The sequence below is a fragment of the Schistocerca americana genome, chromosome 3, assembly GCF_021461395.2.
Source record: "Schistocerca americana isolate TAMUIC-IGC-003095 chromosome 3, iqSchAmer2.1, whole genome shotgun sequence".
In the NCBI taxonomy this organism is placed as follows: Eukaryota; Metazoa; Arthropoda; class Insecta; order Orthoptera; family Acrididae; genus Schistocerca; species Schistocerca americana.
In genome coordinates, this window is record NC_060121.1 from 126,751,611 (window position 1) to 127,036,355 (window position 284,745).

Consider the following 284,745-nt stretch of genomic DNA (forward strand, 5'->3'; position numbering starts at 1 on the left):
CTTTTAATTACTTAGCGATTTTTACCTGTAGGTAAGAGGATAAAATATTTAAATATAAAAGAACAGCAATATTTATTGTCCATAACCACATTTGTACTTAGTTAACTGACTTATATTTAGTAACTGTTTCAGCTTGCTTATGTATCTTTCCCAAGTCCAGATGTGCTCCATGTATTGTTATGGATGGCTGTGTGGCTATACCTCAATGTTTGAAAAGAGAGTATTCGAAGTTCAGTATTTTGATATTTCGTAACTTATTTCATAATTCGAAAAGAAGACAATGTACAAAATAATTACCTTGTGGGTGACACATTTCAATGGTATCAAAGAAATTAAAAATTCATTGGACGTTGTACACAAGAAATATATTTCATCTGAATCCACAAAGAGCAGAATGCAGATTCATCGTCATCATCTGCAGAAACAAACTTCAAAACTCCTTGATGTGTAATGCATTTTACTTTTTACTTTGCTTGATGACTGCGATAATGAATGTAGCTCTGATGCCACATAATTCCCAAACACCTAGTACTCATCACAAGGCTTCTGCATAGCTTCAGTTGCCCTGCAAACAATACCATTGGTATTTCCCTCGTTTAGTTTGCCCAGGAGTTAATGTGTGCATCATCCAGAAGAGAATTTGTCTGATTCATTTTCCTGCTTTGTGTTTTCTGATACCCAAAACAAACATCATAATCTTCAAAGGGATAAATTTCAGATATTATTGTATTTTTTTACGTTTTTGAGTATCTTCAACAGAAGAAAAATGTCTATGGATTCCTAATGGCTTTGAAAATAGAGCGATTTTCCAAACTGTATTGATACTATGCAGGGATAACATGTAGTCATACAGTCTTCCAGGAAAGAAGGCAGTGACTTCTTTAATTATAAAGTCACCAATAATATTGTGCAAGTAGCACTGATAACATTTGACTAAGGAGAACTATACTTCGATGTAAATAGTAATGGTAGAGTATCTGATGGTGGAGTTGTTAATAATTGTAAATTGTCAGAATATCTTGATTCTAATACTTTGAATATGTAAGTTTCTCGAAAGTTAAACAATAGAACTGTTTGGACGCCATACATCATTATTGCTGATGTCACATTTGCTCTTAAAATATATTATGGAGTCCTACCATTTTAGAGAGGAACCAATGCAAAATCGGGGATTTTATTATTTGTTCTCTAGAGCGGGAAATGTGTCAAATAACTTTCTAGGACTTATATGCATACATTTTCGAGTATTACGAACATTATTTCTTCTAAACCCAGAAAAAATGAGGCAAATTATCAAAATAATTTTCGCTTACCACAATGTTTTAGTAACAGAGAGAATAGTAATTCTCTTTAGGCCCCTCTTGTCATATTTGATTTTCAAGATTTACAAACACAAAGACAATGGCAGAAAAAGGTGGACAGAAACAAATGTACCATAATGGAACTCCTAAACATGCATAATGTCTACAGTCCTTCAAGGAAGTGCTAAATGAATTCGCAGATTACTTTGTTTCATCAGAAGGGAGAGTAGAATGACAATACAGATTTTTAAGAGGCTCAGTCATGAAATTGACTGACAAGTCCATAAGGAGAAGTCAGTCACCAGATACTTAGGCGTCTTCTTGAACAAACCATAAAGTTATAGTGTTGAACAAACGAACAAGAAAACCAGAAGAAGGTGAACAAAATTATTAGTCTGACCAATTACAATGACAAGTTACCACTGCAAAGCATAAGAACATATCATAACACTATTTTGACTATGATTGTGGGATACGACGTGAGAGCTTGTGTGCACATACTTTTGTTCATAGCTCCAGCATAGATAGTTAACAGGGTGCAGCATGGAATACTTCTTCAGGTGACTGAAGTTTTTTGCACTGCGACAGTTGAGGCATTGCAAGTAATACTTGGAATATTTCCACCTGATCTCATGTACAGGGAAAAAGTGGCGAGGCATTGGCAGAAGAAAGAACAGTGTCCTGAAGTGCTGAATTTAATTGGAATATGAGCCACAAGCAAGCACCAAATTCACAATCAGATCTTCTGCATATGGCAGAAATAATGGGATGATGCCCAAACAGAGAGGCACAGTTATGGTTTTCCTTCAAATTTAAAACAGAGACTGGGAATGAAGCGCCTGAATTCCTCAAGAGGCCTCACACACTTCTTGACCGCTCATGGGCCTACTCCACCTACTGACATCGAATTGGCAGAAGACAAACCTCCGAGTGTGCCTGTGGTGAAAAAGGTATGCCAGAACATAGTATCTGGGGATGTCTGCTGTACGTTAATGTTGTTGATACTGGTCGGCAACAACTGAATTGGCTGAAGATTAATTGCTAGGAGACATTCCATTGTGAGACAGAATGACTATTTCAAGAAAGGCTAGGATAGTGCTTTATCTTATCAATCAACCCCTGTCTACTGCACTACAAGAGGTTGTGACAGAAGATCAAAAAGCGAAGCAGTGAAGGCATCTGAAGTCAAGAGGTGCAGCCGAAGAAATACCAACACTTCTAGCACGGCAATTGTAACAACACAAGAGAGAAATACAGCTGTGGGCCATGTCTCGCCATCAAAGAAACTAGAACTGGGTTGGTGTGGGCCAGCATGTGGCTGCACTTCTTATAGGCAATAAAAATGCTCTTTCATAACAGGGGTGTCAACAAACAATGAAAGGGGCATATGCAACCACAATGCCCTCCTCAGCACAAAAAGAACCAGTAGGGCATTCCTACAGACCAGGGGTAATGGAGTTCATTGTGAAATGTGACGAACAAGAACTGGCAATATTGTAGTAGTAGTACACATAGTTATATTTGGTAGTGCGTGTAGTTTTCATTTATAGTAGATATAATATTCTAAATTGTTATTATTACTTATAGAAGAAACAGTTACAGTGATGGGAAGTAATATTGTGTAGGAGGTAACAATGTGTATTGCATAATTTGAGTAAGAATCAATACCCTCTGTGTTTAAATTATAGGGAACAGGTTCGAATGGAATAAATAAATAAATTTATTAATTTCCTGGTTATATTGAATCCACAAATTGTGAATTTTTATGTAATTCTGCAACTGTTGTTTCAATTTCTGATGAATGTTTTCTGGAACATCCTGTTTCTTAATCCTATTTTTGAAATTCGATTACATTGTGTTCCACAATACAAGAAAGCATTAGACTCTCCGAATTAACAATAGTGCTTTTATACTAGTCCACATGTCTTTCAACACTGATTTCGTATTATACACACAAAACCTCTGCGGGTTTCACAAAAAACTTCCAGCGACAGGCAAGTTCAGCAAGTCATCGCAGCAAGCCTCAAGGAACTCTTTACACTAGTTTACAAAAGTTACTTCTGCAAGTTCATGAAACTTGCAAGAACCTGTGGAGGTCAATTAGTCAGCTTTCTGGGGTGTTTCCATGTCAAAGAATTTGCAAAAGTAGTTTCTGAAAGCGGTTTAAGGAAGCTTACTCATTAGTAGATTCACGATGTAATGTGAAAGTGTAATCAGGTGCACTAAATGAAGGTCTATTATAAGTCTGTTTGTGCAGCGTTTATTTAAATATGTAACAGCTTACACTCAGTGGTAGATGATGATAACATACACACAGGATAAACAACAAAAAATAAAAATGTCTGGAAAATGGAAGTTAACACAAACCAAAAGAACATTAACATTTTACCACCACACCCTACTTCAATGTTAATTATCAGTGTTACAGAAATTACGAGATTTGACTAAATCCTAATGAGGCTCTCCATTTTTAAAATTTTATTGTACCTGGTGGCTTTGTCAGAACATCAGCTTGTTGCTCATTCTCGCTAATGTGCTGTGACAGAACTGTCTTAGCAAAAACTTTCTCCCACACAAAGAAAATTTTGACATCTAATGTTTTAGTTTATGATGGAACTGTGGGTTCTTGAAAAGGCTTATTACACACATATTTTCTATAAAAAGTACAACAGCTTTTTGACTTTTTTACTGCCAGGAACACTATAACACAAGTTACTGAGCTAACAGGCTTCACTAGTTGCCATGCTTAAAGCTACAAATTCTGATTCTGTTGATAACAGAGACACAGTGACTTACTTCTCAGATGCCTATGAAGCATGGCTTGCATGCCTCAGCGATACAGATGGCTGTACCGTAGGTGCAACCACAATGAAGGGGTATCTGTTGAGAGGCCAGACAAACGTGTGATTCCTGAAGAGGGGCAGCAGCCTTTTCAGTAGTTGCAGGGGCAACAGTCTGGATGATTGACTGATCTGCCCTTGTAACATTAACCAAAACTGCCTTGCCGTGCTGGTACTGCAAACGGCTGAAAGCAAGGGGAAACTATAGCTGTAATTTTTCCCAAGGGCATGCAGCTTTACTGTATGGTTAAATGATGATGGCGTCCTCATGGGTAAAATATTCCGGAGGTAAAATAGTCCCCCATTTGGGTCTCCGGGAGGGGCTACTCAGGAGGACGTCATTATCAGGAGAAAGAAAACTGGCGTTCTACGGGTCGGAGCGTGGAATGTCTGATCCCTTAATCAGGCAGATAGGTTAGAAAATTTAAAAAGGGAAATGGATGGGTTAAAGTTAGATATAGTGGGAATTAGTGAAGTTCGATGGCAGGAGGAACAATACTTTTAGTCAGGTGAATACAGGGTTATAAATACAAAATCAAACAGGGGTAATGCAGGAGTAGGTTTAATAATGAATAAAAAAAATAGGAGTGCGGGTAAGCTACTACAAACAGCATAGTGAACGCATTATTGTGGCCAAGATAGACAAGAATCCTATGCCTACTACAGTAGTACAAGTTTACATGTCAACTAGCTCTGCACATGATGAATAAATTGATGAAATGTATGATGAGATAAAAGAAATTATTCAGGTAGTGAAGAGAGACGAAAATTTAATATTCATGGGTGACTGGAATTCGAGAGTAGGAAAAGGGAGAGAAGGAAACATAGTAGGTGAATATCGATTGGGGCTAAGCCGTCTGGTAGAATTTTGCACAGGGCATAACTTAATCATAGCTAACACTTGGTTTAAGAATCATAAAAGAAGGTTGTACACATGGAAGAATCCTGGAGATGCTAGAAGGTATCAGATAGCTTATATAATGGTAAGACAGAGATTTAGGAACCAGGTTTCAAATTGTAAGACATTTCCAGGGGCAGATGTGTACTCTGACCACAATCTATTGGTTATGAACTGTACATTAAAACTGAAGAAACTGCAGAAAGGTGGGAATTCAAGGAGATGGGACCTGGATAAACTGGCTAAACCAGAATTGTACAGAGTTTCAGGGAGAGCATAAGGGAACAATTGACAGGAATCGGGGAAAGAAATACAGTAGAAGAAGAATGGGTAGCTCTGAGGGATGAAGTAGTGAAGGCAGCAGGGAATCAAGTAGGTAAGAAGACGAAGGCTGGTAGAAATCTTGGGTAACAAAAGAAATATTGAATTTAACTGATAAAAGGAGAAAATATAAAAATGCAGAAAATGAAGCAGGCAAAAAGGAATACAAATGTCTCAAAAATGAGATTGACAGGAAGTACAAAATGGCTAAGCAGGGATGGCTAGAGTACAAACGTAAGGATGCGGAGGCTTATGTCACTAGGGGTAAATTAGATACTGCCTACTGAAAAATTAAAGAGACCTTTGGAGAAAAGAGAACTACTTGTATGAATATCAAGAGCTCAGATGGAAACCAAGTTCTAAGCAAAGAAGGGAAAGCAGAAATGTGGAAGTAGTATATAGAGGGTCTATACAAGGGCGATGCACTTGAGGAGAATATTGTGGAAATGGAAGAGAATGTAGATGAAGATGAAATGGGAGATATGATTCTGCGTGAAGAGTTTGACAGAGCACTGAAAGACCTGAGTCGAAATAAGGCCGTGGGAGTAGATAATATTCCATTAGAACTACTGACAGCGTTGGGAGAGCCAGTCCTGACAAAACTTTACCATCTGCTGAGCAAGATGTATGAGACAGGCGAAATACCCTCAGACTTCAAGAAGAATATAATAATTCCAATCCCAAAGAAAACAGGTGTTGGCAGATGCGAAAATTACCGAATTAACAGTTTAATAAGTCACAGCTGCAAAATACTAACGCGAATTCTCTACTGACGAATGGAAAACTAGTAGAAGCCGACCTCGGGGAAGATCAGTTTGGATTCCATAGAAATGTTGTAACACGTGAGGCAATACTGACCTTACGACTTATCTTAGAAGAAAGATTAAGGAAAGGCAAATCTACGTTTCTAGCATTTGTAGACTTAGAGAAAGCTTTTGACAATGTTGACTGGAATACTCTCTTTCAAATTCTAAATGTGGCAGGGGTAAAATACAGGGAGCGAAAGGCAATTTATAATCTGTACAAAAACCAGATGACAGTTATAAGAGTCGAGGGACGCGAAAGGGAAGCAGTGGTTGGGAAGGGAGTGAGACGGGGTTGTAGCCTCTCCCCGATGTTATTCAATCTGTATATTGAGCAAGAAGTAAAGGAAACAAAAGAAAAATTCGGAGTAGGTATTAAAATCCATGGAGAAGAAATAAAAACTTTGAGGTTCGCCAATGACATTGTAATTCTGTCAGAGACAGCAAAGGGCTTGGAAGAGCACTTGACCAGAATGGACAGTGTCTTGAAAGGAGGGTATAAGATGAACATCAACAAAAGCAAAATGAGGATAATGGAATGTAGAAGAATTAAGTCGGGTGATGCTGAGGGAATTAGATGAGGAAATGAGACACTTAAAGTAGTAAAGGAGGTTTGCTATTTGGGGAGCAAAATAACTGATTATGGTCGAAGTAGAGAGGATATAAAATGTAGACTGGCAATGGCAAGGAAAGTGTTTCTAAAGAAGAGAAATTTGTTAACATAGAGTATAGATTTAAGTGTCAGGAAGTCGATTGTGAAAGTATTTGTATGGAGTGTAGCCATGTATGGAAGTGAAATATGGACGATTAATAGTTTGGACAAGAAGAGAATAGAAGCTTTTGAAATGTGGTGCTACAGAAGAATGCTGAAGATTAGTTGGGTAGATCACATAACTAATGAGGAGGTATTGAAGAGAATTGGGGAGAAGAGAAGTTTGTGGCACAACTTGACAAGAAGGGACCGGTTGGTACTACATGTTCTGAGGCATCAAGGGATCACAAATTTAGCATTGGAGGGCAGCGTGGAGGGTAAAAATCGTAAAAGGAGACCAAGAGATGAATACACTAAGCAGATTCAGAAGGATGTAGGTTGCAGTATGTACTGGGAGATGAAGAAGCTTGCACAGGATAGAGTAGCATGGAGAGCTGCATCAAACCAGTCTCATGACTGAAGACCACAACAGCAACAACATGAAACACTGCAACCCTAATCTTTGAAAAGAATTTCTATCTACCCTATCGCCAGCCCAACCAAAGTGAACATAACTAGTTATGGGATCAGTACAAATTTTATCCATAACAGACTCAGTTTTAGAGTTTTTTTAATATAATACAATACATGTTTCAAAGCATTCCACAAATCCAGACTTGCACATGACTGGTACCTGCTTAGATTACTTAGTGCTACATAAATATCTGGTCTGCAACCTAACATGGCATACATCAGTCACTCTAACAATTTTCTATATCTTTTCTCAATACATTCATTTTCAGATTTTTCTCTCTTTTACAAAATGTGATCAAAATTTTCCTCCACACAAGTTGAAACAGAATTACTTTCAAGCATATCAATAACATTCAACCTTTTTTCGAAATACATACTTTGCAAATAGTAATACTATCCTCCCTTTAATTTTGAACAATAATAATTCACAAATACCTCCTAATCGGATTTAAATGCTCATTTTAAGGTTATCACTTAATAACAGCTTTAAATCATCAGTTTCACTCTGGGAATTTGAAGCCATCAGCAAATCATCAGTTAGCATATTTTGTGATTATTTTCTGTCTTTATATACAAGCAATACTCAAAATCACTTCTTACAAATCCTTAGCCAGTTATTATTGTCTGAAGTTTAACATTCCACTTCTAGTGTGAGTCCTTTAAACCACACAGATCTTTCTTGGTTTATAAACTTTACAATTAATTTTACTGAAGCATCCAGTACGTAATTTATCATAAAAGTGTCCCCACTCCAATTATCTTTCCATGTAGAAAAGCACTACAAACATCCAATTGACAGATGGGAAAGTTATTCTCATTACAAAAAACCAGAAAATGCCTCACTGAAGTATATTTCTGAATAAGTAAATCTTTGTTGGAAACCTTTAGCTACAAGGTAAGCATTATAAGAAACAACAGTACGTTTCTCGTCTCTTTTTCGCCTAAAAATCAGCTCAGAATATTAGAATCAGTTCACTTACATACATAAGCCCATGTATTATTTTCCAGGGCTTGCAGCGCTCTTGCTATGATATCTTTCCAATTTTCAGCATCATTACAGCTCTTCAGTGTAGATGCTAGTGCAATCCTCCAAGTAATTCAGCTGTTGAATATACCTCCTGGGTCTCAGATTGCACATCGTCTCATCCTCGTCATCTTCATTTTCACTGCAGCTTCCAAAAAAAAAAAAAAAAAAACCTTTGTTTTCTCTGTCTCCACTGATTTCTTGTTCTTCTCTAATCTGTAATCTATTTTTTCCACAACCTCAATCTTTCTGACCCTCTGATTCTGAAATTTTATCTATGTTCTCATCATGACAACAAATCATATCTAATCCTGTTACAGGAACATCATATATCATCTCCTTTTCAGATAATGCTGGCAACAAGAAAACTACATCTCGATATATCTCAACTTTCTTTCTGAAAGGTATTTATATTCTATACCCCTTCATATCTTTATCATAACGCATAAATAAACGTTTCTTGTTTTTAAGGTCTAGTTTCATCCTACCAACAGCCTTGTCAAAGGGGGTGGAGGAGCAAGCAGAGGCTAAGGGTACTCTCCTGCCCTTGGGATGGGAAACTGCCCCTAAAGGCGGAAGAATCGGCAATGATCAACGGCATGAGGATGCAGAAGGCAATGGAAACCACCATGTCAAAGACACATAACGTACATCCACAGGAGATGTGGCCTGTAATTGAAAAAGTGCAATGATGATCTTTCCATTGGCAAAAGATTCTGGAATAGCGGAATAGCAGCAATTTGGATCTGCTAGGGGGAGGAGGGCTGTCAAGGGGGAGGTGAACAGTTCAGTGATAGGACTGTTCTTATCAGAATCGACAGCTAACCGATACCGACAACGATAGTTCAGGTATAATTCAGGTATACATGCAGACATCCCATGCTGAAGATGAAGAGATAGAGAAAGTGTATGAGGATATTATAAAGCGAGATGAAAATCTAATAGTCATGGGGGACCGGAATGCAGTTGCAGGGGAAGAAGTAGAAGAAAATATTGCAGTAGAATATGGGCTTGGGACAACGAATGAGAGAGGAGAAAGACTAATTGAATTCTGTAATAAATTTCAGTTAGTAATAGCGAAAAGTTCGTTCAAGAATCACAAGACGAGGAGGTATATACTTGGAAAAGACCGTGTGACACGGGAATATTTCAGTTAGATTACATCACAGTCATACAAAGATTCCGAAATCAGATACTGGGTAGTAATGTGCACACAGGAACAGAAATAGACTCAGTTCTAAATGTAGTAGTGATGAAGAGTAGGCAGAAATTCAAGAGATTAGTCAGGAAGAATCAACATGCAAAGAAGTGGGATACAGAAGTCCCACGGGATGACAAGACACACTTGAAGTTCTCTAAGGCTGCATGTATAGCAATAAGGAATAGCTCAGTTGGCAGTACAGTTGAAGAGGAATGGACATCTTTAAAAAGGGCAATCTCATTAGTTGGAACGAAAAATATGGGTACAAATAAGGTAGCTGCGAAGAAACCATGGGTAACAGAAGAAATATTCAGTTGATTGATGAAAGGAGGAAGTACAAACATGTTCTGGGAAAATCAGGAATACAGAAATACAAGTCGCTGAGGAATGAAACAAATAGGAAGTGCAGGGAAGCTAAGACGAAATGACTGCAGGAAAAATGTGAAGACATTGAAAATATATGATTGTCGGGAGGACAGACTCAGCATACAGGAAAGTCAAAACAACCTTTGGTGACATTAAAAGCAACGGTGGTGACATTAAGAGTGCAACGGGAGTTCCACTGTTAAATGCAGAGGAGAGAGCGGATAGGTGGAAATAGTACATTGAAGGCCTCTATGATGCAGAACATTTGTCTGATGTGATAGAAGAAGAAACAGGAGTGGCTTTAGAAGAGATAGGTGGTCCAATATTAGAATCAGAATTTAAGAGAACTTTGGAGGGCTTGAGGTAAAATAAGACAGAAGGGATAGATAACATTCCATCAGAATTTTTATAATCATTTGGAGAAATAGCAACGAAACGACTATTCACGTTGGTGTGTAGAATGTGTGAGTCTCACGACAAACCATCTGACTTTCGGAAAATATCATCCACAGAATTACGAAGTCTGCAAGAACTGACAAGTGCGAGAATTATCGCACAATCAACTCAACAGCTCATTTATCCAAGTTGCTGACTAGAATAATATACAGAAGAATAGAAAAGAAAATTGAGGATGTGCTGGATGACGATCATTTTGGCTTTAGAAGAGGTAAAGACACCTGAGTAGCAATTATGACCTTGTGGCTGGTAAGGGAAGCAAGACTAAAGAAAAATCAAGACGCGTTCATAGGATTTATCAACCCGGAAAAACCATTCGACAATGTAAAATGGTGCAAGATGTTGGGAATTTTTTTGTTTTAGAAAAATAGGGGCAACCTTAAGGGAGAGGCAGATAATATACGATATGTACAAGAGCCAATGGGGAACAATAAGAGTGGACAATCAAGAAGGATGCGCTCGGATTAAAAAGGGTGTAAGACAGGTACGTAGTCTTTCCCCCTACTGTTCAATACATACACCGAAGAAGCAGTGATGGAAATAAAAGAAAGATTTTAGAGTAAAATTAAAATTCAATGTGAAAGGATATCAATGATACGATTCAGTAATGACATTGCTATCCTGAGTAAAACTGAAGAAGAATTACGTGATATGCTGAATGGAATGAACAATCTAGTGAGTACATAGTATGGATTGAGAGTAAATCGAAGAAAGACAAAAGTAACAAGAAGTAGCAGAAATGAGAATAGCGAGAAACTTAACATCAGGATTGATGGTTACAAAGTAGATGGAGTTAAGGAATTCTGCTACATAGGCAGAATAACCAATAACAGATGGAGCAAGGAGAACATCCTAAGCGGAGTAGCACTGGCAAGGATGGCATTCCAGGCCAAGAAAAGTCTATTAATATCAAACACAGGCCTTAATTTGAAGAATAAATTTCTGAGACTGTACATCTGGAGCACAACATTGTATGGTATTGAAATATGGACTGTGGGAAAACGGGAACAGAAGAGAATCGAAGCATTTGAGATGTGATGCTACACACGAATGTTGAAAATTACATGGACTGATAAGGTAAGGAATAAGGAGGTTCTACACAGAATCGGAGAGGAAAGGGATTTGTGGAAGACACTGACAAGGAGAAGGGAAAGGATGATACGACATCTGTTAAGACTCCAGGAAATGACTTCCGTGGTACTAGAGGCAGCTGTAGAGAGCAGAAACTGTGGAGATTGGAATACATCCAGCAAATAATCGAGGATGTAGGTTGCAAGTGCTACTCTGAGATGAAGAGGTTGCCACATAAGAGGAATTCGTGGCAAGCCGATCAAACTACTCAGAAGATGAAAACAAAAAGTATCAGTCTCTCTTCTTTGGGCACAAGGACAGATACATGAACCCCAAATATATTCAAATCTTCTAAGGGTAATTCTCTGCCATGAAAAGCTTGAAAAGGAATTTTACCAGCGTTCAGACCAGTTTGATTTATTACATAAGTAGCTCTGTTATACAGTATATTTCAGCAGAGAAATGCCTGGACAATCCTGAGAGCACTGAACGATCAGCTTCAACCAACGTACGCATTTCTCTCTCAGCTCTTACATTTTGCTGTGATGTGTACACAGTGCTTCTTTGATGAGTTATGTCATTTTCACTCACAAATGTACTTAAATCAGTATTCATAAACTCCAGTCCATTATCGCTCCTTAGAACTTTAATTTTTCAGACCAGTTTCTCCCTCGGCTTTTGCAATAAAGTTCCTGATCAAATCTTTAATTCTAAACTTCTGTCTCATAAAGAATGCTTGTCATTCTTCAAAAGCAAAAAATATCTCCCTCCTCCAAGCGAATGCGACTTAATCGGTCCACACACTGCGTGAACCAGTTCAAGTGAGGCATTAGCTCTTTATGAACTCATGGGTGAAAGGCACCAAACACACTTCACAGAGACAAAGTTGTCAACAGAGTACACTCATTTACATAAAAAGATCTCTCTCACAAGTATAATGTTCTGATGGGACAAGTTTTTATGCATAGCACTCAACTTTTCGACATGTTGAGACAAATTTACCGGACAACTATGAATGTTCACAAAAGAAATGTAAATATTGTCATTACTGTCAGTCGCAGAGTGAGAGTAATCATTGGCAGTTCTGATTGTGTTCCATTTAGAGAAAACAACATACGATACATTTTATTGACACAAGTGGATAGTGCACGAAATTCACTTTTAAGGGTCAATAATTCACATACTTTTGTCCAATGCAGTTCCTGTCGAAAACAAACTGAACTTCAGTTCGGGCATAAAAAGCACCCCACTGTTTTGATATATTTAACCCTGTTCCACATTACTACGCGCAACCAGATCAGGAAGTTTACCGTCATCCACAGAAACTGTCATTGAGCTTTGCACACTGTTCAGTCTCTTGAATAATTTGCTCTTATTGGAAATATGCTCGCTAGCACCTGTATCCATGAACCGATAATCTTCTACGTCAACTTCTTGACTCAAACGCGTAAAGGTACTTACATCCGGAGGCTTTTTGCCTTCCTTCAATAGCCTGCATTCTGACTTCAAATGACCCTTTTTTTACTATAATTACAGCTTTTCATGTCTCTCTTCGCTTTGTTTTTGCAGTCCTTTGCAAAATGGCACTCCTTAACAGAAACGTAATCGGGTGCAGTAAATGAAGCTCTATTATAAATTTGGTTGTACAGAGTTTATTATATGTAACATTTTACACTCAATGGCAGACGACAATAACGCACACGAAGGATAAATAACAAAAAGCAATAGCATCTGAAAAATGGAAATTAATTCAAACGAAAAGAACATTGAACCACTAACAGAAAGTTGCATTCTTCTCTTTAGATCTTGCATTATGAAGCATTATTCTCAGGAATTTGTAAATAGGGTTATTTTATCGACACGATGCCAGATCATTCAAAGATATTGTTTAGGCTTCGCCGGGTTTGAACTGTTATGAAATCTTTTGTTTATTACACGCTGCGTTGTATTGTGGGTACAAGTGATCGACCAATGGATTAGCTTGTAAGGGAAGCCAATGTCTCATGGTTTTGCTGGACTCTTAAGATGCTAACATAAATTGAGACTGGCTTCTCTTTTCTAATTGTTTTGAAGTTGAGAAAATACACAAGATTATTTTGATTGTGTCTACGTGTTGTAGGACAAGGTAAGGTCAGTTAAAAGTTCACAACTTGAACGTAGAAGGAAAGTGCACTCACGCCGGGGTGTTTTTTTAGACGAGTGAAAAAAAAAAAGAGGTCATGTTTTATAATGTAATAGTATTATTTTCAGAAATGTGAAGACTACAGTTTTGTTAATTTTGTGTTGTGTTGAAAGTTTACTCGTAACTTCGACAAGTGTAGTAATCGGTACAACGAAAGTTGCGAAAATGGTAAACTACGAAGACAGTAGGAAACTTTATAGTGTTTCCTCATTTTCATTGTGGAATGCTGGTAATCGCAGTGTACCAGCTCAGTATGGAGCGTTTGCTTCTGTAAAAAGGTAAGAGCGCGTTCAAGTGATAACACCTCAGAAGACGTCATCAGAAATCACCCATTAACCTCAGCCGTGTGTATGGTTTTGCTTATATATGTTAACTGGTTTGGGCCACAGGTTGTGTTATGTACCGTTAATTGGTTCAGTGTGGTTTCCTTGGCCATATAGACTTGTGACTCAGCTATTCTGTACACAAGTTTACTTTGTTCAGATATTTACTCAAATATGAGATAGACTTAAGCAGTAATGTACAAAGTTTACAGTTAATCTATTCTTAAAGATGATATTGCATTTGCTACTTGTTTACTTCCCTACATTACACTATGTGTCAGAAATGATGTTTTTTCATTGAGTAATAATACTAGTTTGTATTTATATTTGGGCTAATACATTGAATTAGTCCAGTATAAAGTGTTTGGGTATGACTCTGTTTTGAGTCAGATGTAAATAAATTAGCTTGAGACTTAGCTATTTGCAGCTGAATCTCAAAGTGTCTGAAGAATTAACAACAGATCTATTGCTCAAGCTACCTGTTTTTGTTCAGCCTGTGTTGTCTAATTTATAAAATGTAGTCTGTCAGAATTTCTGCTTTTGTGGGATGGCTATTGAGACTCAAATTTAACAGTTTTTCTGTTTAAATATTGTGCTAAAAGTTTAGAAAAACTGGTGCTTTTGTGTAAAGATGTAATATTATTTTTAAGCCTTTCAAATTTTGTTGTGCTGTGCTCGTTGTAAAACTGTTGCTAGTTGAATGTGGGTGCTTGTATCTGTTGATACTTTGGTAGAAGGTATTTGGTACTTGAAAGGAACATATTCAGTGAATGGTCTGTCAAAAGGCAGGTATTACATAAGTGAAGTGTGTTCAGTTGCTTGTTCTTCATTCCTGCTTCACATTATTAATTTTAATGGATGCATAGTGTGCTTTACTTTCTATTGCATCAAGTTTTCTACCATTTTTTCTGCCTTCTGTTTCTTGGATGCTGTAAATGAAGAAACATTGTTCCAAGTGAACTGTTGATGGAAAAAAGTATTTGTGCTCCCACTGTTCACTTGAAATGACTAATTGTAGTCTGTATTGCTGCAAATTAAATTTTTTGCTGCTAATTAAAATACTTTAGTCAACCAAATAGCTGTAGATTCTACTGCATGACAAAAACAGTTACTTCTCTTAAAATGGGATCTGCTTTATCACCACAGTTCTTTTAACGTTTATGCTGTACCAAACATTTTGTTTTTAGGGATGAAAGAGCGAAATGAGAAAAGTAAAACAAGTGAAAATAATGCTTCTGGTTAGTTTTAGAATCATTTCTTATAGAGATTCTTGGCATAAATGGAATGCCTGTTTAATTAATATCATTATTACTGAAAGGATTTCCAGTTCCTTAGTATTCTGCTTTCTTCAGAATATATTTCAATAATTATTGTTATTTGTACTGTATAATGGTTGACAAGTAGGCTATTTATTTACCAACAAAAATCTAAAGGGACCTGTCTTTCTGAAGATGCACTGAAATTATGCAGACAAGGATGAAGCTGTATGTGAGTAGTTAGAAATAATTATGAAAAATCCGCCTCGATTGCACAAACTACCTGTGCAATCAAGGCTGATTTTTCCTAATTATTTCGATACTTACAATTGCTGACGCACTGCAATGCTGAAAGTTCTTGGGTAATTAGACCTCCATCAACAAGTGAATTCGATGTTGTAAATGTTACGTACTTCACTGAGAGAGAGAGAGATCTCGTTTTTGGCAAATACGCCAAAATTGCAATTATGATTAAATTATATTTGATAACAGTCCAGTTGGAAAATATTGTTATTTCTGCAATTAGTAAACTGTTTGTATCACTAGAGAGAATATTAAATCTCTGTGAGCTGTGTCTTTAATTTTTGTACATTGATCTAGACATCTTGTTCTGTAGGTCCCATTGTGAAAAAGAAATTTTAAGGACTTGGAAAGCTCGAAGAAATAAATTAACAGATAGAAGTAGCTAGTATGATTACTATTATACTACATTTCAGCTCATGTTTGTATAAATTACTCTCTCTCACTCACCACTCTACTTATGTAACCTATCTCACTCCCAAAGCTCTGCTCATACGTACAAACCAGGCAACAAAGCGAGCTCATGGAGGCCGAAAATATATAACGCAGTTCTGTTTATATAATAGGCCTGCAAGCAATGCCGCAGATTGTGCTGTCACCACGATGTAGATTCTGTCTTTGGGACAAAATCAGTATTATTATTTCAACACAGGTGGAGCGAAAGTACTTTATGCACCAGTAAAAGAAATGCCAGTAAGTAACAAGACCATAAAATGAAGAAATGGCTCAGTGCAAAACAGAAATGTCACTTGACAGCATAAGTGAATGTGAAGAAAAAGCCATCCACAAAATAAGATCAAGTTGTATGTTAGTGAGATGAAGACATATTTAACTGCCTGCTGTGTATTGGGTACCACTTAACTGATCTTCCATTGGCTTTCTTCACCATGACATGGAAATATACTGCCAACATTTGCTCTACATTGCAAACAAGTATGTGCACAGCACTTTCTAAAATTAATCTGTGTGAAGGCTGATTTGAACACAGCATTGGTTAATTAAACATGGCCGTATAGGAGTTCATATACCTCGTCTTTTTCCAACCTGAGAACTCATTAAGAGATGACTTATTGAAAAGAGCCCAAGAGTATCATTACTAATATTAGATTCACTCTATGTAGTTGATCATTAATGATATTTTCATTCACTTAACAGAGTATTACTCTTTGGACCACTGTCTCATTTCATAGTATCCCACACACATTTGTCTCTGGTTACTGAATTGTTGGTATATGACAGTTTGTGTAATTGATGCTATTTGATTTGATGTTCTGTGTATGCCAGTAATTTGTACAGTTCAGATAAATCCTTATTTTCACCGTCTATTATGTCGCTATGAAACAAACATTTAATTTTCTAAGGTTATAATATCCAGACTATCAACAATAGTTACTTTGAATTCTACATGTCTCAAAACCTACAAATCGTATCACTGTACCCATAATGCTCTATTTGCTTTTGCGCATCATTGGCCTAATCCAACAGTGAAAATACAGATTTGTGCAACATGGGTTGGGAATTAAACATTTTTGTAGAAAATGTTCAGCCTATGTGACAACTTTTTTTTTCTCCATGGGCATATTTACAAGTGCCTTTTGCAACAGCATTTATCACCATATGTACCCTTCTCTCTGAGACTTGTTAAATGTTGCAGTAAGTTCAAGTAAAATAATCCATACTTGTGTAACTGAACTTGATGAAAAACTTATGTGAGGTAATATGAGCTATGATACTGCAATTACTGAAGAGGAAATCACAGAAATAGTGTAGAACTCTTGGAAAGCCCTTGCATTAGTCCTATAGCAGTAATTTTGCATATGTCCAGTCTTTTGTATATGTCCAGTATGGCAGGCAAGCAGTCTACAACTTACTTTTAAGTTGAGTAAATAATATCTAGAGGTTTGAATTAATAATTTCATGTCTTATTCACTTCATCAAAAATTATGTGCATGTACAGAGGATCATCATGTACTTAGATCAATGTGAAGCACAGTATCAAAATATCTACATCTATACTCTGCAAACCACTGTGAAGCGTATGGAAGAGGGTACATACCACTGTACCGGTCATTGAGGTTTCTTCCTGTCCCATTCATGTATGTAGCATGGAAAAAATTGTCACTAAAGGGTAATTCTGTAGTAGCATGGGCCGGCCGAAGTGGCCGTGCGGCTCTAGGCGCTGCAGTCCTGAACAGCGAGACCGCTACGGTCGCAGGTTCGAATCCTGCCTCAAGCATGGATGTGTGTGATGTCCATAGGTTAGTTAGGTTTAACTAGTTCTAAGTTCTAGGGGACTAATGACCTCAGAAGTTGAGTCCCATAGTGCTCAGAGCCATTTGAACCATTTTTGTAGTAGCATGGTGAATAGAGAGAGAGAGAGAGAGAGAGAGAGAGAGAGAGAGAGAGACAGAAGTTGAAGTTGATTAGCTGATAACCAAAGTTGCACCAGTGGACAGTTTTTTTGAACAGGCTTAAAAATGTTGCTCAAAATGAAATAAGAAGCTTTAGCATCATGGAGAACTCTTCATCAAATAAGATTTTGTCCTCTCTGTCAATGCAGGAATATACAAGTCTCAAAAGTGATTTAAAGGCTGCATATGATTTTGTTTTCATTATCCAAGATGGCAATTGGGAGAAGGATGACTTTCCTTTTTACCCAATGTGATCAAATTCTAAATTGTGCTGTACCTGCCATCCACAGTATTATTAATTTTCTGTAACAAGATCCAAAGATTGAATAGTCTTACGAATGTTTGGTGTCTGTTCTTTTGGACATGCCGAAAGAACAGACACCATGCAGTCATACAATTGGTACGCCTAGCTGGGCAATGGGTCCACCTTATTCAGTGCAGATGAACAATACATTTGACCTCATGTGGGAATCTCAGAGTAGCGAATGGGAGTAAAATGGGCAGGGATTAAGGATAGGTGGCACTCAGTGAGAATGTTGATTGGCTGTGATGCATGCGGAGATGGTCTGCGCAGTTGCGATAGCACTGTGTCCCGGGTGTTGCAGTTGTTAACACACCTGCATACTAAGCAGATCTTGGGTTCAAATTCCACCGCTGCTGATTTCGCATAATGTGTCACTGCAGCTGATAGCAGAGATCACCTTCAATATACGTAGATGGAATAATCATATGTACTTATTGTTCAAAGCTGTTCAAGGAGTTGTGTATTCTGCCTAAGTCTCTTCATATGGTACTCCAGTGTGTTATGTAATTCAGCACTGTTTGATAAGTTTAGTAACATGGGGAAAAAGTGAACATTTGCATAACTAAAGCAATCGGCTCAAGAGAGTGTGCAGTGTGCCGCTAAAATCATCATTCGTCATCTACTCAATAATGTATCTCTTTCAGCGTGGCTAGACATATTTTTAATCTGTGCTGGTCCTTACGGAAGAGTTGTTCATTCTGTGAAAATGTCATAATAAGTTTACAGTGTTTCTGAATTTTACACTCAATGCATAGAAATATGGAAACACCACAATCGCAACACATTGTCAGGTCTGATATTATTAGGAAAACTGTTGGTATCCAAAACCGCTGCCATAGGATAGAGGTTGATAGCGATCACGCACCCTTCTCTCTAAAGTAGACCACAAAGGCTCGTTAATATTGAGACCTAGTGACAGTGGCGGCCAGGGGAGAACCAACAACTTATCCTCATGATCACAAAATCAGTCCTGGATCGTGTGAACTGCGGCACTACTGTTTAGGAAAATAGTGTCACTATTGTCATTGTACCATGGGATGAGCCTGAAGACAAAATGGTCAAATTATCACAAAACACCCTCCATGTTTCACTCTTGGGGCGTAAACTCAGGCAGAAGTTGGAAACTGTGTGAATTTTAGACTCGTCTGGTTAAATGATTTTCTTCCATCGTTCCTAGACCAAGTTTTATGGCTTCGTCATCGTTTTCCTGTTATGGCTATTTGCAGTACTGATGTTGTTTTAGAGTTCCAGCCCGCCATGAAATTTCTCTACTTATGGGGTTGCGCGCCCCCCCCCCCCCCCCTCCCCCCAAGTGACAGTCTATCACTATCACTTGACACACACATTCATCCACGTTGTGACGTAGCAGATGATGTTTCTTGCTGTCCTTCTATGCAATATAAATCTTGGATAAGAGTTCTGTAGAAACACTGTAGATGCTTGAATTGTGAAAGCACCCACATAATGAGCGCCAACAGTATGCTCACATTCAAATTCACTGAGTTCCAATGTATTGTGCTCACCACTGACCATGAGCAACACTTGAGGACAGTACACAGGTGTCATTCGTGGTAAAAAAAAAAAAAAAAAAAAAAAACAACAGCATCAGCATAGACTTTGCTAGCATCTGCATTTATATTCAAGCATGCAGTCCCCACTGTTTTTCTATATTTTTGTCCAGCCTTGTCTGTATAAGTAATGTGTGTGGTAGGTTTTTGAATCTGTACTATGACCTCTCTTGGAAACTGGAATGACTGATTTCTTAAATGGGGTGCTTTTCCACTGAAATTATTCCAAGCAGTATCTGTTCTTGATGAACCACTGCTTTGAGTTTGAATTTTGATGCTGAAGGAGCATGGTAACTTGTAAAAATCATATGATTGTTACATACGTATATTGAAGCTGTAATTGTGAAGATAATTAGTAAATCATTTTCAGACTGTTACTGACACTTTTCTGTACTAATGCAGGATATGTGCTGATTTAAATGTACTAGCTTTTCTACCAGCACAAGAAATGCAATCTTCAGAAAGTAATAATGTTTTGAACCTGCAAATTTAAATGTGTGAGTAGATGAGTTGGAGAGTAAAGCAAGTCTCAGATAAGGTAATGAATTTTACTCACTCCTGATGAACTTCAATTCAGAAAAAGTCTCAATAGCAAGGCCTTCGTAGCTACCATCTGCTTCTTCATATACTTTTCGTTCAGTTATTACAAACTTAGTTTAGGAAAAGTAGCTGTGTTTTATGTAGCTACAGGTTTCCTTGAGAAGAGCATTTATGCAACAGAACGTCAAGCATAAGCAGATTCATTGTTTAGCTCAAGGGAAAAAGGCATCGAAAATTGTAGCATCTAAATGAGATAATTCAGCATGATGGATCAGAATATAGAGCAGTTAATACTTACATTTACAATTTGATCCAATATGCCTGCCACCAAAGCCAGTACCACCGTTGTTATTAATATAGGAACCAAGTTCAGACATTATTTCAACAGCGCTCAAACCTAGGGCAAGTGGAGTTCATTACTTGGAGGAACATTATTGTGTCAATGGGCAGCTATGCTTCAGGTATAAAAAAAAAGTATTTGAAACAAGAGAACATGATTGGCATTGTTCATTAGAAGGAAATTATGTTCTGCAAACAAATTTTTAGAACTAAAAGTGCCAACATAGAAAATTTTGATGTTGATAAAATAAGGGGTTGCAAAATGAGAAGGCTATCTATGATAACAGACAGAATTAAAGAACAAATTCATTAGTATGAATGCATTTATCCAGATGTTAAAATGGCATGAAGATTTGTAAGTGAAATTTGAACACAGGATAATATGTAGATTTTTTGTTTACTCAACGAAAGTAATCTGACTTACATTCATTTATCCATCTGTCCAAATTATTTCACAGTTAAGGACCAGATTTCAGTGTCCAACGAGCACAATAACTTATGCAAACGACCGTGTTACCATCGACATGGTTGCTGATAGTTCATAAGCCCACCCGCTAATGGCAGCATGGTGATTTGACAACATGTTTTGCTTGTCGTTCTTAGAGCTGACGGTTTTCATGTGAACTAATGTCTCATCATGTGTGTTACGAGCAAGTGAAGAGTTATGTCACATGATCAAGGTTAAAACAAGTCGAGATATTAACAGCTGTTAGAAACTGTATATCTGTTGGCTGTATAAGAAGTTCATTGTTGTTTAACTGCTCTGCACTGTTTGTGCTTACACATGCAATGAATGAATGTAGTACACATGCAATGAATGAACGTAGTAAAAATCACAGGAAATCTACATACTTAAGAAATAAATACATTGCTTCCCCGGAAAATTTAGTTGAGGGAACTGATAAATCATGGACAGAATTGCTGACCATTACTTAAACCGGAGGAGGTGAAATGTGAAATACTGCTGACAGATACATTTAAAGGTAAACGTAACACACTATCCTAGCTTTCAGAACTGTTTCTTCGTGGGGTAGGAGAGAGGGACAGACTGGGAAAGGTTAACAAATATGGGTCACTCACACCCCAGCATGTGAGAGACCCACCTGTAGAGAGAAAAGGGTAATGCCACTTTTACTTGTATATGTGTCTTATCAGTCTGTTCTCAAGTCAGAAACTAATTTTCATTTGGTCTAGGACTGTTAATCTTTTTCAAACACCTTTGAATGTTGTTGAATGGTTTGCAGGCATCTGCATTTGTAATGTCAGCTGCTTAAACCACAATATGAAAGGATAGACTGCTACTCACCACATAGAGGAAATGTTGAGTTGCAGACACACACAATGAAAAATACTGTTAAAATATTAAGCCTTCTGATAGTGTCCTTGTCTTCTGAAATAGAAAACTATCACACACTTTGCACTTGTGCTCCGGCGCCCAGGGATAGCCACTTGCACGTGTGTGTGTGTGTGTGTGTGTGTGTGTGTGTGTGTGTGTGTTTTATCTATTTCAGGACTTTATTCGAAGCTTAATATTTTGGCAGTCTATTTCATTGGGCATGTATTTGACTCGTTGCCTTCTCTGTGTGGTGAGTTAACAGCCTGTCCTTTCCATATTGTTATTCCATCCAGGAATGTTCATTGTTTGATTTTGCCTAATTCCATAAACCAATTAGTGTAAGTGATCCCAGCGATAATAATCCAAAGGACTGAGATTAAGAGAACTTGCAGGCCCTGGAATTATTCCTCCATACCCTACACTGAAACAAACAGTGAATTTGGAACAGTGCAGTTGAAATGTGCTGGAGCCCATAATGCATAAACAGCAAGCTTTTTATTATTTCTCAGGGCATATGTTATAACAAATTTGGGAAAGTTTTAAATTAGATGTGATGTTTTTTCCGTAGTGAAGAGCTTCCCGAGGATATAATATTCTGAAAAGTGTCCTTATAGACAGCACCTGCAAAATGGATGGACCTACCAGACAATTACTTAAAATTTCAGTCCACACATTTTAGTATTTCTTGATAGCTAGCCTACATTTTACAATAAGGTTTTTCATAATTCCAAAAATTTTGGCTATGGAAATGTTCTATACCATCTTCTCCAGATGCTGCCTCATCTATAAACGAGATATTATCATCTGTATTACTAAGCAACTATTCTGGAATCTGGTACCAGTTGCAGCAGCTTCCAGGGGTAATTATAAGAAATTGAAGGTGCTGTCACAGTCTAGTCATTAAGAAGTATAATCATATGTTAAAAGTTTAACACAGTAAGACAGGTGCTACAGTTAGAAACTGTATGTTTGCTTTGAGACAACATAACTGACAATGTGCAAACACCCAGACTTTATTCATTCATTGTTTGAAAATCGGAGCACTGAATGACTTCCAACAAACTTTACTTAAGTACAGTTTCAGACCTTTTGTAAACTTTTTCTTGCTTACATACTTAATGTCAAATATTTGACACATTACCTTATTTGTAAAGTAATCAAATGTTTGAAGCTATTTCAATATGGGAGTTGGATTTTTTAAGGAATTGGTGGTTACTGGTTAATAACTAAAACAACTAAGTATTTAGGACATTAATTTATATTGACTATTTTCTGTATTTTGATATGAGAACTCTATCCCCAAAGTCTGTAAAGGTGTTTTAGCTACCCCAGTAGAAATATATTGATAAAGCAGAAATTATTCATTTCACTTAATAGCTTCAAATGATATAGGCACATCAGTAACACAGAAAATGAGGGAAATTCAATAACTGTAACAGAACAATAAAAATTTATTTGAATGTAAGTATTTATAAAGAATTGAAGACTTATTACAAACCTTCATAATTTCGAAGTTCAGCAACGTTAGCAGTCTGGGATCCCTTATTTTGTTGGTGAAGCCATAATCTACCCTACTTCATGTATGCTGCAAAATGTGTGTGCGAGTTCAATATCATAATGAGATGTTGGTAACACATTTGGGGCACTTATCCTCCAGAAACCATTGTAAAGTGTGTGGCAAGCAGACTTCCTCATTGTACCACATATTTAAGTTTCTGCTTGTTCCATCCATGTATAGAATGCAGGAAGGAGGACTGCTTAAATGCCTCTCTGTTCACTGTCATTAGCCTATAGTCCCTTTGTACACCTTGTATGAACATTACTTGGGTTGCAATGTATTCTTACACGCGTTACTTCATACCAATTCATTAAACTTTGTAAGGCTTCTCTGGGATGCTTGTCATCTATCTTCAGCTGTTGACAGTTCAGGTTTTTCGTTGTCTCCATGTTGCTCTTCTGTGGATCAAGCAAACCTTCTTTGTGGGTGTTTACTATCCCTATTGGTTCTCTTTGGTATGGGTCCCACACATTTGAGCACTATTTTATGATGGGTTGCTTGAGTATTTTATGAGCAGTCTCCTTTGGGAACTGACTGCATTTCTCCACTATTCCACCAACCAGTCAAACTTTACGATTTGCTGTACTCACAATGAGCCCATGTTCTAATTTTGTAGTACTAGTAGTAGTAGTAGTAGTAGTAGTAGTAGTAGTTGATGTTGATGTTGATATTGATATTGGTGGTGGTGGTGGTGGTGGTGACGACGACGACGATCATGATAATGATGTGGTCTTCGGTCCAAAGACTTGTTTGATGTAGCTCTCCGTGCTTTTCTATCCTGTGAAAGCATCTTCATCTCGTTGTAACTATTGCAACCTGCATCTATTTGAACCTACTTGATCTCCCTCTCCAATTTTATGCCTCATCTACACTCCAATACCAAATTCACAGTTCCTTGATGCCTCAAAATGTGTTCTGTAAACCATTCCTGTATTGTATTCAAGTGGTGCCATAAATTTCTTTTCTCTCCTATTCGATTCAGTGCGTCTTCATGAATTATTTGACCTACTCATCTAATATTCGCCATTCCTCTGCAGCACCACATTTCAGAAACTTCTATTCTCTTTTTGTCTGAAAATTTATCATGGATATTTCACATCAGTACAAAACTACACCCCAGACAAAAACCTTAAGAAAACACTTCCTAAAACTTAAATTTATATCTACTGTTAACAAATTTCTTTTTTCTGAAATGTTTTTCTTGCTCTTGTGTATCAGCAGTTTATATTGTTCTGCGCGCAATAGTACATGGTACAAATATGTTCCACTGAACTGTGATTTATTTATTTTTTTTTGGGGGGGGGGGGGGGGGGGAGGGCGAGTCTTGGTTTCTATTGATCACAGATATCAAGGGTGAAGTGTTTTGCGTAGCCCTTGGCCTAGCAACTGTGTACATACCTATTGGAATAATGGGCATACTGTAGCTGTCCTACAATACGGAGCCAAAATTAAAGCATTACACACTTCCTCCAGTCCTAACAAGTTGAGAATATCCGTTGGTTATTTTGCATTAAGTGGGGTCGAGAGTGGCAGCTTAGGCAACTTACCAAAGCACCATTTGTTCATGTGCATATCTCAAGAAACCCCAGAAAACTGTGATTTTTGGGTGCTAATATTACAAATTCCTGGGGATGGTCACTTCCATAATTTTTATTCATTGCAGATTGTTGAAATTTTTACCATATGTTCGTAATATGACACTTCTAACCCTAGTAAATAGCTCAAATTTTAACTGTGCATTCTTTAGACTTTCATCTAGAGATACGGTTTTCCCATTTTTTAAAATCAGTATCTGCTATCAAGATACAACCAAAAAACAGTGACTTTTTTTGTACCAGAAGTACCAGTTAAGGGGATGGCCACTAGTATAATTTCTGTTCATGGCAAAACTTAGAAACTTCTATCGTATGTTCGTAAGATGATTTTCTTGGGGAACCTTGAAACATGGCTCGATGTCATAATACGTTACCGAGATCCAGTCTGAGATGTAAATGTAATTTTAACTGACATAGCAAACACACAAAAAGGTTCTGGAGTCATCTCAAGGTTTCTGATGTTGTCGAACTATGTTTCTAGTCAGCATTTTTTCACCAGTAAAACGTAATTATGTTGTCTCTATATACTGGGCACTTGATGCCGACACAGATGTGCCCAAAGGACATGACAGTGACAAGAAAAGGCTAAAAAGGGTCTTAACATGCCTGAAAAGAACTTAAAATGACTGGCAAAAATATGTAAAACTGGAAAGACTAGAAGTTAAGTAAAATACTTCTAACATCAGTTACTGTTTTGAGATACAAAACATAAGTGGGACATTTTCAATGAATTGCAGTTGATCAGCAAAAATCCAGAAAAAATGTAAAGCAAACGATTTTGTGTTAACATTGTAGTGTACTTATTTGTTGTTTGTATTTGTCGGAAGTATGTACACTGACATGACAAAAGTCATGGGATAGTGATACACACATATGCAGATGGTGGTAGTACCATGTACACAAAGTATGAAAGGTCACTGCATTGTCAGAGCTGTCATTCATACTCAGGCGATTCATGTGGAAAGGTTTCCTATGTGATTATGGCCACACGATGAAAATTAACAGACTTTGAACTTGGAATGGTAGTTGGAGCTAGACGCATGGGACATTCCACTTCAGAAATCATCAGGGAATTCAGTGTTCTGAGATTCACAGTGTCAAAGAGTTTGTCAAGAATATCAAATTTCGGGCATTACCTCTCATCTCAGATAACGCAGAGTCCGACAGCCTTCACTTAACGACCTTCGCTTAACAACCAAACTGTTGTCAGTGCTAACAGACAAGCAACACTACATGAAATAACTGCAGAAATCAATGTGGTGCATATGACGAACATATCCATTAGGGCAGTGTGACGAAATTTGGTGTTAATGGACTATGACAGCAGATGACCACCAGCACATCGCCTGCGGTACCTCATGGGCTTGTGACCATATTGGTAGGACCATAGACAAATGTAAAACTGCGACATGGTCAGATGAGTCCTGATTTCAGTTAAGTGGTAATGGTAAAGTTAGTATGTGCTGCAAACCCCATGAAGTCGTGACCCAAGTTGTCAACAAGGTACTGTGCAAGCTGGTCCTGGCTCCATAACAGTGCGAGTTGTGGTTATATGGAATTGAAATGGTCCCTATAGTCCAGTTAAATGGTCATTGACTGGAAATGATTGTGTTCCGCTACTTGGAGACCATTTGCAGCAATTCATGGACATCGTGTTCCCCAACAACAATGAAATTGTTATGGGTGGCAGTGCGCCACGTCACCAGAACACAAACGTTCGAAATTAATTTGAAGAACATTCCGAACAGTTTGAGTGAATGGTTTGGCCACACAGATAGCCTGACATGAATTCCACTGAACATTTATGGGACATAATCAAGAGGTCAGTTTGTGTAAAAAATCCTGTAACAGCAACACTTATGCACAGCTACAGAGGCAACATGATTCAATATTTGTGCAGGGGACTTCCAATGATTTATTGAGTTCATGCGATGTCAATTAGCTGCACTAAACCAGGCAAAAGGTGGTCTGACATAGTAGGAGGTATCCCCTGACTTTTGTCACCTCAGTGTAATTAGTCAAAACTTTACTGACCTATGGAATATGCTTTAAATAAGCACCAAGCCATGCTGCAGCAGGGGAAAGAAAGGAACCAGCAGAAAAATGTTCCTGTGGAGAACCAGCTGCCTCAATCCTTATTCTGCCTTCCTCACCCCAATAATTTTTGACATGCTAATATGTCCGTGCTTTTTTGTGCTGAGAGAGTAGCAGTGAGACAGCAACGGTGGAAGAGAGAGAGGACAGTGCCAGTGGGAGAGAAGTGGCAGTGAGAAAGAGAGATATGAAGAAGACAGCAGCAGTGGCGGAGAGGGGGGGGGGGGGGGGGGAGAGAGAGAGAGAGAGAGAGAGAGAGAAGGTGATAGTGGAAATGAAAAGTTTGGATGAGTGGAGACCATATGTGGGCTTGGGCAGTCTGGACTGTCCCAGGCTGGTGAACTGTTACTTGTGGGTATAAGGGAGGCCGCATTTTGGATAGAAGTGTTAAACACGTGGGCAAAGGGGAAAAATTAAATTGAATCTCTCAGAATTTTTCAACTGCTAAGGTATGGTGGCAGTAGGACACAAAGGCAAAAGATTCTTCTTTGTTAAAAAAGCACAAATATGTTTGATAGCCAATATTTTTGAGGACGTTGTATTCAGGTGAGAGGCAGCTGGTTTCACACTTCCTGTCAGAGTCTTTTAAAGAAGTAATCAGACTCTCTCAGCATCACATGACATAATTTGACTACATTTCTTTTTGCTTGTTTTGCTGTTGTTGGTGTAACCTCTTTTCATAAGAAAATCCATTCAGTTCAGCTGTTTGAAATACAGTATTATCAGCAAACCTTGAAGTTTTCCATTTTTCTGTCTGAATTTTATTTTCCTTTCCAAGTTTCTCCTTGGTCGTATTTAGTGCTTGCTCAGTGTACAGATTGAACAATGTAGGGGGTAGGCCACAACTGTCTCACTCCTTTCTCAACTATTACTTCCCTTTCTGTATTTTCTCGCTGCCACCTTCAGAATTTCAAAGAGTGTAGCCCAGTCAACATTATCAAGCTTTCTTTAAATCTATAATTGCTGTAAACATAGTTTTATCTCTCCAGTCTACCTTCCAATATAAGTCATAGATTCAGTATAGCCACCCATGTTCCTACATTTCTCCAGATCACAGACTGACTTTCACAGAGGCTGGCTTCAAGTTTTGCCATTGTTCCGTAAATAAATTGTGCCAGTACACCCAGGTTTTAATATGAGTTGACTGACTACTTGTGCCTCAGTGATATTTTACTTGCAGGATACCGTGTTTTTGTATTTTGTAATGTCCCATTTCAGGACATTTAAAGCAAGTTTCCAAACTTCATTCCACTTTGAAATCTTATTGATATCTGACTGAATATTTGTGCAGCTTATTTCAGACAGTACTTCATTGTAGATAACTGCATCTTCTTCGAAAAGTGTAAAGTATTGTTAATATTACGTGCCAGTTTATTGATACACAACATGAACAATAAGAGCCCTATCAGCCACGCCTGAAGCATGCCTAAAGTTATTTCTATTTCTGCTGACTTACCAAATTTGATAACGTGATGCGTCCTCCCTACTGAGAAAACTTTGAACTAGCGATCAATTTCATTTTATACCAAATACAGTCCCATTTTCATTTATAAGCATTGGTGTCTTACTGAGTCGAAAGCTTATTGGTAGTCAAGAAATAAGAGATCCATAATTTTCGGGATATCATGTTACAACAGCTGGAGTTGGGCATAGTTTTGTGTGTCACTTTTGTTACCCAACTTGAAGACGTGTCCTTTTCATCAAAAAAGCAGTTTGTTACCATTTTTTGAATGGGCACATACATAGTAAAAAAAAATCAAGTGCCAACTCTCTTTTGTCTCTGTTGTAATTTGTTGTCCTGTACTTTGCTGATACATGAATATATTTTCTTCATCTATGTTACATACTTCAACAGAGCTAGCTAACTCAGCTGTAAATCCTGCATTGAATCTCAGGGATTCCATCATGACCTGGCCCTTGTTCAATTCCAGTGCCCCGAGGGGGGGGCTCATCACTCTTTGGTGAGTATGTGCTTGGCCACAATGGGACCCCAGTCTTTGCAGCACTACTTCCTCTTTCTATGCTGCAAACCTTCACTTCAACAATCTCTTAACTCCTCTGACTTTACCTCAGATGGTTCTTTTGGTGCAGATCCTGCCTGGACTTGGTTCACAATTTTGGTCCTGATTTTTAGTTTCATTCTTGGCACTATCTTCACCTTCCATTACTGCATTAATGATTATATGGTCCACATTATTGGGTTTGACGTGCCAACTCTTCCAAATTTTACAAGTCGCGCACTGTGGTGTATGTTCTACCTGTGTGCCTTCTGCCCTGGCACCTTTCCTTCCTATTGCCACAACACACCCAAAACCCAGCATAGTAGCCAATTCTTTCTGGGAGGGAGGGGGGGGGGGGGAGGGTGTTGTCAGGTACCTGCATAATGGTAGCTCCTGACCATGTGGGGATCGTACTGTTTGTGCCTGCATTGCACACTCCCTGTGTACACAATGGAGTATGTGCGCATCATGAATGGGGCACAGGGAATCCTGGCAGTGGATTACTAGCCAGCTAGCTGTTGCTATTGCTGTAGTTGGGTGGCCCACGGGGAGAACCCCCGCTTAGAGTGGGTGGCACCTTGATGGATAGTTCGCACGTGAAGCGACTTAAACTTTCTACCTCCAGTGGTCACATGATCCCAGCAAGCTCTTCAAATCGAAAGACCTTGTAGGATGCAACGAAGTATGATCCCAGTGTGTTCCCTTCTCTGGTCACACTGTGGGAGGAACACAGGACTAGACAACAAGGAGCAAAATCCTCCACCTGATACCTGGTCTGTACCAGGACAAACGGGGGCACCTTTTTGGCCTCAAAGCCTTTATTTTTGTGTGACACATTAAAGACAAATGCAAGTAAGTTGTAGCCATCTCTAAGATGAAGAGCAGTTCTCTCCTGATTAAAATGTCATTTCCTGCAGTCACAGGTGCTGCTGCTATCTTGTGAGAAGTTGGGTGATGTTCACATGACTGACACTCCCCACAAGTATCTCAGTATGTTCCAAGGTGTCATCTTTCATCGTGATCTTCTTTTGGAATCTGACAATTAGGTGCAGGCCAACTTAGAGTGCCGGGGTGTGCACTTCACTGTTTTGTCCATAGGGGACTGAAGGAAAACAGTGTGCAGCTCGTGGTTGCATTCTCGCTTCCCGAGCACAGGGTCCCAGGTTTGATGCCCGGTGGGGTCAGGGGTTGCACCTGCCTCGAGATGACTAGGTGTTTGTGCTGTCTTCATCATTTCATCTTCATTCTTGAAAGTGGTGAGACTAGAATGAGCAAAGGTTGGGAATTTGAATGGGCGCTGATAACCGCGCAGTTGAGCACCCCACAAACCAATCATCTTCATAATCATCATCATCATCATCTGAAGGAAAACGGAGTTGCTGCCAGGGCCTTCATCTTGGCTTTCAAGGGTGATATGTTGCCTGAGAAGGTCAACGTGATGGTCTACTGGTGTGAAGTGAAATCCTGTGTTCCACCTCGTATGACACACTTCAGGTATGAAGTTCGGACATATGTCTTCCCGTTGCACTGCTGCCCCTGTCTACAGGGATTGTGGATGTCCGTATATCCCTATTCCCCAGCCAGAGGCGCCTCATCCTTCTCCGGCCCCTCTAGCTAGGAAGAGGTTGCTCGGGACTCTTCCTTCCATGGTTGTGCTGTTCCACAGCCAGACACCAGTTGGTGGCTGAAGGAACTGCAGTCTGCCAGGCTTCTTGTTCTTCCTCTGTCCCTGAAACCAGTTTAGGGACACTTTCCCAGTCCTCATCCTCTAAGGAGAATGATAAAAAGAAGTCCTTCAAGAAATCCCGGTGGCCCGTGAGACACCAGATCTCCCCAGGCTATGTGCTGCAGAACCTGCCCCCCCCCCCCCCCCCCCCCCTCTCCCCCTCCTCGGTCACTTCATGCTCCCACATTATTCAGGTAGTCTGATCCTCCAATGGAATTGTAATGGATTTTTCCACCATCTGGCAGAGCTACAGCAGCTTTTAAGGCATGATTTCCAGAAACTTGAACCCCTGCCCTTAGTGGCTATTGAGGTTATTTTGAGAATCATACTGACTTTGGGAGGGTATCGGGTTGAGTTTGTATGCATGTGCTGGACTCTGTATACAGTTACCTTATGCCTCTTGATACACATTTGGAGGCTGCGGCTGTTCAGGTAAGGGCACATCAGGATTTTACCATATGTAATGTTTTTCCCCCGTGTGTCCCAGGATGTACTGTCTGCTGTACTCTTTCAGCTCCCCCCACCTATTCTAATCTTGAGTGACTTCATCGCCCATAACCCTTTGTGGGGTGGTATAATGGTCACAGGCCATGGTAGAGACATCAAAGCTGTATTGACACAGCTCGACCTTTGCCTTTTGAACTCAGGTGCCCCCCACACTCTTCAGTGTGGCACAGAGAACTTATCTGGCCATTGATCTCTCCTTTCGCAGCCCTTATCTTCTATCGTATATCCACTGGAGGGTCCACAATGACCAATGTGGTTGTGACCAATTCCCAGTCTTCCTGTCCCTCCCTCGGCATTGCTCCCTGGGATGCTCGCCCAGATGGGTTGTCTGTAATGCTGGCTGAGATGGGTTCACCTCTGCTGTTGTCCTTAGTCCCCATTGCAAGGCAGTATCGATGCAGCTTTTTAGTATACAATGGCAGCCATTCTTTTGGCAGCCAACCAAGCCCTCCTCTCTTCCTAGGTATCACTCCATTGGAGGACAGTACCTTGGTGGACCCCAGAGATCACTGGGGCCATTAGAGATTGAAGGTGGCCACTCCAACACCATAAACAGCACCCTTCGCTGGAGCACCTCATTGCCTTTAAACGACTCTGTGCCTGTGTCCGTTATCTCATTAGACAAAAATGGCAAGAATCATGGAAACATTACATTTCCACCATTGGATAGTGTACCTCTCCATCACAGGTATGGACAAATATTGGATCCAGATGCTGTCACCGAACATTTTGCTGAGCATTATGCTTGCTCTTCTGTGTTTGAGAACTATACCCTGCCTTTCGGAACCAGTGCGCGTATCTTTTACTACCCGCCACCTGGGGCTATATAATGCTTCATTCAATGAATGGGAACTCTCCAGTGTCCTAGCCCATTGTCCTGACATAGACCCAGGCCTAGACCTCATCCACAACCAGATGCTGAAACATCTCTCAGTGGGTTGTCAACATCACATCTTTTCTCTCTTTAGTTGGATCTGGAACAAGGATGAGTTCCCATGTCATTGGCAAGTAAGTGAGATAGTTCTTGCACTGAAACCAGGTAAAAACCCTCTAGAGACGGGCAGTTGTCACCCAATCAACCTTACCGACATTTGTTTGTAAGTCGCTCGAACACATAGTAAGCGAGCAGCTGTGTGGGATCCTCGAGTCTTGGGGCCTTTTGGTTGCATCGCAAGGCAGTGTTCACAAAGGCTGTTCCACTGCTGATAATTTGGTTCACGTGGAGTCCACCATTTGTATGGTCTTTGCACGTCATCAGCACCTCTTTGCCATTTTTTTCGACCTACAGAAGGCTTATGATACGACATGGCAGCACCACATATATATTACGCTATATGCGGGTGGACTCAGGATCCTCTCCTGATTTTTGTCAAGAACTTCCTGTCGCACCATACATTACAGGTTCAGATTCAAGTGGGTGCTTCACTCAGCCCCCCCCCCCCCCCTCCCGTATCCAAGGTGCCATATGAAAGGCAGAGTCATGGGCTCTCACCGATGGCTTTTGGTTTTCAGCTGCCAGAACGCTTGTCATGCACTTCTGTTGTCATCATACTGTCCACTCACACCCAGAGCTTTACCTAGACGATCAATTACGTCTTGTAGTTGAGACATACTGCTTTTTGAGACTGGTCTTTGATTCCCAGCTGACGTGGCTTTCTTACCTTCACCAGCTTAAGCGAAAGTGCTGGTGACATCTCAGTACACTTCAGTGCCACAGTAACGCTAACTGGGGTGCAGATCGCTCTACCCTTTCATGGTTCTACAAAGCCCTGATTCTCCATTACCTATAAGGTGCCAACAACAACAGCTGCTGAATTATGCTATATGCATTCGTAGCTTCCCTGAACATCCTAACTACTGTGTCCTTTTCCTTGGAAGAGAGTTCCACCTCCCACAACAGCAACCCATAACTTGACTTACAATTGCTGTATGCCTCCACTGCCTCTGTTCAGAACTGAAACTTCCTCCACTGTCACCTCTGGCCAGGGAGATATCGCATCTGTCCCCCTGGCCGTGTCCCTCAGATTTGTCTAGCATTCTTCTTTGGTCTAAAAGATTCTGTTGGCCCCATGATTTTTGGCTTCCTGTTCTTGGCTGTATCAAGATGTATCGGGGTTCAGAAGTGGTATTCACTGATGGCTCAACAGTTGACGGACGAATGGGCTTGGCTTACGTTACAGTGAATGCCTCTCACTTCCAGATAGCTGCAGTGCCTTCACTACTGAATTGATGGCGATTAAACTAACACTTCGTCATGTTCATTCTCTCTTTGCCTGTGATTCCTGGCTGTGGTTTTAACAATTTTTCCCAGAAGATTTGTTTTGGAGGTGGCTTAGTTCCAGTGGCAGAGCGTCAGTGTCTGAGGCAACATTAGCTCAATGGACAAGGGTGTCCAGAATGCCACATTTTTGTGCCAGATGGTGATGGCTGAGAGTATGCAGATATCAATCTACGTGTGTAGGTTTCCTGCAGACACTTTGGCTGAGGTGCCCACTGGTTTTCTGGAAAACAAAGACATCAACGAAGAGCAGTGCACCTAGTGTGTCTACCTCCGTTGTAAACCTAATGTGATCACGAATGCTATTCAAGTGTTCTAAGAATTCTTCCAGGTTTCAAAGTCCGTGGTGCCAGATGAGCAATGTGTCATTGATGTAACAATAAAAGGAACTTGGCTTACCTGGAGCTGTTTCCAAAGCGATGTCTTCAAATTTCTCCACAAAAAGGTTGACTATGAATGGAGCTAACAGAATTCCCACTGCCATGCCATTTGACTGGTTGAAAAACTGGCAACTATACAGGAAATATGACGATGTCAATGTGTGCTTAAGCAATCCTGTGGCTCGAGCTAAGCAATGTTACTTTTATTGTTCCGTCGACAACACTTTTATCATCTGGCCACATTGACGTGAAAACCTGTGAGAATTCTTAGAACACCTGAACAGCATTCACAACCACATTAGGTTTACTGTGGAAGTAGAGACAAATGATGCATTGCCTTTCACAGATGCCCTCATTTGCCAAAAAACCAATGATCACTTCAGCCACGGTGTCTACAGGAAACCTACACACACAGATCAGTATTCACACATTCTCAGCCATCACCATCTGTCATAAAAACGCGGTGTTCTGAATACCGTTGTCCATCATGTTAGTCATCTCAGACGCTGACAATCTGCCGCTAGAATTAAGCTATCTCCGAAAAGTATTCTGGGAAAATGGCTGCAATCACTGCGAGGTATCACAGGCTATTTTTGGTGAGACATGCAAGAAAAATACCACCAAACAAAGGGGCAAGGGACTTGTGTTTTTCTCTTTCTGTGGCACAGCATTGGGAAAGATCAACTGGCTGATAAAGGTAAACAATATTTCATCAGTGTTCAGGCCTCAGCAAAAGTATGATAGCTTGTGATGCCTGTAAAGGATGAATTAGGGCTCAGAATGCCTGGAGTGTACAAGATATCATCTCAATGTTGCTGCTACTACTTTGACCAAACAGCATACACTGTGGAGTAATGCGAGGTGGAACGTGAGAGGTGCTTACACCTACACTGTGCTGAAAAATCAGCCATGGCAAAACACCCTTTAGAAAATCAAAAAGGAATTCTATTCAGTGAAACATCCTTTATTATGAGGACAAAGGGATTTTGGGATAGCATTAAAAAAGAAGCCATAGAAATAAAAAGATGAGAAAATGCCATCAATAAGGACAGCTTGCAGCTCAGCACAACCTGGGACCCAGCCATTGCGAGATTCAAGTGGTTGCAACAGATGCAGGATGAAAATACTACCATATTTGGCGAGGAAGAGCAAATCAGAGACATCACAGCCAGTAGCGCAGCGATACAACAGCAAAACTGTGATGACATGGCAGTCATTTACCACGTGACAATGGCTGAGGTCAAAAGCACATGGGATTTTAAACAACTAACATGTCTGGGAGCCCAAAAAGATATTATTAATTCATATCACTGTGAGACCATATATTTATACAGTTGTAACTTTTTTCTTACATGCGTGCTCTGTTTTACTATTTTCTGTTTGTGAGATTATATAGTTTCCAATTCATAATATAATTTTTATGTAGTTTGTGCTTTGATGAGTAGTTATTTGGCTGTTATAAATATCTATTGAACGACAAGGTATTTACACTTATCTCTGAATTGTTGTGGTGATATATCTGTGTGAAGTTAAAAGCAGAAGGCAGTGACCAACAACCTGCTGGTCATACATTCAGCGAGACATTGACTGATCAGTTACATGGATGGTCAGTTGGTTTAAGATGGCATTGTTGCAAGACCATGGAAATTGTTGAAATTATGATCTTGTTGTAAATGAATACTGCTGTTAATGATACCAGAAGATTCATTCTAAGAAAGAGTTGTGCTGACCATGGAATGTCAGTGGATGTAAAAAAAAAATGGTACACAGTCGAACTTGTGAAAAGAGACAGGCTCATCGCTCCTCAAATTGTTTCATATTTTTCTAATCCTTAGGCACCCATGTTACCTTCAGAATCATTTCATGGTGTCAGTACAGTGTCACATTGTGTGTTTGGAAGCTTACGCTGTGTGATGTGTTCTGGTGACTTCCACAAAGTAGTATGCAGTATTAGAATGGCTAGTTAAAGTTTCTTTATTGAAACTGATACTGGTAGTAGACCAGGAAACATGATTCTGCATATTGAGTGGTTTTAAATGTCAATGGTTGTGGACCTGAAAACCTTGTTATCATTCCCAAATTGGAATATGACAGTTGTGTTTGTATGATGGCTACAGTTTTAGCAGGTACTGTGATTAGCACAAGACCACCAGAGCATACCGTTGTGATCGGGTCAGACTCTGATGAAGATTCTTTTACAGATATTGCAGAGACCTGAAGGATTGATACTCTTGTTTACTTTTCATGAAAGACTACATTCTGTTCATTGGATGAAAAGAAAAATGTGCATTCTTAGAACTTGTATAAGACAGTCTTGGAAGATATATTGAGCAGATGATGATATTAACTCTAAATCTTTAGTACCTTTCATTGTAATTGGAATGCGACAACAGACCTACAACATTGTGCAGATTGTGCATTGCCTTTTGTGTGGGCATATTCCTTACTGATTCATTGACATGTTTGGGCTTTCAGTGTTGTATGTCTTACCCATAATGGAAAATTGTTTCTGTAGTGGGTAAATTAGTCGACACATCTTCCGTACATTTATCCACTCTTTAGATTCCCTAGTATGTACGTTAACATAACAAACAATCACAATCAATCACTGAAGTGTGGGTAGATACATTGTCGTGATGTAAATACTGTGGTTTCACCACAAATCGAGGCATATTTTTTGAATTGCTTCATGCAAATGACATTGACTTCTCATTAAACTTTGTGGCAAGAAATTTTGGTTCTCAATGCCATTAAAATCGAAGAGCACAGTGACCGCAACTTCAACATTTGACCATACTGGTTGAGCTTTTTTCGGTATAACTCTCCAGAATGCTTCCACATGGGCAACTGAGCTTTAGTTTCGATATAACATCTGTAAATCCGTGTTTCTTTACATGTTACGACAAATTTCAGAACTTTAGTTCTGCATCATTGTTGACTTCACCTAGTGACTCTTCAACAACTAGCATTTGCTACTGTTTGTGTACGAAATTGAACAATTTTGGAATAAATTTTGCTGTCAGGTGTTTTATAATAAAAAAAATTAAAAAAAAATTCATGACTCATGCCATTTGATATGCTGATATCATCAGTAACTTCTCTGATTGTTATTCAGTGATAATTCAGTCATTTTTTCACTTTTTCCACAACGTCATTGGTTGATGGTATGGTGGGCATCCAGGGCACTGGTCACATTCCTACGTCTTCATGATCTGCAAAACGCTTATACAATGAGTAAACCCTTATTTTACTCATACCACGCTCACCGGAAGCAGTGTTTAACATTTCTAAAACCTTGCAGCACCTTTTTATTTTATACAGCAAAATTTTATACCAATTTTCTGATCCATTTGTATGTAAATTAAATAATCAGCAATACTACCAGAATATGTGTAATTTTTTTCGACAGCTGGCAACAGACTAAATATCAGGTACGGCTGATACTGTGCAGATATTTTCCAGGCATGTTTATCAACACAACAAAAAATTTGCATGAAACTAATATAAGACACAAAACTACAAAGTTTCCATAATTTTTCGAAACATCTGTTGTATGACGTTTCCTTAAAAGTTTTGAAGCAATGTATATTGCTGATTGCAGTTGTATTATTTCACTGGAGTAGTTGTAAATTTTAATAATGTAGTAGATAATTTTAACTTGATAGATATTGACTGGAGCAGCCACACACATTTACCACAGCCACACACATTTACCACTGGTGCTATAGGTAAAGTGTTATGAAGTAGTCATGAGCACATTCTCTGATTACAGACTCAGTGAGGTAGTTTAATAGTACTTATGGCAAATACTGATTGAGTAAAGGACTCTGTTCTTGTGTTTTTCTTGATCTGTACATACGTGATTACTCTAGGTTTGTTCAGTTTGACTGAACTCGGAGCTTATAGATGTTCAATGTGCCTTCCGTCAGCAGCATGGATGACAGTCATGTGATAATTCTTCCCACAGATGATGAATGTTATCTTGTGTTAGTAAGTTCACCAATGCTGGGATATGAGGCCATACTGAAAAGAAATGCCTCTGAATTTTTTGTATGTAAATTCTTAAATCTTTTGAAATAAATGTCTGCATGTTTATTTCTCAACATAGTCAACTGGGCATGAACACATTTCTATCAAGAGAGACCAGTTTGTTTATAGTATCACTGTAGAATGTTTGACTTTGATGATGGAGTCACAGTCTCACCTCTGCTTGCACTGCTTCATCACTATCATAGGATGAGAGGGTGCTTCATGGGTGGGTGAACTCTTTGAATTTGAAGCTCGATTATAGTACACTGTTCTCACACACCATCATAATTGCTTTACTCACTATGATGTTACGTGCCACGATTTGGATCCCTCTTGTGGTAGACATGAAGAATAAAGATGTAGAACGTTAATAAGGTTTGTTTTTCTTCTTTTATCAAGTGGAAACAAGAATTGGATTGAATAATAGTGAGCCACGATTGTGGCCAGAACAGGATTTCAATGTCAACTTGCCATCATTCTTGTAGGGAACAATCAAAAATTGTGAAATATCTCAGGGCAGAGGACTGGAGCACCTGCGTGTTCGAAAATGGTGTTATGTAGGTGTTCATTGATTTCAGCAAAAATCTTGTACTACGACACTGTGAAATACATTTTTTTAAAAAGTCTATAAACCCTTTGTCCGCGATAGGGCATAAAGCAGTCACTTGTGAGGAAAACTGTGAGTACTTAAGTGTAGTGGATTTTGTCATTTCCAAATGCAGACAGCTGAAAATTACAGGTGGCAGAAATTTAACTTTTTCTAAATTTTGAGGCATGTATTTGAAACGTTCTATACATGTAAATTTTTTCCTGTTTTGGATTTCCTGTACCAAATACAGTTGGCACAGCTTGAACTGTACGTGTTGCAGCAATGCCAAATAGATGTAAAGTTAGTTGACACTTCAGTGCTATAATAGGATCATTTGGGACACTGCTGGAAAATTACTCATTGTTCTTCAAATTCAATTTTTACTTCATGTGTTTACAGTAATTTGGTGTAGAGATTGTCTTTTTTTAAGCACCTGTATTGTAAATCTCTTGAAAACAAATAGATCCTACCTGTAACATAGTTAGCAAAGAGACAATGATTAGTGACTGTCATTATGTTAACAGTGGTTAAAATGGGACATTATTTTTTAAATTTGGGAGAGCATATGGGTACTCACTGATGTTCTAGTTGCAGAACTAAGCGGGAACACTTATCTCCAACTCATATAGATAATAGTGGGTCAATTTAAATATCCTTGTTCACTTCAAACTGGACAAATATGCCCTATAATTAACTGGTGTAATGCTGATATTCATAAAATACTTAGATTGGTGTTCGCTTATTTACGTGTTTCATTAATTACAATTGTGGTCTTCTGTCATGATGAGGATCAAGTCTGTTGAACAATTATAATACATTTTATCATTGAAAAATGCAGTAACATCCTAGCCATTTACATGCATGTTAGTGCAACAGTATGATCACACTAGTGTCTAAGTTTTGGAAAACATGTATTGCACATATGTAAGAAATTTTGTAACAGGTTGTATGTAGTCATGGACGTACATTGTTATTTTGCCTTTATTAACATCATAAAATATTTTATAGGCCATGGTTTGAAAAAGGACGTGATTGTGTGAAACTAGTCACCTGAAGAAATGATTGTATTTGCAAATGATGTATAGTGAAGGAAAATGTACATCTCTGAGGTTGTCTTATACTCCCTCTCACTCCCTCTCCCCCCTCTCACTCCCTCTCCCCCCTCTCACTCCCTCTCCCCCCTCTCACTCCCTCTCCCCCCTCTCACACCCTCTCCCCCCTCTCACACCCTCTCCCCCCTCTCACACCCTCTCCCCCCTCTCACTCCCACTCCCCTCTCTCACTCCCTCTCTCCCCCGCCCTCTCACTCCCTCGGCCCCAGGGACTGTGTCTGTGATACAATATCCAGTCAACATCTATCTTCAGGAGTTCTGGGAACCGGGATGATGCAAAACTTTATTTGATGTGTGTATTTGTTTGTTTATTTTTTTGAAAGTTTTTTCTCTGTTGTATGTAGATTCAAGTGAGTTTGTGCCTTTTGCAAATGGATCTTATTTATGTGATATGTTTTATGCAGAATTGTCTATAATATATTCCCAAATCACCCAGAAATGTCATACGCAGGTCAGCAAAGAAATGGATGTTCATTTTGTAAGTGTGCCTCCAATGTTCGCTGATAACCTGTTTAAAGCATTAACAGTTATGCTGTTGCTTTTTTATTTTGATGCAAGAGAGTCCCAAAGAGTAATTTTTGAATATAGTGAAGCTACATTTCTTTGTTGTGAGCCTTTGATGTTGTCCTTTCAGTTGTCTGTCTGTTGTATCTATCTGTACATCTGTCACTCCCTCATCTGAATTTTTTTCAGTAGCAGCTGAGTTTCAAATTTTTAATAACAATAGGAAAATAATTTAATTAAATTGTAATGCCAGTTTAGATACATCTGGGTTTTGCTGTTAAGAAAATTTCACACTTTTAATATATATAGGACCTTCTCTATATGAATTGCAATTTATTCTGAACTTGTTGTGTTCTGTATGAACAAGTTGCTATTTTGGAAAGGAAACCAGCAGGCAGTCTATGTATATGAACAGTGGTCATAAAAGTTTCAACATACAGAATTTATATGGTCAAGGAAACTACACATAGCCAACTCCTTCATTGGCCATGTTTATTTAATGTGTGTCTCATTTTAAATGCTATCTGAAATTATTGTGCAATGAAACTTATGTAACTTCAAATCTTTATCCACTGCACTCTTTCTTCTTACAGAACTGGCATTAATCCATCATGGACTCTGATAGTTCATTGGATGGTGAAGTTGAAACTAAAAACGAGGTAGAAAATAAATTCAGGAGGTCTGTAGACAGAGAAGAGAATGATTATACACAGGATGGAAGTGAAGAAGACAGTGATGACAACTCGGAAAGTGAAGATTTAAACAGCAGCAAGTCACCACCAAAGTCACCACAAGAACATTGTGAGATATTTCCAAAATCTCCTGCTTCCTATCATAGTAGGTCACCATCAGGGCTAGACAGGCATGATCTATCTCCAAAATCAATGGAATGCCTTTCTATCAAGTCACCTCCTCAAGATGATGTACAGGAGCAGTCAGATAGGTCACCATACTCTACCCCAGTACAGTCTCCACCAGATGCTGATAGAGGTGAAATGTCACCACAGTCTCACAGATCCACCAATTCAGAATCTCTGCCACCAACTGGACAACAATCACCACCTTCTGTGAGGTCTAGCACAGTAGCATCCCCACCTCATCCCAGTAGACATGGTGACTCTCCCAAATCTGATGATTTACATTGTGACTCACCTAAATCTGATGACGTACAAAGTGATTCTCCTAAATCTGATGATGTACAAAGTGATTATTCTAAATCTGATGATGTACAAGGTGACTCTCCGAAGTCTGATGATGTACGTGGTGACTCTCCAAAGTCTGATTATGTACGTGGTGACTCTCCGAAGTCTGATTATGTACGTGGTGACTCTCCGAAGTCTGATTATGTACGTGGTGACTCTCCTAAGTCTGATTATGTACATGCTGACTCCCCTAAATCTGAAGATGTACGTGGTGACTCGCCTAAATCTGAAGATGTACGTGGTGACTCGCCTAAATCTGAAGATGTACGTGGTGACTCTCCTAAATCTGAAGATGTACGTGGTGACTCTCCTAAATCTGAGTATGTACGTGGTGACTCCCCTAAGTCTGATTATATACGTGATGACTCCCCTAAATCTGATTATGTACATGGTGACTCCCCTAAATCTGATTATGTACATGGTGACTCCCCTAAATCTGATTATGTACATGGTGACTCCCCTAAATCTGATTATGTACATGGTGACTCCCCTAAATCTGATTATGTACATGGTGACTCCCCTAAATCTGATTATGTACATGGTGACTCTCCTAAATCTGATGATGTACGTGGTGGCTCTCCTAAATCTGAGTATGTACATGGTGACTCTCCTAAATCTGAGTATGTACATGGTGACTCTCCTAAATCTGAGTATGTACATGGTGACTCTCCTAAATCTGATGATTTACATGGAGACTCTTCCAAACCCACCAATGTACCTACTGGCTCTCCTACACCCCTCAGTGTACATGGTGGCTCTCCTAAATCCCTCGATGTACACAGTGACTCTCCTAAATCTCGCAACGTGCACAATGACTCTCCTAAATCCAGTGACATACATGGTGACTCTCCTAAATTGGGCAATGTACATGGTGACTTTCGGAAATCTGATGATGAAGATGTTGATGACGATGATGATGGGGAACTTTCGGACTCGAGTCAGAGTGGCAGATCTAGCAGACAGAGTGATGCATCTTCTGTAAAATCTAAGAGAAGTGAACAAAATGGTATTGTTGTGAATGCTGTTGAAATTGTAAATAAAGAAGAAACTCTGAATGTTAATCAGAAACAGGAGAAAAATGAGATGGAAACTGAAAGTACAGTTAAAAAAGATGGTATTCCTGGTCATGGTGAAGATTTATCTGATGTTTCAGATTTAGACAGTAATGATGGTAATGATAGTTTGGATGCAATATCTGAAGAAGACCGCCAGAAAAGAAAGAATGAAGAGAACAAAAAAGTTGAGGGTGGAAAAGTAAGGAAAGACTCTTCTGCCGTGGAGGAAATGGAACAGTTAGATTTTGAAGCTGAAGAACAGCAGGAAAAGGAAGACAGAGAAGAAGGTGAATGTGAAGAGAAGAAGGATGAGAAGAGTGATGATGAAGGTGAATTGAAGGGTGATGATTTAGAAGAAGGAGAACTAACTGATGATGATGAAAATCGGCCCGAGGAAACAGAGCCACGGCCAGTTTGTCGATTTTACAACCGTGGACAATGCACTTGGGGCTCTAATTGCAGGTATGTTATTATTTTATCATATTTAAGTCCTAATTTTGTGTTTATGCTGCGTTTTTTTGTCAGACATGCAAATTGGAGTTACTCTGCCTTATGCATTAGACTTGCTAATTTCAAAAGAAAGTATATGTTTCCTAATTCAGAAGCTTACAATTTTCTCTTCCACATAGTTCTCTGGAGTCCAAAATGTCACACAGAAAAATTACACACTATTTTCTCCAGTTTCTAAACAAGTAGTAGTCTTGAGAATAAGCTTGAGCTTTTTATTTTCATTGAGTATAATTTTATGTCATTATGTAAAAACATGAATACTACTCACAGGTTAGGCCTATGCGTATTCTGACTGTGGTGCAGGGTTTCCTAAACTGTGTTCAGTGGAATACTAGTGTTGCTCGGGTAGCAAATAAGTGCTCCGTAAAAAAACCTATTAATACACGGCATGCCCTCCCTCTCCCCTCCTCTCTCTCTCTCTCTCTCTCTCTCTCTCTCTCTCTCTTTCTCTTTGAAGTTATCACTCAATAAAACAAGTTTTTCCTCATTTTTTAAAAAAATAACCTTCAAAATAACCAGTGTGTTCCATCAAAGTAACTGGTCTCGAATATGTTCCACCAGAGAAAAGGCTGGGGAACCTCTGCAGTGACGTACCCTGCAGTAGTGCAGAGTATCGTTAATGATATACATGCAGCTGTGATGTTTCACTGTACAATATTCCAGTGGGATTTTCAAAAATTTGTTAGTATGTCAGTTCAACATAACAAATGTGATTTGACTATAACATAGTTTCAATGGCACCTTCAGAATTTGACAGGAGCCTTCAGTTGTTTATTATTTAGTAGAGAGAAAGATTGCCTTGCCCAGGTGTATATACTGGTGCTAGAGACTTTGCATACATGGAATATATTTTTTACTTCTTTGTACACAAAGCTTGTGTAGTGTCATTGGGACATGCATGAAGAGGTCGTTTGTTTCACTAACATGGAAGAGAGGCATGTATAACGGGCCATGTGGAAAGCAACTATCACTGAAGGTGCATTTACGTGTGGCTGTAACTTGCCCCCCACACGAGTATAGGTAGACATGTAAATTCATGCCTCTTCCTCAGCATGTGTGTGCAAGTGATTCCATTCACACCTGTGTTCACATTGGACACCTCGATTTCCATCTGGGGCGCACTACAGCCGCAAGGCGCCCAAGTGTAAATGCTCCTTAATGTCCACACTCATGAGACACTTCATCTGTCTTTGTGCTTTGATTATGGTCATGACTTAACAGAAACTCACCAGGAATTGTACACTTTTAAGGCAGAATGGTAAATTGTGAGGCATACGCAAGATTCGGGGTGTAAAAACTCGCTTGCTTGTGCCACTTCCTGTCAAAACTTTCACTTCTGTGCTATGATGTTACTTTGGAGAGAAGTTTCTTTAAGCCTTCATGAGTGAAGGGTTCTGAGGTGTGAGATAATGCATGATGCTTTCAATCAGAGTGGCATTACACCTCTGTTTCGGAAGAAGTTTGCAAAGAGTGATTTAAATCCTGATGTTCTCGAGCCACAGTAAGTCTTGCCTCATGATCTTCACTGCGTTGTTGAGACGGCATAATCCTCAGACTTTTAGCTGTTTTTGTGTATTCAGAAAGACTTTAGAATTTTCTAGACAGTGTTATTCATAGACAAAACTAAATCAAAATGCAATGAGTAGGCACCCAAGTAACAAAGAAAACTTAATAAATCCGTCTTTCCTAGCAAAGAATGTAAATGAAACTTATCATGAGAAGCAAAGTTGTTGATACACAATGAAAAATCAGTAAATCTGTACATCCTAGCCAAGTAAATTTGCTGTTTGTTTGTATTCGTAAGGATAAGATTGTGACACTTAATTCTGTCAGTGACATAAACTTCCAAAAATACATCTGTCACAAAAAACTACCAGCACTACCTACTGGTTCTTTGGTGTACTATGGAGCTAACAGCACCATCCATTGGATGTTGGTGCACTACCTTTAAACATCCAAAGCACTAAGCTGAGCTAAGGATTTTAGATGAAACTAAACTACAGATAATTTTTTCTGTATCTGATGTTGATGAAATACGGCCTATATGTTGCCCCAAGCTACGCTCAGGTTACTTGTAATTTCAACTTCTGGTAGTTTTGGATATTAGAGTGTTCAAACAGACAAGCACACTGGTTTTTCAGTTTTATTATTAATATAGATTCATGTGCGCTGTTTCTCCAGAAATTACAATCTTAAAATGAAATCATTCATATTTTATTGACATTGTAGCACTATTTTACAAAATGCAGACATGCATGGTTTTCAGCTGACTGCTGACCTAATTTATATTTCATTTTTGGAAAGAACAAAAAAAATATTGTGTTTAAATCATTCATCAGTTTGTCCATTTCCTTTATCTTATATTTATATATTTTCCATTCCTCAGGTATATTCCATTTCATTCCAATAGGTACGGTGTGTAAATTTTTCATAGTATTTTTGATATTACTTGCTACATGTTTTGTTGTTTGCAAATAATATCCAAAATCAGTCGTTGTTGTTCAGGGTGATATGTTCCTTCTACATGTTTGATCTATATAAATACGGTCACATGTTCTGCATTGTGATCTGTAAACACCATTCACACCAGATGCATAACATAATATATATAATACTGGTACGATACTTCAGTGTAATAAACTTTTTTCATTATGTGGGTTTTTGTCACGCCAAACTATCCCTCTGTTGATACAGTTATGCCATAGCATAGCAAATTAAGTTTCGTCTATCGGCACATTAGTGTATAGGTGTATTATGTCAAATGACCCTTGTAGCATGTTATCAGTGATTGACAGATCCTTAGCTTCATTACTGAAAAATAACTACTGCATACACATTAGTTCATTGGATATCTTTATGAGCTTGCTAGTTTTTTTATACAAGCAGCTATTTAATTCTGCTATCAGAATCTCTCTCCCTTTAATAATAATATGCGTACTTTTGCACATGGAAAATCTGCCTGCAATCCCCATGATTTTTAATGAGCAGTACTGCAATATTAAATACACTATTGAAACAGAGCCCAAAAGGAAGAGTAATTTCTTACACTTACTTGACAGTAACAAGGCTAGAAAATAAGTTGAAATTTTCTATTTATTATAAACCCTCACATACCGATGCAATAATAGGGGATGACACCAACTATCTGCCATGACATTTCTTTGCTGTGGTGACTTGCCTGTGTATCTAGTGTGTATAGAGTCCAATGTGGAACAAGAGGTTTTTTGTGTAGGTCAAACTGGTTGTAATTTTGTAACTAGGTACAAGGAACATATCAGCCTGAACAACAAGACTGCATTTGGACATCATTTGTGAACCACAAAACATGAAACTTTGGAAAATACTTGAACATTTTGCACATAGCACCCATGGAAATGAAAATGTTATAGCTCAGGAATGGGAATTGTATAAATGGAAGATAAGGAACTGGACAATTTGATAAATGAACTGTCCAGATTTATGTGCATTAATTTTTTTCGTTTTTAAAAATGAAATATGGTTCAATACAGCAGTCAGCAGATGGCCATGCACATCAGTCAGCCTTTATAAATGCAGTATGAATGTATTTCATTTTAACTTCATAATCTCTGAAGCGGCATCTCACTCGAATACATAATAAACAGCTGAAGATGCCTGTCAAGTTTTAAAGTTGCCATTGAAATTACGTTACAGTCAAATCACATTTGTTATGTTGACATGATGTACAGACAAATATTTTGAAAATTCCATTGGAATTTTGTGCAACGAAACATTAGGGCTGCTTGTATACCATAAATGATGTATTGCACTACTGTAATCTGTGCCTACAAAATGTTGGAAAACTGTTTATGTATTTTAACATTTTATTTTTTATTAATATTATGCCTTCTGATGTAGGTAATGATTTAAAGATGAATGCAAGCATTTAAAACTAGTCACCATTAAAAAAATTACATGTGACTTTGATGGAAGCCTTGATTTATTGATTGATTGATTTTAACAGGGAAGCTAAAACAGCTTAGTTCTGACCCGCCACTGCCCGCACCGAAACTAGATTTATTGTGCAGTATCACTCCATGTATGTCTAGTAAGCCAACCAGTGCCCTTAAATAGTGCAAGGAGTCCCTCTACCAGCTTTTTGTTAGACACAATTTCTTCAGGTCTAGTTGTCCCAAAGATTTTGTATCTTTTACTCTCCAGTGCCATGCATTCGAAGATTTGGTGTGATGCAGTTTCTTCACCCTCGTCACAGGTCTTACATTTAGGGTCCTCTTTTGTTATACCCATTGTGTGTAAGTGTTTTTTGAAATTCCCATGGCCTGTCATCAGTTCAGTCATGAGTTTGATCTCTTTCCTGTTTCAACCCAGGATTACAGAGCTTCTTTTAAAACATGGCTTGGGCATCATTACCTTACCATGTTTTTGCCCATGGACCTTGGTCCAATATCCTATGTGCTTCTTCCTAAGCCAGCTCCGTAGTTCTAATTTGATCATAGCCAGGTTCCGGTCCAATAAATGGAGTTGTTGCCCCCATCCTAGCCAATCTATCGGCTTGTTCATTGCCACAGATCCCTGAGTGGCCAGGGATCCACACTAGGTTTACCCTATTGCTTCCCCTTAGCTCCACCAGAGCCCTGTGGCAATCTGCAACAATCTTAACTCTTGTTGCAGGAGCTGCCAATGGTTACAGGGCTGCCTGGCTGTCTGAATAGATGTAGATGCTACAGTCATTGTAGCACCTACGCATATTCTCCTCCACACATGCCCTGATTGCAGTTAATTTCAACTTGGAATACAGAGGCCAGTTTTCCTAGTGAGATGATGCTTTCCAGTCTTGGCTGAACCCCGTACACCCCTGCCCCAATGCCTTGTTCTGTTTTCGACCCATTGGTGGACCAAATGGATGTCCCCCATACAGTGTCGAACAGTTTTCTCCCACCGCTCATTACTTCCAATTATTATGTTGTAAGGCTTGTCGAAGCTGTTGGGAGTTATTGTATAGTCGGCAGGCATTTCCCCAGCGATTCCTATATTTACCTCACTCTCCATGTTAGTGTGTGACTCTGGATATCCGAATTAGACCCAGTTTTTGCAGTTTTAAGTCTGTGTGCCCCAGCTGCTACCTCCATCTTGACCCAAAGGTGAAGTGGAGGCTTCCATTCCAGCAGTTGGTGTGCTGCTAATTCTGCCCGTTATGGCTAAGCAGGCCAATCTCTGCACCTTAGCAAGCTTCTTAGCAGCAACCCGCTGTTCTACCTTCTTACATCACACTAAGGCCGCCTAGGAAATCCTAGATCTAACCACTGTGGTGTATATCCAGTGCATACCCCTGGGGCTTAGGCCCCAGTTTTTGCCACAAGCCCTTCTAGTACTCACTAGAGTACTTTTTGCCTTGGAGCAGATGCTCTTAATGTGAGGGGTCCATGTTAGCTTCTCATCTAAGGTTACCCCTAGGTATTTCACTATCCCCTTCACACGTAAAGTTTTATCGAAGAGCTTTAGATTCCAACTTGGGTGTTGAATATGTCTCTTTGTAAATGCCACCACAACAGTGTTCTTAGGATTAACTCTCAGATTCTGTTTAATGCACCATTCTTGCACAATGTCCAGTCCTCCTTGTGTCAGTGAATTTGCCAAGTATTACTATGACAAGGTCACCTGCGTATCTTTGGCATAAGCATTGTCTAGAACTTAGTTCCACAATGAGTTCGTTCACCACTAGATTCCACAATAGAGGAGACAAAACTCCTCCTTGTGGGCAGCCTCTAGTGGCCTTAATTACCATCTTTTTGTTCATCAAGGTAGCCTCTACCTTCCTTCCACTAAGCATGGCCCTGATCCACCTACATATAGTGGTCCCCAGGTCATGCACATCTACTGCCCTTACATGGAATCGAAGGTCATGTTACTAAAGGCCCCCTTGATATCCAGAGGGCTATTTCTTGGAAGTGAAGTGCTTTTTCCACCTTCCCAATGAGTTGGTGGAGAGCTGTCTCATATGATTTACCTGGTTGGTATGCTTGTTGGTTTGAGTGTAGAGGGAGCCTACTCAGCCTCCTCTCCCCAACATATACATTAACCAGTTTTTCCAATGTTTTGAGGATGAAGGAGGAAAGACTGATTGGTCTCATATCCTTGGCGTTGGTATGATCAATTCTCCCTGGCTTTGGAATGAAGACAACCTTCATTGCCCTCCAAGCATTGGGAATGATTCCTACTGCTAGGCTAACCCTGAATAGCTGGCACAGGACTCTTACGAGCTTTCCTCCTGCCTGTTGCAGGAGAGCTGGAAAAATTCCATCTGGGCCAGGTGACTTGAACGGTTGGAATTTTCCCACCGCCCACTGGATTTTGTTGAAGTTCACATACTCCTTGGCCGATTCCCAGTCCTCTCTTAGAGTGCCTGAGAACCATTGTCTCTCTGGGGTCACATACTGGTCTGTGTTGTCTGGCAGAGGAAAGTGAGTTTTGAGGAGCAATTCCAGGGTCTCATGTGCTGTCTTTGTATATTCCCCAGCCTCCTTCCTCAATGTACCTCCTGGATTGGTTGGTACTCTAGTGAGAATCTTGCGAAGTCTGGCTTGAGCAGCCATGCCCTCCACTTCCTCACAGAATGCCTTCCAGGAGGTCTCCTTTGCTTGTCTTATTGCAAGATTGAAACTGACAAGGGCCTCAGGATATTTAGCCCATTGTCCTTTATGTCTCACAATATTAAACAGTCTCTGTACCTGTTTTCTTTGCATTTCCAGTTTGTTATTCCACCAAGGAACACTTCTATTTGTGCCCTTCCTGGTGATTGTGTAGTTGTCCTGATATGAGGTCACTATGGCAGAGGTAACAGCCTCTGCTACTTCCTCAAATTCTACTGGATTCCTTATTGAGGTTTTAAATTTCTGATAAGTCTAAGTCAAGGTCCCTTCTATATGTCTTCCAGTCTGTTTTCCTGGGATTCCTATAGGTCATGGTCTGTCTGATTCCCATTTCAACCTTGAATTTGATGTACATGTGGTCCGATGAGGATGGCTCCAACACCACATGCCATTGTTTGACATAGCTACCCATCATCATGGAGCCAAAGGTTATGTCAATTACTTCTTCCCTTCTGATATTCCTAAATGTAGGTTTGTTGCCCCTATTCAGGACCTCTAAGTTGTTAGCTGAAAGAGATTCAAGAAGGTACTCACTTCTACTGTTGATGTCCTTGCTGCCCCACACTAGGTTGTGGGCATTGGCGTCACATCCCACCAGCAGTTGATCACCTTGCCGATGGCAAGTCTCGACCAGTCTCTTCACCTCCAAAGGAGGAGGAGAGCTGTCTTCGTAAGGAAGATATGCTAAGGCCAAAATAATTTCCCTCATGATACCTTCCTCACATTGCTGCATTTTAATGGTCACTAAGTCCCTAGTGCAGAAATCCATCATTGGCACGAAAGAAATACCATTTCTTACATAGATGCATGTTCTGGAGTTTCATAGATTCCTAGCATAGATCAGTTTACCTCCAGTGCCACCGAGGCCCGGTACACCCCCTTTGTATAAATAGGGTTCTTGTATCAGGGCCACGTTCACTTCCTGTCTCCCCAGGCAGTGGCTCAGGGCAGCACCTCCAGGTTCCATCAAGCTGCCATCTTTGAGGTCTTTGAGAACCTGACCTGCGAAAACCCTAAAAACAGTTTCAGGTCCTGCTCCCACATCGCCTTCAGGGACTTCTTACCGACCTCCACCACCAGGGTTTGTCCTTCCAGAGCAGCCTTCTGGTCAATCACTCTCCAGTCTTCTGTCGAGACTTTTGGGTTCTGGGCCCCTATTTTCCTGAACAGTCTTGGAAGAGACTTCCTTAAGGATCTTAGGTACCCATAATGATATCTTTGCGGTCTTAAGAAGTTCCGCTGCCATCTTAATCAGCAGCTTCGCATCTTCCCACGGGGATATCATGGGCACCTTGTCCTTGAGCCATTCCACCGTGTGCACCCCCTCACAGACAAAAATGAGTGCACCACGATCTAGATAGACCCTCCTGAAGTTGGCTCCTGGGCCAGTGTTGCCCCCAATCTTTTCATAGAGGGCCATCTGTACCAGTTCCTCCCGTTGTGAGGTGATGGCCACCAGTGGATAACCTTCCTGGATAACTGCCATCCTAAAATCCGAGACTGCAGTACTATAGGTCTGTTTCCCTTTTTCTTGCCTCGGTTTTTTCTGGACTCGCTTATCCAGGAAGGAGGGGGTCTTTGATTCCTCCCTTCTCCGCTTACTACATGTCTTTGATATTGTGGGGGGTCTGCATATCCTCTTCAACGTGAGACTGTTGTTTCCTGGGGGGCTTAGGTTCTAGTCCCTTTAATTCCCTCCACTTGTCTTTAGGAAGCCATTCTTTCCCTTCCTTTTTCCTCTGTTCCTTGAGTATCTTTCTCCTCTGGGCCCCAGACGAGCCTTTGATCTTAATCTGGTCTAGCTTCTCAGTTACAGTTCCTACTTCTGGCTCAGGTCTAGACCCTGATTCAGTAGTGGGAATGCCATCCATTGGTTCTGTCTGTGATGTTTGGGTATCTGAGGTCTCAATTTTCCCCTCAGTTTGTTTTTCTTATTTCCTATAATTGTGTCCATATTGGTCCCACGAGATTTAAGGATCTAGAAGGTCCACAGCACGAATACCCCGCGCGGTGTAAGGTAATTACTCAGGGAGGTCGCCCGGTATCCCTGAGGCCCTGTTTACGACACATCTTTCCATGTGCCGTGCACTCCTCATCATGGATTGCATCACACCTTGGGTTGGGTCAGGGAATAGGGTAGGACTAGGAGTGGATAGGGAAGATGGGATGTTGTGGGACACTCTTAGTCTGATCCATCGGCTGAGGCCTTTCCGGCAGTAGGTCCTCTACCTTTGGCATAACCCTCAGCTTCCCGCGGATACGCAAGCCTCTCCACCCTCACGGACAGTGCTTCGTCAAGGTGGTGTCCCCCAGAGAGGGACGGAAGCCTTAATCCCTACACATTATAAAAATGGATGTATGTATGTGTGTGTATATGTTCCACATCTCCTAAACCACTGCACCGATTTCAGCCAAATTTGGTACACATATCCCTGACCGTTAGGCGACAATCTCTGTGGTGTAAGAGCCACTACTTTTCATATTTCAGGAGATATGGTGTCATACACAGTAAAATTCATGAAAAACTCCCATTCTGTGGATAATGGTTAAATTCATTACTTCTGTGCTAAGAACTCTATTCTCAACATATTTTGAAGACAGTACTTAGATATGCCACTGAAAGTACATACAGAAATATATCATTGTACAACACATAGTTCAAGAAATATGACTTCATAAGCACTATGACATGGGAAAAAATGCCGCATCATGCACGAAGTTTTAATACATTTATTGTTAACTGCTGTGCCAGTCCCACATTCAGGTCAACTTAAGGAAATCCCTGACATGAGTTGGCTTTTTTGACAGCTTTCAACTGCAAAGTGCAAATGGCGGTAGGTGAAAACATTACCCATCTATAGAGCTACAAAGAGGTGGTGTCATAGAGAAATTCACTAAATAGCATTGTAGATAAGCGAAGCAGCTGTACTTATACAATCATATATTATGCATATTTCTTTGTATGACTGTTTCATAATTTCAAAGGTGTTTTCATGAATGTGCAGAAATTAAATTTTTTCGATGTTACGCTACAAACATAATTCACTTTTTTTCCATTTCTAATAGAAAAATGACATAATGGAAACCCTGACAATGCTGGGTTTGTCAGACAGATTTCGAAGTGGTCTTTGTTGACTTGCTTTAGCTTAGTCAGTAACCCCAAGACCATTGCAAGCACTTTTACCGTGTACTGTGGTTAAGTAGAGCTGATTTGCATCAGAATTGTAACCAGTCTTGTCAAGACATATTTTTTCTTTGTTTTGGTTTTTATATTGTGCAGGTGTGCCACTAGTAAAACACAACATATTTTTTATGTTAGTGTCAGACATGGTCAGAACAGTGTTCTCATGGGCCCCATAGTTACTCTACAAGGTCAGATTACTGCCAAGGATTATCCTCTAATACTACAGTGTTGTTTCCCCAATGGTAATACCATGTTTCAGGACAACAGGGCCACTGTTCACACACTTCACATCATCCAGAACTAATTTTGTGAGCATAAGGATGTACAGTGACATCTCCCCTAGCCATCACAGTCACCGGATATCGGTATTATTGAGCCTTCGTGTTCTACTTCGAATAGAAGGCTGCATGATTGCTATCTGCCTCCATTATTCTTACCAGAATTTTCCACTAGCTTGTAGTAAGAATGGTGTAAGAATCCCTTGAAAACCGTTTAGGAGCTCTGTTTATTTTTTCGGAGATGATTGGAAACTGTTTTGAATTACGACGGGAATTCCTCCACCGCATTAGGCACGGTAATGTATTTTTTCCGTTTTCTTGTCTGCCTCCTATACCTATAAGTACTTTAATGGAAAAAACTATTGTAACAGTATAAATCAAGCTGAAGCAGAAATTCCATACTTTGTCATTGTTGACTGTTCCTTCCAATATTAACTGCAATGAAATGTAGGTGCAGTGCAACTGTGTGTTACAGTATTTAAGAATTAGTTTCCCTGTCAGCTCATTCTTTCTCCATCCTCAGACTTTTATCAGAGGCAACAGAAATATGTGAGAAACTTCCTGGCGGACTGAAACTGTGTGCCAGACTGAGGCTGTAATTTGGGACTCATGTCTTTCATGGTCAAGTGCCGCCAGGAACTTTCATATCAATGCACACCCCACTGCAGAGTGAAAAGTTTCATTCTGAACACACATTTTGTCGAGAAAATATGAAAGGAATGTTTTCAAGATTTTTGAAAAAAAAAATGTTTTTTCAATATGAAATTAATATCATAGTAATGTTATTTTGCATATCGTATCAAATCAACTCGTAGTTGAAGAGCCTTAAAATGACACCAGCTCTACTCTGTGGCTTCAGTTGTTTTTTTAATATATTCAAGTTTATTCCCCAAAACCTTTGGGCAACCAGACAAACATTTTTGAAACTCAAAAACAAAAAACTGAAAATATCAAAAACTATTAGAATTTGCTGCATTTGTTAGCTTCATGGGTACTATTAAGTATTAAAAAATCAAAGTAGTTGGAGAGACCAAGGTCCAAAAATGAAACAAAATTATATTAGTTGATATGGATTGACCGTAATGGGAGTGATGTACCACTTTCATCACAGTTCTGTGTAAATGGAAAATGGTTCCCAATAATTACAGTATTTAGCAAAAATACATATGTATTCAAAATCATAACATAAAAACAAGATTACTGAGCGAGGTGGCGCAGTGGTTAGACACTGGACTCGCATTCGGGAGGACGACGGTTCAATCCCGCGTCCGGCCATCCTGATTTAGGTTTTCCGTGATTTCCCTAAATCACTCCAGGCAAATGCCGGGATGGTTCCTCTGAAAGGGCACGGCCGACTTCCTTCCCCATCCTTCCCTAATCCGATGAGACCGATGACCACGCTGTCTGGTCTCCTTCCCCAAAACAACCAACCAACCTAAAAACAAGATTAATGCAAGTATAAAATAATACTCCAGTGTTGTGTGAGAGTGAGTGGATCAATATTAATGTCTAAGAAAAGGTGGTATTGAGGCTTTTTTTTTATTTGCCACCTTTAAAACAATGCAATCATAGTTTGTAGCACTCCCTTTTACCCTGATGACTGCCGTGACACATTGTGGCACTGATGTTAGAAAAGCATTGAGAATAGAAGGATCCATGCTGCTGAAATACCACCCACAAATTGTGAAGATCGTTCAGGGCTGATTCCAAGCTGTGCAAATCTTGCTTGATTGCATCCCACATGTGCTCAGTAAGATTGAAATATGATGAGCTAAAGGTCACAAAAGCACATAGTCTAGGGAGTGACCCTGAAACTATTCTGATACAATTAGAGTTGATGAGGTGCTACATTGTTTTGCTCAATGTAAAGATTGCCTGCCGGATGCTGTAGATGCACAAGTGGGTGCACATAATCGGCAAGAGGTTCATGTTTTGTTTGTCTGTGAAAACCATTGGAAGACTTACCAAAAGTCCCATTTCAGCCCATGTAAACATCCTTCATGTGAGAATATGTCTGCCAACTGACTGACTGGTTCCATGTTGACTAGCTGGATGCATACTCTTGGGTGTGGTGTATTCATACCCTGCTATCATTGGTGCTGTAGTCTATCTTTTTACATGCTTCAATTATCCAATGACAGTTTCTTGCCTCCATGCTAATCGTTAAGCCCTGTGAACAGAGATACACGAGTGAGATGGTGGTTTCTGTGTCCCATATGGCTGGTATGGCAGCTCACTAATTATTGTGCAGCATTGAAATGGTGTTTTGTTGCACTGTGCACAATCTGTCACACGTTGTAAATTGTGAAAGTCACTTGTGTCCCCTGCCTTCAGTATGGTACTGCCCACACGAGATGGCTGTGGCAGTATTGCTCTTTCCAGAATCAAGGTACTCATGATACTTCCTTTACGCAGTGTCGTATGAAAAGGCCATTGCCTGCATGATCTCATATGTCAAGTCTGCATCGTGTGTGGCATTCACGGTCTGGTCATAGTCAAAAGCATTTCTTGTGCATTTTATCTATACATCACAGTCACCAAAGTATTCTATACACATAATAAGATCTTAAGCTTTTTGCTTGTCTGTGCCATCCAGGATGCCCTGCTCAGTCTTAATAATTTACATTTAACATCCTACAGTCACATTGTGATCAATAATTATTTAATTGCATTTACACAATGTTACTGTAGCTATATTCATAATATGGAGTCAATCCATGCAAGAAATTTTTCATACAGAATTTCAGGATTTACAAACGGGAAAGAGAGAAAATCATACAGATGGGTTACTGATAAAATGGGCACATTAGTGAAACCACTAACAAAAGCATTGCTGATATTAGTAGCAAACAACTGACGTAAGAAATATTAGTATAGCATTATGCAGATGCATTGTTAAAAAGAAAATTCAGACAATGTGAGATGGGTTTCATAGATTGTGTGTGATATATGGTAGGAATGATATCAACATTAGCTAGCTTCCACAAGTCCTTTAGTTTGAATGCCAAACTTTGAAATTCTAAATTTTTCCCCACAGTATGTGCATTTTATGGTCCTTTTAAAATGGATAGTGATGTCAATGTGGAAGGCAATACTCCAACTTTCGCGCACTACATCATTTGATCCAAGTGTTTGACTGACGTAGAGTAGAACTGGTAGTGACCATATAGCTGACAATCTAGGTTTTCAAGGCTACTGCATACTTTATATTAGTATTATGGTGTTTTAATTTTTTTTAGTCGCCACATTATGTTGATGTAATGTATCAGCTAATAAATTGTTATTCATTAATGTCACTACGTGTTCTATTATTATGAAAGAGAAGTAAGCCATAAAGCAAAGTAATTTTGATGTAAGTATGTATTTCCATTCAAAATTTAAAGAGATGGGTTTAATTCCCAACAGTAAGGACACTTACAACTGATCTTCCTCAATCTGGGCACTGGATTCTGTTATATTTGAGGCTCACAATAATCTTCTTAATGGTGAATGGACACAGTACTAATCACCGTGTCTTAATAGTTTGTAAAAGTAAACCCTATATGCACTGCCTAACATAATTGGGCAGATGGTAGAACGTATGGATGTGGGAAGAGAGGTAACCTTGATTTCCCTTTTCAGACTAGAGAAGATCCTCACTTGATCTAATTATTACTGTTAACTCGTCATTACTAATGAAGCACATAGGGAATTCCTGAGTAACTTTCATTGTGTCTTAAGAAGGTATTGTTCCAGTTTTGATCATTTAAGGCAATTATTTGTTGGATAGTGCGTTTTTTATTGTTTTTTCACAGATGGTGGGCAGCCTCAGAAACGAAGTTTCTGATGTTGAATTCCTATATTCATAGAATCCTACTTTCCTAATAGTACTTAGCTATTGAGCTGGTCATAATCATGCCAACATTTTAAAAACAGATTTCCATCTCTCAAGAGTCTGTTTTAAGGATATGTTTTAATTGTTGTGATGGTGAGAAGCACTGTTTATTGGTCAGTTGTAGCTGATAATGAAGAAATTGTAGGAAAGAGGTAGATTCAGTTGGTCTCAGTTACCCATTGGTAAGACAGCATCAGATTTAACTGCTATATTTGTATTTTGATCTATTCAAACTTCAGTGTGTCTCCTAAATTTTAAGACGTAGATGAGATTTCTGGGCTTGATGTTTGATAGATGGTAAACACACTTGGTTACCACACGATGTGGTAAGGCCTGAAGATACTTAATTTTACTTTTAAGTCATGGGAAGCAGACAGCACATTTGCATCCATTCCATAACATTTTTGTGATTCCAACTTGATTGTGTATCCTATGTGGGTGGCACAGCAAAGGGAAATGCATACTGTAAATTCTAGATACTATTTTACCTGAGAGAATTAGGTTACCAAAAAGTCGTTTTCAGACTCGTGATGAAGTGTGTGTTGTACATAGTGTGTATTTCAGTTTCCTGCATTCCACATTGTTTGATTATTGATCCATTTGGGGAATTTATAGAGACTTTCTATAGACAGTGACATCCTTTGGATTTATATTAGCTGTGCCTCATAGCACTTAGTTAAGGTTAGGTCACAATCTTTGTGTTATGACAGAGATGTTCACCACTTGTTTGGATGTAATGAAAAATCGAAGTGACTGTACTTCATAATATAACATTGAATTCATTCTGTTTTATGTTAAATTATGGATTTTAATACCTACACTGTTGTATTTTTTTAATGTGTCCTTAAAACTTGTTAGTTAAGGGGACATTGTACGTGATATTTTCTGTTTTCTTCTCCATAGCGGACTTTGGGCTTTCCTGACATTTTGGTATATAATACATTAAAATTGGACAATTGTTAGACCTTCAAATAATATTTTGAATGTTGACGTGTGACTGTCAAATTTCACTTCTACGCGTATACTGCCGCAGTTGAGCAGTCATATCTGGGGAACTACACTGTCTAGAAGGCTGTGAATTGCTTTGTTTTGTGCCTACTGCTACATCTCAGAAGTTGGCATTACAAATAAAACAATCAGTCCTTTGTTTCTGATATTAGTTTTCGTTGAAAGTAGTGTGATTATCGGCTCTATATTTGTAGTAAGCTAACTTCTGTCGCCTTGTATACACAAATAAAATGACTAAGCATAAAAGTATTTTCAAGAAATGCAGATTTGTGGGTAACAGATATGTGAGACCTGCATTTTCTTCTGAAGTAATTGAAAACACCGATGCCATGTCATGCTTTGTGTCCACCTCCACCAAACACTTGGCGTAAATATAGGCAAGCTGAATTTTCTAGCACCCTGCATGAATTTACACATAAACATTCTCTCCTTTTGGCAGTAATGGAGGCAATCAAACCTATTTACAGAGATTTGGCAAATCCTGAGCTACTAAAGAAGCGTTTACATGGGAAGACACAGAATGTGAATGAGTCCTTCAGTAATATTGTGTGGTGCCGTGTGCCTAATAATGTATTTGTTGGCCTTATGACCCTTAAAGTTAGCAGTGTCTGGTGCTGTAATAACTTTTAATGATGGGAACTATGAAAGACTTAAGGTTCTGGAGAAGTTAGGGGTAAGATTTGGACAGAACACAGCTAAAAGACTGCAGGAACTGGATGAGCTGTTCAGCGAATGACAAAAGAAGCAAGAAAGAAAAGGAGGCGGCAAACACTGGGCTGTTGTGACACTGAAGAAGACACAGACTATTGGCCAGGGCAATAATTAAAATATCCTGAGTTGTTTTGTTTTTATGTTCATTTATTTACAATATTGAAAGAAAAATTTGAGTGTTTGGGGAAAAAAAGATAACATGCCCCACAATACAATTTTAGTAACAATTCTAGTTCAGTGTATCTAGAAAGGTGCGTTCAGTAATTATGGAAAATTTAAGTTGGTGTCTTAAAACATTTCCGAGATAATGGGTCAAAAAATTTGCTAACTTAACATTGGCGGCATAGGACATGCAATGTCCCCTTAAGTGAGTGCCCCAGTTTACTTTGCTCAAAATTGATTAAATAGACAATTTGGCGGAACTGACTCTCTGAGTACCATTCCAAGAATTTGACATCTGCACCAAACTGAAAAGTGTTGCAGAACATTAAACATTTCCTTTTACCTACCAAGTGTGTGCCACGGTTCAGGGGAAATCAGGTTATGAGCTGGCAAAGACTGCACAGTCCTACTCGTAATCATGTGCTATTAAGGCAAGATTGGTTGCAAGGTGATTAGAATCTAATGAGTGTAATTATCAGTATTCCAACAACACAATATTGTAGCATATTGTCTTCCAATAACTAGTACAAATTTTAGTGAAGTAAGTAGTAAGTGAATGACTATGCATATACTCATATTAGTACAATGTTTAAGTTATTAGGCTATTTGACTGTTTGCTTTCCATTTCATTTGATGACAGAACAGCACTAAGAGTTTTAATGTTTTGTTTAATATCTGAGCTTTCTCATAAAGTGGTAGAAGATTTCAGCCTGTTTTCAAGGCAGCCAAAAAGCTATTTGTCATTAAGAGAGATGATTAATCAGGTACCTTTCTCAGAAAAATTGTGTGCATCTTTGTTGTGTTACTTTAACGGTGTTTTTATGTGATGTCCATATTAAAAATTATGGTGAATGTGCTTGAATGTAAATGTGAAATGCATGAATCGAGAGGGTGTGACGGGGAGGGGGGATTTTAACAAGAACTTTACATTATCAAAGTATCTTCATTAAATCTTGTAATTAGATTTACCGGAAGTCACACGATATCCTAAATTATCTAGAAGCATCATTGCTAACATCATCAAAGTATTAACCAGTTTTTACAATGTATGTTAATTTACATATATTTTTCTATTATTTCCACTTCAAGATTTCTGCATCCCGGTGTGACTGACAAAGGAAATTACACAATGTTCGATATGGTGAGGCCTCTTGTGCCGATGAATGGTCCACCAGTATACCCAGTGATGGACTACAGGCCATATGAGAGAGTACCTGTAAGTAATATTTTTCTTCCTGAAATTATTGGGATGTCTGCTATTTGTGTACACATTTAACTGTAGAAATATCTCGAACATGGTACATGTGTTTTGTTTTCATCTGGTAGTGGTGCCTTAATCTGTCTTTCATTGTGCAAAATGCCCAGAAAGTTATTTTCACTCTTATAGTACAAGTTACTAGAAAAAAGTTATAATACACTGAGATAGATGAACATTTGAAAATTAAGTTTTCCAGATGTTGATTCTTTTTCAATATCCAGAAATATTAAGCGACATCAAAGCAAATCAGTTTAAAAAATACTACATAGAAATCTTTCAAATTTAATATATGCATGGCCGTCAATTGATAGTGACCAGGCCAAATATCTCACGAAATAAGCATCAAACGAAAAAACTACAAAGAACGAAACTCATCTAGCTTGAAGGGGGAAACCAGATGGTGCTATGGTTGGCCCACTAGATGGCGCTGCCACAGGTCAAAAGGATATCAACTGTGTTTTTCTAAATAGGAACCCCTATTTTTTTATTACATATTCGTGTAGTACGTAAAGAAATATGAATGTTTTAGTTGGACCACTTTTTTCGCTTTGTGATAGATGGCACTGTAATAGTCACAAACGTATAAGTACATGGTATCACGTAACATTCCGCCAGTGCGGATGGTATTTGCTTCGTGATACATTACCCGTGTTAAAATGGACCATTTACCAAGGTCGATATCGTGTTGATGTATGGCTATTGTGTGCTATGTATGCTGCTCGGTATCCCGGACGACATCATCCAAGTGTCCAGACCATTTGCTGGATAGTTACGTTATTTAAGGAAACAGGAAGTGTTCAGCCTCATGTGAAACGTCAGCCATGACCTGCAACAAATGATGATGCCCAAGTAGGTGTTTTAGCTGCTGTCGCAGCTAATCCGCACATCAGTAGCAGACAAATTGCGTGAGAATCGGGAATCTCAAAAACGTCAGTGTTGAGAATGCTACATCAACAGCGATTGCACCTGTACTATATTTCTATGCAACAGGAATTGCATGGCGACGAATTTGAATGTCGTGTACAGTTCTGCCACTGGGCACAAGAGAAATTACGGGACGATGACAGATTTTTTGCACGTGTTCTATTTAGCGACGAAGTGTCATTCACCAACAGCGGGAACATAAACTGGCACAATATGCACTATTGGACGACTGAAAGTCCACGATGGCTGTGACAAGTGGAGCATCAGAGACCTTGGTGGGTTAATGTATGGTGCGGCATTATGGGACGAAGGATAATTGGTCCCATTTTATCGATGGCAATCTAAATGATGCAGTGTTTGCTGATTTCCTATGTAATGTTCTACCGATGTTACTACAAGATGTTTCACTACATGACAGAATGGCAATGTATTTCCAACATGATGGATGTCGGGCACATAGCTCACGTGCAGTTGAAGCGGTATTGAATAGCATATTTCATGACAGGTGGATTGGTCGTTGAAGCACCATACCATGGCCCGCACGTTCACCAGATCTGACGTCCCCGGATTTCTTTCTGTGGGGAAAGTTGAAGGATATTTGCTATCGTGATCCACCTACAACACCTGACAACATGCGTCAGCACATTGTCAATGCATGTGCAAACATTACTGGAGGTGAACTACTCACTGTTGAGAGGAATGGCGTTATACGTATTGCCAAATGCATTGAGGTTGACGGACATCATTTTGAACATTTATTGCATTAATGTGGTATTTACAGGTAATCGTGCTGTAACAGCATGCATTCTCAGAAATGATAAGTTCACAAAGGTACATGTATCACATTGGAACAACTGAAATAAAATGTTGAAACGTACCTAGACTCTGTATTTTAATTTTAAAAAAACCTACCTGTTACCAACTGTTCGTCTAAAATTGTGAGCCATATATTTGTGACTATTACAGCGCCATCTATCACAAAGTGAAAAAAGTGGTCCAACCAAGACATTCATATTTCTTTATGTACTACACGAATATGTAATAAAAAATGGGGGTTCCTATTTAAGGTTGATATCCGTTTGACCTATGGCAGCACCATCTAGCGGGCCAACCATAGCGCCCTTCGAGCTAGACAAGTTTCGTTCTTTGTAGATTTTTCGTTTGACACTTTTTTCTTGAGATATTTGGCCCGGTCACGATCAATGGACCACCCTGTATACCAGAATAACCAGTTTTGATTAATTTTTGTACAATGATGTCCTAGATTTCTTTGTCTTAATAGTTTACAGTATCCCAGCAGTTGACAAATACTGCATATTTTAACTGCTTTTGACCAAGGCAGGTTTTCTTCCCCAACATTTTGAGGAATAGATTTTAGTAGAAGTCCAAAAGTATTGAAGCTGTAGTGTTGTACCTAGACTATTTGAAAATTTTTGAACTGTGCTTTTCTTTGGTATGAAACACAACAATATTGAGTAATTAATTCAAGTTTGCAAAAATAAAAATTCATTTTTCAAAATCTTGAAACATCCAGTCAGAAAAACATACCAATGTTGCATGCATCAAATAATAGAAGGTCTCTTAACCTCTCAAGTGTGAGTTAATTTAAGTGCTTTCTGGAAAAATTAAGGTAGTCATCACTAAGTAGCTTTTGAAAATAGTTGACGCCAATGTCTGCTGTGTTTAAAAGGTGCTTTTGATCGACTCGAGGCACTGTCAAAAAACTTGCTGCTAGAGCTGGTTTACAAAGGCTATTTGAAAATCAAATAATAACACCCAAGCAGCATACAGTTTTGCACAAGAAACTGTTCCTGGCATCCAATTTGAAATTTGTACTACAAAAAAATACTTAAAAAGTCAAATAAATTATTGCTGTGATTCAGTAATTTAAAAGCTTTCCAAGGGAGTCATTCTACATTCTCCCATTCAAGTGTCTGAAATTCAGTCTGCAATTAAGTCATAATCTTTGAGTGATAAATCAAGTATGCATAAAGTTTCTTAACGACATTCTTGCTCTGAAGACTTGAGTTTCATTGAACCTGGGATGGTTACAGTGGCCTTAACTAGTTGTGACTATTTTCCACAATTTGTTTTGTTGGCTTCATTCTTTAAAAGGGCCATCAAAGAAATTCCACCTGTTCTTCGTCCAAAGTGGCCTGCTGCATCATTTTTTAATCCGGAAATCTTAGATGTGTCAGCTGATTGTATCCTAAGAATGTAGAACTCAGAATGACAACTTGAAGTGTTATACATTAACTTGGATAATACATCACCATTACCATTTTCTTAAAAAGAGATAACGCAACGAAAACCTCCCAAAAGTGGGACTTCAAGTAACATACAGTATAACTCCGCTGTTACGTTCCCGGAATTAACGTTTTCATCTGTCCCATCAAATTTCTTATGCCCACAATGTTAATTTGCACCAGATTTTGTGTCAACATATTTTTCATTTTACCACGATTTAAGCATTATGTAAAAATGTTTGTGGAGAAAAAATGCCGCTGGCATGATGTTGGATGTCCAGTAGTGTTTACAAATATTACGTGGTTAAGTTTCTTGACACCATGGCACTCTCCTCAGCAGATTTGAACAGGTAAACATGTAAAAGTTGGAACAATTCGTGCCATATCTCCTGCCGCTGCCAAGCTCTACTTGGCATGGTGGCTGATCGGGAGTAACTAGGTTCATTCGAATGAAGATATCATGATCAATCACAATCATTTCCAGACTGTCTCTTCTGTGCAAATGCAGTTTTGTGATTGTTTTGATCATCGTGTCACCTGTGTCGAACCATATTCAGTGTGTTTCGGTGTGTGGCCACTTGGCGCGCTAGTTGACAGTCATTCACTTTGCGATGCTCAAATGTTTTTAGTTTAAACACAATGTGGGTTACGTATTTCATTCATGCTAAGCAAAACGTGTTCTGAGAATTTATTCTCTTGTCAAGTGCAGTATTTACGTATGAATTTTTTGTGATGTTACACAAACAAACAATGTGAGTGATAGTTTGCGTGTGTGTGTGGTTTTCTGCATAACTGATGAGGCACAGTACCTGACAACCTCAAAAAGACAACTACAGTGTAAGAGACGCAGAATAACACACATTCAAATAACGCGCAAAATACTTATGTACATATTTGCACTTGACAGCGAGAAAAATTTCTCGAAACACGTCAAACTAAGCATTAAAAATTATGTAACTAGTGCAGTATTTCATTATTTAAATAATGAATGACAGTTGCTGGCTTCCAAAATCATCGATTATGACATGTGAAATTGAGTCAAACATTCGTACTTCCCAGACAGCTATCAGTTCCAATTACATCAGCAATTTTTATTAGATAATAAACCTTCATTAGATAATAAACAAGTCACTGACAAGTATTTTGATGCCTGATATGTACATATACCATGGGGTATATGCAAGGGGTATCCTATACATAACTTTTACAGCATAAAACATTATTTCCCAAATTTTAAATTTTCCTGCGTCCACGCCATGTTTTTGAAGTCCCTTGAAAAGTGTAAAAGTGGGGTTTCTCTGTAGTTAAAGTGTTTGCTTTATGCATCCTTTTTATTTTATTTATATTTATCCTTTCTTCCAGAAAGAAATTTATTAAAACTCTTCTGGCAGTAATGCAGATTTTCATTAAAATATTTCTAATGTAGTTGTTCCTATTTAAGGTAACTGTAGTTGCATATATAGTACAGTATTAAAAAATATCTTATTAAATTCGTAGTAAGGCTAATACCTCAACTAGTTTCTGAATGGAAGTACTGATTTCATTGTTTGTTGCTAAATTCTAGATATTTTATGTAATTTAACGTTTTACTTTGATTTTCAAGAACCCATTCTTTCTCCATCTTGAAATTAATGAACATACCTATGAAAGACAGATTTTTTAAGGAAAAAACTGAAAGTGTTTTGAGATTTTCTGCTTTTTTGAGAGATTTTAGTAAGATCTGATAAATGTTACAGCATCATAATATTCAATAACAAATTAAAGCTTAATCCAAGATCTTTGCAGTAATATCAGATTAAATTTTGTAATGTCAATAGTTTTGAAGTTATGGATATTTATGTTTCGTGACATTCTCAGAATAGTCAGCAATTTTCATTCCTTGAAAACTGAAAAGCACAGGATCTGTACTTGAGTGTTTTTTTTTCTGTGGGTACGTAAATAAACGAAAAATAATGTATACAACCTTCTGATGTTGACACCTATATTTTATTTGATATGGAGGGACCTGTCAGTTTATGAAAGTGAGATCTGATTGTCCGTACTGTCACTGAATTAGTTTTTCAGTGAATTATTTTTTCAGTGAATTATTTTTTCAGTGAATTAGTTTTTCAGTGAATAATATCATCTGCTTACGCTTGACCATTAAGGACTGTCATTTATAAGATACTTTTAAAGGAATGTCATATGGTTTTAGTCACAAAGTCTGTATAAATTAATGACTCACAGTCAGTGAGTCCCAAAAGTGTTGATTGTTAACAGAATATTAAAAAGAATGACAGCCGTCCTTACATATGGCTTTACTGTATGTTACTAACTAAACCAAACATTTACATTTCTATAGATGGAGAAAATGTTTCTGCAATTGCATACATTGCACTGGCAATTCTTCAGTGCATCTCTGACAATAATAGAAGGTGTTCCAGATTGATGCCAAGTTAGTAACTGTAATATTTAGACAGCTCATGCTTTTGTTGATGAGCAGTAACATTTCCATTTTTTCTATTAAAACTGGCGGTGAATATGAAACAAGTCTTTCAGTGAGATGCCATTTCGGTAGCTTTTATGTCCATGTGTCAGTGGCACAGTAAAATAGTCAGGTGCAAGTTTTTCGATTAGATGCCCCTTTGGTAGCTTGTGTGCATGTGTGCCAGCGGTACCTGGTGTTTCCTGGCTGTCATCCATCCGAGTACTAATAGGGACCGATGTTGCTTAACTTCGGCAATTGGGTAAGTAGTAGTTTATCCAGTGTGGCAAGGCCATTGACACAGATATGGTGGAACAGATAGATAAATGCAGAGCAGGAATAAAATTTAGTGTGTTCAGTGGCAGAGACAATATGAGAATCATTTATAGTGGATTTAATAGAGGCAAAGATTAACAATAGTTGTAACTGATTTCTTATTTTTTAACTGTTCAAGATGGGTGCTCCTTACGCAGGACCTCGGAAAGATGACCCACCAGTTTTTGAGTCAGCTTGGGAAAGAGGCTTGCGGCAGGCTAAAGAGGTAAGATACTATAAAATAATCTGACATCAATTGTGGGCATCGGTGCTTGAAAATTTCCCTGGTGTAGACTTTTTAAACAGCAGCACATTCTCTCCCAACAGATGATGCGGAAGTCCACGAAGCGCAAGGAAACGGATATGGATTTTGAAGAGAAGAAGATGAATCTTAGTCTCGGCCAAGAAGAATTGGATAAGGAGAATGATTACTACACACGTCCAGCTAGTCCAATACTGAGAGACGACGCAGATCGGTGGGGGTTTGTTGCTTTATACTTCAATTTTTTCAAATTTAGTTTGCTTGCTTGTGTGTGTGTGTGTGTGTGTGTGTGTGTGTGTGTTTGTTTATTTAAAGGATAGTAACTTGATGTTTAAACATCTCAATGGAAATGATAGAAAGAATTACAGATTACTGCAGAAACATTTTTTGTGGGTAACAGGCTGGTAGAGAGAGGAAAACAGCACTTTAGAATTAAAGTAATTATTCAGTTAAAGTTTAGTGAAACTTATGTTTTGACACTTCAGCCTCCTAATTCTCAGTTGGTAAGCTACATGCAAACACCGTAATTAAATCACTTTACGTAAAAACAGTATTTTAGCACACAAGCACCTAGAGTGGCATTGTACAACCATTCTGCTTCTAATACTTTGCTCATGTGAAAACTAGCATTTAAGGTGTAGCAGCATTATTATGCACATCTATTACTTTGTAATCCAATTTCAGCTTTCGCTATAGGAAACTTAAACTATATGTTACCTACATGTAACTTCTCTCATTATCATTGTCATATTATGTAGACAGTCTACTTCCTCCTAACTGTATCCCTTTCTGTGAACCTCTGTGTCTATAGAGTAGAATGGGGCTCCTTCCTTGTTGGCCATACCATGTTCTGGACTTGTCAAAAAAAAAAAGAGAGAGAGAGAGAGAGAGAGAGAGAGAGAGAGAGAGAGAAAAGGTTTGAACTGTATGCCCGGGGCCGGCCGGAGTGGCCGAGCGGTTCTAGGCGCTACAGTCTGGAACCGCGCGTCCGCTACGGTCGCAGGTTCGAATCCTGCCTCGGGCATGGATGTATGTGATGTCCTTAGGTTAGTTAGGTTTAAGTAGTTCTAAGTTCTAGGGGACTGATGACCTCAGATGTTAAGTCCCATAGTGCTCAGAGCCATTTGAACCATTTGTATGCCCGGGAAAGAAGGAAGTCTCACGTGATATGGGAAGAGAGTAGTTAAAGGACTTCCTGCATAATACAGTACAGAAAATAGCATATGTACCTCCGTGTGATTGCGAAGGGAAAATTTGAGACATGAAGCTTCCCACACATGCGCACACGTTCCCCTACTGCCCCCCCCCCCATCCCCCTCCACAGACAAACAAACCCCCCCACTCCCCCACACACACACTTTAAAGTCAGATTTTGTGCAACTAATTGATTGGGTGGCCTTATACTAGTCTAGTGGGGTATTCATACCAATTATGTTTATTGACAATGACAGCAGAATATTGGCATAATTTCTATCAGTTATTGCATAAAATCACTTACCACATTGGTGTCACAGTAGCAGCCTTATTCAAGCACTGCTACAAATATTGATCTTTCTTGTTGCTCTTCTGTCACCACCAACAGATATCCATGAATTAAATGTAGTATGAGACTAATTAAATTTAGTATGAGACTCATTTTAAAGTTGTGCCGCATAAAATACCTCATGATCAGTCTTTTCTTGGAATGACTGCACATACATATCTCATCAGTGAAACTGAAAATGTTTTCATAAACACCAAACAAAAGATACCTAATAAATCTTAAGGGAACCTAGTATAAACTAGGGAAAACTATAGGACACAAAAAGGTAGACATAATTTTAGCACTGCAAGGATAGCCAACCATTGTTGTATATATTGACACCTATGTTGATTACTGTGTAAGAAAAATCGCTTCAGGCTTCCACATGAACTTTTTATTCCTTTCACAGTTACAAACTCTAATAAAGAATGAAAGGAAAAAAAAGAATAGTCCAATGTAACTGGCACCTTCTCCTTGAACGTGTGAAGGACATAGATGTAGACACAACTAATGTTGAGAAGCAACTGAAAGAGTTGAAAACAAATAAGTTGCCAGTTCCAGATTGAATCCCAGTTCAGTTTTACAAAGAGCACTCTTCATCATTGGCCCATTACTTAGCTCACATTTACTCCTGCCCTTCAGAAATTACCAAGTGACTGGGCAAAGCTCAGGTGATTCCTGTAGGAAAGATAAAAGAATGGACCCCCAAAATTAAACACCAATATCTTTAACATCAGTTTGCTGAACAACTCTTGAGCTTGTTGTAAGTTTGAATATAATAAATTTCCTTGACAAGGAAAAGCTTCTGTCCAGAAAGTGGCAAGGACATAGAAAGCATCGCTTGTCTGAAACTGGGCATGTACTTTTCTCACACAATATCTATGAACTGTGGACGAAGGGTAACAGGCAGATTGCATATTCCTAGATTTCTAGAAGTGTTGGTCACAGTGCCTTGCTGGACTGTTGACAAAGGTCCGAGCATACGGAATAGGTCCCCAGATATGTAAGTGGCTCAAATATTTCTTAAGTAATAGAAACCAGAACGTTGTCCTTGTTGGCAAGTGTTCATAAGAGAGAAGGGTGTTGTCAGGACTGCCCTAGGGAAGCTTGATAGTGTGATTGGACAACTCTTGTTCTCTGTATACGTAAATGATATGACGGATAGGGAAATAGGCAATCTTTGACTGTTGCTGATGGTGCTGTAATGTATGGGAAAGTGTCGTCATTGATTCACTGTAGGAGGGTACAGAATGCCGTAGAATTTCTATTTGGTGTCATGAATGTCAGCTTGTTCTTAATGTAGAAAAATGTAAGCTAATGTGGCTGAGTTGGAGAAACAATTTTGTAATGTCCAAATACGGGATTAGTAGTGTGCTGCTTGACACAATCACCTAGATTAAATATCTAGGCATTAACATTGCAGAGCAGTGTGAAATTAAATGACCCTGTTGGGATTGTGGTAGAGAATGTGAATGGTAGGTATCAGTGTATTGGAAGAATCTTAGGAAAGTGTAGTTCATCTATGAAGGAGACCCTTATAGAACACTAGTACGACCCACGAGGTTGCATCGAAGAAAGACATCGATTAAATTCAGAGGTGTGCTGCTGCATTTGTTACTGTTAGAATTTATCGGCACACAATTACAGTGGAAATGCTTCATGAACTCGAGTATGATTCCCTGGAGGAAATATGACAATGTTTTTGTGGAACATTATTGAGAAAATTGGGAGAACCAGCATTTGTGGCTGATTGCCACTAACATACATTTTGCGTAAGAACAGTGAGTACAGGATAAGAGAAATTAGGACTCTTACGGAAGCATGTCGACAGCTGTGTTCCCCCCTCACTTCATTTACAAGTATAACTGGAAAGGGAATGACTAGTAGTGGTACAGGGTACCCTCCACAATTTCTCATGTGTTTGAGTGTTGCCTGTTAGTTTGCTGCCTGTTTTGTAGGTTGCACATGTCTGTAGACTAGCTTCTGCTTCTATGTGCCCTTTTACGCGTATTGCTTTCCTTTAAATGTCCAGTGATAATTGATGTTAGACATGCAGTAATTTACAGTTTTCTGTGACACCATCTGATTGTCCAGTTTGTATAACAACACTCAGACTGTTTGTTAAAGCTTCTTTGTTTTCTCTTTGAAATAATTAAGTGGTAAGGACATTCAGTCCTGATTGTAGTGCCTCTCTTCTTCTGACAGAGGTTATATGTATGACAGCATGAGACCGGATGCAGAGACAAAGTACCGCCCTCACGTCCGAGAGAGCAGCATATTGGCAGACCGATTCGAAGATGTGCCAGAGTCTCCATACTACCACAGCTCCCGAGGAGGCAGCGACTATTGGCGGCGTGTTCACTACGAACCTGGAGAGTCACGTGCTCTTCGTGTGGAAGCTGAGTACAGCAGAAGTGAACGTTCAAGCAAGTACCACCAGCGTTCCAGTGGGCCTTCCTCAGACTACTATGACAAATATGATAAGAAAAGTAGTTCTAGTAGCAGTCGTCAGAAACCACCACCTTCACGAGAAGTCATTGTGGAGCGTGCAGAGAAAGCTTGGCGGGATGACAGGTGATCTGTAGTTGTTTTCATAGTTATTTCATTTTATTTTATCTACATCTTGTGCTTAGATTTGATCAGAAAGAAACATTTAATGATTTTATTGTCTGTGCTTAATTTGATTTATTCATGGTTTGTAACTTTTTGGTAAACGGAGGTAACACATAATTGAGTAATATTCTACTGTTAGTTTATATGTCTCTGAAGATATGTGTATAGTAGTTAAATGTGTGAAAAAAGAAATATTTACATTTTGTCACATAACTCAAGAAACATTCATTTATCTTTTTGACTCTTAATGCATTAAATTGATTGCTTTAGAGGTTAGTAGAACCATTGATTCTATTCACTACCTGCTAATGAGCAAACCTCTGTGATTCCAGGTATGCAGAAATATCTGTTCCAAGCCACAGAGGCCGGGGAGATGAGTGGGCTGATCCATGGATGCGTTCAAAGTCACCATCCAGTAGAAAAACGGGATCATCAAACAAATGGCCCACTCGGCGTCCTTCTTATTCATCAGCATCCTCATACTCTTCGTCTAGGTATGTGCCAGTTATTTTGAAAATGATTCTTAGTGTGTTGTTTTTTACTGCATTAGAGGCCATGAAAATAAACTGACTTTATATAATAATATCTGTAAGTTACGGGATATGGTTGTCCATCCAGATGAGGTATCTTTATAAAAGGTACCTGTCAGCATTGTGACATGTTGTACAGTGAACAGATACAGGGTATACTGAGAAACTGGTGAGTCTTGAGTAGCACTTGCCATGTGGGGTGTTCCTGTATCAGACGCATGTTGAGTTTCAGTATAGGAGTGTATTGACCTCATATGGTAATACAGGATGTGCATTACTCCATCTGCCATTTTGTGGAGTAACACCTTTCATTAGTGGACAAGGACCTTCTGGCACTCACAAAGGTTCAAAGTGGTAATGTTAAGATTGTGTTCCTTGAGTCTGGAGCAGGCTCATCCAAGAATTGTGCCCGGCAGATACGATCGGACTCTGTGGGCACAAGTCAGTGTAGTTCAGCACCCTGTACGTGACTGTGTATTGCTAGTGTCGGCATAGGAGGGAGAGACACAGATGCAGAGCAAGAGAGACTGCACAGCATTGCTCTGCGCTGGATTGTCCCGCAGTCAGATCCGTCGTAACCAAAATAACAGACGAAGCGCAGCTCTGTAAAAGTGGTCGATGAGTGGTATAACGAGCAAACTATTTACTTTTTAGGTAACAATTAGTGTTTGTGTTGCAGAATTACTACCCAAAGCTCTAGAAAACAATATCCAAAACAAGAATCAGAGAACAACTTAGTAGTTTTCTGACCCACAGATTGATTCTATCAGTATTCCATATGCACACTTGTCATATGTACTGTAGGCGTCTTCTGAAAGATATTTCTTAAATGAACTAGCGTCATAAATACTCTATTTTAGAAATAATTTTACGTAAGGGATATAGAGTCTCATTCTTACCGTTAAGTCTTCCATCTTTCTTTTAGTGTTCAACTCTGAGGTAGGTTTGCAGCAGAGCACCATTCCTCTCTTCTGTCTGCCTTCCTCTTCATTTCCACGTATGTGTTACATCCAACATCATTCATGATCTGTTGCATGTATGATATCCTTGGTCGCCCCTGCCGATTCCTTCCCTCAATAGCTCCTTCTGCTATTGTTCCAGTGATGTTATTGTGTCGTATGATGCACCCTACAAGTTTGTCTCTTCTTGTTTGGATGTACCTCCACAGAGATCTGGTTTCCTGTACTCTTCTAAGCACCTCTTCATTTGTTACTTTGTCTCTCCAGCTGATCTTCTTCACCCTTCTATAGCACACATCTCCAGGGCCTCTAGCCGTCTTCTCTCTTCTCTTCTTATTGTCCAAGTTTCACATCTGTATAGGGCCACACTCCAAACAAAATCTTTCATGATACATTTCCTTATTTTCAGACTGATGTTGTTACTGGTGAGTAAGTTCACTTCTCCGATTAAATTCAATTTTGGCCTTTTGTATTCTGCTCACAATTTCTTTCCGGCTTCTACCATCTCTTGTGATTTTGCTTCCCAGGTAAGTAAATTCTTCTATCACTTCCAGCTCCTCTCTTCCAATCCTCTTTTTCAGAGGTTCAGATTCTACTCCTGTTCTGCATACCACCACTTTAGTCTTTTTCTTGTTTATTCTCATTCCATACTGATTGCATAAAATTTTTTCCATTGTTCTGAGGACTTCCTCTAGATCTTCTTTTGTCTCCGAGACTATAGCAATATCATCTGCATAACGTAGCATGTCTGTATTCTGCCCATTAAATTTGATCCCCACCAGTAGTTTCTCAATCTTGGTCTATAGCTTCTTGGATGAAAGAATTGAATATAAGAGGAGAGAGAGAGCACATCCTTGTCTTACCCTTTTATAATATTTGCTTCTTGTTCCTGCTGACAGTTCCTAATCACTGCCACCTCATTCTTATAGAAACTGAGTATCACACGGATGTCTTTGTACTTTATTCCATTTTTCCGCAGCACTCATTGCCAGATGACGTTATCAAATACCTTTTCCATATCTACAAAGGCAATATAAGTTTGTTTATTTTTCTGTAATTGCTTTTCGATAAAGAGTCTGTGTCAGAATCGCCTCTCGTGTTCCCAATCCCCTTCTGAAACCAAAGTGATCTTCACTCAGCATATCCTCCACCTTCTCTTCAATTCTCTTCAGAACTATTTTTATGAGAGTTTCTGATGCATGTGATATTAGGCTTAGAGTTCGGTACTGTTCACATTTTGTACCAGCTGCCTTCTTTGGTATAGGAACAATGATACATTTCTGGAAGTTTGTCGGTATCTCTCCTGTGCTATAGATGGACCTAATAAGTTTAAGCAGCATCATTTTCTCGCTGTCATCAGCATTCTTTATTAGTTCTGCAGGGATGTCATCAATACCCATTGCTTTGTCGTCCCATAGTTCTTTTAGAGCTTACTGTTAATAGTTACAAGTAAATATTTTTTGTTGTACTTCATGCTACAGCTTTTTGTGTCCCTTTTCAGAATTTAGTCATCGGATCCTTAGTTTGCTGTTTTGTACACAATAATTTTAATTGACCAAGTTTGTAAACTTATTAAAAAATAGAATTCAAATTATAGAAACCTCTAATCCGTACATCATAAAGGAAGACAATTAACATTTTACATGTTTTTCTTTTTCTAATGAATGATTTCGTCTAGGTCTGGTACAATATTCCGGGAGACTGCTAACATCAAAGAATTAGTCAAATTTTTATCGCCAAGTAGTGAACAGTTCTTAGTTTTAGAAAGCTTTAAAAGGGAGACAAAACACTCACAAATATATGTGGAACCAAACATTAAGAGAACTTTGGGTGCATGCTTGTGCAAACAAGGATACTTCTCTCATGGAAAATGGCTGCAAACTCATCCAAATTTTACAAATAAGAAAGCAGTCCTTCAGAAGGACATCCCACTGCGGGTCAATCAGCTCTTGTTGAAACACTTGTGAGACGTCCTCTGCCCGAAGGGAAAACAGGCAAACAAATATATCTAAAGCCGGTTGAAGCTCACTTATCTCCAAAAATCTGTTTTCAAACTCTTCTTGTAATTTGAAAATTATTCGAACATCATCTGAAAAATCCACATCTTCTTTAACGCTGTCTAATGCAGGGAAGTGTCCACAGTTCTCCTTGCACAACTGTTTCTCCCACAAAATAAGTTTTTTTTTTTTTTTTGAATGCTTGAATTGTCTGCACTACATAAACAACAGAGTGATTTTCACCTTGGAGTGAGATGTTCAAAGTATTTAAATGACCAGTTAGGTAACTCAAAAAAGCCAAATTCGCCACCCACTTAGGATCACAAAATAATTCTCTTGGAGGTCCTTTCACTTTTAAAAAGGTATTGATCTTGTCTCTCAAAGAGAAAAACTGATGAAGCACCTTCCCTCTGCTCAGCCATCTTACTTCGGTGTGGTAGGGGATGTCCAGGTATTCCACTTCGATATCAGACAGAAATTTTTAAAATTGGCAATGTGCGAGGCCATGCGAGTGATGATAATTAACCATTCGAACAACTGTGTCCATAGCATTTTTTATGTTGACAGTGTTCACACAAAGTACCTCCTGGTGTATCAGACAATGGACTGCCATGAATAAGGAACAGCCGACTTCAGCCATTTTTGACCTCACATAACCAAGGATTCCAGTGTACATTCCTCTTAGCGCAGGGGCTTCATCTGTTGTTAAGCTGGTCAGGCGTTCCCATTTTAAACCCATTCTCTCGAACTCGTTTTCCGAGGCTAGAAAAGTATCCAACCTGTGGTTGTGTCTTTTAATGGTATAAGGTCAAAAAATTCTTTGGTGACACGCAAATTGCCGTGGACACCCCAAATGAATAAGATGAGCTGAGATATCACATCTGTGGATTCATCAAGAGAAATAGAAAATGAAGCGAAGTTTGCTGCTCTTTTCATTAATTGCTGCTCCATATCTGAGGCCATATCTTCCCGAGTCGGTGAGCAACAGTTTGAGGCAATAGAGCTATTTTTTTCCAAATTTTCCGTGAGGTCTTCTGGACAAATTCAAGCCGCTGCATTGCCCAGACAGTCCTTGATGAGATTCCCAGCTGCAAAGGGTTTTCCTGATTTCGAAATTCTCAGCAAGCATTTGTAACTTGTGCGCAAACTTTTCCCACCAGTCTCCTACTCCTACCATGGCATAAAAAACTAACAAAAAATATTGGTTTTAGTTGCGCTTTCCACCAGTTCCTCTGAAAAGCAGTCATAGACGCTAGCAAGGACAGCAAAATGTGGTTGCAAAATAAATAATAAATTTTTATCTATTGGAATATTTGTGTTTTAATTAATTATAAACATAGATCAAACTACATCTATTTTCCCATCCATCAAAACACACAAAAACAAAGAATGACACTTTGCTGTCCGATAGAGAATTTGTGACAGCTTTTCAGAAAGTGGCAAAAAATAATGCACCTGAAACTTTTTCTTATGTCTGTGAAATGCAGTTTAATGCAACCCAAATACAAAAATTAATCGAAAAGAAATGTTCCTTGTTGCTGACAATCTGATATTCAGTAACTGTCATATCAGATTATAAAATTTAGTTTTATTTTTCATCTTTGTAAGTAATAAAGAGTCATATGATAGGAAACAATTACTTCACTGTAATGCTGCTTGAAATTTTCTTTCAGATCTTCAAGCTTTGACTGGTGTTCCTCTTGTGACAAATTTTCAAACTGTTCTTTGTGACAAGTAATAAAGTGCTGTTCAGTCAATTAATTTTTTAAATACACGAGGTTCCAATGACATACTAAACTTTTGGCATGATTTTTGATAGCAGTTCAAAAGAAATTAATTTCCCACTCAGGTTTAAATAGCACGGACGTGCTACTTCTCCTTCTTTTTTTTTTTTTTTTTAATGTCGTTGACCATCCATCTTGATCCATTGTAGCTTTACGTCTGTTGACTAACAGCTTTGTGTCATATCAATGCTTTTAACTGTTGCTGGTGCGGCAGTCTGTCTTCCATGCGAAGTGCACGTACAACGCCATGGCAAGGCATGGCGGGTGGACCATGTGGCCAGCTAAGCAACATGGCAATGCCACTGCAGCAACATACAAATTCGTCCGGGGTGCTGGCCTCAGGCGATCGTGGACGCTAGCCCCCCTAGGGGCACAGTTTGAACGAGCCTGGTCTAGAGCATCCTGCATACATTCAATCAGATTTAAGTCTGTGAAGTGAAGTGAAGTGAACTGGTGTATAGAGGATCTTGATGTCCCAATGCTAGTAACTGATGAAAGTCTTTTAGTGGCTTTCAAAAAGAAATGTGTGACTTTTAATGGTAATTACCGTATTTACTCGAATCTAAGCCGCACTTTTTTTCCGGTTTTTGTAATCCAAAAAACCGCCTGCGGCTTAGAATCGAGTGCAAAGTAAGTGGAAGTTCTGAAAAATGTTGGTAGGTGCTGCCACAAATGACTTCTGCCGTCGAATATAATATATGTAGCACTGCATAGTCATACTTTGCAGGCACAAAGATAAATACTAGCGCCAAAATCTCCGCGTCAGTAAATAAATTAAAAAAAAAAAAGGGTGGAAGACAAGCCTTCTTCTCCGCCCCGAGTTTTGACCACTGCATTTTATACATTATCCAACGAAGTAAATACAAATTCCGTATTGTTCATCTTCGAATGTAGCAGCATTTCAATGTAGTACGAAAATCCGACTGGCAAGACTGTTTGGGATGTTTGTCAATATGGCCAACACTACGTTCTGAATTTATTCCTACCTGTGAGAAGAGATGGTTGCTAATAGGAACTTTTATGAATTGTGAATCACATACAGTATTCTTTTCGCCATAAGAATAATACGAATATAAGCATTTTGCCGTGTATTCTTTCGTGTTTGCTACTATCTCATTTAAATCCTATCTGCCGAATAAACTACGAAACTAGGGTGAGACAACAGCAAACGCGGAAGAATATACATATCATATCATGTTTATATTCGTATTATTCTTATGCCTAATAGTGATACAGGCAGAAATTGACTAGATTTTTAAATCTAAGATGACTCTAATTTCTGTGCAGAATGTAATGTACTAAAGAGGCGTCTGCAAAGATTTTCAAACGGAGAAAAATTTTCGCTAAACTCTCGTTCAGAACGTCTTCTATCAAAAGCAGTATATTATTTGGTTCTTGTTGATCATTATCAAAGAAAGCAGCAGTGTAAGTAACAACAAATAGCAGTCTCTTTGCCATTGTTTTGCTAATGAAACAATTCCTCTCTTTTTTAATTGTAAGCGGCGGTAGCACGCATGAAAACAAGCCGTGCCGCGAGCAGGGACAGGCCGTAAACACTCATTATCAGAATGCGACAAACAATTCATGACACAGTACAGTAATGCATTTTCAGCTTAGAGTGACGTAAACACCTATAACAAACAGAACAGCACTTACCAGATCAAAGCAAAATAAGCAATTAATTCAAACCAGACGAAGCACGTGAAAAAGGAAAGGTACCCATATATATACGGACGGAGCATGTGACGCATAGCAATGGCTACCTAGTAAAGCTTAACTGCTAAGCTTACGACTCGAGCCTACTGTAGCTGTATCGTCATTCATTCGACCTAAATTGTGTCTCATATTACAATGGACCAACTTTGTTTCGATTTGGAGGTGTGGCCTAAAACTTTTCCCTCCCCTTGAATTTCGAGTCTCAAATTTCAGGTGCGGCTTAGATTCGGGAAAATATTTTTTTTCTTGATTTTGAGTCTAATTTTTCACGTGCGGCTTAGATTCGAGTAAATACGGTATGTGCAGAGCAATCTGTAATTGATAGAAAGAATATATTCATGGTGTCGGTGATCTTGTCCACATCACTGACACCTCCATAAATTCAGGATGGTGTAATAAACATGAAAAGTAAGTAAAATGAGAATAAAATACCTTCTCATAAGTGGAGAGGCAAGCACACCAAAAATTTACTTAATGAATTTGTTCACTAAATATGATTCACATTAAATATATATATAAAAACAAAGATGATGTGACTTACCATACGAAAGCGCTGGCAGGTCGATAGAAACACAAACAGACACATACATACACACAAAATTCAAGCTTTCGCAACAAACTGTTGCCTCATCAGGAAAGAGGGAAGGAGAGGGACAGACGAAAGGAAGTGGGTTTTAAGGGAGAGGGTAAGGAATCATTCCAATCCCGGGAGCGGAAAGACTTACCTTAGGGGGAAAAAAGGACGGGTATACACTCGCACACACGCACATATCCATCCACACATAAACAGACACAAGCAGACATCTGGATATGTGTGTGTGCGAGTGTATACCTGTCCTTCTTTCCCCCTAAGGTAAGTCTTTCCGCTCCCGGGACTGGAATGACTCCTTACCCTCTCCCTTAAAACCCACATCCTTTCGTCTTTCCCTCTCCTTCCCTCTTTCCTGATGAAGCAACCGTTTGTTGCGAAAGCTTGAATTTTGTGTGTATGTTTGTGTTTGTTTGTGTGTCTATCGACCTGCCAGCGCTTTTGTTTGGTAAGTCTCATCATCTTTGTTTTTATATATATATCTAAAAACACACCAAAAATTTACTTAATGAATTTGTTCACTAAATATGATTCACATTAAATAGAAATATATCATATATATATAACAAAGATGATGTGACTTACCGAACGAAAGTGCTGGCAGGTCGATAGACACACAAACATACACATGAAATTCAAGCTTTCGCAACAAACTGTTGCCTCATCAGGAAAGAGGAAAGGAGAGGGAAAGACGAAAGGATGTGGGTTTTAAGGGAGAGGGTAAGGAGTCATTCCAATCCCGGGAGCGGAAAGACTTACCTTAGGGTGAAAAAAGGGGTATACACTCGCGCGCACACACACACACACACACACACACACACACACACACACACACACACATATCCATCCGCACATACACGAGCAGACATTTGTAAAGGCAAAGAGTTTTCATATATATATATATATATATATATATATAATTTTTCCCACGTGGAATGTTTCCTTCCATTATATTGAGAGATATATATATATATATATATGCGCATACTTCGGAATTGGTGGCCAGAATTATCTTCAAGAAGTGAATTTCAGTCTGCTAATACATAAAATTTCTCAAAACTTTCCTAGCTTTCTGAACTACCAGTTTTTTTTTTTTTCTCGGAGAGGAGAGGGGGGGATAGTTAAAAAGGATCTGTTTAGTACAGTCAACAGACGCACATAAAAGTAAAAGTGATGCACTAATCTTGCCCTCACAACGGGTGGGTCCATCTCATCCTGGGATCTGAATGAATAACCTGACCATCCTTTTTAACCTTCCCGACCTCTCTCTCTCTCTCTCTCTCCTTCCCAAGAAATGATCTATTAGTTCTGAAAGCTAAGATAGTGTCATGTATGTTTAAATGTGTGTATTGATAGTGAAATATTTTCCTCCTATAGGTAAGTACTGGCAACCTATTCTCTCTAGTAAATATATCTTTTCTCTCATTCTGTATGAATTATGATTTTTTTAAGGTCTGCTTCTACAGTTAAATATTATTTAGTTGCAGAGATGGACCTGAAATGCATTTTTCAAATATGCTGAAATTCCTATTCCTTTACTTTTATTTACCAGTTCAGTAACTGATAGAAGAAGACTAAAGCGAGAGTGTGACTAGAATTAATTGAATGTTAAATGAAGACATAAGCTTTGTATTAAAGGTACCAGCGTAGAAGTGATATTGGGAAGATGACTTTGCAGTCCTCTGCAGTTGAATGACACTGACATTTATTTTGTTTTTTAATATTTTCTTAATTGAGTTTATAAAGCTTGTTTATTAACATTGTTCATGAAAACTTCGGTTAAAGTATGCTTGTCTGTCTGTTCTCATCTGTCTGTTCTCTTTCTAAGTTAAGGCCAAATACCAGTGGTCTCATGGGGTGATTGAGTGTGCAGTTTTAAATTACCTTTATAGCGTTAAGAAATTCAGAATTTGCTTTGCTAAATGTGTTACTGTAAGTAATTATACAAAATTTCCACTGTACAGTTCAGTAATGAAATCTGCACTTTGGTTTGCAGTTCAAGTCGAAGTTCCAGCCATTCCAGCTACAGTTCTTACAGTCGCGATTCACGGTCCGGGTCCCGTTCGAAGTCCAAGTCCGTGTCGCGGTCCAGGTCCCGCTCCAGATCTCGCACACCTCATTCCCGATCTAGCTCGAGGACACCCCTGTCCCGTGCACGGAGGAAAGCCAATCGACCTCTCGTTCCTACTGCACGCACCACAACTGCGGCCGCTGCAGCTGCAGCCGCTGCTGCTGCTGCTACTGCTGCTGCATCTGCCAACAATGATGCACCTCGTTCACCCCCTGCCTCTCCTCGCAAGCCCTCCTCTAAGACATCAGCAGCAGAACCACGATCATTTGTCAAGACTGGTAAGTTTTGGCAGAGTATGATTTGCATTTGTTATGGTGATCCTTTTTTCAAATTTCTCAATTGTATGTACAGCCCTTTGTGGAGGAAAATGCATGATAACACTGTTAACTTCTTCCAAGTTAGTGACTGGTTACTTCTGAAGTAAAATGTTTATTCAGTATGCAAGTTGATGTAGCAGTTGCAGTTTAGAAGTTCCTCAACGAATCTCCCAATACTGTCAATAATAAAAACGAACACATAAGCAGTCACTTTCTCGTTTCCAATATTGTCATTACTTGGGCAAAATGTTAATAAACACGCTCAACTAAATAACACTTGTTATGAACTGACAATTTGTAAACATGGAATGGATGAAAACATGACCTGGGCGCAGATGTGTGCTTTGTAAGTCACTTTGATTTTAAACTAGAGGCAAGAATGAGAAATTTGAGTGTGATTTAAAATTTTAATTTACAATAAAATGTAATGTGGAATTAAGTTGACCTTTTGAACTATTGAGATTGTGCACCCACCTGACTTCGAGAAGATTGGTTGTAACTGAAAGATGGCCTAAAGTTAGTGATTTGATACAGTTGTAATAAGTGAAATACCATTATTCGATATGGGCAAGACTGCAACATAGTTCTACGCGCATGCTATAGAAGCCTCTGATCGACTCGTAGCACATTGGCTGGTGAGGCAAGCCTCACCTCCTTTTCCCACAGCAGCCAGCTTACAGCTTGTAAAAGGAATGGGCGTGTAATAGGTTAATGTGTCACAGAAGTCACACAAAAAGTTTATGGTGAGTCGCTGCAAGGACCAGGTACAGCACACAACATTGCACACTGATCAACAGTATATTCACAACGGCTGCTTATTGTTAAGGCGCACAATACTGTTACATACCTTACATTGGCAGCAACTGTAAACATTCCAGAGCGGCAAGATGTCATCCAGCTTCCACCAGTCACAGAGAGCCAAGTAAAAATGTGTGATTAGTAAGTGGATTAAGGATGCAAGAGACCCACTGTTGTTTAACAGCAGAATTTGCAAAACACAGAGGAGGCAGAGGCTGTTCCACTTTTGATTCAAAAGAACGTGCAAATGACAACAGACTAAAGTTAGAAGAAATTCTAGCATCTGCAAAAAGATTGATGTGTGAAACAGTCAACAATTACCACCGTCGTTCCTAAGCAGAAGATCTTCCTGAGTAGGCCTGCCCAAGAAAATTTTGGTTCTCTGTAGCATCGTTAAGTGGGTTGAAGGCTTCTTTCCAGTCACTTGTTGACCAGTCTGGTGTGGCAATAGAAGATAGCAAGAAGAAAGTTGGAGTTCTAAATTTCACATTTAAGAAATCAGTCACACACGAGAATCATACAAACTTACCGTTGTTTGACATTGGACTCCAGTATGGAGGATATAGTAATAGGCATCCCTAGTCGAGAGAAACAACTGAAATATTTGAAAGCAGATAAGTCACCAGGCCCAGATGGAATCCCAAATTGATTAAGCTTCTGTTCAAGAGGGAGGCGAGCATAGGTTAGAAAGCATTGTTTGTGAAAAACTAATCTTTTCCTTTTCTCACATGATATCCTGCAAACTATGAGGGAAGAGTAACGGGTAGATTCTGTATTCCTAGATTCCTGAAAAGCATTGTACACCATGCCCCATTGCTGACAGTTAACCAAGGTACGAGCATATGGAATAGGTCGCAGATATGTGAGTGGCAGGAAAACTCCTTAAATAACAGGACCCAGTACATTGTCATCAACAGTGAGTGTTCATCAGAGATAAGGGTATCATCAAAACAGCCCCAGGGAAGTGTGATAGGACTGCTGTTATTTTTTATATACATAAATGATCTGGAGGACATGGTGAGCAGTAATTGACGACTGTTTACTGATGATGCTATGGTGTACAGGAAGTTGTTGTTGTTGTTGTTGTTGTTGTTGTTGGAGGATAGAAGATGACTTAGACAAAATTTTTAGTTGGTGTGATGAATGGCAGTTTGCTCTAAATGTAGAAAAAATATAAGAATACAGCATTAGTAGTGTACCGCTTGACAGTCAGATAGATTAAATGTCTATGTGCAATTTCGCAGAGCATTATGGGATTGATTGACCATGTAAGAATTGTAGTAGGGAAGGAAAAATGGTTGACTTTGGGGAGAATTTTAAGAAAATGTAGTTCATCTTCAAGGATACTACATATAGGACACTAGTACAACCCATTCTTAAGTATTGCTAATGTGTTTTGGATCCACACCAGATTGGAAGACACCAAAGCAATTCAGAGGCAGGCTGACAGGTGTGGTAGCAGTAGGTTTGAAAAAATTGCAAGTATTACAGGGATTGATTTGGGAACTCAAATGGGAATCCCTGGAAGGAAAACAACGTTCTTTCCAAGGAACATTGTTAAGAGATTTTAGAGAACTGGCATTTGAAGGTGGCCGCAGAACAGTTCTGCTGCTGCCAGTGCACACTTTGTGTTAGGACCATGGAAGCACATGGACAGTTGTTTTTTCCTCACTCTATTTTAGAGTTTAGCAGGAAACGAAACAGTAGTGGTGGTACAGGGTATGCTCCAGCTTGCACTGGATGGTGGCTTGTGGAGTATGGTTGAAGATGTAGATGTAGACCCTGAATGAAATTCCACTCTGCAACAGAATGTGTGCTGATTGAGAAGAGGTAGTGCCTGAAGTAAAGCTGTGAGGACAGTTTGTGATTCATGTGCTTGGATAGCTCAGCTGATACAGCACTTATCCATGAAAGGAAAATGTCTGAGGATTGAGTCCCAGTCTTACACACAGTTTTGATCTTCAAGAAGTCTCTGAATTATAGACAATGAAGGTGTCTCAGACAGAAAAACAAAAGTTACCTTAGAATTAAACAAAGCATGGGAATCATTAAAGTCTACGTACCAGTACTGTGTGCTCACGTTCTGAGACAAGGTAGAAGACTGCTACATTGAATGTAGGGAGACTTATACTTGACAACAGGTACTGCTACAAGCTGATAATACAGTGGGATGGGAGATTTTTATGTGAAAGTAGACATAAAAATAGAGATGCACCAGTGAGAAACTTTCAGTAAGATAGCTGAAATCAAAGGCCAAGTGGAACTAAAACTGTAATTGTTGCAGTAACACAGATTCCATGCCTGAATTACAGGGGGGCTATGAAAAAAGCTGCAGTGTAATGTACAGGGTGATTATAATTAAAGTTAAATGTTCAAAATGCTTTAGAAATAACACCATTGTTCAGAATGACATCAAACTGGAATGGAATATTATTGGAGAAGGGGGAGAAGTATGAAAAAGAAGAAAAAAATTATTGTGAAAATTGATCAATAGATGGCACTGTATATGTCAGAATATATAAATGAAAACACCTGTCATGCACACAACCCATTGAAGTTGGTATAAACACGCCGGTACATGGCTTTTCCTCCTTTCGTGTCTGTGATGTTCGCCATGACTGTCTCAATGCAGGATTGTGCTTTACTTGTAAAGCTGTATTACATGAATGATGACTGTGCACACGTCACTCTGCAGAAGTTCCGGAGACTGAAGGATTTGAAAAAGACATTGGTTCAGTGACTGCTGTGGGTCTGGAGAAAATGATACGGAAATTCGAAAAAACGGGTTCTTTTGGTGTGCAGCCTGGTAGAGGGAGGAAACATATTGATTTGACGTCAGTGGAAGCAGTGGCCACAGCAGTGCAGGAGGAGACGAGCGGTGGTGTGCAAACGTGTGGCGCACAGAGAATTGCCTGAATATTGGACATACCCATGAGCACAGTGCTTAAAATCCTACAAAACATCCTTCTTTGCTATCCATTCAAAATTACCCATGTGCACGAGTTGCTCCCTGTTGACCCGACAGCAAGAGAGACCTTTTCTTTAGAATTTCTTGCTCGCGTGGAAGTGGACAATGATTGGCTGTGGAAGATTTTGTGGACCGACAAAGCCCATTTCCATCTGACAGGATATGTCAATACACAGAATTGTCAAATAAGGGCAACAGAAAATTGGCACGCAAATCAACCAGCACCACTTCATCCTGAAAAGGTCACTTACGGCATCATTTATCATAGGACCATATTTTTTCGAAGAGGCTGGTGCTTCCGGTCCTATTACCCGTACTGTCACTGGTAAGCACTATGAGTGTCTTCTGCGCAGCCACATCATTCCACATTGTGAATGTGTGGAGGGGATCATTTTTATGCAAGATGGCGCCTCCGCACATTGCAAATCCAGCAGCTGCTGAAGTGCCATTTTGGAAATGGTAGAATTATCAGCCGACATTTCCATACAGCCGTCCTGATCACCTGGTCTTAATCCATGTAACTTCTAGCTGCGGGGCTATCTGTAGGATGTTGTGTTCAGTGTTCCAATTGCGATCTTAGCTGCATTGAAGGCATGCATTGCACAACACATTCTGAATTTGACCCCAGAAACACTTCGATCAGTTGTGGAACATGCTGTTTCTCGATTTCAACTTGTTGCAGAAAACGGCGGGGAGCATATTGAACATGTTTGCAACAGCCACACGGAAATTAATAATCCGATTTGATTTTGATCGATGCTTTTTTATGCGGTTTATGGCCTCAGGACAATTAAAAACAGATTTTTCCCATCTGATGTGATATGTCTTTTCCTTGGTGGATGGGCTTATATAACTAACAGTATCACACCTGTACACCTATACACAATGAGTACTACAGTTTCTTTAAAAGTCAAACATACACCTTCGGCATTGTTGTATGATTCATTTGTCTTTTGTACTCGACCGCTATTAAATTATAATGCTTACAGCGCCAGCTATTGCTTCATTTTGTAACTATTTCTTTTTCTTCTGCCATAAGTTTTCTGCTTTCTCCAATAATATTCCATTGCAATTTGATGTCGTTCTGGCCAGTGGTGTTATTTCTACACTGGTTTGAAAGTTTAACTTTAATTATAATTATCCTGTTTATAATTTTTCCAACAGAAAATAGATGTAATATAATTGGAAATCTACTCACCAAATAGTGGCAGAAGCAAACCTCTACAAAACTGAAAGAAATTTGCAAGCTTTTGCAGCTTATTATATTCAGATAGAACTTGAATTTGAATTGTATCTACTGTTAAAAGTACACAAATTTTATAACACAGCATATATGGTTTACAAAGTTGATTTATCCCATGTCATACAAAACTGTTTTGCGTGATACTAAAATAGTATTACACTTCTCTCCCCAGCCAAGCCACTTGCATCAACAGTTACTCAGTCAGAGAAAAAGGCAGCTAATGAAAGGGTACTCCTGATGAATCCGCCAGCTCCCAGCCCTCGCAAGCCGAAGGAAGTAAGACCACCTTCGCCTGGAATGAGGAGTAAATCTGCACAGAATCCTCCAGCACCTGTTCCAAATACAGTGTAAGCTATTTTTTGTGTTACGCATTATGCTGCACAGTTATCTCAGCATTGATAATCTCATTGAAACTAGAATGGTTTTCGTGATATAGACTTAGAAAGGAAATTAATGTACTTCAGTGCAAATACTTTTTTTTCAGTCTGAGGAAAGAAAACTATCTCTCATATACATCTACATCTATTTTCCTAAAATCAGCGTACGGCGTTTAGTAATGGCAAACCAATATCATCCCCACCCTTCCCTCTTTTACAGATGGTATATTTGAAGATAGACTATTGGTGCTTCTCTGTACAAACCTGGATTTTTTCTATTTTTACTCTCGTTATCACTGTACAAGATGTACGCTAGCCTTGTTTTTGTACCGGACCTCTTGGAGTTCAGAGAGTAAAGCATTCTACAATGTGCAGTGACTTTCTTAAAGAGCCTCCCAATGGATTTTTTGGGAGTATTTCCGTAGTGACTTACAAGAAAACTAGCCAGTATGGTCAAATTTCGTAAGTGGTGTTGTGTGAGAAAAGTACTGTATTGCAATGTTGATGTACCGGTAATGGAATTTATTTAATAATACTATTAATTTTCTTGTCAATAGCTTGACACGTCATTGATAAGTAATTCAAAGACCATGAAACAGTAAGTACTGGTGCTATACTTCATTGTAACTTTGATTTAATTTGCATGTTTTCATGAGATTTTGAAATAATTTTTTGTGTACGATGTTGAAAGAAAAAAATCTTGAGAGAATGACTGAGTAATGGAACTTAGTAGACTGTCACGAACTATTGCTGCCTGGTACAGCGCATTTGGTTGCTTTGACCCATTTATAAAGTTACATTTCCAAGCCATATTTACTATTACCTTTCCCATGTTAGTGAAAAGTATGCACTGAATACTGTAATTTTTTTAAAAAAATTAAGGGTTCATTCATCTTTTTTCCCCCTTATAACCAGTTTAATGGAGGCTGCCTGTAGCCTTCTGTAAATAATAGTGGCCGACATGGTTGACACAATCTACTGAATCATGGTGGCCTTCTGTAAATAACAGTGGCTGACATGGTTGACACAATCTACTGAATCATGGTGGCCTTCTGTAAATAACAGTGGCTGGCATGGTTGACACAATCTACTGAATCGTGGTGGGTAATTATTAGTTGGCTTTTCAATAATTTTATGTAGTGTGTGGTTGTGTTTTATTAAAATACTTGAATCTTTAAGTCGTGGATTATTAGGCTTTTCTCTGGCTTCTAGTCATCATTGTCATCATCTGTAGCAGCTGCAATTTGATGTCCACTGTTGTATTAACACCTCATTCAGACTTTTCTGTGTACTCTGGCTTCAGCTATAAATATTTATGTAGCTTCTGTATATTTTCTAATATCGTCTAACCCCTTTCAACAAAGTCATTTTCCTGGGCTTTTCTTACATCTTGAATGGTTTTCAGTTTCATTTACAGTTTTGGCCATCCTAGTTTAGACAAACAGAAAAGTCTTTCTTTTGTATTTCTACAGTGACTGCGTGGTTTATTTGTAAGCAAGAGGGAATAACAGAGATGCCTAATGTGATAAATTCTGTCTAGGTCACTAGTAATGATTTGACCATATCCAAGCAAATACCATTGTTTCAGAGGAGCAAATCACTCTGTGGTTGTTGTTCATAACAAGTTTTAAATGGTGGATGCAGCACTGTAATATTTAGCTCAACACTTCTACACATTTATTGTCACTCATAATCTTATGATTATCAGCTTGTCTGTAAGAATTCCTGAAGTATATTAATTACAGATCAGTAATTCCACTACACGATGGAGTATTTTGACAATGGCAATATAATTTCAGTGAATATCCAGTCTCCAGTTCTTTGAATGACACATAATAAGACATTTTACTCACAGATGTTGTAAGTTGGCAGCTAAAACAAGGACAGCCCAATGAACTTTCACAAAGGTATTTATTATGATGGCTGCCATTTAGTTGTGAACACTTTGACTGTTGGGTGCTGACTGTGACACTGAGATGTTATCGTAACAATTACTAACTGTAGTCTGTGGCATTGCCTGTTACTTACACTTAGACACACATAAGAACAAATTTCAAAATATGGATGTACACATTGGTTATTGTACAAAAGAGAGTAAACTTACAGGATACACAATTAAATGGACAACATAGTGAATCTTTTTAATTAAGGTTAGTATAATGAGGGAAAAAAACTATGTTGTGACTACAGCATATACTTCCACAGGTTCTTAGTTTTCCTAATTTGCTTAATATATCAATGAACACATTGTTGTGATAACCAAAGATATTCTCTAGGTTGAAAAAATTAGGGCAATAAAATCTGGAGAGTAGTTATTGGAATTAAATGTGCTTAAAGGTCAAAATAACAGAAGTATTTTTTGGTAGGTAGAAACATTAATTCTGGATAACTTTTCAGGAAAATCAAAATGTTTACTTGGATAAGGAAAATTAGAGATTTCAAATGAGCTATGTCACTTTGGAGATTAATAGTCATTAGCCGATGACATTCTTACAAGCACATGGTTTTTTTATTGTAGTAAATTACAGTTTTCTCATAAAGTGTTTTATGGTTAATAAGGTATATCAACACAGCTCAAATAAACTGTTGCATAAAGAATATTAATGAAATATTGCCTACATCTACATCCTTACTTCACAGGCCACCTGATGGTGTGGCGGAGGGTACCTTGACCACCTCTATTGGTTTTCCCTTCTATTCCAGTCTTGTATTGTTTGTGGAAAGAAAGATTGTCAGTATGCCTGTGTGTGGGCTTTAATCTCTCTGATATTATCCTCATGGTCTCTTTGCAAGATATACGTAGGAGGGAGCAATATACTACTTGACTCGTCGGTGAAGGTATGTTCTTGAAACTTCAACAAAAGTGCATACCGAGCTACTGAGCATCTCTGTTGCAGAGTCTTCCACTGGAGTTTATCTATCATCTCCGTAATGCTTTCGCAATTACTAAATGATCCTGTAACGAAGCGCGCTGCTCTCTGTTGGACCTTCTCTGTCTCTTCTATCAATTCTATCAACCCTATCTGGTAAGTAAAGATCCCACACCGGTGAGCAGTATTCAAGCAGTGGGCAAACAATCGTACTGTAACCTACTTCCTTTGTTTTCCGACTGCATTTCCTTAGGATTCTTCCAATGAATCTCAGTCTGGCATCTGCTTTACCGACGATTAATTTTATATGGTCATTCCATTTTAAAGATAGATAAGAATTTGAATATTTTAAGTAAATTGGTATATAGTTATCATCAGAATAACAGAGAGAAAGAAAAAGATTATGTAAATAATGAGTAGAATTGTAGCAAGTGGAAGCACCACTACCTAGCTACATTTCAAGAACAGAACTGTTGTGGCTTAATTGGCTGGTGATGTGATACAATTACAGTAACTGCCAATTTGTTTGAGGGCTAACAAGAACCCTAGTGTGATATAATGTATTGGGAAAAAAAGCCAGAAAAATATTTGCAGTTTTAATTAACAGTGATCCATCAAAGTGTTGGTATGGGTGAAAGTTATTCTGTTGCTACATTATACTTTGTGCAACACTTTATTTGCTAAAGTAGAATATGATGAAAAAAGAATCACTTGAGAAACGTTGCTGATGATGTTTGATACAGAAGGTTTGTGATTGTGGTGGCATAGAAGAAACAGTGGCCCCCTGCGGGTCCGGGGGTAAGAATAGGCCTGCGGTATACCTGCCTGTCGTAAAAGGCGACTAAAAGGAGTCTCAAACGTTTCGGCCTTATGTGATGGTCCCCTGTCGGGTTTGACCTCCATATCTCAAAATTTTTCCGAAGAGCGAGCCGATTGGGGAAGGGCGCCTTACTTGGTGCATTGTGTCCATCTTGCGTTGAGAACTTTCGCCAGCTTCTTCGTCGTTGCGTTGCAGTCCTGCCCGCTCTACATCTCTTGGGCATGGATACGCTCCTGTGTGCACTTTCTGCCCCGCAATGTGCTGGGCCACTTTCTGCACTGACGGCGACCATGGACCACATGTCACCTAACATCCAGCACGGTAGCCAGTCCGTTGTGGTGGGGCCGCCATGTACCCTGTTGGTTGTAGCCCCCTGACAACACAGGGATCGCTCTACTGATGCCTGCGCCGTTAACTCCCCACATATGCCAAGGAGTAGATGCCCATATCCCTGGGACATCGGGACTCCCGGCAATGGCCATCCTGCCAGGTGGCCTTTGCTGTGGCTGGGTGGCGCCCGTGGGGAGGGTCCTTGGTCGGAGTAGGTGGCATCAGGGTGGATGACACGCAATGAAGCGTGGCACATCTTCTCTTGCTGGTGGCCAGCCACCAGCAGTCTCTAAGCGTTCGAGGGCCCATTTTAAAGGTAACGTTTATGACCCCAAATCGTTCCCCTCCCTCGCCACACCATGGGAGGAACGAAAGGCATTGAATGAAAGTGAGACGTATTCACCCAGATATCTTGTCTGTACCAGAGCTGATGGTGAATCTTTTCTATCCGTGAAGCCTCAGTTCTTTGTAGGGCATTTAGAGGACAAGTTTGGGGAGGTGAAGGGCTTGTCCAAGATGCGATCCGGATCGGTGTTGATAAAAACGGCATCCTCCGCCCAGTCGCGGGCCTTGCTCGCTTGTACTATGCTGGGGGATGTCTCCATAACTATCACGCCCCATAAAAGTCTGAATATGGTCCAGGGCATTATCTTCCACAGGGATCTCCTTTTACAGTCCGATGACGAGCTGCGCGCCAACTTGGAGCAAAGAGGTGTCCATTTCGTCCGGCGCGTCCACCGGGGTCCGAGGGATCGTCAGGTTGCCACCGGTGCCTTCATCTTGGCCTTCGAGGGTGGCACGTTACCTGAGAAGGTCAAGGTGATGGTGTACCGTTGTGATGTCAAGCCTTATATCCCTCCCCCGATGCGGTGCTTCAAGTGTTGGAAGTTCGGCCATATGTCTTCACGCTGTGCTTCCGACCTCGTCTGTCGCAATTGCGGTCGACCATCCCATCCTGATCATCCCTGTGCCCCGCCTCCAATCTGTGTGAACTGTGTTGCGCACCATCCGTCTTGCTCGCCGGACTGTCCGATTCTGCAGAAGGAGCGGAAGATCATGGAAATCAAGACTCTCGACCGCCTGACGTACACTGAGGCAAAGCGGAAATATGATCGGCTTCATCCAGTGCGCATGACATCTTCTTATGCCGCAACTGTCACTCCTGCTACAGTTCCATCCGCTCCAGTCAGCTCTCAGAGTCGAAGGCCCACACCTGTCCCCTTGATGGTGGGGGGCACTAAACTCCCTGTTGCTCCTGCTCCATCTACTTCAGGAGCAACACTCCCCCAACCATCGGGGACATCAGTTCCCCCTTCCCAGCCGGAGAAGCGTAAGTCTTCTTCGGCTCCTCTCGCCAGGAAGGGATCCCTTGGGGATCTCCCTTCACAAGTTCCGACCGGTCTGAAAGCAGACAGCCGCAAGTGGCTCAAACACCCACTGGTCCCTGGTCGTAGGGCCTCCCAGTCGTCGTCTGTCCCTGACACTGACCCAGTGAGGCCCTCCCAGCCTGACCCACCGAAGGCGCAGCGAGAGAAACAGAAGAAGAAGAAAGTCCCCAAGGCTAACGACGTTGCGGTGGCACCCATCCCACCGCTACCAACAAGCTCAGCGTCTGAGGACAAGGTCGAGATTCTGGCGTCTGCTGAAGCCCTGGATCTCGCCGGTCCCTCAGACGCCATGGATGTCACTCGTGCGGGTTCTGAATTGGAGACAGCGAGTGAAAAAGCGGCGTAAATTGTCTTCCTAGTCCCTTCATGCCTTCTCAGCCATGGACAACACCATCCTCCAGTGGAACTGCAGCGGTATCTTCCACCATCTAGCTGAGCTCCGCCAACTTATCAGCCTTCATCCTTTCCTCTGCATTGCTCTGCAGGAAACTTGGTTTCCAGCAATGCGAACCCCCGCCCTCCATGGGTATCGGGGTTATTATAAGAACTGCGCAGCTTATGAAAGGGTGTCTGGTGACGTCTGCATATATGTCCTTAACTCTCTTCACAGCGAGTTTGTACCTCTCCAAACAGCTTTAGAGGCTGTCGCTGTTCAGGTGTGGACGCCACAGGCTGTTACCGTCTGCAGTCTTTACCTTCCACCGGATGGTGCTGTCACGCAGCATGTCCTGGCTGCTCTGATAGCCCAATTGCCGCCACCTTTCTTGTTATTGGGCGACTTCAACGCCCATAACCCTCTGTGGGGCGGGTCAGTGGCGACAGGTCGAGGCGCCACCATTGAGCATTTATTAGCACAGCTCGATCTTTCGCTTTTAAATGATGGTTCCTCCACACACTTTAGCGTGGTGCATGGCACATACTCCGCCATTGACCTTTCCATCTGCAGCCCTAGCCTCTTACCGTCTGTCCAATGGCGAGTGCATGACGACCTGTGTGGTAGTGACCATTTTCCCATCTATTTGTTGCTGCCCCAGTGTCGTTCTTCTGGGCGCCTGCCCCGCTGGGCTCTCCACAGGGCTGACTGGCCGGCTTTTACTTCCGCTGCCACCATTGAGTCTCCCCCAAAGGGTGACATTGACGAGGTGGTCCGTGTCTTAACCACATCCATCATTTCGGCGGCCGAGGCTGCCATCCCCCGCTCTTCTGGACTCCCTCAGAGGAAGGCTGTACCCTGGTGGTCGCCGGAGATTGCTGAGGCTATTCGCGACCGTAGGCGGGCTCTCCAGCGTCATAGGCGGCACCCGTCTCTGGAGACCCTCATCGCCTTTAAGAGGCTCCGTGCCTTGGCCCGTCGTCTTATTGCCCGGCGTAAGCAGGAGTGCTGGGAGAGGTATGTCTCATCCTTGGGCTCCCGTGTCTCCCCCTCGCTCGTGTGGTCCCGGATCCGGTGGATTTATGGATACCAGACCCCTATGGGTGTACCTGGGCTCTCCTTGGACGGCGCTGTCTGCACGGACGCTGCCGCCATTGCTGAACTGCTTGCCGCGCACTTTGCTAAGAGCTCTGCGACTTCATCTTATCTCCCCGCCTTTCGCTCTCTAAAGGAGCGAGCCGAGCGGACGCCTTTTCATTCCACACTCGTCGTTCTGAAAAATACAATGCTCCTTTCAGCGAGAGGGAATTCCTTGCTGCCCTCGCCGATTGCCCTGATACAGCACCAGGACCAGACTGCATCCACGCGCAGATGCTGAAGCATCTCTCCAGGTACTGCCAGAGACACATTCTCGCGATATTTAACCGCATTTGGAGCGAAGGCGTGTTCCCGTCGCCATGGCGAGAGGGTTTTATTGTCCCCACCTTGAAGCCCGGTGCGGACCCACTGGCGGTGGACAGCTATCGTCCCATTACCCTCACCAACGTTTTGTGCAAATTGCTCGAACGTATGGTGGGGCGGCGTTTGTGTTGGGTCCTTGAGTCGCGTGGTCTCCTCGCTCCATCCCAGGGTGGCTTCCATCAGGGGCGGTCTGCAGCGGACAATTTGGTGCAGCTGGAATCTGCTATCCGTACGGCCTTTGCCAGACGTCAGCATCTCGTTGCTGTATTTTTTGATCTGCAGAAGGCGTATGACACCACATGGAGGCATCACATCCTTGCTACGTTGCATGAGTGGGGTCTTTGTGGTCGGCTCCCGGCTTTTCTTCAAACCTTTTTATTGCGCCGCTCTTTCCGGGTGCAAGTCGGTGCCGCCTCTAGTTCATCTTATACACAGGAAAATGGGGTCCCCCAGGGCTCGGTGTTGAGCATCTCCTTATTTCTAGTGGCCATTAATGGTCTGGCTGCAGCCGTGGGGTCGTCGGTGTCTCCTTCTTTGTATGTCGACGACTTCTGCATCTCCTTTAGCTCCACGACTACGGGAGTCGCTGAACGCAGGCTGCAAGTAGCCGTTCGCAAGGCCGCATCATGGGCTCTGACTCATGGTTTTCAGTTCTCTGCAGCCAAGACTCGAGTTATGCACTTCTGCAGGCGTCGGACGGTCCACCCTCATCCTGAACTTTACCTCATCGGCCACCTGCTTGAAGTGGTGGACACTTGCCGCTTCTTAGGACTCGTCTTTGATGCCCGGCTCACATGGGTTCCTCATATTACTCAGCTGAAGCAAAAGTGCTGGCGGCACCTCAACGCCCTCCGCTGCCTTAGCCACACATCTTGGGGTGCGGATCGCTGCACGCTGTTGCGATTATACAGGGCCCTTGTGCAGTCCAGGCTTGATTATGGGAGCCTGGCCTATGGGTCTGCATCACCCTCAGTGTTGAAGTTGTTAGACCCCATACACCACTGTGGGGTTCGGCTTGCAACTGGCGCTTTTCGTACGAGCCCCGTGGATAGTCTACTGGTGGAGGCCGGGGTTCCCCCACTGCGGATTCGCCGCCATCGACTGCTCGCTGACTATGCTGTCCACGTGCATTGCTCGCTGGGCCATCCCAATCGTCGCCTGCTTTTCCCTGCCATGGTCCTCCATCTGCCCGAAAGGCGACCTAGATCTGGGCTTTCCATAGCTGTCTGCGACCAGTCCCTGCTGTCGGAACTGGGGTCCTTCCCTCTTCTGCCTCCCTTCCGGGTCCGTGCACCTACGCCTCCCTGGTGTTTGCCCCGGCCGTCCGTCCGTCTGGACTTGGCACAGGGACCCAAGGACTCGGTTCCGCCTGTAGCCCTTCGTCACCGTTTTCTCGCGCTCCTCGCCTCATTTTCGGACTGTGAGGCTGTCTACACTGATGGTTCCCTGGTTGATGGTCGCACTGCCTACGCTTTTGCTCACGTTGACCATGTTGAATAGCGCTCCTTGCCGGCTGGCTCCAGTATTTTTACTGCAGAGCTGGTGGCTACATTGCGCGCTCTTGAGCATATGCGTTCCTGCTCAGGTACGTCCATCGTCATCTGCAGTGACTCCCTGAGCAGCCTCCAGGTCATCGACCGCTGCTTTCCCTCTTCTCCTTTGGTATCCTCTATTCAGGAGTCTGTTTCTGCCATTACCCGTTCTGGTCGTTCGGTGGCCTTTGTTTGGACTCCAGGTCACGTTGGCATCCCGGGGAACGAACGTGTTGACAGGCTGGCCAAAGGGCCGATCGACGCCCCAGCTTTGGAGATCGGCCTCACGGCTCGCGATCAGCAGCTGGTGTTGCGCCGTAAGGTGCTTGGGATGTGGGCTGATGAGTGACGTGGCCTGCCATCCCTGAATAAGCTGCGGGCTGTTAAGGAGACGACCAATGTGTGGCGGTCCTCCTTGCGGGTGTCTCGCATGGAGTCTGTTGTCCTGTGCCGGCTGCGCATTGGGCACACATGGATGACGCACGGCCACCTATTGCGACGTGAGGACCCACCTTTATGTCGCTGCGGCTCCGTTTTGACAGTGGTCCACATTTTATTAGACTGTCCACTTTTAGTTGTGCTCAGGCAGTCGTTCCCACTGCCTGACTCGCTCCCTGCCCTTTTAACAGATGACTCTGCTATTGCTGACTTAGTTTTACGTTTTATTCGGGCAGGGGGTTTTTATCATTTAATCTGAGTGTTTCTGTTTTATTTGATTGTTTTGTGTTGATTCTGGCCTTTGGCCTACAGTTTTAAACTCAGTTTTTAATGTGTTTTCGGTGGTTGGCTTTTCATTTTTTTTTTGTTCCTATGGTCGACCAACCACCGTCGCACTCCGTGTGATCTTCTTTTGTTTTGTCTGCTCCTTGTCTACGTTTCTTTTGTTCTGTGTCATCTGTCTCCTATTCTGTTGAACATATTTTATTCTCTGTGGGTATTTTTTAGTATTTTGGAAAAAGGGACCGATGACCTCTGCAGTTTGGTCCCTTTCATCCCTAAACCAACCAACCAAGAAACAGTGCAGGTGGTACATGGGTATCTGTCAGTGAATTGATGCAATGTTTTTCTTTTCTTTATTTTATTTTATTTATTTTTTCTTAAAGGAAGGGAATGTATAGATGTTGGTGTTGTCTTTATGGTTCTGAAAATACTCCCACTACTTGGATATTATTGATTTTTGTGTGTTATATCTTGTGCATGTAACACACTGATCCACTTTTGAAATACAAGTGTCATGTTTCAGTCCTCCTCGCATTCCTGCTGTCTCCAAATTAGCAATGGATCGTTCCAAAATTGTTTTGGCTGCTGCAATGTCTAATAAAGAAAAGCAACGTTCACGATCTCGATCAAGGTCGAGGTCGAGGTCATCACGATCTTCATCTGGCTCAGATTCAAGTGGTTCCAGCAGTGATTCATCAGGTTCCAGCTATTCTTCATCTTCAAGCAGCAGGGAACCTTCACCAAAAGGTACAGTTTTGTGTTGGTTTAGATTGTGTATGTGGTTGCAATTTCAGTAAAGGGCTGTACTAATTTATCAGATTCAGTATTAGAAAGAGATTTAAATAACTGATGCAAATAAATCTGCAGAAATGAAATGCTCAGTTTTTGTATTATTAGTGCAGTGTGAAACATAAATGTCTTCAACCTGCATTTCCGTAGATATGTATTGTGTGTTGTTGGGTAACAGTCATACTAAATTTTTGGAATATTTTATTTCACTTACAATCATAATACAAACAACAGAATTGGAACAACATTTATGGCTGCTGTATTCAAAGTTTGAGAACCAGTGGAAGGAAGGAAGTTTTTGTAAATTATTAATTCAGTATGAAACATCAGTATCTTACCTACATCAGTAATATTAAAAAATTTACAAATATCAGTAAGTTATTCTGAAGTGCAAGAATTTAGCATTATGCCTCAGCTACTGGGGCAAATGTGGTTTCTTCTTCTTGTATTCACAACTGTTTAATTAATGTCCCCCAGCTTGCAGGAATTTTGAAATGTTAACCCTTTCACAGCTACAGATGTGCTTGCATAGGTCTTGTAGAGTGCTGTGTTGTTATTGCCAAAGCTGACTGACTGTTCCATAACCCGACCGTAGGAGACCCTTTCCTGCCTGCTAAATTACCTGAGTTGGCCTCCTGGCCCATGCTGAATGTTTCAAATGTATCTTTTGAGCTAAACTTTGTACAGTCCTTACATCCACCCTCTCCAGTTTGTCTCTGCTCGGGGTGCATGCTAGCACAATCGTTCATTCACGAACAGTTTACAAGTGAATCGAGTGCTTGCATGAACACTCCCAGTATCCAGATATTTTTCAAGTATATAAATAGAATTAATTATTCTCAGCAAACTTCAAGAACCAAAAATAAGGCCGGTATTACACTATCAAATATCTTTGTCCAAAATCTTTGTCAAAGATATTTGATGGTGTAATAGGGACTTTGTCAAATGTCGTCCAATATTTGATCAAATCTAGGGCCTCGCTGTATATTTGATCAAAGAAACCGCTTGTGTTCTGTTCACTGCAATGTGACATGTTACCACATGGAGCGCTAGCATCGCTGCAGCGTTCTGTGGTCTGTAGTGTTTTTATAACCATTGCCGGTAAATAAAATTGGTGTGTGCCGACAACTACAAAATTAATAGAGATGTCTGAAGCTGATGAGGCGCTTTACAACGTGAGGCACCCTGAATACAAAAATAGGTTAAGAAGATTGGAGACCTAACCTGACCTAATCTAACCTAACCTAACATAACCCTCTCCTGTAGCGAGGAATCGGAGTGTTATAGTGAGTCTGTCTTCTAAAGATGTAGCAGTTCTTAAGTGAATATTGTGCTTTGTAATATGAGGATACACTTCATTGAGCACATACAGAAATGTATGCTCATCCATTCTTAAGTAATTGATGTACGACTTGACGTCTTCCACTGTAAGCTCACGTAACAAGTTTTGTTGAATTCTTTTATCGTGTCGTCGTAAAACCCACGGCTTCACCCAGATTAGATTAGTTTTTCGTTCCATAGTTCCGTGCTGAGGAGATCCTCGTGGGTGTGGAACATGTCGATTTTTTTTAAGCTGAAATAACAATACTAATAGTATGAATAAATACAATACATCATTTGTTTCTATTAAAAATTTTGCCAATGGAGTAGAAGGAGTTGGCCAGTAGTAAGTCTTTCAGGCTCCTTTTAAACTGATCTTTATTTCTAACTAAATTTTTTATGTTTCCTGGCAAATTATTGAAGATGAGTGTTCCTGAGTAGTGGACCCCTTTTTGAACTAAAGTAAGCGCTTTTAAGTCCTTGTGCAGATCATTTTTGTTCCTGGTATTGTATGTATGAACTGAGTTGTTTGTTGGAAAAAGAGATATATTATTTACGACAAATTTCATTAAGAAGTAAATATACTGAGAGGCAGTAGTTTGTATTCCCAGTTCTTTGAAGAGGTTTCTGCAGGAGGTCCGTGAATTTACTCCACAAATAATACGTATTACACGCTTTTGGACCTTGAAAACCTTTGTTTGACTTCAAGATTTACCCCAAAATATTATCCCATTTGACATTATGGAATGAAAGTATGCAAGCTTTTTCATTTTTATGTTGCCTATGTCTGCTAACACTCGAATTGCAAATACAGATTTGTTAAGGCCCTTCTGCAGTTCTGTGGTGTGCTCCTCCCAACTGAATTTATTATCAAGTTGTAATCCCAGGACTTTTAAGACTGTCAACCTCGTATGTATGGTTCCATTTTTTCCCCCACTTCTTTTCCGCATGTGCACACAATGCAATTGGAGTACGTAGAACTACTGCGGTTAATAACAAGTTGTTGTCAGCCATCTTGAACTTTGACGAAAAATTTGATGACAGTGTAATACCCCTTCTAGCGCTACGTCAAAGATCTTTGTCAAATATATTGGACGGAATATTGGATCACATCTTTGATCAAATCTTTGACAAAGAAATTTGATAGTGTAATACCGGCCTAATGTTCTTGATTAGAAAATATTTCCTTTGTGTTGAAATAATTTGATTGCACCATAAAGAGATGACTGAGCATAATTTTTTACTAACTGAAGTACTTTCCTTTGCCTGCTTCCCTCTGTTGTGTTACCAATTTGTTTACAGCTTCCCTAACGGGAGAGAAGTGAAAATCTGCAAGTGCCATTTTTCACCTTGTTACCGACCTGTGGAGATAATGAGCATTTATAAAGCACAAATCGCAGAACATGAAGAGGGGGGGAATGCCATTTCTCAGTCTTATGCACTGGTTCTACTGAGCTCAGTAACATGTCACAACACCCAACTGCCACCATACTCGAGTTGTGGCCTGTGATATTTGGATTTTCTTGATATTATTATTGTTATTATTAGCCAGTCTTCTCTGTTTCAAACATTTGCATTGTGTTATGTGTGGTCAACATTCACCGCTATCTTTGAACATACCACTAAAAAGCAAGCATCTTGTCACTTTATCTAAACTGTTTCTCCTCATTTTAACATTTGTTTTGCTAATCATAAGCTGTTGAGCTTATAATCTTACAAGTTTCATGCAATTGATCACCTCCGTAGCAGTGAGTGAGAGTTTACTGCAGAGATGTTTCTGTTCTCTGCCAGGAATTATGTACATGGTCTGACACAAAAGAAATTAGATTGCCTCTGAAAATTTGTGTATTTACTGCATATATCACATTAGTAATTGTTACCTTCAAAGCTGAACCCTTTTAATGACGTACACAGAATATATCTGTGTGTATTCCTTCCACTGGTCAAAACATTTCTCTGTTTGGTTTTGTTAATTAGTTGTGCAAAGTATATGTCTAATATATCTATGAAAATAATGAATTTTTGGAAATATAATGTAGTTGAATAAATGAAAAATCTACTTACCAAGTGGTGGCAGGAGAACACACATGGAAAGGTATTGAAATCTGTAAGCTTTTGAAGACAGTGGCTCCTTATTCTGACAGAAGGGGGGAAGGAAAAATACTTGTTGGGTTTAGGAAATGGGGAGAGTTTGGCAAAGTTGCCCAGAACCATCGGTCAGGGAAGACTTACCAAATGGGATGAGAAGAAAGATTGTTTGTTGGGGGACAGCACTAGATAAGATTTGAAAATCTTAGAGCTTAGAGGGTAATAAACAAGACAGAGATTACTGACAAAACATTGTGGGAGAGTTAAAATGAAACAGGCACCGAGGTCAAGACTGTCATGTAGTGGAGCATGCTCTGCAACAGGATACTGTATGTTACCATTATACACTCTTTGTCTATACCCATTCATCCTAACTGATAACTTGATAGTTGTCATACTAACATAAAAGGCCCAACATTGTTTAGGTAATGGCTAGTACACAACATGTGCCATTTCACAGATGGCTCTCCCTTTGATAACATATGTTGTGCCAGTTATGGTGCTGGTATCAGTGCAGCGGCATGTCTTACAGTGGGTACAGTCACAGGGTAGGAGCTATATACTATAAAAGGAAGAGCCAACTGTGAAACGATACATTGTGTGCCAACTGTTATGTAAAAACTGTTCATCCTTTTATATTCACATGACTACCACCAAGTTATCAGGTGGGATAAATGGGCATAGGTAGAGGATGCATACTGGCAGCACACAATATCCTGTTGCAGAGCATGCTCTGCAACATCTCAGTCATGACCTCAGTGCCTGTTTCACCAAGTGTCATCTGGACTCTTCCCCCAGACACGAGTTTCTCAGAACTCCACAGGTGTGAACTGAGGTTACAGCAAGTCCTTGTGCTACCCACCTCACTTTAATTTAATTAATTTCTTCAGTCTCAACATTTCTTGTCAGCAACTGTCCTTTTCCTCACTCTTCTTTTATTTTCCTATATCTTTTATTTTCTGACCTGTGTATATTTCCCAACCCCCATCTCTACGCCATACAGTGCAACTTAGCTTTCTTCTCTTATTAACTCGTGCACAATTTTTTGTCAATAAGTAGATGTCTGAAATAAACTGCTTAGCCATTGCCACTGAATTGATAGATGTTGATGAAATGTGTTGCAGTGTAAGGACATATTTTGGGATAGTGGAACAGCTGTATACTAATACGTCGCAATAAATATGAGGGCAATTCCCTAGAAGTGTAGGGAAAATCATGCATGGGTGTCAAAAAGTTCGCAAGTAACAGAGAGAGTTTTCAGCTGGTTGTACTGAAATACTCGACAAAGAAAGCAATAGTGGAGCAAATTCCAATAAGTTGCGAAGATTGAGGAAATCATGCGTAATGTTTGTCGGATCACTCTGCACGCTCTCTGGATTTTGGTTCCTGAGTTTCCCAAAGCACTATCCACAGTATTTTAAAGGAAAAGTTACAAATTGGAAAATGTATGCAAGATGGGTACTCCATATGCTGACAGAATATCATAAACGGCAGTGAGTTGATTGTACCTTCAAATATCTTTGCTGCTTCGCATGCGTAAAGAACAACTTTTGGACTCAATTGTCGCAGGTGACGAAATCTGAGCATATCAATTTACACCTGATGCAAAACAACAGTCACATAAGTGGCATCATCCAAAGCCGTGAAAATTCGAACAAAAACAGTCTGCTGCTAAAGTTGTGGTGGCAGTGTTTTGAGACCAGAAGGGAGGTACTATTGTTGACTTCCTGCTTGCTTGTACAACAATAAACGCTGACAGGTACTGGGAAACGCTGAAAAAAAATCAAAAGTGCAGTCCGAACTGAAGAAGAGGAACACCGAGCAAGGGCATAAGCATTCTCCATGACAGTGTGCGTGCACACTTCACTCGTGAAACCATCGATCTGCAAAATCCTTGGCTGGAACATCATCGCCCACCCACCATACAGTCTGGACTTGGTACCGAGCAACCGTATTCCCAAAGTTGAAGGAACATTTTTGTGGAAAGCAGTTCTGCTCCAACGATGAGGCGAAAGATGAGGTTCAGGGCTTCCTGAAAGACATGGTAGCAGGCTAGTATGACATCAACATTTTAAAACTGCCACAGTCTCTGCGAATACATTAACTGAAATGGCAATTGAGTAGTTGTGTATTTAAAGATATAAGAACTCTTACTTCTGGGATTGCCTTCATAGATAGTAAGTAATGTGAAAAGTCTTCTTTCTTATGTACTGAGCTAGTATTTGTAAGTAACCTTAAGTTGTTCAGCACAAGCAGATTTGTTTTGGCTTTATGGCTTTTTTAAGGATGATAATCAGCAAGCCATTTGTGTTTAAAAATTGGAGTCACAGACTGCCATTCTGCAGTGATTGCCCATCTTACATCATCAGTGAAAATTGTAAATACCTATCCTTTCACTGCCGACTACACTTTAGCAGTGTGTCTGTATTGGTGTGTATATATTCTAGCAGCACTAAGGTATGATATTTTTTCTTCTTGTCATATATTTATAAGCTATGAAGTCACTCTAAATCAACAAATTTGGCCTTGCAGAATTGTGTTCTCACAGTACGGCATTAAACTGCAGAAGTATGTTCAGAAAAAGTCACTGCCTCCTCCTAAGAGCTTAAACTGAGCTATACTGTTCCTTAATTCAGGGAATTTACCACCCCTTAAATTTAAGTGAGCATTCCAACCACGTCAGTCACGTTACAATTCATATTACCTTGTGAGGTGACAGTTGAATAGTGCTCTTGCATTTAGGGTGACAGGAGCTAAATTCTCTGTACCATCATCCACATTTAAGTTCTTGTAGTTTCCTGAAAAGGACACAGCTGATTTCCTTCTGTTTTCCTTTTGTTACTTTGACCGTAAAATAAGTGTAGCTGTATTAGGTGAATGCATGAATGTATTTTATTCCGTAATGATTTGAATTCTATTGATAATGTTGTATGTTGTTACATTTCATTTCTTTGTAGTCGTGCGGCCTCAGAAGCGTGTGGTAATAGATGAGAGAGAAAGACTTGCCCTTACACAGTCTTTGAAGGTTAAAGCAATGGATGCATTAAAGGTAAGAACTTCACTAGCTTGCTGTTATTAAGTCTCTGAATGAGAAATAAAGTGGAATCATTAGATTTACTTTTCTGAGCACACATTATTCATTTCATCTTTTATATAATGTGTATCTAGTGCAAAATCATACACTGTAATTAATTAAAAAGGGAAATATGCACAGATTATCTTTATGCACCTGTAATATTTGCAGTGAGTCATAATGTAACCTCATAGTGAATAACTATGGCATTAGTAATTCAGTAGGTAGTAAGCAAATGAGACAAGAAAAAAAAGTAATCATTGTTTGGTAGAGACCAAATTACAGGAGCCACAGCTCTGACACCTCTTTAAAAAAAACTAGTATTACTGGGGTTGAGAGAGCTGTTGTATTTACATTGCTTTGAAATGAGTATAGACAAGAGGTAATGATGAATAGTTCACACAACTTTGTCAAAGAGTGAAACATTGCTTGATCAAGGCAAGGTTGGCAACCAACAGATGCAATAGAGCGGAATAATTACAACAGAGGCCAACCAAGTACCAGACGACAACACGCCATTCATTTGTGCAATGGGTTTATTCCTACAGATAACCAGTGTTTCGTCTGATTCTGGTACTAATTTGTCATCAAAATCACCTTAGTGCTATTTTGCTAAAAACTAGCATATTCACCCATGGCTCTGTATAATACAGAAGACGTGTTATTGAAAGAAAAGCATTAACCTGTCACTTCATTATACTATTTATTAGCATTTACGGTACTGGGCCATAACAAATGAACCTATACCAAAAGGTTTGGGTGTTTTTATCATATGTCTGTAACTTTTAGGATCATTCATATATAGTATTAACAATAACATTATTGAAAATCTACATTCATTAAACAAGATATGATAACCTCATATATAGTATTAACAATAACATTATTGAAAATCTACATTCATTAAACAAGATATGATAACCTCATTTTTGAAAAAGGAGAAAATTGTCAGAAGTTAATTTTCCAGAAACCAGCCTGATTCTTTTGCAGGAAATAATTTAATAATGAAGCACACTGACCCACCAGGTTAGCCGAGAGCACTAATGCGCTCTTTCCTGGACTCGGGTAGGTGCGCTGGCCCCAGATCAAATCCGCCCAGCAGATAACGACGTGGGCCGTTGTGCCAGTCAGTCTGGGTGGTTTTTAGGTGGTTTTCCACATCCCCCTAGATGAATACTGGGCTGGTCCCCACGTTCTGGTCCCCCACAACTTCCAGACATTTGAAACACGTTTGCACTCTGTCATGATTTACACTAGACGCAGAAAGCTGGGGTACACTGATACTGTCCCGGGGGGTACGGCATGGCAGCAGGAAGGACATCCCCCCCCCCCCTTCAAATTAACCTTGCCAAATCCATTGTAACAACGCTGATCCTGCGAAACCTGTGGGATAAAGGCGTAAGCAAAAGAACAATAATTTAGACAAACACTGTGCTTCATTATTAATGTAGTATATAATCTCTTTTTGTGATATATTAGGATATAATTTTCTGTTTGCATGATATATTTTAAAACACACAAATTTGCAAAGTAAAGCAAGCAGGGAAATTTTCAACTGTGATGCTTGTAAGCTCATTTGTCACAACCTGTGGGAAGTCTGTGATATCGTGATGTAGCTTTCCTTTGAGTCGCCTTTTTCCTCGCGGACCCAAGAAAAAGATGTAAGGCAAGGTGTCAGGCGAATATGGCGAATGTGGGGTGGCAATAACACAACGTCTGGGCAGATACGCAGTAACAGATAAAGCAGTATGGGGTCTTGCATTGTCACATAGTAAGAACCAATCTTGAGAACGCCACAAATCACGACGGTGATGTCGAATTGCTTGCTGCAAACATTTCAAGATTTCGATGTAAAGAGTTTGGTTCATTACTTGAGCTGGACGAACATACTTATGGTGAACTAATCCTTTCGAACAATGTGATCAACATTGTTTTTGTTCGTTAGAAGTTTTTGAGGCTGGTGATCTAGGACTCTGCCATTCAGCACTTTGACTCTTCATATGAGAGTCATACTGGTAGTACCAACTTTCAGAAATATTGGATCAGTAGTTCAGCAGAAATTCTTTGCCTCTCGTCTTTCTGTTCGTCTGTTAGTGTGTGAGGGATGAGTTTTGCATTAAGTTTATGTTTCCCTAAATATTTGCTTAAAATCTTGTGACACATCATATTTCAAAATAAGTTCTTGTGATAATGTACGTACAGATACATGATAGTCTTCTTGCAATAACTGCCTTACGTGCTCCATGTTTGAGCTGGCATATGCTGTAGATGGGTGACCAGCCATGGGATTGTCTTGCACTGAATCTCTGCCTTCACAGAACCTTTTTTGCCACTCGAAAACATGACATCTTGAAAGAGCCTTTCCTGAATATGCTTGCTGAATCGCTGTCCACATTTCACTTGGGATTTTTCGGAGCTTAACACAGAAATTAATGTTCACTCTTTGCTCACAACCAGCATCCCTTGTGTCACCGTAACTAATGTGCCAAGAACCCTAACAATGTGTTGATAAGCACTGCCCTGCCACACATCGAGTTTTTGTGGAAACATAGCCAAGGTTGTTTCAAGGACGCAACATATCAGGTAACATAAAAACAACATTTGTTCCATTTAAGTATTGCAAACTAGAAATAAAAATGAAAAATAAAAAACTGTCCTGGAACTTTTATGACAAATGGAGTATGTTAATATCAGGTATACAGCCAGTGATCGTTCAACCTTCCTTAGTGTTAATATGGTGCCAAGTTCTCATTCTTGCTCTTGGTCTTCCACACTCTTCAGTCACGATATCTGGAGGAATAATGCCACTGGTCGCCTCTGAAGTGTTTAGGAAGATGCATTCCTGCTCTGATTTTATCACAAAAGTTGTATTTGCAAATGTAGTCTCTTCTGAATTACAAACTGAAAATTTATGCAATAAAAATACTGGGTATTTAGTTATCAGTGTTCAGTACCTAAACTCTCCAACTTTTTTATTATTATTTTTTTTAACATAGTGCATGTGCACCTCAGACTCATCCATGACATCATTTTCTGAGAAATCAACATCAGTTTCTCCAGAACCCCAATATAATTCGTGATCTATTTCGGCATCGATCAGACCACACCTCGTCAAATTGAGGCAACTGAATTGGAACAGTAAAAACTTGCTGCTGCAAAGACCAATGAAAAGAAAGAAATATCACACTTTTCCAGGATTGTCAATATGTGTACTACACTCTGTATTGGAAAGCCCAGATGAGTAGGAATGAAAATAACACAGAAAAGAATGATTGGAAAAGAGTGTGCTATTCTCTTTCTCTCTCTCTCTCTCTCTCTCTCTCTCTCTCTCTCTCTCTCTCTCTCTATATATATATATATATATATATATATATATATAAACAAAGATGATGTGACTTACCAAACGAAAGCGCTGGCACGTCGATAGACACACAAACAAACACAAACATACACACAAAATCCAAGCATTCGCAACAAACTGTTGCCTCATCAGGAAAGAGGGAAGGAGAGGGAAAGACGGAAGGAAGTGGGTTTTAAGGGTGAGGGTAAGGAGTCATTCCAATCCCGGGAGCGGAAAGACTTACCTTAAGGGGAAAAAAGGACGGGTATACACTCGCGAGCGCACACACACACACACATATCCATCCACACATATACAGACACAAGCAGACATATTTAAAGACAAAGAGTTTGGGCAGAGATGTCAATCGAGGCAGAAGTGCAGGGGCAAAGATGTTGTTGAATGACAGGTGAGGTATGAGTGGCGGCAACTTGAAATTAGCGGAGATTGAGGCCTGGTGGATAACGGGAAGAGAGGATATATTGAAGAGCAAGTTCCCATCTCCGGAGTTCGGATAGGTTGGTGTTAGTGGGAAGTATCCAAATAACCCGGACGGTGTAACACTGTGCCAAGATGTGCTGGCCGTGCACCAAGGCATGTTTAGCCACAGGGTGATCCTCATTACCAACAAACACTGTCTGCCTGTGTCCATTCATGCGAATGGACAGTTTGTTGCTGGTCATTCCCACATAGAATGCGTCACAGTGTAGGCAGGTCAGTTGGTAAATCACGTGGGTGCTTTCACACGTGGCTCTGCCTTTGATCGTGTACACCTTCTGGGTTACAGGACTGGAGTATTTGGCGGTGGGAGGGTGCATGGGACAGGTTTTACACCGGGGCAGTTACAAGGGTAGGAGCCAGAGGGTAGGAAAAGTGGTTTGGGGATTTCATAGGGATGAACTAAGAGGTTACGAAGGTTAGGTGGACGGCGGAAAGACACTCTTGGTGGAGTGGGGAGGATTTCATGAAGGATGGATCTCATTTCAGGGCAGGATTTGAGGAAGTCGTATCCCTGCTGGAGAGCCACATTCAGAATCTGATCCAGTCCCGGAAAGTATCCTGTCACAAGTGGGGCACTTTTGTGGTTCTTCTGTGGGAGGTTCTGGGTTTGAGAGGATGAGGAAGTGGCTCTGGTTATTTGCTTCTGTACCAGGTCGGGAGGGTAGTTGCGGGATGCGAAAGCTGTTGTCAGGTTGTTGGTGTAATGCTTCAGGGATTCCGGACTGGAGCAGATTCGTTTGCCACGAAGACCTAGGCTGTAGGGAAGGGACCGTTTGATGTGGAATGGGTGGCAGCTGTCGTAATGGAGGTACTGTTGCTTGTTGGTGGGTTTGATGTGGACGGACGTGTGAAGCTGGCCATTGGACAGGTGGAGGTCAACATCAAGGAAAGTGGCATGGGATTTGGAGTAGGACCAGGTGAATCTGATGGAACCAAAGGAGTTGAGGTTGGAGAGGAAATTCTGGAGTTCTTCTTCACTGTGAGTCCAGATCATGAAGATGTCATCAATAAATCTGTACCAAACTTTGGGTTGGCAGGCCTGGGTAACCAAGAAGGCTTCCTCTGAGTGACCCATGAATAGGTTGGCGTATGAAGAGGCCATCCTGGTACCCATGGCTGTTCCCTTTAATTGTTGGTATGTCTGGCCTTCAAAAGTGAAGAAGTTGTGGGTCAGGATGAAGCTGGCTAAGGTAATGAGGAAAGAGGTTTTAGGTAGGGTGGCAGGTGATCGGCGTGAAAGGAAGTGCTCCATCGCAGCGAGGCCCTCGATGTGCGGGATATTTGTGTATAAGGAAGTGGCATCAATGGTTACAAGGATGGTTTCTGGGGGTAACGGATTGGGTAAGGATTCCAGGCGTTCGAGAAAGTGGTTGGTGTCTTTGATGAAGGATGGGAGACTGCATGTAATGGGGTGAAGGTGTTGATCTACGTAGGCAGAGATACGTTCTGTGGGGGCTTGGTAATCAGCTACAATGGGGCGGCCGGGATGATTGGGTTTGTGAATTTTAGGAAGAAGGTAGAAAGTAGGGGTGCGGGGTGTCGGTGGGGTCAGGAGGTTGATGGAGTCAGGTGAAAGGTTTTGTAGGGGGCCTAAGGTTCTGAGGATTCCTTGAAGCTCTGCCTGGACATCAGTAATGGGATTACCTTGGCAAACTTTGTATGTGGTGTTGTCTGAAAGCTGACACAGTCCCTCAGCCACATACTCCCGACAATCAAGTACCACGGTCGTGGAACCCTTGTCCGCCGGAAGAATGACGATGGACCGGTCAGCCTTCAGATCACGGATAGCCTGGGCTTCAGCAGTGGTGTTGTTGGGAGTAGGATTAAGGTTTTTTAAGAAGGATTGAGAGGCAAGGCTGGAAGTCAGAAATTCCTGGAAGGTTTGGAGAGGGTGATTTTGAGGAAGAGGAGGTGGGTCCCGCTGTGACGGAGGACGGAACTGTTCCAGGCAGGGTTCAATTTGGATAGTGTCTTGGGGAGTTGGATCATTAGGGGTAGGATTAGGATCATTGTCCTACACTGTGACGCATTCTATGTGGGAATGACCAGCAACAAACTGTCCATTCGCATGAATGAACACAGGCAGACAGTGTTTGTTGGTAATGAGGATCACCCTGTGGCTAAACATGCCTTGGTGCACGGCCAGCACATCTTGGCACAGTGTTACACCGTCCGGGTTATCTGGATACTTCCCACTAACACCAACCTATCCGAACTCCGGAGATGGGAACTTGCTCTTCAATATATCCTCTCTTCCCGTTATCCACCAGGCCGTTTTGGTTGTGAAATCTTGAATTTTGTGTTTATGTTTGTGTGTCTATTGACCTGCCAGCACTTTCGTTTGGTAAGTCACATCATCTTTGTTTTTAGATATATTTTTCCAACGTGGAATGTCTCACTCTGTTGTATTCATCACACAAAAGGGTCATCATGGCAAGAGAAGACTGTTTTGAGTGTTGGAAACAGTGGCAGTGGCAAAAATGAGAGGCAGAAGGTGGACAAAGATAGAAAAACGGAAGAAAAGCAGGGGGGAAAGTTCGGAAAAGTCAGAAAAATTCACACGAAAATCGTGAGAATAGTAGGCAATGCAGCGTAGCACTATGTTCCACAATGTTCACTACTCAGAAACAATTATGCCTGCACCAGCAGGATGCAATGAGTAGGCGAGAACTTCTTGCCACAAGAGTGGTCTATATGATTTAAAAATGATTGGAAAAGATAAAGAAAACCAGTAGGGAAAGTCATGAAAGAAGGCAAAATTTTAAAAAACTAGCCAGGCAGAAAGAGGAAGTCACAGGAGATAATGTAAGTTCTTTGCTTGACAAATAAAGTAATGCAGGAGACGGCAGTAAAAGTCGATCAGAGCGGTTTGGCGAAAAATAAACACACAAGAATGTGAAAGAATTGTGTATGAACAGGGTAAGTGGAGGGTAGGAAAGACAATAGCTGTCAAATTGGGAAATAAATTGGCGATAGACAATTGTGAGAAGACCATGCAGTGTAGTGAACTGTAGGCAAATTCGTAAATAACAGTGAATTTCTTATATGCAAATTGGCAAATAACAATGGCCCCATCTACGTGCACAAAAACCGGTACTAGAAAAGATGTAGGGACAAAGTGTTGATTAATGTGGGGAATACAGAAAATAAATGGTGAGACTACTAGCACAAAAGGTAGAAAAAAGACAGTAGTTGAACAAGACAGACAACGATGAAGACTGACAATCTGGCAGTTTCCGGCGACTGTAGGAAACCGTGTGGTGCTGGTGTGCAAGACTCACACGTCCACTTCATCATTGGAGGTGCTTTGCCGATCTTCTTTTCAGGATAGCCGGCTGCGTCGATTTCCCCAAAATCTTCTCCGAAGATTTGATGCTGTTTGAAGGAAGTTTCTCTACTCCTAAAATGATTCCATACACTCCAGATACTTTTAAATCAATCCCACTATATTTTCACTTCCACAAACAGAACATCACACAACAGTTTTCACATAAATGAATCATATTTCATAAGCCCAATGACTCATGGTCCATCAGAAACTATTAAGTACTTTTACAATAAATACAGTTCCATAAATCTCTCAAAGTTCTCAAGTCCACTATCAGCATCTCTAGAGATTCCGTAAGTAAGTGTCTTTTTCTTTTCTTATAACATAATTCAGCTGTTCACAATAATGACTGATGTAGCACCGTCACAGAGTAAGGCATGCTTGCTCCTTGTGCTGGGCATGTAGCTTCTGTGGTAAGTAAGGCAATCCCTTGCCCGCATCGATCAACCGTCCACGTTGTAGCATTCTCTTGATACACGTCCACCCTGCGCACACAGAAAACTGGCGTGAGGTAGACACTCTCCCGTCTCTTCCTCTTGTACGTAAAATACTGGGTCTTCGAGACGGTGGAAAGCCGAGGGTTTCTAGAATTTGTGTCGAAATTCTTGAGGCACTACAACAAGAGGGTTACATAAGAAGGAATGATGGCCACATGGGCTAATATAACAATGGAAATGACCAGTTATTTACAATATAATGTAAATTTCAAAATTTTAAAAATGGCTGAAGCAGCAACTGTTGAAAATCTTCACAGTAAATGAAAACAGCCAAATAGTTGCAGGATAAAGATTTATTGAAATCCTTGATCATGGTTTCGGTATGTCTAAATATACCTTCTCTTTGTAATTATGCTGTACAAATGGAGGTGATATTTTAATTTTAACTACTGATGACACCCTTGGCACAATTGTTTTATGTATCTCCACTGCAGGATGTGATTTTAGTGTTGTTTGCTTCTGATGAAGGTATATTTAGATATACCAAAACCGTAGTCAAGGATTTCAATAAATCTTTGTCCTGCAACTGTTTGGCTGTTATAATTTACTGTGAATAATGTAAATGGATAGATAAAAAAGTCTACTCACCAAGCAGCAGCAGCAGGGGAACACACAAATGCTATTTTAGGGGTTTTGTGAAGTATCCTCAAATTTTGACAGTTGGGAGTATCTTTAGTGATTTGCATGGAGTATGCACTGATGAACCAAAACATTGATTGAATTTCGCTGGTGGCATTGCAGGCACATGACACAATACAGAAAGCATATATGCAGAACATAGTTGAATTGGGAATCATTCTAGTGTGACAAGAAGGGCTGCAAATAGAAAAATACTCTGACCTAAGGGGCTTTGACAATGGACAAATTTTGATGGCCCAACATCTGGTAACAAGCATCTCGGGTAAGATGCTTGTCTGCCTTTAGAGAGCTATTGTTTTTAGTCTATCAGAAATTGTCGAAGGATGGTGAAACCGCTGGTAGGCAACACCTCATCACAGAACTTGGTGTGCCCACTGTAAAGCAGAATAGGCATTGATATGGCACGGGCATAATTGTTTCTGAGTAGTGAACATTGTAGAACATAGTGCTATGCAGCAGATAACCCTTACACGTTCCCATGTTAAAACAATGACATCAGCATTTATGATTACAGTGGGCACGGAATTATTAAGCTTGGACTGTAGGGCAATGGTAATGGGCCATCTGGTCAGATTAATCACATTTTTTGCTACTCAAAGTATATGTACGTGACTGAGTGCACTGTCCTCCAAGAGAACGGCTAGTCAAAACATGCACTTCGCAGGCCGGTCGGAGCAATATAATGCTTATGAGGATGTTTGTGTCATCCCTAATGGTGATGGTATCTTCCATCAGGATAATTGCCCATATCACTAAAGCAAAACTGTGCTTCAGTGGTTTAACCTTCCATTAACACACATCAACTTCCATGACATTACTAGTCACAATGTATCTCCTGGATGCATGTAACAATTTTTGCGTTTGAGTAAATTAAAAAAAAAAAAGAATACCATTCTTGTTATTGGTGCATATTTGACATACACAGAACTGAACATCAGCCTCATTACATTTTAAAATTAACATCAATAGTTAACATAAAGTGATGCAGAAATGTAGTAAATAGTTATACCAATAGATTTGAGTTACTTATAAATTTAAGTAAATTATTGAATTAATCAGTATGAATCTCGGCGTCTCGATTGCTCCATAAGATAGACAATCTTCACAAACTATTTTTGCCTGTTTTTGTAAACGAAGGTGTTTACTGCATTTTTTACATGCATACTTGCTGAGGCAAGGTGTTTTTTTTCCTGCTTCCAAAGAAAATTCAAAGTTTTCTTGCCACAGTATTTTGGGTTTGTATTTTACCAATACTGACTGTATATCAACTGGTAGTTTTGTAATGAGTGCTCATCTTTTGAACTGATCTTCCAGTAGAGTCGGGGTCAAAGCTTTGAGCTACTAAAGCCCATCTCAATATTTATTCTTGTTTCCTAAGAATATTACTCTGGAGCTTATGCCTACAACATATAGTGTTACGGGAAAAAATAACCATAGGCTACCTCCTTGTTGATGTAGCTACATTGTAGGTTGCACAGAGTTTGTCAACTACATCAGCTCGAGATTTGATGTCATGATAGTGAAGTGTAATTTCTGGTTTCTTCTCTAATCTTTCTGATGTCACACTTGATAATACATGCATACCCCAAAGGAGGACCGCAGTTTTCCCTTTTTTGGGACATGTGAAACATGTTTTTTGGCTTTGGTGTAGCCAAATTCACTGTCATATTGCTGCCTACCCTTTGGGAATAAGAAATGTGAGTGCACTTCCTTCTTGTTTTTTCTAACTGTGCCTGCAAAAGACAAACTTCTTTCCTGCAGGTCCCTCACTGATTCCAAACTAGTGAACCAATTATTCACCGTAATGTTCCTATCAGTCCCATATATTGCCTCCTCAAATCTCAGAACTACTAATTTGACAGGGATAGTTCTGAAACGGACCTTGTGGTTGTAGTTCACAATATATCTCCATGTTGTAAGTATAATGCAGCTTAGAATCACACAGACAAAAGATATTTATGCCATATTTAGATGGTATGAACTGATGGAGCCCACACCAGCCTCGAAATGCTGTTCATCAATAGTGATGTTTTAACCGAGGGAGTAACTTGTTTTGCAGTTACTCACAAACAAGGTAAACATTTCTGTCACGGTAGCTAGTTTGCCTGTTTTGCGCTTGCCTTGAGGTGCCATAGTCTAAACAAATGCATCTCATTAGAAATCGGAAAGGTTTTTCTACTATATCTGTGTGTACACAATCAGCCCAACTTTCGAAAAAATTCCCTTTGAAATTGGTTATGCTGCAGTTGGTATTTTTCACAATTACATGTAGCACATCATCATTGATGAAAAGGCCCCAGCAGTCAAATCCAGTTACAATAAAACCCCAAATTAAGGAACCCACTTTTAACCCTTAACTGCCCAAATTTTTCAAAATTGGATATTTAAATTTATTTTCAATTTTTTGACTTCTTTTGCATCTAAGTAGTGCATATAAGCTATTATTTGACTCTTCTCGGTCTTAGATTGTCTGTAAAATAATGTGTCCATATGGACACGCTGGGCACTCAGATGCATATTTGAAATATTTTCTGTGATATTGAAATACATTTGAAGATATGTTTTATTAATCAGATTTTTAATACAAGTAAGGCAAAATCTGAACAAAATAATTCTTACAAACCAATTTATAACACCATACACAAAATAATTCACAATCATTTGCTTTACTGTCTTTCATGGTACACTTCAAAGCATTCTAGACACAGTCCTACATCACATTTTCCACATTTTGAGTGAACAGCTGATGATTTCTGTTTGCAGTACAAACCTACACATCTTCACTTCTTCTGAGTTTTCTATACCATCATATATGATATCACTTGGAACACGCGATTTGTATCCACAGATAGGACTGATAGACGGGCTGCCTGATCCTTTTACGGGATTCATATATCTTTTTAGGTAAACTTGTACATTTTCTCTTCTGAATTCAGGTTGAGTAGTCCTAGCTCCAGTTCCTTTCTTCAGCTGCCACACATTATGCACAGATATGTCAATCAGCCAAGAAAGTAAAGCCCAGTACCACTTCTTGTTTCGAATGTTTATTCTGCACATGGCAATGTTTTCATCCATCCTATCCACTCCTCCCATGTGTTTATTATAGGCTGTGATAATTTGACGACGTTGTACGTGAACTGTCTTCTTCTCCTTTGCGGAATATCTTTTCACAAATGATACACGTTCAACTCCTTCACAGGTAGAAGCTACAGTAACCACTGAATTGTCCACCCATTTTGTGACTATAACACCATCATCCTTGCAAAGTGAGGATTCAAAATACCCCCTTTCCTTTTTAACTAGCGCTTTCTTTGAGGAAATTGGGCACGATTTGGGAACTCTGTTTTCTCTGATAGTGCCTGTTGCTCCATAGCCCTTTTCTCTCAGGTATGACAGAACAGAAAAACCTGTAAATAGGTTGTCAAAGAAAAAGGGGAATGGCAGCCTCTTTACATCCAGTGTCAAATCATCTATCATCTGAACGAGTGGGGCAGTAGCCTTACCAAACTGTGCTTCATATACTGCATTTGGATTGGGTGGTTTTACTTGATAAAAGGAAAAATTTACCAGATATCCAGAAGTAGTGCATAAACACCATGCTTTATATCCAAATCGTATCGGTTTCCCCCTGATAAATTTCTTGAAAGAGTGTTTCCCAAAATATTTTATCATTGATTCATCGTAAGATAGATGTTGCTGAGGAACAAACTGCTTATTACATTTGTCTCTTACTATTTCAATGTTGTGTTGTTGTTGTTGTGGTCTTCAGTCCTAAAGGATCTAATCTTCCACATCTTGTCCTTTTCATCAAATTTGTTATTGTCGTTACAGTGCAGAATCTAAGAATTTGTTCAAAACGATTTCTCCTCATGGCATTGCATACAAAATCGTTTCGTGTGTCTAAATTGGAATCCCAGTATAACCTCTTATTAGGGAGAGAGTTATAACTACTTAGAATGAGGATCCCCCGAAAACACCTCATTTCTTCACAAGTTATGTTAGGATTTGGAAAGTTCTTGAAAAGTGCATTGTTGTTTGACTCATCAACTCGGAATTGTATCAGATCGTCATCAAAGAATAATTCGAAAATTTCCACTGCAGACTTATCAACATATGTCTCAAAGCATGGATCAGGAAAAGACTTCAAATTTGAAATTAGTGCACCATGAACCCAGGTTTTTTGCATATTTCTGTTCCTGTAATCTATATATCTGAAATCTGTTTCTGTGTGTGTGTGTCTGTTAATCTTATTTCAGATTCATCCCGGAGTTGTCTAGGATTGAGATTATCTGCTATTCCTCCTCCATCCTCATCACCCGAATTCTCACCTATGAGGACTGCTGGATCAGGGGCGTGATGTAAATTCCATCAGCCTGAGGAGCATTTGAATCCTCAAACAGGATGTCTAAAACATCCTGCACAGTCAAACCAGGATCTAAAGATTCTGCCAGATCTCTGTTATGAAAAGAGAAAAAGAAACGAAATCATTTTTGACCCTGCAACTGCCCAGCGTGTCCATAAGGACACGGCTGAAATAATCACTTCATAAACAGAAAGTGAATCGACGGATAACAACTTTTCTCAAATGAAAATCTCTATAAACATATTTAGATATACTGCAAACAATTTCACATGCCAGAATGAAGAAGTTCTTTACGAAACATTACTTACTTTACATCAACATGCTCCATTGCAGACGTCAAAGCACTCCCTAAAATACAGGCTTTCACAATCACAGTGTAAATGGTAACAATGAAGTGTTAACACAATGTACGTAAAATTCAAACCCTCCCTGCAAACAATATGTGACTGCCAACGCTAAAAATAATTGTAAGCCAACAATGAAGGAAAAACAAAACTAGTCAACAATTGTGTCCATATGGACACACTGGGAAGTTAAAGGTTAACAAATATTTCCATCGGTCCCAGTGGAACTCCCATAAGAACAATTTATTTCTCTTCTCTTTTAATAAAACTGACTTTGAGAAAAAGTCGTTTTAAGGAGTAAACATTAAGCATTTTGCAAATTAAAATCCAGTTTTTATGTAATTCCTAATGTTTTCAACTAAGTTTCTAATATATTTCCATTTCACACAGATCATATTTTTGTTATGTGATGCAGTAAATAGTAATTGATTCAGGTGGTCTACATGTACCTTGAGTACAATAAAAAACTCGATTTCCCTTGTAGCGATACCGGCAGCTGCGTTGAATGAATCAGAAACCGATTTCTATGAGACTTGGGTCACATTCTCTGATGTCACAGTCACTGAGGCTTCAAACCAGGAAAAGTGTAATTGTTTATTTACTGAAATGTCAAAGTTATCAATTTTTCTTTTGTAAAGTTCTGGCCCGCAAATGTAGAAAGCTTATAATTAAGTAAAAGCTGACAATCATGCACGATGTTGATTGCGATCTTGACATTAAATTTTTCCAGCATGGTAAAGAAGTATGATTTTGTGCCGTCCACATGTGTGGCATATTTAAAATTAAGGAAGCTTTCTTAAATGCCAGAGCTAATGATTCCTGTGGCTCCAAAAAGGAACAACCCCTCTAAAGTGGTTTCAAGGACTGAGAAGTGAAAGCTTTCTCATAAACAAAAAAATACTGCAAGAGAAAGCTCGTGAAATTACTCTGAAGTTTTTTTTTTAAGTGCGTGGAAAGGCTGGTTAAATTGTTTTGAAAAATATCATAATCTGTCTTTTCAGTGTACAAGTCGAGAAAGTGAGGATATGGTCATAGAAAGTCTAAACTATTGGGAGAACATTAGATAACCACGACTGATAATGGTTATCAGCCCAGATAATTCTCAGGTGTTTCCAAAACATAAAAATGCTTTTTTGTACTTCGGAGTACAACAACAGCCCCTGAAGACACCAGTAATCTTTACGACTTATTCAGGTGTTTAGATGCCAAGAAGTGGCAGCAAGAAATAAAATTGTACGTCTTAATTGACCTGTGCCCTGTGCATCCCAAGAAAACACCATTCCTGAGGAATTTAAATGTTGTATTCGTTTCCCGAACTGCACAAATCATCTGCAGCCTCTGGACCCGGGAATAAAGCACACTGTTAAAGCCAAATACAGAGTACGAGCAGTGTAGAAGTCTTACTTCATTTTTTGGGAGAAAGAAAGGAAGTGATGAGACTCAGTGTTGTACAGGCCATGCATATGTTTTTTGCTGCCTGCATGCAACATTCCAGGACATTGTTTGTTGTGATGATGACATCCTGACTTCCATACCAGAGATTGATAGCTATGCAAGGAATTAATAAGGGTAGTAATTTCTTTTTCCTCTTTTGATTTACATAAATCAATTCTAACTTAACTTTAATATGCTGGAAGGACAAAAGAAACAAGACTAACTGATAAGAAAAGGATGTTAGTCATTATGTAATTAAATGGCACTTATATCACGTAAACTTGCTTGAATTATGAATGTGGATCACTCCTTCCATTATGCTGGCAAAACCCCTATTTAAGAAAAAAACACTTGGGTCCACAGAGATTCGTTAAATAGGGGTTTTACTGTATATTTCATGCATTCCCCACACCTTCCATTTCTTCACTTTCCTGCACTTCATTATTTCCTCTCTTCATAAACTTCATGATCCGTATCTGATTTTGAAGATCTTTCTTCAGCCGTGTCTTTAGATTTAATATTGTTTATACAAAGTGATTATGGGTGGGTACCTTGTCATCCAAAAAGAAGGTGATGTGCCTCTTTAAAATCCTTAGTTTTCTCTAAACCTTTACCGATTTTCAAAGCTAGGGTTTGTTGTAACAACGAGATGTATGCTCATTTACCATACGGTAACAGGACTTCCGGCTTGAACATGCTGTAAACAGTGCTATTGTTGCATTCGATTGTGGTGAAAAGTTTGGTATGATGTATCTGAAGACATAATATGATACACGTGCTGATGCCTGTGTCGTTTGTGATCTCAGCATTATCAAGAAAAGGCTGAAACTTCTGTGAAACAATAACAAAGGTACGATGCAGGGTGTCCTGGGGCAGCAAGCACTTACCTCAGTTGATTGCAGTAATGATGAACAGTCCATGAATCCCACAGATATATATGTAACTACAAAAGGGTTGAGGAGCATGATAGTGCACTCACTTTGGTGTCTTTGGCACCAAATTTGCCTGATCTGACTCCAGTGAACTTACCTGGGACACTATTGGTTGCTAGCTCCACACTCACAAAAACACCAGATCGTAATTTGCAGGAATTACATGGTCTGTGTATCGACACCTGGTGCCACATACCTCTGGAAATATCCAAAGACTTTTCAAATCTATGCTATCCAGAATTGCTGCTTCGTTGCATTCCAAAGGTGGGGCATTACAGTGTTAAATGGGTGGTTATAATATTTTGGCAATGTATGATCATTAGTTACAACTAAAATAAATTTATAACAACAGTTTTTCTTCCGTAAACATAATGGCAGTGGATGCTGTGTTACATTCTGTGACAGCTTTTTGACATTTTCATACCTGCCAACTCACCCGATTTAGGAGGGAGATTTTTCCTGGCCATTGATCAGAAGTCCTTTGCTGATTAGTCATTTTTAATTGATATATGTCTTGAAGTTTACAGAAATTGTGAAGCCGCACATGAGCTGTATATAGATTGTTATTTTTACTCATTCCTCTGCATTTTTGTAGAATGTATACTCGTATTGCTCAGTGTTGTGCTCTGTTTGGAGTTGTACGTGTGTTTTGTCATTGTGCTTAAGTGAAGTCACTTATTATTCAGCATTTTTATAATCAGTGTCAATCATTAAGAGTGAATGATTAAAATCAGAGAACATCCCAACCTAGTAGCAATTACCTGCACTATGTGATAGAAAAGGGTTATGCAATCAAGATTTTGTATAACAATAATGAAAATCCGTGTATGGAAAAATATGCAAAATAGTACCAGTAGCAGACTCGTGCCTGGTCCACAGAAACACACTATAGAAAACAGTTAACACAAGTTAAAGAAGTTGAAAATAAGATGATTAAAACTTATGGTTGAAGTGTTACAATGGAAACAAATGGTAGGTTAATTGTATTCTATTATGTGTTTCTGTGCACCACGAACCATTCTTCTATAGATAAATTGTTGCCTTTCTGTTCTTCTGTGAATCAATATTTTGGTTAGTTCTAGTGTTTTCATTTGCATTTTCACAGCCTTTATATAGCTTTTCGATGTCAAAGGGAAAGACATCAATTGTCTTGAGATTATACTGAAAATAGATTTCAGTCATATCCAAGCTGAAAGCTTTCATGTGACATGTTCGTTACAAGAGTTACTCTCAGCAGTTTAAAGCATTTTGTTATGTTGTGCTGCTTATTTGTATATACTATTGCAAATCAGTATGTCTGTATACACTATTGCAGATTTCTTTGTATTCACATTTCTATCATTTCTCTCATTTTATGTCTTGTTTTCACATTTAGTTAAACATATATGTAATAAAGTGTTCCAGGACATTTTTTTTGGGGGGGGGGGGGGGGGGGGGGGGGGTAAAATGTCCATTTTATTAATTCGTAGAATTTGGGGAAACACAGTTTTATTTCCTGTATTCTGCATGAAAGCCCGCATATTTATTCATATTGCTTATCTGATACAGATAAGTTTCTAAACTTTCATTTTAATTTGGGTGATTTGTTGACTCAGAAAAATCTGATCTGACTGAAATGTGTTATCACAATTATGAATGCTAATTATGCAGCCAGTGGATGATTGTTATAGTGACAGGTTAGCTTCTATGTTAACAGCATAATCTTGAGCAATTTTTAGACATTTTCCGTTATTCTATGTTTATATAGTTAAACTATAAAGTTTGTTTTACATATTTGTGTGTTGCAAATGCCATACTTGGTGATAATTTGATGAATTTGCTGCAGTTTGTCACAATTGTAGTAATAATATTAATAATAATACTTATTATTTTAAGGAAAATTGATCTTTTTGGGGATAGAGTCCTGTTTGTTATGTACTCTAAGTCTGGAGATAGACACAGAACAGGTTATAGCAGATGATAATACCCCAAATGAAAAGTAGATTGTGTTGCATGAATGTATTTAGAAAAGTTTTTTTTATAAATACATGATTGTCATGGATGTTTCAGCTCTCTGGTCAAAAGCAGCAGATCAAATTAACCTTGAAAACACCTGGGTCAAACCCTGCAGCACCTGCAAAACGGACTGTTACTGGTCTTCCAGAGCTCCCAGAACTAAACTTGGTTCGAAGAGGTAAGCCAGCATTGTTGTAACAAAAGTATTATTGCTTGATATAAATTTTAATTACCTTTTCATTTTAGTATCTGTTTTTCCTTAACTCCACACTGTTGTGGATTGGAAATAGCCTGAAATGGTGGTTGGTTAGATTACAGTGCAGTCTATAATTTTTCTAAGTTTCTAGTAAATAATTCCACTTTTACGTTTCTTTATTCAGTGCAGTGAGTTACATCTTCCTCAAGCAGCATTATTTCATGATTTTTTTTTTAAAAAAATTATTGTTTGTTTGGGAAGGGGATTAGAGAGCTACAATATCTTGGCTATGTAGTTTTCTTGCATACAAACAGTCATATGGTGGTCTTTCTCAGCATATTGCAATACGTGGAGGCAGTCTGCATGCCTGTTTTGTTATGTGTGCTTCAAATGTGGATCTTGCTTTCTTATTAAGACATGTGGCATCTATTTGTTCTTTAAATCAGTTCTGAAAATATCTACTTCTTAGGCAAAGTTTGGCCAACATAATGCTATGGTAATACGATAAATGGAAAATAGTTGTAAAACAACCATAATTGTTTTTGGAGAAGATAGCAAAAAATCGATAAGAAAACTCTTTAAAACAACAGTGTGTAATATAGGGTTGGACAAGTGGCCAAAATATGAAAGAACAGCTAGTTGAAAGACGAAAAAGTCTCCATTTTTTTGCCTTACAGTGTTGTTTATTCTGCTGATATAGTTCAAAGATCTCACTTGATAATGTACTGCCGATTTGTGGGCGAGAAGAAAATAATGGAAGAACTATTGTTTTCTAAAAAGGTGGAAGCACCATCAAAAGGTCTGATGTATCTTCTGCCATTAATGAATTTTTGGTTAAAAGTGTTTTGTTTTGAGACAGAGTTATGGAAATTCATACTGACTGAGCACCAGTCATATTAGGTTCATGTTCTGGGTTTGTAAATATTGCATAAGAAAACAAAAATCCAGTTTTATTGGCTGTCACTGTATGTTCCACAGACAAGCCCAGCTTCTAAAACTTGTCCTAAGAAACTTAAAATTGCACTGAAAGTGGCTGTCAGTGTGGTTATTCAAGTGAAGTCAAGTGCTGTGCTGTGATACTTACTTTTGTTGGAGTCCTATATGATGATCCCAATGCTGAACACCAATATTTAATGTCTCATACACAAGACACTGGTTTTTGGAGGACAGTATATGTAGTAGGCTTTGTGAATTGAAAGCAGAGGTAGAACTGTTTCTTTTGAGTCAAGGGAAAGCTGAACTTCGTAATTCATTCTCTGATAACAGCTTTATATATTTCCTAGCATACCATGCAGATTGCTTTGAAACCCTGAATAATCTGAATTTGAAACTACCAGGTAGAAACACCATAATAATGGAAAAGACACAGCTACGGAAGTATTGCCTGGATGCTCCCGTTACTAACTTTTCATCATTCCCTCGATTCAGTGAACTTCTAGATAGACAACAGTACGATGTCAACGAATTGAAAGTTATCATCAGTGAATATATGGAACAGCTTCAAGAAGAGGTCAGACTTTATTTTCAACATTTGTCTTCAGAAGACTGGCTGGGCAAATTAGCAAGCTCATCTTTCATAATTTATGTGCAGGCTCTTCCTCGTGAAATACAAGAGGATGCAGTTGAATTGAAATGTGAAGAACAGATCCACCAAATGGGGTTGGAAAAAATGGTTTCCTCCTCATTTACACAGGTGTGGGAAAGGAAAAAGTTATCATGTTATCATCTACATAGCTGTGTTAAAGACTGGATTCTCAACACTAGACATCATGAAAACAAAACACTGCAGTTGCTTGAACATGGAGATTGAGCTTAGATGGGCTTTAACTAATTTGAAACCAAACATTCAGGAGCTGCTTAAAGAAAAACAATTTCAACCATCTCATTGATGTTCTGAATTTTCTTGTGACCTTCTGCACATAAAATAATGTTAGATGTGAAAAGTGTTGTTAAAGTCAAACTGTATCATTAGGAATGCAAGTAAGACATAGACATGTCTGTTTCATCCACAAAGTCCTTTGAAAAACTATAGATTTGTATTACTCTACATTTGATAACTCTCTTCAGCTAAACTTTGGATTGCAAATTATTGTCAAATAGAGTTTCTCAAAAGAAGCAAAAAATAATAATAAATAAAATAAACAAACAAACACAGGGGACCATAAGATATTCTGGGATTGCAAAGGGGGCACCTGTTAGGAAAAGTTGGGAACCACTGTTCTAAAGAGTCATATCTACATAGCAGCATGTTGTCGTATACATACCTGTGTGTAAGACTGGATTATCAACACTAGCCATCATGAAAACAAAACACTGCAGTTGCCTAAACAAGAAGATTGAGGTTAGATATGCTTTAACTATTTTTAAGCCAAACCAAACAAAACAAACACTCTCACAGACTCTCGTGTGTTCTGTGAGTATTCTTCAAGTCATTCTGACACAATTTAGGAGGCATGTTGTAAGTGAACAAAAGACATGACAGGACTCTGGAATCCTGTAGTACTCAGTGAGAAGTGGTGGCAGGCATATCAGGTTCTCATATCATTATTAAGCAGGCCTCCACCATCCAACTGAACAATGCCCTACAGGCCTTGTATGTTTTTTTAACTTCTTCTACATCTACATCTACATCTATACTCCGCGAGCCACCTTACGGTGTGTGGCGGAGGGTACTTATTGTACCACTATCTGATCCCCCCTTCCCTGTTCCATTCACGAATTGTGCGTGGGAAGAACGACTGCTTGTAAGTCTCCGTATTTGCTCTAATTTCTCGGATCTTTTCGTTGTGATCATTACGCGAGATATATGTGGGCGGTAGTAATATGTTGCCCATCTCTTCCCGGAATGTGCTCTCTCGTAATTTCGATAATAAATCTCTCCGTATTGCGTAACGCCTTTCTTGAAGTGTCCGCCACTGGAGCTTGTTCAGCATCTCCGTAACGCTCTCGCGCTGACTAAATGTCCCCATGACGAATCGCGCTGCTTTTCGTTGGATCATGTCTATCTCTTCTATTAATCCAACCTGGTAAGGGTCCCATACTGATGAGCAATACTCAAGAATCGGACGAACAAGCGTTTTGTAAGCTACTTCTTTCGTCGATGAGTCACATTTTCTTAGAATTCTTCCTATGAATCTCAACCTGGCGCCTGCTTTTCCCACTATTTGTTTTATGTGATCATTCCACTTCAGATCGCTCCGGATAGTAACTCCTAAGTATTTTACGGTCGTTACCGCTTCCAATGATTTACCACCTATGGCATAATCGTACTGGAATGGATTTCTGCCCCTATGTATGCGCATTATATTACATTTATCTACGTTTAGGGAAAGCTGCCAGCTGTCGCACCATGCATTAATCCTCTGCAGGTCCTCCTGGAGTACGTACGAGTCTTCTGATGTTGCTACTTTCTTGTAGACAACCGTGTCATCTGCAAATAGCCTCACGGAGCTACCGATGTTGTCAACTAAGTCATTTATGTATATTGTAAACAATAAAGGTCCTATCACGCTTCCCTGCGGTACTCCCGAAATTACCTCTACATCTGCAGATTTTGAACCGTTAAGAATGACATGTTGTGTTCTTCCTTCTAGGAAATCCTGAATCCAATCACAAACCTGGTCCGATATTCCGTAAGCTCGTATTTTTTTCACTAAACGTAAGTGCGGAACCGTATCAAATGCCTTCCTGAAGTCCAGGAATACGGCATCAATCTGCTCGCCAGTGTCTACGGCACTGTGAATTTCTTGGGCAAATAGGGCGAGCTGAGTTTCACATGATCTCTGTTTGCGGAATCCATGTTGGTTATGATGAAGGAGATTTGTATTGTCTAAGAACGTCATAATACGAGAACACAAAACATGTTCCATTATTCTACAACAGATTGACGTAAGCGAAATAGGCCTATAATTATTCGCATCTGATTTATGACCCTTCTTGAAAATGGGAACGACCTGCGCTTTCTTCCAGTCGCTAGGTACTTTACGTTCTTCCAGCGATCTACGATAAATTGCTGATAGAAAGGGGGCAAGTTCTTTAGCATAATCACTGTAGAATCTTAAGGGTACCTGTCTGTGCCTTGTGCTGATGTGTAATGTGAGCTGTCAGTCTGGATAATTTATCTCCATGTGTACCGCGGCAGTGTTGCTGAGCCTATGTTCTCTGTTGTACACCTCACAAGTTATTAACAGACAATGGGAACTCTAGGATGGAATAATGGTAATATTATAAAAAGGATAGACTGCCACTCACCATATAGCGGAGATGATGAGTCACAGGTAGTTACTGAAAAGGACTGTCAAACAAGTAAGCTTTCGGCCTAAAAGGACTTCATCAGAATTAGGCAAAACACACACACACACACAGTGTCTCAGGCTGCCGAGGCCAGACTCAAGCCTCAGCAGCCGGAGACTGTGGTCATGTGTGTGTGAGTGAGTTGTATTTGTATTGGCGTATGTGCATGTATGTTTTGTCTAATTCCAATGAAGGCCTTGGCCGAAGGCTTACTTGTTTGACAATGTTTGTGTTGTGCCTATCTGTGACTCAACATCTCCACCGTGTGCTGTGAAGCAGTCTGACCTTTTCACAGTATTGTCACTAATTATTATAAAATTGGAGATATGGATAATTCATACAGCATGTTAATCAGTGGAATAGAATCTCCCAACATTCCAACAAAAAATGTGCAGAATTAAAATTCAGCTCACAGGATACAGAAAATGAATAAGGCTGTATTTTTGAATGGAAAGGGCATACTATTTCAAAGTTTGTTCACAGTAGACAGACGGTAAAATCAGGTATTTCAGCAAAATTGACAGTTATTTGGAACAAGTGTCTTGTTGTTCTATAGTTTCATGATTTTCCATCATGACATTACTTGCCTCTTTCACCTGCATCCGTCAGCCTTTCCCTTAACATGGTTGTTTGATGCAGCTCTCCATGCTACTCTATCCTGTGCAAGCTTCATCATCTGCAAGTAAGTTTGCGCCCTACATCACTTTGAATCTGTTTAGTATATTCATCTCTTGGTCTCTCTCTACGATTTTTACCCTCCATGCTGCCCTCCAGTACTAAATTGGTGATTGCTTGATGCCTGATGTCTGACCAACTGATCCTTTCTTCTGGTCAAGTTGTGCTGCCAATTCCTCTTCTCTCCAGTTCTATTTAGTACCTCCTCATTAGTTACGTGATCTACTCTTCTAATCTTCAGCATTCTTCTGTAGCACCATATTTTGAAAGTTTCTGTTCTCTTCTTGTCTAAACTATTTATCATCCATGTTTCATATCTATACATTGCTACACTCCATACATATTCTTTTAGAAAAGACTTCTGACACTTCAATCTATACTTGATGTTAACAAATTTAATGTATTTAACATAAGATTTTTAATATAGAGAATAATTATTTGTTTGAAAACAAATTTACAGTGCTACTGACTGAAATTGACAATGAGAATACATTAGGAAGAAATAGGCGATAATCTCTTTTTGTGAAGGTGTAGAGATTAATTTGGTGAGGGCATAGAAAAAGTCTAAAAGTTTCCTAAATATACTAATATACCTTTCACATACTTTCTCAATGATTGGTTTGTTGTGAAATGGTCTCCCTACATCACTCTTACGAGCAACAACTGTGTAAGAGTAAGACATGCAATAGAATATAACAGTTGCGATTTATTTCAGTGCGTGTTTATATTAGTAGACTGCAGATGTTCAGTTGATTAAACATAAGAGCAGACTGACTGACTTTCTATGACTCTCCATCACTACAACTGAACTTCAATCTCACTTATTTCTTAAAATTGCTCAAACTCTTACAACTTGTATTGAATTCCTCGTTTGAAGAGGAGATCCAAATAGCTCAATCTTTCTTGTACAAATTCTTCAAAACTTTTCTTTCACCATCCTCATTTTCTCTGAACAAAGGAGCTGCTGGTTCAACAAATTCAGTTGTAATAGTGTTTTGTTTTTAGGGGTGCATCAACTCTGCCATCTGCCATCCCAGATCCAAGAAAAGAAATGTTACTTAAGTATATATGAATTCTTTTGTGGCACACATTAGTTTTGATATAAAATCTGTTCTTTTGCCTCTTGTGATGTAATTGTGACATAAAATTTTTGCAAATATATATCTCAGATGCCAAATTTTACACTAATGCATGGAAGTATTCTAATTCCAAATTTTGAACAGATTACAATGATTTTAAGGGAAATACTAAGGAAACTAATCAAACTTTCGTCCAAAAGGATAAGAAAACTTTACAGCATATAAAACTTTCAAAATGGAAACTATTAATGACAGTTATTAGAAAGACAGACACATAATAAAAAAGAAAATGTAATAAAAACAGACAAAATGCCAGAGGAAAGTAAAACAGCAGTACATACCACAATGCCAGAGAAACAGAAAAGTGAGGTGGAAATAGAAGTGGAAAGGGAGAGGGAAAGACGGAAGGATGTGGGTTTTAAGGGAGAGGGTAAGGAGTCATTCCAATCCCGGGAGCAGAAAGACTTATCTTAGGGGGGGAAAAAGGACAGGTATACACTCGCTAGTGCGCGCGCGCGCGCGCGCACACACACACACACACACACACACACACACACACACACACACACACACACATTTGTAAAGGCAAAGAGTTTGGGCTCCCAAATTCTTTGCCTTTACAAATGTTTGCTTGTGTCTGTGTATGTGCGGATGGATATGTGTGTGCTGTGCGAGTGTATACTTGTCCTTTTTCCCCCCTAAGGTAAGTCTTTCCACTCCCAGGATTGGGATGACTCCTTACCCTCTCCCTTAAAACCCGCATCCTTTTGTCTTTCCCTCTCCTTCCCTCTTTCCTGATGAAGCAACCGTTTGTTGCGAAAGCTTGAATTTTGTGTGTATGTTTGTGTTTGTTTGTGTGTCTATCGACCTGCCAGCACTTTCGTTTGGTAAGTCACATCATCTTTGTTTATATATATATATATATATATAACTGTGAAAAAGCTTAGTTGTATGAAATTATTGTTTTCATAGTGGTGTACCAGTAGTATTATGAGATTGGACAGCTTTATTGAATGTATAGAGGATGCAGAGGAAAGAATTTGAACAGAATGTTGATGGAAGATATGTTTTCAGATCGAGCAGCGCCACCAATTATAGCAGGCCGGAAAAGACCAGCGGATACGCCATTGTCAGCAGAGTCAGTTTTAGCAGCCAAGGTTTGTAATCTTTGGCATAAGAAATTAGTTTTAAGAAATGAGATTGAGGGGTTGAAATCTCTTTTTGTTCTACTCTAGCAAAGCAAAGAAGTCAGATTTATCACAGATACCTTATGCGTTAGCTGTTTAAGCGTAACATTCCCTGTTAGTTTTACATTTAAATTAATATTGTTTTTTGTACTAATGTGCGATAGGCTTACTAAATGAATGTAAGTTATTCATTTCTACATCAGTTCACTATAGCAAAACCATGTGTAATAAAGAAAATTATTTAACAAGAAAGATCCATCAAACTTTAAAACTAAACAACTTCTGTCATTGACATTTGAGAGGATACTTAGCTACAAATCGGTTTCTTTAATAGTTGGTGGTCAGATCAGATAAGATTGTACCTTAATAAATAAAAGAAGTGATCAGCCTCCACCACTATAGTTTAATTTATTCAGTTCATAATTAATTTTTGTGGAATATTCTCCATAATCACAGTTGTGTAAATAATCGTAAAACTATTGATATGAATATAATAGAGGGAAACATTCCACATGGGAAAAATATATTTAAAAACAAAGGTGCTGTAACTTACCAAACGAAAGCGTTGGTATGTTGGTAGAGACACTATCAACATACCAACGCTTTTATTTGGTAAGTTACAGCATCTTTGTTTTTAAATATAATCATAAAACTATTTACTCAAGGCTGAAGAAAAGTCAATCCTCAGGGAAATGACTATTTTTATACCTCTCAGCAAAATTCTCAGATGATTTGACCATCCAAACCCAAGCATGCCATACTTACGTACTGTACATGCTGTCTAATGCTGTGTGAATGACAGACCAGTTTCCTAGTAGCGAATGTTCAACTAGTCAAAAATATGATGATGTGGCGTCATCTTTGGCTGCACATTTTACTGCAGGGAGTTGCTACAGTTATTTCTTTGACGATAAGTCTTAAGAGAGTAGCTTAACTATTTGCAGGACTGTATCGAATGGAAGATAATGTTCCAAAACTAGCTGTGACTTTAATAAATTAAACTACAGTGGCAGAGGGTGATCGTCCTTTTCTTATATTGTTGTTGCCATGGACCATCATGGTCCCACTTTTAAAAGATAGACTAGTTTATAAGTAAGCTTAGTTTTTCATGACTCTCATTAATGAGAGGTCTTTACTGATCTCAGTCTTTCTTGGATGCACATTTGACACCCTTGGTCAGCGCTGTACCAGAAAAGGTGAGGGTGTGGAGTGACACATTTTATAGATAGATGCAGCGGCAAGTAAGATGGGGTTGGACGTTTTAGCTGTTAGTGACATTCGGGTGAGGGTGAGAAAGACGAGGAAGTGGGAGAATACAAGGTTTACCTGTCATGAGTCAAAGCAGGAATAGCACAATGGGGTGTAGGGCTTTACATCAGGAAAGAAATGGAATCCAGCGTAGTTGCAGTAAGATACGTAAACGAACGACTGATGTGGATAGATTTGACAGTGTCTAGCAAGAAAATTAGGATTGTGTCAGTATATTCGCATTGTGAAGGGACAGATCAAGATAAGGTGGATAGTTTTTATGACGCACTCAGTGACATAGTTGTTAGAGTAAAGGACAAGGACAGTGTTCTGCTCATGGGTGATTTTAATGCCAGGATTGGAAATCGAACAGAAGGGTATGAAAAGGTTATGGGTAAATTTGGAGAGGATATGGAGGCCAACAGGAACGGGAAACAACTCTTGGATTTCTGTGCCAGTATGGGCTTAGTAATCACAAACTCATTTTTTAAACATAAGAACATTCACCGGTATACTTGGGAAGGCAAGGGAACCAGATCTGTCATTGGCTAGATAACAACAGATCAGGAATTCAGGAAGGCTGTGAGGGACACACGTGTATTCAGGGGATTCTTTGATGACACTGATCAGTATTAAATCTGCAGTGAAATTGGTATTGTGAGGCCGAAAGTGCAGCAGGTCATGTCCATATGTACGAGGATAAGAGTGGAGAAACTTCAGGATAAGGAAATCAGGCACAAGTACATAACAGTGATCTCAGAAAGGTACCAATTAGTTGAATGTAGGCAATTACAGTCATTGGAAAAGGAATGGACAAGGTACAGAGACACAGTACTAGAAGTGGCTAAAGAATGTCTTGGAACAGTAGTGTGTAAAGGTAGGATGAAGCAAACAGCTTGGTGGAATGACAGTCAGGGCAGCCTGTAAAAGGAAAAAGATGGCTTATCAAAAATGGCTACATACTAGAACTCAGGTAGACAGAGAAAGATATGTTGAAGAAAGAAACAAAGCCAAACAGATAATTGCAGCATCCAAGAAGAAATCTTGGGAAGACTTTGGAAACAGGTTGGAGACTTTGGGTCAAGCTGCTGGAAAACCATTCTGGAGTGTAATTAGCAATCTTCGAAAGAGAGGTAAGAAGGAAATGACAAGTATTATGGACAGGTCAGGAAATCCTGTTGATGCCTTGGGCAGATGGAGGGAATATTTTGAAGAGTTGCTTAATGTAGGTGAAAATACGATGAGTAATGTTTCAGATTTCGATGTACAATGGGATAGGAATGATGATGGAAATAGGATCACATTTGAGGAAGTGGAGAAAATGGTCAATATATTGCAGTGCAATAAAGCGGCTGGGGTGGCTGAAATTAAGTCGGAACTCATCAAATACAGTGGAATGTCAGGTCTTAAATGGCTACACAGGATAATTGAAATGGCGTGGGAGTCGGGACAGGTTCCATCAGACTGGACGAAAGCAGTAATCACACCAATCTTTAAACATGGAAACAGAAAAGATTGTAACAACTACAGAGGTATCTCTTTAATCAGCGTTGTGGGTAAAATCTTCTCAGGTATTGTTGAAAGGAAAGTGCGAGTATTAGTTGAAGACAAACTGGATGAAAATCAGTGTGGGTTTAGGCCTCTTAGAGGTTGTCAGGACCAGATCTGTAGCTTACAGCAAATAATGGAGGAGTGTTATGAGTGAAACAAGGAATTGTATCTACGTTTTATAGAGCTAGAAAAGGCATATGACCGGGTTCCTAGAAGGAAGTTATTGTCTGTTCTACGAGATTATGGAATAGGAGGCAAACTTTTGCAAGCAATTAAAGGTCTTTTCATAGATAGTCAGGCAGCAGTTAGAGTTGACAGTACATTGAGTTCATGGTTCAGAGTAGTTTCAGGGGTAAGACAAGGCTGCAACCTGTCTCCACTGTTGTTCATAATATTTATGGATCATATGTTGAAAACAATAAACTGGCTGGGTGAGATTAAGATATGTGAACACAAAACAAGTAGTCTCGCATATGCAGATGACTTAGTTGTGATGGCAGATTCGATTGAAAGTTTGCAAAGTAATATTTCAGAGCTAGCTCAGAAATGTACGGACTATGGTATGAAGATTAACATCTCCAAAACGAAAGTAATGGCAGTGGGGAAGAGATATAAACGGATTGAGTGCCAAATAGGAGGAACAAAGTTAGAACAGGTGGACGGTTTCAAGTACTTAGGATGCATATTCTCACAGGATGGCAACATAGTGAAAGAACTGGAAGCGAGGTGTAGCAAAGCTAATGCAGTGAGCGCTCAGCTACGATCTACTCTCTTCTGCAAGAAGGAAGTTAGTACCAAGACTAAGTTATCTGTGCACCGTTAAATCTTTCGACCAACTTTGTTGTATGAAAGCGAAAGCTGGGTGGATTCAGGTTACCTTATCAATAAGGTTGAGGTTACGGACATGAAAGTAGCTAGGATGATTGCAGGTACTAGTAGATGGGAACAATGGCAGGAGGGTGTCCACAATGAGGAAATCAAAGAAAAACTGGGAATGAACTCTATAGATGTAGCAGTCAGGGCGAACAGGCTTAGATGGTGGGGTCATGTTACACGCATGGGAGAAGCAAGGTTACCCAAGAGACTCATGGGTTCAGCAGTAGAGGGTAGGAGGAGTCGGGGTAGACCAAGGAGAAGATTCCTGGATTCGGTTAAGAATGATTTTGAAGTGATAGGCTTAACATCAGAAGAGGCATCAATGTTAGCACTGAATAGGGGATCATGGAGGAATTTTATAAGGGGGACTATGCTCCAGACGGAACGCTGAAAGGCATAATCAGTCTTAAATGATGATGATGATGATGATGATGCAGTTATCCAGTTCTTGAAAGTTGTTGGCGATTCGGAAAAAGTTGATACATGACATTACAGAAACACATATATAATCAATTGTCAAAACAAGAACAACTGATTTGAAGGCTATTGAAAATTACCAGTGAAAGGGATTTGTGTGTCAGAAGGGGAGGATATCAGTCTGAAAGATGAATGTATGTTAGAGAATACAACAGGAGGGGGCCAAGAAAACAAGAATGTAAACAGATAAAAAGAAGCAAAAAAGCTGCAGAAGGTGACTGAAAATAGAACGCAGATAGGACGTGACGCGGAACAAAAAGAAAAAGAAGGAAAAAAAGGAAAGATACTGGAAAGAGTAATAAAAGAAAGAAGATAGTCACTTTTAACTAATATGAACTTGTCTTCTTGTTGATCATGATCAGTTTTGTCAAGATGATGATCTTTGGTGGTGGTTGTTGATTTGATTTGCCTGGATCATATCTTTTCTCATGTGTCCACTACTATTGTAACAGAATTGTTTGTGTTTGCTCATGTGGTTGTCCATTTGATAGAACTTCGATCCTGCCATATTCAGTCCAAACTTATAAACTCAGTGAGGTGTTCATATTCCTATTAAATGAATTGCCAGGGCTAACATGCTACTCAGTGACCTTCCCTCTTGGGGCGCACCATCACTATTTATAACATTATTCCAGATTTTAGTGTTTTGATTCTGTAATTGTCCTTAGCGTTATTCCAGATTCTAGTGTTTTGATTCTGTAGTTGCCTTCACCCATGAATGACCTGCGTACTGTCTGTTCACCAAGTATATTATAAATTCTGTAAAAAGTTCCTCTGCAGTATCTGATACAAGATTGTTTGCAATTTTTTGTCTGGCTCTATTGGCTTGGCACAGCCTTTTATTGTATTTTATTCCCCAGTCTAGACTGTCAAAAGTATTCCTTACATTAAATCATAATAACAGTAATAATAAAGTTTTCAGAATGCGGAAGGTACTGATGCTGTCTCGAGTTGGAACAAACGTGCCTACTGGATAAGCCTGCTCTCTTCTTGGTAGATGCACTGGCTCCAAAACTGGCTGAAAGATGTCAGTTCTGCTAATAGTCTATAGCAATATTGTGGTTGACACCAGAGGTAGATTTAAAACAGTTTAATTACACTCTTGGTGTAAAGTATTCACTGACATTGCCAGTTTCGTGTCACACGTATAGTTCGAATTAAATGAAAGCAGATTGTTACCTACTACACTAGTTCATAGAATGTTAAATTGTCCTAGTGTAGTAATCACGCAACACAGTCCAGTGGTTCAAAATGACTCGCATATGTGGCAAAAATTTATCTTGTCATCATACACATTTAAGGAACCTGAAACAATTAAGATAGTGCACAAAAATAATCAGTAAGTCTGTCAACACTGCCCTGCTAAGTAGTCATTGTTCATAGGAGTCAGTAATCAATGTGTTCCTCTAAAAAGTTCTCACTCAAAACTAATTAGTAATTACTGTCACAGAAGTCATGAGTTAAACCCATGAGTGAAGAAAATGAACTGCACACAATATATGTGGATATTTCGGAATGTTAGTTATATGATCACGACACTTGCACACGACAACAGACTGCCTGGCCTCTTATGTGCTAGGTCTATGTACAGTTTCGCCTATGAACAATATGTTTCCACTACTCACTATTAATGGCAGTCTTATTAAATTATTTGATGACCCTCAAAGTATTGGACTTTCTAATGAATGAATCAAATTAACAATCATAATTTGTAGTTCAAGTTACCAGTGGTCTAAAGCTTTAATGTTAATTAATTTAGAAGATAATTAGTTTCAGACAGTTTGAGATGTGTTACGGAAAAGTTTGAGATATTTACTTTCAAATAATAGGCATTAAAATGCCACAATATGTTTCCTACCACTCAGTAAATATGTAAGGTTGTACTGTATGAACTTTTTCGGTTAACAATATTTCATAATTAACAAAGTGTCTGTGTCAACTAATTGATCACTGCATCTATATTAGCAAGTAGTGTGAAATGAAAAATGAAATTCAATGGGACTAATTTTATTTATGACCCTGAAATTACTACTCACTCACTGTGTGCAAGGTAAATATCGTAGTTCAGGAAAAAATTTAGAAAATCTTGGGAGACCATAAAAACAACATATAAGATTGGATACTCAACTTGCTTTATCTCAATGTCTGCAAAGTAACATGAAGATGGAAATTCAGAGTATGCTTAAAGAAACCTGGAGCATAAACCTCTGCATGGTAAATAACCAAACTGCCCGGAGAACTTAGACATTGACAGAAGCCAGGTGGATGTGTAGCTTAGGAGAGGAAGAATGAGAACAGAGTCAGAAGCTATAATAATATTTACCCAAGATCCAATTTTCAGAACATAGAATTATGGAAAAGTTATAATGAAAATGTCCATCCAAGGCAATAGATGTTGATTTTGTTGAGTACACTCTCAGACCATATGTAATGACCGTATCGCCCTGTTTCCCATTCATAGAATATAGCATTCTAAGATACCCTCATGTTGCAAGTTTTTGGTTGTGCCTGCAAAGCAGCATGACCTTGCCACCACCTTGGCTATTTTTCTTAACTCGTTACTTTTGATTGGCAACTAAATCAACATTAACACTACTTTTTTGTAACCTGCACTCATGTAAGGTGGTTAGCCATGTTTGAACGTTTTTGAAATATTAACTGGACAGTCTTACTTCATCTGAAGCATTTAGTATACAGTCTGGGGGGTCGTTGTGAAACAGTGTTATGCACTTCACTTTTTACGTTCATCTGTAATTCTACTAAAGTGCAGCAACAGCATTCAATTCTAGACCAAGATCAGTACTGACATCTTGTGAATAACCCTCCTGAAAAACAAGTTTACTACTTGCTGTAAATTGTTGCCTTGTCCTAAAGGGATAGATTTAGAAGTAAGCTTGTTCATTCAACTTTGAAAAGTTGCTGAATTTATCATTTCATGAATGTAATTAATGTTTGTTATATCAAACTGAAAATGACAGACCATAAATTACTTCTTATTCAAGTATTATTTAAGAAACTTGTAAATGAAACTGAAGTTAGCACTAGTCCTTAGGCATGAGTTACTTTAGTCTTGGAACTTTGAACGAATGTGTTTAAACCAATGAAAGTCAAGCAAAAACTGAAGCAGTGTGACCCATCAGAGTTGTGCGATGCCTTTTCTTACATTAATATACACCAATGACATTGCTTTCAGTGCTTCAACTTTCCAACCAGAAGTTATTAACTTATAGTCCATATTTTATGGACTATAAGATGTGCCGTAATTTTTAAGTAGTTTTTAAAAATTACCTTTTTTACCTTTCTTGTTATTAGATTGCAAAGCCAGACTAAAAAGAATCGTATTTTATAAAACCAAACTGACCTTTAAAATCCCTGACAATCATCATCTGCTGCTTCTTCTTCTTCTTCTTCTTCTTCTTCTTCTTCTTCACCTTCACCTTCATTGTCCTCACTGCCGTAATCATATACAAAATGGTCTTCACTGCCATTGAGAGAGTTACTTATGCCACACTCCTTGAAAGATTTAACAGTAATGTCTTTGTAACTCTAGACCATTTCTGTTTTGTCCACTGACACACTTGTTTGATTTTAGGTCTTTGTAAAGCTCCTTTCAGCATGAATTCATGTTGGGTTTCATTCATCATCCATTTGTTCCATTCCTCTCTCATATACACTCTTAAATGGTTTATTTATGTCAAGAGGTTGCAATTGTGAAGTATATCCTCCTGGGGAATAATATTGAGCTCTGTATTTCCATGTCTTGATTTCTCTTTCTCGGAATTTTTCAAATGACTACTGAACTGATCTAGCACAAGAAGAGAACTCTTCTTCAATAAAGAATGTTTCCTACTCTCCCACACTGTGATAAACCATAATTTGATACCTGCCTCGTCCATCCAACCCTTGCCATGTACATGAACGATAACACCTCGCAGTATTTCAGAAGATTTTGGCATTGTTTTGCACTTGAAAATGGTCACTGGATTAGGTTTAGTACTGTCAGCACAGCATGACAAACATGTCCATTTGTTTTTGTAGTTACAGTTTTGGCACCTTCCATAGCAACTGTTATGTTACTTGGCACATGAAATGTCAGAAAAGAAAAGTTTTTCCCATATTCACTGCTTGGCTCAATACCACACCGTTGTCCCCCCCCCCCCCCCCCCCCCTCTCCCCCCAATGTTGAATAATAAAGTGCTGGAAAGATAATATTTTGATTCACGAGCTAAGTCCAATATGTGTCATAATCGTGTTGCACCAACCAACTCCACTCTTAAAAGTCTGTTAAGTTTCACTGTAGCATTAGTTTACAAACACATATTTGAATCATTTTTTGCACTAATTCCAATGCCACTTTGTCAGTGTCCTTGAATCCATTTCAATACATCATCTGCTAGTTTTGGCCATTTTGCGTTCAGTCCTCTATTTGCACATTTAGTCTTCCTCATTTTTTACATTTATTCTTTACTAGCCCACCAACCGTGAATGGTTTTTTCTGTTAGTGGAGGGCCGAAATGCTGCTCACCTGCTCAGTAGTCCATGTTGTTCTGCATAAGCTATTAATTTCAATTTATAGTCCACATCATATGAATACCCTTTTTTTTCCATTACGAAACTAGCTACTAACAAAAATATTGTACTGTTACTGATAACACAAATCAATTCCAATTCAAGTTCACTGGCACTGTAGACTGCAGTGACACGTCGTAGGCTGGACAGTGTTCTGATGGCGGGACAGGAGGGAGACAGTCTCAGTAAGCTTGTGAATCCCTACAACTGACGTTCATTGCATTGGTGCACTGCTGTTGCCAGCTGAATTCAGTATTGCCAGATGGAGATGTGTTTCCTACAGCATTGAATATATGGCCATTATTAAGACCGGTGGGAATTTTTAATCAAACACTGGACGTTTTTATATTAATTTTGAGTTTAAGACACACCTAAAGTTTGGAGTAAATTTTTTGAAGAAAAATGTGCATCTTATAGTTTGTAAAATATGGAAATTTAAGTGAAATAGATACTTGAAAAGAAATGGCAATACCAGTTGTAGATCACTGCCAGTGTATTAATTCAACAGCACTCTCATGTTAACGTGAGTCTGGCTCTCCTATACGCAATACTAAAGAATAAAGTGTCAGTAGTTTGCCTTGTCAGATACAGTGCAGGTGAGGACGTGGTGGTAAGATACTCTTGCATATTCTTCGTGTCTCTAATAAATTGTACAGACTTCAGTACCATAATTTCTAGCTTTAAGTGACATATTTGACGTAATATGGTGTAGTACTTGCGACTGCTAATAATGCCTGAATAAACCTTGCACGCGCAGCATCGGTATAGTAGGTGATGACTTTCAAATGTAGACATGCTAGTTGTTACTTGTTGCAATCAGTTGTAACAAAGTCAGCATAAATATTCAATGTCTTGCAGAGCACACCACAACATGACCTCCCACGTTAACTACCAGCAAGCTACTTTCTACAATCCAGTCTGTTTGTTGTATACTTGTTATTACAGAGGAGGCCTTCCCAAATGGAAAATGACAAAGCATACCTGCCACCTTATCTTGATATCGCCCGCTAGGTCAACCTACTGTGCATTTCCCCTTGAAGAAAAGTTTATTAGAAAACGGAATGACAAGGCGAGAGGCTTGGCTGTCCTCAGGCTAGCTGCCACAGTTCTTTTGCAGAATACTATACACTAATAATAATAATATGGGATATATATTCCATGAGACAAAGGGGAAATCTGGGGAAAACTGGTCAATTTTTTCATCTAGGAAAAAACTGGGGAAAACATGGGAATTTTGCCTGGTAATAACTGATACTCTAACAAAGAATCTTACTGCAGCTCACTACTGCAAAATAATACTGCAGCAATAAAATGTAAACAAGAGAATAACACAAAAATAAAACTTAAGTTGCATAGAAAATGCACCTTTTACGGCAACGAAATGCATTGCACACACTAGTGTCTGCTGACAGCATTGTGTGTCAAAGCCTTTAGGACAAAAACTGTGCAATACTTCTTAACAGCAAACTGCTTGTGATGAGCGTGACGTCACAAACTGTTTACATTTCTAATAGTTCATAGGAAAATATTGTGAACGGTAGTTTGAGAAGCATTGCTTTCAAAGTTAATTCCTTTTTAGGCAAGAAGAACTGTGTCACATGTGGAAATGTGCGATAAATTTCTTAAATCATGTAGCATTCGTTCCAACTTTACCCTTTGAGGACCAGCCACTTAGAAAAATTTTGGGCCCAGAAGACTGGCCATTTATGCCATTATTTAAAATTTTATTGGTACATTTGTGTTTGATATATCTTGAAGGGTAACACACACTGGAAGAGACCAGGCTTCAAGATCAGTTTTTCATATTTATTTTAGTTGTTCCGTAGATTACAAATTATGCAGTAACAATGGCAAAAAGTATAATTATCCTTCAAAAAAGTATGCAAGATGAGGTCTTCAGCAATTTCACATGTAATTTACTTTACTATGAAAAAATCGAAGAGCCCAACAGAACAATTATCCAGCCAGATAACCCACGAAATTTTCAGTGCACAGCAGTGAAATCTATAATTGTGCTTGTCAGAAATATTCATCTGGTGCAATTTAAGCTGTGCTCTCAGGATCCTGCCTAACCATATCTCGGAAAGAACAGCAAAAATATTTGGACAGCCGATATTGTATGTAAAAGCTTAGCTTTTCTTGAAGCTGTACTGTGTGTATATAAATTTAAACCATTAACTTTTCTTATTTGTGTGTTGACGCTACTTAACGGTGATGTTGCTATAGGCTGGTGAGATTATATGACATAGAGTATGAGTGGCTGACAAAAGCACATCACAGTATCGATTTCATTGCTTCAAAAACTACCATGCTGTATTTTGTGGAATTCAGATTTATACTTTCATAATACAAAATTAAGCAGTGTACGTGTTGCCACATGTCAAAGATCTTTACAAAATGCGTTGGTTTTTGCTGGGTTTTATTTCCTAAAGTGCCGGGAAATTATACACTGGTGTATAAAACCTTTAATATTAAAAAGATATACAAGTTTTACTCCTCCAATGGAAAATATACTGTCACTTAACGTGGAAAAAAGTGTACTTTCACTCGGTAGTGTATTTCCACTTGGGAAAAACAGTGCTTTTAACCAGCAAATCTGGGGAAAATCCAGGATTTTTTTCTTGCCCATGTTTACACCCATTAACAATAATAATAATAATAATAATAATAATACTCAATACACTTACATGATCACAATGCCACAAATATAGAATACATCACATACATTCAGCAACAGAAAGATTCACATTAAGCAGAAAGGAAGGAGGAAGGGGATTTATCGACATAAAAAACCTACATTATGGACAGGTAGACAATTTAAGAAAATTCTTTCTAGAACGAGCAGAAACTAGCAAAATACACAAAGCAATCACCCACATAAATACATCGGCTACACCACTACAATTTCATAACCACCTCTACAACCCTTTAGATCACATAACATCAACAGACACAAAGAAAGTAAATTGGAAAAAGAAAACACTACATGGCAAGCACCCGTATCATCTAGCACAGCCACACATCGATCAAGACGCATCCAACACATGGCTAAGAAGAGGCAATATATACAGTGAGACAGAAGGATTCATGATTGCAATACAGGATCAAACAATAAACACCAGATATTACAGCAAGCATATTATTAAAGATCCCAATACCACAACAGATAAATGCAGACTTTGCAAACAACAAATAGAAACAGTAGATCACATCACAAGCGGATGTACAATACTAGCAAATACAGAATACCCCAGAAGACATGACAACGTCGCAAAAATAATACATCAACAGCTTGCCTTACAACATAAACTTTTAAAACAACACGTTCCTACATACAAGTATACACCACAAAATGTACTGGAGAATGATGAATACAAATTATACTGGAACAGAACCATTATAACAGATAAAACAACGCCACATAACAAACCTGACATCATACTCACCAATAAAAAGAAGAAATTAACACAACTAACTGAAATATCCATACCCAATACAGCAAATATACAGAAGAAAACAGGAGAAAAAATTGAAAAATACATCCAACTGGCTGAGGAAGTCAAGGACATGTGGCATCAGGATAAAGTTGACATTATACCAATTATACTTTCAACTACAGGAGTCATACCACGCAATATCCACCAGTACATCAATGCAATACAGCTACATCCAAACTTATATATACAACTTCAGAAATCCGTAATTATTGATACATGTTCAATTACCCGAAAGTTCCTAAACGCAATGTAACATATACCGTACAGTTAAAAGGAAGTGACGCTTGATCAAGGTCCGCGTCACTTTCATTCCGAACCAGACCTAAGGTCTGAGAAAGGAAAGACAATAATAATAATAATTAGTTATAAAACCCGTAGAATGAGCTCAGGCCATGTACATTCCGTGTTCATTTATATACTTAAGGCTAGAATAATAGATAAATATAGAATATCAGATCATCTTATAGTTTCAAAAGGTGTTGATTACATCACTCTAAATGAGCATAGTTAAATATTCATAAATCAATCAAATCATATTTTTATAACATTTGACAAGTGTTGTGAAGTAACACTGTTCCATTTCACATGGATCAAATTACATCAGGCTGTCCTATATTGCCATAGAATGAATACCTCAAAAGAAACAATAATATATGCTCATAGCTGTACTCACAAATAAGCAGAGCTGTACAAGTTCCACACCTTTAGAACTAACAGTATGACCTTTCACTAAAAGTGATCACAATAGCTGGATGTAACACTGTCCTGTCAGCCAACAAATGCATACCAATCAAACAGTTGCAGCTAACAAGCCAGACATTTTATGCCAGCCAGATAGAAGATTGTCTCTCTTAATTGATTTATCAGTCCCATGACATGGGGACATTAATCATAAAGTGACTCAGAAAAAACTGAAATACAAGGGTCTGATAATTGAGGTCAGTTGAATGTGGAATGTAAAAACTGATGTCGTTCGAGTCATCATTGGTACCCTGGGGTCGATACCACATAACCTGAAGAGCATTCTGTCTAGAATCCCAGGGCATTCTAAACACAGTGAAGTACAAGCTATAGTACTGTTTGGAACTGCTCATATCATGTGTAAAGTACTGGAGAACATGTTAAGTCAACAGGGCTACTCATGGAAGCTGCACGTAACCCTGAGTAGACTTGACTATATCCAACAGTGTACTCCATATTGTGAAAAATAAAGCTGATGATGATGATGTGCGCGAAAATTTAATAATCGGCTTCCCTGCCAAGGCCATCATTTCTCATCTCAGTTTGAGACATAGTCCCTGCAACTTCAGGTTCCAGTTGCTACCCACATGACTGTCTGACGCCCAGTACTTTGCTTTCTCAGTGTTGATACTCCATTGGAATAATCCCATTGAAAAAATACTGTTGTGCACGTACTAATGAGGAGAAAATCATTAGTGCTTCTGTCAAATCACCCCAACACAGCATTACAATGAAAGAGGTCACCTGTGAGAATATGCACATTATTTAACTGTTAACATGTATCTTCATTGTTTGCACAAAAATATATGTAATAACAGACACATTTTAAAAAATCATGTGGAAATTACCCCCATTGTTTCCTTTCTTTGGGGTATCAACTTCCTATTCATGATGTCTGTTTTCTTTCTTCCACACCTTAAACATGGATGATTGAATAACCTCACTTGTAGCATTGTATTAATCGAAAAGTCATATTGTGCAGAGTACTTTTGCTTCGAAACTTTACACAATAAATACTTTGTTGGATAATGTAGTATTTTTAAGCTCTCTAGTGCAAATTTTCTTATGTAGCTTTTTAAGTATTAACAAATGTAAAACTTTGGAATCAAATGGAAAAGGACAATTTTTATGTTTATTGCTATTTAATTCTAGTTGCAAAATCTGTCTACAGGTGGCCGCACTTTCTAAACAAGGAAGCAGCAAGAAAGCAACTTCTAGGAGAGAAGAGTTGTTGAAGCAACTAAAAGCAGTTGAAGATGCTATTGCTAGGAAAAGATCAAAGATCTAAGTTTTTAACAATCACACATAAGCTCATTGTGTCTTGTAACAGTAAATAAATATTCCATGTGTCTCAGTGGACAAAGTTCCCTGAAGTACTATTAAGTCTTTTTAATCAGACTGCTGAAAAATACACTGCTAACTTTGTTCATTGCAGATTTCCAGTGATTACCACTAAATACTTAATTGCAGTGAATGACAAAGGCAGTGAAATTCGTATAAACAAAAATTCAGAGTATGTAATACTCATAATTATTAAGAGAAAGCTGTCTGGTGCCAATACACTATTATGGGAGCATTAATACCCACAGTTTAAATCAAAATGTCAAATTTGCACATTTCTGTCTGTATCAAAAATGATTTTATTGAGAGATTACTTTTTTAACTTTCCGTCTTGTGTTTTAAATGTGTCTAAAATGTACATTATAATACATAAAGTCTCCTTTGTTGAAGTTTAAATTATTTCTACTCATATTTCATGCAAAGTGTAAATATACATAAGTACAGTAATTATAGTTCATTTTGTACGCATCTTATGATAAATACATGTACTATTGAGACATAGTAATGCCTTATGTGTTGTAGTTTAATTTGTGTAAAAGTTTTTGAATAAAAGGCAACAGTAATTGTTGAATTTGAGTACACTGGCTTACAGTAGTTATGATATAATTGAAAAACATTATAGAGGGGATGAACTGCTAAGTGTGAAGCAGATGAGCTCTTAAGTTCAACTATTATGATTGAAAGTAGTGATGCTGAACAAACTATGGAACGAGTAATGTAATTCTTATCCATATAACAGAGTTGTTGATGGACACACAAAGAAGAATAAACACTAGAATGACTGTTTCACTCTTTAGCTGTATGTGGACCATTTTGGAACTTACTTGGAGGTTGCAGCAGTGTTGTGACCATGAAGCCGGGAAGAAGTGGACCTTAATCCACAAACAAATCCAAGAAAAAGTAGGATAGAGGTACTGGTGGAAACAAATCTATTGGGGTGGGTTGTGACTCTTACCTGGATAAGAGCATTTCCAGAGAAAGATGATGCTGTTAGTTCAAGTCTCAGTCAGTGCACAGTTTCATTCTGCCTGCTGTTTCAAGATTAAAATTGTTGCTAAGCTTCCTGACAATTACCTTTCTCAGAGAGAACTTATAAAACCACACACATAAAAATGCATCAATTCATTGTCCCAGCACTGAAGCCTAACTGCCCAGCAGCAAAGCCGCTATATTTGAAAAAACTGTGTGGTGTTCCCTGTAGTATTTATGAATGTATACGTTTATGTTGATTAAGAATATTGATATCTTCCAACTCTGAACATCTGCTTCTTGATTTATTGTTTAGATAAAACTGTATAGGTTAAATAAGTTGTGGACTTTGCAACAGAACAGTCCTGTAACTTGTAGCCTGTCCTCAGTGGCACCAGCCTTGATCACTACAAAGCTGAAAATATAATTGTGTGTGAGATTGTGTTTGTTCATTGATGTACACGACCCCATATTTACAATTATATTAACACACATTAATTCCTTGCAAAGTTTAGGTATTAATTATGGTGACCAGTTTTTATGCTACAAACAATCATTCTATAGGTCAACATGCACAATTACAGTGGTGAAGTTTTCAATAGTGGTACAGACTAAACAGTTCACATTTATCCGAAAACAATACCGTTCTCATTTAGCAGGCCCTTTAGCAATGTGCAAAGACAATTACACTTTGGTGAGTCAACAATGATAAGTACGAGGGTTGTTTGAAAAGTTCTCGGAACGGGATAGAAAAAACTTTTCAATGTAGTCTCCTTGTAGATTAATGCACTTGGTGCAACAATGTACCAGTGCCTTGATTCCACGTCGAAAATGAGTTTCCTCCAGGCCTGCAAAATAGTTGTCAACTCCAGTTATCAGTTCTTTGTTAGAAGTGAATCTTTGTCCACCAAGAAAAATTTTCAGTTTTGGGAAGAGATGAAAGTCTGACGGAGCCATATCAGGTGAATAAGGCTCATGTGGCAACAATTCATACCTTAGTTCATGTAATTTTGGCATGGCGACGACACGTGTGGGCACACATTGTCTTGTTGGAAGATGACTTTCTTCCTGGCTAAACCTGGCCCTTTTTTTTTTTTTTTGCATACACTGATGCCATGACCTTTCCCACCGAAGGAATTGTCTATCTTTTTTTGCAGCGGAGAATCAGCATGTGTCCACTGTTTTGTCCCTGGGGTATAGTGATGCACCCAAGTTTCATCTATGGTCACAAACCAGAGCAAAAGATCTTGTTCATTTCTCCTAAAACAGGCCAAGCATTTTTCCGATATATTCATTCTCATGCATTTTTGATCCAGCGTCAAAGAGTCGTGGCACCCATCTTGCAGATAATTTTTTCATTTCAAATTCTTCAGTTAAAATGTGATATACCCTTTAAGATGATATCTGACAAGTGTGAGCAATTTCACGCACTTTCAGTCAGCGATCCTCCATGACCATTTTGTGCACTTTTGCAATGGTTTTCATAGTAGTGATGCAGCTTAGCTGGCCACTGCTCAGATCATCATCTAAGCTCTCCCAACCAAATTTAAATTCATTTGTCCACTTGGCAGCAGTTGAATATGAAGGAGCATAGTCTCCAAGTGTATTCTGGAAATTGGTATGAATGTCCTTTGCTTTCATACCTTTCTGTACTAAGTACTTAATCACTGCTCAAATCTCGTTCCCCCTCCCCCCCCCCCCCCCCCCCTGTCTTCGCAAATCACTACATGGGAACAACAACAGTGCCATGCCACCTCCACAGCTCTCTTCCAAGAGCATTGATGTGGCACATGCTTACAGGCAACAGTCCAATGAATATCACATGAACAACTCGTAGTGCTAGCACTGACCTCTCGTGGTGGTTCCGAGAACGTTTCAAACCACCCTCATGCTATGAGCTGTTGATAACAGTGCTGCTCAGTTCAACCATTCATTACCTTAGAATGCATAATTCACTTTTAAGAAACTAAACATTAAATTTCTTAAGTTTTCAGTTGCTGATGCGTGTATTTTTATTTATATAATGTACATAACTGTGGTGTGAGCTGACATAGATCTTACTCGTTTACTTGGGGACTGACTAGTCTGGCAAGATGTCCAAGTGCTTAGAGACAGACCTAAGAACAAGCAGTTATTCTGAAAACGACATTATGCTTTGAAATACGGCTAGATTGAAATTTACTGTTTTTGATGACCTACAAGAATACATAAAATGTTGTTCGTTACAGACAGACACTATTTTTCTTCTGCATTGTGATTCCCCTCATTTATGTGAATAGATGCCACATTGCATCTTAAAGTGAATAACATGAAATTATTAATTAATTAGTGGAAACTCCAGTTTGGAATACCAACAATATTAGAAAAAGGATAAATTGCTACTCACCATGAAGATGACTCATTAAGTTGCAGACAGCCACAACGAAAAGACTGTTATACGTTATAGCTTTTAGCCAAAGCCATTTTCTGCAAAGTTAATGCATACACATTACACAAGCGAGCACATATGACTGCTACCACCGGCAGCTCTAACTGGCAGGACTGATCGGAGCTGCTGGTCATGAGTTCATGAGGTGTGCTTGCTTGTGTGAATGTGTGTGCGTTAACTTTGCTGAAAAAGACTTTGGCCAAAAGCTATAATATGTAACACTCTTTTCACTGTGTTTGTCTGAAATTGTTAATTAGTGAGTTAATCAATCAATACTGTATGCCAGACCGAAGTCTATAATCTATCAGTGGTTTTGATGAAATCTGCAATGAGGAAATGGTACTGGTGCAAAAATTTAAGTTTTAACTATTTCAGAATATAATTAGCTTTAGGTAATTTAAAATAATTTACAGACAAGTGGAACTGCTTAACTCTGAAATGACGTTAGGTCACCTTCCTGAAATCTACTGATTAACTCACAAAGCTTTACATGAGTTGAATGATAGTGCTAACTTCAGTTAACTGTAACTTTTAATTAATAGTGCCACATTGAAAATTAAATACACAAATGGAATTGGAATACTTCAAACGAGAACCTGGATAATAAATTTCAGAGAAATTTCGTGTAAGCAAAAACTTGAGATTTCCAAGCATGTGTCACATATCAACAAGTAAACAGATTGGAAGTAAGATAAAAATAAGCCAAAAAATTGCTTATTTTTGGGAGAAGAAAAACAACAATAGAAAGAGCCCACCTGCTTTGTCACTACTTCTCTGCTGATTGTTCTTGTGATGGAATCTGGAAACTTTGATACTGTTGCAATTTTCTACTAAATAATAGAAAGTACTAATCCAAAAAATCCATATTGCATGTTCCATAACAAATTTTGGATATAAAGGAACCTTGCATATACTTTTATAGTGCGCATACATTCAACATTACTTTGTATGAACCCTATCTGAGAGCAGTGAATGGTGGTTCTGTACAATTTGACAGATAGTGAGATTCTTGGTTTTTTGTGATGTCGTCTTCAAGGTCACAGTAAGCTCTGTATTCAAGGAAACGCACCACTTCTCCAAGCAGGGATGCCGCAGCATGTAATGACAGCCGTACCAGTAGGTACTGCAACAGGCAGTAAACTGCCATCGCCACCTAAAATACATGTGGCGTCCATCTGTACCAATTTACTTGTACAAACAAAAACAAAAACTTCCAAACTGTTTGCGATTCTTAACTGCATGAATAATGAAAATACTTACAGCTGTTGTTATCATCATCAATCGGTTAGGTAGCCGCTGGTTAACACATTGCTTTACTATATTTTTGACACCACATATCCCCACTTATAGACAAATGATGTCACCATTGCTACATTACATAAATAAATAAATATTATTGTGTTGTCATGCCGAACTAGAATCCAAAATAACAAATTTCTGTTATGTATCTGTTAAGCTGCATTAATCATAAGTTACTCAAATCTTTCTACAAGGTAGCCAATCATGTACAAGGAGTGTTCAATAAGTAGTGCAACACTTTTTTTTTCCTGCCCAATTTTGGTTGAAAAAATGTGGAATTTGTTGTGATACATCTTGGAATATTCCCGCTTCAGCTCCTATAGTTTCATGAAGTTCTGACAGGTGACAGCACTGTACATAGCCTTCAAAATGGCATCTGTAACCGAGGTGCATTTCAAACAGAGAGCTGTCATTAAGTTTGTTTTGGCAGAAAACCAGAGCACTGCAGATGTCCATAGGTGCTTGCAGAATGTCTACAGAGACCTGGCAGTGTAAAAAGCCACAGTGAGTAATTGAGCAAGGCATCGATCATCATCACAACAGAGTTGCGAAAACGACCAATCTCCTGTGTGCTGGCCACCCGCGCACAGCTGTGACTGCTGCTATGTTGAAATGTCCAGGTACTCTCATTCAAGATGCCCCTTGCTGCGTAACTGGACGTTTCAGTTGGTAGTGCTGACACACTCCTTCAGCAGTTACCTGGTGGGTTCCTCGCCACCAAAAGACCACCATGAAGAGCAATGAAGGACCATGTGTGCAAAATTCCTTGGGCATTATGAGTCCGATCATGACCATTTTTTGTCAAACATCATCACAGGTGATGAAACGTGTTCATCACTTCTAACCAGAAACAATGCAGGAGTCCATGGACTGGCAACATACCACCTCTCCTCCAAAGAAAAAGTTCAAAGCCGCATCCTCGCCCAGTAGTCATGGTGACAATCTTTCTGTTTTCATGTCCTCGCTCGTGGTGGAACAATCAACTTGGAAGTGTATTGTGCTATCCTCAGGAAACTGAAGAAACGAGCGCGTTTCTCGATTCAAAAGCGCAAATGAATTTCTCCTTCTCCATGACAATGCAAGGCCTCGCAAAAGTCTGTGCACCTGAGAGGCACTCACAAAACTTCATTAGACTATTCTTCTTCGTCCACACTACAGCCTGGATCTCACACTTTCTGACATCCATCTGTTTGGCCCAATGAAGCATGCACTCCATGGGAGGCAATACGTGGATGATGATGAGGTTACTGATGCAGCAAGACATTGGCTCTGATGTGGACCAGTAGAGTGGTATTATGCTGGCATACAGGCCCTCCCAGTAAGGTGATATGAGGCTATTGCATCGAACAGAGATCATGTTAAAAAATGGGAGTTTGTACCCAAAAGAATGGGGTATGATGTGGTGTATTGGAAACCTGAATAATAGCAATATGCTTTCACGGAAAAAAAATGTTGCATTACTTATTGAACAGCCCTTGTAATGCAACTTGACATTCATTAAGTGAGCTACAGTCATCAGCTGCCTTAACTATAGTGTATTTATACATTGTCTTAATTTTTCTGTACCTATGAACAATCCGCAAATAGGGCAGATAAACCAGCTGCACCTCTATCTTAGTTTCAAATTCTACAGTTAATGCAGGCAAAGTAACCACCTGTACGTTTATGCAATGGGAATCAAATCAGAACCATTTTATGTTGTGAATTTTTATGTTGTCCAATGATGCCCAGAAGATACTTGTGTATTGCTATATCTCTGGTTTCAGTAAATGCATAAGGGAAGGTTTTCCACAATGGAACTATTGAATGCAGATAGAGGAAGGATAGACATGCTACGGCCATGAGTGTTGGATGGTGTGGCTCGCCTCGGTACTGTCCAAAAGGCTACAGGCAGGTAACGTAACAGCCATAAACCACTGCTGCATGAGAATGGCCAGCAAGCTGCTTCCCAAGGCTGGTAGCCTGGTAAGGTGGCAGCTCCAGCTCCCATGATTTAAGGGCAGACTGCCCCATCACGGAGTCAATCTGTGGTCCATGAACAACATTCGGATGGTGCCTTAAGCCCCACAGCCCCGTGGTTGTAGAGCTGGGATACTAACACAAGTGACTTTAGTACAAAATGGCTAGGTATTTATACACTTTTGGGCTGCGCTTGCTTGGGCTTTGCTATGCCTTTCGGCACATCAGTTACTTTTCAGCTTAACTCACAGTTGCAGTTTGCTCTATTGTCCACAAGGTTCTGGGAATCCAGTCAACCAGGATTTTAACAGTAGCTGGGTTGTAACTTCAACTTGTGTTTTGCTTCTTCTACATGAAAACGGGGGATAAGTTTAGCAGAGTAAGTGTTGCTTCAGTACCTGCTACAATTATGGTCAGTGTTGTTTCGTGCCTCTTTTTTGCAATCTCTCTCTGTTTTCTGACCCAGCAGTAACTTCACAGTGTAGGAGTTCTTACCTTCTCTCACTACCCTGTTTGGGCAAACAGTAACCTCACCTCTGTAATGCTTCTGCAACTTTACTTCTCCCATTTCCACATGCCTGCTCTTGTTCTCTGCAATCAACAACTGCTGCACTTTTACCCCAACAAATTTCTTCACCATTCCCCACTTAATGGGATACCTGTGGACTACGTAACATTGGTACTGTGACTGCCTCCCTGCTATGGGAAAGGAAAATGAAATGTTCACCTTTGCTCCATCAGTCCTTGTTTTACCCTTGTTAGGTTTTATTTCTGGTTGTAGCTCTTCTTGCACGTTTTGTAGCCCCCCTGGGTACTGATCTGGTGATAACAAGCTTACTCCAGTCATCCTTATACTGATTGCTGCATAGCTTCCCACAATACTGATATCTGTCTGCATGCTTCCCAGACCCTGTTCTCCAAGGACTGCAACCACTTCTTTACCACTACTTCCCTCATGGACTAACAAGGAGTGACTAACATCAACTAGAAGTCGCTGCAGAAGACTGATCAAAAACAGCACTTCTTTTACCATGGGGCATTATCAGTTTAGGAGGCTGCCTTTCAGATTGAAGAATGCACCTGTGAAATTTCAAGGGATGTTGGATGGATGGAGTTCTTAAAGGACTGAAATCACATCAATATGTAGTGTATCTTGATGATATAATCCTCTTTGCCAGGTGATATGGAGTAGCACATACTACACTTAAGGGAAATATTCCTAAGACTGAGAACATGAATTTAATGTTGAGTATGGAGAAGTATAATTTTGTGTTGGAAGAGGTGGCATTTCCCAGTCACATAATTAGTAAGGTTGTAAGGATGGGGTTAGGACAGAACCCAAGGTTGGTTAAACCTATATGTAAATTTTCTGTATCTGAATCAGAGGTGGAATTGCATTCATTTCTTTGAGTCACAAATTATTATAGGATATTCGTAAAAGATTTGCAGATGTTTCCTGATCATTGATGCAATTACTAAAGAAAGGTTCAAAATTTGTGTTGTCAGAGGATTGTTAACATGCTTCTGAGAAACTGAAAGAAACTTTGACATCGTGTCCAACCTTGGTATTTCCAAATTTCAATAAGAAATGCATTCCGTAATGAAGCATCCAAGAATGCTCTTGGTTGTGTGTTGTCTCAAGAAGTAGGTGGCATAGAACACCCAATAGCCTTTGGTTCAAGGCAAATGAACTCAGCTGGAAGAATTACTACCGAACAGAAAAAGAAATGTTGAGCCTTGTCTATGAAATCACTTATTTCAAGTGTTATCTTTCCGGGAAAAATGTCGAGTGATAATGTACAATGTAGCACATAAATGGTTTCTGGGGTTGAAGGATACCTCTAGAAGGTTGACACGATGGGCAATATGACTGACTGACCGTGATCTTGAGGTCAAACATAAGCCTGGTAAAAATATGGGAACACAGATAGATTAAGTAAGAAAGTAGAGTGTTCCAAATAATACATAATGAGCTAAAGGACTGGCAGGCGCCGGCCGTTGTGGCCGAGCGGTTCTAGGCGCTGCAGTCCGGAACCGCGCTGCTGCTACGGTCGCAGGTTCGAATCCTGCCTCGGGCATGGATGTGTGTGATGTCCTTAGGTTATTTCGGTTTAAGTAGTTCTAAGTCTAGGGGGCTGATGACCTCAGATGTTAAGTCCCATAGTGCTCAGAACCATTTGACCCAACCATTTGACTGGCAGGCAGCACAATAGGTGGATAGCGAATGTAAGCAGTTTAGTAAACAGTTACAGTTTTGTATACAAGATGGGTTGCTGTGCAGGAAAACTAAATAGGAACCACAAGTGGTGGTGCTGGCAAAGCTGAAAAATAGAGTATTACAGGAGACACATGATCACACATTAGCAGGTCATGGGGAATAAAGGTTTACCAAGAGGAGAGAGCAGGGGAGAGATACTAGTGGAAGAATAGGAAGTTGAATGTGGACAAATGTTAAAGTATACAAAGAGAACGAATTTGTGTCGCATGAGAGTGTCACTGCAGAGGTTACCTGAAGCATTGGAACTATTTCAGTTGCTTGGGATTGATATTTAGGTCTTTCAAAACACCTGCAGGAAATATTTATGTTTATACACCATTTTTTGAGATACATGGAAATGGTCGCAATGCCCAACCAACAGGTAGCAGTAGTGGTGCAAGTCACAGCAGTTTTTATATTTCCATTTGGTGTATAAGAAGTTGATAACACTACCCACCGGCCAACCTTGTATTGTGGCATTCTTGCTGTATGGTTAACTGCTTCATCTTGCTTCTCTAGTGCCCTGGTATTAGCCTTGCACGCCCTGTTCCATATTTCCCTTATTACTCTCACAAGCAGTTGGATACTGAAGTTTGGTGTACCTGAGACAATACTGACAGATCAAGGAACTAAATTTATTTCGGATTTGTTCAAGAAATTGTGTAAGCTTTTGTGTGTGAAAAATTGAGGATGAGCCTTTTACATCCTCAAGCTAATGGAAGAACAGAGAGAGTGCATAGAATTATAAGGATGGTGCTAGGATACTATGTGGATGCACACTATTACAGGAATGTAGTCTCAGCATACAATTCAAAGCAGCACATAAATATGGAATTGTCATCTTAATGGATGTAAGATACCATCGCCGTTCAACACATTAAAAAATAAGAACGGTAAGACAGGAGAGTCTGTTAAAGACTATGTGAGAGTAATAAGGGAAATGTAGAACAGGGCTTGCAAGGCTTATACCAGGGCACTAGAGAAGCAAGAGGAAGCAGTTAACCATACAGCAAGAATGCCACAATACAAGGTTGGCCAATGGGTAGTGTTATCAACTTCTTCTACACCAAAGGGAAATATAAAAAAAAGTTTTGCAAAGTTGTGGACTTATTCTAACAATTGGTTTCCTTCACCCTATCACTTAATCTCATACATTTCCTTGTGTCTTAACTCAAAACCATGGAACTTATTTAATTGCTAGGCTTCTTGCACAATAACTTCTAACTCTCTTTTTCAAACTTGCAAGCTAAAATGAATCACAAATTCTTAATATTATCAATAATTCTTAATACCCCCTTGTGCATTTATCTTCCTTCTGCTGCTTTTGTGCTTGGGGTATCCAGTCCATTGGAATCTGAATGATGGCTGGGCCTGAACTGTGCTTCATCTTCCATGTACCAAAAAAAGGGCAATGCTCAACAGAACAAGTGCCTCTGCAGTGGTTGGTATGATAATTGTCAATGTTGCCTCTTTCTGGTACTGATTTTCCTGATATAAGTTTATATCTGCACCAAGGTTTCCAGGAAGATTCATCTCTCCTGCTGGTTCAGAAGCATCTTTAAAGATTTAATTAATTCTGCCCCAAGAGTTTGATATAAGCTGGCTAGATCTGCAGCAGGTAGCAGTTTCATGGGCTTTTCTGGTCAATACAAATTATGCTGCAAAATATTCTGTTGAGTTGTCCCTGAAATCACAGAGGGCAGAGAAGAGTAAGCCACGTTATCTCACATGCTGTTCGATTTAGTGATAAACCACTCTCATTTAATTCTAGCCTCTTTATTGATGTAAGCTTCCCCTACTCAAAACCTTGTCAAAGGTAGAGTATAACCAATATGTCTTGACCTGCTGAGAGTACAATTCTGGGTGTCACTTCTTTATTGCATTCTCTTACCTCCTTTCATCCCATTAACAATTTCACTTTGCAGGAATCCTGCCCCTCTCTTATTACCACATTCAGACAGACTGTGGTTTCCCCTCAGTATCATTCTTGTAACTTTGCTTCCTCCATTTTTACTTATCTTCCTTTGTATTTTGCAATTAATAATAGTTGCTGTGGATTTATTCCTACAAATTTCTTCAACATCCCCCACTTGACGGGACACATGAACTATTTAGCACTCATAACGTGCTTGTTTCCCTGCTGCTGGTAGAAATTGAAATGTAAACTTTCACTCCGCCATTTCTCACCGATACTGTGGCTAACTTGAAATAAAAAAGTAAGTTTTTGTGCTGGGTTCTAAAACCAACCCCAACTCCAGTAGTAGTTCCTTCTGTACTTTCCTTAGACCCTCTAAATGCTGCTCTGGTGACAACAAGTTTACCCCTGGCTGACTTCTTACTGCCTGCTGCATAGCCTCCTGTAGTTCTATTACTTTTCTTTGTGCTTCCCAAACACTATCTAAGACTTCTACTTCGGTTTGTAGTTCCCTGACGTCCCGATTAAGTGCCTCTTCTCTAACTCTGGCATACCACATTACTTCTCCAGTCAGTTGTCATAGTAGTCATGTGTTATTCAATATGTCCTTCTCTAAACTTTCAGTCTGCATAGTATGGCAATCATTCATGACTTGGTTTCCTTTTGCCCACTGCTTAACCTCTTCTATGGTGTTGTTCACCCTTTAAATCTCTTCCTCATCAGCAGTGCCAAATACATTTTTTTCATAAGCTGACCTCCAACATTAATCCAACCCCTCTTCCTTCACGTATGTGGAATAAGCCCCAGTACCTGGGTCATCTCACTCCCTAATTTCTCATGTGCTCCATGTACTCTCTCACATACCATAGCACTTCCTTTGAGTATCCCATACCTTTCCATTCCCTGACAGAATTTGTGGAATGCTTCTTCCAATCTTCTCACCTCATTACACATCTCCCATGCTTTGAATGCCACCTGTACCACAAGCAATGGCTGGTGATCGCTATGTTTTCCTGCTAGGGTAACAATGCTCCCTTTCCAGGAGCTGCTTCCGTAATTCTTCCACCCCGATGAAGATCAGTAGTCCTGCGACGAACCGCATCATCTCACCTTCTCTGCGTCTCACCTATGAGCAGGAATACTTGTTACTTTCCTGCCCCTTAAATTCATTGCTGCTCCACAGCTGCTTGTACTAACTGCCCTAAATCTGTACCTAACCTAAATTTTTTAAAATCACTATCTCCTAGGCCTTAATCCCTATGGATTCCTCCATTTCATTCACAACTTCTTGTTTAATTTCTGATACCTTTCTCCTCACCCTCCCTTTCTGGTCCACATCCCTTAAATAACTTCCGGAGTCCCTTGAAAAGGTTTCAGCTGCACTACTTCCACAATTGTCATTCTCTTCAGCAACTGAATCTTGGCATTTACAGCTGATATAGACTCTACCACTTGGAATGGCCCCTGATACTTTGCAAAATACTTTTTTATCTTCCGCTGCAGCATATATGATGCTGATAGCATCAACCACTGATCAACCGTGCACTGTGGCATCCTTGCCACACGGCCCACTGCTTCTTCCTGTTCCTCTAGTGCTTGCGTATTTGTCCTCTGTCCTCTATTCCAAATTTCCTTATTCACTCTGGAAAATTCTTAACAGACTCTCCAGTCTTACATTTCTTCATTTTCAATAGGTCGCATGGTGATGGCATTTTATGACCATATACTACTTCATATAGCAATAGTCCTATATTTGTATGCTGTTTTGAGTTGTAGCAGAGATGAGATACTTCAAATAGACATCCCAGTTGGTATGATGAAAGTCAATGTAGTATCCAAGTGTCTTCCCGATTATCCTATGCACTCTTTCAGTTCTTCCATTGGCTTGTGGATGGAGAGGACTTGTCCTTAACTTCTTCAAATTCAATAAAATACAAAATTCCTTGAGTAGATCTGACATGAAGTTCATTCCCTGGTCTGTTGCTATTGTTTCAGTCACTCCAAACTTCAGTATCCAGTTATTCACAAGTTCTTGTACCACTATTGCTGCCTGCTGTTTTGGCATCATGATCATTTTTATGTATTTTGAAAAATGATCTATGATTGTGAGTATGTACTTGTTCCCTGCAGGTGTTTTATTGAATGGACCTAAAACATGAGTCCCCAGAAATTTGAATAGTGCTAATGCTTCTGGTAACCTCCACAATGGTACTCTTGTTTGGCACAAATCCTCTCTCTGTGCGCACTGTATGCAATTGTCCGAATCAGAACGCTATGTTTTGTACCCAGTTTTGGAAGAATATGCATAGTTATTCAAGGAATTGCAGTATTTGCCAGCAACTGATCTTGTACAGCATGAAATTCCAGTGGGAGATGCTAAAATATTTGCTCAGAAACCATACAGACTACCATTTCACCTGCAATCTGTTGTTGAAGAAACTGTCAGCAGCAGCTGGCTACAGGAATAATTCAACCCTCTACTGGCCCTTGGTCTTCACCAATTGTCATGGACTGTACAAGTCAATCAGTGGAAGAAAACCCTATCATCTGGGCAGCCATATGAGAACAGTAAATAAGGCCTTACCCTCTACCATGAATTGTACAAACATTGGACAGATTAGGGAACTGTAAGTATTTTACTACTCTTGACATTGACTCTGGATACCACCAATTCCTGACTGCACCAGAAGATCGACCAAAGACCTGTTTTGTGGTTCCATCTTGAATGCATGAGCTCCTTCACGTGTCTTTTGGCCTAAGGAATGTGCCTCCCCTTTCCAAATATTTGTTGACTTACTGTTGAGAGGTCTTATATGTCTTGTATATCAAGACTATATCATAGTCTTTTCAAGAACAACTGCAGAGAATGCAAAGAAATTAAGAAGTGTATTGTCTAGGTTGGAAAATGCACATATAAGTTTGAAGGCAGAGAAGTACTTCCCTACAAAGTCCCAAGTTCAGTACCTGGGGCACATTATCAGTACAGGTGGGGTTAAACCAGATCCTTGGCCGACAAAAGCAGCTGGCAATTTTCCAGTTCCTATAGATGTTAAGGATTTGCAATTGTTTATGGGTTTAGCAAATTATTGCCAATGGTTTGTGAAATATTGTGCCTTGGTAGCTAAATCATTGACAAAACTGTTGAGTGTACAGAGGAGTGTGAAGTGCCTATGTGAAAAATTAAACATGTTTTAACAAATTAGCCTTCATTGGTTTACTCGGACTTTGAAAAACATTTTACTCTTTCAAAGGATGCTTTGGATTAAGCTATGAGAACTGTCCTTAGTCAGGAATGCAGTGGTGAGGAAGGACCTATAAGTCATGCTTCTATGCAAATGAGTTCAGCAGAGATGAATTACAGCAATACTGAAAAGGAGTTGTTAGCCTTTGTTTTTGTTGTAGTAAATTATTTGAAATGTTGCCTGTATGGACAAAAATTCACTGTGGTCACCAGCCTTGCTGCCCTTATGTGGATGTTAACCCTAAAGAACCTCAGTGCTCATTTATTCAGTGGACACTGAAATTATTAGATTATGATTTATTTATTTGTTTATTTGTCCATATCTCTTTTCCAGTACATATATCGTACACAGGTTATTGGACAGAAAACGTTTTTATTTATTAGTTTTTCAAATATCAAACATACATTATTTAAAGTTTTATAACAAAGGGATGTATACAGTTAATAATTACAATTTTTTAACACTGTATGTATTTAACTTATTTTTACAATTAAAGATACAAATTAAATTTTTTCTTGCATGAGTTACTTTGAGATTGAATAGTAGTAGTTTTCAGAAGGTAGGCTGTCACAGACTTTTACACTTCTGTAGTTCAGGATGAGATTTTCTATGTCTTGGTAATCTGTTGTATAGTTTTGTTCCTGCATGATATACACCTTCTTGGCATAGTGTTGTTTCATTATTCATGTAATTGCCTTTTGTTTCCTGAAAACTGTAATGGCCTGATGTATATTTCCCAAGAAAATGATACTGTACTTCAATACTGAATGTACACAAGCAAATTAAACAGCCCTAACCATTTCCCCCACTAATATTGTCGCAAAGAATTCTTACTACATAGCTCATTTTTGCTATTTTTGAATTTAGGAATGTGATATGAGTCCTCCATTTAAGATTTTCCTGGATATGAATCCCAAGAAATTTAGTTTCAGTGACAGCACTAATGATTTGGTTATCTATACATATTATGGGTTGTGCCACATTTTTATTCTGATCTGTGCAGAAATTCATGAGTACCGAGTTTTGGGGATTAACTATCAGCCTGTTTCTTGTAAACCATTCAGTCACTTCTTTTGTAATATCTTTTGCGGATGCAGTGAGATTTTCTTCTTTATTTTCTTAAATCAATAGACTGGTGTCACCTGCAAATAGCACAGGTTCAGAATCCCTAACGTCTGATGGGAAATCATTAATGTATACCAAAAAAGGAAGGGGACCTAAAATAGAGCCTTGTGGAACACCATAACTTAGACCACGTGGTTCTGAAAGGTGTACCTGGAGTTCATTTCCTTCCACGTACTTAATTTCAGTTACCCGAGAACGATATTCCAAATATGATTTAATCCACTGATTTGGCACACCTGTTACAGCATACCATTCAAGTTTCCTCAGGGGCACAGAATTATCAATCACATCAAAAGCTTTTTAAGACATGGTTTATCAGGTTGAAAGTGGATGTTTCAGTTGACTGCTGTTGTCAGAAGCCATGCTGACATCCAGAAATAATATGATTCTTGTTGAAGAATGTAGTTATTTCTGAAAGGAACACTTTTTCAATAATTTTCGAAAACACTGGCAGTAAAGACACAGGCCTATAGATACCCATGCATTTCTGATTGCCTTTTTTATGTAGGGGTATTACTTTTGCCATTTTCAGTTGCAGTGGGAAGACACCACATGATAAGGAAGAATTGCATGTGTGTAATAAAGGAGAGAGTATTTGTCTTGCTGTTATTTTCATAATACAATCAGGAATATCATCAATACCAGTTGAATAATTACTCTTCAATGAATTAATGGTATTTAGGAGCTCTGTTGGACCTATTGGACTGAGGAACATGAATATATTATTTATTTCAATAGATGAAAGTTCTTTCCATGTCGTATTGGTGGATTTCCAAATTTTTCATTCACTAATTTTCCAGTAACAGTTGCATAATAAGAATTGAAGCTGTTTGCAACAGCCCTATGGTCAGTGACATTCTTGCCATTGCGTGATATCATAATATTTTTGTGAGTTGCCTTCTTTCCTGTAAGATCCTGCACAGCTTTCCACATGGACTTAGTTTTATTGCATGACTTCATAATATATTTGTTATTTTCCTTAATTTTTGCCTGTTTTATGACGCATTTCAAAACTAGTTTGTATTTTTAAAATAAGTAAGAAATTCTGGACTGCTGTCAGTCTTTGACAGCAGAAAAAGTTCTCACTTCTTTTTATGATATACTCTAATGCCTGATGTAATCCAGTTTTTGAATCTATCTGTGCTTCTGGAAATCACTTTCCTTTGTGGAAAGTTATGCCTGAAAATGTTTAAAAAATTTTGCGTCTTTTGTTCGGTAGTAGAGGTATCATATACTTCTCCCCAAGATTTTTGGCTGATTGGATATTGGAAGTATTCAATATTTTTCTGACTATAAATCCTTTTAGGGATAATATTTTGTACACTGACCGAAAGGTGATATACAGGTATGGTTAGTAATTACGAAAGGTGGTCACTATAGCCAGTATCAAAGTTTGAGTGACATTGTTTGTAGAATCATGTTTGTCATCATAGCTATTTGATGCACTTACTTTTATATTTCCAAGTTGTGCACTGGTTTCCACAGTTGTCCTTCCTTTGCTTATATAATTGGTAGCCGATATTTCAATAAAGTTGAGTCGATGCTCTGTTTGTTGAGTTTTACAATCAAGATGTTGCGGCTGTTTCTCCAATAAGACTACAGTCATTTTAAGTTCACTGATTTCACTCTTTTTTGTAATTAAAATAAGACAAAAGTCATCACAATATTTACATATGGATGGCACTGTATTTACATTTACCACAGTTTTTCACTAAATTTTGATCTCGTAATGATTTTGTTTGCATTTTTTGCTTTAACTTCGCAGCAGTAACACATAGCAGATCAAACCACGACATTTTTTTTTGCACTGAATACATAAAGACTCATTCTTTTTTTACGTTTTTCATGGAACTTGATTTTCGTGTACCTTTTTCCACCGCCATCTTATGACATATGCCAGAAGCCTGGTCACCTACATCTTGATGTTGATGGACTAAGCCACAAAGTAAGGGTTGCTCGGACAGATGCTGTTTTAATAGTATAACTAAGAAAAGAAACACAGAAACAGACATAGAATGCCACCAGTATGCCTCCAACCGATATTTCACTACAGAAGGAGGTATCTTCTGTAAAACCAACTGGGTAAATGGGTAGTAATACTGAAAGAATTGCAACGGCAAATTATGGCACAATGTCATGACAGTTTCCTGCCATAATTGGTGACAAGCTATAAATGTTTGGATAGCTTCCCACTTTTGGTGGAGAGGTAGGCAAACTGATGTTTGGAAATATATACAGAATTGTCTGTCTTGTGCACAGAGGGCACATCCACCAGAATGATAAGTACATCTTATTCATTACTGATCACTTTTATAGATACCAAATCCTTGCACCGCTTGCTAACATGACTGCAGAAACTGTTGCTTGCACCCTTGTAAATCACTTATTTCTACCTTATGGATCCCCTGATGCTATTCTGACTGAAAAAGGAACAAATTTTATGTCTATCCTGTTCATTTCACACAAGTATGTAAGATCAAAAAATGGCAAACAACGCCTTTTTATTGCCAAGCAAACGGTCACCCTGAATATGTCCATAAAACAATCATTCACATACTAAGTCAGCAAATCACATATTGACTGTGACAGATACATTGCTTATGTAGCTTCCACATACAATAATTATTTACATGCCCATGAGGCTGTTTATGGAAGATCCACGAATTTTCCATTTGAATTCAACATGTTGCTGCCCAATGTTAAGATAGGGGAAGTAAAGTGGTTAGTCCACTGCCTTAAAGCGATCTGGAAGCAATTAAAACAGACTAATTCTCACCTTATTTAGAAACAGTTAAAATGTAGAAACAAGGGGACTACATGTACATTCCCAGTATAAACCAGGAGGTCTTGTTTTGCTTTGCTTTGTTTGACTCCGTAGTCAAAGAAGGAAAAGCTAATTCACACCAGCATATGAAGGCCTTTACCCTGTCTTGTGGGTGACTTCTCCTGTGAATGCAAGATTCAACTGTCTGATCATACTGTAGTAGTACATTTAGATCAGCTAAAATGACATCATGGTCCAGCTGTGCAACCTCCTGCAGTACAACCAAGTTCACCTTTCAGTGCTCCACCACAAAGTAAGAGTATTACTGCAAAGAAAGTAGGAAAGAAGAAAGACAAGCCATTGCCAGCACATCCACACTGTGCCTTAAGAAATAGGCACCCATATGTCCTGAGGTCCAGGAAATGATTTTGATATGCACACAAAAGACATTTACTTTATCAAAACCGAAAAGATGTGGGAAATGGTTTAATTGTAAACATGATGAGCAGGTAGAGGTGTGTAAATTACAATTTTGTGGTGACTGCAATACCACACAGATATAACCTAATAGAAACGTCATGTGTCAACCAGGAAATTATTAAGGCCAACAGGGAATTTCGCAAAATATGCAAAGCATACAGAAACACAAACTTCCTAGATGTGAAATTCTTGGAAAGGAAACACTTCACCAGGCATGGTATGCATTTAAATATTCATGGGAAAAAGTTCATAGGTTCTAGAACAAATGAGATGGTTGAGATGATGTACACAAAAAACATCATGATGCCTATTATTGTATCAACTCAAAATGGAGAAGCCATGATGATACCAGCAACAAAAAAAGCAGCAGAACAAACACAACCAACAGCAGTTACACAAAATGCAGCAGTACAAACAATAATCGAAGCAGAAATGCCAACAACAGCATCACAGACAGCAGTAGCAGCAGAAATCCCAGCAATAGCAGGAGCAGCACCAGACATTGAAACAACCATCCATGGGGCAACAAGTAGACGGAAAAGGACACCCCCTTCCCATGTGAAGGATTTTTCAACTGCAGATATGATGAAAAAGAAGCCACCAAGATAAGTAACATCAAATGTCTAACAGTACTCCACCAAAATATTCAGTGTGTAAAAAGCAAAGTGCAACAGCTGAAGCTGAGTTACAAATCTTAGACAGCACTGTTATCTGTATTACAGAGCACTGGTGTAAAGAAAGTGAAATCTTATATATTAATTTACCCTCATATGTCCAAGCATGTTCTTATTGCAGAAACACAATGAAAGGTGGAGGATCATGTATTCATGTTAAGAACGGCATTGAATCTAAAGTCAGAAATGATATTATCATGCTAAGTGTAGACAAAGACTTTGAAATGTGAGCAATAGAGATAGTTGCTATAGATATACCCAAGAAACTAACTATATCATGTGTATATCGTTCTCTCAGTGGTAATTTAGAGATATTCTTTTCAAAACTTATACAAAGCCTAGAACTAGCATTGACTCTGAAACATAATATCCTTTTGTGTGGGGACTTAAACATAAATACAACTAAAACAGATGACACCAGGAACACATTTACGAATATCCTACATAGTTTTGGTCTATCATCACTAGTCAACTGTGCAACAAGAATAACCACACATTCATCATCTACCATTTAGCATGTAGCTACAGATGTAGGCAGAGAAAATTGTGATGTACTTATCAAAAATCTGGAACTGTCTGACCATTTATGTCAGATTATAAAAGCAAAAGCTTGTGTAAAAAAAGAATCAAAATTGCATGTATATAAAAGAGTCTACTCTCCATCAGCTTTGCAAGAGTTTTCCTTAAAGTTAGCGCATGAAAGTTGGGAAGGAGTATACATAGAAACTAAAGTGAATAGCAAGTTCTCCAATTTTGTGTCGGAGTTTAAATTAAAATTTGATGAAACATTCCCCAAAGCATTAATTCCTATTGGAACACCCACCAACAATAAATGGATTACTAAAGGAATTAGAAAAAGTGCTCAAACTCGTAAATACCTAAACTCCATTAAAAAGGACAATAGTGATCCAGTTTTTTTGCACTACTACAAAAACTACAAAAGGATCTACAGGAAGGTACTCAACACTGCAAAAAAATCAGCCAACGATAGGTTCATAAATTTAACCAATAATAAAAGTAAAGTTACATGGGCTGTAGTGAAACAAGAAACAGGAACTGTGAAGCAGAGAGGTACAAACATGCAAATCAGGAACAAAGAAAACTTATAAAGTAACTGGAAAGAATTAACAAATTATGTGAATACCTACTTTAGCAGCATTGCAACAGACTTACAGAAAAATTTTCCAAATGGTGCTAATCAACCAATACAGAAGCATATAGCAAACTCAATGGTATTGCTTCCAACTACTGAGGAGGAAGTATGCAATGTTGTAAGGCAATTAAAGAACAAAAACTCGGCAGGTTTAGATGAAATCCTGGTGTGTGTGCTGAAAAAATGCATAAACGGTATCAAAGCTCCACCAACAGAAATCATGAATGAATCCTTCAAAACTGGTTGCTTCCCTGTGTATCTGAAGCATGCCAAAATTTTACCAGTTCACAAGAAAGGTGACGTAGAAGACATTGAGAACTACAGACCAATAGCCCTATTGTCATGCTTTTCCAAAGTGATAGAAACAATAATGAAAAACAGGCTTTTGAGCTATCTAAGTAAATTCAACCTCCTCTGTAATGACCAGCATAGTTTCAGGCCTGGTAGAGGTACAGAATCTGCAATAGCACAATTTACAAAAACAGTTTCAGAAGCACTAGATGAGAACAGCTATGTAACTGGCCTTTTCCCAGATCTATCTTAGGCATCTGATACAGTTGACCAGCAGAAGCTGTCGCATAAATTAGAGGCACTAGGAGTAAGGGGAGTGGTTCTCAAATGGTTTCGTTCATATCTAGAAAACAGAGTACAGTCAGTAGAGATCACACATGCCTCCAGTGGATCAAAGTACATTGAGAAACATATATCTCATCCACAATATATCAATATTGGGGTCCCTCAAGGAAGTGTACTAGGCCCTGTATTATTTCTGGTGTGTATAAATGATTTCCCGCAACATATCAGCCATGGAGAGAAGATATTGTTTGCGGATGACAGGAACATACTAGTCACCAGTAAGACAGCAGCACAAATGTTGGAAAATTCTACTGAAGTGCTGAAGGATGTTCACAAATGGTTTCAGGAAAACAAACTAACTCTCAACGTAAAGAAAACAAATACAATATGCTTTAGAATGAACAGAAAACAGAGTCCCTTAAACTTAAAACTAGATAACATCTCCATAGATGATGTACTTACAACAAAATTCTTATGGTTGCACATTGACAGCCAAATGAAGTGGAAAGAACATGCTATGAAACTCTCAAAAAAGATATCCACAACATGTTATGCACTTACAGTCCTTGTATCCGCATGCAGTAGTGAATGTTTGAGAACTGTATACTTTAGTTGTGTTCATTCAGTAATCAATTATGGTATTATTTTCTGGGGAAGCAGTGCTCAGAATTTACAAACAGTATTTAAAATTTAAAAGAGAGCAGTAAGAATTATAACAAAAAGCAGTAAGCGGGCCCACTGCAGAGAACTTTTCAAAATGTTAGAAATTCTAACTGTTCCTTGTGAATTTATATTCCAAACCATAGTGTACATCAAGCACAAATAGCAGTTTTCATAAGTATAGTACAAGAACAAGTTACTGTCTTCACCTAGACAGGAAGAATAAACGCCGGCCGAAGTGGCCGTGCGGTTAAAGGCGCTGCAGTCTGGAACCGCAAGACCGCTACGGTCGCAGGTTCGAATCCTGCCTCGGGCATGGATGTTTGTGATGTCCTTAGGTTAGTTAGGTTTAACTAGTTCTAAGTTCTAGGGGACTAATGACCTCAGCAGTTGAGTCCCATAGTGCTCAGAGCCATTTGAACCATTTGAAGAATAAACATAAGACTCAAAATAGCTTCTTGTATGAAGGTGTAAAACTGTATAATAAACTGCTGCAGAAAATAAAAGAAGTAGATAACATGTACCACTTTAGGAAAAATCTTAAATTCTTTTTGCAGGAACACTGCTTTTACACTATAAGTGAATTCCTTAGTACAAAATGATTGTAAATAGCTTTTGTTTCACAAAATTTTGATAAGGAGCAAAAATGATTGTAAATAACTTATATGTCACAACGTTTAACTACATGTAACAACAAACTGTATAAATATATGAATGTACACAAGTGACAGCATCCATACATTTTAAAATGTCCACAGATGGCTAAATAAATGAATAAATAAAAAATAAATAAATCCAGCCAACCAGTTTGTATTTTGTCTTTTATTTGTGAAAAGACATTGTGCTAGGTGGATGAAGTCAGTTTTAGTGATGTTCATTGCTGTTGCACCAAGAGGTCAGGAAAGCTTTTTAAGGGTGCAATGCTATATTGTAAGCTGTAATATTAAGGGTATACGGAATGAGTTTTTTGATGAAAAAATCGATTTTTGGGTAAATGCATTTTCGAAAAATTTAGACTCTCCCATTTAATACCATGTATAAAATATTTGGATGATGTGAATAGAACTATTTTAAATAATTTTTTTAAATAATTTCGACACACGATGTTCCGCACCTTGTATATGAGACGCGAAATATACCTGATATAGACAGCCTTGCCAGAGATATAATTGAGCACAAGAGAGTTAGCTTTTCTGTTGTCAATACTGCTAGACAGTTGACAATAGATTCTGCACCATTTGTATTGTTTCCTTTGTGAGTACATCCATGTCATTGTTGTGAAAGTCGTATGTGGAGAAGTCATTGAGTTTTCTTTCCTTCAACATGCCAAGACCTAGTCTAAAGGTATTTAGAAAGCGTGTACATTGGCGCAAGAAAGTAAAGTGTACTAAAAATTCGTCTGATTCATCTTTATTGCCGTGGTCCTGTGGTTAGTGTGAGCGGCTGCGGAACGAGAGGTCCTTGGTTCAAGTCTTCCCTGGGGTGAAAAGTTTAATTTTGGTAGTCACTCAAGATGGCGCCGATAGAAGAGTGTTGTGACACGTCTCAGTCCTCAAAAAAGGTTAAATTAAATAGTTCATCGTGTAGGGAATGCTCGAAACGCATCATGAAAGGCATCTTTTGTGTGAAGTGTAACTACTGGTTTCATCCTGCGTGTGTAGAAATCAACCCATTACTGAACAAAGTGGCAAACATCCGCATTTGTGTAATATGGCGAATAATACCACAGAGAACTCTGTCAGTGAAACAAGTGGTAAGTATAAATGGAAAACAGTTTCCTATAATAAGAAGGACAAACGTAAAAGTGCAACGAACAAAGAAGATGACAAAAATGATTTTCTGTTAATAGGTGATTCTATATTAAAAAATGTTATTGTGCCGGACTGCATGGTCGATGTTCGACCTGGAATCCAGTCGCATCAACTCAACAAACATTTTAAGAATGTATTGTCCACGAAAAGAAACACGAACGAAACTGGTAACAAAACTTTAAGTACCGACGATTACAGAGATGTCTTAATCCACGTGGGCACAAACTCCATCCGCAGTAACAGTGAGGAAGAAATCGTGAATGAAACATGGAATCTGATTAGATCGGCGAAAACTGTGTAGCCAACATCCAGGTTGGTAATTAGTGGAATTATTCATCGAAGATCAGTAAGTGATACTTACATCAACAGGATAAATACCGGCATTGGGGAACAGTGCAACAGACTCGGTGCAGTATTCATTGACCCAAACAAATTCTTAAACTGCAAGTGTCTGGGAAAAGATGCCCTGCACTTGAATAGATTAGGCTCCGTGAACCTTAATAAAATGTTCATAGACGTGTGTAAAGTCCTAAGAAGCAAGGGAAACTAATTTATTGTGATAGGGGTGGCAAAGAAAAAATTCAAACTGAAAATAAAAAGTTTAGGTACCAAACAAAGGATGCACGTGAAATAACTAAAAGCAAAAATGATCTATTGATGCACTGGAACATAAATGGCTTAGGGGCAGAACTACCAAATCATAAATTCTCAAAAATCGACGAACTAAAAATTCTGCTTTCAGAATCTGTAAATATTAAAATAATCTTCCTAAATGAACACTGGTTAACAGAAGATAGTATAAAAGTACTAAATAGTATGAATAATTTTAAGGTAGCTGCTAGCTTTTGTAGAATAAGCAAATCTCCTGGAGGCTCCTGCATTCTTGTCAATTCTTCCATAAGTTATACAGTAAGAGATAGTTTTAATTATTTAAATGAAGAGAGCGTGTTTGAAAGTTGCTCTGTAGAACTAAGTGATTTGAATACACTGGTTATAGCAATCTACAGAATTACTGGATGTGCGGTAACAAAAGTGTTTTTAACCAAATTCGAATGCCTCCTGGAAAAACTCCAGAAAGAAAGTAAGAAAAAAGTTGTTAAAGCAGCAGACTTCAACTTAAATGTCTTAGTTGAAAGCAATTATTCCACAAAATTTCGTGACTTAATTCAGAAATCTGGTTTCAAGCTAAATTTTTCTGAAGGCACTAGGGAAAACAGCAGATCAGTGACCTGCATTGATAATATTATTACTAACTACAAATTTGGCAGTGGAAATAAGCGCAAATACTGCTTAGACTTGGGTATTTCAGATCATTCAGCTCTGTTTATTGAGCTCTCAAAAGCAAATAACCTAAAGCCTCCAGAAGTGTGTATAAAAAGGGATCTCAGTAAAAGTAAAATGGATTTATTCCGCAGTAAATTAAGTATAATAAGCTGGCCTGTAGACTACAATAGTTCAAGCTCGATAAACTATGACAAATTCTTAAATTGTTTCTTAGAGGTATTTAATGAATCATTTCCTCGTAGATATAAGCAAAAGAAAGTTAATGGTAAACTCAAATATATTACAACAGGAATAAAAATCTCTAGTGCCAGAAAGAGAGAGCTCCACAATGAGTTAAAATCAAACAGAAATCCAGATTTTGTTATTTATGTCAGACAGTATAAAGCTGTATTTAGGAAAGTTGTAGCGGCAGCTAAAAAAATGGCAAAAAATGAATTCATACGAGAACACACAAATAAGACAAAAGCAGTGTGGTCAGTTGTTCAGTCTGAACTAGGAGCCAAAGTAAAAATTCATGAGATTTTGAAAATTAGACATGAAAATGAAATTATAGTAAACCCTGTTCAGATGTAAAGTTGTTTCAATGAATTCGTCCTAAATGTAGTAAGATCGGATGTGGATATGACATTCTATCAGGGCATCACAAATTTGGAAAACAGCCAGAACACATCTTTTAAACAATTTGAAAAAATAACCCAAAGGGATGTGGAAAAGGAAATATTGTCTCTAAAAAACAAAACCTCACATGGGTGGGATGAAATAACAACATCTGTAATCAAGTATGTGTACGATATTATTTCCCAACCACTGTCAACTATTATAAATCAATCTTATGAACAGGGATGCTTTCCAGAGGTATTGAAATATGGTGAGATCAAACCTCTGTTCAAGAAAGGATCGACAGAAGATATGCGGAATTACCGCCCTATCTCTCTCTTGCCAGTCTTCTCTAAAGTGTTTGAAAAGATTGCAGCAAAACAAATTAGTGACTTTCTTACTGTAAATGATATAATTTTTAAAAACCAGTTCGGATTCCAACAGGGTAAAAGCACTGTGAATGCTGTAAATGAGTTTATCCAAAAACTATGCTCCACGTTAGATAAAGGTAGAAAGGTCACAGGTATATTCTGTGATCTGAGTAAAGCTTTTGATTCAGTGAACCGTGCATTACTCCTCCACAAATTACAGATGTATGGAATCAGAGACACTGCTTTAAAATAGTTTAGCTCTTACCTGTCAGGTAGGAAACAAAGAGTAATTTTAACTTCAAATGGAACCAATTATTCATCAGACTGGAAAACAGTTCCCCAAGGAGTCCCACAAGGTTCAATATTGGGTCCCTATCTGTTTCTTTTTTACGTAAATGACCTACCACTTGCTATTGATGTTCATTCAGTCTTATTTGCTGATGATACATCAGTTCTAATTGAAAATGAGGTATCTGAAAATATTCCAGAAAAAGCCAAAAATACTTTAGAAAAACTTGAATTTTGGTTCTATCAAAATGGACTAAAACTAAATGCAACTAAAACCAAAATGATGCAATTTGAAGCTAAATCAGTACAAAGGAGTGAAATAAAGATAACTTGCAATGATCAGGATATCACAGAAGCAAACCACATGAAGTTCTTAGGCCTAAATCTTGACAAAAATTTAAATTGGAAGGTACACATAGATTAATTAGCAAATAAACTGAACAACTTAGCATTTGCAATGTGTATTTTGTCAGGTGCCACAAACATGGATACCAGAAAGATGGTTTATCACTGCTACTATGAGTCAATTATTCGTTATGGCATAATCTTTTGGGGAAATTCAGCAAATGTCACTAGGCTCCTAGTATTACAAAAGAAAGTAATTAGAAACATGTGTGTCGCAAAAAAATGGGAGTCCTGTCGACCACTGTTAAAAAATTTAAAAGTACTATCTATCCCCTCACTTTACATATATGAGATGATGGTGTTCCTATATAGAAATCAACATACACTAGACACTTTCTGTTTTGACCACAACTACAGCACTCGCCACAGAGATAACTTCAAACTTCCAACACATCGTTTAAAACTTTATGCCCAAACGCCAGAGTATATGGGGTTAAAAATTTTCAATAAAATAAAAGGCAGTAATATATTTAAAATGGAGATTGGTTCACTGAAAAGATTGCTCTTTACTCTCCTGGTGGAAAAGTGTTATTATTCTGTCGATGAATTCATTGAGGACAGCTTCACAATCTGAACACAGGGATTGTATTACATTTATTATTTAATGTACATGTGTAGCTGTAACTTAGAAATGTAAAATATAATGTAAACTTTTGTATTTCTCTTAAAAAAGTGAAAAAAGTTTCTTTTGTAAACCTTGACATGTCTCCTGTACATCAAATCAAATGATTTGAAAATGGTATGTAATGAGATGAATAAACCACATACCACATACATACCACATACATCAGTATCTGATGTCCCAGTAGCGACTAACCTCAACACTGGTAGTGATACATTGAGTGATACTGCTGCCACTACACCAGAAAGTGCTTCAAGAAGAAAACTAGCTGGAATTGAAGAAGAATACAAGAAACTAAATGCTGGGACTACAAAATATGAGGTAATTAACGTCTCTTTATTATCAGACGTTTTGGAGAACAATGTGTGCTGCAAACAATGTGGAAAACGTGGTGTTTCATTGAAAACAAACTTACATGTAGGACTTGATTGTGAATTAGAGTTGATGTGCAGTTATTGCAAACACAGTGTTACTTTCTTCAATTCCTCACATGTTAATGCAGATACAGGTAAACTATACGATATAAACATTAGACTGGTTTATGGATTACAGTGTATAGGAAAGGGCAGGGCTGCAGGTGCCATGTTGTGTGGTGTGATGAACCTCCCTCCTCCACCTTCAAAATTTAACAAACACATAATTGCAATAGGCTCTGCTGTAGAAGATGTGGCACAGGAAAACATGAAAGATGCTGTTGAGGAAGCAGTTGTTGAAAATAATAATAGCAGAGACTTGTCCATAGCTTTTGATGGAAGCTGGCAGAAGAGAGGCCACACATCTCTGAATGGTGCAGTAACAGCTACAAGTGTGGACACTGGTAAGGTAGTTGATGTGGCAATACTTTCCAAGCATTGCAGATGCAAGGAGAAAATGAAAACTAAACATGAAGAGGAGTGCATGGCAAATTACTATGGGTCAAGTGGTGGTATGGAAGTTGCTGGTGTAAGAAGTATTTATCAACACTCAGTAAAATGGTACAACATTAGATACATAAATTATCTTGGAGATGGTGACTCAAAGGCTTTCAAAGAAATTGAGGAACTGAGACCCTATGGTAACGATGTGAAAATTTCCAAACTAGAGAGTGTTGGCCATGTTCAGAAAAGGATGGGATCAAGACTTCGACGGCTCAAGGCTAGCATGAAAGGCAAGAAATTGAGCAATGGAAAAACTTTAGATGGGAAAAATAGACTGACAGATGCTACAATAGATCATATTCAGAAGTGCTATGGTCTAGCAATAAGACAGAATACAGCAGATGCAGAGTTAATGAGAAGAGTAGTCTGGGCTCTGTTTTTTCATACAGCTTCAAACAATGAGAATCCCCACCATGGGCTATGTCCAAAAGGAGACGATAGTTGGCGCAAGTACAACAGAGGCAAGGTAACTAAGAAACAATACAATCACCCTCATCACCTGCCACCTGCCATAATGGATGAAATAAAACCAATATTCCGAGACCTCGCAGATATTAGTCTACTAAAGAAATGTCTTCATGGCCGGACTCAAAATCAAAATGAGTGTGTGAACCATGTGATATGGAATAGACTACCTAAAACTGTGTTTGTGGGTATAAAGACACTTCACTTTGGCGTTTATGATGCTGTTTCATCATTCAATCAGGGCAATATAACAAAGTGCAAAGTTCTGCAGAAGTTGGGGCTCTGTGTAGGACTACGAACTGCCGCAGCTATGCTTTGTTTGGACAAGGAACGGCTCAGGTCTTCAGATAATGCCATAAAAGTATATTCAAAGATGGCTAGACAGCATAGCAGAGCCATCAAGAGGAAGCTGTTGGACGATTCTGATGATACAAGCTATGGAGCGGGCTTGTACTGAAGTAAAAACTTTGAAGCTAATTTCCCATAACTTTAGTTTTTTGTGTATAAGGCACATTTTCTCAGCGCCTATTTATAGTAGAAAGATGAAATTTTCTGTAGTTGTTCCTTAAGATCTTCTAAGATATCTGAATTAAAAAATATGTGGAATTATTTTGTATTAATGGATGTAAATTTTAAAATACTTGTTAAAATGTATAACTTTTTTTAACATTTACAAAAAATAAAATGTCTGAAAAACCATACATTATTTTTTCAAAATTAATAATTCAGCATAAAAGCAGAACATATCTCTGCGTTCTGTGAAAAAATCAAGAGTATCGTCCAAATAACAAATGAGAAAATGTTCCTAACTTTTAGCTTAATTTAACATTGTAAGCATAGGGCGTTCCGTATACCCTTAAGAACCAGTAACTAGAGCACTGGTAATTGACAATGTACTGTTTCAAATGTGGAGTAATGGAAACTATTTAAGTGAGGAAATAGTTGAGGATTAGAAGTTGTTTACATTACATTACCATTATACTTATATTATCATTAAGAAAAGATGTAAAAGTATTACCAAATTATATTTACATGAGCCAGTGAGTGTAATTGTAATAGCAAGCTGGAGTTGGAACAAAGAACACACAGAAGTGATGCTAAATAAGCCAAGTTGTATCCAGAAAAGTCTGCATATCATGGAAGATAGGTTTACAGAGACCCATTTCTCTTAATACCAATTGAATTTAGTTATTGATTAATCAGTATGTGGTACAGAAACTAATTCTGAGGTAGACTGATACTTACAGCACTTGTACACTGAGTGACATTAATGAAGTGCCTCTCTAATGCTTATCCAAAATCAGCTTCACAAGAATTCACATATTTCAGACAGACAGGCAGACAGACAGACAGACAGACACTGTGGGTGTCCACTTAAAGAGCACTGAGCAAATGGATGGAAAACCTTGGGTACAACATTGGTGGAATTACAATTACTGTTAATTATTTTTTTTCTAATTTACTGAATATTGATGTCATACTATAATGCACAATAGTGCTGAAGGACTCAGTACCCAATTCTTGCATGCTACAGTGAACCAGTATAAATCATAGTGCCCTGAATGGAGCATAGTATTTTCAAAGATTGAATGTTGTTCTTATGGTCAAGCAAAGGAGTACAAGAAAGCTACTGTGTATCCACCCAGCATGAGTGCATTACACAGCTCTGCTGAGATCACACATACCAACTTCTGATGCATGTGTGCTCTGTGCCACAAGCTCTGAACTATACGATGCTGCAACACCACTACATAACACACTTAAAACTTCATCCATTAACATTTCTGTACATTTTTCTCTGATATGCCTACTACTAGATAGCAAGTTACATTCCACCCCTAGCTGATGAAACAATTCGTGACTTCGGAGTGACTTTATCATATCACAACCTCAGTCAGCCTCTCCATTATGGCTTAGCCATTGCACCATATGACACTCTTCCACAATGTAGGGCCATCTATTGTTTGTATAGGCAAGTCCTGAGCTACGCAGCTGCAGGTTGGGGATGACTGTATGTCTGTTCTTGTGAGATGTACACCTTCCAGGCTTAGCCAAAGACCTGGGTGGTCAAAATTTCTTGTTAACCTCCTGAATGATCAAAAGGTAACAACACATCAAGATAGTGAAAACCACTCACGGTATCTCATGCTGATCTGTAATAGATTACAAAGTATCAGAAAACATCTTCATACTTACCAGTTTAATATGAATGACGAATTCAAGTTATAACTGGAATATACTAGACAAGACATGATACAATTATATTCACACATCTTTCATTTGCTCATACTGATAGAACAAGACAGTATTCAATGTTTATGCAACCATGGCAAGCATGGAAGTTAGTACGTGTACACCACATTTTTGCACACATATATCTGTGTCCATAGGGGGAACTACTTAACTTAGCCACTGAGATACAAATGGAAGCCGTACACATGGTACCAAATGTTTTTGAATATTTCTTAAGGGAAAGGACAAAATTCCTCAAAGGTTTTGGTTATGTGGTTAACGATTGTTGCATGATAATTGAAGCCCTGCGCAACAAAGGGAAGTTCACCACCTGCAGAATTACATTACTGCCAAAGAAAATCATTGATCCAGAGCAACAAGAATCAGGAACTTTGCAGGTATGTCAGGGGAATATGAACAGAGAATTGGCACAATGGGGATAGAGGTATAAAAATGAACTATTTGTGTAAGAAGACAAGTTATGCATTGAATATGCACTGATACAATAAACACCAACAATATTTACTCACCATTGAAGAAGCACTTGAGAGAGACATCTAAAATATAGTTTCTTAGCAACAGGACACAGGAGATCATGCTGACTTTTTCACCAGTTTACACAATGTTGAAGTATGAATTTTCCGACACCTGTGAGCCAGATGTTTTGGATACCTTGTCTGTTTGAAAGACAAGAGGTGAAAATGTGATTGTTATGAACCTTATAATTGTGAACTGACTGCTCCAACTGATACTCGAGCTACTGACTGTGTTTAATGCATTCTTTCTTTATTCATGTCAGAGGTACACTAAAATGAACACATATACAATACATACAAAGAAAACTATACAGTATTCACCCAGAATTGGGCAACTTTGATAGCATTAGATCCTGCAGACATTAAGTCCTTCATGCTACAGCTGGTTGGGCATGAGTTACATTTGAAGAGATGCTGGGTTCTCTGCAATTCACCACATTTGCACAGTGTTGTGTTGGCATTTGGCAGTTGGAAGTTCCATTTAAGGAGATCGTCCCTTGATCTTGTGACTTCGGTCCATAGTCTGTTCAAGGACTTCCAGATAACCCACTTCTCCATGCGTCCAGGTGGCAGGGATTCTTGTGGTGTCATCCACTTTGACAGGTGTTGGTATCTTTCTTTCCACTTGGTGAGTCGGGTAGCCACAGCTGATCCTTCTAAGGGCTGTGAAGTTGTTAGGAAACTCTTCCTGGACTTCAGTCTTGGCTTGGCAGGTTGATGTCCAAAGAGTGGATGTGAGGTCACTGTATTTGATTTATGCCTCTCAATGTTAGCGGCGACCTCTCTTTTGATGTCACATGGAGCAATCCCAGTGAGACACTGAACTTTGTCCATGGGGGTTGGCCTTAGGCAACCTGTAAAAATCCTACAGCTGTCATTTAAGGCTACATCAACCTGCTTTGCATGTACTGAATGGTACCACACTAGGCTAGCGTACTCTCTTGTAGAATAGCATAAGGCAAGAGCTGTTGTTCTTAATATTTGTGGATGTGTACCCCAGTTCAATCCCGCCAGTTTCTGAAGAAGTCAGTTTCTGGAGGATACTTTCTGCTTCAGCTTCAGACAATGTTCCTTTAGTGTGTTTAGCGTATGTTGTTGAGCTCTGTCCTGCTGTGTATCTTTGTGCATTGTATTTTATGTATTTTATTTTGCAAAGAGTGACAGTCCTTCACCACTTTGAGCTCAGCCATATCTATGACTTATCTTTTTGTAATGTGTAATGAACTAAATGATAATAGGAATGAAACAGTTGATTGCAGTTAGGTACTGCTAGGTATAGGTAAGTCTTCCTAATAATGTTAAATAAGATGAATAGTTGTTCACTTGAAGCAAGTGGCAAACTTATGCTTAAAATACTTTTAAGTGAATTATGTTCCTCCTAATTGAGATTATACTCCTCCTGTTGTGAATATTTTAGTGATTACTAATACAGCCTTTTTAGGAAGTGTACCTCGTGGCACTACAGTGGTTTGCATTACCTTTTGTGGGATGTTGGTACTGAAAGACACATGCACCGTACCACATAAATGCCACAGTATTCTCTTAATGATAATTGCAACTGTAGGGTAGCTGTACAAATATGAAATCTGTTAGAAATAGGTTGTTCCCACAAGAAATGGAAGTAGTTTGTCCATATATGGCTGAGCAGAAGCAGATGTTCATGAAAAACCATTTTAGTTAACCTTGTGTCTACCTAAAATTCTTCCTTGCAGCAAAATATTTTCTTGCACCTTCCATGTTATTTGATTATTGTTTGATTCCATCATCATGCATGTCATTTCTGTTGCTATTGTCTTTGAGAAATCATAGGCCCTATGTGGTTAATTATCCCTTTTAAAAGCATTTCTTTTCAGTCTTTAATTTGCTATATTTAAGAGTCAGAACAAAGCACATGAGCAGTGTAATATTACAGAGTTGCAGCACACTGCGCTCCATATCAGTGCAAGCATGCGCAGAGCAGCACTCTGCTGCACTTCGATGTTACATATTCATACAGCACACACTGTTATGCACAGCATACTAGGTATATCTCAAACATGTGGCCATGTTTCTGTCAGATCTCTCTAAAATGAGATGCTCTGCAACTCCTTTCTATTACGTACCAATTGTCAGATTCAACCAACCTTAGTAACGGTGACTAAAACAGATTCCACTAGCCTTATATAATTGACTTCTCAATCTCTTTGTACCGAATCCACCCTGATCAACTTGTGTGCCTCACTACCTGACATTCACTTACAAAACCAACCAATTTGATTTCTGATGTAAGCTTAATGCATTCCCTCAAAGGAATTTTAAATGAGTAATGTGAAATTCTCCCTGACTGTGTTGAGGAAAGACATCACCTTACAAAAAATACAGTGCTATGGCACAATATCAGAATGAGACGAGATAACACACAGCACATTTTGTACACAATTATGACTTAAACTACTCATTAATCATATTTAATACACTCATCTGCTGCTTACTGAACCCTACAGAACCATACTATATCACCCCATCAGTAGCTGTCCGTGCATTACAGTGCAATTTCACCAACTATGTCTGCTCTAACGCAAGCAAGGTTCTACATTATACAACACTAATAGCCTATTCCATCAATAATTATTTACACGGTCCAAGGTAGCACATCTTAAAATTATGCTCACACATACATTTACGCTTCTTGTCACTTCCTTTTCTCTGTGAAATGAATGAGGGTTTTTGATGACTGTCTGAGAAAATTTTGTTTATAGCTGTAGGATCCACTATTTTGACCTGTGAGATTGACAGTGTTATTATTCAATCCTGTGTTTGGCTAAGGTTGTGCCACCATTTCAGAACCCAATGCATGTTTGCCAGTCTATGTTTGACCGATTTCCATTTAATTTCACTGTCCGACCAACTCAATTGTCAAACAAACAACTTCAAACATCATGTTACACCATCTCTACGTGAATAGCAACTCAAAAGATTTGTCAGCATTCAAGACAATACAATGTCTACTACTCTTTCTACAATTTTCAGACTGACTCAGTTTACCACCACTGTGCCTTTGAATGTGTTCCAGTTTGCAAACAGTCAGTCAGTATTTGAGTCTTTTACATGCCACACCAGTAATTGCAAACATTGCCACCTGACCAGTTCACTTAACAATGATTAGGTAACTACTAATTTTTGAATGCCAACTTTCTTGTGTGGAATATACCTGTACTGCATTCTAGTAATAATTGAGAATGAAGGAAGTGATATGATTTGTCTGTGTCATTGCAATATGTTATGCTATTACTGTTATAACCTTTAATCACTAATAAATTGCGTGGATATATAAAAGTAGAAACACTAGCGGATTACATGTTACTAACTCCGTATCTGTCATTCGACTGCCGTGCCGTGACATGCGGCCGGCCCCGTTCATAGTCAGGTGGCGCTCCCGCGCTCGGCCGAGCTGCGGAGCGCCTCTATCGCCGTGTTCGCGTAATAACGTAGCGGCACTTTTGAATGTCGTGGCACTGTCACAACACTTGTCCCCCCTTGAAAAAAAAAAAACACTCACTTCCTTGGAGACACGGACAGTGCGGAGACATCCATGGCCCCGAGAAGATCCCGCGGAGAAACACGAGAGTATGGTCGAAAATGTCCAGGACGGAAGCTTGCGCGTGGAACGTGCCTCCTGGACGAGATGATGGGTGAAAACTCCGGAGCAGCATCCATAGGTGCTCCAGCGAGATGGGTCCCGGAGAATGCGGCGTCGCGACTGGGGCCAGTTCCGGCGTACTCGGAAGCAGTAGCGACGGCGCCGGCAGCAACACGCCCAGGAGATTGGCAGCAGCGACAGGACTGGCTTCTCGGGCTGGTGGAGACGAAAGAAGGGGCGGTGGTACCGGCGTGGCCACCACTCGCGGGCGCATCTGGTCTAATGGCGAACAACCATGCTGTCGTCCGTACGTATTTCACAAAGCCGGCGGCCGCGAAGAGCCTGGACCACCCCTGGAATCCATTTAGGGCGAGATCCATACCCCCGTGCCCACACGTCGGCGTCCACCGGGTATTTTCCCGCACTAGGGGACACAGTACAAGGCCTGACAGGGTGAAGCAGGTGCAGTAGAGTGCGCGGTTGGCGGCCATGCAAGAGTTCAGCAGGGCTGCGATCACCCAGAGGTGTGAAGCGATAAGAACTCAGAAATTGCAACAGAGCGTCATCTGTGGAAAAATCACTAAGGAATTTTTTCATTTGGCTTTTGAAAGTGCGGACAAGGCGCTCGACCTCCCCATTCGATTGCGGATGGAAAGGCGGTGCCATAACATGATGAATCCCTTGTCCAGTACAAAAATCACGGAAGGCCTGCGAAGAGAACTGAGGGCCACTGTCCGTGACGATCGTGGATGGAAGACCTTCTAGCGCAAAGATTTTGGACAAAGCCAGCGTCGTCGCCGCAGTGGTGGGCGACGGACATCGAACAACAAACGGAAACTTTGAGAAGGCATCAATCAACAGTAGCCAATAAGTGCCGAGGAAGGGGCCGGCAAAGTCAGCGTGCACCCGTTCCCACAGCTGCGCCGGATCAGGCCACGGAGAGGGCAGAGTACGAGGCGCAGCCAGTTGTTGAACACACTGATCACACGCAGCGACCATGTGGGCGGTGTCCGAATCAATACCGGGCCAATAAACGTGCCTGCGGGCCAGGGACTTAGTCCGAGAAATCCCCCAATGGCCCTCATGCAATAGTTTGAGAACATCTTTGCGAAGAGAGGCGGGCACCACAACCCGTGGAGATGCGCCATCCGTGGCCAGAAGAACAACACCCTCACGAACAGACAGACGAAGGCGCAAGGCATGGTAGTTGCGAAGGGGATCCCATGCCCGACCCTTGGTCCTGTCTGGCCAACCCCGCTGAACAAAACCGATCACCTGACGCAGGACCGGGTCCCGCGCAGTAGCCGACGCGACCTGCGAACCTGTAAGTGGAAAACCCTCGACCGCACGACGTTCTTCCTCATCAATGTGGAAACAGAGTAGTTCATCTCGATCGAAAACCGGGTCGGGGCCCATCGGCAAACACGACAACGCGTCAGCGTTGGTGTGCTGGGCCGTGGGGCGATAGTGAATCTCATAGTGAAAACGAGACAAGTATAAGGCCCAACGTTGCAGGCGGTGAGCCGCCTTATCCGGAAGCGACGCCGAGGGGCTGAACAGAGAGACCAGCGGCTTGTGGTCGGTGATGAGGTGAAACTTAGAACCATACAAAAAAACGCTGAACTTTTTTAGAGCATAAATGATAGCGAGCGCCTCCTTTTCTATTTGAGAGTAACGCCGTTGGGCATCGTTGAGGGTCTTGGAAGCGTAGGCGATGATGGGTCGTTCCGACCCATCCTCATACCGATGGGCGAGAACAGCCCCTAGGCCATACTGTGACGCGTCAGTCGCCAGAACCAAGTGCTGACCCGGACGGAATGTAGCAAGACAAGGCGCTGACTGCAAATGAGCCTTCAGGCGGACAAAAGCCTGCTCACACTCGGCGGACCAACAGAAAGGAACGTTTTTGCGTAACAGCTGATGCAGAGGATGAGCCACCGCCGCCGCGGAGGGAATGAATTTGTGATAATAAGCAACCTTGCCTAGAAACGCCTGAAGTTCTTTGACCGCAGACGGCCGGGGTAGAGCGGTAATGGCCGCAACGTGCTGTCGTAGAGGACGTATACCCTCACGGGACAAGTGGAAACCAAGATACACAACGGAGGGTTGGAAGAACTGTGACTTGTCCAGATTGCACTTCAACCCAGCTGAATGCAGAACCCGAAACAGTGAACGCAAATTGCGAAGGTGCTCCTCAGTGGAGGCCCCCGTGACAACGATGTCATCCAGGTAGTTGATGCAGCCGGGAACGGAAGCCGTGAGCTGTTCCAAAAACCGCTGAAAAATGGCCAGCGCGCTAGCGACGCCAAATGGTAACCGCTGGTACTGATACAACCCACAAGGAGTGTTGATGACGAGAAATTCCTTGGAAGATGTATCCAACGGCAACTGATGGTATGCCTCCGATAAGTCAAGTTTGGAAAAGAACTGGCCCCCAACGAGCTTGGTAAATAACTCCTCAGGACGGGGAAGAGGATAAGTGTCAATGAGTCTTTGAGCGTTGACAGTGGCTTTAAAATCACCACACAATCGCAGACTCCCATTTGGTTTAGAAACCACCACGATGGGCGATGCCCATTCGCTGGAGGTAACAGGAAGGAGAATCCCCGAAGCTATTAACCTGTCTATCTCAGCTTTGACAGGTGCACGCAACACCATCGGAATAGGGCGTGCCCGGAAAAACTTAGGGCGAGCTGTAGGTTTAAGAGTAATGTGGGCTTCAAAATCCTTGGCCCGACCTAGACCAGCAGAGAACACGGACGAGAATTCAGAACACAAGCCATCCAGCTGTTGATATGGAATGTCCTCAGATATGAGGTGCACATCATCATCAATGGAGAACCCGAACAACTGGAAAGCATCATAACCGAACAGGTTTTCAGTGCCCGCATGATCCACCACATAAAACGTGAGGGGCCTAACAACAGACTTGTAGGCCGTGGAAGCATCAAACTGGCCAACGATAGGAATTTTCTGCTTATTATAAGTTCGTAGATTTTGCGTAACTGGAGACAAGGGAGGGGAGCCCAACTCCAAATACGTGCGAGAATTAATGAGAGTTACCGCAGAGCCAGTGTCCACTTGCATGCGAATGTCTTTATCCAGAACACGAACAGTAACAAACAACTTATTCGTTTGAGAAAGCACACAGTTAACATCCATGTCCGATGCCTCGTCCTCGTCGACAGGAACTTTAGGGGACTGACACACAGAAGCAATGTGGCCTTTTTTCCTACAGGAATTACACGTGGCCCAACGTTTTGGACACATGGCTCTGTCATGCTGTACGAAACAACGTGGACAAGAAGGAAGGGCGGAACGAACCTGCTTCTGTGGTTGCTGTTTTCGCTGCGAGCGTGGCGGCCCAACGCGACGATGTTGACGCGAGTGCACCGCTGCCACATCGTCATTTCCCTGTGAAACAGGCAAATTGTCCGCGTCGAAAGTGGTTTGCACAGCGCCTACATCACACCACACGTCTATTTGCGCACCAGCAGCGTGAGACACTTCAAACGATTGAGCGATGCTGAGAACTTCCGACAACGACGGGTTTGGCAATTGTAAGGCACGTTGCCAAACTTCTTTATCAGGAGCAAGCCGTAAAATAGCGTCCCTAACCATTGAATCAGCGTAAGACTCATGATGAGTGTCCGTGACAAACTGACATTTCCGACTCAGACCGTGTAGTTCCGCCGCCCAAGCCCGGTAAGATTGATGGGGCTGTTTACGACACCAGTAGAACGCCACGCGGGCGGCAACGACATGGGTGTTTTTTCGGTAATAGTTAGACAATAAGTCACACATTTCTTGGAAGGACAGAGAGGCAGGTTCCCACAGAGGGGCTAACTGAGATAGCAGCTGATAGATCCGTGGGGAAATCCAAGTGAGAAATAACGACTTACACATAGGAGCGTCGACAATGCCGAAAGCCAAGAAGTGTTGCCGCAAACGCTTCTCATAATCCTCCCAGTCTTCAGCGGCCTCGTCATAAGGAGGGAACGGAGGCGGAGAAGAGGAAGACAGATGATGAATAAGCGACGTCGACAACGCCTGAATAGCAGCCGTCAGCTGTGTTTGTTGTTCAATAAGCGCTTGCATAAGCTGTTCCATGTCTGCCCCAACACGAACACACAATTCCACAATGCAGGAAAAAAAATATCCAACCCCGTCGCCAAAAAGTGTTATAACCTTTAATCACTAATAAATTGCGTGGATATACAAAAGTAGAAACACTAGCGGATTACATGTTACTAACTCCGTATCTGTCATTCGACTGCCGTGCCGTGACATGTGGCCGGCGCCGTTCATAGTCAGGTGGCACTCCCGCGCTCGGCCGAGCTGCGGAGCGCCTCTATCGCCGTGTTCGCGTACTAACGTAGCGGCACTTTTGAATGTCGTGGCACTGTCACAACAATTACCTCTTAGGTAATCGGACTAGCCAGCACCACCACTAGAACACCATGAATTGGTGAAAAAACTGCTTGATGAGGCACCCTGAGCTGTTTGTACTGTTATCTGCCAACACCAGTGTTTATGATGAGGTGCTGTATTGTGTTTGCTCTGCTTGTTGGTGTTACAGGTTCTACATCCTTGCACGACCACCTCTAGTCATCAGCTATAATGTTCAAGCAATTAGACAATTTGTTGTATACCCTGCCCCCCACCTCATCAAGTAGTATTAATGGCTGACATAGAATTAACTACCCTAAGAGAAGAAGAGATAGCTTTGCAGCAAATCACCAGCCAACTAATAGCATGTGACCCCCTATTAAGGAGATTGGGTCAGAGCAGAACGTTCCATACTCTGTGGGATGTAAAACAGGTGCCTGTCATGGCCCCTCTCTCTGAGGCTAAGATTTAAAAATTAGGTAAATGCAACCATTAGTTGTTTCATAATTGAAACTTGAAAGTCCCAGTTATGTTGTATTATGGGAGTATGTAACTTCGTGTGATGGAAGCCTGGTAATAAGGAGTAACATGCACTAATAGTGTTTTAATAACGTATGAGGTCCAAATACTAAAGTAATGTGGAATATAACACTCACAAAATGCAACACGGCTGCAAATAGAACAATGATCCAGGATGTCTAGGATAAATTTCTTTATTTCTGTCTACGATTACAAATTTGTTAGGTCCTCAGACTTCCTTGCTGATAGAAACTGGCAGTTTGAGGGGACCTAACAAATTTGCGATCATAGAGAGAAATAAAGAAGTTTATTCTATGTAATAGTCAGTTCAAAAGAGAGTTTTGGAACCTGTTGTCACTCAGTTGTGACACAATCACTATTTGATACTTTACTGTAAACTGCAAACAGTTTGTGCCACTATTATATGTAAATTTTCCCCATTTTTCTGCTGACATTCTCCTATGTGCCCCAGCTGATGCACTGCCATCACTGAGCATTGAAGTCTCCTGCGAGGCCTGTTTGGTGCACTTGCTGACTATTCTTCAGCACCACCAGCACTGTTGGTCTTGACCACATTCCCCCATCACTTCACCCAGGCATTACTGCGCATCAGTCAGCTGCTGCCCGGATGACACCCTTGCTTACCCTTGCCATGCTGCCTCGGCTCCACCCCTCATTGCCACCCTGGTGCTGCCTTCGCTCCAACAGCAACACATCAGGAAAACAAACCAAAACAAAGAGCCACTTTCTCCCTCTTTTGTCTTGCTTATTTGACCAAACTACTTTTGTATGACTTTAAATTAATACTGCTATATCAAAACTAGAACTGAACACCATTGTAATTCTTGCCTCTTTCACCATTTGTTTAAAAAAACTTACAAATTCATTATCCATCCCCTAGATTAAGTCCATTTAGTAAATGTTGGTCAACTCTCCAAGTCAGCCCTTAACTTTTGCTGTCTATTACACTTGCTGGATGTTACTTGATACACACCTGCCCACGTTCAGTTCAAATGGGTAGCGTTCCCATAGCAGGTATTGCTGACAGGGGACACTGTTCCAAAGGCACTGCTGACAGACGGACATGCAAAGTGCCACTTGACCGTCCAAAGGAAGGTCTGGAAATGGTCTTGTGGGGGCATGGTATGGGCTGGTGAGAGCATCCTGGGATGGCCTTTTGCCACCAGCTCTCCTCCTGACCAGAAGTGTTCCCCAGCTCCTCCTTCTTTTGGGCAATATGTAACTGCAGGGTGCAACACATCTGTGGCCCTTGGAGGATAGAATTGGAGCCAATAAAACTTCACTTTTGAACCTGCAAACTGGTTCTGAATTTCTTCCAACATTATCCTGAAAACCTGGATGCCCACTTCCTGCTACCGTTGAAACATGGCCATACTACGTGCACTGTTATCCTGTAAGCTAACTGTCAGTCCATAATTGGTTTTAAATACTCAGGAATGCATGAGGCTTTCAATACTCTGGTGGTTTATTCCCTGTTGGTATTCAGTGTTTGGTCATCAGTGTTGCTGACCACAGAACCTGTGGGAAAAATAAATCCTCAAATTCAAACAGTAATTCTTCCATTCACTCTCTCTCTCTCTCTCTCTCTCTCTCTCTCTCTCTCTATTCCCTTCAGTCACCCCACTTTCCTATGTAATGCAGCCTTAATGGTGACTCGTGGCTACTTATGATTCATACTCCTCGTGTACTACTCACTTTTATACAGAATATGTAAACTCACTATTACATCCCCTTTCTTAACTTTGCTACTTCAGCACCAAAATATGAATATTTATGGGTACCACTCTCCTGTAGTACCTCTCTTGTACACATAGAACACCTCCCTTAGTAAACAACTTATTGGATACAGTATATTGTTCTCCTCCAGAGGCTCCACACAACATAATATATAACAAGTAAATATGACTCCACATTTACCCAGAGCAACTTCCTGGTCTACTCATTCTGTAGCCCTCGGTACTACCTTTGCACACCACTTAAATCAAACAGCCTCCATAAAAAAAGACTCAGTAAGTCTCTTCTGGCAACTGACACATGCACCCCTGTGTCCAATAAAAACTTATACTCTTTACCTCTTACAACACATCTTGTTGCACACTGCACCTCTACATACATATTTGTTGCATCTAATTTTAACATGAATGCCTTTAGTGGATTTTGAATTCCTGCTCACATTTAATAGCTGCTTACCACCTTCTTATCAACCCCTGTGTCCATAAAAAAAAATTCTGCTGCTGAAATCTTCCATTTCCTGTACTTCTCTGTGGCTGGCAACACTGCCTCTGTAACTGCCCCTTCTGTCCATATCTGTAACACTTAATGTTCACAGAAAATATCTCACATCTATCTTGTACCTCTGTTGACATATTAATTTCTTTTCACTCCATTGTTAACTTAATAGCAGCATACAGATCCTTTGGGGCACCTGTATGCACCCTCCTTGACATTTACAATGGCAGTCCCTCACTCAGCTCTAACTCGTACATGTGTCCATTACATTTCCTTATTCTATCCCCAAAATTTTCAAGTTTCCCCATGCCACTTTATGATAGTGCTCAACTGTTTCCAAAAATACTTCACATTATTCTGTTTCTTACACCTTCTGAAAAATGCTTTCTCTAATTGTTCACAACCTGCTGCATTCTTTAATGCTTTTGTACACCTTATGTACATTTTTGCTCCTTCCACTAGTAGCAGTTTTGCTACCCGCAAACTGACTGTCTGTCCAACGATCCATCTCTACTAAAATTTTCAGGTCCTCTAAGACAATTTGTACATCCTCAGATAATTTTCCAGAAAAGGTAACAATCAGTCCTATGGCAATTGGATCCATGTAATGCTGCTGTACTTGAAGTACTGCTAACAATTCATCTTTAATTGCCAGCTGCTGATGTAGTTGCATATTATTCACTGTTTCCTGTGCTGTTCTTTCTAACAATATCTGTACTGCTTCCAGCACCAACATACTTTTTGTCTCTGACTCTGCCATTGTGACACACTTACTCTCCGTTACACACAATAAACAGAATTAATTGCAGTTCCAAAACAACACTTCAAGTTAGTCTTTTGTCATATAATGAGCCATCTAGATTCTCTACATTGTCTTTCAATATAACATTATCAATGCCATGAATGGAAAGTTAAAGGCACTGACTCTGTGAGTGATGCAGAATGCCCAAGTTACATTGTGTACATGCACCAAATACTGCTCTCTACCATTACTTTAAATTCAGACAAGTCAATAGGCTCCTCCGGCCTAAACAAGCTAAGCATCAACTTAAAATGGGAGTCACACCTCCTCACTTCCATGTCTATTACATCATTCAAAACATAACCAAATAGCTCATTACTCACTGCACTGTGTTGACAGTGTAGGTCGTGGTTCAGATACCATGCTGTGTGAAGACAACACCCCAAATTCTGAGACCAAACTACAGTGCTTCCTGGTGCAGGACAGGTGCAGCTATGAGCCAGGTTGGTGTAAGCAGAAGGTGGAGGTGAGGTGGCTCCAGACAAAGGCAGCTGCAACTGTAACAAGTTATCTTACTGAGGCATCTGTGCTGCTTGATACACTGTGTCAGTGGCTGGCTGGCTTCAGGATCCCACTTTGCTGACGTGGTACTACACTGTGGCCAGTGGCGTTGTTACATAATGCAGTTGCATGGACCCCACACCAGCAGTGTGCGAACTAGACACTACAGTGCCTGCTGCCATACGGTAGCATCACGGCGGGCAATGCCCATCGTGCTGAGATGCCTGTCAGGTGGTGGCGGATGGTGCGCATAGGAAGCAACTTACTGACCCATAGACAGGAGTTGGCTGTACTGCTGGAGATGACCTGGTGCAGCCAGCCTTGCTGCGGTACTAAGCTGGGGTGTCCTCAACCGGCAGAGTCCTGTCATTCTGGTTGTGATGCAAGACTCAGAATAATGGTATTACAAAAATTACCAGTACTTACAAATGGCAGTGGTGTGCTAGAGATGGACAAAATTGATCGTTTTAAGAAATCAAATCAGAACTGCTCTCTCACTGGAATGAACTAGCTCTTTTTCGTGACTCACCATTCATCATTCGCTTATAGAAATAAATAAAAGAAAGTCAGTTTCCCTTTCTAATTCAAGTCATTGTACTTGTATTTTTATTTGAATTAGTCCTGTCTTAAAAGATCACAGAAAGAGAAGTAATAAGATTATGTTATGTCCCTAGTAGTCTTGTGATATAAATCATCTGCATTTCATCTGCTATAAAAACTGAAAATATTACAACAAAATCCTAAACATTTTTTTATCAAGTGGGAAAATTTTAAAAGTAAGACTAATTCTAGCCCGCCCGGTTGGCCGTACGGTCTAATGCACGGCTTACCGGGTGGGAAGGAGTGCCTGGTCTCCAGCACGAATCCGCCCTGCAGATTTGTGTCGAGGTCTGGTGAACCAGCCAGTCTGTGGATGGTTTTTAGTCGGTTTTCCATCTGCCTCGGCGAATGCGGGCTGGTTCCCCTTATTCTGCCTCAGTTACACTATGTCGGCGATTGCTGCGCAAACAAGTTCTCCACGTACGCGTACACCACCATTACTCTACCACGCAAACATAGGGGTTACACTCGTCTGGTGTGAGACGTACCCTGGCGGGTCCACCGGGGGCCGAACCGCACAATAACCCTGAGTTTGATGTGGGGCAGCGGAGGGGTGAAGTGGACTGCAGTAGTCATCGTGGGGTTGTGGACCACAGCGGCTGCGGCGGGGACAGAGCCTCTCTGTCGTTTCTAGGTCCCCAGTTAACATACAATACAAGACTAATTCTTGTTATGTTTTCATACTTTTATTGGAGACAAAATAAAATATAAGAAATGTAGCATATTGTATATTATGGATTACAAGATGCTATGGGCTATAGGATATGCCTTAAATTTTAAGAATTTTTTTAAAAAAATGGCATTTTCACCATTTTTATTATTAGATTGGAAAGCCAGACTAATAAAATTTTAGTTTATAAAACTGAACTGACCTTTAAAATCCCTTAGAATTGTAATCTGAACTTCCTTCTTCCCCTTTGTCATCACTGCTGTCCTCTTCATATAAATGATGGTCTTCAGTGTCATTGAGTGTGCTGATCATGCCAGACTTCTTGAAAGATTTTAACAGACCATGACTGTTTCACCCATTGACACACTTGCTTGGCATCTGAGGAAAATGTATTTGTTTGGATACAGACTTTTTACAGCAATACACCACCATTCTCACCTCAGCATTCACTGTACATAATTATCCCACCAGACTAGTTAAAAAGCAGATTTCCCACTTTTTACAGCAATACACCACCATTCTCACCTCAGCATTCACTGCACATAATTACCCCACCAGACTAGTTAAAAAGCAGATTTCCCTGGCCATCACACCCAGTCCTGGTACTGCTGATCCCTCCATGAAACAGCTTCAGAGCACCCCATTGGTGAGTCAGTATTATCCTGGTCTGGAATGTGTTAATCAGCTACTTCAACAGGGTCATGATTTCCTAAAATCATGCCTTGAAATGAGATCCATTCTGTCTGTGATTTTGCCCACCAAACCTAGAATAGCTTTCCATCGCCCTCCAAAACTCCACAATATTCTTGTCAGACGCTATGCTCCCTCTGCACCCACCTCCCTACCCTATGGCTCCTACCTTTGAGACTATCCCCACTGCAAGACTTGCCCTATGCACCCTCCTACCACCACCTATAATAGCCCTGTAACTGGCAAAACATATACTATCAAAGGGAGAGCCACCTGCAAAACGACACGTCATATACCAGCTATTACGTAAACACTGTTCAGCCTTCTACATTGGCATGTCTACCACCAAATTATCAATTAGGATGAATGGGCATAGGCAGAGGGTATATACTGGCAACTCGCAATATCCTGTTGCAGAGCATGCTCTGCAACATGACATTCGTGACCTCGGCACCTGTTTCACCACATGCGCCATCTGGATTCTTCCCCCAGACACCAGCTTCTTAGAACTCCGCAAGCAGGAACTAGCACTACAATATGTTCTTGGCTCTCGCCACCCACCTGGCCTTAATTTACGTTAATTTCTTCCATCTCAGCCTTTTTTCACGGTAACTAATTTTTGCTTCACTCCATTTTAATTTCCTACATGCTTCATTCTCTTTTCCGTCTATTTTTCATCGCCCCTTCCCACCAGGATAATAAGTAACAACTCATTCAGGAACACGTAAATGTTTATTGGGTTTCTGAAATTTGAGATGTTCCTTTCAGATCAAGAGCAGAAATACAGGGTGTAAACAATAAGTGTTTACTACGAGGGCAGTTCAATAAGTAATGCAACACATTTTTTTTCTGAAACAGGGGTTGTTTTATTCAGCATTGAAATACACCAGGTTATTCCCCAATCTTTTAGCTACACAACACTATTTTTCAACGTAATCTCCATTCAATGCTACGGCCTTACGCCACCTTGAAATGAGGGCCTGTATGCCTGCACGGTACCATTCCACTGGTCGATGTCGGAGCCAAAGTCGTACTGCATCAATAACTTCTTCATCATCCGTGTAGTGCCTCCCACGGATTGCGTCCTTCATTGGGCCAAACATATGGAAATCCGACGGTGCGAGATCGGGGCTGTGGGTGCATGAGGAAGAACAGTCCACTGAAGTTTTGTGAGCTCCTCTCAGGTGCGAAGACTTGTGTGAGGTCTTGCATTGTCATGAAGAAGGAGAAGTTCGTTCAGATTTTTGTGCCTACGAACACGCTCAAGTCGTTTCTTCAATTTCTGAAGAGTAGCACAATACACTTCAGAGTTGATCGTTTGACCATGGGGAAGGACATCGAACAGAATAACCCCTTCAGCGTCCCAGAAGACTGTAATCATGACTTTACCGGCTGAGAGTATGGCTTTAAACTTTTTCTTGGTAGGGGAGTGGGTGTGGCGCCACTCCATTGATTGCCGTTTTGTTTCAGGTTCGAAGTGATGAACCCATGTTTCATCGCCTGTAACAATCTTTGACAAGAAATTGTCACCCTCAGCCACATGACGAGCAAGCAATTCTGCACAGATGTTTCTCCTTTGCTCTTTATGGTGTTCGGTTAGACAACGAGGGACCCAGTGGGAACAAACCTTTGAATATCCCAACTGGTGAACAATTGTGACAGCACTACCAACAGAGATGTCAAGTTGAGCACTGAGTTGTTTGATGGTGATCCGTCGATCATCTCGAACGAGTGTGTTCGCACGCTCCGCCATTGCAGGAGTCACAGCTGTGCACGGCCGGCCCGCACACGGGAGATCAGACAGTCTTGCTTGACCTTGCGGCGATGATGACACACGCTTTGCCCAATGACTCACCGTGCTTTTGTCCACTGCCAGTTCACCGTAGACATTCTGCAAGCGCTTATGAATATCTGAGATGCCCTGGTTTTCCGCCAAAAGAAACTCGATCACTGCCCGTTGTTTGCAACGCACATCCGTTACAGACGCCATTTTAACAGCTCCGTACAGCGCTGCCACCTGTTGGAAGTCAATGAAACTATACGAGACGAAGCGGGAATGTTTGAAAATATTCCACAAGAAATTTCCGGTTTTTTCAACCAAAATTGGCCGAGGAAAAAAATATGTTGCATTACTTATTGAACTGCCCTTGTACATACCACAGTAGTATAGAAGAAGTTGAGTTGAATAATTTGGTATCTACATCTACATTTATACTCCGCAAGCCACCCAACGGTGTGTGGCGGAGGGCACTTTACGTGCCACTGTCATTACCTCCCTTTTCTGTTCTAGTCGCGTATGGTTCGCGGGAAGAACGACTGTCTGAAAGCCTCTGTGCGCACTCGAATCTCTCTAATTTTACATTCGTGATCTCCTCGGGAGGTATAAGTAGGGGGAAGCAATATATTCGATACCTCATCCAGAAATGCACCCTCTCAAAACCTGGCGTGCAAACTACACCGCGATGCAGAGCGCCTCTCTTGCAGAGTCTGCCACTTTAGTTTGCTAAACATCTCCATAACGCTATCACGGTTACCAAATAACCCTGTGACGAAACGCGCCGCTCTTCTTTGGATATTCTCTATCTCCTCCGTCAACCTGATCTGGTACGGATCCCACACTGATGAGCAATACTCAAGTATAGGTCGAACGAGTGTTTTGTAAGCCACCTCCTTTGTTGATGGACTACATTTTCTAAGGACTCTCCCAATGAATCTCAACCTGGTACCCACCTTACCAACAATTAATTTTATATGTTCATTTCACTTCAAATCGTTCCACACAAATACTCCCAGATATTTTACAGAAGTAACTGCTACCAGTGTTTGTTCTGCTAACATATAATCATACAATAAAGGATCCTTCTTTCTATGTATTCGCAATACATTACATTTGTCTACGCTAAGGGTCAGTTGCCACTCCCTGCACCAAGTGCCTATCCACTGCAGATCTTCCTGCATTTCGCTACAATTTTCTAATGCTGCAACTTCTCTGTATACTACAGCATCATCCGCGAAAAGCCACATGGAACTTCCGACACTATCTACTAGGTCATTTATATATATTGTGAAAAGCAATGGTCCCATAACACTCCCCCGTGGCAAGCCGGAGGTTACTTTAACGTCTGTAGACGTCTCTCCATTGGTAACAACATGCTGTGTTCTGTTTGCTAAAAACTCTTCAATCCAGCCACACAGCTGGTCTGATATTCCATAGGCTCTTACTTTGTTTATCAGGCGACAGTGCGGAACTGTATCGAACGCCTTCTGGAAGTCAAGGAAAATAGCATCTACCTGGGAGCCTGTATCTAATATTTTCTGGGTCTCATGAACTAATAAAGCGAGTTGGGTCTCACATGATCGCTGTTTCCGGAATCCATGTTGATTCCCTCAGAGTAGATTCTGGTTTTCCAAAAATGACATGATACATGAGCAAAAAACATGTTCTAAAATTCTACAACATATCGACGTCAGAGATATAGGTCTATAGTTTTGCGCATCTGCTCGACGATCCTTCTTGAAGACTGGGACTATCTGCGCTCTTTTCCAATCATTTGGAACCTTCCGTTCCTCTAGAGACTTGCGGTACATGGCTGTTAGAAGGGGGGCAAGTTCTTTCACGTACTCTGTGTAGAATCGAATTGGTATCCCGTCAGGTCCAGTGGACTTTCCTCTGTTGAGTGATTCCAGTTGCTTTTCTATTCCTTGGACACTTATTTCGATGTCAGCCATTTTTTCGTTTGTGCGAGGATTTAGAGAAGGAACTGCAGTGCGGTCTTCCTTTGTGAAACAGCTTTGGAAAAAGGTGTTTAGTATTTCAGCTTTACGCGTGTCATCCTCTGTTTCAATGCCATCATCATCCCGGAGTGTCTGGATATGCTGTTTCGAGCCACTTACTGATTTAACATAAGACCAGAACTTCCTAGGATTTTCTATCAAGTCGGTATATAGAATTTTACTTTCGAATTCACTGAACACTTCACGCATAGCCCTCCTTACGCTAACTTTGACATTGTTTAGCTTCTGTTTGTCTGAGAGGTTTCGGCTGCGTTTACACTTGGAGTGAAGCTCTCTTTGCTTTCGCAGTAGTTTCCTAACTTTGTTGTTGAACCACGGTGGGTTTTTCCCGCCCCTCACAGTTTTACTCGGGATGTACCTGTCTAAAACGCATTTTACGATTGCCTTGAACTTTTTCCGTAAACACTCAACATTGTCAGTGTCGGAACAGAAATTTTCGTTTTGATCTGTTAGGTAGTCTGAAATCTGCCTTCTACTACTCTTGCTAAACAGATAAACCTTCCTCCCTTTTTTTATATTCCTATTAACTTCCATATTCAGGGATGCTGCAATGGCCTTATGATCACTGATTCCCTATTCTGCACTTACAGAGTCGAAAAGTTCGGGTCTGTTTGTTATCAGTAGGTCCAAGATGTTATCTCCACTTGTGGTCTATCAAGTCAGGAAACTACCTTAAATTGGCTAAACAGCTATCTAAGCAAAGGCACAAGGGTATTATGCTACATTTTCAGTATTCTCTCAGTCTATTCACACAAACTTTTAGTCCTAGAGTAAAAATGAATACGACCTTTTTTGTAGGAAATTTAATGTAGTTTAATTTTGTACTGGAATACATTTTTGTTGGAGGCCACATTTTTCAAGTTATTGAAGGAAAACATACAAAAGTGAGCTTCAAACCCATCCAACATACTTATCTCCTGCTAGACAGGATTTCTAGTACATAGTGCACTGTCTTCCTACTTACTGCTGTACAAAAATGTGTGACTGCACGAATTATCTTCCACATCCAACCCTCTTTGGTCTTTATTGATTGGTCTACTACGCTATGGGCTTATCAGCTATTTTGTTAACATTATTAATTTAAACTTTTCCATGAGATTAATGAAAGAAAAAATGACTTTTGTAAACATTATTCTGAAGGTAATTACATTTACAGTCCAATCTAAACTTAATCCTTACAAGCACAGTAGTTTCATAGTAAGAAGGCCAGGAAAAAAAAGGTTTAATTGTTCATTTCACGCTGCCAAAATTCACAAAACTTTGAGGTAAAATTTAACACAATTGTCTGTTTTACAATTTGAAAGTGCGCAACTAAGCTGGTGGCAAAGTAGTCCGGTCAGTAAAGACCAAAAAAGGTTAATATGAGATACAATCTGCCTAGTTGCACAGTTTTGTGCAGTGTTAGGAGTAAATTCCATCAACAACATATTAGAAATACTGACTGATAAGGGATGAGTGTTAGCATTGGCACTTGGAAGTAACTTCTGTATGTTTTTCTTGAATAACTTGAAAAATGCGACCTCTAGTAAAGACGTATCCCGGTACAAAATTAAGCTACATTAAGTTTCCTAGAAAAATGGTCCTTTCAATTTTTCTCTAGAACTAATAGTTTGCATTAAAAGGGTGAGAGAATAATGAAAATCCCATGTGGCATGCACATATTGTAGCTTAGGTAATTTTTTATGCCAGTTTGAGGTCATTTCCCAAATTAATTGCCCACAAGTGTCGTATATCAAACTGTTGCTTCTCAACTTCCTCTGCACCACTGTGATACATTGTAAACAGCTAACATTTACTCCAGTATAAAGTGCAAAGTGTTTTCTGCATTAATGCAATGTTATGAAGAACTTATCTTTCTTCATTTTCTATTCTTTTCATAGCTGGGAAAGACTGCATGCATTAGCAAGATAAGCAAATCCAAACATGCACATGGTCTATACTGCATTTTTTTGTGGCTTGGGAAATGTTTCCTTCAGTATGTGACATGGTGGACTGTTTCAGCAGCCTGCCACAGAAACTTCATTCTGGTAGGTTGGTTTTCGGATTAGAAGGGGCCAAACTACTAGGTCATCAGTCCCTATTACTCAGACAGGACTACATGACTGTAGGCAAGAGAGCCTACTGTGAAAAACCAAGGGGAAGAAAATTCCAATGTCTAATGTCTTCAAAGGGACATTTTGGATCAGAGGAACTAATGCTCCTTTTTTCCGAGTCACCGTTCACTCACTCCATAGAAGGATCTGGCTCTCTGAAGCAGTTCAGCAATGGATCATACAACTCCAGTGTGCTTGTTATGCATATGCACCACTACCATTCGTGCATCTTAAAAAACTACTGCCACTGCCAGTGTGGAAATCTGCCTTGCCCCTTGCTACCCTAGTCAGTGCAGTACTGCTGAGTTCGTTCTTTCAGCAAGCTAATCTGCCTCACAAGTCATTATGCTGGCCTTATTGAATTATTACAGTGATAACATTGCGCTCTCGCCTGCTCTGTGTGCTGCAATAAACTGCTCAGGCACACAATAATATGCCCATATGTGGTCATTATGCTACACTCATAAACGTAAATATGGAGTATCAAAAAAAGTTTTGTTTTCATTTAACCAAATGCACAAACCTAGGGACATTTGTTCCTGTTAGTTGAAGGAAGTTAAGAAATGTTCAGATTTATTAATTGCATGTCAAGTGGCAACACAATTTAAAAGTGTAATCCTAACTAGTCACTACATTGTGACATCCACAGAATAATAGCAAAACCAGTGATAAAATAGTTATCTGCTGAGTTCCAGTAAAAAATGAGGGCAAAAATAATGTATAATTCAGGTCTGTAATATAATTATTTCAGAATTTTCCAGTTTTGGATTTAGAAAACATGTGAGAGGCAACTAAAACTTATCTTCAAAGATGTAAATTTTTTCACAAAACCTTCCTGAAGGGAATATTAATGCAAGGGGTATATTTTTCATTGTTTTTCATTTTGGAATATCTGTCAAAGATGATGAGATTTCTTTATCAGACCTGACCTTCCTGATTTTATGAAAATTAAGGTGTTTTGAACATTTTACAGGGTTCATACAGCTTAAGGAACCACTCACCAAACCCTCAGAAACTAAACAAAACTAACTAAAGAGGCTTAACAATTACATACCATACAAAATTGAGAATTTTATTTCATTTTTTCCCTTACTTGCATGAAAGACTTTCTCTGATGTTGGCTGTTGCAGGCAGATTCTTTTGAATGATTAATTACAGAATAGTACTATGCTGTGAATATCATACAGAGCAAGGAATAAGTCTGGATACACCCCTATAAAAGTTGAACAGTGAGGGGAATCATAATGGTGTCTGGTATGTGGTGTCTGTAGGTGGGGGCACAACTTATAGGAGCTATGGCGATAGTGGCGGCCACCTGGAAATCCGCGATTTGGATTTGGGTTACATGTTTCAAATGGGAAGTGGGGGCACATCATTTTGAACTGCCTCTTTCTCAGGAATATGCATATCAAGTCTGTTTTAGGATATCTTTATTTGTGTAATCAAACACTTTTGAGATGGAAGCATGAGATCAAGCTACACTCATCAATTCCTATTACAGTGTCCCTATCTATCTATCCAGTTACATCAAATTTTCAAGAACTGATTATTTTCATTTAAGCAAAAGGTTAAAAAGACATACACTGACCAAGGAAACATTGAACATAAACTTTTTGAAGATGGAACAGCCAAGATGACAACATAAAATTGTAACACTGGGAGGAGGACAAAGGGAGACTTGTCTTGCAAGGTGGCTTCATGTTCCACTCACAGCAGCTACAGATGAATTTCTAGTTCACACACTATTGCCCAACAATGCGTGCTGCAACTTCTTGAAGACAGGTAGTTCATATAGAAGAAGAAATTGGCTCGAGATGGCTATTAGACAATGGCCGCCATTTACTAAATGATATCCACAAGCATAGTTTGCAGATGCCCCCATGAATGTGGTCTCCATATAATTGAATATGTACATATCACTTACTCACATGAGCATTGAAACGGACTACAGCAGCTGGACAGCAAGCTGTGATTTTCAGTTGGTGGCAGTTGATACCGTACCAATGCAGTATGGTAAGGCAAGTATACTTGTTTAAGATGATGTCCATCATGGCAGATAGTAATGAGCTCTAAGGCATTCCCACATATATCCATAACTGTTCAGTAAGACAAAGTTATGACATGATGTAATTTTGCAATAAATAACATGAAATTGTTCTGAATGTGATAATGCAAGTTCACAAACATCATGACTGGTTAGTCACTATTTGGTAGAGTGCAATACTTAAAACTACACTCCTGGAAATTGAAATAAGAACACCGTGAATTCATTGTCCCAGGAAGGGGAAACTTTATTGACACATTCCTGGGGTCAGATACATCACATGATCACACTGACAGAACCACAGGCACATAGACACAGGCAACAGAGCATGCACAATGTCGGCACTAGTACAGTGTATATCCACCTTTCGCAGCAATGCAGGCTGCTATTCTCCCATGGAGACGATCGTAGAGATGCTGGATGTAGTCCTGTGGAACGGCTTGCCATGCCATTTCCACCTGGCGCCTCAGTTGGACCAGTGTTCGTGCTGGACGTGCAGACCGCGTGAGACGACGCTTCATCCAGTCCCAAACATGCTCAATGGGGGACAGATCCGGAGATCTTGCTGGCCAGGGTAGTTGACTTACACCTTCTAGAGCACGTTGGGTGGCACGGGATACATGCGGACGTGCATTGTCCTGTTGGAACAGCAAGTTCCCTTGCCGGTCTAGGAATGGTAGAACGATGGGTTCGATTACGGTTTGGATGTACCGTGCACTATTCAGTGTCCCCTCGACGATCACCAGTGGTGTACGGCCAGTGTAGGAGATCGCTCCCCACACCATGATGCCGGGTGTTGGCCCTGTGTGCCTCGGTCGTATGCAGTCCTGATTGTGGCGCTCACCTGCACGGCTCCAAACACGCATACGACCATCATTGGCACCAAGGCAGAAGCGACTCTCATCGCTGAAGACGACACGTCTCCATTCGTCCCTCCATTCACGCCTGTCGCGACACCACTGGAGGCGGGCTGCACGATGTTGGGGCGTGAGCGGAAGACGGCCTAACGGTGTGCGGGACCGTAGCCCAGCTTCATGGAGACGGTTGCGAATGGTCCTCGCCGATACCCCAGGAGCAACAGTGTCCCTAATTTGCTGGGAAGTGGCGGTGCGGTCCCCTACGGCACTGCCTAGGATCCTACGGTCTTGGCGTGCATCCGTGCGTCGCTGCGGTCCGGTCCCAGGTCGACGGGCACGTGCACCTTCCGCCGACCACTGGCGACAACATCGATGTACTGTGGAGGCCTCACGCCCCACGTGTTGAGCAATTCGGCGGTACGTCCACCCGGCCTCCCGCATGCCCACTATACGCCCTCGCTCAAAGTCCGTCAACTGCACATACGGTTCACGTCCACGCTGTCGCGGCGTGCTACCAGTGTTAAAGACAGCGATGGAGCTCCGTATGCCACGGCAAACTGGCTGACACTGACGGCGGCGGTGCACAAATGCTGCGCAGCTAGCGCCATTCGATGGCCAACACCGCGGTTCCTGGTGTGTCCGCTGTGCCGTGCGTGTGATCATTGCTTGTACAGCCCTCTCGCAGTGTCCGGAGCAAGTATGGTGGGTCTGACACACCGGTGTCAATGTGTTCTTTTTTCCATTTCCAGGAGTGTATATAAGGATTTGGGATGCCACCAGATCTTATTCTTGAGAGAGGATGTGGGAGGCTTACGATCAACATACGGCCCTATCACCACCTGGGAACCTTACGAGAGGTGCAGAGTACTCTCCAAAAACTACAGGCTATAAAGAAGCTGTCTCTCATCCTCATTAATAGATTCTGCTTTTTTTTGGAGCTTCCGATGTTGTTTTGAAAGGACATACTCCTTATTGGACTAGGTTGTAACCATAATCTTAGATGTTATTCCTGGCTACTTCACAGGTTTTCTATGAGAACTGACATTTTTCTTATGAATGCATGCTTACTGTAGTATCCTATCATTTATAACTAAACTAAATATGCCCTGTTTATTGGCTAATTCAATATTCATCGATTACTTTATTTATGGGGATGAGTAAGTTACTCTGAAATATCTAATATCTGTAGAAGTCCAATGACATTGAGAATCAGGTGAATGGCGGCATAATTTCTTTATGTAATAAAGCATCTAAAATTGTTGGCTATGTAGATGTTGAATGGACTGACAAATGAAAGCAACAATTCCAGAATGAGATTTTCACTCTGCAGTGGAGTGTGCGCTGATATGAAACTTCCCGTCAAATTAAAACTGTCTCTCGGACCGAGACTCGAACTCGTGACCTTTTCCTTTTGCGGGCAAGTGCTCTAGCACTTGCCCGCAAAAGGCAAAGGTCCCAAGTTTGAGTCTCGGTCCGAGACACAGTTTTAATCTGCCAGGAAGTTTCAAAGCAACAATTACTAAAACGTTTTGAGAGACAATAGCAAACAGTCAAGGTCTGTTAATTTCCTGTGTTCTGTGAAGATGCATTTACATCTGACACTTTCACCTCCAAATATATCTTGTGTTTGGGCAGAAAATTTCTTTCACTGATGCATAAACATAGAAATCACTAGAAATATACGTCACAGATATGTATATGATAGTTCGTGAAATGCTAAAATTTGTAATAAATGTATGGCTCAATTAGGTATGTTCACATCTGACAGTTATTGCATGATACATACAAATGTTCCTGTGTTGTACACCTCTTTCCTCCTGCTTGGCTCGTTGACAGCATCAAAACACAATATCATGGCCTGTGTAATTTTTCTAAAGATGCCAGAAAAGAAGAAAAAAGTTCTCTGAAGGTTTGAGAGTGGATTTTGAGACATGAAAAACTTCAGTTCACTAGTATATAAGTTTCCCAATCATACTGTAATCATCCATGGAGACTAATCATACAACAATTAATTGGGAAAATTAGTTTTATTAGTGGTGCACATGATAAGACACCCCCTGAAACATTACTAAATGCCTTCTCTGAAAACTGCCTTGAACAGATAGTTAGGAACCCCACTCATGATGGAAATATATGGGATCTAATGGCAACAAACAGACCTGACCTCTTTGAGGTGTCCACATTGAAACTGGTATCAGTGACCATGTCACACTTGTGGGAACAATGATTACCAAAGTACAACTAAAATAAGCATAAAGATATATATGTTCAGTAAGCTTGATAAAAAATCAGAAGTGTTATATCTCAATGAGGAACTTGAAACTTTCAGCGCAGGGTAGGAGCATGTGGAGCAACTCTAGCTCAATTTAAAAAAAATAGTTGATCACGCAACGGATATGTATGTACCTGGTACAACAGTTTATAATGGGATGGAACCTCCATGGTATACAGTCACTGTAAGGAAACTTCTAAGAAAACAAGAAATTACTGCATAATAGCTGTAAAACAAAGGTTACGTTTATCGGTAGAGAGATGCTGAATGAAACACATTTTGCTGTCAAGGGAGCAATGTGTGATGCCTTCAATGACTACCATAGCGGAATATTGTCCAGTGATCTTTCGCAGAACCCAAAGAAATTCTGGTCGTATGCAAAGGCTGTTAGTGGCACCAAAATTAGTGTCCAGTCCCTAGTAAATGAGACAGTAATTGAAATTGAGGGTAGCAAAGAAAAAGCTGAAATGCTTAACTCCATTTTCAAATGTTCCTTTACAAAACAAAACCGAGGAGAAATGCCCAATTTAACACTCGTGGCACTGAAAAGATGAATGTAATACGTATTAGTGTCAATGGTGTTGAGAAACAGCTGAAATCGTTAAAACTGAACAAAGCTCCAGGGAATTATGGAATCCCTGTCAGATTCTATACTGAATTTGCAGCTAAGTAAGATCTGTTCTAACTATAATCTATTGTAGATCGCTATAACAAAAAGCCATGCCCAGTTCTTGGAAAATGGCACAGGTCACACCCGTCTACAAGAAGGGTAGCAGAAGTGATCCACAAAACTATCATGCAATATCCTTGACATCAATTTGTTGTAGAATCTTAGAACATAATCTGAGCTCAAACATAATGAAGAACCTTGAACAGAATGGCTCTGAGCACTATGGGACTTAACTTCTGAGGTCATCATTCCCCAACAGAATGGCCTCCACAATGCCAACCAGCATGGATTTCGAAATCATCAGTCACGTGAAATTCAAATCGCACTTTTCTGACATGGTACACTGAGAGCTTTAGGTCAAGGCAATCAGGCGATGCTTCATTTCTTGATTTCTGAAAAGCATTTGAATCACTAACACACCTAAGCTTATTGTCAAAGGTACAGCCATATGGGGTATCAAGAGAAATTTGTGACTGCATTGAGGAATTTTTGGTAGGGAGGACCAGCATGTTATCTTGGATGGAGAGTCATCATCAGATGTAGAAGTAAATTTGTGTGTGCCCCATTAGGAGTGTTGGGACCCTTGCTGTTCATGTTGTATATTAATAACTTTGCAGACAATACTCATAGTAAAATCAGGCTTTTTGCAGATGATGCAGTTATCTGTAATGCAGTACTATCTGAACGAAGTTGCATAAATATTCCATTAGACTTTGATAAGATTTCAAAGTGGTGCAGAGAATGGCAAATTGCTTTAAATGTTCAGAAATGTAAAATTTTGCACTTCACAAAATGAAAAAAAACAGTGTCCTATGATTATAATATCAGTGACTCACTGTTGGAATTGACAAATTCATATAAATACCTGAGTGCAACACATCATAGGGAAATGAAATGGAATGAACCCAGAAGTTCATTCACGACTAAACCAGATGGTAGACTTTGGTTTACTGGTAGAATACTGTGGAAGTGCCATCAACCTACAAAGGAAACTGCTTACAAATCACTCGTACAACCAGTTCTAGAATATGGCTCAAGTCTGCGGGACCCGTACCAGATGGGACTAGCAGCAGATATTGAATGTATACAGAGATGAGCAGCACGAATGGTCACAGGTTTGTTTAATCTGTGGGTGAGTGTCGCACAGATACTGAAGGATTTGAACTGGTAGATTCTTGAAAATAGACATAAACTATTCTGAGAAAGTCCATTAACAAAGTTTCCAGAACTGTCTTTAAATTATTACTCTAGGAATATACAATTCCCTACATATCACTCACATAGGGATTGTGAGGACAATATTAGAATAATTACTGCACACACAGGGGCACTCCAAACCATCACTCTTTCCGGGCTCTATATGTGAACAGAACAGGAAGAAAGCCTAATAACCGATAGAATGGGACGTACCCTCTGTCATGCACCTCAAGATGGTCTGCAGAGTATAGCTGTAGATCTAGATGGAAATGTAAAATTTTGGTGCCTACAGTCAGTCGGTGTCTGAGCATCCAACACAGTTTTTGAGACTTTTAAGAATAAAAACAAGCTGATTTCCAAAAGTTTGCTAATAAAATTGGCCCACTTATATCAAAGCAATATACTAAATTCAGAAAAGCTATTAATATGAAAGAACGACTTCTTGTAACTTTGCAATTTTTAGCATGTGCTAGATGAAATATAATTTATTGTACAAAATGTTTATTAAAAGTACATTGTTCGAAACTGAACACTATATGTTTATATGTGGTTCTTAGACAAATCTGGTATTTACTTGGAATAGCAAAATGTTCAATAAATCTCACTGTTCCTGAGATAGGTAGAGCAATTATGTCAGCAATATAAGAAGATTACATTAAGGTAACTGTTTTTTAATAGGTGAAAAAGCACTTCCAGGTTGTCAATATGTAAAATGCTATGGTTTGTGGTGGTTGTAGAATTATATAACTTTCAGAATTGCTTGATGATTAGAAAAATCCATTACCCAAAACAATTGATTTCAGATTATTGTAGCTCTATGGGAAGCAGGATTTGATAGCAGTTCATCCTCCTCATTTATCTTCAGCATGACTTTCTGAAATTTTCTCGTCCTTTTTTAAGTAAATATTCAGCAGAGAGACTTCTCATTTTGGATGCAACATATTTGCCAAAAACTTAATATTAATCTTTGTCTTCATTCAATGTGGATATAACTTTTTGTATGGATAAATCACTTATTGAAACAAATTAATTATCCACCTTGGGATTAATTTAACTTTCTGCAATACAGGTGTTAAGTCAGAACAAATCAGGCTGTTCCAATATATCTTGATTGCCAGATGGTGTCTGGTTTTCATTTGCGGCCCGCTCCACTGCAACATCCTAGTCAGAGTATAATAAAATAAATAAATGAAGTATAATTTGTAACAAATGACATTATTTTTTCATTTCTTTTATAGGCACTGTCTACATCATAAGATTAGCACAGCATTGCCATGAAATTCGAGTTGAAGTGCACATTTCCCAAATGTTTGGGTGCTCTTGTTAAACATTTTCTTAGACAGGCTCCACAGTGTAGTGGCAGTAATGTAACCATACCCATTTAATAGTCAAAGTTCCATGACAGTTTATAACTACAGACACTGTAGAGCAAGAAGAATGGTGGGTACTGCCTTTGGTATTATCTATAGCATATTTACAGTATTAAGGATCTTGCTTCTCCTCGGTCCAGAACATGTGGCATCTGTAGTTTTGAAAGCAGTTTGCAGTACACAGAATTCATTATTGTCTGAAAAATAGTCTGCAAATGTAGACACTCCCAAAGCCACACACGACCTACAAAATTGAAAAACAAACAAAGTAACATATGGAAGCTGGCGAAATCAAGATCTGCTAGCTGAACCTGTTACCTCTACAACAACAAGGTACTAATAACCACTCAAATAAGTATGGGAAGAGTATAGTGAATATTTTATTAACAGATTAATGAAACAAATAATATCAAACAAACAAGTAAAACATTGCCCATTTGTTTTTGTTACTGTTGGTAAATTTCCTAGTGCCGGTTTGCAAGCTGAACCTCCTAGCAGAAACAACACAAAATTATTGTATGGCTGTTTGGATACATGCAACTCTTTGGTGTCATGGACAGATTTTGTCTTTGGACTTTTTTTTGAAAATCTTAACGTTCCATGGCTCACGTTTATCATGATGCATGTTAATTCTTACACTCCAACTTTTATGCACGCATTTTTGTCACCTACATTTACTCAAAACTTATTGCTCAGGGGCAGAAAAGTAAACGAGCAACAAACTTATGTGATATCTGTTGGAAGAATTTGAACTTGCAAATAACTAATGTTGGTATAGATATGTTGACACATAACTGGTGGTAGAAATATAACTCTCTGACATGAATTCTTCACTGTTTGCTTCAGACACAATTTATGTCTAACATAAATACGATCCAAAAAATGTCAGATGCATATGTACTACCGCTAAAACATTTGGAAGTGTCAGCTACTCTATGAGAACCTGAGGGGAAAGGGTCTGCTTACACTCAGTGGGCAGAGAAAGGAGAGACATTCCACATTGCCAAGTCTTACAGAGTTATACTGCTGACAACAATGAATAAAGTTGTATATCCACTGAAGTGTTTTAATGGAGAAGACTGGAGTACGGTTAGTACCATAATGCTAAACAGCGTTATGCACAGCAAGGTACCTGGAGGGGGACTAAATCTCATTGGCTGCTGGTGTTCAGTGGAGATGAATGTGCAGAAAAAAATCTGACATGAGATGTGCTATCATTACCAAGTTCTAAAACAGGAACAGTCTGATAGAAAAGACTCTCTCTCTCTCTCTCTCTCTCTCTCTCTCTCTCTCTGTGTGTGTGTGTGTGTGTATAAGGCCTGCCTAATTGTTTTCAGCATTGTAGTTGACTTGGGTCATTCAGTAAACATTTTTAATATAAATTAAGCATTCCAAACACTGCAGTAGTTAAACTCTCACTAAATACATTGAAAAAATGTTCAAATGTGTGTGAAATCTTATGAGACTTAACTGCTAAGGTCATCAGTTCCTAAGCTTACACACTACTTAACCTAAATTATCCTAAGGACAAACACACACACCCATGCCCAAGGGAGGACTCGAACCTCGCTGGGACCAGCCGCACAGTCTATGACTGCAGCGCCTTAGACCGCTCAGCTAATCCCGCACGGCTAAATACAGTCTTTCCTCCTTCAATTATCTTCATCTATTTCACTAGCCACTTTCAACTAGTGTTCACATTGGTTCAATAATAATCATGGGTAATACATGTCTGCAAAGTTTAATTTTAAGTCATGGTGGTAGACTGAAACTTTTTGATTCAGGATCATGGACTATTTTTCACTTTGTTTTTTGATGTCCAAATGTAATGATTATGTTCCAGTCTGCCTATGATGCACTTCAGTGATGTTGTTTACCTTTTTGGTAAACAATGATGAGAGGTTAGAGTATAATTGATGGGAGAGGAGGGGGGGGGGGGTACTCAGTGTTTAGGATGTGAGTTTAGTACAGTATGTGGTTTCTAAAACAGCTAGCTCAAGACTCACTAACCTATAAGTGTCCAGGTGGATGACTTTGAAAAATATTTTCACTGTAGACAATGAGTGTGGTGGAGGTAGCTATTGCTGTTTTCACTCTTTTGAAGACTGTAAGAACTTGGTTTGTACGACTGCTAGTTATCATATATTAGGAGGGCTCTATTTTTACTGTGGTAATATTAAGCAGAAAAATGTGTACACATTATTGGCATATTATAAGTGTTTCCCGATATCTTACTTAACAACGTTATTTGGGTTTCTCAGCTAGTACAGTGATGTGAAATAGTGGGTCGTATAATTGCTTCACACACAGCAATGTAAAGTGAGAATGAAAAATCCCCTGGTCTACTTTTATGTTAAAGCAAGTTACCTGTTTACTCACAGAATAAAAATCACCTTTTTACAATACTACATCTTGAATACAAAACAATCTAAATTAGACTGTTTATTACTTTTAAACAGTGTTGAGGTGGCAAAGCACTGTTACCCTCTATAGGGACAAACTTAGATCTAATTTGATGTTAAAATTTCCAAGTGTAATAAACTATGTTAAAAGAGAAAAAATGTCAACTGAATAACACCATTGCCCTTTACTCATAACCAAAAGTATCCATTCAAAGTTTGTCATGTCTTCCAAATCATTCCTCATACTATTCACTTGTTTCTTCTGTCCTACTAACTGAATTTGTTGTTTATCATGGGAACAATTATGCTTCAGTACGTAAGAATTCATTTCTTTTATTGCCAAGTGAGCTTTTTTCGTACTTGGCGCAATCCATATTTACATAAAACAAAATTCCAGCACTTAACATTTCTTGAAAATATGTTTAAGATACAACTGCACATCAGTATATGTAAATAAAGTTCAAACAGGTGGAGACAGAATTATAAAAGAAGGAAACACTGTATAATGTACAAAAGGATGTTATGAGGCTTTCCATAATATTCTGAAAAGTCAAACACTAGCAACATTTTGCGAATATAGGTATGCTTTATGTCCTTTATAGAAGCACTTGCATATTTATTCATCTCTCTCTCTTATAACTTCACATGTTGGTCTTCTTACAGATTATTTGATTTATTTCATAAATTCTCCTTGTTCATAAGGAAGCAAATCCAGAACCAGATATTTATATAACAGTACAAAAAGAAATTTCTATTACATATCAGGGAAGTTTCTGCTGCATCTTTTGCTTCTTCTGTCTTCATTATCTCCAATGGTAGAAATGTATGTGAGTGCCACATCTGAAACATAAGTGTGCATATAAGGATGATTTGGCCGCAATGAGATTCATTTATGATAGAAAATAAAGTCTAATGACTTACCAAGGATGAATGAACTCAAATGGTGTATTATTCTACATTTTATCTTTTGCTATTGCTGACCTAGCAAACTGCACAACCAAAGGTTTATCCTTGAGTATGTAACCATTTGTCTCTTTCAGTGCTAACTGAGCTTGCTTCATACTTGGTAATGTGACGAAAGCTTGTCCCTTCATTCGACCTTCCTTCATTAAACGTATGTCGAACCTGCAGTGTAACATTAATTTTTAACTGCTGCGAAACCACAACTACAAAACATAGTTACACACACAAACTTCTATGGATATTTGCTAAAAAGCCAAGTTAGAATCTGAGATATGGTTGATACTGACGTCATTACGCATGAAGTACTTTCTTGGATGGGAGAAAAATGGGGAAAGAAATCAACTGTGGTCATGTTGGAGAAACAGCCTGGTATTTGCAGCAATGATTTCGGATAACTGAAAATACCTGTATCTGGATAGCCAGATGGCAATTTGCACTCCAACTATCCAGTATATGAACCTCATACCTAAACCAATGCACCACCTTACTTGATAATTTATGACACAGGACAGTATGTGTCATGCCAAAAGCAGTTCCTGTAAAAAGCTGCAGTTAGGGAATGGATGGTAAGAGACCCATAAGGGACAGCACTGTGAGGAAGAGGGCAAGAGGATCAGATGGTGAGAGTGAAATAAAATTAATTTTATTTTGTTTTGAGTCCTCTAGTAATTCCTCAGACACATTAGTGTTTATCAGGAGTTAACATTAATGTTTGTAAAACTACTACACCCAGAAATAATGACTCAAATGAATCTTAACTTGGACAATGTGTACAACAATGAACTGGCAATAAGGGAATAAAACTAAATCAAATGATGGAAAATCCAGGATGGAATGTAACAATATTATGAAAAGGAAAGTTGTCACACACCATATAGCACACACAGTGTGGCTGCAGCTGTCGTCTATTTTTGACAAAGGTCTTGTCGGCCAAAAGCTTATTTGTGATAAGTCTTTTTGTTGTGCCTATATGCGACTCACAGCATCTTCACTATATGGTAAGTGGCAATTTTCCTTTTCATAATATTGTGAGATTAAAACTAGAGATGACTTAGGCCCTTCAACAATTTCCCTTTTGCAACAGGCTACATGTAATGAATCCTCAAATAAAGTGTAGACATGAAAACAGGTGCCAGTCAACACTGTTGACTACAAAGAGCACAATAGCAGCACATGAGCAAGCTTGAAAGAGGCTAAAAGGTAGCTTCCTAAGAGAAACTTTGACATTCAGTGACAATTTGGTTTGTACAGGAGATGCTGACACACAAATGATATGTATGTAGAATAAGTGGATAAAAGAGGAGAAGTACAGTGACAAGACAGTATTGGACTATGCAATCTGATCATAGTACAGAATGCCTGTCGATAGTTTCACATGATGGTAAGAGACTGCACTCTTTCATCCAAAGCGTAGGCTAAAACTAAACATTACAACCTGTGTAGACCTATCTGTGTCGACTGATATCATCTGCAGGGTGCATGTCATTACAAGTGCCTAAGATCATAATCATATTATAAACACTGTAAGAGGTGTACTGACAGCAAAATGTAGTGTTTTTAAATGAATTACACTTCATTAAGCCCTACAACACAGTCTGCATGCATGTTCAGTGCCACAATTTGGCAGTCTGCAGGTTGGACGGTCAGATGAACATACCCTGTGCGTCCTACCACAGCTTCAGGCATCTTCAGACACCATATATTAGCAGAATAACATCTGGCCAAATGTGGTAAGGAATGTGCACGTCTTCTTCGTATACGCAGGTATGACTGCTTCCCTGGTCTTCATGTTTTGTCTGACGGGAATCCATCAAACATGTATGGGATATGGTTGATTGGTAATTGTCATTCTGTGATCAATACTTTGTGGAAATGCACAGAAAATTGGAGCTAATGAATAATTTCATAATCCCAATCATTTAAGTTTTCTCACATTCCTAACATCTCAATCTTCAGTTTTTTTTAAAGTTTACTAAAATTTACATAGCAAGCTAGATTGATTTAGAATACCTGATTAGTTATGGACTGCACACAGGATCTCCAAACAGGAAGCTTTATCACACAAACTGGAAAAGTGCAGCCACCACAACCTTTGCCATTTGTTGCAAAACTTACAACACACTTCTTGCACCTGTTGGTACTATTAAGAAATTTTTATTGCAATAGGGTATAAATTTTATGTGTTAGGTTTCGGTGTGTGTGTGTGTGTGTGTGTGTGGGGGGGGGGGGGGGGGGGGGGGGGTCTACAACTGAGGCTTCAGTGTATTCAGTATATGTTGGAAAGGGTACAATTTGGACCACATCTGTTAAGTAGGTAAGCATAGCCACAACTCATCTCACATCCTGTAGCAGCAAATTTTCTGTTACAAGCAGTAGTCAGTGTTGCCACTTTCTTGAAGAGACTTCTTCAGGATATTCTTGAGTTCACATGACAAATGCTTTATATTATATGCTTCTGGAATCAGAAACTCTTAACTGTGTTTGATAAGTAGCCCTAAAAATGGTCCCATATGCCACTATGGAATGAAAGTAAGTGAAGCATGTTAGCTTTTTTATTTTCATATCACCTGTACTTGTAACATCCTCATTGTAAATATAAGATCTGTTTAGTTGCTTCAACAGTTCTGTGGTATGCTCCTCTCAATGAATTTATAATCAAGTTTCAGTCCCAAGAATTTACTATAGTCTATTCCTTCTATGTATTTGTCGTCATATTTTATGTGTATAATGTCTTTTCATTGTGTGACTCAGCATCTCCTCCATATGGTGAGTAGCAATCTATCCTTCTCATAATACTGTTAATATGTTACTAAAATCAGAATCATGTAAATAAAAATGATTTTCATTTAACACCATGTACTAAATAACTGTTAATATGACAGTAACAAATTGTATCCTGCAAATTTGTACAGAATAGATGTAGACACTGGGAATAACTGCTAATTTTCTTGGCCTCAACAAAATGGAAATCTCTGTGAACACAGTTTAAAAAGTACACTTGAGAAGGATATTATACAAGATACACAAAAGAGAAGAAACAGACTTAATTATTTTTATTATTAAATATTTTGAACTTTGTTTCATCCTCTGAGAAACATTAGTTACTGAAACACTTTTCTTTACTGATGTAGTCAATAATGTTTCTTAATATACCACAACAGAGAATACTTACATGTTTCCCTGCTCTTCAGAATCGGGTTCGTTGTATCTTCTATATATATAATGTAACTCTCTCTCTGTTACTTGCTTGGCTATATTTTTTATGTACAGGCGACAGGAAGGAATTCCAGGTTGGTAATTCTTGAACACTGGCAAATGCTTTTGATCTAGAGAATTGATTAAATACATAACGTTAAACAGTAAAGATCAATAACAAGGTATTGGTAAGAAACAACCAAAGAACTCTTGAAACGTAAATACAAACATAATTAAAATGTATATTAATACTACACAACATTCTACAACAGATGTGCATGAATTTTATTATTTTTAAGCTGCTTCTTCTAAGTATTTTGGCACACAGAAATATTCCGTAAGGTTAATGGATTTGGAGCTTTGTCACTAGTACAGCAGCAAATCACTTGATCTTCTTTGAAGAACATGTGACAAAACTATGTATGAGGTGCAGATACCACTATACTTGGGAGCAGCATAACTGGCAGCAGTCCCCCCCCACCCCCTTACCCTACAATGACTAGCAAAAGGACATTTATCACTGACTTGTCACCCTGTGCTTAATTTCTTAATCTACATCTATACTCTGCAAACCACTGTGAAGTTCATAGCAGAGGGTACTTTACATTGTATCAACATGATCGCAAAAAAATATATACATTGTTTAATTGTCCATAACTTCCAAATTATAGTCTGGAAACATGTAATTTTTGGTAGTTTAATAGTTCACCTATTTGAGAGTCACTATATAATCATTGTTTTGTTTTATAGTCACCAAATAATGTTTTCTATTGTTATATGAGCCGTCACGTAAGTGTTGTGTTGTTTTGTTTTTAGTTAGGTGAGTAAAGATGGCTAGTGCAAAGCTGACATTTGATGAAATGAAGGCAGTTCTGAAGTGGTACAGTAAGCATAACAACGTTATGAGTTTCAGTGCCAATAGCATAATGTGTTTCAAACAGGCCCACCTACAGGCGTAACAACTGTGTGCATTCAAGACATACCTGAAGTTGAAGGCCGTGTTACAGATGTACGCAATCAATGATCTGGACGACCTTTAACAGCCACAAGCCCGGTGAACTCCTGTGCTTTGTAATGACAATTTGCTTGCTCACCATAGAAGTTTGTGAGATAATATGCCCCAGAAACCAGGGTGAGTCGCTCAAGTGTTCGGCACATTTTTAAGACTGTAAAGTTTAAGCGCTACAGCTCAAAGTTCCTATATGGAATGAATTAGGATGATACAGATCGTACAATGAAGTACTGCAAGTGATTTAATAGCATGATTCACAGTAATGAAGTGTTTGTAGAGATGACCGTGTGGTCTGATAAAGTTCAATTTAAACTCAATAGTAGAGTAAACTGTCACAATAGCATCTACTGAGCCACTACAAATCTGCATATTAATGCAGCCAAGCTGTGAATTTATGGGAAGTGAACAAGTGGTGTGGATTATCTTATTGAGATTTGATTGGGCCCATCTTCTTTAACAGCACAGTTACTGGGGATGTGTACCTAGAGGTGCTTGAGACGCCCATTTTATGTGCCATCCGTGAGTTCTATGACAACGAAAAGTTTTCCTTTTGACAAGATGGGGCCCCAGCCATCTACCACAATTATGTCATGTTGTACCTCAACAAAAATCTACCCACATGATGGACAGGCAAAAGAGATGCTGTTGAGTATGCATTATATTCTCCAGACTTAATGCTTCTGGAGTTTTACCTAAAGACAATACTCAAGTACGTTATTTAGTGACAATCATGTACGTTGGAAGAACTTCAAGAAAGCATTGAACATTCATGTGCAGATGTCCAGCCGAACACGTTGCAGCTGGTAGCTCAAAGGCATCACCTGTGTACGGATGTTAGTAGTGACCTCTTCAAACACCTACAGTGGTTTCAGTAACCTGAACTTTAAACTACACTGAATTGAGACATTTCTGTCATTTAATTTTGAACGTATGAGCAAGGAAACAGAGAGTAAATTTTTTTGGGCCACTCTTTATTAGGGTTTCTCCTCGTTTCATTCACATACGGAGTGTGGGAAATATGACTACTTAAGTGTCTCTGAAGGCACTGTAATTAGTCTAATATTGTATTTATGGTCCCAAGAGGAGCCATACCTATGGGCCTGTAGAGTATTCCTAGATTACTCACTTAATAATGGTACTGAAACATTGTAAGTAGCCTTTGGCAGGGTAGTTTACATCCTCCTTCAAGCACCACTCACTTCAAGTCTTTTTTCATGCTACTGTTGGCACAGCTCTGTCAAGTCTTTTTTCATGCTACTGTTGGCACAGCTCTGTCAATGTGTTTCACTCAATCAGTTACTTACATGTTCCTTGTACTGAAGAGTTATTTGTTTGCTGAGAGACTTTTGATTTTCATTTTCTACTACCCCTATTCTTGTCTGCGGGTTAAGGTGACTCAGTTAAAAGATACACAGAGTCAGCTGAAGTAAGTTATATACAAAGTGTAAAAAAATTTTTTGTGATGAAAATCCCAGAACAGCTGAATTCTTGTTGGCGCCTTGACTGGAACAGCAAAGACGTATGACAACTCCCTCTGAACAGTACAGAGAATAAGTGCAGAAACATAGGGGATGGAAACTTGTGATCAAGAAATGAAGTTTCACTCTCCAAGGAAAGTAATTAGTGGAAGAAGAATGTTACTGATTTATATGATTCCTGGAAGGACTCTGCACTAAACTGGAAATTTACAGTTGTGCCTAGTATCCCTCATGGCAAAGGGTGACAGATGTCTTACAAGGCACAGAAGATGCTCATTTGATTAGTAGAATTACCAAACCTTTGAGATCCAGACACAGAAAATGTGAAATTGGATGATGCAGTCTGATGGAGAGATACAATATTGTCGAAACAAGAGCAATTTCTCTAGGAAAAATGTACATCATTATTTTTCTTAATAAGGTCTGATTAAAATCGTGTCAGAAAGTTCATGTGAAAGAATATGAAGGCTTGAAAGTGCTAAGTGGCAAAGGAAGGAGACTCGTCATTTGTCAGATTATGGCTATGTGTGCAAAGCTAATATTTATATACAGCAAATCCAGTGGTAATCACTAGAAGATAAATAGTGATGTATTTGGACAACGGTTTTTGGATTTATTACATGGTTTAAAAGCTGCTGTCAAGCATAATGTCAGTTATCACTCGATGACAAAGGAAAATATACCTAATTCAAACATATGAAAGGAAACTGTCAGTGCCTTAAGAGAATTTTTTTTAAATTGCTATATAAAAACAGAGTGTTGGAGGGAGTCAGGTGCCACAAGCACCTTTACAACTACTTTGAACTTGACTGCTTACTTTTCAGAACAGAACAATGGGTTTGTGAGGTTTCTCCGTTACCACTGCCAATACAACCCAATTGAAAATCTATGGGAATAAGCAAAAAGAAAAGTAGTGCCCTAAAATAACATGTTCAAAATTAAAGATGTGAATAATGTACTTGATGAAGCTATTGATAATGTTGCTGTGGTAGACTGGATTCAGTGTATACCCCAGATGAATTTGCAAGAAAATGACTTGTGAAGTAAAATATCCATGAAATTTCCATAGAAAGAATTGTCACTGCTTAAAATGACTCACCAGCTACTGAATTTTTGGATACATGTAATTCTCCAGAACAGGATAATTAAGTAACAATAAACTGCACGAACTGTTAAGTTCTGGTCTTCCTCTTCTGCAAACATGCAAAACTACTGCCTCTCTTGGCTAGTTTTCCAATTTCTTTCTCATCTCCTCTCAAAACTTTATTAATACACAGTAGAACAGACACCAGACATACACTGCCTGTGCTGGCATGTTTGCCAATTTTATTTGTGGGGACTTAGGACCCTTGTTTTCTGCTTTTTACTGAGAAAAAAACTTATGTGCAGATCTAATAAATGATTAAACATTGTTCCGTTAATTACCAGATGAACAGTAACAGTATATCTTCCAATTCACATTAAAATGGAAAGATTCAAGACTGGAGATATGGCTACTATTTAGCAACAATACTTTCAAACTGTTTTCTTTTTACATATGGTTCTGCAGCCATAATAATTTATTTAAAGGCAGGTTCTGGCTGTAAATGTTTAATACAATGTGTTATCAGATGATTCGGTAATCATCTTATGTGCCAAACAGCTTTGTTGAAAGTATTGTTCAATAGCAAATTTTGCCAGGTTCGGGTTGCCACACATGCCTGAGGGCTTCTGATGACTGAGGTCTAAAACGAGAAAACAAATTGGTGTAAATATACACAAAAGGTGGAGGGGGAATTGTAGTAGCCACCAGAAAGATCGCGGGAGGCGCACATTGGCACGGCGCATCACGGAAGGTAGTTGCCGGAAGTAGAGTCCCGTCCACCAGAGGGCACTCGAGAATTCGGACGCGACCTCTGCCGGCATGACAATGACAACAACAACAACAACAACAACAACTCCGGCAGCACGGGCCGTGCCCAGGCAGTTAACATCGGGCAGGCCTAGGACACAGTCCCGGTCTACTCTAAGTGAAGTGTGACGTAAACGTGAACAGTGATACTACAGGAATATTCCGCAGTCATACATGCTTATTTATCTGCTTTGTAGAAAATTAGCATTGTCCAATGACAACTTTTGAGAGTTTCCATACAATAATTATGTGTGAAATTTCAGATCTTTACATAAGCAAAATGAGTTTAATATGTTATTAATTGTACCTGCTGCAAGGGTAAGCAACGGGAAAACTTAATTAAGTGAAAGCTTGCCCTTGTACTATTAAGTAATGGAAAAATTACACTAATGAGCAATTAAATTAAATGCACCTATCTCGTAGCACATGGTAATTCCCTTTTGCTCCTATGACAATGACAATACACAGCTGCATAGACTCTTTGAGACACTGAAAGGGCTGGTTCAACTGCTAATAAAAATGCATGGTAACTGGTCTGAGCTGGTCCCAGTGCTAGCATCCTGGTTTATAGGTCTGAAATCAGGATACCTGGCGTGTCATGCTAGCATCTTCATAATCGTAGAGCATTCCTCGAAACATACTGACAGTTTACAAAAAGAAGGGCAGTGCATGCTTCTGCGGGGTTTTGCTGGTGAACAGACAACTGCTCATGATTGGACAACATATTCCCTACTGTTCACTGGCAAGAGACGATGTAGACATATAAGGGACTTCACCTTAAGTACCTCAGCCAACAATCTGATCAGTGCCCTCTTGGCAAGCAGGAAATACTGGCTCATGTGGTTTTTAGGTATAAGCAAGAGTTGTGACTCAGCAGTGTACAAGAGCTTTTTTCACACTTTAAACTTCTAATGATGGCTTTCCTACCCTCATGCTAATCTCTATATCCTACAATAATCTCTATATGCTACAATATATGGTGAGCAGAGGTACACGAGGAGACAGTATCCATAAGCAAGGTGATAGTTCTGGATGGTATGGCTGCTCCTATAATCTGGTTGCTCATCCTGCAGCTGACTGTCATGTCAATGACTAGTACAATGTCTGGTAACATATCAGTCACCGACAGCATGCACTATCCTATTTGTAACAGGCGCACTCACTCTCCAACATAGCACCTGTTTTAATTCAATTGTTGACAAGTGTAACATGTTGTATGAAATGAGGCTGAAAAAAGGAGAATTTTGATAGAATAGCAAACTGTGAAATTATGTGCCTCTGTCCGCCCCCGGATAACAGGAAATGAGACTGCATGGTGGAGAATCAGTTTAAAGGTTGATATTTATTGTGCAATTATTAATCTGAGAAAAAAGTTTCATGGAGGATGTATTTGAGCTTTACTTGGTAATGAAAAATAGCTAATGAAGGACAAAACCGAGAGCATGTGAAAAGCAGAGTGACAATAATAAACAAAGCATTTCCGGAAAAAAAGAAATATATTAAAATTAAAAAAAACTTTAAATGTTAGGTAGTCTTTTCTGAGCATATTTGCCTAGAGTGTAGCCTTGTATGGAAATGAAATGTGGACAATAAGCACCTCTGACAAGAAGGCAATAGAAGTTTTTGAAATGTGGTGTTACAGGAGAATACTGAACAAAAGATGAGTAGATCAGGCAACTCTTGAATACTGGCTTTTGTCATGGGATCTTTGGCTGCTGTTTGTTTAAATAAATGATGCCCAAAGCTCCTGAGGCAAAAACCAGTACGCAATATTAGTGAGTGTCCATGAAAAACTCAACAATCTTGAACTAATAAAGAGGTAGTACTGAATCAAAGTGGAGAAAAAAAATATGGCACAACTTCACAAAAAGGAGGATATGACCAATAAGATATGTACCTAGGCACCAAGGAATTGTCAAACTGGTAACACAGGGAACTGTACAGGTAAAAATTGTACAAATGGACCAAGGCTCAAATAAAGCAAGCAGGTTCAGATGGACATAAGCTGCAGTAGTTAAGCAGGAATGAAGAGACTTTTACACGGTAGGCTAGTGTGGAGAGCTGCATCCAACCAGTCTGTAGACTGAAGGCCCAACAACATTACAATTCAGTGGAATATTTAACTTTGCACAGGAAAAACCACTGGAGGAGAAAGACTGTAGGATCAAAGTTTAATTACATAAATGAGAATCCTGAAGATGTGTGCAAGAATTAAACAGAGATGAAAATGTTAACACAAGACGGATGATGGCACCACCTGCTGGAAATACTGATTCAAGAGAAGTTATAAAGTTAGATGAATGTAGTTGCTTTTTGACAACTTTTGCCCAAATTCTCCTAATGTGACCCACAATCTCTAACGGGACATAATAAATTCCATTTTTTCTTGTACAGAGTGGCGCACATAAAACAGGCTCCTCCACTGAAAGGAATATGAATGAGGAAAATCAATGTACATCATCACTTTCTTACATTTTTATTGTACAGTTTCATTATTAACTATGTAATTAACAGTTTAAGTAACAGATTTACTTTTATTAGTTTAATAAGCATATTTTAGAAAGGAATTTAAAGTCTGTGTTCAAAATGTTCTCTGCCAACATTCAAGCAAAGTTGTGCACATGGAAGCATGGTAAGGGAAACACTTTTCAGTACTCTCTGAGGAATGTTTGAAACTTCTTCACATATGCTGTTTTTTTATAACGTGTCAAGTGTTCTGGGATTGTTGCGGTAGACTCTAGCCTTTAGAAATCCCCAGAGGCAAAAGTCACATGGTGAAAAGTTGGGAGAGCGGGGTGGCCACAAGCCCTTACTAATGGTCTTCTCTTCTGTAAAATCAGTATGTATATGAGCCACGGACAAATCTGATGTATGAGAAGTTGCTCCATCTTACTGGAAATATGCACAACATTTTTTGTTTGGAGTTAACAGGGCCGAAAGTTCATTGTAGAGTTGCAAGTAAACATGTGTGTTGACAGTTTCATTGAAGAACAATGGCCCGATAATTCTGTCACCAATTTTTAAATCGTATAACAGCTTTCGCAGTATATCATGGGGATTCTCTGTAGCCCAGTGTCTTGAATTTTGTAAATTAATGTAACCCAACAGATGAAACCAAGCTTCATCCATCGAACAAAAGGAGGAATGGATCACGATGTCCAACCCCCTCCCCCCCCCCCCCCCCCCCCCGCCCCAAAAACATTTTCCAGCAACCAATTACAGTAATGTGAACGCTTACCCTTGTCCGCTTCTTCTATCTGCTGAACAACACTCACACAGTAAGGTTTCATTTGTAAGCCATGAAGGATGTGTTGACATGACCTGCAAGATATTCCACATTGCTTTGATAATCGTTGTGTCGACTTGTAGGGACTTCTTTCAATGTGTGCCGTCATGTTTGCCACAACTGCAGGTGTACGTACAGTCGGTGCCTTATTTCTCTTTGAATTAACAACACTGCCTGTCAAACGCCACTTTCTCACTAGATCCTGAATCATTGAGTTTGCAGGAATATTACTTTCAGGAAACTTTTCATGAAAGGTGTCACAAACAACTTTAATGGATTCAGACCACATATTCTTCAACAATGAACACATGTTCTTCAATGGAGTAAGGCATGACAATGCAGTACACGGTTTATAACGACAACTTTCCGTATGAACTACTCACACACTACTGCTGTTGGAAGGTGGCAAAGAAACTGACAAGCTAGTAATGCTACTCACATGCGTTCACTTTCTGGTTCGGCCCGGTTTTACGTGCGCCATTCTGTATATACCTTATGCTTCTGTATCTCTCTCTTGTATCTGATACTGACTGTGTATAATGTTGTATCTTTAGAGGATTGTATATTTTTGTGAACCAAACATTTTCATATTAGCTTCTACATGGAAATCCTTTGTTCCTTCTCTCAGGGCATGGAGGGAGACCCATACTAATATTTTCATAATCTACTTTCATTTGTCCTCACAAGGTTCTAAGATGTTCGTGAGGTAAGAGACTTAAGGAGGGTTCCACAAAGATATGAAGATGCATAAGTTGAAAAGAGGTGAGAACTATGAAAACACTTGCAATAAAAAGTAGTTTTTGCATCCTTATAAAGATATGCTGCTGATATCTTGACAAATCAAACCTCACTGAACAGCTGCATACAGACTTATCGGTAAACAAAAAACCAGTTCCTACTATTAGTGGCTTTTACTCAAGTTTTAAGCATGTGAGTTAATGTTATGGGCTACTGATCTTTGATTTTGTTATTTTATTCTAAATTTGACTATTTCTTGTTTGAAAGAATGCACAGAACATCTTACATTGCCTGGCTAAGAGGTAATCGTAAGAGAATGGCAGCAGGGTATGCCACAAACATCTCACTATACACACAATCGTATTTATCTTTGCAAGTAAACACAATTTGAACTGTGCTGTAGTCTGGTATTTATTAGTGATTTTTTCATTATGCTTTACATACAAATTTGTTTTATTACAGCAAACTAAATGGCACTGTGTTACACAGACAAGCGTGTAAATCATAACTGCTACCGTCTCTCACATCACTATCAGTAATTCAAACAAATGTTTAGTTTGTTACAAAAATGGTTCAAATGGCTCTGAGCACTATGGGACGTAACATCTATGGTCACCAGTCCCCTAGTTTGTTACAAGGAAAATGCTATTTGAGGATAATTTTGTGACAAACAATGTTATATAAAATTTGGTTTAAACAAATGCAAGAAGAAACTATCATTAACAGGGTGTGAGCAGGATCATTATTTAATGAAGTGAAAACCAAACAAAATAAGAGACACATGGGTCTTATAAACAATTGTGTTGGATCATTTCCAGTGACATATTCTATAAAATGTACAATATCTGCTTCACTGATAAGTTGCAGATAGTTTATAGCCAGCACACTATTTCACAATTTGGGATTTAGGATTAAAATTGTATGAATCCATGTAGTGGGATTTTGTCAGCAAATACTTCATCACAGTTAAACTTTTGTTTCAGAACAGACATCTTCCTATGGGATACCTAATGAGAAGCAGTTGGTTCAATGTGAGGAGAAACAACCATACACACTACAATTTCCTGATAGATCACCTTTTCAAATTTGAATATTTTGTGTTAGTGCTAACTGTGACTATTATGAATGTCGACTGAAACACATTTTCTAACCCTTATAAAGTGATCAGTTACAAAACAGACTTATGCTATAATACTGTGTTATTCTCGCATTCCAACGCTTAAAAACCTTCAGAAGAGGAAAAAAATTATCATATAACAAACAAATTTTATACAATTTGTCGAATGTTTATGATACGTCAGTCCTGTAGGCAACAGGCATGATGGAGGAAGGAAGATGACACTGTCATTAGAGGCAAGGCTACTAGTTATGACATTTCAAGGATGGGAAAGGAAACTGGATGTATTTTTTTCAGAAGAACCATCCAGGCATTTGCCTTAACTGATTTAGGGAACCACAGAAAAACTCAAGGGTCAAATAGGGATTTGAACCCCACTCTTCCCAAGTATAAGTCCAGACTCTTACTGCTGCTCTATCCCACTTGGCAACAAATGGGACATCATAATAATGTCAAATGATATTCATGAAACAAATTCACTCAGAGGTCACACAATTTCTTGAGTAAAAAATGTATACTGGTGAATTTAGATGGCTGGCACAAAATTAATCACCATAAAATATTTCAGGACACTAACGAGGAAGAAGAAATGTGCCCACATTTCACATGCACTACATCAAATATTGAGTCACTTACAAAACTCTTGTTAACCACTTAGCTTGATCTGTAACTAACGCAGAAAGAAGCTTGCGGAAATCAACACATGGCATCAATCATAGCAAGAAAATATTACATAGGATCCAATGGATCTATTATATTGCACATGAATAGTAATGGTGGCTGACTGACTGAAGGTGTATCATTAAAAAATCCTGAGTTTACTTCGGTACTGTGCTGTATTCCAGGATAGGCAAAAGATACTAAACTGAAAAAATTAAAAATATGACTTCTGTGATTGAGTCAGCTACAAGATTATACAATTATGATCAAATATGAATTTAAGTGTCCTAGGTAAGTGAAGACAATACTTTCTTACTACCTGGAAAGAAATGAATCATGTGGATAGACTCTGAGTGAAATACAGGGAACTTTATAATTACATAGGTAATGCTGTAAAAGCTACAATCCTTTCACCTCCACATAACTTGCTGCTGTTTTGCTTATGGTGCAAATTTCAGTTATCACTGAAACAAAGCAATACAAATATACAATTACCTCGGGATGAAATACGGTTGGCTGCCAATTCTTCAGCTGTAATAATACTGCTGTCATCCTCATTCTTTTCACTTTCCTCTTTGGTTTCATCTGAAACTGGTTTGTTCTCAGGGAACATAAGACCAAAACTTCCATGAGCTTCTGCTTCTATATTTTGGGCTGCAGCCTGCACATCATCTGTTTTTTCTGCAGATGCAGGAATGAGTTTTGCTGGCAACTCAATTTTTTTTACAGTCATTTCACATGGAGGTTTTTCAAAAACTTCCTCTGGTTTATGAGTTGGTTTTAATGTACTTGGAGCAGCAGGTAAGGGCTTCACAAATTTAGGTCTTTTAACTATCTTCTTGTTTTGTGAAGACTTTCGTTTCATTGGTACAATCTCTCTCGGCATTTGGTTTTCCAGATCACTTTCTATCTCAGACTCGTCCTCTGATGACTGTATATCTTCTTCTTCCACAATATCCGTCGTATGGCGAGTGCCCTCGTTAGTTTCAGGAAATACGTCCTTTAAGTTACAAGATACGCCTGCTTCAGGAAATATATTTTCAAAAGGCGATGGTAGATTCATTTTGTTCATTAAGTGCAGCACCTGAGTGTAGAATTTTGGCACAGATGCAAGAGCCCGCGAAATGTTTGTGAGTATTGCAACAGTAGGAGGTGGGTACTGATACCTTAAATGTGCCGGTGGTGGCTGCAGGAAGTTGACTGATGAGTTCCATGAATTTAATTTGTGAAGAAATGCTTCATAGTATTTCTGAGAATTTTCTTTTTCCTCTTTTGTTGCTTGAATGCTGAAATTAGAATGAAATTTCTAAGTCAAGCGCTTTTTCTTTAAGAAAGAACAACAAAGAAGAAGTTAATTAGGGGAACCACACATCGTATTCATGACCAATATTATGATGTAAAACATATATACCTCTTACAGAAACACATTTAAATATGCAGGTGCCATGACGAGTTACCCCAGAATATTATTTCGTAGGAAATGAATGAATGAAAATATTAAGTCTCTTATTCCTCTGTTCCTAAATTATGGATAAAAGGTGAACTAAAACACTTTCATAGGTCTCCTATTTAAGTTTTCATCACTATGGATGAATAACTTAGAAAGTTTTTCTCACATTCCTGCTTTCTGTCAGCAGAGCACATTAACCAGAAGGGGCTATTATTGATAGTAACAAACTGGATACACTGTTTCATCAATGGATAAATAGTCCATATGTGCAAGTAGCATCTGTCATAATCACGTCATTTACTACACAGGCAGAAAAAGCTTAAGGATGAAAGTAACTTTTTCATGAAGTGTCACTGCCAAGTAACATAGCTTGATGGCAGTTAGGCCATACATATAAAGAACTGCTGTGGTACAGTACAGAAGGTAACTAAAAGAAATGCACAATGAGACAAATGGATGTGACACTTTTATTCAAGACCAATAATTACAATGAAGTCACACGAATCGTGATGGTCCCGTGTACATTACAAATGCAGCAATACATCCTTTGCAATGTGCTGCCATGCTGGTCACAAGGAGGGTAAGGGGTTCTTGTGGTAGAGCATTCCATCCCTCCACCAATGCAGTTGTAAACTGCTTGATGGTTATAGGTGCATATGGGCGTGTTGCAACACACCTCCTCAACACACCCCACACATACTTGATGGGATTTAAGTCAGCGAAATGGGCAGGCCAGTCCATTTGCCACATATTCTCTCTTTACAAGAGATCCACCACTGTGCTGTTCAATGCAGGCATGCACTGTCATCCGTAAAAATATAGTCAGGGCTGAAAGCATCCCTAGAAAGATACACACGGGGACGGAGTAGTGTCACAATAACATTGCAAAAGATTTGGAGGTCAGCACACATCTGCAACATTATTCCTCCCCATAACAGCTGAACCACCAAAACAATCATGTTCGACAATGCTGGATGTACCCTTACGTGACGAGGTATGGGAACAAATAATGTACCCAAGAATACAGTCAGACTTGACCAATTCAGTGGTCCAGGTGTATCGTTGTGGGAGTTGTAATGTTGCACGAGCATACTGACCTCCAAATCTTTGAACATTGTGTTATTGTGACACTGTACTCCTGCCCCATGTGTGTCTTTTCAGGGGTGCATTTGGCCTGACTTCATTTTTATGGATGACGATGCATGCCCACATTGTACAGTGCAGATGGAAGAGCTCTTTGAACAAGAAGATATTCAGTGAACAGATGGCCTGCCTGTTCCCCTGGCGTAAATCACATCGAGCACACGTGGGATGCATTTGAGAGACCTATTGCAGCATGTCCATGTGCATCAATCACTGTCTGGCAGCTATCAACCGTGCTGGAGGAGGAATGGAATGCCCCACCACAAGAACACCTTACGATCTTTGTAGGCAGCATGGAAGCACAATGCAGAGCATGTACTGCCGTCCGTGATGATCGTACGAGTCATTTATAATATCTGGGAGACCATCACAAATCACGGTGACTTCAGTGTAATTATAGTCTTTCAATTAAAGTGTCACTTCTGTTCATCACATCGTGTATTTCTTTCAGTTACCTTCTGTAATATACCGCAACAATTCTTTCTATAGACAGTCAAATTTTCATTGAGCTATGTTATTTGGCAGTGACACATCCAAAAGTTGCTTTCGTCCTTATTTTTGCACACCCGTGTATTTCTCTGTTGACGCTTTTTTAGTATACTTGATAGTGATATTTCACTTTAGGCTTTCATAGTGTATACTGCTGATGACATCTTTTTGTGTTTCCACGTGGGTGGTTGCACTGAAATTCTGCAATGTTTAGATAAGTGCCACCTTCACCAGAAGATGATGAGAGTGTCACTCATTCAAATGTTGTGGAATTTCAGTGCAGCCAGATAGATGGAAGCCTAAGAATATTTCGACAATTGTACCATCTAAAAAAAATACTAATTCTGATCCTGTTATCAAACCCTGCTGAAAACTCAATTTCTTCCCATGCTAATGATGAGGTGTTCTGCTGTGTATCACTTGAACAGTCTAATGTGAATGCATCCTGCTTCTTAAACACGAATTATGTACGGCATGAGGTGAATTGCATTTACTATAAAATGTTACATCCCTAATAGAAAGTTATGACTGACACAACTAAATGCCTTTGTAAAGTTGGATAATATCCCAATTTGTTATGTGTTCAGTGTCTGGACTCATCTTATTATGGAGAAGTCTAATAATGGACTAGTGAATCTGTCTGGAATAATACATTGAATTAACGATATACATACAGCTACGAACATTACATTAAGAGATTATAATTGTTTAGTGCCTTACACAAATACACTCTGAGGGAGGAAAAAAGGGATGTATCATTCAGGAAGTATCCGAATGGTGCAGAAATCGGTAGATATGACGTATTTGTACAAACGAACAAACGAATGTATACAATTTCATAAAAACTGGGTGGTTTATTCAAGAGAAAGAGCTTCACAAATTGAGCAAGTCAATAACAGGTTTGTCCACCTCCGGCCCTTATGCAACTAGGTATTTATAACTTTTTGGATGTCCTCCTGAGGGATATCATGCCAAATTCCGCCCAGTTGGCATGTTAGATTGTCAAAATCCTGAGCAGGTTGGAGGGCCCTGCCCATAACACTCCAAACATTCTCAATTGGGGAGAGATCTGGTGACCTTTCTGGCCAACGAGGTTTGGCAAGCACAAAGACGAGCAGTAGAAACTCTTGCTGTGTGCAGGTGGGCATTATTTTGTTGAAATGTAAGCCAGAATGGCAGGCCATCAGGGGCAAAAAAATGGAGTGTAGAATATCATTGACAAACCATTGGGCTATAAGGGTGTCTCAGATGACAGTCAAAGGGGTCCTGCTGTGAAAATAAATGGCACCCCATACCTCCACTCCCGGTAGTCGAGCCATACAGTTGGCAACAGTTACATTCACACATTACTGCTGTCTGGGAAATATCCAGACACATCTTCACAGGTCATCGGAGCTCAAATCAAAGTGGGATTTATCACTGAAGACAATTCTACTCCTGTCACTGAGATTCCAAGTCAAAAATGTGTCTCGAGGCACTCTGGACTGCGGTGAGATACCACCTGAATGTTACCTGCAATAGAGCCCAACTACCAGGAGTGTTGCCCTGGGATGCAGCCTCTCTTCACAGCAGGGCCCCTCTGGTTGTCATCCACGGTGCTTTGCAGCACTGCAATATGCTGATGATATTCTACACTCTGTTTTGTTGTGCTTCACGGCAAGCCGTCCTTGGCTTACATCACGGCGAGATAACACCCACCTGCATAAAGTGAGAGTTTCTACTGCTAGTCTCTGTGATTGCCTAACTCTGCTTTGGCCAGCAAGGTCGTCAGATCTCTCCCCAACTGAGAATGTTTGGCGCATTATGGGCAGGGCCCACCAACAATCTCACATTTTTGATAGTCTAATGAGCCACCTGGACAGAATTTGGCATAATATCCCTAAGAAGGACATTCGACAACTGTTATCGATCAATGCTGAGCCAAATAACTGCTTGCACAAGGGCCAAAGGGGAACCGACATACTGATTTACTCAATTTGTGAAGCTCTTTCTGTTGAATGAATCGCCCAATTTTTCTGAAATAGAGAACAGGCACTTGTATAGTGGCATAAACTACATTCACTTTGCTTGTACACTCTACAGGGTGTATCATAATTAATGGCATAAATGCGTACAGTTGAAAGTACAAGATACTAGAAGCAAAAAAGTCTCAGTAAACATACCTTAAGAGCTATGAGCAATTTTTCATCTTTGATACTGTGAAACAAATCTCTTCCTCTGCAAGTACTTTGCGTTCCATATTTTGGGTAGTGGTAGTATGGACCAAAATAAGAAATAAATGTCTGGCAAACGTGCTCTAAAAGGCATACCTTAAAAGTTACGAGCATTTGATCATTAGAAGAGTTGTGTTTCAGAGTAGCAAAGATGAACAAGTGTTCATAGCTCTTAGGGAATGCATTTTAGAGCACATGTTTACTGGACTTTTTTTCTTGTTTTGGTCCGCACTACCAGTTCCTCAAATATGGAAAGCAAAGAATTTGCAGTAGAAGAGATCTGTTTCACAGTATCGAAGATGAAAATTGCTCGTAGCTCTTAAAGTGTGCATTTTCGACCCTATGTTTACTGAGACTTTTTTGCTTCTAGTATCGTGTACTTTCAACTGTACACGTTTATGCCATTAATTATGATACATCCTGTATATAGCACAGAGTTGGAATTGCTTACACTGAACAAGATTCATTATTTTGTATTCTGCCCTTTGCTTGCAACACATCTGTGTAATTGCAGAAGTATTGTAAATTTCATTTTGCACCAAAATTCATTAATACGAATTGTTGGAGTGTTTGTCTAGCGAACTGAGAAGCAGGCTTCCTTGACACCACATTTTTTTGCGATGAGAAGGTGGATGAACACTAATGCAACAACCCAGAGGCTGGCTGCCACAAAGTTTTTTTGTCATGGGCTTTTCTGTTTTGCTGGCACTTTAATTCTACTTCCTTTGCAGGGGTGTGTTTACATGTTTTAATAGTATCTCTTATAGCCTTTTTGCTAATCAGTGTTTCCAGGTGGGTGTTGCAGAAATTTTCTTTGCCTGTCTGCTTACTTTTATAGCTTGCATTGTCTGTTTATTACATTTGCCTATTTCACAATGAGCAGCTCACCTCTCCCACCCCCTGTTCAGGCACCACAGCTGCAAGCAATAGATGCAGTGCAGAAAACACAGATGTTTCAGTTTCAGACGCAACAGATCTCAACTCTATTAAATGCAGTACAGCAGTTACTAGCCACTCAAGTGAGCAACACAGCGCAAAATGCAACAATGATAGCTCAGAGCGCCATACTGCCTTTTCGGCAGTTTAACGAAAAAGAGGAGGAATGGCTTGAGTGGTTGCAACAGTATGAAGCCCACATTTCTCAGAACGTATCAAGTACTGTGAAACTACATTACTTTTTGTCAATAGTAGGAAGTGCAGTTTTTTGCCTCATTCAGAAACTGTTCCCTGATGCTACTCTGAGTGAACTTTCCTGTGATCAGGTTGTAGATTTACCAACTAACAATTATGACCAACAAGGGAATGTGGTGGCAGCTAGGTACCAATTCTTTACTTGCAAGAAAAAGTCAGAACAAACTTATTGCGAGTGGGTAATAGATTTGCAGGATATAACGAGGAATTGCAAATTCAAACGTGCTTGTAGTGCTTTACATTCAGATGTTATGTTGCATGATGCAATCGTGTATAATGTAACTGATGTCAGACTTAAAGAACAGATTTTGAAACAGTTTGATCCATCATTTCAAACTGTTGTGCAAACTCTAGATAAGTATGATTCAGGTGTTGTAGCAGCTGATAAAATTGAGCAACCAACAATTTGCAGGGTTGAGTCGCCCCTTGCACACGACCGGCCAAGTAGACAGAAACAGCTCTCGAGCGTCACGCTGCATAAACAGTTCTCTAAACAGGTGAACAGAATTAAGTCATGCCCTCAGTGCTATTCACGGCACAACCGCCAAGATTGTCTGACCAGACAAGCACAGTGTTATGCTTGTGGCAAGGAAGGTCACGTACAATCCATATGTTTGCAAAGGAACAAACATAAGAATTCCGCACATTCACAAAAATTTAGTCACATAGACCATTTAATCAATGTAGTGTATTCAAAGCCTGTTGCAGGCATTAGCAAAACTAGCAAGCAAACAGTTTCTTCAGTGCTACGCAGTCCACTGTAGAAAGTAAGAGGAAAGTTCTGTTGCTAGGTAGCAGCCATGGAAGAGGTGTGGGCCAGATTTTGCAGGAAAAATTAGGTGACAGGTACCACGTCACAAACTTTTTCAAGCCAAGTGCATGTCTTAGCCAGGTGGTAGAGGATATAGGTTCCTTGTGCAAGGGTTTCTCAAAGCAGGATCATGTGATGATAATGGGTGCAGTGGGAAACAGTATTGATAGGGATCAGGGCTACAGTATTGAGTGTGACCCGGTGAAAATAGCCTCTGCAACAACCCATATCAATGTTGGGCTGCTGCCTGCTTTCATGCGGCATGATCAGCCCCAATTGAACTGCTCTGTCAGGAGGGTAAATATGGAGTTGGACCAGTTGCGTAGGGTGGCCACTCTGTCAGACATTGGATTTGTTCCTGTCGAGGCTATTGATAGGGGGGATTCTCACAACAGTAAAGTAAATAATAATGTTACCATATTTAACAAAAATATTGGTGGATTAAAGAAAAAAGTAGATTCTCACAAAAGTAAAGTAAAAAATAATGTTACCATTTTTCAACAAAATATTCCGGGATTGAAGAATAAAGTAGATGAGCTCCTGGTTTGTTTAGATGACATTTAACCTGATAATATAATAGATACACTATGCCTGTCTGGGCATCACACTGTGTCTGATATGGAAAAGGTAAATATCAGTGGTTATAAACTAGCTGCACATATGAGTAGATAGAATAAGGTGAGAGGAGGAGTTGCCATATATGTCAAAAGTTATCACTGTGTAAAAACCTTAGATACAAAAAAGTTTTGTCTAGAGCAACATATAGAAGCATGTGACTTAAACTGAAGGAGGGCTCTTTTGTAAGTGTAACAATATATAGGTCCCCTTCAGGGAACTTTCATTTATTCCTGGGAAGCTTGGATGCCTTGTTGTACTATGTGTCAGATAGGGGAAAGCAAATTATTATTTGTGGGGACTTCAATGTTGATTCACTGAAAGAGTGTAATAGGAAGAATGACCTGGAAGTCTTGTTCGGTTCTTTCAACAAAATAAGTTTAAAAACATCAATTCTTGTCCTGTTGAGAATGGCCTTTCTGCTCATGGTGCTCAGCTAGTTACAGTATATGACATAGCTCCTTTCAGTAATTCAAAACTACCCTCCAAAGTTGTTCAATTAATGAAAAAAAAAAAATGGCTCTGAGCACTATGGGACTTAACTTCTGAGGTCATCAGTCCCCTAGAACTTAGAACTACTTATACCTAACTAACCTAAGGAAAAACACACATCCATGCCCGAGGCAGGATTCGAACCTGCGACCGCAGCAGTCGCGCGGTTCCAGACTGTAGCGCCTAGAACCGCTCGGCCAAACCGGGCAGCTTCAATTAATGGCTCAACAATTAGAAATTTCAGGGAAAATCTTCAGCAATTAGACTGGGATGAGGTGTACAAGGAACCTGATGCTAATTTAAAATATAACTTATTTCATGATACACTTGTAAAAGAATTTGAAAACTGTTTCCCCAAGAAAGTAGTTAAATCTAATTATAAGAAACTATGCAAAAAACCTTGGCTTACTAAAGGAAAAAAAGTATCTTGTAACCACAGAAGGGAACTGTATCTAACAACAAGAAAGACTAATGACCCAGAAACAGCCAAATATTATAAAAACTACTGTGCTACATTAAGAAAGGTTATTAAAAAGTCCAGAAGCATGTGCATCATGTCTGAGATTAACACCTCTGATAACAAAATCAAAACAATTTGGAATATTATTACAAGGGAGACAGGGCAACCAAGAGTACGGGATGACGGCATTACCATCAAAGCGAATGGAAACTTGACAAACAACAAGCTGGAAGTCGAAAACATTTTGAATAATCATTTTTTAAATGTAGAGAAAATAGGATCTAAATGTTCAATAGATGAAGCAAGGCAGTTACTGGAACAGGCCTTACCCGCACAATTTCATACAACTGAAATTCCACCCACCCCTCCTTCTGAAATTAGAAAATAATAATCTCTCTCAAGAATAAAAGCTCACATGGAATTGATGGCATTTCCGGCAGGATAATAAAAGCTTGTTCCCAAGAAATAAGTGGGATTCTTAGCCACATATGAAATAGCTCTCTGAAGCAGGGTATTTTCCCAGACAGACTGAAGTATGCCATTGTTAAACCACTGCATAAAAAAACGGGACACGTCTGATGTCAACAACTACCGCCCAATCTCTCTTCTGACTGCCTTATCCAAAATTCTTCAAAAAGTAATGTATTACAGAGTAGCTTCACACCTTTGCAAAAATAAAGTTGTAACAAAATGTCAGTTTGGTTTCCAGAAAGGTTTTTCAATGGAAAATGCTATATATATTTTCACTAATGAAATATGAAATGCTCTGAGTAACCGGAAGACACCCGTTGGGATTTTTTGTGATCTCTCAAAGGCTTTTGATTGTGTAAATCATGGAATACTTCTAGATCAGCTCAAGTACTGTGGTATGAATGGGACACTGCTCAAATGGTTTAAATCATACCTAACTGGAAGAGTGCAGAAAGTTGAAATAAGCAGTTCACATAATATGCAAAAAACTGGTAATTTCTCAAACTGGGGAACAATCAAGAATGGGGTGTCACAGGGTTCTGTCTTGGATCCTCTGCTGTTCTTAATATATATTAATGACTTGCCATTCTATATTCACGAAGATGCAAAGCTGGTACTTTTTGTCGATGACACAAGTATAGCTATCACACCCAACAGACAAGAATTAACTGGTGAAATTGTAAATGATGTTTTTCAGAAAATCATTAGGTGTTTCTCTGCAAATGCGCTCTCATTAAACTTTGACAAAACACAGTATATACAGTTACACACAGTAAATGGAATGACACCATTAATAAATATAGACTTCAATCAGGAATCGATAGCTAAGGTGGAATATTCAAAATTCCTAGGTGTATGGATTGATGAGGGGTTGAACTGGAAAAAACACACTGAAGATCTGCTGAAACGTTTGAGTTCAGCTACTTATGCTATTAGGGTCATTGCAAATTTTGGCGATATACATCTCAGGAAATTAGTTTACCACACCTATTTTCATTCTCTGCTTTCGTATGGCATCATATTCTGGGGTAACTCACCATTGAGTAAAAGAGTGTTTATTGCACAAAAGAGTGTAATCAGAATAATTGCTGGAGCTCATCCAAGATCATCCTGCAGACACTTATTTAAAGAGCTAGAGATCTTCACTGTAGCCTCACAATATATATATTCACTTATGAAATTTGTTATTAACCATCCAAACGAATTCAAAAGTAATAGCAGTGTACATGGCTACAACACTAGGAGAGAGGGTGATCTTCACTACTCAGGGTTAAATCTAACTTTGGCTCAAAAGGGGTAAATTATGCTGCCACAAAAGTCTTTGGTCACTTACCTAATAGCATTAAATGTCTGACACTGGGCCATATAGCATTTAAAAGGAAATTAAAAGAATTTCTTAATGGCAACTCCTCCTGCTCATTAGATGAATTTTTGGATATAGTAAGTGGGTAATTTCCCCCCCCCCCCCCCCCCCCCCCCCTCCCAAATAAATAAATAAATAAATAAAAATATTATGTGTCTTGTAATATTTTGTGTAATGTAATATATTGTATAGACACCTTTTATTAACCTGACATGTTCCACATCATTACAAAGTGTCATATTCATGATCTATGGAACAAGTACTAATCTAATCTAATCTAATCCAACAAACTTTTTGTTCATTTACATATTAGTGGAAACATGTGAAATTTCAGATGGACACAGGAGCCTATGTTATATTGCTGAGTTGTAACACATATGAACTATTAGGCTCCCCATGCCTCTCTAAAACTAGCACACAACTGATGGCTTATAACAGACAAGACATTCCCATTCTCAGAAAATGTACTTTGCTTGCCATATGTTGCTCGCATACGTGAACTGTGACTTTCACTGTACTACTGTCATGTGATTGTGTGAATATATTTGGCCTTGATTTGTTTGGCTTTCAAATTCAGGGCAATGTGTTGTCAGTGACTGTGTTCAGTGCTAAAGACAGTGTAGCTAGCTTGTTGAAAGAATTCCCTGAACTCTTTTCTGAAGCTTCAGGCAAGACTAACAATTTTATTGCACATATTACTATGAAAGACAATGCTCAGCCAAAATTTTGCCGGGCCAGGACTGTTCCCATTGCATTATGGGACAAAGTGGCGGCTGAACTTAAGAATTGCAAGATAGCGCAGCTATTGCGCCCATATCAGCTAGTAAATGAGCAAGTCCACTGGTCTTGCTCCCCAAACCTTCAGGTCGCATTCGCCTTTGTGTTGACTTTAAGTCTACAGTCAACCCACAAACAGTGATTGATACTTATCCATTGCCACGCCCAGAGGATCTCATGAACAGATTACGCACTGGTTGCTATTTTTCAAAAATTGATTTGTGCGATGCATATCTTGAAACACTACTAGATAAAGAATACCAAACTGTGTGTGTTGTGAACAGTCATTTGGGCTTGTTTAAATATTTGTGTCTGTCTTTTGGCAGTGCTTCCACACCCATCATTTTCCAACGGTATTTGGAACAGCTGACTGCTGGACAAGTGTGATTTTTTAAAACCCGAGTTGCAGTATCTTGGTCATGTCACAAACAGTAAAGGTGTACATCCTCTTCTGTCACATTTTTCAGCCATACATGACTTACCAGTTCCTCGCAATGTCATGGAATTGCAGTCAGTTTTACGGAAAATGAGCTATTATATTTGGTTCATCTTGAATGCTGCACAAATCATAGCTCCACTGCATCGCTTGCATCACAAGAACATCACCTATGTTTGGACAGATGAGTGCCAAGACGCTTTTCAAAAACTTAAAGATGCCTTGCTCTTCTCTCTGATCCTCACAAACCAGTTTTGCTGCAAGTAGACGCTTCCTCTTACGGAATTGGTGCAGAGCTTTTGCACAGATTTGGTGATAAAAGACAAGCCTATTGCTTTCGCATCAAAAGTGCTGTCCAAAGCTCAGTGTAACTATTCACAAATAGAGAAAGAGGCATTCACTATTGTGTATGGTGTCACTAAATACCACCACTATTTGTATGGCAGAAAATTCTACTTAGTGGTGGATCACAAGCCATTGCAATCCTTATTTCATCCAATGAAGCATGTTCCTGTACAAACTGCCCAAGAATTGCAAAGATAGGCTTTGTTGTTGTCTCAAAATCAGTATGAGATTGTGTATCGTCCAACAGCTCGACATGGTAATGCAGACACACTTTTACATCTTCCGATTGGCCCTGATACAGACTTTGATGCTTCTGCTGCATCTTCTTGTCACATCGATGCTCAGGATTCTGAATTGCTTCAATCTTTTCCTCCGGACTATAGGAAAATTGTACAGGCCACAGTAGCTGATTCAGGTTTGAACATTTTGCTAAAACACATTTGCATATCTTGGCCTCGCTCATTGCATGTCATAAAGAACTCTGCAGTGGACTGATACCTTGCATGGCAGCATGGCCTCGCTCTACAGCAAGGTGTGATTCTTATTCAGACTGACATTGGACAGTCATATGCCTTGATCCCCAAAGCTTTGCAAAAAGAAGTGTTGCAGTCATTTCACTAAGGACGCTGGGGGATTGTTCGTACGAAACAGTTAGAATGTCAACACTGTACACGGCAGGATATGGACACCCAAATAGAACAGATGACTTCACAGTGTCACACAAGTGCACAAAAAGCTCTTAAGAAAGCACTAGTGGTCACAGAAAATAGCACCACTGTAGCTACAAAATTCATGTAACAAACAGCAGCATTAATATTCTCAACCTTGATTGAGTTTTCTTTCAGCTCATCTTCATTTTCATTCTCGATCACTGTTTGTTACATTTAGATACCATTTTAGCAATGATGGGCACACTGATCCCTTAGTACAAACTCACGACACTTAAAATTCCTGCACTTCTATTACTAGACTGTTGTTATTGTGGTCTTCGTGAAAAGACTGATTTGATGTAATTCTACAGATTAATCTATCCATCAGTATACCAGACTGTTATATGGATATCACAAAGTTGCAGAGAGAAAAGTGTAGTCCTACATCACAATTATTTGTATAATTAAATCATGACAGAATTACTCACACAACAGATTTTTTTTCAACATCACATATGACATAAAACTATTATCTAATGAACCAATTTAAACTTACATTGGAACTTTCTCACTTGAAAGTACACTCCCTTTAGCCTCCCGGGAAAATTCGACAGTAAGCCGATGTCCCAAAACATCAAGCTGATGAAGCCTCTGAAGAGCATGTTTTGCTTCTATCTCTGAATTGAATCTGCAACAAACAATGTTCAACATACATAATTTTCACTCGAAATAAATGCATTACCTCAGACGATATTTTTTTTTTTTTTATTTTACCTGGCAAATGTAAGATTACTCTTCTTTATTTTTGAACTTATGCATTTCACCTGGATTGCTCCAAAATGCTTGAGAAAGTCTTCTTTTTCCTCATCAGTGAAATCTGATGGTAAATGTCGGACAACAAGTGTACTACTGGGAATCATCTGCAGAGAACAATATGTGACAATTACAATTACAAATGGAATGTTGGGTACTTGATTAATTGCTTTTTATTTGATCCATTTATCCTGTAGGATCATAAAGTGTGCAGCAAGTGCAGATGTAATATAGAACATATAAAGAATACAAATCATTCAGTAGCACATATTTTCTTTAGAGTGACACTTTTATTAATCTTTCTAACACTAATGATTACACAGAATATTATTTACAGATTTAATTTATCATGTAACCTTTAACACTGTAATATTCCTTTTCCACTAGATAGTCTCTGAACAGCTAAATTTGTATTTACTCCAGAGTAGTTGTTTTTTTGACTTATGTTAATAATACACTTTTTAAAGAAGTACTGGTGTGTAAGTAACAACATGAAAATATATTTTGCCACACTCTTAAGAATATTAATGCTTTTTCCATAAAGTGTACTACCGAGCTGGAGGTACCTCATAACAATCAATTTTTTTTAAAGGTAAATATTGTTCAGTTTGGCTTTCACTTACAAACACTTTTCAAAGAAATTATTATGTAAGTAAGGTTCTGAAACTGAAAATATTCAATAACACTCATTGTAGAAAGTGACATCTACAACTTGACTTAAATTTTTAGGTCCATTTAAATGAAAAATGTGAAACACTTTTGAAAATTAGTAAAAGAGTTCTTCTTCTTCTTTTGTTTTGGCCATCTTAGGACCATGTTAATTCGCTTCAGCTTTGTTTCTTCTGGTCTTTTTCTTTCCCAATATTCATTCATTCTTATACTTTGCAACCTTCTTCGTTCTTCTGTCCAAGATGATTTTGCTCCGGGTGTCATTCTGTCCTCGAAAGCTTGAAGGCCTGAATTTTCGATTTAAAAATCACCCTGTTGTAATATCTTTTGTTCCGGTGTTCTCATTTCTCCCAGATCTCTTTGCATCTCTTGCATACATGGTACTTTGGTTTTCTTGTTCATCAGAAATTGTGTGATTTGCCGAGTTAACCTCTCCTGGTCCATTCCGAGGATGTGTCAAAAGAACACGCTCCTTTTCCTGATGACGTCAGAAATTTTTTCTACCTTGGTATACAGTTCCTGGTTGGCTCAGTTTCTAAATTGACCATCTTCTGTTCTTCGAGGTCCTAACATTCTCCTGAGAATCTTTTGTTCTATCAGTTCTACCCTCTTGAACACTCCGGTTCTTGCTAAGTTGATAGCTTCTGCTGCATATAGAGCTTCAGGGCGAATCACTATTTGGTAATGTTTCAATTTTGCATTTATCGAAATACTCTTCTTATTGTAGGTGTTGATAGTTTATATGCTAAGTTCATTTTGTTTATTCGTGCTCCCATTGCTTCTTGTTCGGCCAGTCCAATGTCTATCCATTCTCCAAGGTATTTGAAACTCTCCACCTTCTGAATTTTACCTCCTTCTATTGTCATCCATCTCGCTGTCATAATGTTTGTCATATATTGTGTCTTCTCGATAGAGATCTGTAGGCCTGTCTATCTCTGCAGTTCTGTGGTTTGGTTAACTGCCTCTTCTAGTGATCTGGACAACATCACAATGCTAGACAACCTACCTGTACTCCTTTATTCGTACACCCTCCCAATTGTATACACCCAGTCCTTTCATTCCTTGTCACCACTCTCTGATCACCTTATCGAGGACACAAAGAGCAAAGGGGAGAGTCCGTCTCCCTGTCTCACCCCCGTTTTAATCTTAAAGGCCTCCGACAGTTTTCCTCTAAACTTGACCTTGAATGTTGTGTTGCTTAGGATCTGTTTAACCTGTTCACTGGATTTTCTATCAAAACTCATCTCCCTAAAATTTGGAATGGTGCATGTCTGTCTACAGAATTGTAGGCTTTCTTGAAGTCTATGAATGTAAGCACAAAGTTTTTGCTCCTCTGTTTTTGATAAGCGATTATCAGTTTTAGATTCAGGATCTGTTCTGCACATGATCCCTCCTTTCTGAAGCCTCATTGGTACTCATCAATTTGTGGATTTAGTTGTTCTTTCACTCTATTTAGCAGTGCTTTTGAGAATACCTTATAGTTTACAGGTATTAAAGAAATTCCCCTGTAGTTCCCAGGTTCCATCTTATCACCTTCCTTGTGTATAGGATGTATTAGTGCCGATGTCTGACCTTCTGGAAGTTGCTCTTCTTCCCAGATTTTTCATATGATTTGTGTTAGTTCTATGATCACATTCTCATTCGCATGCTTTAAGAGTTTTGCGATGATCGCATCTCCCCAGATGCTTTGTTATTTTTCAAGGTTCTTATAATGTTCTTAACCTCTCCTATAGTTGGTGGTTCCGAGTCGGGGTTTGGTTCTTTCTCATTGTAATTGAATGTCTTGGATGGCGCTTCACAATTCTGGAGGTCTTAAAAGTATTCCACCAAGATATGACTGTTTTTCATGGCTCCATACACTGTATTTCCTTCTTTATTCTTAAAGCTGAGGTTTGGAACATCATAGCTACTTAAGTTGGTCTTGGATGGTCTATAGAAGTCTCACCTGTTATTCTTCTGGAAGTCTTTTTCTATTTGAGTTAAATGTTCTTGAAAATATTTCCTCTTGAGATTTCTGATCGTTTTAGCAGTGGTTTCCATTACTTCTTGTAAGTTCTTTAGATTTTCTGGTGTTTTATGAGACCACCAATCAATCCACACTTTCCAATGCTTTTCAATTGCTTTATCTCCTTCTACCGACCACCAAGCATGTTTCTTCCTCTTCTCCAGGCAAACTGTTTCCTTTGCACCGGTCAATCAGTGCATCTTTCAACTGTTCCCAACCTTGATAGTTCTTCTGATTCAAGCTCACCTTAAAATCTTTGCTAGCTGTAAGTTTCTCAGTATCATACTTCACAATACGTGTAGTGATTTTAGTCTCTTGGTAGAATACTAATTTTTATTTTGGATAGAAAGTAACCTGAGTCTAAATTTGCACCCCTGAGGACTTTGACATTTTGAATTTCCTTCTCTGCATGTCTTGGTATCGCTACATGGTCAAGCTGAAACTCTCCTACTGATGGATTGGGAGATACCCATGTTTTCTGTTTTCTTGCAAGGTGTTTAAATGCCACTGATTACATTATCAGGTAAAAGGTCTTACAAATTTCCACTAGTCGTTCGCCATTTCAATTAGTCCTGTTGTGGGCTGGATAGTTGCCAATTATGTTTCTGAACTTCCTCTCTCTCCCTAACTGAGCACTGAAGGCTCCAAGTAGTATGATAACATTCTTAGTTGGAATCTTGGATAGTGTTGCCTCCAGATCTTTCCAAAATTCTTCTCCTTTCTCTGGGTCAGTTTTATTAACCTTATTTGTGGGAGCATGTACATTGACCAAGGTATAAATCTTATTAGCTCCTCTAAAGACAAGTGTGGAAAGTCTACTGTTTCTGGAGCTGAAGTCAGTGATGGCTCCCAGGAGTTTTGAGGAGTGAGTTAACATTGAAGGTAGCAAAGTATGACACTTTCTTACTTTTCAATCTCTTGCATGCTGGTGTGAGCTCCCCAGAATCTGTTGGCTCACTAATGCTGTCATTGACAATGGTGGATTGGTTACCACCTGGGGTAGTGCTTTCTATAAGTGAACTTGCCATCATGCTGAATCGAATAATTTATCTTGGGGTCAACACCCAAGCATTCACAGGGTTACAACTGGGGTAATTAGCCTCAGAGGTGCCTTGAGATGTGGCCTGGCTTCTCTTTTATGGCTTACTTGGGTTCTAACCCTCCTCCTTTATCCAGGTTTGGGACAGGCAGCAGCATTTACATGTTACTCAATCCACCCATTAGTACTGCAGGAGAATTAATTAGAAACAATAATATTTTTTGAGCAGTCTACCTGACTAGATTACAATATTTTCAAAAGATGGGCATGAAGTCCCCACTCCCCATCCCATATTTCAAGGATTAATTCAGTGACTGATTCTCCTTGAAGATGGCTGTATGGTTATCAACGAAAATATCAGAAGAAGAAAACTGCTGTTCCAGATGCATGCTTGAAAGACAATTTAAAATTATATCTGTGGGAAAACAAGAAACACTGATACACACTTTGAATGATACATAATTGGCATCTGTGATATTTTTGTTTGGGTGTTTTAGCTGTACATGTTGTTTGTGTGTTTTATTATTTAGTTCATGTGGGCAGCACCTTAGACTTTTGGAAAAGATGATCCACTGAGAGGGCAATGGTTTGAATTGGTGTGGTGCCTGATTGTGAACCTTTTGAATATTGCAGTAGTAGCGTTTAGCTTTGTGCAATGACATCAACACAACTATTGTTATTATTTTCTCAATGTGAACATTCTGTTCGTTACTCGAATGTTTGAGCTTCTCCACACTTTTACTCCATACCGCAGGTGCAGTTCAAAAAATCCATGGTATTAGGTGCACAAAAGCTGAAAGCATATGGTGATAAGTTGCTTCAATAATGCATATGACAGAAGTGAATCTCTTATACATATTGTTAATACAGTTTTTCCATTTTAGCCAATTATACACAGTAATACCTACTGACCTAGTACATTCTACTTCCTCTAGACTTGTTTTAACCAGCTTGACATCTACGTGCTGAGACTTTTCTTTGCTTCTGAACATAGCAGACAGGTTTTTTCCTCGCATTTATAATTAGTTCATTTTCCATGAGCCACTGTGTTGAGATGTTTGCAGAAATATGAGCTCTTCACTCAAGCTGTTACATATTCTTTGTTGTCATGTCGCCTGCATAAAATAAACTTGCTTCTCTTTCTCTTTCACACCTACGTCTTTTATAAACAGATTAACATGAGACCAGTGGAAAATGTTATACACCTAAATCAGTGTGGAGGAGTCACTTGACTCCTAATGAGATTTGCATTGAAAACCCACAACATGGGTAAAGAAAGATTTATTTTCCATTTATTTATATTTGAATCAGAGCCTTATCTCAAAGTTATAACTCTTTTTTTATGCACTTCAGGTGGATGTCGTCAATCTTGTTTCCTTTCAACATTCCAATTCAACACTTCTTTTGCACTTTTGACCTGCCTGGTCCTATAGACACTTCTCTGTTTGACTGGGCTTCCTCCTTCTGAACTGTTCTTTTTTGTTTCTGCTCACGAGTTCATTTATCACCCGAAGAATATATGCTTCTCTCTACAGGTTATTTTATTGTACACAATCCACAAATTTATTGCTGTCATGTCTGGGATTATACACGGTTATAAATAGAAAATCAAATAGGGGTAATGCAGGAGTAGGTTTAATAATAAATAGGAATACGGGTAAGCTACTACAAACAGCATAGTGAATGCATTATTGTGGCCAAGATAGATACGAAGTCCACATCTACCGAAGCCCACCCCTACCACAGTAGTACAAGTTTATATGCCAACTAGCTCCGCAGGTGACAAAGAGATTGATGAAATGTATGATGAGATAAAAGAAATTATTCAAATAGTGAAGGGAGACGAAAATTTAATAGTCATGGGTGACTGGAACTTGACAGAAGGAAAAGGAAGAGAAGGAAACGTAGTAGGTGAATATAGAATGGGACTAAGGAATGAAAGAGGGAGCCGCCTGGTAGAATTTTGCTCAGAGCATAACTTAATCATAGCTAACACTTGGTTTAAGAATCATGACAGAAGGTTGTATATATGGAAGAAGCCTGGGGATACTAAAATGTTTCAGATGGATTATATAATGGTAAGACAGAGATTCAGGAACCAGGTTTTAAATTGTAAGACATTTCCAGGGGCAGATGTGGACTCCGACCACAATCTAATGGTTATGAACTGTAGATTAAAACTGAAGAAACTGCAAAAAGGTGAGAATTTGAGGAGATGGGACCTGGATAAACTGAAAGAACCAGAGGTTGTACAGAGTTTCAGGGATAGCATTAGGGAACGATTGACAATAATGGGGGAAAGAAATACAGTAGAAGAAGAATGGGTAGCTTTGAGAGATGAAATAGTGAAGGCAGGAGAGGATCAAGTGGGTAAGAAGACGAGGGCTAATAGAAATCCTTGGATAACAGAAGAGATACTGAATTTAATTGATGAAAGGAGAAAATACAAAAATGCAGTAAATGATGCAGGCAAAAATGAATACAAACGTCTCAAAAATGGGATCGACAGGAAGTGCAAAATGGCTAAGCAGGGATGGCTAGAGGACAAATGTAAGGATGTAGAGGCGCAGATCACCCGGGGTAAGATAGATACTGCCTACAGGAAAATTAAAGACACCTTTGGAGAAAAGAGAACCACTTGCATGAATATCAAGAGCTCAGATGGGAACCCAGTTCTACGCAAAGAAGGGAAAGCAGAAAGGTGGAAGGAGTATATAGAGGTTTTATACAAAGGCGATGTTCTTGAGGACAATATTATAGAAATGGAAGAGAATGTAGATGAGGATTAAATTGGAGATATGATACTGCGTGAAGAGTTTGACAGAGCACTGAAAGACCTGAGTCGAAACAAGGCCCCGGGAGTAGACAACATTCCATTAGAACTACTGACAGCCTTAGGAGAGCCGGGCCTAACAAAACTCTACCATCTTGTGAGCAAGATGTATGAGACAGGCGAAATACCCCCAGAATTCAAGAAGAATATAATAATTCCAATCCCAAAGACAGCAGGTGTTGACAGATGTGAAAATTATTGAACTATCAGTTTAATAAGTCACGGCAGCAAAATACTAACACAAATTTTTTACAGACGAATCGAAAAATTGGTCTAAGCCGACCTTGGGGAAGATAAGTTTGGATTCCGTAGAAATGTTGGAACACATGAGGCAATCCTGACCCTATGACTTATCTTAGAAAATAGATTAAGGAAAGGCAAACCTACATTTCTAACATTTGTAGACTTCGAGAAAGCTTTTGACAATGTTGACTGGACTACTCTCTTTCAAATTCTGAAGGTGGTAGGGGTAAAATACAGGGAGCGAAAGGCTATTTACAATTTGTACAGAAACCATAAGGCAGTTATACGAGTCGAGGGGCATGAAAGGGAATCAGTGGTTGGGAAGGGAGTGAGACAAGGTTGTAGCCTATCCCCAATGTTATTCAATCTGTATATTGAGCAAGCAGTAAAGGAAACAAAAGAAAAATTCAGAGTAGGAATTAAAATCCATGGAGAAGAAATAAAAAGGTCCCGAGTTCAAGTCTCAAGCCAGTACACAGTTTTAATCTGCTAGGAAGTTTCATATCAGAGCACACTCCGCTGCAGAGTGAAAATCTCATTCTAGAAACTTTGCAGTTCACCGATGACTTTGTAATTCTGTCAGAGACAGCAAAGGACCTGGAAGAGCAGTTGAACGGAATGGACAGTGTCTTGAAAGGAGGATATAAGATGAACATCAACAAAAGCAAAACGAGGATAATGGAATGAAGTCGAATTAAGTCGGGTGATGCTGAGGGAATTAGATTAGGAAATGAGACACTTAAAGTAGTAAAGGTGTTTTGCTATTTGGGGAGCAAAATAACTGATGATGGTCACAGTAGAGAGGATATAAAATGTAGACTGGCAATGGCAAGGAAAGCGTTTCTGAAGAAGAGAAATTTGTTAACATGGAGTATAGATTTCAGTGTCAGGAAGTTGTTTCTGAAAGTATTTGTATGGAGTGTAGCTATGTATGGAAGTGAAACATGGACGATAAATAGTTTGGACAAGAAGAGAATAGAAGCTTTCGAAATGTGGTGCTACAGAAGAATGCTGAAGATTAGATGGGTAGATCACGTAACTAATGAGGAGATATTGAATAGAATTGGAGAGAAGAGAAATTTGTGGCACAACTTGACTAGAAGAAGGGATTGGTTGGTAGAGCATATTCTGAGGCATCAAGGGATCACCAATTTGATATTGGAGGGCAGCGTGGAGGGTAAAAATTGTAGGGGGAGACCAAGAGATGAATACAGTACACAGATTCAGAAGGATGTAGGTTGCAGTAGGTACTGGGAGATGAAGAAGCTTGCACAGGATAGAGTAGCATCAAACCAGTCTCTGGACTGAAGACCACAACAAACAACATGTCTGGGATATTGTTACAGACATGCATAAGCCATCTCCTGTAAGCAACCTTCACAAAATATTTATGAATCATTTGATCAACAGCATCCACATCGCACTTTGTGGAATTGCAGAAGATAACAGTTTCTGGTTTCTTCTTTCCTTCTTTGCTCACTGCTACTTCAAAATCTACTGAGCTGAGAGTAATGACGTTCTTCTTCCCTTGGTACACTGTCAGGGTGCCGCTCTTGTTTGTAGTCTCATTCAAGACGATAGTGAAATGTAAGCCAGAATTGTTCTTTACACAGCTGGGGATTTCTTTGTCAATTTTGTTCATTACTCTCACTAATGACATATTCTTCTGCCCATTTTCTTTAGAAGCTGATGGGCTGTGAAGATGATATGTCTGTTGTCATGTCCTTTCTTTGGTTTTGAAATAGCTCCTTGAGGAGGAATCTAATAAGTTTGCAGAATTTGTCATTATTATTTCATCCCTGTTAAAATTAAGCTTGTAAGAATGCTATAAAAGATCATCCAATGACATCACCTTTAGCATAAAAAGCTACTCTGGCTTACATGATAACAATCATGGTCTCCAATTCTTCCAACGATACGGACCAAGCAGTGCCTTTTTTCTCCACTCTGAGCATTTGGTTCTTAAAACAGCATCAGTTCACTGAAAAGAAGCTGGAAGGCACTGATGATAGAGTCATTCAATTGGTGACAGGCATATGAAGTGAGCCTTCCTCTCTCCTTCAGGTGTTCAAAGAGCTCTTCTCCCTAGAGATGGCATGTTAGTGAATTTCCATTCCATCCCTGGTTGCCACCCCCAGCGTTGCACCAGGTGACTCCTGATACCTGACTTCTGAAGACTGTTGTAGAAACAACTGACATGGGGAGACATCTACTGATTGTAACTCATTTTCAGTCCCACTTTTTTCATTGTGAGCTGGCTTTGGTAGATGACTACCATAGTATCCAAAAAGGTAATTTCTGATACAACATTTTGGTTCTCCAGAATACACAAAATTTCTTTAATAGTAAGATTAAATTGACACAACATAATTCAAAATGCCTGTTACAGGCCAGGAAAGCAGTATCTGAGTGATGTGTAGCTACAGCAACATGGAAAGGACAGACTGCTACTCACCACATAGAAGAGGCATTAAGATTGCAGACAGGTACAATGGAAAAAGGCTGCCAAAGTATTAAGCTTCCTGACAAAGTCCTTCTTCCAAAATAGAAAACAAACACATGGACACTGTCTCTGAGTACTAGGCAGTTGGGATCCAGTGCCTGAAGATAATGGTCATGTGTGTATGAGTTGTGGTTGGGTGAATGTATGGGTGTTTTCTATTTTAGCAGTCTTTTTCATCATGCCTGTTTGTTACTCTACACCTGCTCTATGTGGTGAGTAGCAATCTATCTTTTTCATATTGTTGTTTACCACCCAGGATTTTCCACTGCTTGATGAGTAACTACAAAAAGACACAACATACAATGAAAAGTTACGTTACAACGTCCAACATGAAACCTTCCCACAACGCATATATCACCTTTTGAGGTAGCAACTGTTGATGAAAGCAAAATGCAAGGCACCTTTGCAATTATGAGAACAGCAATACTGTAAAAATCAGTTACGCCAAGAGTCAACTGATTCCTCTCATTGTTCTAGGTAGGCCTATTTTTCATGAAATTTGCAAGAAATTGAGAAATGTCAGCAAACTGCAGCAGGGTACACCCTTCTCAAAAGCAGAACTGAGAAAATGGCACAAAGTTTGATATTAAAATGTAATTCATTACATGACATTCCAGAAATAAAAGTTGAAAGATGCCTTCTGATCCATTTGCCGTTGCAGTATGGCAATCCATATCTGTATCTGATAACTTTGTTTCTGAGTGGCATGAGTTCCATATTGGCATATACTATTTCCTGTTGCTTAGGCAAGACTCTATTCACTCGCCTCCTCAATGGCAAACTCCATAATTTTCCAGTTTTTGTAGAACTGTTTCCTGGGCAATGATACCGATTTCTTTGAAATGATCCAGAAATACTGCATATATATGCCTACAACATTTTCCCCATGGTTTGACTGTATTCTACAGATTTGCCCTTTCTAAACCATGTTTGTCAAGATAAATGACAAATCTATTAAATGTTTCCAGGATCTTTGAGAATCCTAACAATTCATCAGTCAAATCTTGGCCTTTAGTTTTTGAACAGTTCCTCTGTCACTTTTGTGTTAGTTTCAAGAATATGATAACATATGAGTTTGTTGATACCTTAGTGTCTTTCTTTATAGGATAGTTTCTTTCCTGTTTTAAGATCTCTAACACATGTACATTGGCCTAATTATCACTAGGAGTGTTAGTTACTTTTCTATCTGTAAACACTGTGTTGTCTGTTTTCAGTGACCTGTTATTTTCTTCTTTGTTTGGTCTCTTTTTACCAGCACTGATTACATTCCAAGATGACTTACATATCATTTTTTGACTTCACTATGATGGTATGTTTTTCAATATTTTGGTGTATTTTGTTTTGTTACATTTCATAGTTCTCAGTATTGGGGACTAGTGCAGCAGGGGATACAACCCGTCGGCTTTGGACAATGACGTCACAAGTGGCCAATCGAGAAGCGATTCTTCTTAGTGTTGTAGCTCCCTTCAGTGGCTGATAAGTGTTTTTTGGCTTTTTTTAAAAAAAATCTCACGAGATAGAATAAACAGATCCACTTTATTAAGCAATCAGTAAAAAAACGAAACTGAAACATAACAACAAAAGCGAAAATGGTAAACTGCTCTCTGGCGGCTTGTGACGTCCTTGTCCAAAGCCGACGGGTTGTATCCCCTGCTGCACTAGACCCCAGTATTGCCCAGCCATCTCAATTCCTGTAGCTACCTATGGTGTTCTAATATTTCAGTGGAGTGTACTCATTTTGTTTGCAATTTGCTGATAGTGACAAAAAATGCCAACATTTTTCCAAAGAACAAAACACCAGTAACTTTGTGACTTTCTAGTAAAATGTGATCTTACTCCTTATTTATGTGACAAGCAGAATGTATTTCTCATGCAAGAGTTAAACATGTCTGACTGAACTTCATATACAAACACATGTTGATCATGTCCACATTTCCACCATGAATAGAAATGCATCCTATTCTGAGCTACTTGTCTCCCATAGTTGCACCCATATAAAACTGTTTGCTCCAACTGGACATGTTTATGGCGGCCTACAGGAATCATCAAAATAGAAACAACGAAAAATCTATCATTGAACTCATATCTATTGTTTTGTAAACTTTTTTACTGAAAGGTTATCAGAGTAGTTCACTCCTTTCTAAGCGAAAGGCAGATTCACCGATGACATTGTACATAATATTTAAAACTGCCATTGCACTCTTTAATGTCTCCACTGGACAGAAATGAAACGAGCTGCTCATCACATTTCATTTCATGAGAGGGGGAGATCGAGAACATTAAATTTGGGGGTCTATTTTCACTGGACAAGACTGAGCGGAAGGAAGTGTGCAGCCAAGCGTTAACCTTAAGTTATTTCGGGAAGCAATATATTAATCACAATGTTTCACTCCTCCTGAATGTCGGTTGAGTGCCTTAATAATGCGTCTGATAGTTCGGTATGTCAATGGAGTGATAGTATCCTCTATTGGTGGCGTTTCTACTAGCCTATTTCTTGACTCTTTTCATGAGTGTAACACATTTATCTAAATTATGGATTAACACAAAATGTTACCCTAAGAGGACATCAGTGAAATATAGTACACAGAGTACTTCGACAACTGTATCCAAAGCATACGTTTTAGAAGGGCAAGTACCACATAAAGGACATCACCTAATCTGGTCTGTAAACAATATTATAAAACTACAGAGAAAATTCATATAAATATTACCACAAACTATGAAAAACTGCTATACGACACTTCAACTAACCATTGCACAGTGATAATTAAGCCACAACACAGAAGAAATGTTTCGTACAATCCTAATACTCTGAAGCAAAACCCAACCGCACTTTAATACTATAGCAAGTATACAATATATGTAATTACCTTCACTGTTTTGTGAGTGGGTCGCTACTCATTTGACATCCTGAATATAAGAAACACGAATGACATAATGAAAATATATAGGTAGCAAAATTAATTCGTGTCTGCAAATTCTGAGGTGTCAAAATCAGTTGCGCAGTTCATAATTCACGTCACATTAAACTCTAACAACTGCTCCGCGTACACATGTACTCGTATGTTTGTTTACTTTACGCCACACAAGAAACAATACACTAACCACAACAGTATTTCAACAGTGTATCACAACGTCAATACACAAATACAGTATCGATCTATCGACTAAAGGCCTGTCCAACACAACGATGTGCTTGCACAAATATGTGTGCACATGAGGTCTGTGCAGACGGATTGTAGGGTGTGGAGAGAACATTTGCGCAGAATGAGATCTCTACAAACATGTAAGTTGGAGTTGGTGGTTTGAGCAAAACCACTTAAATCTGCCGGTGTGGGTCACATTCTGCCAGAGAGAAGCATTGAACAATGAGGGGACACCTATATATCGTCTCGTTTTTTATATTGAGTGATTGAAAGTCTTAAAATTTGTTTGAGTTTCCTAGTAAACAAGTGGGTTTCATCGCATTGTGTTTCTTATTACAACTTCTGCTACGTCTTGCACTCTGAATTGCATTGTAAATACGTTGGGCGAATTCTGCTTGATTTCTGCTCGCTTCCGTAGTATTGGGCCGAGTATAAGATTCCGTACTTGTTTTTTGTTTCGTATGAGACAGAAGCTTGTTCAACGCATGGTGCTCTGTGGGTTTATCCATATAAGTTACTGCTTAGGAACCCTTGTGCGCTGCTCAATTATTGTTAGTATACAGCTTTTATTCAACTTTATTGTTGTTTGCATCCAGTTTCTGTATTTTCTCGCATTTAATGGAGAACTCAGCGTCAGCGGCTTTTGACAGAATTGATATTCAATATTATTTCATCTTGTCATGAAGGGAATATGTAATTCTGCTTTGAATGGCGTTTCTTTTTGCCGCAAAGCGCCATGTGAAGAGTGCAGTTGCACTCGGAGGTGTGAGTGGCGATGATGACGGGCTGGAGTGTCCAGTGGAAACACTGCTGACAATGATGAAGGCTTTTATTCAATCTTGGTACATACTTCGTCATGGTTTGGGATGGAAACCACACCTTCCTCTGTTGACCCTGGCTGGTGCTGAACACAGGCAGCAACTTCAGCCCTGGTGAGTGGATGCTGTGTAAGCACACCGCAATGCTGACAGCGAACCTAAGGCTCCATCGATGATGGTGCTTGGGACGGCACCTCGGCTCCACATGTGGCTGCTGCGACAGTGTGCAGAACCTTCTGTGTGGGATTCGATCTGTTGCTCCCTGGCATGAGTTGGGTGGCGGCTGGCGCTATAGTACTAACTCCTAGGAAGGGGACACAGTGCTGGTCATTGCAGGTTGACAGTGATGTGGCGCCAAACCTCAGGATGAACTTAGTGTTGGCAATGGCAGGGGCAGCCCAGTCTCAAACCCATGACTGCTGCTGGTGATGTCCAGTTGTCTTGCTGTCTGGTGTGGCCCTGATGTTGTATTGGTGCTGCTGGACTCTGACAATGGATATTCTTCTGCCTCAAATTTCATACCTATTTATATCGCCCTGTGGCAATACCACCTAGTAATTTCGCCCATAACAAGAGACTTGCCTTGGTATGGTGACATTGCCCTGCCTGCTATGGTCATTACTGTTGTGCAATGTCATTTTCCGCAGAGTGCAGCTAGCCTTGTCCTTCAATTCCCTTCTGTGTATGTTATTATGATGTCACACTATGGCTACTGGTCTGCACCTGCTAATGCAATACTCCTTATGGCTTTCTCGCTACTTCTTCTTACTTTGCTAAAGACTGCTTACTTTGCTAAAAGACTGGGTGGCGACACTCCACTTCACCCCTCAATGGAGAAGACCCGGAACCTCGAGTCTCGCTTTGGCATAGTTCTCTACTGAAATTACGTTTACCATTAATCTATAAAACAAGTACATATTTCTAGAGTGACTATTCTTAACTACTATACGATTCCTACATTAATCTTCAACATCGTAAATTTATTTTTCATCTCTCGCTTGGGGAATCCAATATACAGGAATCTGGATTACCCCTGGATTGGGCTTCTGCGTGGCTCATCGTTTCAAATACATAGGATCTAGGTAGTGCAAAATCAAAGTTTCTATGGCGATGGGAACTGCGACACTCAAGGTTACAGTTACTTGACATCGACTATCCAGATACTGTTCCATATGTTGCAACAATTGCTCTGCAGTGATTTAAATCTCCTCCAACTTAATGAATGGTCCAGGCCTGGTTTGAAGGGGTCGATAAGGACACACCTCTAGAGGTTTGTATGACCAATACAGCTGTGGCTGGGTTACAGTCAACAGAGTAATTCCCATCATAGTAGCTGATAAATGAAATTTCAATCCCATAATATCATCTGTAGTCCCAGTGATCAACAATCCTCTGGTTTGTAACTCCAAACATCTCAATCCCATGAGTTTCCCTTGCCCATAGCAACTGTCGACAACTACTATGGAGGTGTATACTGAGTATATCCAATGCAAACACGCTCTCTGAAAATACCATTCTGGTTTGGTCACTTGTTTTTGCCCTTAACGTCTTAACAATTGCATGTGGCATGTGCTCCAACCCATTATAACCTTGTGAATCAGGCATATGGTGACTACACTGCTCTGCCATTGCTGGAGATCACTCTCGTTCTTAACCACATTTCGATCCCTGTTTTCCACCACTAGTAACACCCGAGCGGAGGTATCGGTTACAATAATTAGAATGCGAGGAGTGTCGCTAACAGTACAGTTGAATACATTGTCGGCGGTGTTGTCTTTGCTGGAGCGTCTAATGCACTTTGTTCGTCGTAATAAAAATAGTAACACTGTCGTAAAACATTACACTCTTTTTTCCTCCGCGTTTTCTGTTGTTTCTTTGTCATTTCTTTCCCACGGAGCATAAGCCATACCGCCAAGAGTAAAGTCAATAACAATAATGGTACGATCCACCGATTATACGCAAATGCACAACGCTTTATCGGCACAACTGCAATTTTATGCCTGATGACTAATGTCTCTCATTCGTATTATTAAAAAGCATACTTGACACTTATTAATATTTTATTGGTTTCAACGGTTTTTATACATAGCGCGACACCAGCGATATCTGCCGCGGGTGTCACTTAGCCAGATGAAAGTAAGCAAGCCTTATAGGTCCTAGACTACAATAAAAATACAACAGTTTCAATGAGAAGGCTGTGCCTGTTTATTTATTAATAATTTGTCAAATCGTGGTTCTATTTTTGAGACACAAATCACCAAATCATTTTCTAGTTGAAGCCTATTTCTCTTCTTAGTTTTAATATTCACCAACGCTAATTCACCAAGGTAGGAAGTGGCGAATGGCACTAATAATTTCAAAGCTTCCTTTGCCAGCTGTGGATAGTCTTCTTTTCTCTTCATCCAGGAGAAGTCAGTATTTTGTGAGCTAAATTCCATTTTAAGTATTCCGTCAGCTGGTAAATCTATAAATATTTCTTTCATCATTGTGCTCAGATCAACCAATTGTACTGACATATCTAAAAAAGGATTTAGTAATCATCTATGACCCTTGTCAGCGCCAAATTTCATCTATGGAAAGTAACTTAACAGTTTCTCTTCCAAATTATGCAAGCTCTGCATCATGCAAGGAATGTGAGAACTTAGTACCACCGAATGGACCATTGCAATTTCTTCGACAATCGTCTGAATACAAGGGAAAGACACAAACATCATCTTTTGTAAAAACATTGACCACAAAATAAATTTTGCAAGGAATCCTTTGATTTTATCCTTAGCTGTTATAACGTTTTTTTCTTTCCCTTGGAGGCTCTTGTTTAAAATATTTAGGTGGTTAAAAAGATCGGCAAGAAATGCTAATTTTAATAGCCAAACAGGGTCACAAAAGTAATTCGCGTATCCATATTTAGAATCTTGTAAGAAATATTAGCAATTCACCTTTCAGTTCCAGAGCTCGTGGCAATACCTTTCCTTTGGAAAACCAACTGACTTATGTGTGATAAAGGAGATTTTGATGGAGTGAACCCATGTCTTCACAAATGATCCTAAACAGTCGAGTTTGCAACACCTTACTTTTAACAGGGTTTACAACTTAAATACCTCTTCAAGCACATAATTTAAATCTGAAGTTAAAATCGTGGCTGCCAGAGCTTGTCGATGAAGAAAGCAGCGAGTCCACGAAAAATTTGGCATTATTGATTTTAATTTAGTGATGAGCCCAGTTTTACTGCCAGTCATAGTTTTAGCACCAAATGGCGATACATTTTGCCCAATCAATCTCGCAGTTGCGAGTGCTTTCTAAAAACATGTCATATTGTCACTAGCTATTAGTATTTGCAGGAAGCGCTTCGCAAAATAAAATGTTTTGCATGATACTTTCATCTGCTTCTAAGCGCACAAATATAGAAGTTGAGCACAATCTGAAATATCAGTACATTCATCAAACCGCAAAGCAAAATGTGGGCTCTTCTTTAATTTTTCGACTAACTGTTCTCGAATGTCACCGGCCATATCGTTTATTCTGCATTCAATGGTGTTATCAGAAAGTGGTATGATTTTTAGCTTTTTTTCCTCTTGCTTACCTAACATAATTTCAACCATGTCCAGGGCTGCTGGCAAAATACGATTCTTCGCATCTGTATGCGGCTTCCCTGCTTTAGCGACTCGGAATGCGACTCGGTAGATAGCTAGTAATGCTTCCTTGTTGACACTGGATACCTAAAATCAGATAAAAAAATATTGTTAAATCAGAAAAACGAATAAAAATCAGAAACATTAATACCATTTTAAATCAACAAATAACGTTACTATTTTATTACCTGAATCATGGTAGTTTGTTGCTGGTTAAGTGTTTTCAATTTCCTTTCGAAGAAATCTGACGGTTTATCGGCTTCCTTGGAATGTTTAGTTGAGAGGTGATGTAGAAGCTTCGATGGTTTCATACTCTCACGTGACAATACTTCGCCGCAAATTACACATTGAGGTTTATTGTTCATGACAGTAAAACCATACCTCAGATAACTGTCGTCATAAAGTCTTTTTTCTTTTCGATTTTGATTCACCTCCGCCTCTGCCACTTGTACGAGACGAGGAGGGCTGCACAGATCTTTTAAGAAACTTGTCCATTTTATGCTCGCTCAGAGCGAAGCATGAAGACAATAATCACGTCCATACTTGCTGGCGTACTGGGACAACTGATTGTAGTGACCGAAAACGCGCGACAATGCTCCCTGCTGGCCCCTGCTCACCCCCACTCCTCTACCGCAGCAAAGAATATAATTATATATCTGCCCTCAGAGCACTGCGACATCTTTTCATATTGCACTTGATTTCTCGATCACTTTAGTATCAATAGAAAGAAAATTAAATAGGTTGTCTTTGAAATCGCTGACACACTTTTATTATGGTTCTGGGGTCGCCAGAATATTTTTATTTCGAAAGGGATGGCGTATTCAAAAAGGTTGAAAAACACTGCACTAGATGCTCCTCGCAACAAATCAACATTGACAACAGCCCTCCATAACAGAAATGTTTTCCCACTAAGACCCACTATACATTGTTGAAGGTCAATTGTGGCATGATGTTGATGATTAAAGTCTAATCCTTCACTCATGTGAGACACCACTTCCACACATTGCCTAAACTTGGCCGTTTCAAACGAAAAATTCGTCATTAGTGACCCCAAGCGCCATATATCACTACCTACTTCTCCATGTGACTTGTAACCTAGTGGGTTTCAACGTCTCCTCTCTACCAATTCTCTTGAGGCTACTGACAAAGGCACTCCTGTGTCCAACAGCACTCCTGTTGCTCTGCTTCCCGTAGCAATGCTTTGTTTATCTCCTCACTCTACATTAACTCATAAGTATGTACATATTACCTACCAAATATCACACCTAATATGGCACATTCCGCCTCTGCATTCGTTTTCACTGCATTTATCTTTACTGGGAGTTCCTTCCAGCGGCTTAGGCGTTCCCTCTTAAGTTTAAAGGGCACTTCTTACCACCAAGACCATCTCTCCTGCTACCCCTCCACCCCTGTGGTTGATCCATACCACCAACAATACCACTTCCATTAAATTGTTGGAAGTCCACACTATCCTTATTACCTCTCCATGGCTGGTAGCACTGCCTCTGTACATATCTCACACATCCACAATTAAGACATTTTACATTTGATGCAAACTTTTTTTTTCGATCACTCACACCTGTTGACGCATAGATTATGCCATACTTCAACACTAATCTAAGTGTTGCACAGAAATCTTTAGGTGCCACTGTGTACACCTCCTAGACATCTTTAGTGCCAAACCTCTCAGTAAAGCATCAAGCTCCTGTTGCTCCGCTTCTTGTAGCAATGCTTTATTTATCTCCTCACTCTGCATTAACTCATAAGTATGTACATCCAGTTTCCTAATTCTATTTGCAAAGTCATCTACCGCTTCATTATGCCCTTTGGAAAACACATTCAACTGTTCCTGGAAAAACCATGCACTGTTCTGTTACCTATTCCTTTGTTCTAATCCTTGCATGAGTAGATCAAAGCCTCTGTGGAGCGCCTCTGTACGCCATAACAACTTCGTTTCTCCTGTTGAATGTAACCTTGCTATATGTAATAATTTCTTATTTGACTAACTCCCTATGTTGACCGATGGCCCGAGTTCCTCCACAAACACTATCTTCAGACGACTTACCATAAAAGGGAAACAAGATTACTCACAGCCAGATCCACTCCCCGAGTTTGTGACTTTTAACACCTGTATTTCCTACTTTTTCTCCCCCATTCATTGCCTGAAATCACTTTGTCTGTCCTTAATTGAGCTAGCTGATTCATCAATGGCTGTATAGCATCGTCAATGGTAACATCTGGTCTCTCTGATTTTGCCACTGCTTACTCATTTTCACGACTCAGAATTAATATTCCAAAACAATACAGAAATAATAATCCACACTATGTGGCTACCTGTACTAGGAACCCACTTACTTTGCCTTATCATAAGCTACCTGGACACTCTACATTGTCTAGCCATGTCCACAAAATGATTACACATAAAGTAAGCAACTTCTACAGACTCAGGGGCAGGATGTCCAAGCAAATTGCACTTTGTACAACACAGGAGTACTAACCACTCCTCTCTAGATCTCCCCTTAGACTGTGATAAGTCCGCTGGTTCCTCCAGTTGTACAAAAGTAGCCATAATATTATAATTCCCCTTAATCACTGACCACATGATTGTCACCACAAAAGAACATAATAGTCTCACTAACCCCAAATGACAATACTATAATTGAAGGATGTGTCTCATACATTGTGTTGTGGTGGTGGCGGGGGTGGGGGTAGGGGGGGGGGGAAGGGAGGGGGCAATGGTACACCACTCTGCTAACACCACTCTAATGGGTGCAGCTGCACTCAGTGGGGTGGATGACGGTTGGGAAAGAGTGAAAACACTGCTGACAATGAAGAAGGCTTTTATTCAGTCAGTTTTCATCGTGTCTCGGTGAGGCAAAACACGTCTCACTTTGATGACCCTGGCTGGCACTGACTTACAAGCACCTGTTTCTGCCCTTGGGAGAGGATGCTGCGTAGGAGCCTAGCAATGCTGACAGTAGGTCCATGGGCGACGAGTGGTCTCTGTAGGCTACGGTAGCAATGTCAGCAGTGCACTATTGTTCCATCGATGAGGACGCCTAGGATAGCCCTTAGGCCCCACATGTGGCCATCGTGATGATGCTGCGTGCAGTATTTGCTCTTGCAGGGTTTGGGTGGTGGGCAGTGCTGTGGTACTAAGGCCCAGGCCAGAGAGGGAATTCAGTGCTGGGAGCAGCAGGTGTGGGTGATAAATTAGCGGTGCTGTGGCATTAAGTCCCATGAGGAACTTGGTGTGAGGCGGCAGCAGGAAAAATCCGATTTCCAACTCGTGGCTGCTCCCAGTGATGTCCAGTCGTCTTCCTGGTAGGCGTGGAGCTTACATTGTGGTGGTGGTGCTGGACTCCGGTGACGAGAATGATTCTGCCTCAAAATTCTGATACATTTATATCACCCCAAGGCGCATTTGTTTCACTAAAACCTGGAACCTGTCCACGTCACTTGTAATAAGAGACTTGCCCTGGCGTGGTGACACCGATCTGCTCGCTATGGTCGTTACCACTGCGTGCTGCCATTTTTCGATCATAAACAGAAATTTCTGATGTAAATACTATGGTGGTGAAGGTAAACATGTACTTGTGGAATGGATACAAAGATGCCAGTTACTACATTATAATTGTATTGAAGGGCGTAGGTCCTGTAATTGGTAGGAATATTCCCTGAAGCATGAATCCTCTGTAATCAATAAAAATAATCAAAGTATTGTTAACCCTCATTACCTAAGTGTTTGTACATGCTTAAGTTATTACACATGCTAACATTCAAATTTAATATATAAGAGTCAATATAATTAATGAAATGTTGTACCAATTCTGAGAGATGAGTTTTCTTTGTTATTTTATTGAAAAACCATTTACACAAATACAGTGGATTGTTAAAGAACATATATACAGTGGTAGCCATGTTGGCATAATAGCGCAGTACATTGTGTGATTTTGGATGGAAAGCATGTAGCTTGTTAAGCAAGATTCATTTTCAGTTTTGTAAGTATGTTAGAAATTATTTGAGTTTTTGTAAAGAAGGTTGAATTTTTCAAAATTACAATAAACAATATTCTGAAACTTAATACTTGATTAAATATTCATTTGACTTTAACAGTCTATTTAGAGTTGTTGATTACGAATTCAGGACTATGGCTGCGACAGATACTATGGATGAGGACAAACCTGATTTTAATTTTAACTAGAAACGAGAAATATTTCAAGTGGTGTATGGAGCTGGGATGCAGTGTAATTCTGTAAATTAATCTTGGATTTTGTTTCAGAATTTATTTGTTAAACTATTGCGGAAGTTCTTTTGTGACTACTGGATAACAAGGAAAATGAGCAGCACTACAAGGATGAAATTAATTATGTAAAACGCCAGAAACGTGCTAGGAAGAAAAAATACTGTGAGTGCAAAATTTATTTGAATTTTTACTTGCTGAAAATTTTCTCACCTGCATTGTCATTATGGAGGACAATAGGGAGGTTAACGACAATAGGGATGTTAACGACGATGGGGAGGTTAACGTGAATATTCAGATCAGTGCAAATGCTGCTGATAATAATACAAGTATTTGCTCATGAAACCAGGAAATAAATGATGTAGGTAATCAGGACAATGGAATAGGAGAGAATAGTTATCACAGTAATGTATGTTCACCTTTTTGCAGGTTTGAGTAAAGTGTGTCTGTTTTGGATAGATTAGTTCAACTAATGGAGGAACAGAAAAAGTCGATTGATGAACATAAAATCTTTCTCGATCAAAATTTGACTCTATTGAAAAGAAATTAGATGGACATGGGAACCAAATTCGTGAAACAAAAGACAGCTTAGAAAAATGTTGGGTACAAGTAGACAAAAATACCAAAAACATGTCAGTTATAGAGGGGGAAATTTTCTACCTTAAAACAAGAGCAGCAGAATTTTCAATAAAGGTTAACTTCCGTAGACAGAAAAGACGATAGTTTCGAAAAATTTGCAACCCCAGAATTTCAACAATTAAAAATGTTTAACAGAGATGTGGTGGAAAAATGTACTGAAACCCATAAAAGCATACAAAACTTTGTCAAAATTGAGAATGACAATTTTACTGAACTAAAAGAAAACGTAGGTACATGTTTATGGCGCATTTCAAATTTCAGTTCAAAAATTCAGGTAACTGAGGACACTGTTACTACGAAATCTTTCAGCAACTACAATCACTTTTGGAACAATATTAATATCAAAACCTATTCAGGGGAAGGGAATATACATCCTGTCGACTTTATGTTTCAAATTAAAGACAATTTTGAAAGTAAGATGAGTGACAATTTAAAAATAAAGTTCATTACAAAATTCTTGTACGCTGAGGCTCTCTCATGGGCTAACCAGACAATCAAACTTGATATGTTTTTTGCTGAAGTTGCATGTGCTTTTATGAACAAATTCTGGTCAAAAACTAGACAAGCCAGAATCAAGTCCAATTCTTAAATGGTCCAGATTTCAAGGAAGGTAGTGATCATATGAAAAATTTTTGCGAACAACAGCTAAAAACATTAGTGCATTTAGATGAACCATTAGATGAGATGATTCAAATAGACACACTCAAATACGTCTGCCGCATGGAGTAGAGTGGAATCTGGTCTATGATCCTGAAGACAGTATTGAGGAATTTTTAAGATATATAGGCTAATTAGACTTAGTCTGGGAAAGAAATGAAAGGCAAGGTGACAGCAGAAATAGAAACAAAAGAGCTGTCAATGGTCATTTGGAACATAGGGAGAGGAGGGGAGAATTTTAGAAATGAAAACTATAGGGGAGAATACCGAGAGAATAATAGATTCAGAAATTATGACAGAAGAGATGGGGAAAGAAATGATAGGCAGAGACTAGAGAACAGAAATTTTGAACCAAGAAGTAGGCAGTGGGGACAAGGTCAAGGAAATAATGGAAACAATTTTGATAACAGAAAGATTGTTCCAGGAAAGTAAGACCTACATCTTTCGGAGACTGGCAGAGTCAGGCAAACAGAAATGGTAATTATAATTAGGCACATTGTGGTGATTTCAGAAGGAGAAGGGATAGAACAAACAGGGCATACCAAAACTATGTATCCAAAAGACAACCTGAAGTGAACAGAATAAATTTTGTTAGCGAATTTTGGGACAATTTTCTTTCTGAAGACAAAGATGAACAAAGAAGGAAAAGAAAATCTGAATTTAAAATGGAGGAAAACATTTTGACAAATTTCGTTGATAGTAGTAATGTAGTAGTAGTTACTGATAGTAATGAAAACAGATCTGATGAGTATGGTTTAGTGAAAATGTTGAGTGATTTTGAAATGAGTGGAAGAACTGATACTGGTGTTGTATGTGTGGAAGCTGATGATCATGTACTTAAAAGTGAATGTGAAGATGACAGTGTTATACCAGATAAAATTTCAGTAAGAAATAAACAGGAAAAATATGATGTGGTAGAACAGAATGATCATAGTGTTGAAATTGTTTTTGTATTTGAAGAAGCGTGTGAAGATAGAAATGAATTTAGTGTTGAGAATAACATTAAGTGTGATGATAATGTTTCTGATGATGATGATGATGATGAGGTTGATGGTATTATATTGCTCACAGAATTGGACAGAATGGTGTATACTGAAGTTAAGGTTGATGACTGTGTGCTGAATGATTCTGGAAACTCTGATGTAAACTTGAGTTATAATTTTGAAATAAGTGGATAACTACATAATAGTTTAATCTTGCCAGTAGATGTTAGTGATATTGTGTGTGAATGTAGTGACTATAGTAACAGATGTAACTATAGTGACCAAAGGTTTAAAATTAAATTTGTCAAAATGTGCATTTGGAGAAGGAAAGTTGTTTTTGAAATTTGGAACAGATACCTAACAGTAATTCGATCAATGAATGTGTACAAGTAGTGGAAGAAGGGAGTGTGTGTGTTGAAACTAGTAGCTGGCAGTTAGATTTGAGGGATATTTGCAAAAGTAATTACCCAGTTAGTGAAAGTACTACAAAACCAAATGAACAACTAGCAAGTAGTAAACTTGTCTTGAAGAATTTATACTGTATGCCACACAGACAAATTGGTGTTGTACACCTTGTCATGCCACACTATAAATATTTTGACCCAGTAGTAATGAAAATACTAACTGAAAGAAAATTACAACTCATAAGAAGTGCAATTAATGTCCACTGTTTTCTCTAAATTCAAACACTGAGAAGTGAAAAATTGGATAACTTAACACATTTGAAGCTAATACAGTAAAATATTTTTTTGTAGTTTACATTTAAATTTTTTATTTTGTGTGAACATTTGCATATTTGCCTATATTTTTGTCTATTCATAGTGGGGGTTGAAAAGTGAATATTTGAACATTTGTGTATGTTATTACTTGCCATAGATTGGGGCTTGTTTGATGTTTATGTATTTCATATGCATCTTACACTACACTATCAAGATCATACTGTATACCTTAGCAAACCCTACGGTAAGTATTTTTACCCAGTGAAAATGAAGTAACTAATAGAAAGAAATTTATTCTAATCTCTGTTATCACAGAATATTTGAACTTTGTTTTGAATTCTTAGATCATCATGATATACAAATTTAAAAAAGTGATTTGAGGAGTTGACACTACATTCTGTGCACTGTATAGTCAAGGCAAAATCTGGGGCTAAAAATCTACTCAGAAACACTTTTCAGTAATTTTGCAGTGAAATTTAACAGGTAGGGGATCTGTGGTACTTTCATAGATACACCACATGGTATATGGTGCCTTATCCCAGCTAGTGACTTCATGTTTATTTTCTGGAATCACTTCTCTTCTTCTGTCCTATCTTGTTAGTAAGAACAGTTAGGATCATTCTACTATCCTAGAGAATACAGTGTGTAACACGTAAGACACAAGACTATATCTTGACCAGGCATTTAACTTACACTGTAGAGGAACAAAAGGACACCAATTTCAATTTATTTTAGTAACCAGCATTTTCGAAATGATATCCATTTTTCTTATTAAGATTCATCATGTAATGATTTGCCACTGTGTACCAGTAAAATGTGAACAGAGTAATTTAGTATATGGTCCATACTGCATTCCAGTTATCGTAGGAAATGAGAACAATAATGATAGGATTTGACTGATTGTTTGTGTTGTATGGATATTAAATATCTGACAGATATTGTTCAAAAATATTGTACGGTACCCTGAATAATGAGTATAGCTACCAAAGCAAACCAAAACATACGTACCATGATTCCATTGCACTATAACCTGTAGTATTGCTTTTTAATTAGTAGTATTTACTTGGCTTTAAAAATTATTTCCAACATTTACGGAGTCAGAGATTACATATTACATCCTATCTTATAGTTTCATCTGTGTGTACTTATCGATGTATCTGCTGACGTACAACCTCTGTTTAATTTCGTTAGTCATTTTTATGTCTAATTCTTTTGTCTAGTGTCCGCTGGTTTTTGTTCTGTTGTTCCCACTCTGATTAGGAACGGACACATTGTCATGACTCTCTGTATGAACCTATGTTAAAATGTACCTTAAGTGCTTACAATATAGTAAATGTTAACTTTACTATGATTTTCATTTCTAAATTTCAACCCTCCATGTCACTTTGTTATTAAACTTGTATTATTTATGTTTTTCAGACGATCACGGCTGGAAAAGAGGCACCGACGACCCATTGTTAGTGGACGTATATGGCCGAACACTTCTCATTTTCAGTCATTAATTTCAAACCGCGTATATCGCTCCACGCTCCTGAGATCGGTGCGCCTATCATTTCATTTGTATCCTGCCACAGTTTCCACACTAGTGACGCAAAGAATGATTCGGCCCGCCGTCCACTAACAGTGGCGTCGTTATGCGACCTACACCAGGCGGATACAGGCCCTGCCTCGTACAAATTATTGGTGGTCCATGTTTTATTTTTTTACTTTATACTAGCCGCTTCACGCCGAACTCGCCACGGAGTTTCATCGCGCCGCGCCGTCCGTATTGCGGGCGACAATACGCGCGTGACCGCCATCTAATGGCACTTTCCTCCTTCTTTATTAATTTGGAATGCTAATTTGCATTTTTGATTCCCCTTTCAGGGTAGGAAACGTGTCAAACCATGAAGAGGTCTATTTTCAAAGAAGAAGGTAAGACATAAACACAATCTCCATATTTATTCTTTCAGGGCTACGAATTCCGGTGAAACATGTAGTGACAGGCATAACAATTTTGTGAGGACAGTAAGAACAGATGCTATTTTAAATGATAAAACCCTCAAAACATCCTGATGAAACTTCCTCAGGACGTTGCAAGCTCTTTTTGCAATTTGGGGGTGGCGAACCGAAGGCTCTGAGCTGGTGTGACTCATTCCTTTTTCAAGTCACATCCTCTCTTACTTTTAGTAGTAGTAGTAGTAGTAGTAGTAGTAGTAGCTTTATTCATCTGCAGATCTCTTTTTACAAGGATATAGGACACTTCAAAGTATTTGTACATTTACATCAATTTAAAATAACCATTCTTCTTCTTCTTTCGATTTCGGCCATCTTTGGACCACGTTCAACAATTCACTTGCCCGGCTTTTTGATCTTTTTTTCTCTCTTCTCAATATTTCCTCATCATTTTCGAGTGGTTCCTCCTCCGCTCTTCCGACCATTTCCTGTTATTATTCTTTAGTTTCGTTTCTTCTGGAAAACACTTAATTTCGTTCACTATTTGTCTAAACTTTTCCCTGTCCCTGATTGACTCACGGGTGACATTAAAATAGGTCAAATCCTTTTTCACCATCTGTATCCATTTATTGTTGGTTTTTTCGTTCCTGTTACTATGTTCAAACACTTTTCTTGTTAGTCTGTTTCCATCCATCCTCGACAGGTGACCATAAAACGTTAGTCTGCGTTTACGCATTGCCTCACTCACTTTCTCAATAGTTTTGTATATTTCCTTATTACTCTTTAGCTTGTACTCTTCTCCAATCTTTCTCGGTCCTAATATTTTTCTCAAAATTTTCCTTTCTTTCTTTTCCATGTTTTCTATTTCCCCCTATTTGTTAAGAGTTAGGCACTCCGATGCATACAGGCATTCTGGTCTAATGACAGTTTTATAATGTCTTAATTTAGCTTGAATCGAAATGTTTTTTTTGTTATATATGTCTTTGGTTTTTTGAAAAGCAAATTCCATTTTCCTTGCTCTCGCCTGGTTTGCACTCTTGTCTAAATGAAATTATTATTATTGTTTATTTGTATAACTTTTTTTATCAAACCCCTGCTCTGTTTTATCTAAGTAATCCTTCAATGTATAAAATGTATTGCATATCAGATACTTCTTAGCTACCTTTTTAATAAGTGTATTTTTGCAATTTCTTTAATCTCTTTTGGTAATTTATTGTACAGTTTTATTCCTAGGTAGAAAATGCTGTTTTGAATTTTATGTTTATTTTTTCTTGGTAAATGTAAGTTGAGTCTATCTCTTGTTGCATGGTCATGGACAGAGCTGTTTGTGAAGTAATTACCAATGTTATTTCTGAAGTGTACAACTGACTGGCAAATGTATTCACATGGAGCAGTTAAAATCCATAGTGTTTTGAACAGATCTTTACAATGAGCTCGACTAGTATTTTTGGTCATTATTCTTATGGCTCTTTCCTGGAGTTTGAAAACTGTGTTCATATTTTGTGCGTTTGTTCCCCAAAAAAGAATGCCATAGTTAAGCATTGAGTGTACATTTGAATAATATGTAACTAAAAGACACTGCATGTTACACACCGATGATATGATTCTAAGGGCATAACATGCTGATGACTTTCTGTTTGCAAGTACCTTTGTGTGTTCACACCACTTCAACTGAGAATCAACATTCATTCCTAGAAATTTTGCATTTGTTACACAGTTTATAGAGGTGCCATCTACATTTAATTTTACATGTCATTTTTCTTCTTCAAAATGAAATTCATCGCATTAGTTTTCTTTATGTTCAATGTCACTTTATTGCTTATTGACCAATCGTAAACTTCCTTGAGAGTTTCATTTGCTTTCTTGGCAAGGAGTTCTCTTATTTTCTCAGTGACTATAATATTGCTATCATCAGTGAAGAGAATTTTTTCACCATTAGTAACACTACTATTAAAGTAATTTATGTATATCAGTAACAGTATTGGTCCTAATATGCTACTTTGCAGAACCCTTATATTAATGTATTTTGTTTCTGATAAGTGTTTTACTAAATGTTTAGATCTATTTGAAGTATGTGTTATCTCTACTCTTTGTACCCTACCTGTTAGGTATGATTGAAACCAGTCATTAGCTACCCCTCTTATTCCTAATGTCTCTAATTTATTTAATAGAATCTTGTGGTCGACTGTATCAAACGCCTCAGAAAGATCCAAAAATATGCCTGTGACACACTCATATTCATCAAGAGCATCGAGTACAACTTTTGTGAATTATACTATGCCTGAGTCCATACTTTTGCCACTTCGGAAACCAAACTTTGATTCACTTTAAAGATTGTATTTACTCAGATAAATCATTAATCTGTCTTTCATAATGGCTTCTATTATTTTTGAGAAAGCTGACAGCAGGAAAATGGGCTGGTAATTTTCTATGTCTTCTGCATTACCTTTCTTAAGCAAAGGTACAACTCTTGCCTGTTTTAACTGCTTTGGAAATGTTCCTGATGTGAAGGATTCATTTATTACATTTGTTAAGGGGCCTTGTGTAATCCCTATGCATTGATTCAGTACACATATTGCTACTTCATCTATACGTACTGCCTTTTTATTTTTTAGTTTTTGAACAGTTTTATTGACTTCATTCTCTGTGGTTGGAAGTAACAGCATTGTATTTAGTGGGACATTATTTACAGGTGCTATATTTGTTTTGGGGAATTTTTGCTGTAACTTCTCTGCAATACTTGAAAAATGCTCGTTTACATAGTTTGCTGTGTTGTGCATCATTTATTACCTTATCCCCCTCCCTTAGCAGTATGTATTCTGCATTTATTTGCCTCTCCCCATTTCCTTTTTTGTAACATTCCAGACTGCTTTGCTTTTATTCTCTGCATTATATATTATTTTGTCATGAAATGACTTTTTTGCAACAATCAGCACCTTCCTATAGATCTTTTTGTATCTATGATAGAAATTTAACAATTCTGGATCATTGTGAATCTTTTTCATGGAATTGAAGTGTTTAAGTGTTTGGGATGACTTCTTAATACCTGTTGTTATCCATCTGTTTTTGAGAGATGTTGATACAAACATGCATACTTTTGGAAAAGCGTTTTCAAAGTTCAATTTAAACAATATGGAGAATTTAGAGAATTTCATATTCACATTGGTTTCCTTATACATTTCGTCCCATATTTGTTTTTCTAGCTCTTTTGAAAAATCTTTTATTTTGATTTCTGATATGTGTTGTTTGTAGGCCTGTAGTTTAGGGAATAATTCGATGCCTGATTTTACTGTTGTTATTTGACAGAGATCGTCTGATAGTCCAAGATCTTTTACAGCTACATCACATTTTTCCCTGTCCATATTTGTGGCCACATGGTCAATTACTGATGCAGTCGTTGCAATAACCCTTGTTGCACTGTTGACCAGTAGGGACATGCCAAAACTTTGAAGGATGTTTATGAAGGTGCTGCTGGATTTATTTATGATATTGGTGTTGATGTTACTGTCCCCAAGCAGAATTATGTAGACCTTTGCACTTGAGACTTTATCTAGAACTTCTATTAATTTATTGAAAAAAGTGTCCGCACTACCACTGGGAGATCTATACACATACAAAATAATTAATTTATTGATGATATCAAGCCCTGTTAGTTCAATAGCTGATATTTTGAAGTGTTTGTCTTCACTTACTGTACTGAGGTCATGTCTTGATTTGAACTGTGTTCGTTTTCTGATATAAATGCATGATCCTCCACCCCTTGAAGTAGTTCTGTAGTTAGAATTTGCCTTTTCATGCAATGATAATACTAAATGTTGGATTTCTGTGTCTCTATATCAGTGCTCAGTAATGCAAACTAATGTGCAGTTGAAAGATTGGAGTTCAACTTCTAATAGTATTATTTTATTTTTTATTGATTGTATGTTTTGATGGAGGATTGTTAAGTCTGTCCAAACTGACCCTTCTTCCACTATCCATGTACTACAATGGTTAGTAAATCAATGATTAGTTAATAGAGAGAAAATGTTGTTTAAATAAATATAACTGGTTAGAAAATGTTATAATGCAACACATGTATGATTTTTGAGGAGAGTTGGTCTGAAGTTTCCTTATGATGTCTGTGCAGTTATCCTGAAGTTCCATTACTTTACATTTTGGATATGATACTCTCATTGTGCTGATAATTTTGTGAAAAGTTGAGAAAATGTTTAGAGTTGGTGTGAAATTTACTTATGATGTCTGTACAGCTATAGTGACATTCTATCACTTTACATATTGGATGTGATTACAAGTAGGTTAGACCATTTATAGTCTCCTATATGTGTTCTGATTTAAACATTAAGACTGACTAGGCATGCTAGTTTGTCTGGTTACTTTACCAATTATGTGAAAGTCACTGGATACGATATTGACTCAATATTAGATATGAAAATATTCTATGTCATGACCTTGTCTCTATTGCTCATTGGAATTACTGAATACATGGCAAAGTAATATGTCTCAAAAGGATTTACTATGTTTATCACATCAATAGCTCAGTCTGTGGAGCACTAAGAAAATGGAAGCATAGGCTAGAGGCAGTTATTGGGACAGAAGTGTTTCTGATTCCCAAGTTTTGAGATTCATAGTTTTTCTTTTAATGTTATTTCTACTACCTCAATGGGCATTGTGGTCAGCCATTGGTAGTCTTGTTTAATAATTCTTTTATCTTTTAGTACTATAAGATAGGGATGATATTTGCTACTTGTCTAGTATCTGTATAAATTATACTATCTGATTGATATTGATTTAAGAGGTTTTGTATATTACTTTCGTTATAATAGCTATTTAAATCTGGAAACTGCTCAGCTTTCAGTCTCATGTAATACAAAATGTTTCAATTAGGTGCTGTTCAATGATGCTGTACATTAGAGCAGGCATATAATCCTTCTCTCTCTCTCTCTCTCTCTCTCTCTCTCTCTCTCTCTCTATATATATATATATATATATATATATATATATATATATAAATCAATTAGGTTTCTAAATATTGTAACTAAAGATTTCCATAGGCAAGTGTTGGCCCATAATCTGATTTCTAATGTGATATACTAATTGAAAACTGGTTCAATTTTATGTTATTCTATGATTTGTATTCTGATGGTCGTAAACAATTGCTATGTAATGTGCAGCAAAAGGCGAAGCTGTGGAAAAATAGTATTTCAAAGATTAGGTATTTGTCTGAAGCTCATGAGGATTTGTATTTGTGGTATAGCTGTTGTCCTTGCAGACATCTGCTCTCAAATGGATTCTAGATTATTCATTATTCCTTACATGACAACAAAATATATAAATCATACCTTTGGAATAGCTGAACTAACCATTTTTCTCCCCAACTTTTGACCCATTCAAATATAACCTGTGATACTTCACCCTTTGCCTTAACCTATGTTGGAACTTACCTTTACATGTGCCCAATTTTATTTGCTGTCTGATCTGATGTTGCTGGATCATGTCTAATGTGATGACAATTAACGTGAAGTATGTCAACCGGTTGTTGAGTGCTATATGTTCTGGAAGTAACCTGCTGGTACTCAATTTATAAATCTGATTCTACGGTTGCATGTGGCCATGTGGGCTCACACTCTCTATAGGAAGATGCTGAAAATTTGGAATGACGACATTTAAGCTATGAGAACATGACGCCTGTGACAGTCGTCGTGGGCAGATCCCTCTATCCGTCCTTGTGGTTTCCTGACCTGAAATGTTCATGTCAGTTCAGTTACTCTAAAGTCTGAGTTTGACTTTTAAAGAAGTAAGGACTTTTGGTCCTGCAAATGGTACAGTCATTATGTCTTGGTGTATTTCAACAGTTGAAAACTTGTAACGACCACTGCACATATAATAATTTTTTTCTTTATGAATTTAGATAAATTAATTTAAGCAATGTTTTGAACTTATGTTTCGGTTCGTATCGTTATGTTAAAGAGACTGTGAGCAACTTTTGAAATGAATATTATTTATATTAGATTTCAAATAATGTGGTAATCAAAGGAAGGTGCATTTAATGTTAAAACTATTGTAAGATGTGAAAATTGTAATTTATGCACTTGGTCCATACATAGGTAATGCATTAGGATATGTGTAGTAGAAGACCTGTGGTGAATACCCTACCTGTAGGGGAGCGGGAAAAGGTGGAGGCAGGCGAGGCGGGAAAACGCACACTGGGCGCGGTTCGGCACAACGGGCTCAGTAACACAGTCGGAGGCGAGCAACAGTCGGAAGTACACGTACAGTACCGAGGAGGCTACCCAGGAAAAGTGGATTCCATTGAGCCTCGGATGAACCGATTCCGACGACTACTTGGCATGGCTATATTCTGAGGCACAAAATTGGAAAGATTACGACGCTAAGAATATGGAAAGTGCCAATGTAGTGTGAGCCTTAGCCGTGCGTGTATGTGTGCCGTGCTGCCCGCTATCTCGCTGCCCGCCAACCGCCGCACCGACTTGCACAGGTCAAACATTTATTTCATCTTTAGAAGTGTATCTGTGTGGACCAGTGTCGAAACTGTTTCTGACTGTTCAATAATAACGTGACTTTTACCAGAATTGCATTAGCCATGACTTATCCTGATCACTGACCTAGACAGGATCCTTACCTCGTATTGTGCAACCTGAGTATCCTAAACTGAAAGTTTAATGTTAGTGTTAATGAAAATTATCAGCAGATTAATCTATGCCATAAAGGAGCCTAAAATTTCTATGTGTTATTGCAAATATTGAGAAAGAACAAAAGTGTGACTAAATTGGAAGAGAGTTTTTGTTGGATTGAGTTAGCGATGTTATTTAATTAATTTGAGACAGAAATAATGACAGTTAAATTATTCAGAAGTAAGACAAAAGAGTAGTTATCCATAGATTGATAATTTTGAGTGTTAATTTGCCTTCAGTACTTAACAGTTTCAGTATAACGACTATAACAGTTTCAGGCCCCCCCTCCCCCCCCTTCTCTTGTCCATTCTTGCAAACCTTGAAATGTGTTGATCAGATTTGACCAGTAAAGCTAAATTATATATTAATCCTAAGTGTATTAGTGTTTTTCCATCCTTAATAGTGACGTAGTGTGTGTACTTTCGAGATTGCTAATGCTAGGGCAATCTATGCCCGATTTCAGTCTGACCAATATACAAAATGTAGTTCGTATTAATCATTGCTGTGTGGTGTTGTGTATTTATAGCTCGTTCAAATTAGTACTAAAAGAGAAAACTTTAGTTCAGTGGATTTTTCTGGTTCCAAACTTTGCCGTATAACGCAACTTGACTACGTGTAGTTATGCTTGTACATGCACCCACTTGTACAAGGAAAAACTCACTCATTGCCTAAGTAGGCTGGCGACCGAATTGTTAATTACAGGTAGCATCTACTGTGTGTACTTCTTGTCCATGCGAAAGAGTAATTATACTTTACATTTGCTTGATGCATCACTGTAGTTGTTGACTGAGTATAAGTCCGATCTTGCTTCTATTAGGTACACGCGGTCAACTTATGTACTAAAATCCTTGTTTATAAGGTGAAGCCCGTGAACTTATTGCAGTACAGGCTTTATAGAGATAACGTACGTCCGATAGGGCGGAAGCGTTACAAGTGGCGACCGTGACAGGACATCCAGTTGTTGTCAGTTACAAATTAATGTAAAGATCGAACAGTGGATGTTCAGTGGCATGAATAGCAATAAAAGTCAGTAAAATAAACTACAGTGTGAGTCAAGTATAATAGTGTGGTATAGTTGGCATTTAGTATGGACAGAAACGTAGACGGGGTAGGTGCGCCGAGCGAAATGGAGAATGCGGCTGGCAGTAGCCGGAGTTTACGCGGCCAGGTAACAGATGGCGTTAGCGGAAGACAATTGGCGTACATACAATACCACGAACATATCAATGAACAGATTGAAAGGTTGAGATCGCCTCGGACACAGCAAGGAAGAAAACAGGAAGTAGAAGATGACTTTGTAGATGATAGTGGTTATGTGAATGAATCCACTGACATGTTTAATTCTCCACAGATAAAGAAAGAACCGAAAGAAACTTATGAAGTAGAACCGGAACACACGGTTTCCGTAGAACAAAACAGTATAAAATTTTAAGCATGAACGACTTATTTGAACAATTAACTAAACAAATTGCAGGACAGAATGAGCAGCTTAAAACACACGTTGACGAGCAGCTCAAAACACAGAATGAGCAACTTCAAAAACAAGTCGGCAATCAGGTTAATCAGCTCAAAACACACGTTGACGAGCAACTCAAAACACAGAATGAACAGCTTAAAACACACGTTGACGAGCAACTCAAAACACAGGTGGATCAAATTAAAGCACAGGTCGAAGGACAGGGAATTAAAATTAGTAAACAAATAGAACAGGTAGAACAAAAAGTGGGTAATTTAAGTTCTGTGGTAAATACTCTGAAACTTGAAATTGATACCATTAACAAAAATATGGATACTATGCAGGAGGAAATTGGAAACATTAATAGTAGATTCGATGTTGAAATTCTCAACATCCAAGAGAAAGTAGAACCTCTGGTTGAAACTAAGGTAGACGAAAAAGTTTTCGGTCTCAAAACTGAGATCGTAAACGAATGTCAACACGGGATATCACAATTGAAAAAGGTAGTTTTAGACACTGAAAGGGATTTAAGTAAAAAAGTAACCGGATGTGTTCAAAATTGTGAACAAAATACTACGAAAATTCAAGGCAGAATTTTCGATCTGGAGAGCAAAATTAAAGATAGGCCTGGTGTTGTCTGTAATGGCACACCAATTACGAAGCTATTAGAAGGCGAGGAACGCTTCGATCCAGCCAAGAAACACAACGGGTGGCATCCGTTAGATTTTATTAAAAATCGCGAGAGTATTTCCTGAGCACTTGTCTGATCAGGAAAAGATAAACGTAGTAATTAGCGCCTTAGCGGGTGATACTAAGCGCTGGGGAATAAATTTAAATACCGAACGAATGACGTTCGAAGAATTTAGGCAAAGATTTACGGAAGAATATTGGTCTGAACAAAAGCAGGACCATTTATGGCGCGAGTTTATCATGGCCAAACAGCATGATAACCGGGGCAGAAATTCTTTGAAAGATTTCTGTGAGTATTGGTACCGAAAATTGACACACTTAAGAGGTAGAAGATCAGATTCAGAAATTATCTGGGAGCTATATAAAAAGCTTCCGGAGGATTCCAAGAGGTACGTAGGAAGCAATCATCGTAGCTTCCAAGCATTTCTAGAAAGGGTCGAAGATGAAGACCATTGGCGCGAAAGTCGTGCCAATTATCAAAATTTTGGTAACCGTAATAACCGACACAATGACGAACGAAACGACGGCGATGGATTTCGCGTCAATGTAATACAGAGAGGAAGAGGCAGAGGAAGAGGCAGAGGAAATAATCCAGGTCGCGGTAGAGGGTATACCGCGCAAAATAATAACGACGCGGGAAACTAATTTCCGCGAACGTTGCGGGCCAAACGGAAGCGGACAATACATACCGGCCCAGATTTAAGAAAAGATATCGGACCGACCGTAATATAACGAGACAGGATAGGGACAGTCATGGAACGCCGCGACGTGTTGTGGCGAATCAAGCGTCAGGTGCGAGCCAGAATGAGTCATCTCTATCGCACAGAGCGCTACATGTTAACAGGCGAGTAGAGCATCAGAGGGCAACGGCCCAGCCTAGCAGAACATCTGTTCAGAAAGAAGCCGTTAGCAATACGGCAGCAGGAGGTACGAACGTAGCCGTAAGAGCTGAGGAAAATTTTACGAGTGGTAATTCCGTGGCAAGGGAAACAATAAATGAAACTGTGAATACACAGAGAGGTGCGGTTAGCAGTGTTTGCAATGAGATAAAAGGCGAGGATGAATTAGCAGAAGTAACTGATTGGCGTGTGCAGATCGATGATCTGTACAAGGGCCTAAAGCAATGTGAGTGGGAGGATTTTAAAAGGGAGTATGAGGCGAAGAAATTAGTTGGTGGAAAGAGAGATAGTAGGGACGTCCATAAAGTGACGTGGCCCAAATTTGAAGAGGGGAGAATAAATAGCGCCGCGCAAAGTACGCGTGCTGCCGATAGGAGGAAGGTTAATGATAGGAAGGATTTGGAGGATGAAATCCTCAGCATTGACGAAGAAATAACTTCTGCTAACAGTCCGCCAATAGTACAAGCTGCTACCGAGAGGCACCGTGGAGAAGGGGTAGATGATTACCTGAAAGTAATTAAAGCCCACGAGGATTACACTAAATATGAAGTCACAGTAGATGTAAATAAAGCTGATGATGAGGCCGTTTTGCCAAAAGAGGAGATTGAATTAAAATCCAAGTCTGACGACAATACAGAGGAAGAACTTAGTGCCTGTCTCAGAAAAGCTTTTATGTTAGAACCTGAAAGCGATCCGGAATGGTCGGATTCCGACGATAGTTCGGATGATGAAAGATACACAAATGCAAACAAAATTGAATATTCTAACTCTCCCTATTGTGCAAAAGTAGCGTGCTTAAGTGAATCTGATGTTGAGGAAGAGAGTAGTGATGACTCTAGTGAAGATGAATTTTCAGGTGTAAAGGAAAATGAATATACTTTTACTGAAAGAGGATATGAGAAAATCAGTGAAAATAAAGGGGACGCAGTTAATTGCGATATTGTACCTAACGATGACGACGTATCAAAACAAAATCCAGACGTTGAAACAGAACAAAGAAAGAAAGAGCCACCGGACGACTCTGTGTTTATTTTGCAAAGAGTTCAAGTAAGCAAAGATTTTGAACTTCAGAAACCAAAAAAGCCGCCAGATATAAATGGTTCACAGGTCAGGAACGTATCTTGGGACGATGTCACAGTCGACCAAGGTGCGTTGTGGAAAAGACAGGAAGGGGCATGATTTAGAGCCTGGGGCAGGTTTATATCGTATTTTGAGAATGTCATGAACACCTTACATCATGAAACTACAGGATTTCCACCGGAAGAAATTTTGTTAGGCAGAAGTAGTAAAAGTTTAATTGAAGAAAAACTAGAGTTTCCACCTTGTACAAGTTTGGGATTGGATCAAAAGAAAGAATTGGTGATAAAAAGGGCAAAGCAAAAGACTGAATCTAGATCTAAAAGACACAATAAAAATTTAAAAGTTTCAAAATTTAAAATTGGAGATTATGTTCTTTTAAAAACCCACGAAAAGTCTAGTGAACTAAACCATGAAATTTCAAAATTTAAATATATTTATAATGGACCATATATAATTCAGAATATTCCACACGACAATGCTTACTACCTGATCTACCCAAAATCCAAAAGACCTTTAGGTATAAGAAATATTGTGGACCTGAAACTGTATGTTCCTAGGAACGAATAAATGTGCTGTATCTTATGCTGAACCCAAGTTATTCTAAATGTATCTAATCTTTGTAAATGTCTGTATACCCTTGAAAGTGTGCTAATGTAGTTATATGAGTTTCAGATTACCAATTGTACTGTAACTGTAAAAATATATGGAGAAAAGGACTGAAAAGAAAGGATAAATGCTATCAGCCATATAAAAGATGGGACTGTAAAAAAAATGAAAATGGGCAGTGTATGAACCATAATATGAAGGACTGCCAAATACCAATGAGGGCAGATATATAGGCGAGGGAAAATTGTAAATGTGATCCAGGAGACGTGACAATATGAAGTAAAAAGGACTGCCCAAATCCGCACAATAGGCAGCAAATATGTATAGTTAATTTTCTGAATATATGTGTGTGTGTTTTGGTTAGTGAGTAAGGAAATGGACTGCTATTCAAAGCAAGCAGCGTCAAATTATCTTATAGTGTATACAAAATATGCAATTGTTTTTGTAGTTAAATGTTTGTATTCCAGAATTTTAAATTATTTCTTTGAGAAATTTAGAAAAAATGATTAAATTGCTATTTTAGTGATGTTATGATGGGAAGTTGGACTGTGCAAAAGGCACTTGAGTAAATGACAAGTAATTATTCTTGAAGTGTTAAAAAAGTGTAAACCTATATACAGTGAGTAAAAGGCAATATGTAGTGTAAATCTTTTTGGACAATTAAGTAAAGATTCGGAACCACTGTATAATTGTAAGATTTAGTGTTCCCATAAAATTTGGACTTAAGAAAATTTTCTTGAAACAGGGGCATGTGTAACGACCACTGCACATATAATAATTTTTTTCTTTATGAATTTAGATAAATTAATTTAAGCAATGTTTTGAACTTATGTTTCGGTTCGTATCGTTATGTTAAAGAGACTGTGAGCAACTTTTGAAATGAATATTATTTATATTAGATTTCAAATAATGTGGTAATCAAAGGAAGGTGCATTTAATGTTAAAACTATTGTAAGATGTGAAAATTGTAATTTATGCACTTGGTCCATACATAGGTAATGCATTAGGATATGTGTAGTAGAAGACCTGTGGTGAATACCCTACCTGTAGGGGAGCGGGAAAAGGTGGAGGCAGGCGAGGCGGGAAAACGCACACTGGGCGCGGTTCGGCACAACGGGCTCAGTAACACAGTCGGAGGCGAGCAACAGTCGGAAGTACACGTACAGTACCGAGGAGGCTACCCAGGAAAAGTGGATTCCATTGAGCCTCGGATGAACCGATTCCGACGACTACTTGGCATGGCTATATTCTGAGGCACAAAATTGGAAAGATTACGACGCTAAGAATATGGAAAGTGCCAATGTAGTGTGAGCCTTAGCCGTGCGTGTATGTGTGCCGTGCTGCCCGCTATCTCGCTGCCCGCCAACCGCCGCACCGACTTGCACAGGTCAAACATTTATTTCATCTTTAGAAGTGTATCTGTGTGGACCAGTGTCGAAACTGTTTCTGACTGTTCAATAATAACGTGACTTTTACCAGAATTGCATTAGCCATGACTTATCCTGATCACTGACCTAGACAGGATCCTTACCTCGTATTGTGCAACCCGAGTATCCTAAACTGAAAGTTTAATGTTAGTGTTAATGAAAATTATCAGCAGATTAATCTATGCCATAAAGGAGCCTAAAATTTCTATGTGTTATTGCAAATATTGAGAAAGAACAAAAGTGTGACTAAATTGGAAGAGAGTTTTTGTTGGATTGAGTTAGCGATGTTATTTAATTAATTTGAGACAGAAATAATGACAGTTAAATTATTCAGAAGTAAGACAAAAGAGTAGTTATCCATAGATTGATAATTTTGAGTGTTAATTTGCCTTCAGTACTTAACAGTTTCAGTATAACGACTATAACAGTTTCAGGCCCCCCCTCCCCCCCCTTCTCTTGTCCATTCTTGCAAACCTTGAAATGTGTTGATCAGATTTGACCAGTAAAGCTAAATTATATATTAATCCTAAGTGTATTAGTGTTTTTCCATCCTTAATAGTGACGTAGTGTGTGTACTTTCGAGATTGCTAATGCTAGGGCAATCTATGCCCGATTTCAGTCTGACCAATATACAAAATGTAGTTCGTATTAATCATTGCTGTGTGGTGTTGTGTATTTATAGCTCGTTCAAATTAGTACTAAAAGAGAAAACTTTAGTTCAGTGGATTTTTCTGGTTCCAAACTTTGCCGTATAACGCAACTTGACTACGTGTAGTTATGCTTGTACATGCACCCACTTGTACAAGGAAAAACTCACTCATTGTCTAAGTAGGCTGGCGACCGAATTGTTAATTACAGGTAGCATCTACTGTGTGTACTTCTTGTCCATGCGAAAGAGTAATTATACTTTACATTTGCTTGATGCATCACTGTAGTTGTTGACTGAGTATAAGTCCGATCTTGCTTCTATTAGGTACACGCGGTCAACTTATGTACTAAAATCCTTGTTTATAAGGTGAAGCCCGTGAACTTATTGCAGTACAGGCTTTATAGAGATAACGTACGTCCGATAGGGCGGAAGCGTTACAAGTGGCGACCGTGACAGGACATCCAGTTGTTGTCAGTTACAAATTAATGTAAAGATCGAACAGTGGATGTTCAGTGGCATGAATAGCAATAAAAGTCAGTAAAATAAACTACAGTGTGAGTCAAGTATAATAGTGTGGTATAGTTGGCATTTAGTATGGACAGAAACGTAGACGGGGTAGGTGCGCCGAGCGAAATGGAGAATGCGGCTGGCAGTAGCCGGAGTTTACGCGGCCAGGTAACAGATGGCGTTAGCGGAAGACAATTGGCGTACATATATGAATGTAATAAACAGTTAGGTAGGTTAGGACAAGACATTGGAGCACTCTATTGTCTCCTAAAGTTTACTCTCTTTGATTAGGGAATATCTTATATAAGTTGCTTGACAACTACCTTTACATGATACAATGCACACTGTCGTCATCTGTTAATTTGATTTATCTTTACTTCGACAACTGTTGATATACTGTTACATGCAATATAAGTCTTTATAATCACTCACTGTCAATCTATTCTCAAACTTTCAACTGTTTATTTATACATGCTGCTGCATGAAATATCTTTTACGTCTACTTAATACAATGATATACTGATACATGCAATATAATGCTCAATAATCACTCATTGTCAATGTATTCTTAAACTTATCACTGTTTATTTATATGTGCTGCTGCTTGAAATATATTTTACTTCTGCTTTATACAAGGTTAATTGAAGTTTACATACACATGAAATATGCCCGTGGACTTAAAGTGATACTTTGTATACGCCTTGTCGAATAGAAAGGGAACATATATGACACTTGGCTGAGATTTCATTGACTTAAATTTTTATATCTCAGACCTGCCTCCTGATTAATTTTGAAAATGTGACATAATTTTTTTGTCATGTTGACACTTGACTTTACGGTGTTTAGCAAATATATGGATGCATGAGAAAGTTCTTCTCATAATGTGAACATTATTACAGTTTGATGATCAGCCCAAAGAGGCATTTCACTTTGATTATTTATTGACATGGAATAAGCTGAAATTTGGTATGATACTTGTGTACCTCATTTCTATATTTTCATGTTTATGTACTAATTATGTTTGAGTTGCAACAGATATCAGAGGAACACAATAACTCTGTACCTCACTTTAGTTTTTCCTCATTTATGTATCAGTTGTCACAAGTTTCTATATTTCCATGTATTTGTAATTAATTATGTTTGATCAAAACCAGATATTAGAGGGACTGCTTGTAAGTCAGCTGGTTGTATCTAGCATTTGTTCCTTGAATTAACCAACACAGTGTTAAATATGTCAATTACTCTGTCCTGCAGAATGCTAATTATTACCCATCATCGATCAGTCAATAGGGAATGTTGGGGTTAATTTGCGGGGACCGTGAAGGTGAAGCTGTGGCAAGTCCATTCTGCAGGGAATGCCAAACACACTTCTCCCTCTGGTGCCACAGTGAAGTACTGGAACAGTGGTGATCCTGGGTAGGGGGGTTTCCTATCTTTGGGGTCTGTCATCTTTTCTTCATCAACTCCAACACTCCGAATCTTCTATTTCATTTCTTACTTCTCACCAGAGTACCAAGCTATCCTTCCCTCTGTCCACATGCATATGTCTCTATTGCTGAGATCCTTCCCATTTTCCGTGTCAACACTTGTCGTTGTTGACTAAATCCTATTGTATAATAGGATCTGGGCAACAAGCTAGCTTTTCTGCACTATTGAAGATACTGAATTTACTTAAATATGTTTTATGTATAATGCCCAAATACAATTGTCATGAAGTATCTGTCACTTATGAACCAATTTACGAATGTAAAATGCCCAAACACAATTGTCATGATGTTTCAATAACTTACAAAACACAGCCAATGTGATGTATTAGTCATTTATTCAAGTTATTGTATATTGTCACTCAAAGTAATATGTAACCACATTCTTATGTCTCATTCTGTTATGCCTTAGCACTTACTGTGAAGGGAAAAGCAACAACTGCATTGTGCAAATATTCCTAAAAAATACATTAATTAATGTTTGAATGATTGTAAAGGTGGGAACGAGGTGTTGGAAGTGTCCTGACAATTGAAAAATGTAAAGATTGGACATTGGTCAGACATTTCATTCTATGTATGTAGGGTGAATTATGTTAACTGCTGATGAACTATACTCCAAGAATTTACTTGTACTATGTTATAATAATATATTTGTTATTCAATATTATATGTAAATGTCAATGTAAATTGCAGAGAATAGTGCCGTAGCACTTTAAAATTTTGTACTAGTATGAATTTCATGTTATGTTACCAAAGAACAAGTTGAAATTGCAAAGTGTGAGCAGTTGGAATTTTGCTGAATTGAACTATTCTATTCAAAACAATCAGTTACACAATATATGATGGTCATAAGGAGTGAAGTATGAGCCACATTCCAGGTTTTACAACGAAGAACTTCCGATGAACAGAGATCTACAGTGAGCTTCAGTTCAGTGCTCTTCATTGCGCTTAGAAGAGACTGAACACTTTGTTATATTGTGGTCTAACACTAGGTGTACTTGCCTATAATAGGAGGTGCTATATACAATTTAATATGGATTTTGAGTATTGTAGTATCCGATACTGCCGCTTGTTCCACAATGCGTCGATAATATTGAGAAAGACTTACACACACTAGTGTCTCCATTGCACTCAGGAGAACCTGGAGGTTCTAATGACAGACATAATTATTCAGAAACAAGGCCAGTTCAACTAAGTTCCATTAGATAATTTTTCTGATTGAAATAGATTTACCTCATATTCATGCTGAAATTGAAGCTACAGACAAGTTTTGCGAATTAACTTGTTCTTTCTTTGTGCTATTAATTTATACACTCCTGGAAATTGAAATAAGAACACCGTGAATTCATTGTCAAAGGAAGGGGAAACTTTATTGACACATTCCTGGGGTCAGATAAATCACATGATCACACTGACAGAACCACAGGCACATAGACACAGGCAACAGAGCATGCACAATGTCGGCACTAGTACAGTGTATATCCACCTTTCGCAGCAATGCAGGCTGCTATTCTCCCTTGGAGACGATCGTAGAGATGCTGGATGTAGTCCTGTGGAACGGCTTGCCATGCCATTTCCACCTGGCGCCTCAGTTGGACCAGCGTTCGTGCTGGACGTGCAGACCGCGTGAGACGACGCTTCATCCAGTCCCAAACATGCTCAATGGGGGACAGATCCGAAGATCTTGCTGGCCAGGGTAGTTGACTTACACCTTCTAGAGCACGTTGGGTGGCACGGGATACATGCGGACGTGCATTGTCCTCTTGGAACAGCAAGTTCCCTTGCCGGTCTAGGAATGGTAGAACGATGGGTTCGATGACGGTTTGGATGTACGTGCACTATTCAGTGTCCCCTCGACGATCACCAGTGGTGTACGGCCAGTGTAGGAGATCGCTCCCCACACCATGACGCCGGGTGTTGGCCCTGTGTGCCTCGGTCGTATGCAGTCCTGATTGTGGCACTCACCTGCACGGCGCCAAACACGCATACGACCATCATTGGCACCAAGGCGGAAGCGACTCTCATCGCTGAAGACGACACGTCTCCATTCGTCCCTCCATTCACGCCTGTCGCGACACCACTGGAGGCGGGCTGCACGATGTTGGGGCGTGAGCGGAAGACGGCCTAACGGTGTGCGGGACCGTAGCCCAGCTTCATGGAGACAGTTGCGAATTGTCCTCGCCGATACCCCAGGAGCAACAGTGTCCCTAATTTGCTGGGAAGTGGCGGTGTGGTCCCCTACGGCACTGTGTAGGATCCTACGGTCTTGGCGTGCATCCGTGCGTCGCTGCGGTCCGGTCCCAGGTCGACGGGCACGTGCACCTTCCGCCGACCACTGGCGACAACATCGATGTACTGTGGAGACCTCACGCCCCACGTGTTGAGCAATTCGGCGGTACGTCCACCCGGCCTCCCGCATGCCCACTACACGCCCTCGCTCAAAGTCCGTCAACTGCACATATGGTTCACGTCCACGCTGTCGCGGCATGCTACCAGTGTTAAAGACTGCGATGGAGCTCCGTATGCCACGGCAAACTGGCTGACACTGACGGCGGCGGTGCACAAATGCTGCGCAGCTAGCGCCATTCGACGGCCAACACCGCGGTTCCTGGTGTGTCCGCTGTGCCGTGCGTGTGATCATTGCTTGTACAGCCCTCTCGCAGTGTCCGGAGCAAGTATGGTGGGTCTGACACACCGGTGTCAATGTGTTCTTTTTTCCATTTCCAGGAGTGTATTTTGTTTAATCTAGTTGAATCTGATACAAGATAATTTATGACAATTTTACATATTTGGTTGAAAAAATAGTTCAATTTTCATTATGATGTATGTGTACACTTTATTTTGGACAATAAGCAGAAATATGATCTCATTTCTTACATAAATTGCTTGTTGATCCAATTGATTGTAAAGTGAAACTGTTACATAGATCTGTCAGAAAAGGTTTTGTTCAACTTTTAATTGCACAAATCCTTTTGGGGGTTGATGGGACGTAACAGTCCATTGAAACTGATTTAAAAAACATTTTTCGACAATAAACAAATTTCTGATGTAAATACTGTAGGGGTGTAGGTAAACATGTACTTGTGGAATGGATACAAGGAAGCCAGTTACTACATTATAATTGTATTGAAGGGTATAGGTCCTGTAATTGGTAGGAATATTCCCCAAAGCATGAATCTTCTGTAGTCAATAAAAATAATCAAAGTATTGTTAACCCTAAATACCTAAGTGTTTGTACACGCTTAAGTTATTACACACACTAAAATTCAGTCATACGTTTAATATATTAGAGTCAATATAATTAATGAAATGTTGTACTAATTCTGAGGGATGCGTTTTCTTTGTTATTTTACTGAAAAACTATTTACACAAATACAGTGGATTGTTAAAGAACATATATACAGTGGCAGCCATGTTGGCATAATAGCACAGTACATTGTGCGATTTTGGATGGAAAGCATGTAGCTTGTTAAGCAAGATTCATTTTCAGTATTGTAAGTATGTTAGAAATTATTTGAGTTTTTGTAAAGAAGGTTGAATTTTTCAAAAATTACAATAAACAATGTTCTGAAACTTAATACTTGATTAAATATTCATTTGATTTAACAGTCTGTTTACAGTTGTTGTCTATGGATCCATGACTATGGCTGCAACAGATAATATGGATGAGTACAAACCCCAATTTTAATTTTAACTAGAAACAAGAAACGTTTCATACTTCATGGCTTTCTCACTGCTTTTTGTTACTTTTTCTACAAGACTTAATACTTTTGCTTAAAGACTGGGAAGCAACACTACACAAGAAATTTCACAGTGATTTACAGAGTATAGATCTAGATGTAAATGAGAATGCTTTGCAGCCTAAGTGACTAGAGGATGTAAATGAGAATGCTTTGCAGTCTAAGTGACTAGAGGATTCTTCTTTGAAAATGCTAAAAGTGTAACAATAGTTATTATCATATACTACAAACAATACATTTTAGCAGAAATCAATCTTTTGAAGTCATCCCCTCACTCTAAGGAAACCTTCCGATGCTCCCATTAAATGCGAGAAAGTGTGAAAAACTGATGCAAACAAAAGTAACATATAATATGAGGAGTAAATGTACAATGCATTTAAATCGATCATTTCACACAAGGATTTGTAAGGAGTTACAAACAGAAGTGAGTCCACAAAGTATCATGCAATGAAGCCAGCTTATGTTTTACGTGAAACAAAAACAGATATGGAATCATTTATCCCACCCAATACTGTATCTTGGACATGAGCAAAAATTAGTTAATACTAGAAACATATTTAGAATGCAATTCTATACAAGAAGATCATAATCATAAACTGAAAGTGATGAAACAAGATTTTGTTTCATCTCATGTCAGATAAGTTCTAGGTTCTGACAAGAGCTGAAGCGCAATTATTTGTGCTGGATAATGGCCACATGGTCGAGACGCAATATTAGGTTTTACAAGTGTGTGTGTGTGTGTGTGTGTGTGTGTGTGTGTGTGTGTGTGTGTGTGCGCGCGCGCGCGTGTGTGCGTGCATGCGTGTCGTCATGTTCATGGTAGAGGAGATGACAGAAAGGTGACGGTGACACCTAGTCTCCATCTGACTGAGAGGTCACCATCAACAGTGTCAAATGCTCTAACTGCATGACATACTGTTTTGGTATTGAGTCCAAGGCATTGGCACAAAGACCGTTGGTCAAGGTCTTTACGCCTCCTGTTCCATCTGCTGTAAAGGCATAGGGAAAATTGTCAACAGCACATAGTGTACCCAGATGGTCACTCATTCAAGTACTGGCCACACCCATAGGTGCTCAACTTTGGTGACCTGATAGGAGACGGTGTATCCCCCTTGGGATTTTCAAAATTTTATGTGACTGTACCCCAGCTACAATAAGTTAATCTTAGTTATTGATTAAAATTTGTCGAATGTATTACTTTGTAAGGTCACAAAAACGTTTCAAAGTACCCACTTGACTGCAGGGACCACCCATAATGTATAAATGAAAAATATTATCATCTAATACTCGTATTTTGCAAGGCAAGACTACAGATGGGGTTGTTAGACCCATCGGGAGCCTCGTCGGGTGGTAGATTGAGGAATATTCACTAGATATAGTGTACTCTAATGTTACCTCTGGTATTCGCTGCTTGAGAGTACTTAATCAAGGTATCAATTCCATGAAAGTTATCTGCCAGTCATATGTCCATAATTACCTTTACCTTTAAATTATAAATCTGGAACGCATCATGTTAATGAAGTAGTACTTTATTCTTAATTTGGGGTGTGTGCACGCTTCGAATTTGAATAGATCTTAATGATGGTTCTAAGCACTATGGGACTTAACATCGGTGGTCATCAGTTCTCTACACTTAGAACTACGTAAACCTAACTAACCAAAGGACATCACACACATCCATGCCTGAGGCAGGATTCGAACCTGTGACTGTAACAGCGGCGCGGTTCCGGACTGAACCACTCGGCCACAGCGGCCGGCCAGATCTTAATGAGTTTACAAGCTTTTAAGCGAATCGTAATTGCAATATACAGGGTGTTACGAAAAGGTACGGCCAAACTTTCAGGAAACATTCCTCACACACAAAGAAAGAAAATATGTTATGTGGACATGTGTATGGAAACGCTTACTTTCCATGCTAGAGCTCATTTTATTACTTCTCTTCAAATCACATTAATCATGGAATGGAAACACACAGCAACAGAATGTACCAGCGTGACTTCAAACACTTTGTTACAGTAAATGTTCAAAAGTCCTCCGTTAGCGAGGATACATGCATCCACCTTCCGTTGCATGGAATCCCTAATGGGCTGATGCAGCCCTGTAGTATGGCGTATTGTATCACAGCCGTCCACAATACGAGCACGAAGAGTCTCTACATTTGGTACCGGGGTTGCGCAGACAAGAGCTTTCAAATGCCCCCATAAATGAAAGTCAAGAGGGTTGAGGTCAGGAGAGCGTGGAGGCCATGGAATTGGTCCGCCTCTACCAATCCATCGGTCACTGAATCTGTTGTTGAGAAGCTTACGAACATTTCGACTGAAATGTGCAGGAGCTGCATTGTGCATGAACCACATGTTGTGTCGTACTTGTAAAGGCACATGTTCTAGCAGCACAGGTAGAGTATCCCATATGAAATCATGATAATGTGCTCCATTGAGCATAGGTGGAAGACCATGGGGCCCAATGAAGACATCACCAACAATGCCTGCCCAAACGTTCACAGGAAATTTGTGTTGATGACGTGATTGCATAATTGCGTGCGGATTCTCGTCAGCCCACACATGTTAATTGTGAAAATTTACAATTTGATCACATTGGAATGAAACCTCGTCCGTAAAGAGAACATTTGCACTGAAATGAGGATTGACACATTGTTGGAAGAAACCATTCGCAGAAGTGTACCCGTGGAGGCCAATCAGCTGCTGATAGTGCCTGCATACGCTGTACATGGTACGGAAACAACTGGTTCTCCCGTAGCACTCTCCATACAGTGACGTGGCCAACGTTACCTTGTAAAGCAGCAACTTCTCTTCGTCAACTGCACCAAGAATTGCCTCGTCCATTGCAGGTGTCCTCGTTGTTCTAGGTCTTCCCCAGTTGCGAGTCATAGGCTGGAATGTTCCGTGCTCCCTAAGACGCTGATCAATTGCTTCGAACGTCTTCCTGTCGGGACACCTTCATTCTGGAAATCTGTCTCGATACAAATGTACCGCGCCACGGCTATTGCCCTGTGCTAATCCATACATCAAATGGGCATCTGCCAACTCCGCATTTGTAAACATTGCACTGACTGCAAAACCACGTTCGTGATGAACACTAACCTTTTGATGCTGCCTACTGATGTGCTTGATGCTAGTACTGTAGAGCAATGAGTCGCAAGTCAACACAAGCACCGAAGTCAACATTACCTTCCTTCAATTGGGCCAACTGGCGGGGACGAAACTAAAATGAGCTCTAACATGGAAATTCAGCGTTTCTGGACACTTGTCCACATAACATCTTTTCTTTATTTGTGTGTGAGGAATGTTTCCTGAAAGTTTGGCTGTACCTTTTTGTAACACCCTGTATGTGCAAAAGAATCTAGAAAAAGTGGACACTCTTTGATAGTCAATATTAATGGAACAAAATGACATACCGATACAATCGTTGCTCGGGGGTAGGTTATTTTATGTGTTGAAAATGACCCCCATTACCAACCAAACGTCGATGCCGCTGAACTGTTGCCCGAACTACGACTGTCAGTGTTGCTGGTGTGATACTCGCATGGGACTGCTCGATGGTTTATCGTGGCTCGTTCAGTGTAGCTGGCTTCTGTTGATAAACTCCACTTTTAAGTTCCCCCTTAGGTAGAAGTCAAAAGGTGTAAGCTCTGGAGCCCACGGTGCAGCCTCAACTGCTCTTTTTCGACCTATCCATCGCCCAGATAGATTTTCATCCAAGTAGGCTGTAACATCTTTGTGGTACTAAGGCGGAGCGTCATCTTATTGTAGGTAAAATCTTTCATTTCCAAACACCTCTCAGATGGTAGGTAAAATCGATGTTTACAGCATATAAAGATACACCTCACCAGTTATGGTACCTTCGAAGAAGAATGGACCAATCAAACAGTGCGATGACAGATTGCACTAGACATTAACACCTAGTAAATTAACATGTTTGTTCACGTGAATGTGAGGATATTCAGGAGCCCAGCACACGCAGTTGTATCTGTTTACAGTATCATTCGGTTTGAAGCACGCCTTGTCAGACCAGACGATGATCTCTGCAAAATGTTCATCCTTGCAAAGCATGCCTTCAAACCACTCGCAGTACTCTTGTCCTTCGATCCTGGTCATCCTTGTTCATAGCGTACAGCGATCTTGGAATGTACACTTTCCACACAGCAGCTTTCAGAATTCGTTGTACCCTTCATCAGCTTACCCTGCTTTCACGTGCACCGTGCTTTACAGATTTTTGAGGTGACCTTGTAAAATGTTGCAACACAGCAGCGCTGGAAGCTGGACTTTATGTTTTTGGTCGGCCAGACCTTTCGCTATGCACATCCTGAACAGTAATGTCGGCTTCAAATTTATCTCGAATACGATAAATTGTTGTACGTGTTGGTGGCTAAGCCCCGTACATGTAACGCCATTGGCGTTGTACTCCATGTTTTCGTACTTCCAGTACTATGTAAGTAGGGCCTTGCATTGCTCCTTACTTCACTCATTGCTGCACTGTCATCTGTTGGAAACAATGAGCCAGGGTCTGTTGAGAAAACAATGGACTACGCTACCGCGCAAAATCGCAATGATATTTTTTCCAAAGATATTACCTATCAAAGAGTGTGCATTTTCTGGACCCCTTGTACACCAATTTTTCCAGGCTAAAAGATATTCTTACTTATTTTCTAACAATGAGCAAAGATTTCCCCCTATCAAATGTAACAAAATTACCCCTCTCTTTTACAATTGCCGATGGGAGTTGCAGAATTAGAGTTCTTTACATCCGAAAGAAAATAAAGCAGCCGACCACATACAATAGTGCTTATGCGGGAAGAAATCCCCTCGGCTCAGGGTTGGAGAAGGGTGAGGGGAAAGATGACATTGCCGCCGCGCGGTACAGGGACTTTAGAGGAGAAATCTTTGCTACGATACTACCAACTTGCGCTGCATACCGATTAGGAGCTATGGTGTATGTTACACGTGGAAATTTAGTTATCAAGACGGTTGCCTTCAAAGGCAGTGTTTATATCTAGCAAAGACTGTGGGATCATATTTAGGCTGTCGTTATACTACCATCAGATTGCTGAATTTGGCACAAATAGGAAACAGAAGACAGTCGAAACTAAATATCACGAATATGACGATGCAGATGGAAGCAAATTCGGGTGCAAGAGGACTTCTTTCTGCGTGAGTACTATCCGTGAAAGACAAAAATATACACTCTGGAAGCTCTGGATTGTACATTAGCATTAATATTCGTTGTGTTTTATCTCCTACATATTCAGTTCAATTATTTGATCGTCAAACAACAGCATTTTATTCCTACACTTTTTATCTAGAAGGATGTATTATAAATGAATGTAGTCTAATGTTTATGATTATCTCCTACACGCCAAACTCTCATTATTTAGGAATTGTGCGTAATTTGAACTGAGAGCAATTACACCACTGCTGCGTCATTCGAAACAATCGATAGCAGAGCATATAAACTATTCGCAGCATAGCCAACTAAATAGACAACTGTAAAAGAGACTGGTAGTACATATGTCTGTCAATTTGATATATGCTTATGGTGAGTAATCACCAACTTTTTATTTTCAGCATTGGATTAAAATGAGTAACTATGAAACAGATTTTGACACAAGAACTCTGCTCAAGCACTTCCCTTACCCAAAAAAGAAACTGCAACGTATGTGCTGTTTTCAAGATGCCTGCTCAAAAAGTTATTCATTTATCGTACCAGTCCCTGTAATATACAGAGAGCACACTGGACATTGCGGTCAAACGATCTATTGGCAAAAATGACATACAAAAGCACAAAAGTAGTACTAATCATACAAAAAAAGAAAGAAGTGCAAATATGACGAAATCTTCAAAGGGTTTTTGAACACTGATCAAATAAGCACTTAAGAAGAAAAACTTAGAGCTACTGAAGTGACAAACCTACCATTGTTTTAAGCAAACTCTGTCATATAATTCTCAGAAGCGTAAATCTAAGCTTGATCGTGTTTTGTATAGTGATTCAATATTTTCAGAAAAAGTTAAACTTGGAATAATGAAGGCAGAACATTTGCTCATAAAGAAACGATAGAAGTTCTTCAAAGTGTCACATTTTTAGCGTTGCTGCAAACGCTTCTATTGCTATTGCTGGTAAGATTTTATAACCAAAAGTCAAATCTGAAAACACGCTTGACTTTTACAAAGACACAGATGAAACTGCATTAGCCATTTATACAAATTTGGTAGCACATCCCAAGGAACGCGGTATTGCATCAAACTTTTTATCAGTTTTTATGCAGACAACGTGAATGTTAATTTCGGATGCCATAATTCCGTTTTTCAGATGCTGTATAACGGAAACAACCATATTATTCCTGTGGGATGTCCAGCACATATTTTACACAACAGTGTAAAAATTTCTTTGAGGTTAAGTAAATTTGATTGGGAGAACCTTACTCTTAAGCTCTATAGTCATTTTTCATACTAGGCAAAAAGAGAACAAGTTTTAACAGGTTTTTAGAAAATGCATGAATCTGAATTTGCTACAGTCGCACCGTATGTAAAAACACGATGGGTATCACTACTTCCTGCTGTAAAGTATGCATTGAAATCTTACGGAATATTTAAGAAATGCTTCATATCTCTCTGGGAAAAGACGAGTGTTCTTTTGTTCTCTGGAACATCTTTGACAGTGAACAAACGTAGTTTTACGATGCTTTCTTCTAAAATGCACTGAAACTTCTACAAGATGCTGTACAATGTCTTGAAAATGAAACACTCCTGTGTTAAGAAGCCTCGGAGTCACTAACATCTAAGGCAAAGGACTGACGAATTTTTGGGTTCCACTCGCAGCAGTTTAATAAAAATTTTACTTATTGAAACTGCCTCAGTAATAAAAACAGCTTGCCATTCATAGTATAAAAATGTTTTAAAGTATATAGAAACAAGGTACTAGCTTAATGACAACAAATGAAAATTCTTTAAGCCTCTATCTCTACATGGTGACACTTCAGGTTAGGTATCAATTGTTAATATTATTGTAAAACTTACGATTGATCCTGATTTTAAAATGGAAGATCTTTATGAGGAAGTTTCTAATGTCAAAGAAGTCCTGAATGCAATAGTACAAAACAAAAACTCAACGACACTGCAAAAATAGCACGCTATACTTGAAGGCCATGTAACGATCTTTACATTTATTGCAATACTTTAATGATTGTCTAAACTGGTAAAGTGTACAAAACTGGAGTTATTGTGTAGCGTGTTGTAACTGCAAGTGGTGTGCTTGCTCTGTGTTATTGTTGGCAATACTTTATATGAACTGATTGAGCAATACAACTTCCAATACCGATAAAGAAATACAGTCACTGCAAAATACATTCAGCCCCTCAGGTTCTGTATCCTCTGGCCCTGTTCAAAGCTGATAACTTTGGTCGCTGTGGATACAACCAATAAATGAAATTGTCTTACCTCTAAACCAGCAACGATGGATAGTGTTGTATTCTGCTCTCTCATGAAGAAGAAAAAAATTACTAGCTACAGGCTCAGCGGTGTGCAATGCTGGTCGTCATACTTTGAATTCATAGTTTTTTCAACCTTTGGTAGTGTCTCATGGTTCATAGGCACTAGACGATGATCGAGTCCTATCAAAGTCCGTGCAGTTCAAAAGACACAAAAGCACTGGGCGAGTTTACTCGTTCGTTCGGAATGAGAGACCGAAGTTGTCTGCCAGCTTTCGGTCTGTCAGCGACGACAGAATCGAGTCGCACTTCCTG

The 284,745-nt window shown here is 39.3% G+C and overlaps 2 protein-coding genes across 6 annotated transcripts; one reads left to right on the forward strand and one right to left on the reverse strand.

Annotated features, from left to right (window-relative positions):
• The first annotated feature begins 13,462 nt into the window (after positions 1 to 13,462).
• On the forward strand, positions 13,463 to 142,440 carry LOC124605197 (zinc finger CCCH domain-containing protein 18-like). 5 transcript variants are annotated; one of them, XM_047136727.1, is made up of 14 exons: positions 13,463 to 13,966; positions 41,031 to 43,156; positions 60,140 to 60,266; positions 66,397 to 66,483; positions 66,585 to 66,739; positions 70,247 to 70,615; positions 70,987 to 71,148; positions 80,226 to 80,578; positions 85,799 to 85,973; positions 96,021 to 96,244; positions 102,652 to 102,743; positions 120,195 to 120,318; positions 127,458 to 127,540; positions 141,701 to 142,440. In XM_047136727.1, exons 2-14 carry the CDS (start codon positions 41,049 to 41,051, stop codon positions 141,815 to 141,817), a joined length of 4,176 nt encoding a protein of 1,391 aa, XP_046992683.1. In that variant the 5' UTR covers positions 13,463 to 13,966; positions 41,031 to 41,048; the 3' UTR covers positions 141,818 to 142,440. The 5 variants fall into 5 exon arrangements, with proteins under 5 accessions (XP_046992683.1, XP_046992682.1, XP_046992685.1 ...); XM_047136726.1 differs by having other exon boundaries at positions 13,463 to 13,631; positions 141,701 to 142,439; XM_047136729.1 differs by having other exon boundaries at positions 13,463 to 13,631; positions 70,265 to 70,615; positions 141,701 to 142,439.
• Positions 142,441 to 203,956: 61,516 nt separating this feature from the next.
• LOC124605565 (RNA-binding region-containing protein 3-like) lies at positions 203,957 to 244,124 on the reverse strand. Its single transcript, XM_047137338.1, has 7 exons — positions 243,861 to 244,124; positions 231,660 to 231,805; positions 231,442 to 231,573; positions 218,475 to 219,265; positions 207,775 to 207,928; positions 204,561 to 204,764; positions 203,957 to 204,479 (listed from the first exon to the last, which is right to left on the reverse strand). Exons 2-6 carry the CDS (start codon positions 231,803 to 231,805, stop codon positions 204,593 to 204,595), a joined length of 1,395 nt encoding a protein of 464 aa, XP_046993294.1. The 5' UTR covers positions 243,861 to 244,124; the 3' UTR covers positions 203,957 to 204,479; positions 204,561 to 204,592.
• Positions 244,125 to 284,745: the final 40,621 nt, after the last annotated feature.

Coding starts and splice junctions, on each gene's coding strand:
- LOC124605197 (XM_047136727.1), top strand. CDS start 41,049: ATGGACTCTGATAGTTCATTGGATGGTGAAGTTGAAACTAAAAACGAG. Junction 60,267..66,396: donor GGCCATATGAGAGAGTACCT/GTAAGTAATATT, acceptor TAACTGTTCAAG/ATGGGTGCTCCTTACGCAGG. Junction 66,740..70,246: donor GACGACGCAGATCGGTGGGG/GTTTGTTGCTTT, acceptor TTCTTCTGACAG/AGGTTATATGTATGACAGCA.
- LOC124605565 (XM_047137338.1), bottom strand. CDS start 231,805: ATGATTCCCAGTAGTACACTTGTTGTCCGACATTTACCATCAGATTTC. Junction 207,929..218,474: donor CAACCGTATTTCATCCCGAG/GTAATTGTATAT, acceptor TCAATTCTCTAG/ATCAAAAGCATTTGCCAGTG. Junction 204,765..207,774: donor TCTGAAGAGCAGGGAAACAT/GTAAGTATTCTC, acceptor GTTACACTGCAG/GTTCGACATACGTTTAATGA.